The sequence below is a fragment of the Lissotriton vulgaris genome, chromosome 3_2 (genome assembly GCF_964263255.1).
Source record: "Lissotriton vulgaris chromosome 3_2, aLisVul1.2, whole genome shotgun sequence".
Lineage (NCBI taxonomy): Eukaryota > Metazoa > Chordata > Amphibia > Caudata > Salamandridae > Lissotriton > Lissotriton vulgaris.
The window spans coordinates 165,660,971-165,949,328 of record NC_141690.1 but is presented as its reverse complement, the minus strand read 5'-3'; the positions used below and the strand labels follow the sequence as shown (position 1 = coordinate 165,949,328).

Genomic DNA, 288,358 nt, shown 5'->3' with positions numbered 1-288,358 from the left:
CAAATGAAATAGAGGATGGCTGTAGTCATGTACGGTTCACTTATTATGGAGGGACTGTTAGAGGCTACATTATTGTTATTGTACTATACTCCATCTACAACATCAAATGTATGGCTGCCAAGATGGAATTGTATTGACTTGAGTGGGAGTCAAGAAGATGGAGCAAGACTCTGAGGAGTGCAGTCAACATGGAACATAAATGCACAGGCGTGCAACTCCAGGAGGTAACTAAAAAAGATACAGCGAAAATAAATGCACAGGTGTGTAACTCCAGTAGGTACATTAAAAGAATGAGTGGTGGGGATGGATTTGGTTGAGCTTTTTATTTTAAGATTAGCAGTTTTGCACCAGAAAGTCATTTTTAATAAGAAAATAAATAACACAAATAAAAGAAGGGAAAAAGTCACAATTTAACAGCCTATTGGTCAGGGAAGAGGTGCTCGTCCTCAAACTCTGCGGGTCCGGACAGCAGTAGGTCATGTAACCCTGCAGTGATGAATTCTTCGGGCTCGCTTTCTTCATCCTGCTCTGATTCACGTACAGTATAGTCTGGTGGTATGAAGTGTTGATTCATTTTTATCATTGTCAGCCTCTCGACGCTTTTGGGGGAGAGACTGGTCCTTTTCGATGTCACAATGGCACCAGCAGCACTGAAAACCCGCTCAGAGGCGACACTGGCTACAGAACAAGCCAAATACTTTATCGCCAGCCTGCTCAGCACTGGCCACTGTCTCCTTCTTTCATACCAATAGACCAATGGGCTTTGCTCCATGAACACCTCTGTTGTGTCATCCAGATAGGCCTGAACCATCCGCTCAGTGTTCATTGGTGCTCGGCTTTGCTGCTCCTCTTTCCCCTTTGCAACAGCAATGGACTTACCCATCCCCTTCTGTAGAAAAAAAGCAGTTATGCTTTTGGTTGTGTCTGCTGAATCAGATCGTGTAGGTGCTGCTTTTGGTACTGTTGGTGCCTGCTGGGAAGCGGACGCACCGCTCTCATGCTCTGATGAACTTGCCTGAGTTGCCTCAGGAGGATGGCCTGGAGTACTTTGACTGTCCTGGGCTGGCACTGTCAGGCCTTTAAGTAACAGCCGTTCAGTTTCGAAATCATTAGCTTCCACAGCTATGGAACTTTTGTAATTGGCAACATCCCCATCTGAAAAAGGAATGACTGCGCTACTGCTGACAAACAATTTGTACCGTGGATCCAAGATTGTTGCAGTTATGTAATTTGGATCTGACACAATCATTTTAAGCCTTGCATTTACAGATAAGCGGTTGCGCAAGGCCTTGGCCAAGGTACATGCATCAACTTTTTCTTCGTCACCTTCGTATGTTTCACAGACCTCCTTCAGCTGTTGCTCGAGCATGTACAACAATGGGATGGCTTGGCCCATAGTACAGTCCTCCCTGCTAACTGCACGTGTGAACACCTCAAAAGGTTGTAGCATCTCTGTCAAGCATTTAATGATGTCCCACTGCCACATCTCAACGGTCAGGCTTTTAAGATTAACAGTAGGATCCACTAATCTTCTTGACATTACATAAGCATTCAGTGGTATGTACTGCTCAAAGAGACGCTCAAGCATGAAATAAGTCGAGTTCCAACGTGTTGGGACCTCCTGGATCAGTGCTTTGACTGGCAAATTATGCTCCCGCTGAATGACGCGTAGCAGCTTCCGCGCTTTGAAAGAATGGTTAAAATGCGTGCATATTCTTCTGCAGATGGTCAGTATGGTGCTGACTTGGAGTTCATTTTTCAGAAAGTCTTGCACGACTAAGTTAATGCAGTGTGCCAAACAGGGTACCCTGAAATACTGTCCATCTTTCATTGCCCTCACTACATTACTGCCATTGTCGGTGGCAACAAAACCAATCTTAAGGCCTCTTGGTTTCAGCCATTCAAAGACCTTGCTGTTAAAGTCAGACAAAATGTTGTCAGCAGTATGATTTTTCTCCATACCAAACATGGCTACAGTTGCATGTTTGCGAGTGTCATTGAAAATCCCAGCAACGTCAAGAAGGCCTGATGTTAACTTGTCTTTCACACCTGCAAAAGAGATCCAGTGTGCGGTGATGCACATGTAATCGGCTGTGGCTTCGCGACTGCTCCACATGTCGGTTGTCAGGTGGATACAATGGACAACACTCTGTTGTAAGGCTTTCCCAATCAATCCCAGCACGTCGTGGTGTAGTGCTGGAATAGCAACTCTTGCAAAATAGTAGCGACTGGGAACGTCCCATTTTGGGGCGAGTGTTGCCACTAATTGCCGAAATCCCACTGCCTCAACAAATGAAAATGGGAGAAGGTCCAGTGCCAACATTTTTGCAAGTTTCGCATTGTACAAACGTGCTGTTGGGTGGTTCCGCTCGTACTTTCCCTCCTGCCTAAACATGCCAGTAATGGTAAGCTGCTTGGTAATTCTGTCTGTTCTGCTAGACGGACCACCTTTCAACGCAGACTTTTCACTCCTTGCCCTTGGTGTCTCCGGCTGACTCTGGTGCCACTGAGAAGTTGCTGATGCTGAGGATTTGGGCTGCACCACTCCAGTGCTGGCGACAGGGCTCATTTGTGTACCACTCCCAGATAGAAGGTCATCGTCTCCCTCTTCTTCCATGAGTGGACCTTGTAGTACTGTATCCTCCCCACCAACACCAGTGCTTACATCTTTTAGGCTTGCAAGGTGGTTCTCCCATACAATTGTGTGTGTTTTTTTCATATGGGTCGTTGGGCCTCCAGTACCATAGTTTGTACCAATCTTACCACGACTAACATTGGTGTGACAAATGGTGCATATAGCAATGTTCTCCTGATGTGGGTGAACCGTAAAAAAATCCCAGACTGGGGAGCTAAACTTTTGTCTCCTGCCATAGGAAGAGGAGGACCCACTTCCAATCCCGGATGAACTGGAGCCTTTTTGTTGAATTTCCCTATGTGACAGTTCAGTACTAGTACTGCCACTACCTCCTTCTGTTGAGGTGGCGCTTGCGCTGGATGTCGCACGCTGCCGGGCCTTCGCTGATGCAAAAATGGGAGCTGGTGTTACTTTGGGCGCTGAGTGTGTAGGAGTTACACGTGCTATCTGCTCATCACTAATCGCAGCCCTTCTGGATAGGGTGAAAATGCTGGTCTCTACATCCTCTGCACCAGGAATAACGCTTGTGATGATGACATTGTCAGTGTCAGACCCGTCTTTATCACCATCAGTATCCTGTTCACCTACATCGAACTCCGGAAGTTCAAGCCTTGACGGATCCTTCCTTTTTCCCAGCCTGGTCTTTTGATGCCTCTCCTTTGAATGCTCAGTTCTTCGTTGTGGATGCCAATCCTTATCAAGGTCATCTGAAGGGATGCTATGCGAAGAACTCGATGCACTGCCACTAACCCTCCTTTCCTTTCGTAAATTTAAAGACAGTAGATCACCTCCAGAAGTGGCTTCCTCTTCTTCTTGCTCGGAATGAGGCTCTACTTCCTGAACTGCCCCGACATCGGGAGGAACAACTTCCACTATTGCGTGCGGAGACGGTGGTTGTTGTTCTTGAGGAAGTACTATAGCGTGCTGTGGTTCTTCAACAACTACTATTGTGGGATTTGGTTGTTGTTGTTGAACAACTATTGCGGGCGGTGGTTGTGGTTTTTCAACAACTATTGCGGGAAGTGGTTGTGGTTGTTGAACATCTACTGCTGGCGGCGGTTGTTCAGCACTTTCATCTTGCGTGGATTGTGTGCTACTTTGAGACAGCGATAAGTTAAGTTCAGGCTCAGTATCACTGCTTTGTAACACTAGGCCGGCTACCTCTTCGACCCTCATGTGCTTGGCCCTGGGTTGGTGGCTTGCCCCCGCTAATGCGGATGTGCTGGCTCCAGCTTGCACCACGGACACCGCTGCTGCAGGCGTACGTTTTGGGGGCCCAAAAAAGGTTTGGGGGTCCATACCAGCCTTAAGTGACACTTCCTTCTTCTGTACCTTCTTCTCAGCAACTTTCTTGGTGGTGGAGGACCTGGTACCTGCTCTCTTAGGACCCATCTTCTTCTGATGTCAGCAGCACACAGCAGCACTCAGTAGCACAAATTGCAGAGATGTGTGGTCAGATGAGTCACACACCACACGTGGCGTACAATTGAAGGACGTCCGTCTGGCAGTTGAACGGGCGATGGATGAAAACAGCCAGCACCTCCTCAGTCTTTTTCTGTGCACCTACAAGCAAAGAAGACAGAAAACGTCAGTCAAACAAGCAGTAAGCCAACACATGAACAATTGAAAGACACACAGGCCAATGTATAAAACACAAAAAAGAAGACTAATACTACGAGCACCACAGCTCCCAGCCACATGAAGTCCAGAAATAACCAATAATAAAGTCAAGCAGGCCTATCATATACCTACCAATATGGACAGAAAAAGGAGGATGCCTGCTACACATGAGTCATGACAGGTTAATGCAAGGAAAATCAAAATACCCCATGGCTAAGAGTTTGTAAAACTTCACTGCAAAAACACATACAAGTCATAAAATTATTACACACACAAAAAAGTTACCTACCCCCCTGCCCAGACAACCAACTTGGAAATGCAATGGCATACACACATGCCGTAATGATGGTAATTAAATAGACCAAATAGAAACAGCTACATAAAGCAGCCCCGCTAACTAGTAACTAACTACCACCTCTGGGACTCTGTCCTACTATCAGATCAGACCAAAAGCAGGGAGGCCAATGATAAATGCACAAAGGAAGTACCTACAAAATGGCCGCCACCACATGGCCTGTCCAGGAAGACAAAACTACAACCAAATAACACAAAAATGAGGACTTTTTTGTAGCACAGGGGACACATTAAACATTTTCGAGGAACTTTTATGCAACTCGGGACATATTGTTCGCGAGAATGCAAAATCGGCGTGTTCGGCAACGAGAATCAAGTGAAAAGTCGTTATCGCGTTCCCGAGCCAGTACATTGAGCGTGCGAACAAGACAAAAAAGGTAAGGTCGCGTTCTCACACGGTGCGACGTTACCAAAAGTACGCGAACAGTATTCCTAGGGTTACCTACTGGCAGGGAGTGCCATATTAGCTACACACAAGCAACCAAAAACTAAAAGTACCACCATTACAAAAAATGTGAAGCAATCCAAAGCCATACACGGTGTAATTAAAGTTACACCACAAAAATAGTTGATTAACTTGAATGCACCTATGGCTGTGAGTGGTAGTACCTACAAAAGCCTTGGATGGCTATGGCAAAAGAAGAGAACCAGGGAAGGACACAGAAAATGGCCGCATCCATAGGGCCAGGAGGACAGGGACACCCAAAAACAACATGGAAAAGGGATGCACCCAAAATGGCCTCCACCACATGGCAAAATCAGTCACAAAGGAAGCATACACAAAATGGCCGCCACCACATGGCCTGCCCACCAACAACAACATAGCAGAATCATCACAAAGGAAGTAAGTACACACAAAATGGCCCTCACCACTACATGAAAAGAAAGAGAGGACAGACAATAAATGCCTATGCCAAAGGGACAATGCTTAGCTTCACAAAATGGACACACCAGACACCACCCCCCAAATTGGTCTCCCCAACCATAAACAAGAAATCATTACATAGAGGACAGAAAGGAACTGGGAGTGGCCCATGCTCCAGGAAGACAAAACTACAACCAAATAACACAAAAATGAGGACTTTTTTGTAGCACAGGGGACACATTAAACATTTTCGAGGAACTTTTATGCAACTCGGGACATATTGTTCGCGAGAATGCAAAATCGGCGTGTTCGGCAACGCGAATCGAGTGAAAAGTCGTTATCGCGTTCCCGAGCCAGTACATTGAGCGCGCGAACAAGACAAAAAAGGTAAGGTCGCGTTCTCACACGGTGCGACGTTACCAAAAGTACGCGAGCAGTATTCCTAGGGTTACCTACTGGCAGGGAGTGCCATATTAGCTACGCACAAGCAACCAAAAACTAAAAGTACCACCATTACAAAAAATGTGAAGCAATCCAAAGCCATACACGGTGTAATTAAAGTTACACCACAAAAATAGTTGATTAACTTGAATGCACCTATGGCTGTGAGTGGTAGTACCTACAAAAGCCTTGGATGGCTATGGCAAAAGAAGAGAACCAGGGAAGGACACAGAAAATGGCCGCCTCCATAGGGCCAGGAGGACAGGGACACCCAAAAACAACATGGAAAAGGGATGCACCCAAAATGGCCTCCACCACATGGCAAAATCAGTCACAAAGGAAGCATACACAAAATGGCCGCCACCACATGGCCTGCCCACCAACAACAACATAGCAGAATCATCACAAAGGAAGTAAGTACACACAAAATGGCCCTCACCACTACATGAAAAGAAAGAGAGGACAGACAATAAATGCCTATGCCAAAGGGACAATGCTTAGCTTCACAAAATGGACACACCAGACACCACCCCCCAAATTGGTCACCCCAACCATAAACAAGAAATCATTACATAGAGGACAGAAAGGAACTGGGAGTGGCCCATGCTCCAGGAAGACAAAACTACAACCAAATAACACAAAAATGAGGACTTTTTTGTAGCACAGGGGACACATTAAACATTTTCGAGGAACTTTTATGCAACTCGGGACATATTGTTCGCGAGAATGCAAAATCGGCGTGTTCGGCAACGCGAATCGAGTGAAAAGTCGTTATCGCGTTCCCGAGCCAGTACATTGAGCGCGCGAACAAGACAAAAAAGGTAAGGTCGCGTTCTCACACGGTGCGACGTTACCAAAAGTACGCGAGCAGTATTCCTAGGGTTACCTACTGGCAGGGAGTGCCATATTAGCTACGCACAAGCAACCAAAAACTAAAAGTACCACCATTACAAAAAATGTGAAGCAATCCAAAGCCATACACGGTGTAATTAAAGTTACACCACAAAAATAGTTGATTAACTTGAATGCACCTATGGCTGTGAGTGGTAGTACCTACAAAAGCCTTGGATGGCTATGGCAAAAGAAGAGAACCAGGGAAGGACACAGAAAATGGCCGCCTCCATAGGGCCAGGAGGACAGGGACACCCAAAAACAACATGGAAAAGGGATGCACCCAAAATGGCCTCCACCACATGGCAAAATCAGTCACAAAGGAAGCATACACAAAATGGCCGCCACCACATGGCCTGCCCACCAACAACAACATAGCAGAATCATCACAAAGGAAGTAAGTACACACAAAATGGCCCTCACCACTACATGAAAAGAAAGAGAGGACAGACAATAAATGCCTATGCCAAAGGGACAATGCTTAGCTTCACAAAATGGACACACCAGACACCACCCCCCAAATTGGTCACCCCAACCATAAACAAGAAATCATTACATAGAGGACAGAAAGGAACTGGGAGTGGCCCATGCTCCAGGAAGACAAAACTACAACCAAATAACACAAAAATGAGGACTTTTTTGTAGCACAGGGGACACATTAAACATTTTCGAGGAACTTTTATGCAACTCGGGACATATTGTTCGCGAGAATGCAAAATCGGCGTGTTCGGCAACGCGAATCGAGTGAAAAGTCGTTATCGCGTTCCCGAGCCAGTACATTGAGCGCGCGAACAAGACAAAAAAGGTAAGGTCGCGTTCTCACACGGTGCGACGTTACCAAAAGTACGCGAGCAGTATTCCTAGGGTTACCTACTGGCAGGGAGTGCCATATTAGCTACGCACAAGCAACCAAAAACTAAAAGTACCACCATTACAAAAAATGTGAAGCAATCCAAAGCCATACACGGTGTAATTAAAGTTACACCACAAAAATAGTTGATTAACTTGAATGCACCTATGGCTGTGAGTGGTAGTACCTACAAAAGCCTTGGATGGCTATGGCAAAAGAAGAGAACCAGGGAAGGACACAGAAAATGGCCGCCTCCATAGGGCCAGGAGGACAGGGACACCCAAAAACAACATGGAAAAGGGATGCACCCAAAATGGCCTCCACCACATGGCAAAATCAGTCACAAAGGAAGCATACACAAAATGGCCGCCACCACATGGCCTGCCCACCAACAACAACATAGCAGAATCATCACAAAGGAAGTAAGTACACACAAAATGGCCCTCGCCACTACATGAAAAGAAAGAGAGGACAGACAATAAATGCCTATGCCAAAGGGACAATGCTTAGCTTCACAAAATGGACACACCAGACACCACCCCCCAAATTGGTCACCCCAACCATAAACAAGAAATCATTACATAGAGGACAGAAAGGAACTGGGAGTGGCCCATGCTCCAGGAAGACAAAACTACAACCAAATAACACAAAAATGAGGACTTTTTTGTAGCACAGGGGACACATTAAACATTTTCGAGGAACTTTTATGCAACTCGGGACATATTGTTCGCGAGAATGCAAAATCGGCGTGTTCGGCAACGCGAATCGAGTGAAAAGTCGTTATCGCGTTCCCGAGCCAGTACATTGAGCGCGCGAACAAGACAAAAAAGGTAAGGTCGCGTTCTCACACGGTGCGACGTTACCAAAAGTACGCGAACAGTATTCCTAGGGTTACCTACTGGCAGGGAGTGCCATATTAGCTACACACAAGCAACCAAAAACTAAAAGTACCACCATTACAAAAAATGTGAAGCAATCCAAAGCCATACACGGTGTAATTAAAGTTACACCACAAAAATAGTTGATTAACTTGAATGCACCTATGGCTGTGAGTGGTAGTACCTACAAAAGCCTTGGATGGCTATGGCAAAAGAAGAGAACCAGGGAAGGACACAGAAAATGGCCGCCTCCATAGGGCCAGGAGGACAGGGACACCCAAAAACAACATGGAAAAGGGATGCACCCAAAATGGCCTCCACCACATGGCAAAATCAGTCACAAAGGAAGCATACACAAAATGGCCGCCACCACATGGCCTGCCCACCAACAACAACATAGCAGAATCATCACAAAGGAAGTAAGTACACACAAAATGGCCCTCACCACTACATGAAAAGAAAGAGAGGACAGACAATAAATGCCTATGCCAAAGGGACAATGCTTAGCTTCACAAAATGGACACACCATACACCACCCCCCAAATTGGTCACCCCAACCATAAACAAGAAATCATTACATAGAGGACAGAAAGAAACTGGGAGTGGCCCATGCTCCAGGAAGACAAAACTACAACCAAATAACACAAAAATGAGGACTTTTTTGTAGCACAGGGGACACATTAAACATTTTCGAGGAACTTTTATGCAACTCGGGACATATTGTTCGCGAGAATGCAAAATCGGCGTGTTCGGCAACGCGAATCGAGTGAAAAGTCGTTATCGCGTTCCCGAGCCAGTACATTGAGCGCGCGAACAAGACAAAAAAGGTAAGGTTGCGTTCTCACACGGTGCGACGTTACCAAAAGTACGCGAGCAGTATTCCTAGGGTTACCTACTGGCAGGGAGTGCCATATTAGCTACACACAAGCAACCAAAAACTAAAAGTACCACAATTACAAAAAATGTGAAGCAATCCAAAGCCATACACGGTGTAATTAAAGTTACACCACAAAAATAGTTGATTAACTTGAATGCACCTATGGCTGTGAGTGGTAGTACCTACAAAAGCCTTGGATGGCTATGGCAAAAGAAGAGAACCAGGGAAGGACACAGAAAATGGCCGCCTCCATAGGGCCAGGAGGACAGGGACACCCAAAAACAACATGGAAAAGGGATGCACCCAAAATGGCCTCCACCACATGGCAAAATCAGTCACAAAGGAAGCATACACAAAATGGCCGCCACCACATGGCCTGCCCACCAACAACAACATAGCAGAATCATCACAAAGGAAGTAAGTACACACAAAATGGCCCTCACCACTACATGAAAAGAAAGAGAGGACAGACAATAAATGCCTATGCCAAAGGGACAATGCTTAGCTTCACAAAATGGACACACCAGACACCACCCCCCAAATTGGTCACCCCAACCATAAACAAGAAATCATTACATAGAGGACAGAAAGGAACTGGGAGTGGCCCATGCTCCAGGAAGACAAAACTACAACCAAATAACACAAAAATGAGGACTTTTTTGTAGCACAGGGGACACATTAAACATTTTCGAGGAACTTTTATGCAACTCGGGACATATTGTTCGCGAGAATGCAAAATCGGCGTGTTCGGCAACGCGAATCGAGTGAAAAGTCGTTATCGCGTTCCCGAGCCAGTACATTGAGCGCGCGAACAAGACAAAAAAGGTAAGGTCGCGTTCTCACACGGTGCGACGTTACCAAAAGTACGCGAGCAGTATTCCTAGGGTTACCTACTGGCAGGGAGTGCCATATTAGCTACGCACAAGCAACCAAAAACTAAAAGTACCACCATTACAAAAAATGTGAAGCAATCCAAAGCCATACACGGTGTAATTAAAGTTACACCACAAAAATAGTTGATTAACTTGAATGCACCTATGGCTGTGAGTGGTAGTACCTACAAAAGCCTTGGATGGCTATGGCAAAAGAAGAGAACCAGGGAAGGACACAGAAAATGGCCGCCTCCATAGGGCCAGGAGGACAGGGACACCCAAAAACAACATGGAAAAGGGATGCACCCAAAATGGCCTCCACCACATGGCAAAATCAGTCACAAAGGAAGCATACACAAAATGGCCGCCACCACATGGCCTGCCCACCAACAACAACATAGCAGAATCATCACAAAGGAAGTAAGTACACACAAAATGGCCCTCGCCACTACATGAAAAGAAAGAGAGGACAGACAATAAATGCCTATGCCAAAGGGACAATGCTTAGCTTCACAAAATGGACACACCAGACACCACCCCCCAAATTGGTCACCCCAACCATAAACAAGAAATCATTACATAGAGGACAGAAAGGAACTGGGAGTGGCCCATGCTCCAGGAAGACAAAACTACAACCAAATAACACAAAAATGAGGACTTTTTTGTAGCACAGGGGACACATTAAACATTTTCGAGGAACTTTTATGCAACTCGGGACATATTGTTCGCGAGAATGCAAAATCGGCGTGTTCGGCAACGCGAATCGAGTGAAAAGTCGTTATCGCGTTCCCGAGCCAGTACATTGAGCGCGCGAACAAGACAAAAAAGGTAAGGTCGCGTTCTCACACGGTGCGACGTTACCAAAAGTACGCGAACAGTATTCCTAGGGTTACCTACTGGCAGGGAGTGCCATATTAGCTACACACAAGCAACCAAAAACTAAAAGTACCACCATTACAAAAAATGTGAAGCAATCCAAAGCCATACACGGTGTAATTAAAGTTACACCACAAAAATAGTTGATTAACTTGAATGCACCTATGGCTGTGAGTGGTAGTACCTACAAAAGCCTTGGATGGCTATGGCAAAAGAAGAGAACCAGGGAAGGACACAGAAAATGGCCGCCTCCATAGGGCCAGGAGGACAGGGACACCCAAAAACAACATGGAAAAGGGATGCACCCAAAATGGCCTCCACCACATGGCAAAATCAGTCACAAAGGAAGCATACACAAAATGGCCGCCACCACATGGCCTGCCCACCAACAACAACATAGCAGAATCATCACAAAGGAAGTAAGTACACACAAAATGGCCCTCACCACTACATGAAAAGAAAGAGAGGACAGACAATAAATGCCTATGCCAAAGGGACAATGCTTAGCTTCACAAAATGGACACACCATACACCACCCCCCAAATTGGTCACCCCAACCATAAACAAGAAATCATTACATAGAGGACAGAAAGAAACTGGGAGTGGCCCATGCTCCAGGAAGACAAAACTACAACCAAATAACACAAAAATGAGGACTTTTTTGTAGCACAGGGGACACATTAAACATTTTCGAGGAACTTTTATGCAACTCGGGACATATTGTTCGCGAGAATGCAAAATCGGCGTGTTCGGCAACGCGAATCGAGTGAAAAGTCGTTATCGCGTTCCCGAGCCAGTACATTGAGCGCGCGAACAAGACAAAAAAGGTAAGGTTGCGTTCTCACACGGTGCGACGTTACCAAAAGTACGCGAGCAGTATTCCTAGGGTTACCTACTGGCAGGGAGTGCCATATTAGCTACACACAAGCAACCAAAAACTAAAAGTACCACAATTACAAAAAATGTGAAGCAATCCAAAGCCATACACGGTGTAATTAAAGTTACACCACAAAAATAGTTGATTAACTTGAATGCACCTATGGCTGTGAGTGGTAGTACCTACAAAAGCCTTGGATGGCTATGGCAAAAGAAGAGAACCAGGGAAGGACACAGAAAATGGCCGCATCCATAGGGCCAGGAGAACAGGGACACCCAAAAACAACATGGAAAAGGGATGCACCCAAAATGGCCTCCACCACATGGCAAAATCAGTCACAAAGGAAGCATACACAAAATGGCCGCCACCACATGGCCTGCCCACCAACAACAACATAGCAGAATCATCACAAAGGAAGTAAGTACACACAAAATGGCCCTCACCACTACATGAAAAGAAAGAGAGGACAGACAATAAATGCCTATGCCAAAGGGACAATGCTTAGCTTCACAAAATGGACACACCAGACACCACCCCCCAAATTGGTCACCCCAACCATAAACAAGAAATCATTACATAGAGGACAGAAAGGAACTGGGAGTGGCCCATGCTCCAGGAAGACAAAACTACAACCAAATAACACAAAAATGAGGACTTTTTTGTAGCACAGGGGACACATTAAACATTTTCGAGGAACTTTTATGCAACTCGGGACATATTGTTCGCGAGAATGCAAAATCAGCGTGTTCGGCAACGCGAATCGAGTGAAAAGTCGTTATCGCGTTCCCGAGCAAGTACATTGAGCGCGCGAACAAGACAAAAAAGGTAAGGTCGCGTTCTCACACGGTGCGAGGTTACCAAAACTACCCGAGCTGTATTCCTAGGGTTACCTAATGGCAGAAATTGACAGACACCCAAAACCTGACATACCCCACACATAAACATAAGATTTTCTAAATCAAACCAGTCCATCCATGATTTCCTAATTAGAGGTACACCAGAAAAACAGTTGATTACCTTTCATGACCCTATGACTAGTACCTCTGGCCTACTGGAAGAGTAGGCCACAAGTTTGGAGGCCTATGGCAAGAGCAAATTGGCTGGGAAACATAAAATGGCCGCCAACAACACATGGCCAGGCCAACCACAGAAAGTTATTACAATGAACTCAAACATGCCTACACACTAACTACATGGAGTACTAGGGTCAGCTATTGGCTTAAAAAAATAAAAAACTTTTTAATTACACAAACAGAAATTCCACAGCAGACATTGCTATTGCATAATGATGACCATAATCCAATGCCAGCCATGATGTTTGTTTACAAACTTGAATAAAAATTTAAACACAGAATTATGATTTTACCCATGGGTACCTCTCTGTAGCCTGGATGAAATTTAAAAAGAAATACAAGTTGGGACCTCATAAAAGTAGGCACCCATCAATAATTTAAATCAAGGAATGAATACTGTAGTTAAAAAATTTAAAATCAAACAAACACAAGTCTACAACATCATACTCACTCATACATTACTGAACTTACTTGAAAAAGAGAATTCAAAATCCAAAAGTCCTCAGTAAAATTCAAAAAAAGCAGTAATGCAGCCAACACACACAGAAAGTGATCCTGCCAGCTCAAAATCCAAATGAAAGTGACCACCTCATGGACAAAGCACTGGGAGGAGCCTGGTGGACAGGAACAGGAAGTTGTAAACTCCAGAGCCCTTCCTCCTTAATATTCAAAAATAGAGTAGAAACAGAAAGAGGACTCCTTCCCCCCAAAAAATACATCCAAAGGTACAACTTTGAGGGGTTTTTCACTTGTTTGCTAACCAAAATGGTAATTTATTATTATGGTTTAACTTTTAACATGCTCGCGAGTTATTCTGTGCAAGATTGCAGGTTCTGCGTGTTCGGCAACTCGATCTTACCAACAAACATACTCGCGCGTCCTTATGGCTTTATCGCGCTCCAATGACGTTATCGCGTTCGCACAGCTGCACGGAAGGGTTTACAAACATGGTGGCAGACGCGACCGGGAAAAAGCGAACGCAGAACCAAGGTAAGCCATTGCCGCGCACGCGATAATGTTATTTAGCGCGCGACAATGTTATTTAGCGCGCGACAACTACGCTCCGCACCGGATAGCGGAGTTATCGGCAGCTACGCGAACTCCGCGGAACGCGGAGTTGCCAAAACTCCGCAAACTCCGCAAACGGAGCGTAGTTCTTCGCCCAGGGTTACACAATATGCACAAGAATAGACTGAAAACAACCATTCACACTACAACATTGAAAACATTAAAACAGATACATCCTAACTAGTACATGGAAATAAAAACATGATCCTGAGAAACTGTTTGCTTTATGCACTGTAAAACAGTACAGCCATACCGGTCTCATAAAGAGACACGTCTTTACCGCGTCCACCGAAATGGACACGTCTTTACCGTACCTGTGTACCCAGATACGTCTTTACCGGGCTCAAATAAATGGACCCGTCTCTATGCGTTCCCAATAACGGTACTCACCTGGAAGCAAAACTGAAGGCCTTGGAAACTCAATGCTGGACTGCTACTGCTGCGGCGGCTTCTGCTGCTGCTGCTCATGCGCATGCGCCTTGGAACAGGTGGGCCTCGGGATACCTCGGACCTTGGTCTCTCGGCTTGGGCTCTGGTTGGGATGGTCCGCAATCCTCACCGCCTCGTGTGGATGCCTGGTCGCAGTCTCCGTCTCCTCCGTGGGCCTGAGGGAGTAGGCAGGAAGTCCCGCTGTCGTGTACACTTGAAGTCCGTCACGGCTGTTGAAGGGGCAGGGGCTGGACCTACATCGCCGGCGCGTGGGGAAGGGGACTGGTCCCTATTCGGGCACCAGATTAATGTGGTAAATAAATTAATTACCCAGTCATAATTTCTATACATTAATAAGGATTACTCATATAAAGAGAGGCAGAGTCCGTGGTGTCCGATTCAGAAGGGCTTTAATTCAGTGACTCGAGTTACTGGAGAATCGGGTTCCATCACCACTAGGGATCAGGAAGGATCGTCATCTGCATCTTTATTCACAGAACACATATATATAGTTAAAACATACATTACCTTTGATAGAGAAGGCGGAGCGCTCCAGGTGGAGCAAGTGAAAGAGAGATAAGAGCACATGGGCGTGAAAGAGGGCGTGTATGAAGGCGTACACGTGGGTGTTCACTTGATGAGTCATAGGTGTGTCATAGGTGGGTGGATACATGGAGGGGGTCTGCATGGTCAGCAGGAACCCTTACCCTACTTGTGCGCGCAAAATTGGTCATGATGTGGAATTGACGTGTAACTGGGGGAAGCTGGGGGAAGCTGACTTTTCGTACTAGTAGAGGAGTCTTCGATGTCAAAACGACCTGTACCTCTGACATTATCTGATATCTTGTGTTTGGAGGATGTATTGTCTGACTTAAAGGTCGCTGGAATAAAGGCCGCTCATCACTAAATGCTAGTGTGTGCCTATATTTCTTCGTGCATTGCGTGGGGCCATGGGCCTTCTATGGATGCGGGTTCAGAGAATCACTTGAATGGAGACAGAAAGGCTAGGCCCTATCTTCTGCAGGCGAAATATGTTTACCCTTTTCATTAGACAGGAATGTGTTTCTATGGAGCAGAGCAGATAACTGTAGGCAAAATACTGTCTTGGCAGGCCAGGCTGGGCACCTCTTGGCTGAGCAGGAAGTAAGTGAGAGGTCAGGGATACATAACTATTCTGCAGCTTTCAGAGTTAGAGGAGGCTTGGAGCCTGAATTCGGGTCCTGGCTCGGCTGAGCCACAAAAACGAGTTCATCTCGACTTTTAAACGTGTACCATGTAAATGCATTGGCAACATAGGCCTCGGTGCAGAATTAACGTTTCATTCATGGAGGGCCTGATAACTGACATGCTAACATTGGACGGAAATGCAGAGGCATTGTTATTACAGGCATGAGAAGGGAATTGCATGATGACATGGACATACACAGGGTATATGTACATACATAGGGTGCATGTAGGGGATACACTGGCCACGTGAAATTTCTATTTCCTCAGTTGGACAGTCCCAGGGAGATCCCCCTGGGACAAAAAACTGTATTTTTTGTTGGTACCACAGAACAGTTATATACCGTGCAGGGCAAATAGAAAATAAGAAGATATTGATGGTTCAATGTAGACATACATGGGCAAGGGCATCAATAAAGGACAAAACCTCCATTGGCAATATAGTATAGCAAAGCTACATAGCTGACTTCAGACAGGATATAATGTGGCCACAACTGCCAAATGTAGCGTTTACGGGTTAATACATTGTAGTAGTGGAGGGACTCACAGGATACACTATGGCTGGTTAGGTTAAGTGTTTTATTGGGTTCATCACAGGGGTGTAAATTTAAGAAAAGACAATCAAGTCCACCAAGTCTCTCCAGTGACTTGGCTGTAGGCGACTGGTCTCCCTTTTCTTCAGAAAGGATAAATGTAAATGTAAATGTACATGTATTTATATAGCGCAAATCGCCCACATCGCAGGCATCTATGCGCTTGCTTAGGGAACCCGTCCTGGTATTCCCCTGTGAGATAACCCCGGGAGGGTATTCAAAAGGTGAAAGCCAGGCATCCCGCCGCGAGGGGCCGTTGTGGAGATTAAGCAAACTATTGCCCAGAGTCGCAGAGTGTGAACCCGTGAGTCGAGAAGGCACCGGAGCGAGAATTATCGAGTCCGTGGAATTATTGAGCCCAACCCCCGTCGGGGCGGAGAATTGAACCCTGGTCCAGGGCCGATCTCAGCTTCCGGGTCTGCCGCCTCTAACCCCTGAGCCACACTAACACAAAACGGTAGACACTTATGTCAGACACTCACACTATACAAGTCCCAACACTGCAATTTCTTTACCTAAAATGTTTGTGGACTGAATGATAATAAAAATGTAAGAAGGGTAATGACATACTTGAAAAATACACTAGGTATACATAGCACTTCTTCAAGAGTTGCATCTGGACCACATTAACACTTTATTATGTGCCATATACTCAAACGATAATGTCATAAGACTTCATATGGTTCCTAGGCGAGATGGATTTGATATGACTTAGAAAATGATATGGTGTTAGAATAGAGAATACGATAATGGAATCTGATAGGAGATACTTAATGGTGAAATAGTGTGTTGCAAACACAACCTTAATACTAGTAAACACAAATGACCCAAATTATGACAACCCCAATTCTACTATGTTGTGTGATAGTGTCCCGATATCAAGGTCAGACACAATTATAGGAAAGTGATGTGATTTTTGAATTAGACCAAGGGAAGGATAAATCCACAGGTCCACCTAGATGGCTATCTGCTGGGCCACAAGCTATAAACACAATACTGAGTCAGGAAGGCAAGATAGACACTTGGAAATATAAATATCTGAATGTTGCAGAAGTCACATTCTTATTGACCACTCATTATATGAGTTTACGCACTGACAATTAGTTACTCACTCTGAGGCATATTTAAGGGATTGGTGTTGCAGGGCAACACAGCAAGTTCCCTTGCTGTGCTGCCCTACACAACAGGGAAAGGGCAGAAATGTGCTGTATTTATCCAATAGGGTGCATTCCTGTCCTTTCCCCCTGCGTTGGTTCAGTTTTGGCATCTAGTCTCAATGTAGGCACCCTTAAACCATGGTGCAAGGGTGCCTGTGTTGTTGTCATGCCATCTTCCTGCACAAAAACAATCCATAGAGGCGTTTTCTGTTTTCTATTTGTTTTGCAGAATGTAGTACACATAGAAAGAGGACAAAACGAGGAGAAATAAAGATATTTCTCCTCGTTGGGAGGCACAAGATTTTGATGCATTCCCAGGTTTACAAGTCCTTGTAAAGCTGGGAATGCGTCAAACACTATCGGAGTTATACGGGAACACCTATTGCAACGCCCATGGACCGCTCCCTTGTGCAGAGCAAGGCAATGCATTGATTTTGCTTTACTCCATATATGAAGCCATTCAAACCATGCACAGTGGCTTTGCGTGGCCTCATAAATCTGACTTGGTGGTTGGTGCTGCCGTTCAAACACAAAAAGTGACGCTACGGTGGCACAACAATTTCATAAATATGCAGTGGCGGTTCAATTGCTAATGCGAAGGAGTGCGGCCCGCTACTTTAAGAGCAGTGCAGAGGAGAAACAAAATGATAATAACAGAACTTTAACATCATTTTATCTTCCTGTTCCTATGTGCACGGAGGGGCAGGTCTGGCCAGAGCAGGGGCCGGGGGAGTAGTGGTGAGCACACTCAAAGTGTGCATGACATTTTGGCCAGCGTCTTGGGCCAGCCAAACAGTCATGCACACTTTGCATGTTCCCCTCCAGGCTGCATTACACATCCTTGTGAGGAACATGCACAGGCTCCCAGTCCCCATCTGAGCGCCAAACTAAAGGGCGATCAGACCAATCAAAATGCTGAATTACAGGTTGTTTGTGATTGGCTTAGGGGAACCAATCATAATGCTGCTTTCCAGCATTGCAGAATTGTCATTGGCTTGGGGAGTTTGGGAGGCTTGTGCTTCCTGCAATGAGGGAGAGACGGTGGTGAGGCAGCAGCCGGTGAGGCGACCTGCAGGTAATTTTTCTTCAATTCTTTTTTGATTTTCTACCCCCCACCTCCCCTCACCACTGACCCCCTCCAGCCACCACTGTAAATATGACACTAAGAGAATTGTGTCCTATATTAAAAAATGCATAAATGTACCATAGACTTACTCAGAACTTGTGCTAGATTTAAGTATACCACTCAATCAACCTGGAAGTTTTAGTTGCAGATACCCCTTGAACTCGTACTGTGATGCCGTATTTCGTGATAAATTGGCAGTAGCTATAACAGATTTTTTTTTTTAATTATGCTTGGTGGAGCATTTTGAAACAGTATAGCAGGCCTTTAGGGTCTATGTTTTAGGGATAACAAGGTATCCCCCCACCCGAGTATGATCTACTATTAATATAGGAGAGGAAATGTGCTCTCGTATGTCGATATATGACCTAATCTAAAAAAAAAACCTTTTTTTGATTTTCTAGACATTATCAATTACAATTATACCCAGACTAACCAAGTGGGATATCTGTAGTCTTGAGTGTGGACCCAAAACAGGACACCCCTTTTAATATTCCGACCTCAGAACGATAACCTGAGTGAGATATTTACTAATTGTTAGAGGTAAGAGACTCTTACCTTATGGATTGCTTTATTCTTAATGCTATCCATAATGGGCACTGTAACTTCTAGGTGCTTTATTTATTTAATTTTCAAATAGTGCAAAATCCCACATGACTATTGGCACAACCACCACAATAGAGTACTTTGTATAAAGATTTGATTTCACATACACCACTTGCATGCAAGAGGAATGTTGGAAAACCATCTAATTGTAGGCTGTTTACACTGTAGAAATGTCAGATTTGATTAAGTGTCAATATCAGTAATGTTTAGCAATATGTTTTAGACACTAGAGCCCCATTGGGTAATGAGTATTTTTATAGAGTTTGTGACAGTTAGATAAATTATATAAATGCTCAGAGGTACTGTATGTATTTTTAATTACTATTTAGTAATTTTTTGTTTCTTTATAGAAACTGTCCTGAAGAAGGTTTTTAACCGAAACGCCGCGTCGACTTTTGTTCTCAAGAACAATTTTTAATGTATTGTGTAATATATTGCATTTTTTTAAACATGATGTGCGTACTGTGTAATAATTTTAGGAAAACATTTTTTAACCTGTGAAGTGTAATAAATTCATGTTCTATTTTACTTCAAAATTTATTTGTTGTATTATTATCTTTAGTCTGTCACAAATCCAAATAAAACAATCTCTTAGTGAGTGTTAAAATTGCATGCTGTTGCCCAGCCAAGGGTTTTCTATTTACCTGAACTGTTTTTATCTAGATTACACTTTAGATGTCTTTGGTGGTTGTGCCTATTAATAAGTGCAGTGGGTACTAAAGTCAGTTTGACCACTCTCTCAGCATCATATGATCCTAGGGACACTCAACCTTTTTTAAATCTTACTCCCCTGGTCCCAGACCTTACATTAGGGGGCCTCCTATACTTTCTTTGCTATGTTTGAGGGATAGACATATCTGAGCATGCAGGAATAATAGAATCGGCATAGGATATATAAACCCTGCTGGAAGGAAACAGAGACATTTGAAAGTGTACATGCACAATAAAAAAACAAGACCATATTAGAGGGAAATACAAGGTAAGACAGGGGAATGTACATTTTTAATAGACACAGAGGTAAATCACAGCAGCAAATATGATTTGGTTAGAATATATGGGAAAAGGGAGTACACTTAACATGTAGATGCCAAAGTCACGACTATCCAATTAGAAACTGGAGAATTATTATACTCGATCAAGTCTGGGAGAAGGGTGTGTCTGCAATAGCCGCCGGTACCGGCACTATTTGGTCGGTCTTGGGATGGCATGATCATGAGTTCCCACATGACGCAAACTCCACCACATGGGTGGTCTGATGGGAATTTTTCAGCCTCCTGCCACCAATAGTTTTTATGTCTGGCACCCTTTGTTTCACGTACGCACCTTTAGTACTGCGCGGCGGCTATTGCAGACACACACTTCTCCCAGACTTGATCTGCTCTTTTGTGTTTGTATCTAGATATAGGGGAGCGAGCAGACAGGTCATTAAACAGTCCCCCTGACCCTCCACACACCCTTTTTGTTTCTCAGAATTATTATACTCTCCAGATTGCAGACAGATTCAGACATTACCATAAAACATTAAAAAACGTCACATGATACCCAAACCACACAAGATAAACAAGGTATTCTAGAAACCCTAATAATGTAATTTCTAAAAACTAAACACATAGAACGGCTGATGACACCCATTGATCCAGCTGAAATTATAAATGCAGCCAAGGGAAATACAAGTTGCAAATCACCAGGCATGGATGGCCTAAAAGTCACTTTGTTCAAAGAATATCAAACAGAACTGATCCCAGACATCACAAAACATTTTGAGCACATGGCAAAGAGGGGCCGTCTACCACCCACCTTGAGAGAAGCCCTGCTAGTTACAATACTAAAACCGGGAAAGGCATCATACCAATGTGTATTCAACATGCTGATATCAATAGTCAATACACATTAAAAAGCAAAAGTACTAGTTAATGGATTACCCAACTGATGTCTGGCTTGATGCGACCGGAGCAAGCAGGTTTTGTCCTCGGTGGGTCGACCATGTTCAACTTTACGACCTTGTTCGGAACTATTTCGTGGATCGACTCAGATGTAACGTCGGTGGCCCTGTTTTTTGGACGGTGACAAAGGGTTTGATTCAGTGGACGGAGAATTCATGTTGGCAGTGTTAGCCAAGATTGGTGTAGGTAACCTATAATAAAGCTGATTAGATTATTACACACTGATTAAACTTATGGCACAAGTATGAGTCAATGATATAGTAATGGAGCCATTACTTAGAAGCAAAAGCAGCCAATTGGGATGGCGGCTGTCTTCATTGCTATATGCAATGGTGCAAGAAACATTTGCATGCGCAGTCTGGTAGTACCACACACATCGGGGTCTGAGACTCCAGTGTTACAAACCGATACTATCCACATATGCAGATGATACCCCACGCCCATCCCACAGGAAACAGAGCAATTTGGAGGCTATTCTGACCTACTCAGAGTGCTTAGTTTGTAAAAAATAAATAATTGTCGGGGCTCTCGTAAGGTAGCCACTGCAGCTTGCACTGTCCATTGCCCATGCCAGAGCAATCAACAAAACTACTAACCATCACACTTTTACAAGTGACAATTCATACTATACCAGGCCCTCAAAGCTATAGGAATGGGTCAGGTGGCAGGTATTAGTCATTGTTAATGGATCTGCTTTAGTGAACAGCTGTGGTTGTGATCATCCTTAAGTTTGACTGACAGCGTTAGCATGTGGCAGACAGTCATAAGTTCTGGTATTGACAATTAAGTTCTGGTGCTGAGCACCGGAAACCACAAGCTAAAATTAAGCATTGCCTACACATACATTCAATCAATCAATTGGTATTTATATAGCGCTGCTTATCAGCCCAGGGGGTATCCAGGCACTGAGCAATGGAGAGTCTTAGTCGAAGAGCCAGGTCTTGAGTCCTTTCGTGAAGTCTGCAAGTGAGGGGGAGGTTTAGAAATGGAGTAGGAGATTGTTTCAGGACTGGGCGGTGAGGGTGGAGAAAACACAGCCTTTACTGTGGCTCCGCCGGTTGCGGGGACGTGTGCGAGGGTGAGAGAGGCACATTGTAGTTGTCTGGTCAACTGGTGGAAGGTCAGGTGGTGATTGATATAAGAGGGTCCGACATTGTGGAGGGCCTTGTAGGAGTGAGTCAGCAGCTTGAACTGACATCTCTTCTGGATGGGGAACCAGTGGAGGCTTCTGAGGTGGGAGATGATGCAGGTTCATTTGGGGAGGTCGAGGTTCAGTGTGGCTGTAGTGTTCTGTATGGTCTGAAGTCATTTGAGAGGATGGGTGGTGCTTCTGGCGTACAGTGGTCTAGATATGATAATAAACTTCACGAAACTCTGCCCCCACCCCACGATCAGGTAGTTTGTCCTCATAATTGCCTAAGTGTGGCAGAAATGATTAAGCCCATTGGCACCCAGAGTCTAACACCGTCACAACTATTCACAAATATTCCCTTAACTAAAGATAGTAAATCAGTCCAGTCAAGCTTCCTGGGCAGCAGGCAGGTTAACAGTATAAATAATTGGGGAACAAAACTCATTTATTGTATGACCCGGAAACAATATCATTTTAAAATACTTTTACAATTTTACTAGGACAAGAAACATGGAGTAAACAAATGACCCTCTTGCTTGGGTTTAATGAGTAAAGTCTACAGGCAGTGCGAACAAATAAAATGGGCAGTGCAGAGTGTGGGCTCTCATGCCACATAGCGACTTAATAGTGGAAGTGGTTGATCTTGAACTGGACTGGTTACATTGTCTAGTGTTATACAACACCAAATTTAGCCTAATCATAATTAATGTATATTTCAGCGCAAAAAAAATACAACTATGCAGCTGTATGTTCTACTTGATATTTAGGGTCATTAATAATCAATCACTCAGAAGCTGGCCTTATAGTTTCCGGCGATTTTAAACTTCATTTGATCCCGTTTCACATAGCAAAAGGTAAGATTAAGGGATCTGCAAAAGAATACTGAGATACAATGTCCCATGCGGGGTTTAGTTTGTTAAAATAAAAATCTAGGCTCACCCTGTCATTCAAAAATTCAAATCAAGGATCAATAATCGACTATACGTTTATTTCAGACAATTTAAGAACAAAAGTTTCTGAATATGCGTAATATCCCGGCTTGAATGTGATCATAATCCTCAGATAGTGGGTTTTAATTCATTAGTGAAGAGTAATCCCAGATATAAAGAACTTCCCAATGTGGCCCCCTCCTCTTACAATCTAAAGAGGTTAGTTTGGCACATGGATAAATAAGATGAAATTATAAAAGCCATTAAAAATTGTATAAAGAAAGGAGATCAGTGTGAGCTGGGGGATGTCAAAATGATCGACAAATGGAACTTCATAACTACATCCCTGGTGGAGAAAATTGCAGTTAAACAGCATAGGAAACAAAATAAGCTACAAAGATGACTTTCCAAAATGTACAATAAATGGTTTTCCTCTATGCTACTTAGGTTAAAAGAATCCTTTATTAGAGCTGTGCAGGTTGTTTATGCCCATAGATTCCATGATTCCTACTCTATTTATAAAGAAAATATCAAGGATCCTGGAAAAGTTTATGAAACAAGAAGTTTGGAAGGCTAAACTTAATTATCAAGCAGGACTTTGGAACAGCGTGTAATATGCCTCCAAACGGAACAATGCAAAAAGATTTTGGACAATAATAAACCTGCTTGAAAGGGGGGGTATCAGGGAATTTTGTGTAAATGTCTCTGGGACTGATTGGGTAACTTTTGTCTCAAAACTGTATGGTACGGTGAGTTAAGGGACAAATCAACAAGATATGTGCCTTGGGTATGTGGAAAATAGTACATCAACAATTAATATGGAGAGTGGCATGTGCAAGGGGAGGATTACTCCTGTCAAAATTAATGACTCAAGTGTTGATAATCTAGAGTGTGTAAGTAGTATTCAACTAGTAACTCTGCTGCGTGGGCTCCGCACAAATGGTAGACCTGGTCCTAATGGGTTGCCTACTGCCTTGTTTTGCGCCAATGTTGACATGTAGTTCGATATTCCTTACAAATTGTTTAATGACATATTGGCAACTGTGCCGGCATCATGGCAGGGCAGTATATTGCAGCCCATTTATAAAAGTGGTTCGGTTGACAATCTCGCCAACTATCGTTTAATTTTGTTAACGGATATTGATGCTTAAGATTTTGCCTCAAGTTTATAGAGAGAATTGGAAAAATGGGCTAAGCAGGAAAACATCATTCCGTTTAAACAAACTGGCTTTCAGAAGGGCCAATCTACCACTACCAACCGGTTCGCACTAACTTTACTTTCAGAGAAAGCTGTCTTAAAAAAACTTACAGGCACATGCATCAAGCGATTTAGAAGTCGCAAAAATTGCGAATCGCAAAAAAAGAGCAATTGCGATCGCAATTTACAGTGTTGCAATGCATCAACCTTATTTTTGCGAAAATGTGTAACTTTACGCAAACAGGAATCGCTAAATTATTCTGAGAAAACCATTGCGATTTCTCATTTGCGATTCTGAAATAAAGAATCGCAAATAAGGAATCGCAATTGAAATGCATGAAAAATCGCAAAATTGCAATCGCAATTTAAGAAGGGACACAACCTGGTGGTAAAAATGAGTGCATTTCTGAAACAGCTGAAGAGCAACAGAAACTGATTTAAACACACCCACAATGAGGTCCCAGAATTCAAAATGGCTGGGCTATACCTGATGGCGAGGAGGATGAGGCTGGAAGCTGCTCGATAGAGATAGAGGCAAATCAATGAGCGCATATTCAGAGTCCGCATAACTTTGCTAGGACAGGAGGAGGACGAAATATATGATAAGTATGGGCTGAATGGCCAAATGATACATGATCTAATCAATGAATTGGACCCCATCCTGCAACGACAGACTCATAGGACCAATGCAATTCCAATGTATGTCCAGATTTTATGTTGCCTACATCTACTGTCGTCAGGCACTTTTCAGGGAGTAATTGCAGTAGCAGGAGGTGTGTCGCAAAGTGCATTGTCACAAATATTCGAAGCGTTCCTTGATGCCATGATGGTCCGGACACACACACACATAAGTTTCCCTACCACAGCCCATGAAATTGCAAAGACCAAGCAGGAGTTTTACCAAATTGCTGGCTTCCCCCAAGTACTGGGTTGTATTGATTGCACCCATGTGGCAATATGTCCCCCTGCAGCTCAGGAATATTTGTATAGGAATAGTAAATGTTATCACTCCCTCAATATTCAGGTTGTGTGTAATGCCAAAAACATCATTAGGGACATTGTGTCACAATTTCCTGGCAGTGCACATGATTCATATATCTTCAGGCAAAGTGGCATTCAGACCCGTCTAGCAAGGGGAAAGTTTGGAGAGGGACATTTGCTAGGTAAATATGTGCAATACATCATTCCATTCCTTGTACAAATGTTAATGTCAAACAACTACTGACAGCCTTTCATACCTCACATGTAGGTGACAGCGCATACGCCTTGCAAAATTACCTGATGACACCATATCTCAATCCTGCCACTGCTACACAAAGGAGATACAATGCAGCACATATCTCAACAAGGAACGTGATAGAGCGAACATTTGGGCTGCCGATTTAGACGCCTTCATAAGACCGGAAGAGCAATGAAATACAATCCCGTAAAATGCTGCAAAATAGTGGGAGCATGTTCCATGCTGCACAACATAGCGACAAAGGGAGGTTTGGAAATGGAGCTGTCTGACAGTGACTCGGAGGATGGGAACCAACAAGTGCAAAACCACCCTGCCCTACAAGGATCAGGCTCAACAGAAGGGTGCAGGCGCAGATTGGAGATTACACAGAATTACTTCTAAGGTGAGTAATGATGACACGAACACAGTACATGCAATGAAAAGTATACTTTACGTAAATGAATCGTGACCAGGGAACTGAAGCAAACTGCCAAAGTGAATAATGTCACAAGAGTCTTGGCCAAAAACAATAAATCTAAATTTTCAAATGAAATGTACTTGAGAGTCAGTGATTAGGTCACAATGTAGCAATGGTTAAGTCACCATTTAAAGCCAAATTAGAGCATGGGAGCCTAGCGTTTTTTCCCTCGAACACCCAGACGTCTGTTTGCGGCAGCATCTTCTTGCCTTACGTTGGTAGTGGATGGGGTGGCCCTGCGTGTATTGCTTCTCACTGCACTTGCAACAGGCATTGTTATACTGCTCAGGCTTGAGGCACACTCAATACTTTCTTCCTGTGCAGTCATGTTCACTCTGCTAGTAGATGCATTCATCATCTCTACCGCATTTGTCACTTGATCTAGTGCTTTGGCAACATATCCGCTCCAATGACACATTTCGGTCTGCATTGTCACAGATCTACGCGCCAGCAGTGCTGTGGCTGTGGCCAGCCTATTGTTCGACTTTCCTTGCTGTTTGAGCTGCTGCATCAGTTGCCGGTGCTGTCTATTGCGCAATGCATGCCCCTCCTGCGTGACCTTTGTCAGTTCCTGGACACTACTGGCCAGTACTGCAATGTTGCCTGACATCTTAGCTATTTCCTCCTTCACTAATCGAGTGTTCTTGCCCTGCAGGCGATGTGAACGGAGCATCTGTCCCTCCAAGCAACCCCAGACCGGATTTGTCTTCTCCACTTGCTGTGGTCTGGGTGCTCTGCGTCTTCTCCGTTGCAATCTGCGATTACCTCTCCGGATCTGTGTTGGTGTGGGTGTGGCATTAAATCTTTGACGTACACTGACCGTAGGTGTAGCACTGACCTCATCATCAGACGCCATAGGATTCAGTGTTGGGACAGGTGACCTACGGGAATGATGCACACGTGACTGGGTAGTTGGCAGAGCTGGTGTGTCCTCATGTTCTGATGCGCTGCTGTGATGCATTTCCAGACCATCACTGTCACCGGCCTCATCACGTTCTGCATCTGTGAAGTTAAACAGTGCAAAACAGCATCAATGTATGCTTGTGAGGTTATGCCACAGTTAACAATTATTAAATTTCATGTTCTTTTGAACATCTGCTACACTATTTGAAACCGTTTTTGGCAGGTGTGTGTGTGTGTCATTGTAACTACTTGGCCTGACTACAACTCCCATGATGCACTTCCCTTAGTAATGGAATTGTAGTACATGCTTTACAGTGTGCGCTTACGCTGTGCTGAGCTAACATCCTGACTTCAGTAATTGGGACAATATAAACATGCATTCCTCTTACCTTCAGACGTGTGTGCAGCTCCTGAGGTGTCCAGCTGCGTGACACCAACAACAGCTTCTGGCTGGATTGTGCCCCCTCCTGTCTTATGTGCCTCCTTCAAACGGTCTGCAATGCGCGCCTTGGCACGACTGCGCAGGTCGTACCATCTCTTTTTCAGTTCCTCTGTGGTACGGTGAGTCACCCCAATGGCATTGACTCGGTTCTGAATCCTGATCCATATCTTCCTTTTTTCCTGCTCAGGTACCTTCAGTGAAGCTTTTCCAAACAGCTTGTCATTGCTGTGCACTACACCCTCAATTAGAGTTTCTATTTCTTTCTCTGAGAATTTAACTTTTCTTTTCCTAGCACATTGGCTGCCCTCTGCTGGATTTTCAGGATCCATTTTTCAGTTTTTTGCAGGTGTACTCAGTCTCTCTCCCTCTCACTCTCCTCTGCTCCCAGAACCAGCTCCCTCCTCCCCCTGAGTCACAGCACTGAAAATGAGGCTTGGACAGCACACTTCCTGGTTCTGATATCATCAACATGCATCAATGTGCGACCCCAGAAATTACGAAATCGCAATTTGCGAAATCGCAATTTGCGAGTTCGCAAACACAAGAAATCGCAATAGATTCTCCGAATTTTACCGATTCCTTATTTTTTCGCTATTTTCATGATGCATCGCGTTTTGCGATTCCTTATTTGCGATTCCTTAAAAATCGCAATTAAGAAATCGCAAACTCTTTTAATGATGCATGTACCTGAAAATGTATTTATAACCATTGTTGATTGAAAGGCAGCTTTCGACTCTGTGCCATGGAATCTGTTATGGTAAAAATTACTTGACTAGAGATTCCCAGGGAAACTGTTGAGGGCCATTATTCTTCTGTATACAGCTTCCTGGGTCCAAGTCAGGCTAGGAGATGGTAGTTCATTAAGAAGGAAAATTAGTACATATAATGGCCTACAGCAGGGGTGTGTTCTTGCTCCTTGCCTTTTTAACCTGTTTTAGCAGATCTTGCTCAGTATTTAGACTCTGTAAATGCTCATGTGTCAAGGTTGGGGTAAGGGCAAATTAGCTACCTCCAATATGCAGATGATACTGTTCTTTTGACCCACATGCCAGTTGGTCTCCAACGACTTATAAATGCTTTTGATGACTATATAAAAACAAACGGCCTCAAACTGAATGTTAAAAAGACCAAAATTATGAAAATTAGACTTACAAAGCAGAAGTTTAATATATAGAGAGCCAGAGCAGGACCAATTGATGTAGTCAAAACATACAGAGATTTAAGGGTGGTGTTTGATAACAGTTTCTTTTATATTTCATTTTAAAGTTCTGAGGGCAAAAACAGTGATTTTGATTCATGCTTTTAAATGTTTTAGAAAATTGTTGAATTTTCAATCTGATGAATATATAAGCTAAGTTAGAGCCAACTCTTTTACACGGCTCACCCATTATGTAAAGCTTCTAGATTTATTGGTGGTCAAGGCTTTTGAATCGACTTTTGGGATCCTCAGATCAGTAGGGCAAGCAGGTATAAGACTAGAGTTTGTTCTCCAAAGGCAGAACTTGGTGTCAGCCGGAGCTTTTTTGAAATGTATGTTCTCTATGTTTTCCGCTGCCCCTGCCTCCGTAGGGAACTATTGCTGGATTGATGTAAATAAGTCTGCCTATACTGTTAAATGGAGATCTCATATTTCAACATGTCCATGGGATATTGGTCTGCAAGTAGCGCTTCAGGAATTGACAATGCCCAATTATAAGTTGATTTAAAAAAAAAACAAATTAAAGTTGAATCCCTTACGTTGGACATAATCGCGTTAGAAGGGAAAAATCATGCATGGTATGTGATTATTCATATCAGTCGTTATGTATTCAGCCCCATTTGACGGCATACTTCTCTGCTAAAATAAAAAATAGCTTTTTAAATCTACCTATGGGAATAAATCTGACAATCCGACAAAGAGTGTATGCAGCCTTGGATTGAGCAGTGGACGGATACCAACTGCAGATTATGCAGATGGCCACAAGAATCATTAGTTCATTTAGTATGTGTGTGTCCTAAACTGATAACAATTCAGCGTAAATATTTAAAACCCCTATTTTTGAAGATTGGTGTTAGATCAGCACTCCAGGCACTTGTTAGCTCCTTATCTGGTGAGTCGATTCCGTTGTTATGGCAGCTAATAAAACTTTAATAGGCAACTGAAAAATATTTGGAATTGCCAATTTGTATCGCCTGAACTTAAGAGATCCTCTGCACAGTCAGATACCTATATTATATCTATTTTGTGACAGATATATTTGCTGTACTTCATTATCGTCCTGGACCTATGACATTACAATTTATGGCACATTGGCACTTTAACATAAAATAGGTATAATATCTGGCTATAGTAATTGTTGATGTTTTCATGAAAAAAAATAATAATATAACTTTGTTTCATCAATGGAATTTCTGTTTTTAGAATAATTTGTATCACCTGACCCCAAGCCATCCTTTGCACAGTTTTATATCTAGTAGTGTATAGTTATCCGGGTAATAATTAAGCAATGTAATAACTGAGACAACCCTGGGTCAGACCTAATTGATACACTTTATTATTGTCCTTGAGGAATGGAATTACTAATTATGCACATTGATGAGGGGCGTGGCTTATCCGGCTGCAAGATGGCTGCACCTTGAGTGGGCTCTGCCGGCCAAGCTGTTAAATCTGCCATGCTCCTGCGGACTTCGGTGGAGCTGACTCTCTGCTCCACACCATCCTGCTTTTCCTCATTCCTCATCCAGGGGCGCCGATCGATCCTTCTGAGGCCCCCTGCTGTCGCTGCTGCACTGAGTTTTGCCACTGATCCCGGGTGTGGCTGCTGGGTCTCCTGACGGCGCTGGGCTGGGGGCTGTGCCGGGCCGCTGTTGTGCTGCTGGTTTGCTGGACTGTATATGCCCCGATGCAGGGACCGGGTCATCTGATGTGAACCAGCTGCCTCTCCTGACCCCAGTGAGTTGAACTGATGCTGGGGCGCTCCACGGTGGGGTAGGGGGCGCGCGCTCTGTACTGCAGGGCTTGGGCCTTGCATCTCTCCATTTGGCGCCACCCAGTACCTCACGGCCCCATCACTTTCCGCTGCCTCACTTGGGCGCACTCCCCGGGTCTCCCCGCTGCCTTCACACCATGGGTGCGGGCCTACCACAGAGCTCCTGATATTTCACTGCTGAGACAGAGATCTACACGGTGGCCTCCTGTCTGCCCCTGCGTGGTGGGCCTGCCACCTCTGCCCTGCATTGTATATGTATCAAGGACCCCCTGAATTAACGAATCTCACAATTCCTAGGCCAGGGAAATATGCATGAATGAAAAGTAACAGCCTAGGACATTTAGCGATACAGATCACATGTAAATTAGAAACGATATAAAAGTAAACTACAGCTGGCTAAAAAACAGACTTTTATTAAACAATTTGCACAAGTAAAAAATCATTCATATAGCATTAAATGACAATTGTAAAATCACATTGAGTACCTAACAATTATATCTAATATATTCATACATAAAATAAAAATTAAAGAGTAGGTGGCATGAAAATTCGGTCTCTACGCGCGTTTGGCTGCTCCAAGAAGAAGGCGCTGGCCGCCGAAACGCGCGTAGAGACCGAATTTTCATGCCACCTACTCTTTAATTTTTATTTTATGTATGAATATATTAGATATAATTGTTAGGTACTCAATGTGATTTTACAATTGTCATTTAATGCTATATGAATGATTTTTTACTTGTGCAAATTGTTTAATAAAAGTCTGTTTTTTTAGCCAGCTGTAGTTTACTTTTATATCGTTTCTAATTTACATGTGATCTGTATCGCTAAATGTCCTAGGCTGTTACTTTTCATTCACCTCTGCCCTGCATGTCAGGCTCTTTGGGCTGGCACCTCTCCACCTCTGAGGCCTGAGGACCTACTTCGTGGCTCTCTTCGATTACCACCGCATGTGGCAGCGCTCACCGGCCCTCATCAGCAACTTCCTCAGCGAGTTGCCAACCTGTTACTTCAACGCCTGGAGTGGGGTTGGCCTTTGCAGGAGCCCCAGACATTGCCGGCCTACTACTGGTGACTGTCTCTCCCTTCACCGCACCCTTCTGCCGCCTGCCCCGCTGAGCCTGCCCTACCTAGCGCTGCTGCCATTTCCTGCTGCTGATTTCAGGACTGCCAGATCCACATGGAACAGCCCGAAATATCACCATCACCTCGGAGGCCCTGGCCAGACGCAGCTCTCTCGTGCCGGCCCTGAAACTGTGGTCCTGAGATGCTGGTCTGCTCTCTACCCGCACCAGCCTACTCCGCGGGACCTTTATCTGCCGCACTGCCTAGCCCACCTCCCACCTCCCACAGCCACAGCTTCTCTCATTGTCACTCGCCCCACCTTGAGTTGCCTCCCCGCCTTTCTTGAGCTTCGGCGGCTCCGGCGGTGCGCCTGTGCCTGGTCATGGGGAAGGCTGACACCAAGCAACCCAAGCTGGCCTTCGACCAGAGCAGGCAAACATGACAAGATGGGTTGGCCATTAACATGGGCGAGCCAGCCGCCCAGACTGAAGCCAGTCCGACCAGAGTGGACGACTTAAAAGCCATCATGCTTGTTGTGAAATCTACTGTAACTGGCATCGCCACCCAGCTCGACCAGCTGTCAGCCAGACTGGACACTGTCAAAGCCTGGGTTGACTCGCATGATGCACAACTGACTCAGGTGGAGGCGAGAGTCTCAGATGTTAAGGATGCTGGGACACAAGACCATCACAAGCACCTCCAAATGGACAAAGTTCTCGAGCTGATCAAGAAAAAGAATGAGGATTTGGAGGCGCGCTCCTGCAGGAGCAACTTTCACATTACAGGGGTGCCCAAATCCTCCAACATCTCCAAAATGGAAGACTTCATAGAGCAGCTCATTCAGGACCTATTTGGCAACGTCCTCTCCCTTGTTTTCATTATTGAGAGAGCTCACTGCTTCCTTGGTCTTTGACCTGCTCCTGGCCTGCCTGCTCTCCCTATAATTGCCAAGCTGTTGAACTTTAGGGACTGGGATGTTGTTGTCGGCGCTGCCAGGGAGAAGAGGGAAATCCGACATCAAGGGGAGTCCCTTGCCTTTTTTCCTTATTACATGATGGCAGTGCAGGCAGCCCGCCCCGAGTTCACCCGGCCAAACGACTGCATCAGAAACATGGAGCCGAAGGCTGCACTGGCCTATGCAAAAAAACTCGACCAGTCGCAACGTCCTCACCATCCAGTTCTCAGGCTGTTGTTCATGGCACTTTGAGTGACAATGACTGAGTTTTGTCTCTTCTATTGTGTTTTGTTTTGCAGTCTGTAATCTCTGGCATAATTCTACCCACCCTGGCTAGTGTCTAATCTGCTTCAGCTATTGCTTATTCTCCCTCTTTCAATTGTTGCTTTCCTTCTCAGTGGCCATTGGGCCCTGAGGCTCTCTTTGGTCGAGGGGCTACACACTGTTCCTGAAGTAATGGTCTCCTCCTCACCTCTCCCCTCCTACATCCTCTACTGGCTTTTATCTCAGGCTACCCGATACTTCATTTGCCTCCATGAACCGTGCCCCTGGCGCGCAGGCACCTCAACGATCCTCTTTAGTTTGAACTTGGGGTCCAAAATAATTCACGGCTTGGCCACAATGTCCCTATGGCAGGGGTGAATGCCGGGCGAAACCATGCCTCCATGGGATAGTTCAGTTCCTTGTCTCTGATATTCCACTTCCCAGTTGGGGTTCCTCTGGGTGGGTGGGGTTGGTTCCTCAACCTAACTGGGTGGTTGGTGTGGGTGGTGGGGGGGTTGGGTTTACTGGGTTTGGTGCCTCCTTCCCAAGGCCTGGTTGTGTTTCTTCATGGCTTTTAACCCCTTAAGTGCTGCAAACGTTCAACGGACGTCGCGTGCACTACCTTGCTAGTGCTGCGCACGTCCGCTGAATGTCGCGGCCCCGCCCACTTAATAGAACATTCCACACTGGGGGTTAATGTAACATCATCTGCTATATCGATTAATGCACTTCACTTCCCATTTCTAGCACTCATGGCTCCCTTTGCACATCTGTCCCCACCCGTCACTCACTCCCTTTGCACAGTGATATGATGGACATCACTCTCTGGACTTGGAACTAATGTGGTCTCAATGACCACCGCAAGACCCGCCTGGTACACGCTCACCTCATACAGCACAAGGTAGATGTTTGTTTTCTTCAGGAGACCCATCTGGTGCCTGCCACATCTTGCAGGTTTCTCTTTAGACATTGGGGCGAAATTCACTCCTCCTTATACTCCAGCTACTCTCGTGGAGTGTCCATCCTAATGCGCAGAGGGCTTCCCTGGCACACATCTCAGGTGATTGCGGACCCTGGGGGGCTCTTTGTCATCCTGCTAGGCACTCTCCTGGCCCAACCACTGATCCATGCTGCGATATATGGTCCCAATTCCGATGAGCCTGAATTCTTCGCGCAGGTTTGGCAACACATTTCTTCCCTGGGTCCTGTGGCACTTCTCTGGGAGGGCGATTTTAACATTACGCTTTCAGCCACCCTTGACCGCTCTGGACCTCATGCTCTACACCTGCGCGCAACCTCTCTTCTGCATTCTATACTCACTGACAACTCATTGCTCGATGCGTGGTGGTACACCATCCGGAAGCGCACAAGGGCACATGTGTGATAGGCTCCCGTGGTTGCTCATCCCGATTGGACCTCTGGATCACCACTCCGGATGCCTTTGCGTGGGTTAACTCTGTGGAGCATATGGCGTGCACCCTGTCTGACCACTCTCCCGTGCGACTCAGTATGCAACTCCTGAACTTCCTTGCGCGCATATTTGCCTGGCAGCTTTCCCCCTAATGCTCTCCGGGAATCCGTATTCTGTGACGAGATTCAAACCGCAATCACAAACTACGTTGACCTCAATGTAGGCTCCGTCGACTCCCCTTCCATGCTCTGGGAGGGTTTTAAGGTGGTTATCTCCAAGGGGGGAGATCAAGGCTCTGGACTCCCAGCACTCTCTTGATCCTAGCCCAACACCCTTGGGCAGCTCTAGGGTAAACTCACCGATTTTAATGACACGGGCACTAGAGAGCTCTCTTTTCTGGGTAGGGAGGCCAGGGCGCATCGCTTACTGTGCTCCAGGATGGAGGCCCAAACAGAACAACCTCTCCCGAGGAGATAGCGGCTCGACTGACCTCATTTTACTCCCAACGGTACACTGCGGGGGCTGTGCCTTGGCACGATATCCTTGATCAATACTTAGACACTCTTCAGCTCCTCTGGCTGGGCAATAGCCACCAGGAATACCTCAATGAGCCTTTCTCCAAGGAAGAGATCCTGGCTGCTATCAACAGCCTGCCAGGAGACAAGGCCCCCAGTTCTGATGGCCACTCTCTCCTTCACTTTGGACTACCCGTTTGTGTGGGCATCGCGACCTACTAGATACCTGGGCATTTGGCTCAGCAGGGACGTGGACGAACTCTGGAGGGCAAATTTCGGCCGGGCAGCGGACTGATTGGAGTCTAAGATCCTGGGACAGGGGCAGTCTAAGACGACTGCCACTGTCCCAGGCGGGACACAGCCATCACCAAGATGGTTGTGCTTCCAAAGTTTCTGTACCTATTCTTGAATATCCCCATCCCCCTCACAGCTCACTTTTTTTGCAGGCTCTGCTTGCTTATAATCACCCTTGTCTGGACGGGGGCGTCAACCCAGATTTGCATTAACATTCTCACACTTCCTTTGTCGCCTGGTGGACTGGGTGCCCCAGATTTCAAACTATACTCCCTTAGCGCCCAAGCCAGCTTCCTTCACTTCTGGTTGCACCCAACGCCTTTTCAACTACACATGGCGGTGGAGGCTGATCTCGCTGCCCCCTGGCTGCTCCTGACCGCTGTCTTTGCCCAGGCAAAACCCCCGTGTGGTGAAATCGACACGATGGAGACCTTGCGCTGAGCCTGGGACGAGCTCTCGAGCTATTCTGGCTCTAGCAAGCTCTCCACCAATGCCATGCCCATTGCAATCCGGTATTGCCCCCTCTGCAGACTACCAGAATGGTCAAACGCGCGACCCGTTTGGGACTTACCACTGTGTCCGACCTTTACTCTAACAATACCTTTTTTCCCTTACGGCCGAGTCCGGCCCCATGGACACTCTGCTGTATTACCAACTCAGAGCTCTCTTCAAGGAGATTCCTCCCACGTTTCCTCAGCTCCCCCCTTCGATGGCTGTCCTCGACTCTGTATACACACCCAGCTCCCCCCGCAAGCTGGTCACCAGGATTAACGCCCTTGCGCTTGCGGAATCTTCAATTTCTGCTGACCGCGCCCGAGCAGCTAGGAGTGAGGAGGTCTGACTGTACTGTTGCAATAAGACCAAACGTCTATCTCCTAATTGCAGAGGGATTTTGAGCAGCATGCACTAGAGCTGTTCCAAAGGGTATTGGGTCGGCTGTGTGAGTGCAGCGAGAGTTTCACTGTTGGAGCCAAACCGGCAGCGGAGGCAGGTGAAGGGCCGTTCCATGGATCTTGGGGAGGAGATGCAGCAGTTGTTGTTTCGGCCTCTGGGGGCTAGTGTTGGAAGCTCAGTGGCGATGTGGCTATGGATGACAGGAGAGCCAGGGTTCCTGATACTGGGCGCAGTCCAGGAGCGGATGGGTACAGGCTGGATTGCCTTTGGCATGCCTTTGGCACTGCTGCACAGCGGCCTCCATGAAATAGTCCTGGGAGGAGGAGAGGGGCGGTAGGGAGGTGAGGGAAGAAGCACCAAACGTTGGAAGGACGGTGGTGGCTAAGGCAATAAAACAAACAAAATGGGGGCTAAGGCAGGACGTGGAAAGTGAGTGGTTGATAAGCGAACCAGTAACAACAGAACCAAAATGCAGGAAGAAGTAGGGAGCAGTGGGGGTGTGGATTAGCTGCAGATCGGAATGGCCACACACTAGAGCAGCTCCGGAGCACTCGTTCGCTACCCTGTCATAATCCTGCCTTTAATCAGCCACAATCACCGAGGCACAGGGGGACCCCAGCCCCTGATACCATGGGCACACTACACACCTGGGAAAAATCTCTGCTTAATGCCCCGACAGGAGAGGAGCAGCCGGAGTATACCAGCGGTGGCAAAAGTAAAATGGCGGCAATACATATTTGAAGAATAGGACGCCAGCGAAGCCCACCAATGATCCAAGCCTCTGGGAGCACGGGTCAGGGACATCCGCGGAAATGCAGTAGTGTCACAAGGACAGCGGTGAGGACTAGTGGTGAGGGCAAGACAGATTGGCAAGCAGCCGGAGTGAGCCCCATTAAGAACTCCAGGCGGGTGAGAGCGAGAGAGTCCCTGCAGCCAGGAAGCAGACCACAGCGCTCTCCGCCTGTGAGTTGGTGTGCAAGTAAAGGGGCTGCGGGTCCCTGACAGCGTTCCAGACAATATGGTGCGCTGCAGGGTGCTAGGACACGCAGGTGAAGCCGGGGAGAGAAAATAATCCCAGGGCCCTGGGAGCAGTGGAGATTCCATGTGAGGAGGAAAGGGATCGCCATTAAAAAAAAAAAAGGTGGGCATACCCCGCATTGACAGGGTCCCTATATAGTGGCAGATAAGCTCTAAGGCGCAATACAGGGCTGAGGGGGAATCACCAAGCTAAGACCTTCCTCTGGGTGCAAGATCAAAGGGGTAGTTTGCGGCGTATAATAGTGGGTGCCCATGTGCTCACGACGGTGAAAAGGCAAACTCCCACGTTGACCGCCACTGGCAACCCTGTAATCCCTCTCCTGCCTACATCGCGTACTCAGGGAGGCTCGGGAAGAATTGGGTCTGCTCCCCGGGCATTTCACCATCTTCTAGCAAAGGAAGGCTTTAAAATGGAAGGAGGGAGAGGAAATAAAACGTTGATGCAGGCTAAACTGTAAAAGTATGCATGGACCAAGACCGGAGAAGATCAGGAAGCAACTCAATCTGAGGTCCACGCTAAGTCACAACCTCCCCAGATGCAGCAAGATTTGAAGCTTCAGAACATTATGGTGGCGATCACTGGGGTACGCATTTCCCTGGAATACTATCTAGACACAATGAACATAGAGGTCTCCCTCATCAGGGCAGACCTTCGAAAGATAGACACCAGAGTGAAGGAGGTCGAGGAAGCAACCATGGACCTCACTAAAGACACCCCCTTGCTTGAACAACAAGTGCAGCAATTGCAAGACAATTAGACCAAAATGGAAGTGCAACTCGATGAGTATGAAGGGAGAGCACAGAGAAATAATGTGCTCATTTTAGGTGTTCCGGAAAGGGCAGAAGGACAGGTAACTGATCTCTTTGTTGAGGACTTAATTACTAAATGAATGCAACCAAAGAGGCTCTCAAATAACTTTTCTATTAAACGCTCCCATCAAGTCCCAGGGGGGAGACCATAGCCTGGAGCTCCTCCATGACCAATAATAGCTTGAGTCTTTCACTTCTGAGATCAGCAAAAATTCAGAGTTCCTTCTCCTGGATTCACTATTTATCAAATCTTTAATTAGTCATGGGGTCTTCCCTAGAGAAGCAAGGGGGTTTGTAGTGTTACAGTAGTTACCAAATTTACACTGCAATGAAAATGGTGCCCACAGGTATCAGCAAAAACATGAAACAATAGTGTTGTTGTATAAAAATATTGATCAATTATTTATTTAAAAAACATAATGCAAACAATTTATAATAAGTCACAACATGTACAAAATTACAAATTTATTCTAGGTTTTTACAAACGCAAAAAACATTCATCATTTTAAAAAAGATTATTATTAAAACATCATACTGTCAATTATACAATGGTTTTTGTTAAAAATTACTGGGACATAGGAACGAAAAAGTGTCGACGCGGCGTTTCGGTGCCTCTTTATTTTGCACCTTCTTCAAGGACTCGTTCACGATTCAGTTATTCTACTCTGAAAACATACAGTGATACATAATGTTAGGCCCATATTTTCGTACATTTGCACATAGATATTTAATAACATTTCTAGACTTAGCTAATATTTGGTAACTATGAACATCAATACAAGCGCCCTGCGGTTTCTTAGCATTCATTTTGTTAAAAGAATGCCAGGGATGGAATACATCCCTTGTGTTATGGGGGGTCTAATTGTTGTTGTTTAGACACCTAGTGTTCTACTCCTTACAGGTTCTCACTTTCAGGGTAGATATATCGCCTTAGTGGGTTCTTTGATTTTTTTAAATTTCAATCTGAACCCTTTAACTTACCCAGGTGCGAACATCCTGGTGATCTTTCTTGTATTTCAGATTGAACACGTTTCTTCTTGTGCTCGCTGTCTTTCCTTATCACTTATTTCTAAGGAAAATTGTATCGTAGGTCATGATTTCCTTAGAAATAAGTGATAAGGAAAGACAGCGAGCACAAGAAGAAACGTGTTCAATCTGAAATACAAGAACGATCACCAGGATGTTCGCACCTGGGTAAGTTAAAGGGTTCAGTTTGAAATTTAAAAAAATCAAAGAACCCACTAAGGCGATATATCTACCCTGAAAGTGAGAACCTGTAAGGAGTAGAACACTAGGTGTCTAAACAACAACAATTAGACCCCCCATAACACAAGGGATGTATTCCATCCCTGGCATTCTTTTAACAAAATGAATGCTAAGAAACCGCAGGGCGCTTGTATTGATGTTCATAGTTACCAAATATTAGCTAAGTCTAGAAATGTTATTAAATATCTATGTGCAAATGTACGAAAATATGGGCCTAACATTATGTATCACTGTATGTTTTCAGAGTAGAATAACTGAATCGTGAACGAGTCCTTGAAGAAGGTGCAAAATAAAGAGGCACCGAAACGCCGCGTCGACACTTTTTCGTTCCTATGTCCCAGTAATTTTTAACAAAAACCATTGTATAATTGACAGTATGATGTTTTAATAATAATCTTTTTTAAAATGATGAATGTTTTTTGCGTTTGTAAAAACCTAGAATAAATTTGTAATTTTGTACATGTTGTGACTTATTATAAATTGTTTGCATTATGTTTTTTAAATAAATAATTGATCAATATTTTTATACAACAACACTATTGTTTCATGTTTTTGCTGATACCTGTGGGCACCATTTTCATTGCAGTGTAAATTTGGTAACTACTGTAACACTACAAACCCCCTTGCTTCTCTAGGGAAGACCCCATGACTAATTAAAGATTTGATAAATAGTGAATCCAGGAGAAGGAACTCTGAATTTTTGCTATTGTTGACCAATCCTTTTCCTGATAAAAAGGGTAGCTCCCAGACAACCTATTTTGTACTTCTGAGATCAGGACATTATACTTCAGGCCGCACGCGCCAGCCCACCTGTCCAACTGGAAAACAGTACGATCTCCTTCTTTCCTGACTTTACCGCGAAAGTCCAAAATCAACGCCGTAGCTTTCTGGCGGTCAAAAAGTCGCTGCGAGAAAAATTAATAAAATATGCTATGCTTTTTCCAGCGAAACACAGAGTAGAAATGGAAGGCACAACGTGCTTCTTTTGCTCCCTGAGGAGGCATGGGACTGGCTGGAGGGCTGGTGTTGAGTAGGGAAGCCCCATAAGGAGAGACACGGCGGTCCCCGAAATGATAGAACGGAACACTCCACTGGGCCAGGTGCGATGCTACTAGGAAAAAGTCAGACTCAGCATCAAGAGACTGAAGCAGCAGTGACTCTGGTTTATCAACGGAAGCGCAGACCACAATTTAGTGATGTTGGGGGAGTCATGTTTCCCACTCTGGGTGACAAATGCAAAAAGAGCAATTGATGGACAGAATGCAGAACAATGTCATACATTCACCCCAGTACAGATCTGGGCCTAAATCCATCATTGTTTTGCTCATCATGCATTGTCCAGCATTCCGTCCATCAACTGTTTCTTTTGCATATGACACCCTAAGTGGCAAGGGTATACCCAGACGTGGGTCCCGTTCTCACTACACCACTGGATTCAAGCAGAAGCTCAAACCTGCATTATTCAGTGCCCCAATGTTGTTATGTTATGTTATGTTATGTTAATGGGGTAACTTATATAGCGCACGGCTACTCCAAGGAGTGTCCCGGCGCTTTCTGACCCGTAGCTGAGAAAGTAAGATGGAAAGAACAGAAACATAACAAATTACTGATTGTAAAGCCAAGTTTTCAAAGCCTTTCTAAAGGCAAGCAGATTGGAGGTACGGCGAAGATCAACAGGAAGGGAGTTCCATAGTTTGGGGGCGAGATGTTTAAAGGAACGTCCACCTATCCTGACCTTCCTAATGGGAGGAACCGTTGCCAGGCCGAGACATTCAGATCGGTGAGATCTGGTGGGTTTGTAGAAAAAGAGCCGTTTCTGAATGTACGAGGCCCCAACCAAATGGAGTGCCTTATGGGCTAATGTGAGAGCTTTGAAAGTAACAGGGATCTTGACAAGGAGCCAATGAAGGAAGGAAAGCAACTCAGATGACCTAGCTTGCCGAGGTAGGCCGAAAATAGCCCTTGCCGCGGAGTTTTGTACTACCTGAAGTTTATGAAGGAGGTAATCCGGTAAACCCAGGTAGAGAACATTTGAATAATCAATCTTGGAACAGATCAGAGCCTTTACTGTCAACTTCCTGTGGACTAAAGGGAGCAGAGGAAGGAATTTACGCAGCATTTTTAACAGACCAAAACAGGTGCTGGTGAGACCTGTGATCTGTGTTTTCAACGAAAGGGTATTATCGATTTTGATCCCCAGGTTTTTAGCAACCACAGAGGAAGAGGAAGGGGGTGACATGCACACCGGCCACCATTCCTGCCAAGGCGGGTCTGCCTGACAGCCAAAGAAGAGCACCTCAGATTTATCAGGGTTGCACTTGAGGCTGCTTCGCTGAAACCAGTCGAAGACAGCCCCAAGGCAACCACGGATGCTCTCCCCGTCAAACTCTATGCCCTTCTTGCAGGTGAAGAGGAGCTGGGTGTCGTCAGCGTATGATATGATCTGGGCACTCATGGGCTCCACAAGTACCGCCAGTGGAGTCATGAAGATGTTAAAAAGGGTCGGGCTCAGCACCGACCCTTGTGGGACTCCGACATCCATAGGCGGCACCTCGGCGGAGTACGGCGGGCCCAGACCACTTGTCGACGACCCGCTAGGTAAGATCTCAGCCAGCTCAACACCGTCCCTCTGAGACCAATCTCGTGAAGTCTTCTCAAGAGGGCCTCATGCGGGACGGTGTCGAAGGCCGCCGACAGATCCAACATCACCAGCATAGCTCTTCCACCTGCGTCGAGAACTTCCTTAATGGCTTCATTTACTTCCAATAGAGCGGTCTCAGTGCTCAGATTGGAGCGGAAGCCAGATTGGGTGGAGTGGAGTAACCCCTGATCTTCAAGAAAGGAAGAAAGCACAGAGTGGACGTGCTTCTCGACGATCTTTGCTAAACTGGGCAGGAGAGATATGGGCCTATAGTTAGCATGTATCTCTGGATCAAGGCCTGTTTTTTTTAGAAGGGGAACAACCATTGCCTTCTTCCAGGCTGGCGGAACAATGCGGCTAGACAAGGATAGGTTCAAGACAGGGTAAATTAGGGAATTTAGAATCATAGCATTCCTAGCTAGAAAACTCGCCGGACAGGGGTCAAGCGGAGAGCCTGATTTAATCCTGAGTAAGAGATCCAGAGAGATAGATTCCGATAAAGGTGGAAACTCCGATAGAATGGGGCATGGATCAGATGGAAAAGACAACAGATTGGAATCAATCAGAGATACATTAGGGGCAGCTGGAGGAAAGGATTCTTGGATCAGTTTGATTTTAGTATTAAAGAAGATGGCCAGCTCTTTTACCCAAGGTTCGGAAAATTTATGCTGGACTGAACTAGATTTGGGAGAAACAAACTCTTTAACGATGGTAAAAATTTCTTTAGAGGAGTTTTACGCAGATTCAATTCTGTTGGCGAAATAGTTCTTTTTGGCCTCCAGGATAGCTGTGTGATAAGATTTGATAGATAGTTTGTAGGCGGACTTAGCTTCCTGATCATACTGTTTCCGCCAGAATCTTTCGGCTAGCTTGCAGTTACGCCGAGCAAGAGCAAGTGACTTAGAAAACCAAGGGGCCGAACTACGCTGGATAGATGAACGAGGCGTAGAAAGAGGGGCAAGATCATCAAGCCTTTCAGTCAGCCATTTCTGAAAAGTTTCAAGGTCCCTCTCCAGATGACCGGATAGGGTACAGGGATGTTCCTGATACGCTTGAGCAAGATTCATAGCGCTGAAGTTTCATACATCCAGTGGGGAACATTTGCCAGAAACATTAGTATACGCACCCACCAGGCCAGTAGAATGGTGTGCCTGACTCTGAATTAGTTAGGAAAGGGGAGTACCAGAATAAAGGCGAAAATTGCAAATTAGAAGGAATCTGCTCTCCATCCAGTGTCTAAACATTTTTCAAGATATCAGAGGAGTTAACATTAGAGTATAATGATCTTTTTATGAGGGGTGATAAATTGATTCCCCCGGTTTCTCTTTGAAGGTGTAAAATTCAGGCAGGTCATGAGGGCCATCCTGGGCTAACGGTTACCAAGAGAAGGATTTGTGCTATATATTGGTGGCCAGCATGGGCGGAGAAGTTGTGGAAACAATCAAAAATTGTGTCATTTGTGCCACTATTGATAAGACACTTAAAGCTGTCACTCCACCTTTACATCATGTAGACCTTCCGGAATGACCTTGGTCCAAACTTGCTGTTGATTTCATTGGACCTTTTGGTGTTCTGCCAACTAAATGCAAATGTGCTATAGTTCTGGTGGACTACTACAGCAAGTGGTGGGAGGTAGAATTTGTTCAAGAACCAAACACCAATTTTGGTATTTTATTCTTCAAGAAAACTTTTTCAGATAGAGAAGGTTTACCAAAAGAGCTGGTCTCTGACAATGGTGTTCAATTTGTATTTAGGGAGGTGAGGGAGTCCTATCCAAAGCAGGCATCACGCACAAAAGGGTGGCATTGTATCATCCTCAAGCCAATGTTCTGGTAAAGTAAATGAATAGAACTTTGGTAGAATGCACCCAGTGGGCAGTTGAGAATGGAGTTGATGTGCGTACCGCTGTGAAGGAAATGTTTTTTGCACATCGCACCTGTCTCAATGCCAGTTCGAACAAGACACCATTTGATATTATGAGAGGTTGCATAAAAGAACGTTCTCATGAGCCTAAAGGTTAGGCTAAATTCAAGGAATCAGTACAAGTTGAGTCTGTGATTGGTCGTTCCATCAGTTGTGGAATGATTCAAGGGTTGTGAAGGTTCAATACAGAGCTGCAGTTCAGACATGTAAAGTGTGTTGGGCATCAAACGCGGGTCATCAGAAAACCATTAAGATATCGATAAGGTTGTAGTGTTTCTTTGATTTGTTATGCTATTCACAGGCAGAAGAAAATATATTATGTTGTTATATTGTGATGTTTACTTATAACTCATTCTTCTTTATTGTGTTTTGGGAAAAGGGAAATGTTGTACTGATCAAGTAAATGATATAAGGCAGTCATGGACCACACTAAATTCTGTGTTCCATGTTCTGCCCTTATAGAATGTTCTTCGTCAGGGTGGCAGTTGCCTCCTGGTGCGGTTTGATGAGAGAACTAATAAATCAATTCTATTCCTGGTTCTAGTTGAGCATATTAGTACACATTACTTATAAGGGATATCGGGCAGAGACCTGAAGAAAACAAATCCATTAAACTTGTTATCAAATCTATATCTATACTAATATAATAAAGAGAGAGCCCAAACCTTTGAGGCGGGTAATCTCAGGAACCACAGCACCAATCACAACACCCAATACAGAGTTGGAAAGGGCAGTTGCAGCAGAAGGACATAGGCTATGCAGACACCCACAATATATATTTAAAAGGTAAAAGAACCGTGCTAGCAAAGAAGTCCCTTGTCGGCGTGTTCCTGCGTTGTGCTGTGGGCGTGTGCTGGGGGCGTGACAAACGCTGGGGGCGTGTGGTACGTTCCGCCCTTCATGCCATGTCTCATATTGGGTGCTAATCCCTCCCTGCTTCCTTTAAATACCCCTACACCCCATAATCATCATAACCCATCCATACTCCTTAAAATACCTCAACACCCTTAAACACTAACCAATCTTAACCCTATAAATATACCCTGTTCCCCAAAACCCAAGCCTATCCCTAAACCCTAAAAATACCCCTGTACCCCAAAACCCAAACCTATCCCTGAACCCTATAAATACCCCTGTACCTCAAAACCCAAACCTACCCCTGAACCCTAAAAATACCCCGTACCCCAAAATCTAAACCTAGCCCTGAACCCTAAAAATACCACTGTACCCCAAAACCCAAACCTACCCCTGAACCCTAAAATACCCCTGTACCCCAAAACCAAAACCTAGCCCTGAACGCTTAAAATACCCCTGAACCCCAAAACCCAAACCTATCCATGAACCCTAAAAATACCCCTGTACCCCAAAACCCAAACCTAGCCCTGAACCCTAAAAATAACCCTGTACCCCAAAACCCAAACCTACTCCTGATCCCTAAAATACCCCTGTACCCCAAAACCCAAACCTAGCCCTGAACGCTTATAATACCCCTGAACCCCAAAACCCAAACCTATCCCTGAACCCTAAAAATACCCCTGTACCCCAAAACCCAAACCTAGACCTGAACCCTAAAAATAACCCTGTACCCCAAAACCCAAACCTACCCCTGAACCCTAAAATACCCCTGTACCCCAAAACCCAAACCTAGCCCTAAACCCTTAAAATACCCCTATACCCCAAAACCCATACCTACCCCTAAACCCTAAAACTACCCCTGAACTCCATAACCCAAAACTATATCTGAACCCTTAAAATACCCAAACACCCCAAAACATATACCTCAGTACCCCAAAACATATACCCCTATACCCATACTTACCTTATCCAAACATTTAAAAAAACCATGTTTTTACCATTCATACATTTACAACGAATTTCGTTGTAAATGTATGCGTGGTAGAAGCATATAAAATGTAATGCCATGCGTTATAATGGCATTGCGGAGTCATGGTACTTTCGTAATGAAAGTATGCGGAGTGATGGTATGCGGAAAGAAAGTTGCGGAATAATGGGTGTTTACCCTTCCCCAGTAAGTACATTGGTGGCACGGCGGGCCACATCTCCAGCAACATACTCATATTTTTTCACCACCCATTTGAAAAATGCACAGGTCTCTCTCATTGATGGCCAGCACCGACATACACTTTTAGACACACCTCCCGCCACAAGTTCTAGAATTGCGAACTTTAGAGCTGGGGAGCTACGTTCAAATCTCGGCATCAGCTCAACATCCTGTGATTCCAGGCAAATCGCTTTGTCTCCCCGTCCCTTCCACAAATGAATGTGTTCTTCTGTAAAGTAAATTGTGCTCATGCCATGTTGTCGAGTTCGCACTATATAATATTGCAAGGAAAAATAAAGTAGGGAAACTCGAGTTCACACACTACTGAATGCACACCCTTAAGTGCATCAGCAGTGCACTGTGAATCGGAGCATTTCACAGGCCTGTCACAGATAAGAAATGCTATCAAAACGAAATCCTACAAAACAATATACTACTGGCCAGCAGTAATTCATACCCGGACAACGTCGGGACAGGCTGCTAGTATTATATAAGATGAAAACTCCTGGTTTCAGCCTTTATACTGACCAGAAGCACTGAACACGTCAAAAACATGAACACTGGGAAAGACTGGCAAACAGATATATAATGGAGATACTGTTCTTGGGCAATAAAAACAATGTCACTGAATAACAGACTTTTACATTTCAAATATTATTACACTCCCATTCCTCCATATTGGTATGGGCTCAGATGCACTCTAGGTTGCTCCTGCGGAGGAAGTATACAGTTACCTGGGATTGTACATGCTTATGAAAATATTTGCATATAATATTAATGACAACATCATAGAGACTCCTTAACACCTGACATACTGATAGCAATAATTGGTTATGTAAAGAGCTACCCAAATCAATTAGAAAATGTAATGCTCTGGCACTACTATTAACAAAAAGGTGCCACGCACTGTGCTGGTGCAAGGGTCCACTACAAACACTAGAGGAACTGCACTGTGATGTATCATTCTGTTGTGGTGCATCACATACTTACAGTATGTTATTACCCGGGAAAAGCATGTCCAAAGGTAGAAGGGGCCCATATCAGACATGTTTGGCTCAATCTACAGATGACATATTCGAAGAGCCAGAAATGAGATATGCAGAATGAGATCTCAGGAATGCATACTTATAGTACTGTGTGTGAATATTACAATACTATTTATTTGAGTGCTCATGCTATGGGAAATATATACAAAACTGGTATTCTCTTGTATGTTATGTTATGCATGAAACATTTGCAATTGTTGAACTGATGTAAAGTGCAAAAATGTTAAAATTCAATTAAAAAATCTATTTGGAATGATTGGAGATGAATTCCCACTTAGGTTCAAAAGCTATGCCATAAAGGAGATGGAATGCCTGATTTTGAACAGCCTCAAGAACATCTTATATGATTAAAAACATCTCATTTGGAAGATAGAGAGAAAAATACATCTAAAAAAATCTATATTAAAATGGGATATGCAGAAGCTATTTTGGAGCACAGAAGCATCAGTACAAAACTTCAGTATTACAGTCCTGAGGATTTGTACATGTTTGTTCAAAATTAAACTCCTGAAATTAGATATTGTGTTTATTTTTTTAAGCAATCAACAGGTCCTCTGTCATTCATATAGGCCTGTATATTTCATTGACTGTGATATTAAACGGTCCTTCAAAGTATTTGTAGAAAGGCTTGGCACAATTGTATCATTTGTATTAATTGTTGCTTAGGTCAGAGTGGGAATAGTAAATATAGCCCAACCAACATCCAGCACTTTCCCTACTGTTGCTTATATTGGAGTTGAAATAGTATATCCCACCTCCTCAAAATTCAACCCTTTCCCTACTTTTGTTCATGTTGGAGTTGAAATAATGAGTTTGACCTCATACTTAGAACTGGGAATGATATATACCTGCTCTTGGCCTTTACTCTGATTGACAACAACCCTTGGTCCGCAAGGATCACAGAATTGGTAGATTTGGCTAATAAGCTCAGCTGTTTAATCAGCATAGTCTGCATCTCAGCCCTTTAAAGCATTAGGTCACCTAGGCCATAAACAACAAAAGCAGTACAGTTTTGCCTCTTATACTGTCTGTATGCTGCATGTTGAGTTTCATTTATACAAGACTGTGTTGAAGATAATGAATACAAGCGCATGCTTTTCTAAGAGTAAATAACGTTATTATTGCCAACAGCACGTTAAAATGAAGATTAAACGGAGACTATTTATGGCCAGTTTCAGCAGTCTTAGCAGTAAGAAGACTCATACATCTAAAGATGGCAATCCTTGGGAAATTGACCTTGAGGCTTTAGCACTTGCTCACATTTCTAGAATTATTTACTGTAATTGGAGATAAATATTGCCCGGTTAATGTGGGTTAATAAAGATCATCGCGTTTCTAGGGCAAAGATGACAATATAGTGGATAGAATGTGACATTTCTGGGCCAGATTTCTGTATTTATTTCAACATTGAATAAATGATTTATTTGACCCAAATTTAGCTATCCTGATGGACCTCTGTAACTTGTTAAATTGATTCAGCATCCTGAAATGCCTAAAGACAGAACGTGCATCTCAAAGAACTGCAGGATTTATGTCACACATAATGTGATCATTTTCTCAGAATATCTCGAGTAAACACACCAGTATAAACAGTATACGGAATCCCCGAGCTTCCTGGAATTTCTGAAAAGAAGACACTTGACATTGACAATTAGTTAGGAAACCTATATACAGAAACTATAATCTCAGAAATGTACATGCTGTCACATAGCAACAGGAAACATGCTTGGTGATTTGAAAAATTGTCGGGGAAAACACAAAGAGAACGTGTGTACACAGAGACAATTTGGATTATCAAGAAACTTTGGGGCATATGTACAAGGGGTTTGCGGCATCAAATTGTTATTTGTTCCGATGTTCTGGTGGCATAATACCCTGCACCGTATTTACAAAGCAGTGTTAAGACACTTTGAATGGCCTAACAACGCTTTGTAAATATGGCACCCTTTCACCCAGGCATCTGCGTGAAAGGGGCGTGCACTGGGTGTTGCTGTGGACGTTCCACTGCAACACCCACTGCTTTTTTACACTGCCCCAGCTTTACAAGGATGTGTGAATCTGAGGTAGCGCCAAAAACTAGCGCCATGCTAAAGCAGGGATTAGATTGGTGCAACAAGGAGAAATACTTTTATTTCTCCTCGTTTTTGCTTTTTCTATTTGTGCTGCAAATGCCATTATTAATTGTTTATGTGCAGGAATGCAAACCTTCATGCACATAAACAATTGTCCCTGCAATGCAAGCACCCTTGCACTACAGCTGAAGGGTGTCTGTGTTGCCACTAGGTGGCTATTAATAACATGACTATCCTGGCTCGACCTGAGAAGTGGGGCACACTAATCAGTCAGAATAAATCTTCTCTTCGGACTGGAAAAAAAATATGTAAAGAAGGCTTAATCACTAAGATTTACAAATTAGGATCAAAATGTAAAAAAAACACATTTCATCCATTCCAAAAACTAGTGATAGAGTGATTAACCCCTTAACTACGGCGGCTATTCCGCCGCAGTGCTAAGGGGGCGGGGCTGAAGAGCGGCGGGCACATGCTGGTGACGGAACCGCTCCATCACCAGCGTCGGTTGTGTCATGGCCCCGCCCACTCATTAGAACGCTCAGCGCAAGTGCGGAATTCGCGCCGCGCATGAGCGGCGGGCGGGCCATGACGGAACCGCTCTGTCATCAGCACAGCGCCACCGCAGCTGATGATGGAGCGGTTCCGTCATCAGCATGGAAGAGGTTAATGAATGATTTGTTTGTGTACAGGGCAACCCAAGGTATCTCAGTGCTAAAAATCACTGAAACATAAAGTGAAAATATAATTTTAGTTTTAAAAAGCACATTTAGAGTTTCTTATGGAAAATGGAAACGGAGGAAGCAAAACAAAGTTCTTCAGGAATGGCATTCTAGTGCTTAGTAGCCAGGTATGCAAAAAAATGGCCGCGCATTCTAGTAAGCTGGACTCATAGCTTACTAGGGGTAGCTTAGCCCCATCGGATCTCAAGGAGATTTTGAAAATACAGTTGGTCTTTCTTGAACACAGTTCTGAAAGTTAAAACAAGAAGCTTGAAAGAAAACCTCTTCTGAAGGGGAAGACAAGGCAGAACGCTGAGGTGTGTAGAAATTGACTGTGGTCTGGGACATTCAGAATTAAATGAGCTGCAACACTTTCAACAATTTACAAGCATTGAATCCAGATAAGGTGAGTTGCCATAATCCAAACTAGCTGTGATCATGGCAAGGTCCCTCATATATGAATGGTAAAAGGTAGAAAATCTAGCACCTTTCACAATGATTTCAGCAGTGCGAGACAGGAGGCTAAAACAGCAGCTAACTAATTTCTGAATTATAGATCTTGATCAAATGTGATGGCTAAATTTTTAGCCCTTTTGGCGGGCTAGTGGTGAATCAGTTCATCTGGCCAACAAGACAATGACCATATTGAGCTGAGTTTGCCAAAAATCAGCTCTTTGGACTTCAGTGAACTCAGATGGTGATTGATATTTTGCACCCATGCCGACACTGAAAAGAGACTAACGAGCCATTCTACGTAATGGAGCAGATCAACAGCATATCCTCTGCATAAGATAAAATCGAGAAAGAAAAAAAAATCATTTATTTGAACCAAAGGAACCATGTAAAGGGTAAAAAGCGTTGTTTTTAAAGATGACCACTCATGTGCTCCGAGTTTCCACTGTGTAGCAGCAGATTTATACCAACAAAGAGTCATGATCTGGGAGTGATCAGGTAGAGTTACATTCTAAATTCTAGCGCTAAAATTCCAGTTTGCTGTAGAGGAGTTGGCGAGGAGATGGAGGAGCATTGCCGATGGGCGCTGCTAAAGTGGAAAGTTTCTAATAACAGAGGGTTTGCCTCAAATCAGCAAGGCTGAGCCTCTTATCAAAATACAACAAACACCTTGCCTGTACCGATTCTGTCTTTCAAGAAACAAATCACAAGGTAACAAAAAAAAAATTAACATCACCTGAATTCAAAAATTATCACAAAATATATTTTTAATTTCAAGAACCATTTTGAGAATCATTTTAAATACATCTTGTCATGTGTAACATGTATCACAAATCAAAATGTGTTTTTGCAAAGCACACCACAAAACCAATAATTTACCACACAAGACAAACAATGACTTTGGGTCATTCCAACAGAGATGGACAACATCAATACAACTGACTTATAGACAGGACATATAACATGCAACCAGGTGACCTTTTTAGGTCTCGCCTAGACGAAAGCAAAAGCGAAGCTTTTGCTGTCTATGCGAGACAACTTATGTTGCCGCTTTTCTGGGAATATTGTGGACATCAGACTGTGACGAGCCTGTCCTCCTGGAGATTGCAGCTCGTGAGCGCGCACGTCGCGTCGCCCTGCCTGCTATTCGCATTCACACAAAGGCTCCCGCACGCATGCGCACATACACACACACGCACCCCCCTTTAACAGACACACGCGCAGACAGACACACGCACGCACAGACACACTACAACAGACACACGCGCACACCCCACCCCCACTCACCTCTCCTCCTCCGCAACACACTCACCTGTTCTTCTCTTTGCGCCGCGATGGGGGCGGGACTTCCGGTTGGGGCCGCGCTGCGATTGGCCGGCTGCCCAACCGCTTCCGGGTCGTCGCAGGCAGCGCGGCGGCCCAGCGGGAACTTGTTCTTATTACAGCCAAGACGAGAGTTGCGTCAGAGCCGTGCTATGGGACAGATTCACTGTTGTGTTTTGTGCTTTGGCTAAGGATCGGGTGTTGTCAAGAGCTGACATTGAGAACATGCAGAGTTAACTGAGAGTTCTGACCCGCTACGGCAGCCTTCCGGAGGCCTGGCCTGGCCTGGTTGTGCTGCTCGGTGCCTTCTCATCATCGGATTGGTGAACTTGTGAGTACATCATGGTCTTTTAGTACATGTTGTTTATAATGTTTGCAGATATTTCGGGTTTTCTAGCTCCGTGCGTTGAAGGTTTTTCTTTGCACTCTGGGACTTGTCGTCCCAGGATATAGAATAAACAGATCAACTCCCCTAATACAAAATATGAACTGGGTAAGCGGTTCAGACTTGGGACCTCAGAAATAAAAACATTCCCCGCTGATCTTTTAGAGCATGGGCTGACAAACCCCACATGAAGCAACAATCCAGCTTGCTTGGTACTTAATTGCAGCCAACACCAGCTAACGCGGCTCTTGTCTCACCTCCAATGATGCACATTATTGTTTTTTGGCAGATCTAAAAAAAAAAAAAAACACGTGCCACTGTCAGGTGCAGCTGTTTCTGGAAAGAATCAGGCTGCGATTATTTACATGACAGTGAGTCTATCATTTTAGCCATGGTCTCTCGGTAATCTTTTGAGAAATTGTTCACCTCATTTGCACACAGACAGACCTGCATGGAGTTCAGTGGAAAGCATGATGTTTTCAAAGTTCGAGGTCAGTCGGTCCTAATTTCACAATCTACTGCTAAATCCATAGTGTCAGACACAGCAGGCAGAGCGTCTCCTGCAGGTAGCCTGCGTGCTAGCCCAGTGATTGTTGTAATCTGAGCCTAGCTGGCCATCGTCGAGCCTAATGCTGTGCCAGTGCGCCTGGACCCACCACAACCAGACACGCCAATGCGAATCATGAGCCCTGTCTGGATGTCGAAATTATTCAATTAAAGTGCTCAGTGGTGAACATCTGCAAGCCGTTTTTTTTTCTAACAGAGATGGATGCTTGGCTGGTTACTTTATTTTAACTTAAAAACATCATTCATAATGCTACCACACCATAATGTTTCCGTTTTTTCCAAGTACTTTGAATAAAATGAATTATGGTCAAGCGAGCTTTTTCTGAAGCTAATTGTTGTAAAGCCCTAGTTAACTTTAAATCAAGCCATAACCTAGATTAAAATAAGATAGCTTTTCCTGGGCAAAGTATACAATGTACTAAAAATGAGAAAGTGCAAAGTGCATTAAAATTATAATTGTACTGGGGCATTCAACGAGATTTTCAAACCAAATTCCACAGTTAGGGACTCAAACAGGAAGTGCACAGTATTTAATCTAAAGCGCGTTAAAATCTGTGTTGAGGCTTTAAAGCATAGTAAGGTAGTTAGGGGCCCCTCGCTGTCAGTAAATCAAATTGGTACTGAACTGAGGATTTACTTGGATGCTGTGCCAGCCTGGTGCCCTTGAGATTGGCACAATGCGGCCGCTTTACCATGCCCCTGTTTGTTGCCTTTAGCAGAGGTCAGTAAAATAACAGAATCACTTCAGCATTCTCTAGTTTCCAGTCCATAGAAATTGCTTTCCACAAACACCCGTAGACAATAATATTTTTTTCAAATCTTGTATTTTCAGTGATATGACCACCGAAGGCCCTGCTTTTATATTACAAGCAGAGCTTTGAACTATACCACTTCAAAATTTCTCTCCATGTATTCCCATACCCTATGTCTCACACAGTTTGGTGCTTACTTTCCCTCCATGTTAAACAACAGTAGATGTTTCAGCACCCAGGCTAATGTGCTGCACAGCTAAATACATAGAAGGCCCCAAAGGCGAGACCGATTGCATTGCAAATGCTTGTTGTTTAAGCAATTCCTTAGTATTATTTTATCAATTAAAGAAACAGTGTGAGTTCTTAAAAAGAATAATTTCAGCACTGCGCCAATTAATGAACACAATTTACAAAGTTCTCAAACCAGGCAGATAAACTCTTATTATTAATCAAACTTGTAGCTATGGCCAACTGTCTAGCCTGCGCAGGCTGTGCCGGGCATCCTGAAGACCCAGGAGCGGATCATTTTAGCCTCAACCATCCTGCCTGCCATCCTAGAGAAGGAGCAGTGGAGAGAGGCCACCATCTAAACTTCAGCAAAGGGCTGCACCTGACTGGTGGCCCCACAGAAGGGAATGAGGAACAGCAATCGGTGTCCTCAGCTGGTGGAGCCCTACAGATGTGGAGCCCATGATTTCTCGCTCCCCTTGCCAACAACGCAAGAGTTCCGAGCTGGCCCAGAGAGACCACATGACCGATGCCAAAGCCTAAGCTGCACGAGGACCCCCACTGGTAAAGCAATGGTGTTGACCCAGAAGGCATGCCCCCACAAGAAAACAGGAGGAGCGTGCCTGGAAATGCCACCATTTAGGGCCCTCACCACCTGGACACCACACTGGTCCGGCCCCCTCTGTGCCTGAACAGTATCCACAGATGTCCCCCTGGGCGCATCACAGATTACCAGAACCAACTACATTTGGATTACTCAGTCTCTCCTCCAAGCGCTGAATTCAGCAAAAGTCTGACATTTCCATATATGACCATGCCCATCTAGCCATCACATAGAGGGATTCCCATGCCTGCAAAGGAGGTCTTCCTCGGTGGGGCTTTGACCCCCAACTCCTCTGAAACCCAGTTCACAGACAAGCTATCCATACTACGATCTCAGACTACTTTGTGCACAATACTACCCAAGAATTGTCTCCACATACCAAATGGGATGCTTTCAAAACAGCCATCAGAGGCCAAAGATCTCCTTGGAAATATGGAAATATAGAAATGAGTGCATATTGACAACAAGCTTGCAGCAGAAATCAAAGGCACTGAAAGAGAGGACAAATGTACCCTCTTCAGAATGCTCAAACACAAACTCTCTATATTATGAGCCCAACTAAAAACACATAGAACTAACAAGTTGAAAGGGCACTACTCACAATTGGACAGAAGTTCTATATTAGGTGGGACAAAGTTGGATCCCTTTGCTCTTAAGATCAGGCTACTCAGATCCAAAACCCTTATCCCGCAGAGCTGTTACACAAAAGTGGCCTTCCACACATTCTTCCAGGACCTGCAAGCTCGAGACCCCGAGCATCGTGGAGAAATGCAAGTGTAACTAGAAGCATGTGATTGGCCCCTATTAGACAGTTTGCATTGGGATGACCTGGAATACCTTAAAATCAAGGCGGAAATAAGACAGGCAATTAAACTACTCCCCAATGAAAAATCCCTTTGCCCGGATGGCCTAACATCATCCTTTTACAGGACATTTCTTTTTAACTCTTTCATGCATAGCACTCGTCTCACACCAACAAAGTGTGATGGGAAAATCAACCTGATACCCAAACCGGGGAAGGGCCCTGCACTCTGCATGCACCTACCACCGATTGCCCTATTGTATTCCAATGTAAAACTCTACACAAAAAAGTTAGAATTTCTACTTGATGAACTGCTACCAGGGCTGATCCACCAAGTCCATGTTGGATCTATAAAAAACAGACAGGAAGCAGACAGTATTCGAGGTCTTCCCCATATAATACAGAAAAAACGCAAATAAAATATCCCTGTACTACAGCTCTCACTGGATGCAAGAAAAGTGTTTGATCATGTCTGCTAGGCATTCTTGAAATGGGTCCATACAGAAATCTGGATAGGCCCCAAACTGAGGGACAAAATCGTAGCTGCATACAGCATCCCGATCAGATTCAAGAGGGGGAAGACACAGGGATGTCCGCTCTCTACCCTCGAGTTTGCCACAGTGCTTGAGCCTTTGGTACTGATGCATAGACAAAACGGATCACTGACACGATATCAAAATGAAAATATTTTTCTATCACAAATGTTGTGTAAAAAATATTGTTTACAAAAATAGTGTGTCCTTAGTCATACAATGGTAAGTACAAAAATACCAGGGAAAAAATATCATTGACACTAATATTGTGCATAAATAGATAAAAATATTGATTTCTTAATACACATACATATATGGTTTTATTTAAATGAAAGATGTATTTTTTATTTGACTGGTTGGTGGGCTCGTATTTGCACTGTGGAAGCTGCGGTGTGGTTTCATATGGAATATATGTATTCCAGGAACTGCGGTATGGTATATATATATATATATATATATATATATATATATATATATATATATATATATATATATATATATATTGAACAGTGCAAATACGAGACCACCAACCAGTCAAATAACATAACATCTTTTATTTGCAGAGATGTGTGGCATAACACGTTTCGACCTGTCTTAGGTCTTAATCATATGCAAAATGTGAAGCACTCGGGTCTTCGTCCTTTTAACACCTTGGCTGCTAATGGTTTTCCCCTACTGTACTGAGAGGCTTTGAAAGCCCATTGTTCTTGACGAGCTCAGCTCGTCATCAGCACAGCTCCACTGTGCCTCATGACGAGCTGAGCTCGTCATGAGCATCGAAGGGGTTAAGTTCTCAACACTATAGAGACTTCAGTTCCATTTGCAATAAAAGTTTTGAAAAATTGTAAAACCTTGCCGTAATACTCTGTGCAGGTTTCCATTTCATTTCAGGATCACAATATTCACAATTATTCACAAAGGTGTTCTCTACTTTTCATTATTGTATTCCATCAAGGTGATTTTTTATGCACATCCATTACCATAGACTCAACAATGCATTGCAATGGTGATTTCAAACCCAGCGGTCCCTCAATTCTCAAATTGTATAATGTACCATACAGTCTCATTCCTCCAGTTCAATATTGGCACGCATGACCTCATCTTGCCTCTTAGAATGCAATTTCATGTCAGACCGAAGTCTGTGTGCAACCCATGCAATATGTAGAACAACAGTTCTGTTCTTTGGTCTCACTTTTATTGTTGCTTCACTTAGGGCCCGATGTAGGAGCCCTAATACTGGTCGGAAACGGCCGATTTCGGCCGTTTCCGACCGGTATTAGGGTTTTCTAGGGCCCGATGTAGGTAGCCTTTTACCGATCCGAATTGGCCGAAAATACCGATTTTCGGCCGTTTCCGATCGGTAAAGGGCTACCGAGATGTAGGGGCACATTTTCGGTAATTTTACCGAATCGGTATCATTACCGAATTAGTATATTTACCGATTCGGTAATATGTACCGAATCGGAAAAATAATTACCGAATCGGTAATATTTTCCGATTCCTTAAAATTACCGAAAATGCAATGTAGGTAGAACATTTACCTTTGGCACATGGCTTACAGAATCGGTATTTTACCATGGAATACAAATCCATGGTAAAATACCGATTCCTGTGTACATGCACATCTGTGCATGTACACATGTGCCATGTGACAGACAGACGTGCCCTTAGGGCATGTCTCTGTGCCACATTGCACACATGCCCGTTTTGGGGGTGCTAGAGGGTGTCAAAGTGACACCCCCTGCACCCTTGTGAATTCTTTAATTACCGATTCGGTAAATACCAAATCGGTAATGCCTAATCATTCCTATGGGCTTCAAAGCCCATAGGAATGAATGGCCATTACCGATTCGGTATTTACCGAATCGGTAATTATAGAATTGTTAAGGATTCGGTAACAAATCCAGATGTTGGGACCTACATCCCATTTACCGATTTTGTAATACCGGATCGGTAGGATTCGGTATTTCAAAATCGGTAAATGGGATTTACCTACATCGGGCCCCTAATGTAGGAGCATGCTTTACAGAATCGGTATTTTACCGAATCTGTATTTACAGATTCGGTAAAATTACCGAATCGGTAAATACAGACTCGGTAAAAATACCGATTCTGTAAAAGCACATGTAGGTAGCACATCTTTGAGTGCCGCAGGCCTTTCAGATTCGGTATTTTACCACCCAATCCAATTGGGTGGTAAAATACCGAATCCAGGTGTGCATGCACATCTGTGCATGCACACCTGTGCAATTGACACACAGACATGCCCTTAGGGCATGTCTGTGTGCCACATGCCACACAAGTCCGGAATTGGGGTGCCAGAGGGTGTCAAAGTGACACCCCCTGCACCCTTGCAAAAATCGGAATTTACCGAATCGGTAAATACCGATTCGGTATTCACCATTGATTCCTATGGGCTTCAAGGCCCATAGGAATCAATGGGGGATACCGATTCTGTATTTACCGAATCGGTAAATACTGAATCTTACAGATTCAGTATTTACCGATTCTGAAATACCTACATGTGCCCCCTTCTATTTTACCACTTCTTAAATACCGAATCGGTAAAATTCGGTATTTTAGAAGTGGTAAAATAGAATTACCTACATATAGCCCAAAGTTCTTAAACATTTCTCTGTAAACCAGTATGCAATTATTTTACGCAGTATGTGTAAGGGATCATTTGACCTCTGCAAACCCTGGCTGCCTAAAGGCCTCACTGTCCACCAGTAACTGGGCAGGCCTCCCGTTATTTCACAGAGGTACTTGATTCCAGCGGTTAATCTTATCTTCATTTCATTGTAGCCAGCTGACATCCTCAAACATAATCCAAAAGAAGTTGATGCTTAAAAACGGATGCCCACCCTCATGGGTCGGGGCTCGCTGGCAGAGCGTCCCTGCTGAACATATTCCATATGAAAACACACCGCAACTTCCACCGTGCAAATACAAAACTCGCCAACCGGTCAAATAAGAAATAATAACTTTTATTTGCAGAGATGTGAGGCATAACACATTTTGACATGCCTTAGGTCTTAATCTAATACGTAATACTATAATTGCAAATATCCACTTATATAGGTTTCATCGGCTGACATGCAGCAGGGAAAGCAGAAAGAGGTGAAATAAATGACTAGAGAGCAGCATCCTAAGGCCAGAAACGAGCATTAAGAGGCAGAAGGAAGGCAGAATGAAGGTTAGAAACAAGCAAAAAGTGGCAAAATAAAGTGAGAAACGAGCAGAAAGGGTGCAAAAAAAAGATCTGCAATGAGCAAAAAGAGGCTGAATAAAGGTCATAAACGACCGCAAAGAGACAAAATAGAGGTGACAATCAACAAGCAAGAGGCATAATAAAGGTCAGAAAAGAGCAGAAAGTCATAATATTGGTCAGAAATTAGCAGAAAGAGGCAGATTAAAAGGCCAGCAATGAGCAGAACGAGGTAAAATAAAGCCAAGAAATGTGTAAAAAGATGTCAAATAGAGGTCAGAAACTAACAAAAAGAGGCAAAATAGAGGTAAGAAACGAGCAGAAAGGGGCTGAATAAAGATCAGAGACGAGCAACAAGAGGCAGAGTAAAGGTCAGAAATGAGCAGAAAGAGGCAAAATAAAGATGAAAAACAAGCAGAAAGAGGATGAATAAAGGTCAGAAAAGAGCAGAAAGAGGCAAAATAGAGGTTAGAAATGAACAGAAGGAGGCAAAGTAAAGGTCAAACGTGAGCAGCAAGAGGCTGCATGAAGGTCAGAAGGGAGCAGAAAGAGGCAAAAGAAAGATGAGAAGCAAGCTGAAAAAGGCAACATAAAGGTCAGCAATAAGGAGAAAGGCAACATAAAGGTGAGAAAATTCCATAGAGAGGCAGAATAAAGGTTGGAAGGGAGCAGAAAGAGGCAGAATAAAGGTCAGAAATGAGTGGAAAGAGGCGAAATAAAGACCAGGGCATTTCAGAAAAAGGGGAAATAATGGGCAGAATGAGCATAAAGAGGCAACTTATAGGTGAGAAACATGAAGCAAGAGTCAAATTAGAGGCCATAATTGGCAGTAAGAGGTCGAATAAAGGTCAGGACGAGCAATAAGAAGCAAAATAATAAGCAGATAGAGCCAACCTAGAGCTGAGAAGAGGCAGAAAAATGAGCAAAAAACAAAACAACAGAGGGTAATGGACTGCAAGCAAGCTGGACAAGCGGAAAATCACAGGGGGCTGCTCCTGTGTGTCCTCCTACTTTTTTACCATGCCCCTACTGACAGTCCCACTCATGCACCCACTTACAGACTCACTCACAGACCCACTCAGAGACTCACGCACCCACTTACAGATATACCCAGACACTTATGCACCTACTTGCAGATCTATTCAAGTACTCATTCACCCACTCACAGATCCTTTGAGAGACTCACACACACTCACACCCTCATGCACCCACTCATAGACCCTCAGAGACTCACATGCCCACTCACAGACCCACTCAGACACTCATACACCGACTCACAGATCTACTCAGACACTCACACACCCACTCACAGGCCCAATTAGAGACTCTCGCACACTCTCACAGACCCACTCTGACACTCATCCACCCATGCACAGACCCACTCAGACACTTATGTTCCCATTCAGATACTCACTCAGAGACTATTTTACCCAATCAGAGATCCATTCAGAAATTCACGCACCCACTCCCAGACCTACTCAGAGACTTACACACTCACTCACATCCCACAGAGACACTCACATATCTATTCACTCAGAGACTCATGCACCTAGTCACTGACCCACTTAGAGACTCTTTCACTCACTCACTGACCCATTCAGGCACTCATGCATCCACTCATAATGCCACTCAGAGACTCATGTATCCACTCACAGACAAACCTCAGAGATACATATACCCACTCACTTCCTTCGGTTCCCCCCTTCACCGGCTTCCTCTGTTCGAATCTTGGGCATCAAGGTCAGCCATGACCTGTCCATGCATGCCCAAATTAGCTCCGTCGTATCTTCATGTTTTTTGTCCCTCCGTCTCATCCGTAAGATCTCCCGGTTCTTCTCGTCGGACGCCCTTAAAACCATCGTCATGGCTCTTATCACTTCTCGCCTTGACTACGGGAATGGCCTGTACGTGGGCATACCCGCTTATGAAACCCGCCGCCTTCAGGCCATTCAAAATCAGGCAGCTCGCCTCATTCTCCGTCTCCCCAAATCTTCCCACATTACCCCTGCACTCAAGTCCCTTCATTGGCTCCCTGTGCACCTCAGATTTTTTTTCAAATTCGGGCCCACTCCCGCTCAGCTCCTCTCTTTATCAGATCTCTCATCACTCCTCACGCCCCCAGTCGCACTCTCCGCTCCTCCTCTCTTTCCCTTTTGCATGTCACCCGCTTCCGTAAATCCAGAACGGGGGTCACCCGATTTTCGGTATTGGCCCCACGGTTCTGGAACAGTCTTCCTCTTTCCATCCGTTCTATTCCCATCTATACTCACTTCCGTAAAGCTCTCAAAACTTTTCTGTTTTCCCAGGCATTTCCCTGCTAGTCTCCCTGGGTCCCCTCTGTGAGTCTGGTCAAGTACCCAGCGCCAGGAAAGCCGCTCGGCCGCAGTGCGCTTAACCAAGTTTCTTTTTTTTATTTCATTACATTTCATTTCATCCACTCAGAGAGTCACACACCCACTTACAGAAATTCAGAAACTGATGCAGCCACTCACAGTCCTAATCAGAGAGTCATACACCCACTCACAGTACCACTCAAAGCCTCATGCACTCAATCACAGACTTATGTACCCACTCACACACCCACTCAGACACTCAGGCATCCACTCACAGAGCCACTCAGAAACTATTGCACCCAATCATAGACTCATGCACCCACTCAGAGATCGACTCAGAGGCTCATAAATCCACTGACTGGCCATTCACAGACCCATTCAGAGACTCACAAACCCACATAGAGACTCACACACCCACTCACAGATCCACACAGGCCCTCCTGCACCAACGTAAACAGCCATGTGCAAACCCATACAACCCCCCACACACACACCAACCACTACCGCCACTCACACACCCACTCTTAAAATGTTACAGGTTATTTAAAAAACGTTGATATTCACTGTAAAAATCAAAGGTTACAGGGATGTTATAGTTAGGAAGTAGAATTAAAAATGTAAAAAAAATGGAGAAATTCACTGAAAAAAACAAAAAGGTTCCTGGGACATCATAGTTAGGAAAAATATATTAGAAAAAAGTATTAATTTACATATTTCTATTCATTAAAATAATTATCAGGGAATAAATAATTATCATCCAATTATTGATTGATTAACTTCCCACCCTGTACCCCTACATACCTGCTAGCATGCACCTAACAAATTACTTAAAATTAAGTATTGCATAATTTACATATTTTAATCAAGTAACACATTAATTTGTATTAATTAATAATTAATAGTTTATTGAATAATAATCAACTTTCCACTCTAGACTCCTACAAATCTAGCAGCCCATAACAGAAATAATTTAAATATTAATTAAAATAACTAAACTGTTCATAATTTAAATATTCAAAATTCAATAAAATAATTGATTTTACAAATAATTATTAAAAAGTGAATTCATAATTAATTAACTCACCAACCTCTATTCCTACAAGCCCAGCATTCCTCAACTAAAATATTAGTAAAAATAAATCAGTATTCCATGTTTTACATAAGTGGAAATCATTTCAATAATGAATACAAAATTATTATTAAATGATTAATTAACTATTACTTAACTTCCCACCCTATAACCCTGGAAACGTAACAGCTGGCAAATGGCATATAATGAAAATAATTCAATATTACATATTTTACATAATAAATATCAATCATATAATTATATAACATATATTCAATAATTCATAATTAATAATTACCCAACAACCAGCTACAGAACTATGAATTGCTATAAATTGCTGAATCTAAGGAAAGGGCCCAACATCCAGCACCTCATGCTGGCCAAAACCCCAAATCTGATATTATGTAAGCAGGACCCGCACCCCCCCTTCCCTGCAGCCCGTCCCTCACCCTACGCCCACGCCTCCCTGCTCCCCCTCCCACGCTACGCCCCCTCCACTATCCTTTAAATGCCAGATGCTCCAACGCGCAGCGTCCACGCGCTGCGGCCGCGCCGAAGGTGCGCCAAAGGTAAGCCCGTCTACGCCCGTCCGCGCCTGGACTGCGCCCAGCGCCAGAGCCCCTGGTCCTCGTAATGTCCACCCCTCCCGCATTACTTACGATGCCACCACCCTCCTAGCCCTTAACCCCGACCGTTCCCCCAACTGCGTCCAAGCCGCTCCTGGACACACCCATGGACCCTTCTCCTGCAACTCCTGCAAGTTCGACGGCACCAAGAACAACTCCTCTTCTATGAACACTCAACAGATATCCGACCCCAACCACCTACAATGCATCCTGCTCAACACCCGCTCGGTCCACAGGCACGCAATTGACCTCTGGAATCTACTAGACACCATCCTTCCGGACGTCGCCTTCCTAAAAGAAACATGAATGAACGCCGCATCAGCCCGAGACATCACCATTGCCATTCCGGAAGACTATAAGATCATTCGCAAGGACCGTACAGGCCACACAGGAGGAGGCATCGCTATCGTCCATAAAAAATCCCTCCGTATCTCAACCAGCTCAGACGTCAATCTCGCCAACTCTGAACATCTTCACTTCCAGATCCACATCGACCCCAAGACCACACTCAGAGGCACCCTCCTTTACAGGCCACCAGGACCCCGCGCACAATTTAGTGAAACATCACGGACTTCATCACTCCACACGCGCTCCCCTCCAAGGATTACATCCTTCTGGGAGACCTCAACTTTCACTTTGAAAAGAACAACGACCGCAACACCACCACCCTTCTAGACAACCTCGCCAACCTAGGACTTAAACAACTTGTCACTACCCCCACCCACATCGCAGGTCACACACTCGACCCTATCTTCACCTCCAGCAAACATGTCTCCTTCAGCCACACCACAGCTCTCCTTTGGAATGACCACAGCTGCGTTCACTTTACCTACAACAAGCCCACATCCAACAACCACCCCCAACCCACTCTGCAAAGAAACTGGAACAAAATCACCATCGACCAGATCTCCTCATCGCTTCTTCTAACCCCCCAGCCCACTCCTCAAACCCCGACCAAGCAGCCACCAACCTCACCCAATGGTTATCCAACAGCGCCGACATCCTAGCACCACTGAAAAAACGACAATTCAAACTAGGCAGCAAGAAGGCCTCCTGGTCCAACGATGATCTTAAGAAATCCAAGAAACTCTGTCGCTCTCTTGAGAAGGCCTGGAAAAAAGACCCAACCACCAGCACCAAGGACGCCTTCAAAAACGCCACCCGCATACACCACCAACTGATCCGGAATGCCAAGAAAGCCGCTTTCAAGAACCGAAAAAGATAACAACGCCCACAACAGCAAGGAACTATTCAACATCGTCAAGGAATTTACCAACCCCTCAGCCAACTCCAACATCACCCCCTCTCAAGCCCTCTGCGACTCCCTAGCCTCATTCTTACACAACAAAATTGCAGACATCCACAACAGCTTCGACAACCGACCCGAAGACCAACCCACCCAACCCCCTGCAGGACCCCCACCCCCCCTGAACATCCTCAATGACTGGAATCCAATCTCCACTGAGGACACCATTCCTTCTGATGAACTCTATCCACTCAGGATCCCCTACAGACCCATGCCCCCACCACATCTTCAACAAAGCAGACTCCATTATAGCACCGCACCTCCAAGACGTCATCAACTGCTCCCTCAACTCCGCAACCTTCCCGGAAAGCTGGAAACACGCAGAACTCAGCGCCCTCCTGAAGAAACCCACAGCTGACCCCACCGAACTCAAAAACTACCGCCCTATCTCACTCCTTCCATTCCCGGCCAAAGTCATCGAGAAAGCAGTCAACAACCAGCTCGCCGCATTCCTCGAAACCAACAAATCCCTCGACTCCTCACAATCCGGCTTCCGAGCCAAACACAGCACTGAAACCGCCCTCATAGCAGCAACAGACGACATTCGAACTCTACTGGACAATGGAGACACAGTCGCCCTCATCCTCCTCGACCTCTCCGCAGCCTTCGACACGGTCTGTCATAGCACCCTTTTACAACGCCTCAGAAACGTCAGAATCCAAGGAAAAGCACTGGAATGGATCACCACGTTCCTCACCGGAAGAACTCAGAGAGTCCGCCTCCCACCATTCAAGTCTGAGGCCACGGAAGTCATCTGCGGCGTACCACAAGGTTCTTCACTCAGCCCCACCCTCTTCAACGTATACATGAGCCCCCTCGCGGTCATCGCACGCCAACACAACCTCAACATCATCTCCTACGCCGATGACACTCAACTGATCCTATCTCTCACCAGAGACCCTAACACTGCCAAAACCAACCTGTATGAAGGAATGAAAGAAGTAGCTGACTGGATGAAGCACAGCCGTCTGAAACTGAACTCAGACAAAACAGAAGTCCTCATCCTAGGCACTTCCCCCTCCGCCTGGGATGACTCTTGGTGGCCAGAGGCCCTTGGAAAAGCACCCATCCCGACGGACCACGCACGGAACCTAGGCGTCATCCTGGATTCCTCACTCTCGATGAACAGACAAGTCAACGCCGTTTCTTCATCTTGCTTCAACATTCTTCGCATGCTCAAAAAAACATTTCGTTGGATCCCCACCGAATCTAGAAAAACGGTCACCCAGGCTCTGGTCACTAGCCGACTGGACTACGGAAACACCTTCTATGCCGGTACCACCGCAAAACTCCAGAAAAAACTCCAACGCATCCAAAACGCTTCAGCCAGGCTCATATTAGACATCCCGCGTAAAGAACATATCTCTGGTCACCTGAAAGACCTCCACTGGCTCCCCGTCAATAAGAGAATTACTTTCCGGCTCCTAACCCACGCACACAAAGCACTCTACGAAATCGGACCCGAATGCCTCAACACACGACTGTCCTTCTACACCCCCCCCCCCGCCAGCTACGATCCTCCAACCAAGCCCTTGCCACTGTACCTCGCATCAACAAAACCACCATGGGAGGTAGATCCTTCTCCTACCTGGCAGCTAAAACCTGGAACTCACTTCCCACTCACCTTCGCCTTACTCAGAACCACCTAGCATTCAGAAAGCAACTTAAAACGTGGATATTTGACAAGTAATTCCCCACCCTTCTTCAAGCGCCTTGAGACCCTCTGGGTATGTAGCGCGCTATATAAATTTATTGACTTGACTTGACTTGACTTTGTTAATACAATGGTTTGTATTACATGTTCCTCTGCAGTAAAGGCTGGTCTGGTGATACCGATTGCATGCAAACCTGCCAAGCTTATGGTGATTTGCTACGCTGATATGGAATACTTACCGCAATGGTTTGTTCTTCCTTGTATATTGCTCAGATTCAATTAAAAGTTTGAGGAAAATGAGAAAAAAACGACCTTCCCACTGAGGAGGGATTTAAATTACAATTTCTAAGACACCAATCATGACTTCCCAACCTGCTGCCAATCAAAAGTTATCAGTTATTAATTGTAGTAAGAGAACCCACTATTATCCTATTGGGAAGGTAGGCTTTGCCTGTAGTCCTAGTAGTGAAAATTTATTTAGGATTTTTTTACTACAAGGACATTTAAAACTTGAAAATACATGTCCACCTTTTTAAATGCAATATACCCTGGACAGGGCCTACTTTAGAGATGACTCATATGTATTGAAACTGAAGGTTTATATTGGCCAATAGTTTTTTTCCATGGTCAATGTGACATAAAATCGAATTTTAAATATTGATTGGACAAAAATATCGAATGCTAGACTATAGAATGCCAAAATATCTATTTTTTTTGTTGTTAAAATATCGAATGTGAAAATATCGAGTACAAAATATCGTAGTGACAAAATATAGTCATTTTGTAAAGGTAAGTAATATCGAAAATTGTAATATAGAATGTCCAAAATATCGTATATTATAAATATCGAAATGTAACAAATGTAAAAATAATAATGTTAACATTTTATAATTAGTAGTTATAAAAAAAATTATAATTTAAATTATTTTTAATATACATTTTAGGAGCGGAATGTTGGGTTATTAGAGGATAAGGGTGGGGAGTGTTTTAAAAATTTTGTATTACCTTTTGTTTTTACTCTAAATAAATATTGTTGAGAGTAAATATATTTGTATGAGATATAAATCATTTTAAAATGTATTAAAATAAATATTTGTAATATAAATTTTAGGAGCGGGATGTTGGGTTACTAGGGGATAAGGGTGGGGAGTGTTTTAAAAATGTTGTAATAAATTTTATTTTTATTCAAAATAAATTTTGTTGAGAGTAAAAATATTTTATGAGATATTAATAATTGTAAAATTTATAAAAATAAATATTTGTAATATCAATTTTAGGAGAGGGATGTTGGGTTATTAAGGAATAAAGGTGGGCAGTGTTTTAAAATTGTTGAAATAAATATTATTTTTATTCTAAATACATTTTGTTGAGAGTAAATATATTTTTATCAGAAATTAATATTTAAAACAATGTATTAAATAATTAATTTTAACATAATATATTAATACATTTCTTTACTATCCAGCACCTTCTCTGATTTACTACTCAGTGGAATTGGAATAGTAAATTATATGTATTTACTATTTAGCGCCTTCCCTGATTTAACATCACTGGAGTTGGAATAATAAATTACATTTATTTACTATCCAGCATCTTCCCTGATTCAATACTCTTCGGAGTTGGAATAGTAAATTGTATTTATTTGCCATTGGCCGACGCGGCCCTGCCCGTTTTGCGGAAGTGCCGCACTTCCGCAAAATCGCGGGCACATGAAACGGGTTAATACTCACTGGAGTTGGAATAGTTAATTATATTTATTTACTATCCAGCACCTTCCCTGATTCAATACTCACTGGAGTTGGAATAGTAAATTATTTTTTTTTACTATCCAGCACCTTCCCTGATTTAATACTCACTGGAGTTGGAATAGTAAATTATTTTTTTTTACTATCCAGCACCTTCCCTGATTTAATACTCACTGGAATTGGAATAGTAAATGATATATCTTTACTATCCAGCACCTTCCCTGATTTAATACTCACTGGCATTGGAAAATAAATAATATTTATTTACTATCCAGCACCTTCCCTGATTTAATACTTACTGGAGTTGGAATAGTAAATTATATTTATTTACTATCCAGCACCTTCTCTGATGTAATACTCACCGGAGTTGGAATAGTAAATTATAATTATTTACTATCCAGCACCTTCCATGATTTAATACTCACTGGAGTTTAAATAGAGAAATATGTTTAGTTACTGTCCAGAACTTTCCACATTATTTAGTGGCTGGAGTTGGAGTAGTAAATGTATTTAATTTATATTTTTTTAGAGGAATAATATTTCTAAGGGTGTATTTGTTTTTGATGTATGATAGTATTTGTGTTAAAAGTTTGTGTTTTTATTAACAGTTAATAAAAGGACAAGTATTGTGAAATAATCAGAAATAGAAGTTTGATGAACAAAGATTTTATTTTTCTTACAATATAGTTAGTTGAAGTAGTTGTTTTTTATTATGTAAATAATATCATTATGAACATATTTGCTGAACATTTTTACAACTTTAATTTTTTTAATTTATATTTGTGATACATAATACAATGTTTACAATATATTTTTTTAATCATATATAATGTATACATTGTTATATTCAGTTATACATATGCAGATAATTGGTGACATACATTTGTTTATTTTTGATATTTGTGAGAAATATAGTTTGTAATACAAAATAATATTGGTATAGTTACATTTTCAATTGTTCATATTTTTTATGTAACATGAATATTTGTTAACACAATATTGCATTTCAATATTTTTGTAATTCACAAAGCATACTCATATTGTTACATAACATTTTAACATATATACAAGATTATTTTTTATTATTATTAATAATGTGTATTTTTTATAACATTAATAATTACATTGTTGGTATTTTCATTATTATTTTAAAAGGAATATTGCATTTTAATGCAGGTACACTTAACAAAACATAACATTGCTTTAATAGTACATTTTTTATATATACACAACATATTTACTATTAATATTATCAATATATTTTTTATTAATAATTACCTTATTTAAGTTACAATGTTTTATCTGTAAAGATATGTATTTATTTAACATTCTGTTATATTCTATTCTTATTTTTGGGATGTTGAATTAGTAATGTATTGTTTGCAAATAATAATAATTAATATATGTGTTATATTATTTATTATTATTAATAAACAATTTTGTACAAATCCTACAGTATTTTCTATTTATTTATAAAAAAATTGTTTACAATTTTATAAAATATATTTGTTCACATTTTTGTTAAGTTTACTGAATGTTTTATTATATTTAATGTTTACATTTATATTTATTCAACCATTTTTTTTAGGGGGACTACTTTTCGAACCGCTTACTGTCATTTTGGGTCATTTCTCAGGGGATCTGATCGCGGTTGGAAGCTGTGTCGTTTGGAGTCAGGTAAGACTTATTTATTTTATTTGAAACTAAGTTTTAAGTTATTTTGAATGTAGTTAGGTTGTTTCTAGTGTATTTAGAGTTTGGTACTTGTGTTTTTGGTGTAGTTTGGGTGTATTTTACATTACAGGCATTTTTCAGTACGTTCGGTTTTTGAGGCCTGGGGCCTCATTAGGATGGCAGGTGGGCTTTGCCCGCCCGTCACCCTAGCGGTAAATGGGACAATCCGCCTTAAGGGCTGGGATCCCGGGGGTGGCACTAGGATTTGCCCGCCACAGTGGCGGGCACATCTTGTACTTTTAGCATTGTGGCGGGCGGTGCTCTGTGCACCGCCCGCCACAATGCTAAAAATGCATTGCAGCATTTGTATAATGAAAGCGGCAGGCACCGAGCGGTGCTTGCTGCTTTCATTATGCAAATGCAGGGCGGTTCCATAGGAACCTCCCCTACTGTGCTTCACTCTGAGGGCCCGCAGGGCCCCCCAGAGTGAAGTCCGCCTGCCTTTCCGTGGCGGCATTGTAAAATGCCCATAATAATATGGCTGGCGGTGTCTGATAGACACCGCCACCATATTATTCCTTTTCCGCCTCGGCCGCAAGGCGACCGGGGCGGAAAAGTGGCGGGTGGTGTTTTGCTCCGCCTTGGTCTCACCCGCCATTCTAATATGGCGAAGGGGAATACAGGGAAGGATGCCGGGCGGATTGCCCCCGCCAGCCTGGCGGTGGCAATCCACCCACCATCCTAATGGACCCCCTGGTGTTTCGAGTGAAGTATATGTAGATAGGTTTATGTGTATTATTTTTAAATGTTATTAAAAGTGTTATGATATTGTGTTTATGTATTTTTGTGTGGGTGGGTATGTTTTTATTCTTTTTTTACAGGTTTTCGTTTGACGATGTCGGATTTAGGAGAACTTGGACTTTGTTTTTATTAACGAGATGTGTATTCGTTTTTTAAACTAATATTTATTTAACACACTCTTTTATTTTTTTGGTGTTCTTGGAGGGTTTTTGACTTTTTTTTACATTTTCGGGTTTTTGAAGGGCTTTCCAATTGGATTTGTTGAAGGAGGATTTGTGTTTGGAGATGGTTGCCGTTTTTTTTGAAGAGGTGTGTTTTAGTTTCATAAGCTAATCTTTATTTAACACACTCTTTAATTTTCGCGTTTTCATGGAGTGTTTTTTTTATTTTTTACATTTTCGTTTTTTTATAGCATTCTGACAGTTGGATTTATCTATAGAGGAAATATTTTTCGACATATTTGCATTTTTGCATTTTTTGGGGGGTTTATTTAACGTTGGTTGGAGAACTCGACACCTGGATGGACTTAGAAGTTGTGTTCAATTAGCTTTGGAGCTACAACAACTGTAAGTAATTTTTAAATTGGTATATGGGAGGGAAATGTAATTTATTTCTATTTTAATATGTGTTGTATTTTGTAATATATTATTATTTTGTCAAAATATATTTAAATATTTTATTACTGTATATATTCGACAAATTAATAATATTTTATAAAATATGAATGTATTTTAGATATATATGTTGTGTTTTTAATGTAAATGTTTTAATTATTGTTTAGATTAAAGTTAGAGAATTGTTTTTGCGATTAGGGATAAGTATTCTAAGCCTCTAGTTGTAGGATGGAGTTTGACTTGGTTTTGTAAATGCTCATACATTTTGTTTGTCTGTTTAGTTAGTTTTGGGCCAATTAGTGTAACAGATTGTTGTATCAGTAGTTCTTGGTAACTTTGTTCCTTTTGGATACTTTCTAGTAGTTTTTGCAGTGTGGGTATACCTCTGCCTGTATGCCCAGTTGCAAGGCGACTAGGGCGGAAAAGCGGCGGACAGTCTTTCCATCCGCCGTTGACCCCCCAGCCGTCCTAATGTGGCGGGGGGTCATTTCAGTGAGGATGGCGGGTGGATTGCCCCCGCCAGGCCGGCAGTGGCTACCGCCAGCCTGGCGGGGGCAATCCGCCCGCCATCCTAATGGGCCCCTAACAATCTGTTTACCAATAGGGATCGACCCACACCTGGAGGACTGTGACACTTGGGGTACAGTCTTTGCTACAATCTAAACCACAACACATGGTGTTCCGTCTATGGCGGTAATACCAGACGTCCTGAAACAGATTCAAAATGAATACGGGGCAGAGCCTGCTTTAAATCTCGGTATGAAATTACTGAAGGATTTCAAACAGGTCTCAGCTATAATATTAACTAATATTAAAGGTGAAGCAGCATCAGTGGCAATCCGCCAAAAACTAAAAGAACTTGATGTAACTGAGCAACCATATGAACTGGCCAGAATAATAGAAACATTTTATGAAGAACTAGGTAGAGATAGTTTGGGGGGGAAACCAGTAAAACCCGAACTGATAGAAAATCCTGAAAAAGTTTTTATCAAAAACACACTCACTACTCTTTAAAAGAAGTGGGAAAATACTAGACAGACACTTCCTAAAGAGAAGCATTCCCAATCCAGAGGAAGGTCTCCTCAAAAGGAGCCCTCTGAAAAAAGGTATAACCTGAGAAATAGGGATAATTTGAGAAAACCTGATAGATATCAAGATACAGATACACGTTCCTCTCATACCTTTCAGACTTCCTTGCAGAAATCCGAAAGAAGAGGACGATCAGAACACGTAAAGTCCAAAGACGATCAACACGTTCCGAAAAATAAGAAAAATCATTTTATTAAAAAGAAGGTAGCAAGTCTTAAAATCAGACATGCCGAGGATCTTGAGGACACCACTCAAGCACGAGGAGTGGGCCCAGACAATGCTGGACAGCTCAGCAGAGGTTACCATAGCTCGCAAGATCCTGAAGGATCATCTGGAGACAGTGGACCTGAATGAATGCATTCAGGTTGAAACTGCAGTTCCCAGGGTTAGTGTACCACATAAGTTATATGAAGTAACACTCCGTATAGAGGGGGACATAGCTGGGAAAATAAAATCACTCTTTTGGGAAAAACTATCTAAGGGTTATGACATTCTTCTGGCTGAAAAAGACTGGCCACCTGAATTTGTCTGGGAGTGCCCACATGGCAAAGAGATGGTTATGCCAGCCTTCTAAAATCATATTCCTATTCATAAAAAAATACACCTATGCCAGAAAATGGGCTGTGGCCCAAGCTCTAGCATTATATAAAAATCATGTGGGATGGGATGAGGATTCTCCTCACTATAAGATCCAGTTAAAAAATCAACCAACTGCTCAGAAACAGTATCCAGTTAAACAAGAATCTAAAAAGCAGGTCAGGGAGAACCTAGATCAACTTGAATACCAAGGGGTGATTGAAACATGCACCTCGTCCATGAACAATCCTTTGTTTCCTGTCTCCAAACCACACAATACACATCGTCTTGTTTTGGACTACAGATTTTTAAATTCCTGTTGCAAAACCTTTGCAGTACAAAATAACATTGTGCGCAAAAATATAAAACGACATTAGATATTTCAAACAGTTTCTTCTGTCAAAACATTGCACCTGAAAGCAGATATTTGACCGCTTTCTCGATAATGGGAACACAACAACACTTTTGTCGTCTCCCACAGGGATTCAAGAACAGTCCTGGGAAATTTTCAGCAAGAGTAACAGAGTTAACGCAAACATATGATGATGAGGCATTATCTTATGTTGATGACATCTATCTTACAGATGATGACTTGGACAGGCACTTGACCAGGGTGAACACCATAATACTTGGATTCGCCTCAGAAGGGTACAAATTCAACTTTAAAAAATCAAGAATTTCCCACCTCAACGTACTATTCTTGGGATATGAACTTTCAGGTGAAGGCAAAAGCCTGGCAAGAGAACTTTTTAGAAAAAAGTGCGCTGCTCCAACCTCCAAAAACGCGGAAAAACCTACAGTCAGTTCTAGGATTCCTGAATTTCGGAAGAACTTACAATCTAAATTATGCAGAAAGGGTTAAACCTCTCTACAAATTAATCAAACCTGAATTCAAACATAACAATTGGACTAAAAAACACACAGAAATTTTGAGTTCAGTTCAAACAGACATGTTAGCAACAACACATTTACAGACACGAGTAAATGAACAAAACCTTTTAATCCAAATCATCCCAGGGAGATGCGCATTCAAATACCTAACCTTTAATGAAGGTGAAAAGGTACCAATAGCTTATAAATCACACTTGTACACACAAGCTGAAATGAAATTCACTTCAACAGAAAAAATTCTGACAGCTGTTCAAACTGCAGTAGCAAAAGAGAGAGCCCTTGCGCAGGGAAAACGCATAAAAGTTGTTACGCCTGTACCTGCCTTAAAGGCAGTGACAAAAGGCTTTACATTCAAGATGGATACAACGGGTTAATTCTCTTGCTGCAACAGACGCTGAATATATTTTTGACCCCTACTTGAAGACTCAAGACTTTCTAAAATACAAACAAGAATGTCCTCTGCCCACTGAGATTCTGCCTCTATAACATTACGTCTGTATAATATATACAGATGGATCAGCACAGCCCGCGATTGGGGGCAAACAAGCTTATAGTGTTGCGTGCACAATTGTTAAAGGTCGCTGGCGCGATGGTAAATTCAGACCTATGGTCACAAAAACCCAATCTCTCGGAGACTGTACAGCTCAGCGAGCTGAACTACAGGCTTTCAAGATGGCGCTTGAAAATACCGATCGCGAATTCCCCACACTCATAATGTGCGATTCGTATTACTGCGTCCAGTCTTACAATGAATATTTGCAGAACTGGGTTCAAAATGGTTTTAAAGACGCAAAAGGTGGCACAATCAAGCATAAAATGCTTTGGGAACAAGTAGTTCTATTACAGAAAGAACTACAAAAAACTCATGTGATCCATACACTGAGTCATCAGCGTGATGGCGTTCACGTTGAAGGGAATTTATTGGCTGATGAAGCAGCGAAGGCAGCTGTGCAGACGGCTTCTGTAGCTGCAATCACTCGTTCAAAAAGAAAAATAGACGGTGAAAAAATGCTAGCTGTCAATGCCACAAGCAAAGGCAGCGGAGCAGCGTTACCTCTAAACTATCCACTCGAATATACATACATAATTGATGCCAACTCCGTTCCTTTTGCTCAAATCCCTGGAGTGGGGGATAGGGTAATCCCAAACGGAATCGGAATGGTGCTTTGATTCAAGAAGCACATATGGGAGAGGGTCTGATACATCAAGGGATCTCTAAATCTCTACTAGAATCACAAGAGATGTACTGGTGGCCAGGGATGAATGCCCACATTTACAAATTTGGAATTAATTGCGATACCTGTTACAGAGATCACAGCTTGGAGCGCCACCAGATTCCTGACTACAGTGTAGCCAGCCCAGTACAGACACCATTGTTAGATAGCATTAGACTATCCACGCTCAGACGTCCTTATGGACAGAAGCAGTCCCACACGTATTAGGGCAAGATTCATTTGGATGTGGCCTCAGCGCTCGGCTGATGCCCAAACTGTTATAAAAGGTTTGCAAGTCTTTATCGGCACATACCCAATCGTCATGCTACATTCTGATCAGGGTCCTGCCTTTAGCTCTCGGGCTTACAAAGAGGCAATGGCCAGCTTGGGCGTTGCACTGCGGTTTTCGAGTCCATTCCACCCTGAGGGAAATTCTGTAGTGGAAAGAAAAAAACGTGACATGAAGCAATCTATATAATCTAGGGTATTAAGCTCATGTGACGGGTGGGTCAAACATCTAATAAGTTTCCAACATAGTCTTAATAACCTGCCAAGAAATTCTCTGGGTGGAATCACTCCATATGAAATCCTTTTTGGTACTAGAATAATGGTCAAAGACCTCGATCGTCATACTTCAGTGGTATAACAAAAACCCTTTGATATCAAAGATTGTTTGGCTGTTTTACATGATTTAAATGAAACAAGAAGAAAAAACACCTGTCCCAGCAGGACCTGTCTGGATTCCAAAGATTGGGGATCTGGTCATGGAAAAAATAGCGGATAAGAAGGAACTTGGGCCTTCTTACAGAAAACCAGTACCTGTACGAGCAGTCCACGGATCAAGAACAGTGTTACTGCCGCCCCTTGCTGGAAGAAAGGAGAACCAGTCTGTATCAATTGACCTGGTAAAACCCCACCATGTGGCCGATAATAAGTAGTAGACCCAGTGGACTCCAAAGATAGAGCAGACAACCAAATCTTGCAACCATCCAAGAGGTTCAAACTGAAAGATTCATCACTTTTGAAGAATCTGCAGGGTGAAAATAAGGACTGTGCAGCAAAGTCAAGAAACTTGTGCCTCTTGAAACCCAAATAACAGTTTGTCAAGAAACTCCTGTCTACAATGATGTAGCATCTGACTATACTAACATGTCAAGGGAACAAGTACCTCCTGCGATTTAAAATAATCCGGATGCAATACCAACCATTGACAGAACTGCCTCTGGCTATTTCATCAACTTAGATACCTTTTCAGAGGACCTAAGTGAGCCTGAAACAATGCCAACAAACAAAACTTTCAAGGAACAAGTAAAATAACTTTTTCACCAGCTTGCAAATACACCATGGGTTGAACTTCGGATTGTGTTGGGTATACTTTTTTCCTACTATGGCTCATTCTTGTTTTAAGTTTAGGGAAGCTAATAGATGGGAAATATAGTAAAATGGACACAGCAAGTAAGAACATCAACTAGCTCCTGAAGCTACACAAATCATCTCATTGTGAGTAAAGAGACCTGTCATCAGTAAACATCACAACCGTTCCTCTACCTGGTGTAATAGCTTGGGATAGAACTGATTATGACATTTATGGCCCTGTTGAGCTGCTGAAGATTCCACACCAATTAAAGGATTCCTTGAGTGATTTTGTTTCACCATGTACATTTTCGGATGATTGGGACTTTGAACCTGTTAATAAAATGATGGCAGACTTAGAAATGTCAGTGAAATTTGGAATATTAAACACACAAAAGGGGAGAGGGCCAAATCGTTTATACTCCAATACCCGAACCCCCTAAATGGACTATGATCACATACACAATGGGTATAAAGAGTTCGCCAACATAAACAAGGGAAATTCCCAATTTGGAAAAAACTGCCCTCACTCACATACCGAAGTATGTGACATGCTTCATCATAGGGCCTGCTACAAACACCATGGTGTAGCCACATCCAGGGCGGAGCATTAGGGAGGGGAAAAAATAATAAATTTCCACGTTACAAGACATACAACATAATACGTAAAAACGTACAACGAGTAACATACATAAGTACAACCGTGTGTGGAGGAACACCTCGTGGATCTGATGTGCGACAAAAATTTGTGCAGTAAGGACGTGTGTTAAAACTGATTAGGTGTGCCAAAAGAAAGACATACTTTATTAGAACCAATTATGGTACCCTTATCAGGATTAAAAGAAAAGAGAGGATGGGAAAATGTCTTGATGAGAAAATGAGGTTTCTCAAGACTTCCCTCCTACCACTGCTCGAGTCAACATGTTTCGACCGTTAACTTTGTGCCCCGCAAGGTCACCCCGGTCTTCTTCAGGACTGTTGCAGTCAAATCCACCAGTTACCCATGTCTTAATCAGATCCTTGGGTTGCCCAGCTAGATGTAGGTCACGAGGATCCTTACTCTGCTGGGTATGTCTCTAAATCAGTGGAGGAAATGTCCCCAAAAATCATGGGAAAACATTCACTGGAAAGGAGTAAAGGAAATAGTTAGGTACGAGTGAGTGCTCGTCCCTCCCAACACAAGATTTAATCTAAAGAATCTCTATTCCATCCTGATCATTACTACTATGCTCAGGTTTGTCTCCACAATAATGAGATTTATAACTAGGTTCCACACACACTTATTAGAACGCTAATGAAAACGGGGTGGTCATATTCAGCCACTCACAGCATATACTTCAATCTTAAATTATGAGGTATAGTACTTCGCAAGAACTGGTGAGACATTCACAAAACCATATCCCAACCTGGGACTCCATGCATCCACCACCAACCCATCCATGAGCTCCCAATAATTAGGGCAACTCGTGAAACATTTTCAAAGAATGGCAAAGATTAAAAATCCCATTTGAGATAATTCAATTCATCAGGTAGACTCACCGAGTTTATGGGATTCACAAACTCGAACTGGTGGCCGCCCGGGGGGTTCTGCCCATGAACACAATCTACACGGAGTGAAAAAACCGGGAGAGCCTGGTGACTCACAGTGATTGTATAATCTCACACAACGGCGTTTCAAAGTTTTAATATAACGCCATGACAGAAGGCATCTCATCCGGTAGTCTTACCGTTCAGTCCGGCTAGACCTGCCTACACCTGCTCAGACGGAGAACCACCGCGTAGATGGAAGACACGGTGTTCATTCCACTGTTTATCCGATCGACAACGTCGCTGGGGAATGACGTCATCGCCGTGGCGACGTCGCAACGTCGACGTGGTAAACAGCATGGGCCTTCGGGAGTTGAAGTTACATTTGCCCGTGTTTCCTCCCGTAGTGTACATAATCGTGACAGTCCAGTAGTTTAACCTTAAGGGCATGAAGCCCGCATTATATGCGGAACAGTAGTATTTTCAAGAGTATGTATTTTTACTATACATCTCCCACTTGTTCTACCATTATCCCCAAAGGGGGTGTTAATGATTCTGGTGTGGTGTCAGCACAAGCAACAGAATGCTACAATACCCTCGCAGGGATTTGTAGACCCTCGTAAAGACGGGATTGGTTTACCCAACGTAAATGACGGAAAGGCCATTAGTTGGCTCTCATGCACAGCGCCAACAGGGGTATAAACTATGTCAGCATATTTACAGCAAAGGGCGTAACTAAATTGATGAATGTTATGTCATGTTTTAAATCCTCAGGTAAGGAACAAAGGTAACGATCGTTCTTTTGGGAAGAAAGGGAAGAGACAAATATCCCCCATCACAATCTTACCATACCCTGGCAGCACCCAGAGTCCCAATAATGTGGGATGATGTAATGCTCACTGACCCCACAATAGCTGGTGTTGTTTTGTTTCATGATGTATATAATTTGAGTTATTTAATTAATGTTCGCTGGGTAAACTTAATAGAATGGAACAGACCCAATATTTTTTCCCCTCCCTAATGCTCCGCCCTGGATGTGGCTACACCAGGACGTTTGTAGCAGGCCCTATGATGAAGCATGTCACATACTTCGGTATGTGAGTGAGGGCAGTTTTTTCCAAATTGGGAATTTCCCTTGTTTATGTTGGCAAACTCTTTATAGCCATTGTGTATGTGATCATAGTGAAATTTGGAAAACATAAATACTTAGATGTTCCATCAAATTATGAAGAAATGTATTTAAAAGCAAAGGTGCACCACACAATTCCAAAAATACAATGTCAATAATCCCAGACGTAGGTCTTTCTTAATTGTGATTTTCTTTTATTCCAAAAAGAGGGTGTACTGTCAAAACACGGGTGCTCGCAGCCAACGCGTTTCGTCCTCAAGGGACTTCTTCAGGCTGCCATAAAAACATATAAACATACAATTAAAAATTAGGTCTAAAAATTTGGTCATTCAGAAAGCCAGACTTCGTTACAGTTAATGACATTGAAGTTATGATATCAGAATTTTGGTATGTAGTACCTTCCTCCTCATATTGGCATGATGAGATGTAAAATAGTATCTTTCCCCCACAGCACATCCCCTTGTCCCTGAAATCTGAAGCTCCTGTTCTCTGTTACACTATTTACCTTTTCTCTAGACTTATCTATTTTCTCTCAAAGTATTGCTTTTAACTAAATACAATCTTCATATGGTTAAAACTTAGCCATCATATGAAAAGTATATATGATATGTAGTAGAGTATATGTTGTTGTTTTTCCATCTCGACTGAAAATCAGCTTGTGACAAAGAAAGAAAAAAATGGTTGCACAGGTTCCTAAAGAGTTTGACCATGGTGGTCAATTCTGATATCATAACTTCAATGTCATTAACTGTAACAAAGTCTGGCTTTCTGAATGACCACATTTTTAGACTTAGTTTTTAATTGTATGTTTATATGTTTTTATGGCAGCTCTGAAGAAGTCCCTTGAGGATATAACGCGTCGGCTGCGAGCACCCGTGTTTTGACTGTACACCCTCTTTTTGGAATAAAAGAAAATCACAATTAAGAAAGACCTACGTCTGTGATTATTGACATTGTATTTATGGAATTGTGTGGTGCACCTTTGCTTTTATGTATCAACGTACTGAGTTCTTGGATGAACTATCACTGTGACAGTGGGTGTTAACCAGTGTGCACACACCTCGGCCATTTTAACTATCTAGGGCGTGCTAAATCATTTTTGGGGGGTGATTTGGGTTAGGTGCTGTAATCAGGAAGTTTCCGCTGTCTCTTCTGTCTTTTGAAAAATGAAGAAATGTATTGTTTTAATCATTTTGGTCATCATTATTTACACAAATCTGCAAACCCCAGAAATGTCTTAACTTATAATCAATGGGAACATTGTCCAATGCCACCAAAAGGTAGCTCGAAAACATTTTATGAAAAACTTCCATACTTTACAGGTTTTAATATCACAAATCTAGAAACATTTTATTTTAAAAATGTTAATAAGACAGGCATGAAATGTATGTTGACTAATACTAAGCAAATTTATTCTGCTGCCTTTTATGCTCGATTGTCCACATTAGGCTTTGACTTTTGGAAAGACACCATTGAGAGTCAAAACTGTCTGGGGCACAAAAGACTGGCATGTACAAGGTTTAGAAGCATTATTTAGAGCATGCATCATTCCAGAACAAATAATGTTCTTAAATGAAACTGTTCAACAGACATCTTGTCTTGGCCTGGCTAAGATAAAAGATTTAAACAATCTGTCTATATCAATGCCCACACCTGATAGTAATAGAGCTACAGATGAGGAGGTAGACGTAAATTATATTTTACAACAAAACAGAACTAATCCTGAATGGAAAAAATGGTTAATCTGGCCCACAGGCACAAATAACTGTCAAAATAGATTCCTGAACAAGACACAAGGGTTTACAGTAACTAGGCCAGATCCAAGATATGTCCAGCGACAACATCCAGGGATAATAACAACTTACAGTGTAGGAAAACTGTGCCTTGAGTGGCTACAAAAATCTACACTCCCAGATATAAAACAACTCTTAACTTTACTTAAAGATGGCATTGATTTGAGAGAATTCTTAATGGGACCTTGCAAACCACGTCATAAACGTTTCATATACGCCGGTACATACGCTGCTTATAATGAAGCATGGAAAGTCACACAAATGGAAACTGCAAAACGTATACAGGAAATTGATTGTATTAATTTAGAGAAAGCTGTCTCTGTAGTTGACAATGGGTTAACAACTCTGCCGTCCAGAATTTATTCATTGGACAGCATTGTATCCTCTGACATAGACATAATGGAACAGGACTTGCTAATGTTACAACATGGCCAGTCTCAATTGCGTTCTATAATGCTACTAGGCTGGACGTTACAAAACCTTTGTTCTGGCTATGTGCCTCGGCGTCTAATAAACACCACGTCATTGTTTACTGGATTTAACCTTTCAGATAAACAAATCCCTTTGGCACAGAGGGGAGCAGACTATACGGTGCTGAGCATAGAAAAACTGGAGAGATTACATTAACTGTTTCTGAGAAACCAGCCGTTGAATGGATAATACATGGCACCATCACGATACGAGTGACGGTTTTCCAGTTTCAGTATTGCTTAAAACACATACCAGCAGGCCTGTATGAAAGGTTGGGTAAAGAATACATAAAGTCGACCTGGGATTTACCATACACACACAAATGTTGGAGTGGGGAAAAGGAGGTATTTTTTAGTAGTAAAAATTACAAAACCACATTAAGCGGTACACTTCTATGTCAAGGCATTGATTTACATGGGGCCTGTGATGGTTCTTCAAACAACTTATCATGCCACCTGCAGGGTTCCCTGGCAGCAGTAATAGATCCAATTTTTAAGCAGCTTTCCAATGAGAGCTACATAATGCTGAATGATCACAGCTGTTATGGAATGATGCCAGGAACAGCCTATCTTGTTATTGTGTCAGCCAGGGGGCACTTGTTATATGCAAGTTTTGTTTCCAAAAAGTAAGACAGATAGGGAGTCGCCCCTATGGCCTTCACTAAACATCTCTTCTATACGAATTGATACTTTAAGCAGAATGAAAGACTTTCTTTTACAAAAAAGTGTGCTACTGACCTCGTCCAGAGAGACGTATGATCTACAAGTTGCCAGGTCCTCTGCAGAGATACATGCATTATTATCAACAAACTGTCCCATACATCGCAGAAATGTTAGGTCGTATCTTAAACATGTCTGATACCAGTGGTATTGTACATGTATTTAAGACGATTTTTTTGGGACTGTTAGGACCCTTTGAAGCAGTCCTTGGCATTTTTCCTAACTTCGTGCACTCTGTGTTCGGAGGTCTGCCTCTCATCTTGGGACTCGTTATGGCAAGTCCAGTCACCAGTGATACCCAAACTACCATGGAGAACGCTCTCCTGGCAATGCAGTATCGTGAACGCATAACACAGATTCTTGGCTTGGCTCGTTTGAGAGATCTGAATACCACGTGGTTCCTGTCAATCAGACCAATCTAGCAAGATTGCATCATACCTGTTCTACGATGCCTGCTTTGTGGAGAAGAATGCGTGTTGGATATCTGTCTAACACTTCCATCAGCAATGCCAATGGATGTTGACGCCTTACTGGGTCTGATAACGGCTCATGTATTGTGTTGCCCCCAATCCTGATGACGGCATTCATAGAGATCTCACCGGCAATTCCAGCTGAAGGTGAGGTACATGGACTAACAGGCACACAGGTACCATCGACTTCGAACATTGCTAATGCGACTGACGCTGATGGCGATGCTTCTCATCTGTGTACAATTAATCTACTTAATGAAGTGGTTCAACTTTCATCTACCTTGGTAGATGATTTCTTTGCCAGCCTAGACGATTTAATGTTTTTTTCCCAACACCGGGAAGAACTTTTAAAGTTAGCACACAGCTTTGAATTCAACCTTCGTTTTTCAAAACAAACACTTCTAGCTTTGGAACTCTGGCACAAAGCAATCTGCTTAAAGTATAACTAGTCTTAGAGAACAAGAATTCTTTGAACACTTCCCAGAAACAATATTGACCTTATCAAGAAACAAAACAATTTATATTTTCTGCTATGGGATGGTCTCGACCTTTTTTCTGTATTTCGACCCATTTCATGAATGTAATTTTTTTATGATTCATTCAGTTAGCAATACTAACAACATGCTACATGATTGAAATGAAATCATTGCATTTTCAAATGTGTGCAGTACAATACAAATGCTATTTTTTTGTGCGCAACCATTTTTAAATGCATGTTTATGTATTTTTGGGTGTAAACACATACTTTAGAATATGTTTTAGTGCTTGAACTTAGTAATGTTGAACATAATAAAGTGGAGTGGGTGTTGTATAGCATTTTAGGACCCTAGTGTAATTTTCTCGATTCATGCCCTTATATAGGTATAAATCACCATATCCTTATATAGGCATAAGAAATCATAACCATATTTAGACATAGCTCATGCAGTCCAAATACGGCGGGCTACTTCCACTAGTTCTGAAATTTCACAACGATTTCTTGGAAAACTCGGCTTCAGCAGCTAGGGACTTCCCCTTACTTGAATACTGACTTGTCCAAGAACTCATGGAGTTTTCATAGAACTGAGACTCTATGATACCGTTATTATGTCCACCTTTACGTCAATATCGGCACCTTCAAGGTATAAATATGCCCACACTTGCTATAGCAAAGACACTGGGTTGGAGCAGTTCGACTATCTACTTGCCCGACGCATCTCGCTACAGCAAGTGCCGAAGGAAGCCGACCCTCCAGGAGACGCACTGAGAGAGACGCTGTTGTTTCTCTTGCCGAGAAATCCAGCTCCAGTGTTTCCAAGCTACGCTAGCGATTTTTGGGGAAATCGAGTCCAGAGACAGAGAGATACCAGACCTCCTTCATTCTAAACCAAGGTACGAAGCTGATTAGACCCTACGAGAAATCTTGGATAGATTCTTGGCAAAGAATACTACATTTATGCTACACCTCACTTACTTCTTCCCTCGCACTAGACTTAGGTTAAGTAGGTACATTGGGGTAGGCGTATTTTAGAAGCACCATTTGAGTAATTTTTTGCCATTGTTATTTATGTATGTATTTATCCATGGTCTAGGAACCATACAATTCTTTTACAGTATTATCTCATAATACTCTTCTTACTGTACGCATTATACTTTGCAAACAGTATTAAGATTGTAGCAGTTCATTTCTTCTGCGTCAGAAAGAAGACTTTTCAATAAAAAAATGTATTGAAAACGCCCATCTATCTATTTTTCTGCACCTCTAGTGAAACGAAGCATGCACGAATGACTGAGTAAAATATCTATCTATTGTTTCCACGACTTTGAAGATCAGTTTTATCTTGGGGAATCAAAGTTGTCATGTTTATGCGGTTGTCAGAAACTAAATCCATTCTTTTGAACTCGAGAAAGTTTCTAGTGACCTCTGAGCTACCTGGCACTCACAATTAAGTCTAATATATTCGATAGCGACCTAGTAGACATAAGTCCTTCGTCACATCTGTAGGATATATTATTCCAATGCGCAGAGCCTATTGGGAATATAGGAACTACACTCCATTTGAGTTTTATTTGGGAGTAGGCAGTAGATGAAGGGTATATTAGTATGTTGGTATATAGAATGTATTGTATAAAGTTGATAAAATGGTTTTGGGCATATTTTAAATGTGCCATCTATCATCCAGGTGTTGCATTGTTGGAGCTTAGTCAAGTTATTCGCAGTGGTAAACATTATTATATGTTTTTCACTGTTGTTATTGTTAAAGAAAATAAATGGTTCTTTGTTATGGGTAATGCTCAATTCAGGTGGGACGTTTACTTCTTGGAAAGTTTTAGGGATAGGCATGGTGGTTGTAGGTTTTTTTTCTGTATAATTATAACCTTCTTTAATGCATCAATAGATGGTATTGTCCAGATGCATGTTGGGGTATTTGCAGTAGCTATTCTTCTAATATTTCAGTAGTGGGCATGTCTGTGCTACTGCTTGCTTCTTTTATATTTTCTAAAGCTGAACTAATTGCTATTTCAGAAATATTGGGGGGGTGGTTGTGCTCATTAACAGTGCAGTACAGTACTTTCTTGAGTTATGGCTCTTCCGTAACAATTGTTAGCATAGTACTTTCTACATTTCCGGAACACTTTTAAATCTTTCTGCCTTTCTGGTGTATATACATAACCCATGTATCATAGGAGCATTTTTCCCTTTTGTGATATTATGAATTCTGTGCCTTGTCATGGCAGTGGGTTTAGTAATAAAGAAAATGTAGATACAATTTAATTTATATTATGCAGTATAATATTTTCTTACATTTATATAGATTTTTTTATATATACTTACAATGGTTATGTAGATGTTGACATACATTTCTTTTGATGTGTGGTGGCTTTTATTTTTCTTCCTGGAGGCATTATATCTGTTCATATAATAATAAACAATGGTTAAGATATTCAGAAGTATTTGTTGTAGGTTTTAGGGCAATTGGGAAAGGGTTTATATTAATTAGTTACATTATCTCTTTAAACTACTTCTTTAATATACTTACTTTTTGAGTAGCTTTATTTTCTTAGTTGTTGTAGATAGTTATTCTTGTGGCTGCAAGTATCTGTAGTGGAGACATAAATAAAAAATGAAAGTATATTTTAGTTTATTTTAATTTAGATGTATTTTCAATAACATTTCTCTATTTTTAATGGTTAACAAGTTATTATTTACTTACTTTTTTATTAGCTTTATTTTCTTTCATCTTGTAGGAAATAATTGTAGGTGGTGGTAGAATCTGTAGTGGAGATATTAATAAGTGAAAGTACATTTCAGTTTCATATTGTTTAGATTAATTATTTAGAAGTTTTTAGCAATGTTAAAGTTTATTAAAACATTATTTACTTACTTTGTTTAGTTTGTAATTTTCTTATCAGGAAATTATCTAGTAGAGTTGTCTCATCTGTGTTTTTGTTCTTTTGAAGTGGAAAAGACTCTTTACTTTTTTGGCTTTTATAGTGTTGTTTTAATTAGTTGGTTTCTGTGATTGGTTTTTGTTGTAACTGCTAGATTTTAATTGGTTCTTGAGATTAGTTAGAATTTTTTTTCCTGGTGTTTCCATATATGGAAGATGCTTATTAAGTAATAATAATATTTTTTAAATATATTTCATTGTTATAATATATTTTATAATGATTCAAAAGTTTTAAAATTTGCTGTTTCCTTTGTTAAGTATGTATTTATTTTTATTTCTGAGTGATATTTGTAAATATTTAAGATTTTGTTGTTAATGATTTCGTAAAATATATATTTAAATGCATTTATTCTATTGTGTATGTATATGTTTTAAAAATGTGTTTTTAATATGCATTCATACTTTTGAATGTGTTTTATTTGTATTCGATTTCATTATTGAATCGATATGTTTGGTTGTCTATATTTTGTATTTCAATATTATGGTGTATTTTTAAATAGTTGTATGATTTTCGATATTATTATTATCAATATTTTGTTGTTCGATAATTTTAGAAACAAAATTTATTTTAGTCGATATAGTGGGTTCGATATTTTAGTTTTTTTTAAATTAAATATAGCAGGTCGATATTGTAGTTTTCTATATTTTGGCGTCGATATTTTCTGTAGTCGATATTTTGTCCCTCGATATTTAGTCACTGATCCGTGTAGACCGTGTTAGCAGAATTTTCTGCCTGAATATTAAACTCTCCTAAAATTGAAACATTGTGCAGCTTGAAAAACACCACCCGCCACCTATTCCGTTAGTACAAAGTGGAAATTGATGGGATAACTAAGAGGAAAGTTAACTAAAGCCACTGAAAGTGAACAAATTGAGTGGATTTTTACAGAAAAATCACATTAACTACATTATAGCTATTGATCATCATACATACATAATGTGAACACTAAATAATAGCTAGGCTTCCACCCATGTGCTGTAAAAGATCTTGATGTGACATGGCATGACCAGGCGGGATGTCCGTCACTCTAACAATTACAGGTTTTGATGAGAAACACAGCATCAGGATTTTTGTCACTGATAAAATCAAAAATATGTGTTTACGAAGAGAGATTTTCGTCAAATAATAATTTAAACTAGAACTCTTCAATAAGGACTCATTTCCTTGAACAGCCGAGTGTAAGATAAATGCATCATTAAAAGATAATCTGCATGCTAAGCAAGAACTCGGTCCTTTATGTAAGAGAGCACTTATCATGGGACCGCCAAGAAAGGAGCTCCCGTTTTCTTGGAGTTGACAAACGCAAATGGGCTTGCATATGCACGCTTTTGGCATGCCATCTACAAGCCCTTAAATAAATGTCAAAATGGTAGCATCTTAGTTACACCAGTTTGAACTAGACAGCAATCCATGCCTATAAGCTGCCCCACCCACTCAGGATGGCAAGCGTAAAATAAATTAATGAAATACTACATACTTCGTGCTGATGTTGGAAGAGAAGACCTGACCAATTGGCAGGATGGAGACCCAAACAGCAGGCTAAGATTCCCACAAAGTGAAAGCAACTGCTACCTCAATGAAAGATGATGATAATTTAATCTTGTAAAGGGATATTTAGATACATAAATGCATCATCATCAGGATGATATGTATCCAGAGTCACCTACAAATGGATGAACTCTTCAAGAAGTACTTCAGTAGTTCTGAGGAAATGTATTGTAGGCTCACTAAGGGGTCCATTAGGATGTAGGGCGGTGGCACCAACGCGGTGCTGGCGGGACGGAAAAACGCCTTTTTCGGCCCGCGAGCAACGGAACTCACATCCGCCATATTAGTATAGCAAAACACAGGTCATTTCCCATCCGCCGCGGAGGGACGTGCACCGCCATCAAAGTGCGCCCGCGGCGGTGGGAGCCAATGGAGACTCACCGCCGTGCGGAATGACGTCCGCACCGCTCCACAAATTAGGATGGCCCAAACAGGCAGACGCACCGCAGCGGAGACACCGCCTAACCAGACACAGTGGAAACTCGATAGCGGAGCTCGATAGCAGAGACCCGGTCATCACCACCCGGTCATGAATGCCATGGACCCAGACCTTCATATGCATCTGGTCATGTACCTGCTACTGCACTACCATCAACTGGTCCACCAAAAACGACGCCACAGGTACGCTAATACACAAATACAACACACAACACATTGCCTGACACAGGGTTCAAGTCCACAACAGACACCGTGCTAGGGTCACAACACATCCACAAGGGCACCCCTACATCACCCACCTAACAACAAGTCACCCATCTGCATCTGGGACACACACCGACCGCGAACTAGCAGCAACGTCACGCTCCCGGTCACATCACCGCCTCGGTCAACACATGCGCACAATTCCCAAGGCAACACCACAACAGGAAATGGGCAGGGTACAGACACCACAGGGACACACCACCCCCAACCACACACCCCAGCAAGTCACAGGCCAGGTGCCCATCCTGGGCTCCACCATGCACAGCAACAAGCACAGGTACAAGCAAGCACAATACACACCCTGCACCACCCTACAGACAACCAGGGAGACAGCCACTGCAGGAGTGAATGACAAGGAACACACAACACCTGTGCCTCACACACTGAAGGCTGAAAATACTTCACAGCACATACACACACAAACAAACACACACCCTTGGTGTATCCACAAACATAACACACACACACAGAGTAGCCTGAACAGATGCCTGCACAGAACTACACACAAACACCACAGGAACACACGCACAACCCCAACAGAAGCAGACATACCCTGCCATCCAAACTGTGGAAAGGTAATGGGAGTATAAATACAAAGAAATGTGTTTGGCTCGTGCACTGCCTGTCTTTATATAAAGTTCAATAGTACTTTATGCGCATTCAAATAGGTGCTCCTATGGTGTCGCCCGCCACCCTTGGGCGAGTGAATTGAAATGTGAACAGAAGTGTGATCAGTTGAAAACTGATAACATCCCTTAGGGCACTCCAGATTATGGCGAAATCCTCCTCTGTTAATCAAAAATAATTTCAATGGTTTTTTGAAGAGTTTATTTTCTCCTTTATGAGTATAAACACTGTATATCCAAAGATCAATAAAGTTTCCATTGAAAACATGTATTCGATTCCATTCCATACATGATCAAATCAGCTCCAATGCATTTCGGGCTATGCCCTTCGTCGGGGAGCATCTAAACAAAAAACGACATGTATGGTTCTAAGTATAGTTTCACACATGTAAATTGATACATAGCAAGTGTAATCTGATAAATAGCAAAAAGTGTAAAAAAGAAGTATGATCTTAATCCAGCAATGCTATCAATAAAATACATCGAATAAAGTGAGTATAATGTGGTAAAGGTAAAAGAAAATAAATTAATTAAACAAGTTGCGGGAGGTCTTGTGATCAACAGGGGTGATTGACATGCAGTACAGCGATTAAATAACGGTAATGTAGGGTTGTAAAGGGGCAGTATCATGCAATGTAAAACCGGTTAATCAAGTGTTGGATTCTGATGTATGCTACTAGTGAGGGTCCCACGGTCAACAAGGGTAAATGACACGCTGTGAAGCGTTTCCGAAACCAGTAATATGAAGATTAAACGCCTTGAAGGCGGCAATTGTAATCAAATAGGACGAGTGGTCATGTACGGGAGTGGAGTAGCAGTATTTACTTACTGGTGTATTCAATGGAAGATAGCATGGTCGGCAAGCTCGCTGGAATGTTGACTGCAAAAGGAAAGTCCTAGTCGGGTTTCGTAAAAGAAACCAGGAAGTGATGCGATCACGTGGGTAAATGAACGTGGTTATAGAAATGGGACTGAGGTTAGTCGCGCTAGTGTGTATCAAGAATGCATCAGGAATACATTGGTATAATGTGCAAAAATACAATAATAAATTCTAAATAGAGATCATACTGTAATGTGAAAATTGTAGTGACAATAAACAGGCACTACATGTGGAGTTCATAATGATGGGTCAAATGGAATGTCAGTTCAGAGCGCCCAAAAATATGGGAGAGAATAATTTTATAAATGGCTCATAAGTAACATGCAAACTCAATGCGTTCATTGAGTCCATATGGTTTGATCGAATTAAGTCTAAAAATCCAATGATTTTCACGCTGTAACAATGTCCTGTTATTATCTCTTCCTTCTGTTTTATCAATTGTTTCCAACACCATGAACTTTAGTTGAGAAATATTATGGTTCATTTCAATGAAATGGCTCGCTACGGATGATTTGAGATTTTTAGTTCTGATATTGGATTTGTGCTCGTTAAGACGAGTCTTGAGCTTTCGCTCAGTCTTCCCAATATATACCATGCCGCAGGGGCACATGAGTAGGTATATAAGATTGCAAGTGTCGCAAATTGCTGTTACCCTCAATGGTATGTCATATCCTTTCATTGGGTGTGTAACTTTCGTTCCTGGAATAATATTGTGACAATTGTTGCAATTGTTGCAAGGTCTTGTCCCTCGTGAGGTTGGTTGGTTTTGTTTGGGCTGTTTTAAAATCTCCCCTAAGTTCTTTCCTCTCGTGTAGGCAAAAAATCTGTAGTATCTCGGATGTAACTTTATTGTAACCTTATGGACCCACCGATACGACCGATAGTATCCACCTGTGGCAGCATTCATCACCCTTTAGGCCAATATCTGGACCGACATCTCCAACCAATGGTACAATCCCTTTCCAGTTACATCCGAGATACTACAGATTTTCTATGTAAACTACAGTACATCAAAATAGAATCTAATGAACAATTATGGCTGTGCACAGCAAATGTAAGCTCTCTATACACCTCAATCCCACACCAGGAAGGTATTGGAGCCATGGAACAAGCAATTCTCATACTGGAAGTGGAAGAACCAATGAAAGTGTTTTTGATGGAATGAACTATGTTTACTTTGTATCATAGTTACTTCAAACATGAAGATGACTGGTTCCTGCAATTCGTAGGCACCAGTATGGGAAATAGCGCAGCTCCAATATAAGCTATCACCTTTATGGGTGAGTTTGAACATACCAACATCTGGACCAACCCTTTTTGGAAAAAACACCTGAAAATGTATGTGCGCTTCATCGATGATTTGTTCTTCCTTTGGAAGGACACAAAAGAAAATTTGGAAAAAGCCTTAATCAACTTAAATTCAGTCAACCAACGAATCCAATTTACCTGGACAGTAGACCCTCAAACCATCACATTCTTGGACACCCTCATCATATTGAAGGATAACCAAATTACAACTGATATCTTTCGAAAACCCACAGACCACAATAACCTGTTATATTATAGCAGCTTTCACCAGACATCTCTAAAAAGACACTTACCCAAATCACAGCTATTCAGAGTGAAACGCATCACATCTGACCCTGATGTAGCCAAAATAAGAACTGAAGAAATGCTCGACCGCTTTAGGGAAAGAGGTTACCAAGAACAAATATTGAACACAGCGAAAAATCAGGTGCATGAAATCCAACGCATGGACTTGTTAAAACAATCCAGAGCCAAAACTGAAAATGACCGGATGGTCATAGTATTTAAGTACTCTAATGTGAGCCAGTTGTATAAAAACATAATATTAAAACATTGGCCAATGTTACAAGTGGAACCAGATTTTCAAGATAAGTTCCAGTCTATGATTGATTGATTGATTAATTAAACCCTTATTTGCCTACACGAGAGGAAAGAACTTAGGGGAGATTTTAAAACAGCCCAAACAAAACCAACCAACCTCACGGGGGACAAGACCTTGCAACAATTGCAAATTTGTCACAATATTATTCCAGGAACGAAAGTTGCACACCTAATGAAAGGATATGACATACCATTGAGGGTAACAGCAACTTGCGACACTTGCAATCTTATATACCTACTCAAATACCCCTGCGGCATGGTATATATTGGGAAGACTGAACGAAATCTCAAGACTCGTCTTAACGAGCACAAATCCAATATCAGAACTAAAAATCTCAAGTCATCCGTAGCGAGCCATTTCATTGAAATGAACCATAATATTTCTCAACTAAAGTTCATGGTGTTGGAAACCGTTGATAAAACAGAAGGAAGAGATAATAACAGGACATTGTTACAGTGTGAAAATCATTGGATTTTTAGACTTAATTCGATCAAGCCATATGGACTCAATGAACGCATTGAGTTTGCATGTTACTTATGAGCCATTTATAAAATTTATAAAAGTTTATTTACCCACGTGATCGCATCACTTCCTGGTTTCTTTTACGAAACCCGACTAGGACTTTCCTTTTGCAGTCAACATTCCCGCGAGCTTGCCGACCATGCTATCTTCCATTGAATACACCAGTAAGTAAATACTGCTACTCCGATCCCGTACATGACCGCTCGTCCTATTTGATTACAATTGCCGCCTTCAAGGCGTTTAATCTTCATATTACTGGTTTCATAAACGCTTCACAGCGTGTCATTTACCCTTGTCGACCGTGGGACCCTCACTAGTAGCATACATCAGAATCCAACACTTGATTAACCGGTTTTACATTGCATGATACTGCCGCTTTACAACCCTACATTACTGTTATTTAATCGCGGTGCTGCATGTCAATCACCCCTCCCGCAACTTGATTCATTAATTTATTTTCTTTTACCTTTACCACATTATACTCACTTTATTCGATGTAGTTTATTGATAGCATTGCTGGATTGAGATCATACTTCTTTGTTACACTTTTTGCTATTTATCAGATTACACTTGCTATGTACCAATTTACATGTGTGAAACTATACTTAGAACCATATATGTTGTTTTTTGTTTAGATGCTCCCCGACGAAGGGCATAGCCCGAAATGCATTGGAGCTGATTTGATCATGTATGAAATGGAATCAAATACATGTTTTCAATGGAAACTTTATTGGTCTTTGGATATACAGTGTTTATACTCAAAAAGGAGAAAATAAACTCTTCAAAAAACCATTGAAATTATTTTTGAATAACAGAGGAGGAATTCACCATAATCTGGAGTGCCCTAAGGGATGTTATCAGTTTTCAACTGATCACACTTCTGTTCACAGTATAAATACAACATCACTGCACAACATCATCACTCACCAACAAAACACACACAACATACCATAAATCACACAAGAATTGCACCTGAACAGAAATACACTGCCACATCAAACAAACCACACATGCACATGAAAGCACAAATCTACAAACACCACAGGACATCAGGGGATGCACATCAGGCAATGCCAAGCCCACATACCCACAGCACTGTATGCACAACAGGCAGTGTGTGCACAACAAGCACAACAGCTACACACAAACATGACTGACAGAACCTCAACACACAAACCACAAATCAGCACACCACAAAAACAACAGCATACCCAGGAAGTGATGATACACCACAGCCAACACACAGACACCCAACACAACAATAACAGGATGCACCACTCTGGGATACAAGAGCACAACCAGCTGCACTAGAGCACTGGGCAGCACACACAGCTCAAGTGCACAAGGGCAATCCACACTGATGAGTAGCACAAGAACATCAAACATAAAACAATGAGGCCATGACCAGAGTGGACCAGCACTCTTGGTCCAAAAACTGCACCACAAGGCACAGTCTCACAAATGAAGGGATGGGGAGGCACATACACATGTAAACAAAGGGGACAGCTGACATCAAAATCAACTGACTTGCATGTCACCATTAGACATGCGAGGTGTATACCATACACAAATAAAGGGAATGCAGAGCCTCAATGGCTAGGCAAAAGTGGCACACATAGGGGATGGCATCACACAACACACCATGCAATACAGGAGGAGAAAAGGCACCATGTGCCTGCAGTGCAATAGAAAGTCACACACAATGCCAGTGAGGAGCCGCAGGGCCACACAGTCCATACAAACACACACAACACACATTGTTGATCAAACAAACACAAGACTGATGTGCAAGTCACACACATAAGTGACAAAAACAACAATGAGGAGTCACACTGAACTGCATGGACTCATCAACACAATGAACAGACAACTCACACAAGTGCATACAATCATTTACACAGGGCAGGACAATCCAAACAACAGGCACACAACTCCTGGCTCACATGTGTGGCTATCACCATCCAGGGGCACACACATCCACACCCACTACAAAGTCACACCCTTCACACTGCACACCTCCTCACCACCCAAGAGCACACTTCTCATGTATGCCAGGGGACCAGAACTAAGGGCAAACACAGGATGACCATACACATACACAACTGAGCACATATACAGGAATAACACACATACATCATGACAGTGCCCAGCCTGCATGCAAACCTGTGCACAGCATCACACCCTGTGCTGGCAGTCTACCCCAACCTGACATGGCAACAACATAGCCAACAACACAAAACCACTCAAAAGAGAACTGCATGACAGGTAAAAGAGGCAACACAGATAACACAAGTATCAGTGTCTGAATGGACAGAAGACCCTGTTACCCCTGTTTAAAAATGTGATTCAGCCAAAGAGCTTGGCAATGTTGAAGTGACACATAGAGCATGGGGCACAGGCTACCAAATGCACACACAAAAAGATCTTTAATCAGCAAGTACACTGACAAAACAGACAACAGGAGTAACTGTCTTTATTCACATATTGCTCTGATGTGATAGTTGAACAGCTGTACACAAGATCAAGGTACAAAATGCTGAACAAATGCAAGATATCCTGCACAAGCAAACTGTAAGCAGGAATGCCAGTGTCCATGGCACAGGGGAGACTCCAGCGCAGCAGAGCAACAGGGACAATGTCCATGGCAGGTGGCCCAGCAAGTACATGAGAGGCTGCACAGGGGAGACTCCAACACAGCAGAGCAACAGGGCCAGTGTCCAGGGCAGGTGGCCCAGCAAGTACATGAGATGCTGCACTGGGCAGACTCCTACACAGTAGAGCAACAGGGCCAGTGTCCATGGCACAGGGGAGAGTACAACACAGCAGAGCAACTGGGCCAGTGTCCATGGCACAGGTGAGAGTACAACACAGCAGAGCAACAGGGCCAGTATCCATGGCACATGTGAGAGTACAACACAGCAGAGCAACAGGGCCAGTGGCCATGGCACAGGTGAGAGTACAACACAGCAAAGCAACAGGGCCAGTGTCCATGGCACAGGGGAGACTCCAACACAGCAGAGCAACAGGGACAGTGTCCAGGGCAGGTGTCTCAGCAAGTACATGAGAGGCTGCAAAGGGGAGACTCCAACACAGCAGAGCAACAGGGCCAGTGTCCAGGGCAGGTGGCCCAGCAAGTACATGAGAGGCTGCACTGTGGAGACTCCAACACAGCAGATAAACAGGGCCAGTGTCCATGGCACAGGGGAGGCTCCAACACAGCAGAGCAACAGGGCCAGTGTCCAGGGCAGGTGGCCCAGCAAGTACATGAGAGGCTGCACAGGGGAGACTCCAACACAGCAGAGCAACAGGGCCAGTGTCCATGGCACAGGGGAGACTCCAACACAGCAGAGCAACAGGGACAGTGTCCAGGGCAGGTGGCCCAGCAAGTACATGAGGGGCTGCACAGGGGAGACTCCAACACAGCAGAGCAACAGGGCCAATGTCAAGGGCAGTTGGCAGAGCAGGTACATGAGAGGCTGCACAGGCAAGGGGAGAGCTGCAGTGAATGACAAGGCCAGTGGCCAGGGAGAAGTGCAGAGTCAGGACATGAGAAGCTGCACAGGCAAGGGGAGAGCTGAAGTGAACAACAAGGCCAGTGGCCAGGGAGAAGTGCAGAGTCAGGACAGGAGAAGCTGCACAGGCAAGGGGAGAGCTGCAGTGAACAACAAGGCCAGTGGCCAGGGAGAAGTACAGAGTCAGGAAATAAGAAGCTGCACAGTGAGTGTGTTTGACTGTACCCTTTCATGGCCAGCAACACAACCAGGTGGCAAACAATGGTCAGGACTAGCACACCTCTATGAGAGACGGGTGTATGAGGGGGACTGCCACTCACATCTGGCTGTGAGGTGGACTTGGAGCTGGCTGCGTGTCGGGGTCAGCAGGAACACTTGACTGGGGAGACAGAGAAACAGGTGATGTAGGGCGATCAGTCATCTAGCAAGCTGGAGGGCTGTTTGGACCAGGTGGTATAGTGGCAATTGGATGTGGAGTCATGCAGACCTGGGACACAGTGTGGGTAGGAGAGGTTGGAGGGGTGCCCTTCCACTTTTTGGGAATACGAAATGGCTTGGGTTAATGGGAACTGGTGATGACACACCAGGTACACACACCAACTGTCCCGCATCTGGTACAGACACTGGAACTCCCTCTGGTGATGTGCTGGATCCTGCAGAATGCTTTGTCTGGTAACGCCTCTGGACCACCTTACCCTGCTTGCCAGGGGTCCCACTTACAGTGCCCTACTTTGCCCCTTTGCCAGGTGTCCCACCTACAGTGCCCTCCTTTGCCCCTTTGCCAGGTGTCCCACCTACAGTGCCCTCCTTTGCCCCTTTGCCAGGTGTCCTACCTACAGTGCCCTACTTTGCCTCTTTGCCTGGGGTGGCCCCTACAATGCCCTCCTCCACCTGCTTCACTGGGCTTGGAATTGGAGTTGATGTGGTGGGGGGATATGGGCCTGTGCCCTTCATAGGTGTACCCTTGCTATACAACACCTCCTCAGTGGACACAGACACTGCATGGCTAGCTCTGTGTGAAGTTTTAGGGTCAGGAGAGTCCTTTGCTGGAGATGCCTCAAAGGTTTTTGAGGCTGATGTCAGCCTCACTCCTTTTCCGGCCTTGCTCTTCCCTGACGAGTTCTTGTCCTTGCATTCTGGGGTGGCTCTGCTCTTCTGGGGGGATGGTGTTTGTGGGCAGGACCGCTTGGGTTGTGTCTGCTGTGTGCTCCTGTTGTAATCAAATCTAGGCCCCTAGTGTAATTTTTCCGATTCATGCCCTTATATAGGTATACTTTATCATATCCTTATATTGGCATAGAATTCACTACCCTATCTGGTCTAAGCCATACAGCCCAAATACGGCATGGCTACTTTCACTAGGTTCCAAGAATTAACAATGATTTCTTGGAAAAACCCGCCTTCAGCAGCTAGGAACTTCCCCCTGCTTGAATATTAAGTTCACCAAAAACTCCTGGCGTTCTCCAAGAATTTAGCCTTTGAGTGACGATATTAAGTCCAATCATGCGTCAAACTCGGCACCTTCAAAGTATAAATATGCCCGGGTTTGCCCAGTCAAACACACGGTGGTTTGGAGCAGATCGACTATCTACTTGCCCGACGCCCTGCAGCAGCAAGTGCCGAAGGAAGCCGACCCTCCAACTGACGCACTGAGAGAGACGCTGTCTTTTCTCTTGCCGAGAAATCCAGCTCCAGTGTTTCCGGCTTACCCTTGTGGGTATCTGGGAAATCGAGTCCTGAGAGAGGGATACAAGACCTCCTTCATTCTAAAACCAAGGTACAGAGCTTATTAGACCTCTTAGAGAATTCTTGGAATAGATTCCTGGCAGAGAACTACTAAACTTAGACTACTCCTCACTTACTTCCTTCCTCGTACTAGACTTAGGTTACGTACACCGGGGTAGGCGTATTTAAGAAGCACCAGTTGAGTACTTTTAGTCATTATTTATTACTGTATGTATTTTATACATTTTATGCACTTTTATGGCTTAGAAACCATATCATGCTTTTACAGTACTACTTGATAATACTGTGTGTATTATATGCTTTGTACTTTATAACCAGTATTACGATTGCAGCAGTTCATTTCCAATGCTTGAGAAAGAAGACTGTTCAATAAATACTATTATTGAAAACGCCTGTCTCTCTATTTCTCAGCACCTCTGGTGAAACGAAGCATGCACGATTGACTGAGTAAAATAGTTATCTATTGTTTCCGCGACTCTAGAGATTTGATTTCTTATTCTTGGGAAACAAAGTTGTCATGTTTATGTGGTTGTCAGAAATTAATCCCTTCTTGTGAATTTGAGAAAGTTTCTAGTGACCTCTAAGCTAGCTGGCACTCACTATTAAGTTTAATATATCCGGTAGAGACCTAGTAGACCTCAGTCCTACGTCTAAACTACAGTATATATTATTCCAATGCACAGAGCCTATTGGGAATATAGGAACTACACTACACTCCTTGTGCTGTATCGTGTCTGTGATGCATGCGAACCGTGGTCACTGTCCTCTGATGTGGCCACTGACACGGGGGGGACAAAAGCACCTGAGCAGGAATGGGAGCATGTGCTTGTTGAAGGGCAGACGTTACTGCAGATGACAAAGATTGGACTGTACGGTGGAGCCCACCCACATCAGAGTGTATGCCCTCCATGTAGGCTACCACGTGCCCTAATTTCTTGTCATGGTCACTGAGGGCATTGAGCAGGGCGGTCTGCCCCACACAAAGCTGGCGCAGGAGCTCTACACACTCAGCACTCAGGGCAGCAGGGGGAACAGGTGCAGGCTCAGCGGTGCCAGGTGTGAATGTAACTTGTCCCCTCCTACAGACACGGGCTGTACCAGAGGAAGTGGGTGGGAAGCTGGGCACTGGCCATTGAGTGGTAGCTGATGTAGCAGACTCCCAATCCCCTGTGCCTGACAACATGGATGCATCACCACTCGCATCAGATGATGTAGTACTCTGTGTCTCAGCCACGGATTCCTCATGCATACTCCTGTCCCCTTCAGACGCGCTAGTGAGCTCTGTGTCACTGGCCTCCGGTGCAGCTGTAGTGCTACTCTCGCCACCACTGGTTTCCGGCTCCTGTTCCTCTGTGCCCACTGGTGATTCTGCATGAGAGAGAGATGCAGGGTTGTATAAATGACATCATCAGTCCAAAGCAAATTAAACCATGCATACAGGGGAAACCCAAATCGACATGCTGACCACCACACCCTGCATAAACATTGCAGCAATACACTACATACACCACAACATTACCGGCAACTCTGACTACTTGCCATGACTGAGCCATGTTTAGGCCACACAGCACAAGACCTTGCCCGTGGATGAAGTGTACCACACACAACTTGACATTCCCACTCCTATCATGTCCCAACACTCATTGCCACTGACAGGCCTTCAGGGAAACTGATGGGAGAACACACACACACCTATGAAGACATGACAGTCCACAATGCCAAGTAGGCCATACCAAGCACCATGTGGTACTCTGGGGCACCTTGTTGTCAGACGTGTGACCCTCAACAATCATGGGGCATGCAAAGTACGAATACATGAACTCACACTTAGATAGTTGACCCTTATGTTAACCCCCCCTTAATACATTTCCCACACCATCACAATGCAGAATGACCATGTGGATCCCAATGCCTGACACTAGCACACATCCCTGCAGCCACTCACATGACACATCACTGCACCACCCCGCAAATATAACATGGCTCACCGCTGCCACTGGCTCTATACACATGCATCCACTCCCAGGCAAAGTCACCCTCACCAAATACTCACCCCTGCCTTGCTGGCGATGCTCCTTCAGACGTGCATCCAACTCCGGATTAGTCACTGCCAATATGCGGAACATCAGTGGTGTTAAGTTGCGCCGTGCCAGAATCCCAGTGCGCGGTTGCAGCCCCATGGTCTTCTTGGACACTTTTTTTGCCAGCCGGCTGATGTTGTCCCACCTCTTGTGGCAGTGGGTGCGTCGTCTGTTAGATACCCTCAGGGCCCGTACCTTTGCAGTAATAGCCCTCCACAATGCCTTACGCTGGTGTACCTTGAGCTGCAGGTATGGGAGAAAAGTAGGGTAAGTGACCAGTTACACAGTGTCATGTACCAACATCTATCACAACAGTAGCAATACGCAGAGTCAGGACCAATTGTAATCCCCCTAATACTCAAACTGGGGGACACCTCACAAGGGTACCTTGCATGGCCCAAATACTTATGGCATGCTTGCATGAGGGCGTAGAGGCTACATGCCAATCACACACACATGCAGGATGACTGTACTGAAACCCCTCTGTGTGTCGCACACATCACCAGTCTCATGCATGTCAAAACCCCCCCTGCCCAACAGCACCCTCAATGATAACTTATTATTATTTTTATTATTATTTGGAATCTTGTATAGCGCGCGGTTACCCTTGGGCATCCCAGCGCTCGTTCATGACTCAGGGGTGTAGAGCTAGGAAGACAGCATTAAGCGGGGAACAGGTGGGTCTTGAGTAGTTTTCGGAACCGAATAATACAAGTCTCTGTCCGTAGATTCAAAGGCAGCGCATTCCATAACTTGGCTGCGTTCACCGAGAATCTTCTACCACCCGTCCAGGCTCTTTTCACTCTGGCCACTTGTAGCAAAAATGTGTGGTCAGAGCGCAGGGCTTTAGTAGCCTTGTAAGGGAGCACTATATTACCCAAGATGGGAGGTCCCTTCCCCCGCAGGATTTTATGAGCCGTACAGAGAGATTTAAATTGTATCCTCTCCCGTACCGGGAGCCAATACAATGCTCTTAATGCCAGTTTTACTGACTGTCTCCTTGGAATATTCATCAGCAGCCTTGCTGCTGCATTCTGCACTTGTTGGAGTTTATTGTGCGTTGCTTCCGGAGCGCCCAAAAAAATCGCATTGCTGTAGTCCAACCTCGAGACAATCAGCCCCTGGATAAGAAGTTTCCTAGAGGCCGGAGGAATAAGGGGTAAGATCTTACGGGCAGATCGGAGCAGACCAAAGCAGACTCCGGCAGTTTTTTTTGCATGGGTCTTAAAAGACAGGTCTTGTTCCAACCACACACCCAGACTTTTGATCTCCTTTTTGGGGCTTGGAGGATCGCCAAGACAACTCGGCCAGCTGCCTGGCGGCAGAGAAAGCCCTGCATGTCCCAGCAACATCATCTCTGTTTTAGAGCCATTCAGTTTTAATGCTGAATTGCCCATCCATGTGTACACCTTGGAAAAGCAGGAGTGCAGCAGGTCCGGTTGATTCACCAATTGGGAGAGGGCCACCACCAACTGGGTATCATCAGCTTAGCTGATAATTTTGATACCCAGTGGTGCCACCACATCCTCCAACGGTGCCATATAGACATTAAACAATGTGGGGCTCAGGGAGGAGCTCTGAGGCACACCACATTGAAGGGGGATAGGGGCTGATTGTGCACTACCTTCCCAGACTTGGTAGGTTCGCTGGTTCAGAAAAGACGCGAGCCACTTTAAGGCCATTCCAGTCAGGCCTACCTCTGACAGTCGCTGGAGCAACACCTGATGGTTTACGGTGTCAAAAGCCGCACTGAGGTCCAGGAGGATCACTGCCACCGATCCTCCTGAATCCAAAATGCTCCTGGCTTCTTCCACGACTGCCATAAGGGCGGTATCAGTGCCTTGGCCCGGCCTGAATCCCGTTTGGGAATTCCGCAGCAAGCCATTGGATTCCAGGAACTGTGACAATCGCCTGTTCACTAGTCTCTCCGCGATCTTGCCGAACCCGGGCAGCAAGGAAATCGGTCTGAAGTTAGCCAGGTCCGTTAGATCTAGACCTGGCTTTTTCAGAAGGGCCTTTACTACCGCTTTTTTCCAACTAGGTGGAACCACTACATTGGGGCCACCATACGGCCTCGGGTACTGTGCCAGCACCTCATCCACTAGCACCTCCAGCTTCTCGCTTGTGAATGGACTGGCACAGATCTTCTCTGTTCTTGCCATCCCTGTGGACATGTACCACCTGTGGTTGAAGTGAGTGGTGAGGAGTCCCAGGCAGCAGGCACTACTGGCAGCAGCAGGAGAGGATCCCAAGCAGCAGCAGGAGGGGGTCATAGGCAGCAGCAGGAGAGGGTCCCAGGCAGCAGGCACTTCTGGCAGCAGCAGGAGAGGGTCCCAGGCAGCAGCAGGAGAGGGTCCCAGTGTCAGACGAAGCCTTCCTCGGAGTCTGGATGCGATGATAAAAGGGCCCACCTCTCGATACCTTCAACTCTGACTGTATTACTTACACAGAGTATTGAAGTGATCAAGCGGGGGGAAAGGGAATTAGGAAGGGAACCGCTTGGAAGGAGAACTGCAAAGGAAAAGTTAGCTTGATGTGTTTTATCTAGGAATCCGATTCAATATTGTGACTTTATGCCCCTGTACGGCTATAATCAACAATATCCCTACAATAGCATAAGAATCAGATCCATATTTCAAGTAAATCGCCTTTGCAGCCCAAGGCATGGCAGAAGCTACTTCCTTAGATTCATAGAAAGCACACCAAGTTCTTTCGACACACCAAACCTCCAGCAACCTGGGAAATCCCTGCTTGCTTTGTTTTGATTTGTAATAGAACTCTTGCAAGCACTGTAAGAACGGCCAGTTCTTAGTGACATCTTTATTGACGTCTTATGTCCAAACCTTACGTCAAACTCGGCACCTTTCAGGTATAAATATACCAACGAAGCCTTAAGCAAACACGCAGTGGTGGTTCTGGAGCAGAGCAGCTAATCTACTTTCCGAGAGCCCAGCAGATGCGAGAAGCCCACGGACGCTGCCCCTCCTCTTTGACGCGCTGAGAAAGACGCTGTCTTTTCTCCTGCCGAGAAAATCCAGCTCCGGCGTTTCCAGCCTACTCTTGTGGGTGACTGGGATATCGAGTCCTGAGAGAGAGATACTAGACCTCCTACATTCTATTCCCAAGGTACAGTGCTGACTAAACCCTTAGAGAGAATTCTTGAACAGATCCTTGGCAACAAACCTACTTAACTTAAACTGCTACTCCCTTACTCCTTCCCACGTATTAGGCTTAGGTCATATACACCGGGGTAGGCGTAGTTTACAAGCACCAGTTGAGGACGTTAGCCTATGTATATATGTATGTATATATTTTATCCATTTTAAAGTGTCTTATGGCTAAGAAACCATATCAATGCTTTTACAGTATTATTTTATAATACTCCTTTTAATGTACGTACTTTACTTTACATTAAGTATTGCAATTGTGGCAATTCATTTCTCTTGCATGAGAAGGAAGACTGCTCAATAAAAAATACCTTTTATTGAAAACGCCCGTCTCTCTATTCTCTGCACTCTGGTGAAACTAAGTATGCACATCTGACTGAGTGAAATAACTGTCTATTGTTTTCACGACTCTTGAGATTGACTCTTATTCTGAGGGAGCAAAATTGTCATGTTTATGCGGTTGTCGGAAGCTGAATCCCTTCTTGTCTGAGCCAGGGAAGCTGATCCCTACCTCTTCAAGAAAGTTTCCAGTGACCTCTGAGCTAGCTGGCGCAAACCTAAATTAAGTGTAACATAGTCAGTAGAGACCTAGATGACCTCAGTCCTACGTCTACACTGCTGTTTATGTTATTCCAATGCGCAGGGCCTATAGGGAAAATAGGAACTACACTACATGGCGCCCAACGTTTGGTAAGGCGATAAAACTAACGCAAGACGTTAGAGTAACTCAGTCGTGCTTTTTCACACAGACCCTTTTTCCCGTAAAGCGCCGGGATGCCTCCGGGTCACTGTTCGCGCTATACAAATACGCCACATTTACATTTACATTCACAAATACTCCAATAGACGTCTGGAGTGGGTGAAAGGTTAAAATCCGCCGGAACTTAGTAGGAAGAGATTCCTATGTAGAAGTTTCTGGTTTAGTCAATGTTGAAGGATACAGTGTTCCAAAATATTGTGCACCTAATCTTTTGTCTCCTTGAAACCTGATCTGCAACAAAAAACCTTTCTGGCAGTAAAATGCCAGACAGTGAAGACAAAAGGGAAGCAGCTAGATTAGCAGCTCAACTTCTAGAGGATGACACGAGTCTCCTACAGAAGGACCAGAATGCTATCCTCATTCCGGTCAACATAAGAAAAACTATAACTTTAAAACTTATAGAAAACGGACTGACATCACGAGGTGGTACAGTCATTTTCGTGATAGAGGCACACGAATATTGGCAGACAGAGGTATTCTATTCATGGATAAACTTTCCAGAGGCAAACGCTACAACACACTAATTCCACTATTATAAAATAGAGGAACCTCCGGATGAATACACTCCTTTTGAGGATGGGGAAATCCCACTAAATTACCACCTGCTCTGGTTTAAAGGCGCCCTAAAACATAATGATCACAGGCTTGGTCCACTAGGTAGACCAGGAGCAACGTGGCCGGTTCTAGCCAGCTACACACCACATCCTGACATTGATAAAATGTCAGACAAGGAACTTTTAGCCCAGCTAAAATTACTAATTAAAATTCACAGACAGTTAGTCCAATATGTAATGCGGACTGCAACAGTCCAACCAGCTATTAACATTCCACAGCTGACCCCTCATCAGGGGAACACAAATAAAATTACACTACAGAACATACAATCATGTCTTGGTAAAACACCCGCAAAACAGGAACAAATTCCATTCTGGCTAGCACAAAAGATAACTCAAATAGAGGCAGTATTCCCGAATACTACCCCTATTGAGAAACACAGAATTCTGACCATCTGCCTTCCAATGGGGGTCGCACCACATGTGGAGGACTGTGACACTTGGGGCACAGTCTTTGCCTCCATTTACACAAAAATACATGGTGTTCCGTCTCTGGCGGTGATACCAGATGTACTAAGACAGATTCAAAATGAATACGGTCCAGAACCTGCTTTAACTCTTGGTATGAAATTACTGAAAGACTTCAAGCTGGTCTCGGCTATATTGTTAGCCAACATAAAAGGAGACGCAGCATCTGTGGCGATCCACCAAAAATTGAAAGAAACAGATATAACAGATCAACCAATTGAACTTGCCAGAATCATAGAAAAATCCTATGAAGAACTTGGTAGAGATAATTTGGGTGGTAAACCGGTAAAACCCCAACAACTTGAAAATCCTGAAAAATTATTTATTAAAAATAATCTAAACACTCCGAAAAAGAGCTGGGATGGAAATAAACAATCCACTCCCAAAGAAAAAAGATTCCAGTCCAGAGGAAGGTCTCCTCGGCGGAGGGAAATAACTCCGAGCCAAGAACACCAGTCTCCCCAAAGGGAGCCCTCTGAAAAAAGATACAACCTTAGAAATAGGGATAATTTGAAAAAACCTGATAGATATCAAGATATTGATACACGTCACTCTCGATCTTTTCAGACTTCCTCGCCGAAATCGGAAAGAAGAGGACGGTCACAACAAAGGGAAGAGCACGCCAAGTTCAAAGACAAGGAACCTGCTCAAAGTAAAAAACTACAATTTACAAGAAAGAAGGTAGCCAGTATTAAAGTAATCAAACATGCCGAGAATACTGAGGACACAGCTGAAAAACGGAGAGTGGGCACAGACAATGCTAGACAGCGCAGCAGAAGTGAGCATAGCTCGCAAGATCCTGATTAATCATCTGGAGACAGTGGACACGAATGAATACATTCAAGTGGAAACTGCAGATACCAGAGTTAGCGAACCTCATAAAATATACAAAATAACATTGCGTATAGAGGGAGATAAGACTAAGAAAGTAAGGGGTCTGTTTTGGGATAACCTCTCAAAAGGCTATGACATCCTATTAGCTGAGAAAGACTGGCCACCAGAGTTTGTCAGGGAGTGCCCTCATGGCGAAGAAATGATTATGCCTGCCTTCTCAAATCATATTCCAATACATAGAAAATATATATATGCCAGAAAATAGGCAGTAGCTCAAGCACCTGCATTATATAAGAATCATGTAGGATGGGATGAGGACTCTCCTCCTCACAAAATCGAGTTAAAAAGTCAACCAACTGCACAAAGGCAGTACCCAATTAAGCAAGAAGCTAAAAAACAGGTCAGGGAGATCCTAGATCAACTTGAATACCAAGGGGTGATTGAAACATGCACCTCTCAAATGAACAATCCTTTGTTTCCTGTCTCCAAACCAGACGATTCATATTGTCTAGTCTTGGACTACAGACACCTTAACTCATGTTGCAAAACATTTGCGGTACAAAATTCGCACAGTGCAGCACTAATGAATAACATAGTTCGCAAAAAATACAAAACAGCATTAGACATTTCTAATGGATTCTTTTGTCAAAATATTGCACCGGAAAGTAGGTACTTGACTGCTTTCTCAATAATGGGGTCACAGAAAAATTTCTGTAGACTCCCACAGGGATTCAAGAATAGCCCAGGATTATTCTCAGCCAGAGTAACAGAGTTACTACAAATGTATGATGATGAGGCATTATCCTATGTCGATGACATCTATCTCACAGACGACGACTTGGATACTCACTTGAAAAGAGTGAACACCATAATACTTGGGTTCGCAGCAGAGGGTTACAAATTCAACTTTGAAAAGTCACTAATTGCCCATCTAACGGTCCTGTTTTTAGGATACAAATTATCAAGTGAAGGCAAAAGCCTAGCAGACAACTTCTTAGAGAAGTGCGCTGTACTCCAAGCACAAAAAATGCTGAAGAACTTACTATTGATTCTAGGCTTCCTGAATTTCGGAAGAACTTACATTCTAAATTATGCGGAGAGGGTTAAACCTCTTTACGAATTAATAAAACCTGATTTTAAACCAATCAACTGGACTCAGAAACACACAGAAATTTTGAGATCATTGCAAACAGACATGTTAGCTAAAACAAAATTAGAAACTCGTGATAATACACGCAACCTTGTAATCCGAGTCATCCCAGGAAGATGCGGATTCACGTACCTGACCTCTATTGAGGGAGAAACAGTACCAATAGCTTACAAATCACATTTGTACACAAAAGCTGAAATAAAATTCAGTTCAACGGAAAAAATTCTAACTGCGGTTCAGACTGCTGTAGCAAAAGAAAGGGCCCTAGCACAAGGTAAACGAATAATAATCGTTACACCGATACCAGCCCTAGAAGGTGTAACAAAAGCAAGCATTCCAAATGCTAAAGCTCTGCATCCGAGATGGATCCAATGGGTTAATTCTCTTGCTGCAACAGACGTAGTATATGAATTTGATCCTAATCTTAAAACACAAGAATTTCTACAATATGAATATGAATGTCCTCTGCCCACTGAAATCCTGCCTCTCGAACACTACGGATGTATAATATATACAGACGGATCAGCACAACCCGCAGTTGGGGGTAAACAAGCTTACAGTGCTGCGTGCGCGATTGTTAAAGGTCGTTGGCACAAAGGAAAATTTAGACCACTGGTCACTAAAACACAATCTCTAGGAGATTGTACAGCTCAGCGAGCTGAACTACTTGCATTCAAGATGGTGCTTGAAAATACTGATCGGGAATTCCCCACACTTATAGTGTATGATTCATATTATTGTGTTCAATCTTATAATGAATACTTGCAGAATTGTGTTGAAAAGGGGTTCAAAGATGCAAAAGGTGGCACAATCAAGCATAAAGTGCTTTGGGAACAAATAGTTCTTTCACAGAAAGAACTACAAAAGGCTCACGTGATACACACACTGAGTCATCAACGTGATGGCCTTCACGTTGCGGGGAATTCATTGGCTGATGAAGCCGCGAAGGCAGCTGTGCAAACGGCTTCCGTAGCTGCTATCACCCGGTCAAAAACAAAAATAGACAGCGACATACTACAAGCTGTCAGTGCGTCAGTAAAAGATGACAGAAAAACACTCCCAAAAGGCTTTCCAGAAAAGTACTCATACATAACGGATGCAAATAATGTTCCTTTTGCTCGAATCCCTGGAGTGGGGGATAGAGTAATTCCAAACATAGAACACAGGTTAGGACTAATTACAGTGGCACACGAAGGGCTCGCTTCTGCACATGCCGGTGTTTCCGCCACAATATCATTATTAAAACAGAGATATTGGTGGCCACGAATGAGAATACTAACTAAGAAATATGTGCTAGAATGCGAAATATGCCAAAGAATGAAAGTATCAACAGTGAAACGACTGGTGCAGACACCCCTTCTAATCTCAGATAAACCATTAGCATGTGTTTACCTGGACCACTGTGGTCCCTTACAAAGGGATGGCAACTATAAATATATCATGGTCGCAGTGGATTCCTGTACGAGATTCATTTGGATGTGGCCCCAGCGCTCGGCTGACGCCTAACTGTTATAAAAGATTTGCGAGTCTTTATCGGCACATACGCAATTGCCATGCTTCATTCTGACCAGGGTCCTGCTTTTAGCTCTTGAGCTTATAAGGAGGCCATGACCAGCATGGGCATTGAATTGCGGTACTCTTGTCCCTTCCATCCTGAGGGAAACGGGATTGTGGAAAGAAAAAACCGAGACATAAAGCAATCTATAACGGCAAAGGTATTAGGTTCGGGTGATGGGTGGGTCCAGCATTTAACAAGTGTCCAACGTAGTCTTAAATAATCTGCCAAGATATTCTCTAAAAGGTTTCAGCCCGTACGAACTATTGTTCGGAACTAGAATGTATGTTCAGGATTTAGATAGTATAACTTCAGTGGTAGAAGATAAGAAAAAATGCTTTGACATCAAAGATAGTTTGGCTGTTTTACAGGACTTAAATGAAACAAGAAAAGCCCTGAGCAACATAAAGTTAAAACAACAGCCAACAACCACTGTAGACACGCCACCTGTCCCAGCAAGATCTGTCTGGATTCCAAAGATTGGGGATCTGGTCAGAGAGAAAATAGCGGTGAAGAAGGAATTTGGGCCTTCTTACAGAAAAGCAGTACCTGTCTTAGCAGTCAACGGAACGAGATCAGTTGTACTACCGCCCCTTGCTGGTAAAAAGGAGAACCGAGTTGTATCCATCGACCTGGTAAAACCACAATCATGTGGCCTATAATCAACAGTAGGCCCAGTGGACTCCCAAGAAACAACAGAATACCCAAACTTGCAACAATCCAACAGTTCGTCAAGAAACACCAGTCTACAACGATGCAGCCTCTGACTGTGCTAATGAAAGACAACTTGAAAAAGCAATTCCAACAATTGACAGAACTGCATCTGGCTACTTCATCAATTTCGATAACTTTTCTGAATATCAAAGCGAACCAGAAGTAACGCCAACAACAAAAAGCTTTAAAGACAAAGCAACAGAACTCTTTCATCAACTCAAAGAAGCATACCTAAATGTACCATTGATAAAATATTGGAGTGTATTAAGGGTACTCATACTCCTACTCTGCCTAATTTTAGTTCTAAGTTTAGGAAAATGTATTACAGTACAATGGACACAGCAAGTCAGAACATCAACTTAGTTCTGAAGCCACACAAGTCATCCCACATTGAGAAAAGAGAACTGTCATCAGTGAATGTCACAGAAATTCCAATACGCGGTGGGGTAGTTTGGGACAAAACAGATTACGAAATATATGGACCGGTCGAACTCTTGAAATATCCTCACCAGTTTAAGGTTTCATTAAGTGACTTTGTAAAACCAAGTACATTCTCTGATATTTGGGACTTTGAAAGCATACATAATATGATGTCAGATTTAGTAATGTCAGCAAAATTTACAGAAAATGATTATTTACAAGGTTCATCGAATTATGAGCAGATGTATTGCTATAACCACTATGCAGACCACTATTTGCATAAATCTGCTCAACCTAGAAATGTTTTTAAATATAATCAATGGGAACATTGTGCAACTCCACCTAAAAGCAGTTCGAAAACATTTTATGAGAAATTTCCATACTTCTCAGGGTTTAACACAAGTAATGCTGAAACATTCTATTACAAACTGTTAGATAAAACAGGGACAAAAAACATGCTGACAAATACCAAACTGATGTATTCTGAAACATTTTATGAAAAAATGATTATATTTGGTTTTGATTTCTGGAATAGGAACATTGAAACAAAAACCGTCTGGGGTACAAAGGAATGGCAGGTCCAAGGATTAGAAACTTTATTTCGAGCCTGCATGATCCCAGAACAAATAATGTTCTTGAATGACACCATTCAACAGACTACCTGTCTTGGCCTAGCCAAGATAAAAGACTTAAACAAACCGTCTATTCCAAAGCCAATACCTGATAATACAACCACAGATATTGAGATAGACGTATCCCAAATTTTACATCAAAATAGAACACATCCTGATTGGAAAAAGTGGTTAATCTGGCCAACAGACACAAATAAATGTCAAGATAGATTCCTGAACAAAACACAGGGATTAAAAATGACCAGAGCAGACCCTAGATACTCCCAGAGACAACATCCAGGGATAGTAACAACATACAGTGTAGGGAAACTATGCCTTGAATGGCTACAAACATCCACACTGGCAGAAATTAAGCAACACCTGACTTTACTTAAAAACTGTGCTGACTTGCGCGATTTCATAATGGGACCACGCAAACAGCGTCAAAAACGTTTCATAGCGGCCAGTATATACGCTGCTTACAACGAAGCTTGGAAAGTGACTCAAATTGAGACAGCAGAGAAAATACGAGAAATTGATCGTATTAATTTGGAAAAATCACTTTCTGTTGTGGACAATGGATTAATGACTCTGTCCTCCAGAATATATTCACTGGACAGTATTGTATCATCTGCTATAGATATAATAGATCAGGACTTGCTAATGTTACAACATGGTCAGTCCCAATTCCGTTCTATTGTACAGCTAGGCTGGACGTTGCAAAATCTGCGTTCAGGCTATGTGCCTTGGCGTTTAATCAACACAACGTCATTGTTCTCTATCTTTAACCTTACTGATAAACAAATCAGTTTGGCACAGAAAGGAGCAGATTATACGATTCTGAGCATTGAAAAACTTGAGAGATTACCATTGACAATGTCAGAAAGACCTGTCATTGAATGGATAATACACGGAATTATCACAATTCCGATAACAACTTTCCAATTTAAATAATGCCAAGAGTATATACCAGCAGGCCAGTATGAAAGGTTGGGTAAAGGGTACATTAAATCATCATGGAAATTACCTTATACACACACATGTTATAGTGACAAAAACCAGAATGTATTTCTTAGTGGTAATAATTGTAAACAATCGCTAAACGGTATACTTCTGTGCCAAGGTATTAATTTACATGGGGCCTGTGAGGGGACTTCAAATAACCTTTCATGCCACCAGCACGGCACACCTGCAACACAGATAGCGCCATTCTCTAGACAACTTTCTAACGGGAGTTACATTCTAATAACGGACCCCAGCTGTTGTGGCATGGTGCCAGGGAAAGCATATCTCGTAAGCGTTAGTTCCATGGTCACTTGCTGTATGCAAGCATTGTATCCAAATGGCCCTGGAGACTCAGAGGCTACGATTTGGCCTCCATTAAATATCTCTTCTATACGAATTGATACTTTAAGCAGAATGAAGTCTGTGCTTTTACAGACAACAGTGCCCATCACGTCATCAAAAGAGACGTATGATCTCCAAGTTTCAAGGACAACAGCAGAGATACATACACTTTTATCAACAAATTGCCCCGTGCATTTCGTAGAAATGCTAAGCCAAATCCTAAATATGTCAGATGCCAGTGGTATCGCAAATGTATTTAAGACAATTTTTTCGGGACTGTTAACACCCTTCGAAGCAGTCCTGGGCATCTTTCCCAATTTTGTCCATTCGGTCTTTGGCGGCCTACCACTACTTTTGGGACTCGTGGCAGGAATCCTATTTTTGACCCTTATGCTCCGTTATGGCAAGCCAAAACACAGACATGACTCCAGCAACAATGGAAGAAACGATCCTAGCAATACGCTACCAGGACCGCATAACTAAAGTCCTTGGATTAGCTCAGCTAAGAGATCTGAATATGACCTGGTTTCTTTCATTCAGACCTATATGGCAGAACTGCATCTTACCTGTGCTTCGATGTATGCTATGCGGAGAAGAATGCGTGTTAGACACCTGTCTTACACTACAATCAGCAGTGCCAATGGATGTCGATACTTTGCTAAGTCCAGTAATGGCTCATGCAATATTGACCACATTAATGAGGCTTGTTTCACTTTGAGTGAATAGAATTTTACGCTTTTCTGAATAATGCTGCCCAACACTTAACTCTAGTATGAGCAGATACTTCTTACTAAATGGCTAACGTAGCATTAGACTTACACTAACCAAGATTTCTATTGTTGTATAACATGCACAAAATCCACTCAGTTTAGCATCAGATACATGTGGTTCATAAATTGTTTTTTGCTACTCAGGTTATTTGGATATAAACATTAGCACTATAAAACATCTGTGAAAACTTAAATAAACACTCTGGTCCATAAGCCAAAATACGCTTTAACAAACACAGCCCTCTCTAGACTGATAGGTGCTCAGGTAAGCAAAAGGTATATGCTGGTCAGGTCCTACCTGTAGAGTACGACCTACTCTATGCACGAAGCGATGTCTGCGCTGAATGACTATAAAGGAAGCCCAGCGGAATGTCAGCCATGGTAGCAAGAGTTGACCTGGGGAATCTGACTGCTCCAGAATTTGCCTCCGTCTCTGATCGTGCAAAAGACTCCGGCGAACAAGCTGGCGCTAGAGGACTCACCACCACTGCTTTCTAAGATCCCCAAAACCAAGTGAAGATCAGAGCTCCTGGACTAACCTCCTTCTTCTCCAAGAATGCCGAAGAGTGAGCACGGGGAACTGGGCGCAGCCGGTGTCGTCATCATAGGCACGCCCATGCCAAATCTCACGCATCTCGCGTGGGATGCCAAATCTCACGCATCTAGCGTAAGATGCCAAATCTCACTTATCTCGTGTGAGATGCCAAATCTCACGCATCCTGAGTGGGAAAAAGTTAGTAAAGAGAACAAACATACTAGGACACATGAACATGCACAAAAAAGGATATGTACATAATTGAGACCACAGATTAAAATTCAACAAGGTGTGGTTTGCCTCTTTAAACATTTACACCACCACAATCCTCCAGAGGCTACTCTATGGCTTTTACAACATAAGGGTTGATCGCACAGGAACAGACGTATGTGCCTACAGGATGGGGCGGGCCCTTGACCGCAAGCCGCCCTAGTCCTGACACCCAGGCAGCAGTCACTTCTGGCAGCAGCAGGAGAGGGTCCCAGGCAGCAGCAGGAGAGGGTCCCAGGCAGCAGGCCCTTCTGGCAGCAGCAGGAGAGGGTCCCAGGCAGCAGCAGGAGAGAGTCCCAGGCAGCAGCAGGATAGGGTCCCCGGCAGCAGGCACTTCTGGCAGCAGCAGGAGAGGGTCTCAGGCAGCAGCAGGAGAGGGTCCCAGGCAGCAGCAGGAGAGGGTCCCAGGCAGCAGGCACTTCTGGCAGCAGCATTATTATGGATCACGGGTTTATACCTGTTTCTTATGCAGATGACACACAAATAGTGGTGGACATATCCAATAACATCTCAGAGGCAGCAGGTAAATTCCGTTTCTGTATGAATCAGGTTAGTCTCTGGATGCAAGCGAATTGCTTGAATCTAAACGGAGACAAGTCCGAGGTCATGCTGCTGGGAGCCGATACTAACATCTGGTCACCTAATTGGTGGCCGGACAGCTTAGGCAACCTGTGGAAAGTGTAAAGAACATGGGTTTCATGTTCGATTCCAAACTTACGTTTAAGGCTCAAATCAACAAACTGACATCCTCGGTATGGTTCACTCTGAAGCTTATTCATAAAACACTGCCGTACATCCCATCTGACGCCTGTAAAATGCTCGTAACCATGCTGGCCTTGTCCAAAATGGTTCATAGTAATGCCTTATACGCTGGCCTACAAAAACAGCTTCTCTCAAAACTTCAGCGTTTGCAGAATGCTGCCGCTCGGTTGATCTTGAACATCCCCAGGTTTGAGCCGGTGGCCTCCAAGCTCAGTAACCTTCACTGGCTACCGGTTGAGAAACGAATCCAATTCAAGCTGGCTTGTATGGCATATAAATCCATGCATGGGTCAGTGCCACATTTCCTGAAAACAAACATGATACCTTACATTCCAGCTAGGATGCTGAGATCTAGCGGTGCTAACCTCCTCCGCATCCCACGTTTCAAAAAACTGAGATGGGGAGGGAGAGGCTTTCTGCTGCACTCTGCAACAACCTGGAATAAACTCCCCACAGAAATAAAAAACAGCTCATCTTTGTTAATCTTTAGAAAGAATATAAAAACCTGACTCTTCTTGGGGTAACCTGGCCCCGATCTACCCGAGGCACTCAGCTCATTGGTTCTCAGTCATGTTAGCGCCAAGACGCCCGCGGGCATTTGTGCGCTCTGCAAGTCCTATAATCAAATCAAATCAAATCAAGCAGGAGAGGGTCCCAGGCAGCAGGCACTTCTGGCAGCAGCAGGAGAGGGCCCCAGCCAGCAGGCACTGCTGATAGCAGCAGGAGAGGGTCCCAGGCAGCAGGCTCTGTGAGCAGTGGAATTGTGTTGCTCACTCCCACAGATTTATAGCACCCTGGGCTTGTTTGTGAGGTGCAGAGCTGCAATTATTGGTTGTGCAGGACTGCCTCATTCATAAGAATCCAATGACCGGCTCCGCGGTGGCGGAGCACGCCTTCCGCGATTTTCAAACCTGCATCATGCCACCGCAATCATAGCTCCCATTGACTGTAGGCAATGCTCCATGGCGGTGATGCACCACAGGGGCCCAGGGTGCGCTACCGCGATGGTGCATCATTCAAAAGCATCCAATGACCGGCTCCGTGGTGGCGGAGCACGCCTTCTGCGATTTTCAAACCTGCATCATGCCACCGCAATATTAGCTCCCATTGGCTGTAGGCAATGGTCCATGGCGGTGATGCACGGCAGGGGCCCGGGGTGCGCTACCGCGATGGTGCATCATTCAAAAGCATCCAATGACCGGCTCCGCGGTGGTGGAACACGCATTCTGTGATTTTCAAACCTGCATCATGCCACCGCAATCATAGCTCCCATTGGCTGTAGGCAATGGCCCATGGCGGTGCCACATATGTATGGCGCTGCATGCCCACCGCCAGCAACCCATGCCAAAGTCTACCGCACTTGTGTAGGGAGTGGTGCTGGTGTCACACCGCCGTGGCCAGGCGGTAGCAACCGCCATATGTGTGGCGCTGCATGCCCCCTGCCAGCAACCCATGCCAAAGTCTACCGCACTTGTGTAGGGAGTGGTGCTGGTGTCACACCGCTGTGGACAGTCGGTAGCAACCACAATTTTGGTCACATGCAATGGCAAATTCAATTGTGCACTCTGCATCAGTACACAGCAGCAACATGTATAATGGCACATCATTGTGCACACAATTGCTATTTATTGTTTTCATGCACAGGTGGTTGCACGATATGTGTGACGCACATTGTCTGTGTTCCTGCAATGTCGCTGATGCATTTGATGGTTGATGATGCCTGACAGTGTTAAGCTGGTGTCAATAATGTGAAACAATCAATGTGCTGTGGGTCAGTGCTGACCTTGGCAAGGCTTGTCTCACTGTATGGTGTTGTTGCATACTTGTGCTACCATATCAGTCCATACACACAAGTTTACCATCTACTGTGATCATTGTGCTCTTGATGTGCGCCCGCTTCACATGATGCTTTGAGGTGTGACAGGTACAGCAGATGTGTGTGAGGCATTCATTGTCATCTTACACACTTTTGTGGATTGTACGGGGTAAGGCGTCCACATGTGGAATGTCGTGTTCAGAAACTGTGCATTTGCATTGACATTCTGTTATGTTTGCGGCACCTGTGTATTGAAAATGGCGTGCTGTGGCCTCTGTGTGTCTCAAATTTAAACACATGTAAACTTGTGTGCCACGCATCTGTAATGTAATTTTGAGGTTTTGCGTGACATGCTTAACGGTTTGTGCTGAGTCCCCCTCATGATGGTTGTCATTGACATATGTTCATGTACCTCTCAACTAGGAGGAGACCAAATCTCATACGTCACCTGACAGTGCTGGGGGACATGGAGGATATAGCGATCATCCGAAAATTCTGCCTCGACAGAGCGACAATGAAGACCCTTTGTGATCTTTTGGAGCCCCACCTGCAGCCTCGTCGCCACTACACAACAGCCTTCACACCCACATACAAAGTGATGGCAGCCCTCCACTTTTTTGCAACTGGTTCCTTCCAGGAGACTGTGGCTGGCGCTGCAGAGATGTCGCAACCCATGTTCAGCATGGTACTGAGAGATGTTCTTGCAGCCATGATGAGATATAAGGATCGTTACATTCATTTCCCCAGGGGAGCAGAATTGCCAGGTGTGAAGGGTGGCTTCTATGCCCTTGGGCACATCCCCCATGGTGTTGGTGTCATCGATTGCACCCATGTCTGGTGGCACCACAGGCCACTGATCATATTTTTAGGAATCGCAAACATTAATATTCTATAAATGTGCAGGTGGTGTGCCTTGCGGACCTGACGATTTCACATGTTTGTGCAATATTCCCCGGTTTTTCCCATGATTCATACGTCATGAGGAACAGCATGGTGCCCCGGATGATGGCTAACCAGGCTGCATCCCGATTGTGCTTGGATTGTGGATGAGTATGCCCAGTGATATAGAGTGCTGTGTGTTTGTGACCTGCTGCCCTCTGCCTGTGCAACATTGCAATGTGTGTTTGTCATTCCTAGGTGACTCTGCATATCCCAGTGGCGCATGCCTGCTGAGTCCACTGAGAAATCCCAGGACCCTGGCAGATGTCAGGTACAATGAGTCCCATGGCAGAACCCGACGTGTAATTGAGCGGACTTTTGGCCTACTCAAGTCAAGATTCCGCTGCCTTGACAGGACTGGAGGAGGACTGGCATACTCGCCTGGGAAGGTCTGCAAGATCGTTGTGGCATGCTGTATGCTGCACAATATGGCCATTCACAAGGGGATTCCCCTGCTCCTGGATGATGGAGAGGAACCAAGGCCCGCCCCTGCCCAAGGACCTGAGTCCAGTGATGAGGACAGTGGAGAGGAGGAAGGAGTTGACATTCGTCAACAGCTCATCAACCGCTACTTCACTTAAAGGTGTGTAAAGATGTACGACTTATACTTTGTCTGTTGTGGTTGCTGTTGTTGTGCAGGGCTATCTGCGGATGATACAGGAAATATTAGTACCACAATAGAGATACTCATTAATATACAGTGGTAAAAACAGGCACGAAAACAAACCTATGACATGCCCTAGAGGTATTACATGTGGATGCGTCCATTGGCACACATTGCACATTATGCAGACTGTGGAGTAACCATATATATGCACAGGGTGCGTACATTGGATTCCAGATTGATTGGCAAATGTCAGTAGACGTGAAACACAAAAAAGAGCAGAACAGGTCAGGGAGTGGTGTATAACTAAACCAGTCACTGTGGGCCAGTAGGGTGTATACGCAAACTAGTGTTGTTGAGAATTATTGGAAAACAGAGCGCTAGAACAATTCCCATCAGACCACCCATTCGGTGGAATTCACGTCACGTGGGAATTGCTGATCAATCCAGAACACATCCAGCCATATAGTGCCGGTGTGGAACTAGACGTCAGAAAACTAGCCATGAGTTTTCCATAAAGTGGACTGTTAATGTGCAGTGCTTAAATGAAAGTGATGGTGAAGACTAAAATTGGCTACACAGATTCTAAGAGAACGTACATATAGAGAGCTGTGTGTCAAAGGTTAAAACCACGCCTGGTAGGAAGACTACCTTTTGGCGCTGTGCAAGATGGTCAACATGTTTCAGCTCTAGGGGCATTGCCCCAGCTTTCTTCAGGACCTACAAAATAGACCAGCTACTGCAACTATAACTACGATTAGTATGTTGGATGAAAAAGTAACAAAGGTTTACTGTTGGACTGATACATATCTACCAGCAACTTCAAAGTTTGAACGTCCACTGGAGAGGAAGCATGTCTTCTTCCCAGCCTTGTGTGGGTGAAGGCCTCACCTCACCCGGCAACCGCTCGGGATTATGAGGCCCCGCTCTGTCCGTCGGTACCCCTATCCATATGCCAAGCGGTCGTGGACCACGACCGCTTGGCATATGGATAGGGGTACCGACGGACAGAGCGGGGCCTCATAATCCCGAGCGGTTGCCGGGTGAGGTGAGGCCTTCACCCACACAAGGCTGGGAAGAAGACATGCTTCCTCTCCAGTGGACGTTCAAACTTTGAAGTTGCTGGTAGATATGTATCAGTCCAACAGTAAACCTTTGTTACTTTTTCATCCAACATACTAATCGTAGTTATAGTTGCAGTAGCTGGTCTATTTTGTAGGTCCTGAAGAAAGCTGGGGCAATGCCCCTAGAGCTGAAACATGTTGACCATCTTGCACAGCGCCAAAAGGTAGTCTTCCTACCAGGCGTGGTTTTAACCTTTGACACACAGCTCTCTATATGTACGTTCTCTTAGAATCTGTGTAGCCAATTTTAGTCTTCACCATCACTTTCATTTAAGCACTGCACATTAATAGTCCACTTTATGGAAAACTCATGGCTAGTTTTCTGACGTCTAGTTCCACACCGGCACTATATGGCTGGATGTGTTCTGGATTGATCAGCAATTCCCACGTGACGTGAATTCCACCGAATGGGTGGTCTGATGGGAATTGTTCTAGCGCTCTGTTTTCCAATAATTCTCAACAACACTAGTTTGCGTATACACCCTACTGGCCCACAGTGACTGGTTTAGTTATACACCACTCCCTGACCTGTTCTGCTCTTTTTTGTGTTTCATGTCCTATTAATAGGGGAGCGAGCAGACAGGTCGTTAAATATTCCCCCTGACCCTCCACACGTTTGTTTCTTAGTAAATGTCAGTAGACACCACATGACTGAATTTGCGCCCTCCCAAGAAATAGTGGTTCCACGGTCGAGATACTCATTAATATATAGTCAACATAGTACAGTGGTAAATACAGGGACGAGAACCCAGTTGTGACATGCCCTAGAGGTATTACATGGTGATGGGTCCATGAGCCCACATTGGTCATTATAAAGACTCTAGAGTGACTTTATATACAAAGGGTGTGGACATTGGATTCCAGATTGATTGTTACTCAAATGTCAGACAGGCAAATTGAGCATGGCTAATCTCTGATTCGTTCAAGCCATTCCTAATAGAGTCAAGGTGGGACATCCACTTGCATTCCCTCAAGTTGAGAATGCCACCAATGTCTCCTCCCCTAGGACCTTGGGATGCTTTCTCTAGTACAACCCATCGTATATCATCCAGATTATGATTCATAGTAGTAAAATGTTCCACAAGGGGTGCTCCCTGTGTTCCACATCTTATCCGGCTACAGTGCTGGAGAACCTGGGCCTTGCTCTTCTGTTGGGTTTGGCCTATGTAAATGAGATCACAGGCACAAAGAATTCCATAGATTACATTGTTTGTGTTACCGTGCACAAAGAGGTAGCAAGATTTTACCTGAATCACCAAGAGGAGATGAGAAGTCTTCTTCTAAATAGGTAGGCTCATCAGATTTGTTCATAGGGGGTAGAAACATCTCTTGGCATGAGGGCAGCTTATATTCAGAGAGAGCTCAATTTTCATGCAGACATTTTGAGCTGCAACCTACTCTCCTCAGTGCTCTACCACCTATCCCGTCCTCTTTTTCTCCAGGTCCTTCATCTATGCAGAAAGACACGGATGAATCACTTTTCCTTCCCTCACAATGCGTTGCTTCCAAACTTCTGTTGGAAAGTGAATTGTCAACTGGCATAGGTGATGGATGCCCTCTCAATTCCCTGTCCCTCAGGTCTACTGGATGCCTTTCCACTGATTCCCCTCCTCCCTATGGTCCTACAGAAGATTCAGGAGTAGAGGGTGATGGCGATTCTGACAGCCCCTTTCTGGCCGCGTTGCCTTTGAGTTCCTGCGTTGCTCAGGTTGTCAAAGAGTAAGTTTGTCAGAGTGCCATCCACTCTTCAGGTTCCAGTTTTGCCATTGGCTCACCTTCATCAATTAAATCTGATGGCATAGGGACTTATTTACAAGCCACTTGCACCGCCAGTGCTTCACTTTTAATATGGGAAAAGTGACGTATCGTTGGCACAAGAGGCTTGTAAATAAGCCCCATGGTTTTTAAAAGATCAGCATTGGAGGAAATGGTTTGTTCTAGTCTGTAATTGGCAGAGATTCAGCTATGCCATAAACAATTTACTCTGGTCTCCTATGGAAATAACTGGTTCTCTTTTGTTAAATGGAGTGGTACTAATTGTTTAGACCTGGTTCTGGGAGATCCCAATCAAATTCTGGAATTTTTGAGGGAAGGTTTTATGAAAACATTTGCCTGCAGAAACCTTGGTTGCTCAATGAGCGAAGTTAAAGCCTTTCACAGTTCTAGAGGGGAGCATCACATTGTTCCATTGGTGTCCCGTTTACTAAACATTTTTCATTGAAAGAAATCAGTCTATTCTGAGACTTACCTACAGTTCTCCAGGCATAGCAGTTGTTTCCATTTCAACCTCTTAAAGAGGCAGTTATGATGTCAGTTTGATGTAAAAGGACTTTTCTCTTAGCTATTACATCAGCCAGAAGGTTAGGTGATCTAGGGGGCTTTGGTGGTGTCATACCCATCTTTATAGATTCTTCCTGACAGAGTTGTTATGTGGCTAGATCCCAAAGTAATTCCAAAGGTGTCTTCTAAATTCAGTTTGCAACAGGATGAAGCACTTCCACTGATTCAAAAAGGGGACAGCCTATAGGTACCCTCTTCATCGGATGTTAAGAGAACCATAACAGTTTATTTGCAGCACATCAAAGAGTTTTGGACAGTACATTTCCTTTTTGTTTCCTTTGGTAGTGTAAATGAAGGAAAAAGGTTGTCCACTGCAACTCTAATCAGATGGGTTAGACAAGCTTACAAATCTCTAGATGAAGTCACTCTTTCGCACATCCAAGTTTGCTCAACAAGGTCAGTTTCTACCCCTGAGGCTGAAACAGCAGGGTTGTCAGTCTAGGAAATTTACAGAGCAGCCACATGGAAGTCCCATCACACTTTATTTAAGTATTATCATTTTGACGTTTTGCATTCATCTTGTGATAATGTTGTGTTTGATGTTGGAAAAGTGGTAATGAAATAATTGTTGTTCAATAAATGATCAAGAACATGGTGTAAAATAGTCACTTTTGTTTCTTAGGAAATCCTCACCATGTAAGGATTGGGACAAAGAGGTTGTGTGAGGGGGGAACGAATTAATAAACTTACTCGTAAGCTTCATTACCCACAACTCCACTAGGGCGGAGGAGTGTCGCCCCACTGCTTTCTCGCAGTGCAAGAAGCAGAAACATAGAATGGTAATAACTTTCCTTATTACCATTTTATGTTTAGTTGCGGGCGACGGGTGGGTGCGGCTGCTCTGCGAGCAGGTGAGGTGTGGTTCGCCCGCTCCTGAGGCCGCCCAAATCAGTCATGCACACTCTGCCCTTTCTCCATACAGGCTGCAATGCAGCCTGCATGGAGAACATGGCCTCCCTGTAAGCCCCTGGCTGGGCGGTGTCCCCACCAATCACCACGGTGCCATTGCAGCCTTGTGATTGGCTTAGGCGAGGGAGCGTCGCTACCTGCTTCCTGTTCCTGTCGGAGTCGGGAGAGCAGAAGCAGGAGCCGAGAAGACGCAGGACGCAGTCGGCGGAAAGGTATGTAAAAAAAAAAGTATTATTAAATTAAAACTCTCCCCTCCATGCACAACCCCCCACATCCCCACCCGCAAGCCATGCCGGCTGCGACTGACCCCAAATAAGGTCCTCTGTGTCCCAATCACCGATCTGACTGCCCTCCCCCTTCTGGTTTTAGACCATTGTTTCTTACTTATTATTGTAGACATGTAGGTGGAAGGAAGGAGCCTTCTAACCAAGGTAAAGAAATGAGAAGAAAGCCTTTCATGTAGAAAGTCCTCTCTGGGGGTGGAAGCAACTCACCATGTAAGGACTGGGACGAGAAAGACCTTAATTGGGGTAATGAAGTTTACCTGTAAGTAATCGATTTGTTATTCAATCTGAAGAGCAAATTGAATGCGGAAAAGGACCTGGTATTGCTCATTCTGGTTAAAAGTACTTGAAATGCCCTCCGTTTATTATGGTGAAACCAAAAAGAATCAAAGATTCCATACCACAACCTCGTACAGGGGGCTACCCAGACAATGTGAGATCAGGTCCTGCGCTTGTGGTCACATACTCATTCGACATGCAAGTTCCGACTGCAAATGATGTGAAGAACCGGGTTTTAGAACCCAGCGGCGCCAGGGATAACGCCCGATGTCTTCGGATTCCCCTGCCTTGGCAAACAGAGACACGGGACACTTCTCGATGACGTCAAAGACCAAATTTATTGGCTGCAACCAGGAACAGAGATCTACGAAGCACAACACGGGTGGTTCGCTAGAGACTGCACACATTCATGGAGCGGAGCATCGTCTTTTATGCTAAAAATCACATTCCTGGCTAGCATCAATTACATACAAATGGACCAATCATAGGGTGACATTTCAAACATATCGCATAATGACAATCCCACTTTCCGTTGTCCAGCCCACCAGACATGACCAAGCAAAAACCAACATTCCTGTTCGAACGGGCCAGACAAACCCATCATAAAGACCTCAACCCATATCAATGATTAAGCCATAAAGGAAGAAACAGAAACAGATGAGAAGCAAGATAGAAGGATGTGTGCACGTACCATAAACTCAGCAATGTCCTGCTCTTTGATCTCTATCTGACCAGCTGCTTAGCAAGGAACTGGCTCAACGAGGTCAGCCTCGGGCAAAGAGTCAGTTCGTCCAGATCACAAAGAAGTCAGCTAAGGATGTACGTGTCCCAAAGACTCGTTCAGCCATAGTCATCGGCCTATGTGAGGGCAACCACACAAAATGGCTGCCGTACACAAGATGGAACCCGAGGGTTTGAACGTAATCCATGAATACGTAGTGTTCCCATTGATCGGTTATAACGAAAACACTCGTCATTTGCGGTCCGCTGATACCAAAATCGTCATGATACGACGACCTTCATGAAACGGGTTCAGAATCTCTGAACCTCAGAACCACAAATGAACTGTTTAAATGCACCTATAAGAGTGTTTGTGAAAGTGATTTCTCCATCCCCAATGAGCGACCCCATTTTACAACCCCCACTGTTCGAGAGGAATCAACTTGTAAGTGAAGGGATATTGATGATAAGGATAATGAAGTTAATGAAAGAGAGCCTCTTATTACATGCCCAGCATACCAGAGGTCTTTTAGATGTAAAATGCATGCACATGGAGTAAATGGCAAAAAAGACAAACATGGTTTAAATTAAAATATCTAAGCTAATAAATGTGAATTTCTCGTAGAACACGGAGGTACTAGTAATATTTTTAATTTACTCAGCTGAACCGCGAAGCGTTGCACATATTTCTTATGACAGATGTTGTTCTGTATCTACCGTCTGCCAATTGAAATCCCTCCAAAACCATTGTGACTTCATTAAAAACCAGACGTTTATAATAGCTTGTGAATGAAACAAACGCAAAGGAAAACCAGGTCATTGTTTTTCTTTCACATTGACTAAATTGAGCTTACACGATAACTTTCATAGCATGCACGTTGGTATAAAGGATCTGTATTTAACCTTCCAGCCAGAGTTAAAAACGTTGAAGCAATTTATGCTGCTGGAAGGGTTGAGATTTTGATCAATACCTTATCACTATCGATCTAAAACCCCGGTCTGGTCGACTGAATCTTTATTGCCTGTCTTTGAGGAAAGAAGGTGCATCTCTTAACAAGTTAGCTCCCCCAGTAAAGGACTCTGCTTCAAAGGATCACAAACAACTTCTAGCTTTCAAAGATTTATTATAAGTTGCAGGTACAAGCATCTCAAGATGAGATTCACCAAATATACGGGCCCAACTACATACACGTGTTCTCTGAAAGCCCTCAGACGAACAACGGAAACTATCAATACCAGTTCTAAAAACAATAGTGCCGTTAGCATAGACACGTATTGAAATCTATCGCTCATTACAGGCGGAAGGAAATTACAGGTTAGGCTTTCCCTACCCTGCTCTAGATGGTATCCCTACTTAACCAGATCTTATTCTATCAAAGGTGTCAGCAGCGAATGACTCCCAAGGGAAGCCACCCACTCTCGAACTCTTGGTGAAAACCTATAGTTCTCCAGTCACGACCCCTCTCTGCCTACCCATCCGCTCTCTAAAGGGTCCTCAGGCGTCTGCTCTGCCTCCACCCAGGGGTGCTGTCCCTAATACAAAAATACAACAACATTTAGGACGCCCCTCGTGAGACGCCCCTCACGTGGTGTAGCTTCTGGCTTTTTCCATGATGAGGCCTTGCGGTTAGAGTCGACCTTGCTTCTCAGACTCGTCTCCGGCCCGCTGATACCCCTTAAACATTCCGAAACCCTCCTCCATGTCTGGTCCATTTCTTGAACAAGTTTCTATTCATTATTTTAATCATTGAATACCCCCTTTTCTCTTCTAGACAGACTTCTGCAGCCTAATCCCATTTCTCATGGTTTTCCAACCGCGTTGCAACATTCCCCGGTCCAGACCAATATGTGTAAATCAACACTAAAAGCTTTCCAGCTCTACTATATTTTATAGCATTCAACTTCTTTAATTATTAGCATGTTAGTACTCATTTTCTACTGACTTCGGTAAACACATCTATAAATCAAAAAGCCTACTCATTAATTCTAAACATTAGTGCAATCCATATTGTATATTTTAATCACCTTCCCCCTCCCGCCTTGCTCAGGCCCTGAGGCCTACCACATTTCAACGTTTCCGTATGTCATCATACATTTTAGCAGCTACACAACATGGATTCAGGAATAATTATGTTTAATAAAATCGCATTACTTCTCACAACTCTGTATTAGTTCCACTTCTATCTAAACTTCTATATTAACTACATATTTTAGAATATATCTTTGGATACTATCAGCACTCATGGCATTTCTCTTCATGATTTGTGCTTACTACGTGTAAGTGTGATGTATTTCTACATTTTGGTCAGTTTGCGCTCTCTCAGTTCCCCCCTTTGATGACCTCTCGGGGTCATCACTAATATTCAAACTGCAGTGATTGCTAGCATAACTCGTTTCTGTGTTTCCAAAGCCCTCAGACTCCGGTACTGACTATCTTGTATAGCAGCCAATCTCTGCAGCTGTTTACTCCGAGCTCTCTCTGACCTTCTGGATCTGTACCATTTGAATACCCTCACCAATCCCCACAACACAATCCCACAGATCAATATTATGATGATAGGTTTCAGTATTTTCCACACAAAGCTTTTGCCTAAGGTGGTGAGCCAACCTCCTGCGTCACTTATCCCCTGGCCCACCTTTTCCCAGACATTTTCTCTGCTCAAATCTTCAATCTCCTTGTGAATATCAGTTATGTTCCTAATAACCTTTTCAAGGGGCTTCGAATTGTCTGGAATGTAAGTACAACATTCTTGGACCTTCAAAGCTTTACAGACTCCGCCCTCTTTTGCTAATAGGACATCTAAGGCAAGACGGTTCTGAAGAACCATAGCCCTTATCGATTGCATCTCTCCTTCTACCAGCATTAAGGACTGAGCAGTACTGGCAGACAACCTGTCTACGACTGTTGCTAGTCGTCTAATTTTAACATCATTAAGAATTAATCCTAGAAAAGGGAACACAGCTCCAAAGACATCTCCAACCATTTCTGCACCTCCTACATCTCTCCTTCCCCTCGATGATGTCTTGCCCTCGATAATCTCTAAGTCCTGGGCATGGTATATTTTAGGGAAGATAATTGCCAAGTAACATGAGCCATACCAATTATCAGGTAGCTTCACGTAGGCATTTCTTCCACATACGAAATATACATTTGGAATCACTTGCATTCCCTTCAGGAAGTCCTTGGTGTAATACTCTAAATTGAAAGCATGTTCACAGGTAACTTCTCCCACGTATACATTTTCATAATACGTTTTGGCTCTGTGAAGGCATAACTTTCCTCTCTGCGTTCTATCTAAAGCTATTGGACCACTACTACCCTTTCTTTTGTGTACCCTTTCTTCATCGGTCCAATCTGTTTTCCCTTGTCCTGATTTTTTCAAAATCTTTTGTCTCCTATTCCGATCATCCACCTGCCCTATGAACTTTTTCTCGACCTCTGACACCTTGCATGTCAAATTATTTCTGCGGGCATGTGAAGTATCTAAGGTAATCCAAGGAATGAAGAACTTGGCCAATCTGTCTTCACTCTTCCAGTAGTCCCATTTGTTCATTTGCTTATAATTTGGGACTTCTGGTAACACTGAGTCATAATTGGAGAAATAGTATTCAAAACTATCTCTCCCATAAAATATACTAAGCAATAAGCTACATGTAATGCCATATGTCAGCGGGAGGTGATGATAACGAATGCCTTCGTCTACAGATGCCGGCAACTGCATGCAGACGTAGCAGTCCTTGACCTCCATGGCATCGACATATTCATACAATAATTTTGCATAAGCATTTGACCTAAAGTCACCTTGGGACTCATCTACATGTAACCTGCGAGCTTCTGCAGCTAATAACGCTTTCTCTTGTGTGTTTTCCCCTTTCCCACCAGCAACGGTGGGTGTAAGCGCCTCTACAGATTTCACATCAGTTACCTTCGCCTCTTCCTCTCGTCCCTTTACATAGGAGACTGTCACTACTAGAGCTATTAGTATTATCACTCCTACTATTAGTGTACCTATTATACATTTTGCTCTGCGGTTCTGAGTGCCGGCCTCCATTTCGTCAAATAGTGTGATTCTCTCGTAACTCAGCACAAAGTTCTTTTCTTTCTTTCTTTCCTTTACAGTCTCTTTATTCCTTTTATCCTGAGAACCACGCAACTGGAAGCTGACAACCCTTTCCGCCAAAGTTCTTTACAGTTCAATACAGACAACCCTAGCCCTTCTCCATCAACTCAGGGAAAGTCCCTAAGATTCTCTGCTTCCTAGGCGCTAGGTAATCTTCTTTTCTTCACGCTTATTTACAAAGTCTTTTAAGCATCCACTATCAGGCGCTCGCCTGCAGCTTCGACAGCAAAATTCAATATCTCCAGACGAAGATTGTGCTCTTCTGCGGCTGAAATCTTTGAACCAAAATCAGGGAATTGCAATTCTGTGAGAAACATGTCCTTTATCTTGCTGAGGCGGGGAGGACGGGGGAGCATGAAAGTCAGTGACCCTTCTTGTTCGACACCGGGCACTAACAATCTTATCTCCACTGTTACGATGGGCTCAGAACTGGACACCACCACCGCTCTGATCCTCCCCGTCACTGGTTTCGAAGCCATCTGTCGCCAGATATGTCCACTCAGGGGTGGAGTATCTTCTGTTAGGCACACGCACTCTCCTTGACCTCCTCAACTCTGGTGCTTCAGCGCCCTGAGCACCGTCTTCTGGGTCTGAGTCTTCTGATATTGGAGGAAGGGTTCTCTCCAGAGTTGACCTTAGGCTAGAGCTCCTTCTCTGCGGCCAATCAGCTTCTCCGCGTACCCTTCTACTCCGTCTTCCCCTCCTTGGTTCACGCTCTCTGTCAGACCTGTCAGTGTCTGACTCGTACTCCCAGCTACTTTCTCCTTCAGTAGCGTTGTCTGTTTCGCTGTTGTACTGACCGTCCTCAGCCTGGTCAGACTCGTTCCCTGCTTCCGCTGGCACCCCTACAGCTTGGCTAGCCCCCTCTATGGCTTCTCGGTCCGCTGCTGGACGTCTATCCGAGAGAGGAGCTGTTTCTATCAGAGGTGCTGGAACTCTCCGCGTATGCGACGCGTGGATCCAATTGGGCAGGCCTCCCACTTTCACGGCTGTGTTTGTGGTCAGGATGATCTGGAAGGGCCCACGCCAACGAACATCCAAGCAGCTGCTTCTCACGTGCTTCTTCACCAGGACCCAGTCTCCAGGAAGCAAGTCATGACAAGGGTCCTGGCACGATGGTACCTCGGCAGCCTGCACCTGAAGGGACACAGAATGAATGGCGTCAGACAGCCCCTTACAATAGTCCAGGATCATATCATCTGTGATGCTAATCAATGCAGCAGTTGGGACAGAAGGTAACCTCATTGCTCTTCCCATCAGTACCTCATGAGGAGACAAACCAGTTCTCCTATCCGGGGTACTACGGAGGCTCATAAGGACCAATGGCAGCGCATCAGGCCAACTCAAGGATGTTGATGAACACACCTTCGCAATTCTGGCCTTGATGGTGCCATTAATCTGTTCCACAATTCCTGAAGCTTCTGGTCTATAACTGCAATGTAGCTTTTGATCGATATTTAAAGCTGCGCAAATCATTTTCACAAGCGAGCTGTTGAAATGCGTTCCCCTATCTGATTCCAAAGAGGCCGGCACCCCGAAGCGCGGGATAAGCTCCCTGAGCAATATCTTAGCTACTGTGAGGGTGTCGCACCTGCGTGTAGGATATGCCTCAACCCATCTGGAGAAAACGCAAACGACCACCAGGATATAACGGAGGCGGCTGCACCTTGGCATTTCAATAAAATCTATCTGCATTCTGTTGAATGGACCTCCTGCCCTCCCTATGTGGCTCAGTGCAACTGGGGTCTTTTTCCCTACATTCAACTGCTGGCACGTCACACAACGCTGGCACACTGCTTCGGCTGCTACTCTGAACTTGGGGTTGAACCAGGTCTGTCTAAACACTCTCAGCATAGCATCTCTTCCCAAGTGTACAGGACCATGTATTTGTCGGGCCATTGGGCTCACCATCTCATTGGGCAACACTGCTCTGCCATCTGCTGAAACCCAGAAATGGGCCTCCCCCACTACACATCCTGCCTTTTGCCATGTTTCTTTTTCACAGTCAGGAGCATTTTCTTGCATTTCTTTCAGTTCGTCCCAAGTGTCAACAGTTTCCAATATCATAGCTAATTCAGTCCTTACATTTATTCCACCCACTTCCACCTCGGTGAAAGAGTACCCCGTTTCCGCGCAATACCGTGCGACTTCGTCGGCATATCTATTGCCTTGTGACACGAAGTCCATGTTTCGGGTATGTGCGGTACACTTCACAACTGCGATACCTGCTGGACATTGCAATGCCTCTAACAACAGGCGCACAAACTCTCCATTGCGAATGGGAGAGCCTGAAGAGGTCATGAACCCTCTTTGAGACCACAACTGCCCGTAATCATGAACTACCCCGTAACCATATTGACTGTCAGTGTATATGGTGACTCGGATTTGATTGCCTGCCAGGCAGGCACGCGTCAGGGCAATAATCTCGGCTACCTGAGCGGAGTGTACTCCTTCCAGGCATCCGGCTTCCACTACTCCAGTAATTGTACAAACAGCGTAAGCTGCTCTTAACTGCCCAACTTCGTCTCTTACACATGAGCCATCGACAAAGAAAATTTCATCGGGGTCAGTCAGTGGCTCATCTACGATGTCGGGTCTTGGTTTGGTGCATAGTTCAGTCACATCGAGGCAGTCATGGTCTGTACATTCTTCATCATCCTCAATATCATTTGGAAGTGGCATTAAGGTAGCAGGATTTAAAACAGAGCATCTCCTGAGGGTCACGTTCTCTGCAGCAAGAATGACTTGCTCATAGCGCGTGAGCCTGCTATTCGTCAGATGCTGAGTTTTAGTCCTGGTCATCAACAATTCAACAGAATGGGGCACATGTACCTCTAACGGATGCCCCATAACAATATTCTCACACCTCTCAATGCTGACACCTGTTGCAGCAACGGATTTGAGACATCCGGGCAACGCTGCGGCTACTGGGTCTAAAGTAGCCGAGAAGTATGCGACTGGTCTACGGGCATTCCCATGGATTTGGACTAACACAGACAGCGCGCATCCCTCTCTCTCACAACAGTAGAGTAAGAATGGTTTATCGTAATCTGGCATTCCCAGAGCCGGAGCACGACACAAGTCCTCTCTCAGCTGCAGGAATGCCATCAAACAGTCTTTGTCCCATGGTACCGGATCACTCACCTCCTTGTGCGTCAGTTTTTGTAAGGGCTTTGCTTTCAGTGAAAAGTTTGCGATCCACTGTCGGCAATATCCCACCATTCCTAGAAACATCCTGACTTCTCTCTGCGTTTTAGGCGCACTCATTTTCATGATGGCCTCTATCCTGTCTGGTGACACCTTCCGTTTCCCTTTCTCAATTCTGTGTCCCAAGTACTGTACCTCTGTCAGGCAGTACTGCAATTTTCCCGGGGACACTTTATGCCCATTTTCGGCTAGATGGTTTAACAAAGCAATAGAGTCTTCCCTGCAAGCTTCCTCTGTCTCTGACGCCACAAGAAGGTCGTCTATGTACTGGACCAGAACTGACCTCTGGGGCAGTACTAGACTTTCAAGATTTCTCTTCAGGAGCTGGTTGAAGATCGATGGGCTCTCTGTATACCCCTGAGGAATACGACACCATGTTAGGACGCGACCTTCCAGCTTAAATGCGAAAAGAAAATGGCTTTCTTCGTCCAAAGGGATCGAAAAGAAAGCCTGGCAAAGATCAATTACAGTGAACCACTCTGCTTGGAACGGTATCTGAAATAGTATCACTGATGGGTTCGGTACCACTGGACAACACGAAACGACTATGTTATTAATCTTTCTGAGGTCCTGCACTATCCGAAATTTCCCATTGGGTTTCTGCAGACCCATAATCGGGGAGTTACATGGACTACCCACGATTTCCTTTAGTATTCCCTGCTTAATCATGGACTCAATCACGGGTTGTATGCCTGCAATCGTTTCTGGTGTCAATTTATACTGAGGGGTTCTTGGGAACTCAGCATGTGGTTTCACTACAATTTTCACTGGGTCCACTCCCTTCACCAACCCAATCTCTTCCCCAGTGAAATCCCATACTTCTGGAGCAACGGTCTCCCTCAGATCCCAGGGTAATTCGTCTACTGTCAAAGTGGGATACAGTTCCACACATATTCTGGAATTGGCGACTTTGAAGTCAGCATCATCATCATTAGTCAGTACCTCCACGCCCTGTGGTGTGCAATATATAGTGCAATTTAATTTGCACAAAAGGTCTCTTCCTAGCAGACATACAGGACTAGAATCGCAAACCACAAACTGGTGCTCATCACTGTACTTCCCTATCTTCACCTGCACGGGTTCCGTCAGAGGACTGGTCATTCTCCTGTTAGCGACCCCCACCACTTGTATGGTCTCTCCAGACATGGGCAGGCCTGGCACAGCGGCTGACCTGATCGTGGACCTGGTGGCTCCTGTGTCCACTAGAAATGTCGTGGGGAACCCTGCCACTTCGGCCTCAACATAGGGTCCCCTCTGATCTACCTCTAGAGCTGCCCCGAGGGTGCAGTCATCCCTTTCTACCCTCTGTCCAGTTAGTGGGTCCACATAATAGCATTCCTCTCCTCCGACAAACAATGGCATCTGTCTATAGGTCTTACCCATAGTCCCTACTCTGGGTGGCTGCGGGAACTGAGCTCGGGGAGGTGGCCCCCCCCCTTTGAGCATCTTTCCTTGGTACTGCGTTACCCCTCTTGTAGGCACACTCTGGGTCTCGTCCTCCTCTACCTCTTGGTCTCCTATCTCAACATTATAGGGACACTCGCGTTTCCAATGTCCCACCTCGTTACACTGGTGGCACCTAGTTGTTTTCTTTAAGGCAGTTATATCTATCCTGGGTCTAAAGGTGGAGTTCTCCTCATTGCCCTTGTTCTGACTGTACTGTTTCTTTCCTCCAGTACCTGTTCCCGGTTGTTGTTGCTGCTGTCCCCCCTTCCCAGCTGCCTGCATCTGTACCACCATCAGTTTCTCCTTTAGTTTCTTAGCCTTGGAGTCTATCTCATCACAGCAGTACCTAGCATACCTCAGTATTTCGTCTAGGGGTTTATTTTGCCAACAGATCAAGTGTTGCTGTATCATTAAACTAATATCCGGTCTCAGACCCAAGACGAATTTGGACACAAATTGCCCTATGTCCCTTGGATCCATTACATCCAGACCGCTATACTGTTTGAACGCCTTCAGCAATCTCTCATAGTATTCGTGGACTGTCTCTTTGGGTTCCTGTCTTGTTCGGTCAATTTTTACCCAATCTATGTCTTGCATTGGCACTTTATCTTTCAGCCAAGTCATTACTCTCTCGAACTTTGCCATCACACTCTCGGACGGCCCATTAGTCTTAGCATCTCTCTCGGGCTCTATGGTGGGCCACTCAGCGCTAACCTTACACGCGGTCCACAAATCTCCTGGCACTACTATGTCAAACAGCGTGTTCAAATCTATCCATAGGACCTTTGAGATTTTTACAAATCTCTCAACTTGCTTATACCACTCCACTGGGTTTTCCCGCAATTTGGGGAAAGAGGTGGTAAAGGCAGCCAAATCCCCCCTACTCCAAGGGACGTGGACATAGGTCCCATTTGCGACTTCCCTCAAAGGGTATGTCTCTACTCCCTGCTGTCCTCCCGGTGTCATCATAAGTGTGCTTCTCCTGACGGTCCCTCTCTTGGACCACCTCTCCTCCCACTTATCTAGGGCCCTCCATGTCCTTATTCCAGTGATCAGTTCCCTTATATGTGTTTTCAATCCGATGGTTCGCCTCTCATCTAGGTCTCGGTCTGTGTAATGTAGCCTGTGGTTGCCCTGTAAGGCTTTGGTTCTTGACAGGTCTACCATGTACTTGCCTGCCAGTTCCACTAATTTCTCATGGGTTGCTCTCGCCTTTCGAGTTAGGTCCTTTGCTATGAACAGAATTTCACCCTGCTCATACATGTCTATTCTTTCTAAGGGCAGGGTACCATCCACCATGTCATCCAAATCTGACTTTAAGCTAGAGACATCGAGCCTTTTGGCCTTTATTTCTGCTCGTAATATCTCCTTCGAGGGAGGTTCACAGGTGTCTCTCCCATCCCAACTCCGGGCCCTTCGTTTGGGTTCGGGAGAGTTGGGGAGTGCTCTCTCTCGTTCCCATCTCTCCAGATCCCATGCTCGGCCATCCGACCTTGGAAGATGATGGAACACAGGCTTGTTACCCCCTATCTTACTCTGTCCGTTCTCTCCTCTTTTCTCACAGTAGGACTCCCTGTTATTCTCCCTTCGGTCCCCATCCTCTCTTGGCCTTGTATCACTCAATACCTGATACGATCCTTCTTGGTTTCCCATATTCCCTAGGCTGCGCTCATGTCCGTCATCACAGGGACTATGATGCGGCCTTTCGCAACTCCCACTCTGCTCTCTATTGTCTGGTACGCAATGGATGCACTTAAAGCTGTCTCTGTACTCCCGATCCCTTCTATCTTCATCACTACATAGCGGGCGAGACACCCCTCCGTTTTCCAGGTCTGATCTACCTCCACTCCGGGCCCAATGGATGCCTCTCCTATGGTCTTTCTCCCTCCCGTCCCACTCCGGACTGCTCTCCTCAGCCCCGCAGTGAGTTCGGGCTCTGCTGTCCTGCCTTTCTCTTTCAGCTTCCGCCACTATGATGCTCTTATGAGCCTCAACTGCCTCATCCCATTGCTTCATGTACTCATTAAACTCTTGAAAGGATTTCCGTCCTGGTCCCCTCATATCCTCTGGGTATCTAATGTTCCCAAGATCCCCTGCCGTGGGTACTGGGGTACTCCACTCTCTTGGTATCGGCATCTGGCTTGGGGAGTTGATCGTATCATTCCTTCTTGTCATCTCTGCTCTTTCTCTGTCCCTCCATACCCGTTCCTCCCCTCTCGCTCTCTCTGGGTCATATATCGATACTATAGGACCTATGGTAACAGGTACTTGTAGTGCATCGGGTAACGCGTAGGATGTGGCACACCCCATTTCTGGCGCTCTTTGCACCACAACCCTCCCGACCACCTGTTGCACTTGGCTAGGCTGGGACAGTTCTTTCTTTGCAGCAGGGTCCCATTCGGAACTGGGAAGCGGCCCATGCTCTCCTGCATTGCCCCCCCCTTTCTCGGCATCCCCTTCTGCTCTGTTATACGGAGGCGGCCTGTCTGTCAATAATCTGTTTATCAGGCTATCCTCTGTCTCGCTCTCGTCATCCTCTTCTAGGGGGCTTTTATTTCCGGGCATCTCTAACACTGGATACAATTTGTTTACTTCCATGTTATGCGCCCTCCATCTTTTAGCATCCTCATCCCACTTGGCATCCTGCACTGCTCTTACCGAGCGTTTCACTCTTTCCTGCCGTCTGTTCATGTTCTTTTCATGCGCTGCCCTAATCCATGCATTAAGGGCTTCAAACTGTGTTGGTCTAGGCAAGGGTCTCGTAGAGGTCATAATTGCTTTTAATCTGTGTAGCACCTCTAGTCTATACGTCCCGTACTTCGGGAACGTGAGTTCCTCATTTCCATCTGTCATCTTACTCCACTCTGAGATCCACAGAATCGTGTGCAACCCAACATTTACCCCCATGTAATGAGCTGGCGTACCCTCCGGCGGGGCTTCTTCCCCTTCATACGATCCCCTACGTTCTCTTTTAAACAGCGCTTTTAACCATTTAAAACACTTCATAATTATGCGCAAGATTTCCAGCTTGAATACTCTGTTTACTTCCTGATGACAATTCACCAATCCTAGCGCGGCTTTGCTAGCTGGCCTATCGCAGCGCGGTCTTTCACCGGCCGACCAATCCCAGCGCGGCACCTTCTGACGTCACTAGTCTCCGCTTCGCAGCAGCACCCCTCCTTTCTCAGCTCTCCTCGCGGTCATGCATGCGTCCCATTCATACACCGAAAAATGACTACTTCCGACCAAGCGGTCACTTCCCTCGACTGTACGTCCACAGTCTATCTGTAATTATCAACACAACTGACGAGATGTCTGCCGTCACTCTGATAGGTTCTTTACGCACACAGTAACTTCCGACCAGCGTCTGTTACTCGCGCACTCTCCCCCTATCTGGTCCTTCGGGTGGTCACTGGTACCTCATGACCCCCTTCACCCTGGTTAACAATTACTTCTGGGTGTCCGATACACCCGAACCACTTAAGCTCTCTTTGAGCCTAAGATTTCCACCGGTTGCGCGCGCTCACAACCTGTTCCACAGCCACTCTACAGTCATTCAACTCCGCCAAACATTACAACATAGATACAATACAAAACACCGCAATCTTAACACGCATGACCCTTTATACTCACTCTCGACCGATACTGCTGCTTCTCTGCTTCACGTCATCCGGTCCTTCTTCCACGGGCGGTTCTTCCGATCATCGGTCTCTAAGGGGCTTGGGGTAATCTAACCTGGCCTAGATCACCTTCCTCAAGAAGGCAACCATTCTCTATAGCTACCAACTGGAAGGGTTGAGATTTTGATCAATACCTTATCACTATCGATCTAAAACCCCGGTCTGGTCGACTGAATCTTTATTGCCTGTCTTTGAGGAAAGAAGGTGCATCTCTTAACAAGTTAGCTCCCCCAGTAAAGGACTCTGCTTCAAAGGATCACAAACAACTTCTAGCTTTCAAAGATTTATTATAAGTTGCAGGTACAAGCATCTCAAGATGAGATTCACCAAATATACGGGCCCAACTACATACACGTGTTCTCTGAAAGCCCTCAGACGAACAACGGAAACTATCAATACCAGTTCTAAAAACAATAGTGCCGTTAGCATAGACACGTATTGAAATCTATCGCTCATTACAGGCGGAAGGAAATTACAGGTTAGGCTTTCCCTACCCTGCTCTAGATGGTATCCCTACTTAACCAGATCTTATTCTATCAAAGGTGTCAGCAGCGAATGACTCCCAAGGGAAGCCACCCACTCTCGAACTCTTGGTGAAAACCTATAGTTCTCCAGTCACGACCCCTCTCTGCCTACCCATCCGCTCTCTAAAGGGTCCTCAGGCGTCTGCTCTGCCTCCACCCAGGGGTGCTGTCCCTAATACAAAAATACAACAACATTTAGGACGCCCCTCGTGAGACGCCCCTCACGTGGTGTAGCTTCTGGCTTTTTCCATGATGAGGCCTTGCGGTTAGAGTCGACCTTGCTTCTCAGACTCGTCTCCGGCCCGCTGATACCCCTTAAACATTCCGAAACCCTCCTCCATGTCTGGTCCATTTCTTGAACAAGTTTCTATTCATTATTTTAATCATTGAATACCCCCTTTTCTCTTCTAGACAGACTTCTGCAGCCTAATCCCATTTCTCATGGTTTTCCAACCGCGTTGCAACATTCCCCGGTCCAGACCAATATGTGTAAATCAACACTAAAAGCTTTCCAGCTCTACTATATTTTATAGCATTCAACTTCTTTAATTATTAGCATGTTAGTACTCATTTTCTACTGACTTCGGTAAACACATCTATAAATCAAAAAGCCTACTCATTAATTCTAAACATTAGTGCAATCCATATTGTATATTTTAATCACCTTCCCCCTCCCGCCTTGCTCAGGCCCTGAGGCCTACCACATTTCAACGTTTCCGTATGTCATCATACATTTTAGCAGCTACACAACATGGATTCAGGAATAATTATGTTTAATAAAATCGCATTACTTCTCACAACTCTGTATTAGTTCCACTTCTATCTAAACTTCTATATTAACTACATATTTTAGAATATATCTTTGGATACTATCAGCACTCATGGCATTTCTCTTCATGATTTGTGCTTACTACGTGTAAGTGTGATGTATTTCTACATTTTGGTCAGTTTGCGCTCTCTCACTGCTATAAAGCATCGAGCAAATAATTTGACAAAAACTTTCATACAATGTGACGCCATTTTGATGATCTTTGTAGATAGTGGACGGTATTTATGATAACAGCTTTAAGCGCCTTCACATCACAGCTGTGGCGAGGCTTAATGTGGCAGGAACTGTCAGCCCGGATCAATACATGCTTTTCAGCCTTCTTTTGGTGCGATAATCCTGGCCCTGCAAGAAGTGACCTCATGAGCCGCCTAAGCTGCAGTTGTCCCTGTTCTGCTTTGTTAATTGAAGAATATCGAGGCTTGTAGAGATGACAAAGCCCAGCAAAATGCCAATTACGAAAGAAAAACAGTAAAAGCAGGGGTGAGGCTGGGTCAGCTACAAATGGGCGTGGGAGCCGGCTAACTATTGGTGCTGTTCCTCTCTCTAACTCGAGTTGGTGTGTGAGGAGAAGGCGCAGTTACTTTTCAGCGCATTGCCGAATTAAAATTACTGTTATCTCACACGTTTGATACAACATGAGATATTGATTATTTAAGTGGAAAGTCTGCAGCAGATTCAGCTTCGCCACATTAATCTTTTGCAGATCGCCCCAGGGCAAGATGAAGGCAACGGTTCAGAACAAAATGAAAGCACTTGGTATTAAACATTTAAATGTGCATTTTTATTGCTGTGGAACTTGTTGTTGTCATTCTTTTTTCATGGACCAAATAGATGTTGACAATTCTCCTTTGGTCATTAAATCACTAATAAACTCTGCATCCTGCCGCGTTACAAACATGTCTAGATGGTGCCTGTGATGTGAAGTAGGCGATTGAGACAAAATTGACAGTGAAAACTTAATGACACTGTTTCAATCCCCAATTTATACTATAATCTGTGAAGTAGAGCTATTGTTAACACCAATAATATAATTTAGTTTACATTCCCTATTATTCATTCCTGTAGACCATGGGTACTCACAAATATTCTGTATGGGGCCAACATTTACAGAGTGGTTTGTAGCCGGGGGCCGCACCGGTGGCGGCGGGGTCAGTGGAGGGAGGAGTTAGTGTCACCACCGTTTCAATATATTACTGGACAATGCGACAATACTGTATTTCAAAAGCAGATGTAACTATAAAGGGCACATTTTGATAATACATTTTTATTATCAGACAATAGCAATCTTAATTAATGTTGCATGGCATCATACACACTTTGACCCTAATTCCATCACTGGGTTACTTTTGTCCCACCCTTAACCCCTCAATAGCCTGCAATGTCTTGCTAACTGAATAGTGGAAAGACAAGGACCAAAAACTAAAGAAAGTCAAGAGGGTGTCAAGAGTTTTCTTTTTATTCCTGGAGCAAGCCCCATGACCGTTGAGGCTAGAGGTAGCAAGGGCTGTCCCACGGGTTGCAACTGACAATCCAAGATTAGCTTTTGCTATTGATGTTTAGGTTTCAGTGTTTTGTTGCATTTAATGTGTGCAACTGCTATTCTTCCCTAGAAGAATGAGGGAAAAATAGGGTAATGAATTGTTCAGTGGTAAATAGAGTTCAGATACCACATTTGGGAAGAAGGCATTAAGAATAATACAATCCAGTTCATTTGACATGGGTCAAAATCTGTGCAACTGGAGCACTGTACATGTAGTTTCCCAACCCTACAAGTAAATAAGTTCAGAAGAAAAACAGTCTCCAAAATAAGCAACTTCACTAAGAATACATGGTCATGCCACAACAAATTCAAATCCTACACAGAAGAAAAAGTGTTGAAGAAAAGCTTTCATGAAATCAGTTAAGTATAGCAGCACAAGGAGGCCTAGTAGAGAACTTTGCGCCAAGATGCATGTAAAACAGTAACAGCCTCCGGTCAGCTTCATTGTGTCTATATTAACACCCACCGGTCATCCAGACAGCAACATTAAGCAAGTTCTTCATCGTGTTACCCAGCAGTAAGGAACCAAGGCTGCGTGTCTGGAAGCCGAGCCATCCCCGTTCTACACAGTAAGGAACCAACACCTCACCTTCCTGGATAGTAAGGAACTGACACATCACCTCCGCTGCACAGCAGTAAGGGACCAACGCATCACCTCCCCTCTGCAGCAGTAAGGAACTGACCCATCTCCTCCCCTAATAGTATGGAACTGCCACACACTTTGCTGTTTTGACGCCTCACCTCCCCGGCGCTTGTTTTTGTCTTTGATTTTGACTCATCCTTGGTACTTTGTGATAAAAGGGACACATCCATAGTTTCCTATGGAATTAACTCTTTTGAACCTTTTGAAAGGGATATCTGTGCATGTTGGATTTTTGTCGTTCTGATCTTATTTAATTCAGATAAATATTGCTTTTTTTTCTAAATTGATGTGGTGTTCATTTGTAGTGTTTTACACTGTGTTACTGTGAGTGTCTTGTACAAATGCATTACAAAAGCATGTGAGATGCAGTGCTCCTTTAGATTGGAAAGTTAACTCTGAATCATTGCAAAAATTGCTGTGTTCTGAATTGAAATTAGTTTTCTATTCTAGCCCCCAGCAGTCCTGCGAGCCACGCCTGATGTCTCCCTCCCAGTCATGTCAGACCCCCAGCTGCTTGAGTCATTAGCAGCAGGATAAACAAACGAAGGGGCAGATTCGCAAGGACTTAGTGGCACATTAGCACAGCAAAAGTGGCAAAGGAATTATCGCCCCATTCTCAAGCTGGTGCAAACTGCTGATATCGCCAGTTTACCAGTGATAGCTTTCTCAAAAAACAACGCCACGGATGAGAGCAACAACTAACGCTAATGATATGCAGAGTAGGCATTCCTGTGCAAAAACACATGAAAACACCACTTTGCGATATTCTCAACGACCAGACAGATCGGCGATGCGATCCACAAACAGGCGATAAGGCACGTTAGCAGCAGGGATTTAACACCCGCCTTTTACTGGTGTAAAGCAGAACGACCACCTGCAGGATGAAAGGGAGCTTTTTAAAAGGAATATCTGTGCATGTTGGATTTTTGTCGTTTTGGTCTTGTTTAATTCAGGTAAAGATTGCAGACAATTTCCCCTTGCCTGAAAACCCTCCCCAATTTTTGTTGTCTGTCTATGTTTGTGAGTTGGACACAGGTTGTGTCCAACTTGAAATTGTAAATGAATCTTCTCCTATGCACTTATTTATTCATTAAAATTCTGTCCGGCTGGACAAAGAACATATAGTATATTTAGCATATGTTTATTATTTTGCTTCAAGATTTTGTAAATGTCTAGGGACCCCTGTCTTTAGAAATTTCATACCCACCCAAGGTCCCTGAGTTACTGCCTTTTGGGTTTCCTTGGTGTTTAAAAACATTTTACTGGTGTAAAGCAGGACGACTACCTGCAGAATGAAAGGGAGCCCAGCCCAGAGCCACATCTGAAGACCAACACATGTCATGGAGACACTGATCGTGCAGCACGGAGACCCAAGAGGGCCACAACACCCACCGCCACCAGGCCTACCTCCAGACCACCCCTTGACCACCACTGAGGTAGCACAGAACAGGACAGCAGACTTCCCAGAAATGGCATGGCCCCTCAGCCACACAATAGCAGAATGTGGGGAGAGGTGGTAACCAAGTATGTGTGAAGGAGGCAAGTCACCCATGAATAAGAAAGCACACAATGCCAACTATGGAGGTGATGTGCTGGACAGACCTCAGTATGCAGTGCACAGATCTGTCCATGTGGACATATACTGCTGGTGTTTGTAGTGTTGTGGACAGTGGATGCAACCATGTTACCTCAACCAGTGGGGAGACCTAGGTCATGTAGCTGTGCCTTCCCCCCTGTAAGTGTAAGCGGAGTGGGCTGGTCCTGTGTAGGAGTGTGAATAAATAGGCTGGAGCACTGGGCGTGGTTCACTACCAGGATGGCCAACGCATCTGCCAGGGCGGTACCCCTCACCCTGCCATGAGGCCACCGCTGTGACTGCCGTCTCCTCAGCCGATCACTGGCATCCGGGACACAGGCCCCCAGCGGCACAGCACCGGGGAGTTATGTCTGTTCTGACTACCGCCTTTGACCTATGCTGCAGTCAGCAGGGCTCACAATTCAGAACAAGTCACGATTGCAGATTACGCAGTCCAGTAAGCAACCAGCATTTCTCCCAGTGCAGCCCGCCCTATGACTCATCATCACTGGCTGTGCACCCCCCGGAGCACCACAGGTGCTACTAACTCTGTGCACAACAAGTCAACACCACGTGACCTTATTGAGGCAGAATTCAGTAGGCAAAAGACATTGCTCCCAGTGCGTCCTGCCCGGATAACGCATTAATGCTGGCTGCACACCCCCTGAGTGCTTTAGGTGCCACTAACTCTGTGCACCACAAGTTGCCACGTGGCTGTGGGCCCCTGCTGACCTCTGCCTCCGGCCTACACTTGGTCAGCAGGGCTCACACACATCAAAACCATTCCTGACCTTCATGGATGACGCATTATTGCAGGCTGCGCACCCACTGAGCGCCACAGGTTCCACTAACTCTGTGCACAACAACTCATGGGCCCTTTATGATTGAGTTATGTGCTGTTGACTGCGAATGCAACAATGTCGCCTTAGGCAGTGTGGAAGACCTGGGACGATCATGATGAAGATAAGGCAGGTGTAACACACCCCACTGCAGCTGCAGCAGGAATATCCCGAAAGGACACAATCATTGACAATTTATTCACATGAGCACGGTCAAATCTGGTGCCCCTAAATAAGTGCACCACAAGTCATGGCCCCTTCTGATAGAATATTGGGTACTTGCTCCGGCTACCTCCATGATGCTTCGCAGTTGTTTGTGTTATGTTGGTGTTTTCTGTTTCTGCTTTAATAGTGATCACTGTACAAGTTGTTACCAGCACCAACCACTCCCTGAGGGCTGGTTCACACTCACCCCACACCCTTCCAGCACAGGCGTCACTGGATATGTGATCCTGGTAATAAAAAGGGACCGGGTGCACATGCCCGTAGCCAGTTCCTCTATCTATCCAAGTGTGTCCGTGTGGTCAATATGTATGAATGATGGCCCCGAATCCTACCACATTACATTATGCTGTGTACAGCGGACGCAACCATGTCACCTCAGGCACTGGATAAGTACTTGGACATGTAGCTAAGTCATCCCCCCTGTAAGCGACAATGTTGCAATGTAGCATGCACCGCGAGGGCGGGCTCGCCCAAACGGAGTAATGAAGGAGCGCAAGACCACTCACGGTCAAGGATCATACATGCCAAGTGTTGTGTGTATCTGTATTGCCGCAGCATGAACCAAATGTCTAGCCACATTAGCAGCGCCAGTTTAGCCAGGCATGTACTCTACATCTTTGTTCGCCCTATCCTTACCATAGACCTACACTCACGTGGCCCACCACCTTCAACTGCCAACATCAAAGTGTCATTGTCAGGCTTGTGGACATGCGCAGACAGGCATGACAATACTGTGCCGTAGGAGTGCAAGTGATCCAATCGTGAGGGGCACATGAGTAAATGGATCGGGGAGGGAGGAGCAGCTGTGAGGCCACGTAACACACAGTGATGCCCCTTATATGCCACATGCAAGTCATGTCAAAAATGAAACCCAAAGTCGCACTCCCACCCCACTCCCAACATGCCACTTCACATTTCATGAATGCAATCAGATTACAAACTTACACAAGGGATGAAACTTTCTTTGTCTGAACTATCAGGCGGAAGCAGATCTGCACCTACGACCTCGGAATTGCATGTGCCTGGCAACCCCTGACAGATACTATACCAGCTGATGCCAACTCCCACACTGTGCACAGCCCAACGAGAGACCAACATATACACACCCCACACACAGGTGTCCTTGCTTGAAGTTATCTTGCATGAAATGGCCTTCACCTTTACTCCCTCAACATCCCAGGCGTACAACCGGTGCACACTGAAACAACTCATTGATCCAAGATGTGGCATTTCATCCACAGGTCAGAATAGTGCCACTTCAACAAGGACACATGCACAACCCCAGTCATATGGAACTGTACTGTGCATGAATGCTGCATTTACTGGGGGCACTGCCATTGGCATTGCTGCGGATATGTTACCGGCTAAGCTTCCGCCTTGCCAACATCACCTGCGTTCAGCCTGTGTTGCATTGTCGATCATTCACATTCGAGTGGTCCATGGATGTCTGCCTATCCAACAGGACGGTAGTTGGACTGGATTTCGACATGTGTGTGCACCCCCTTTTGGCCCACGACCAGGAGTGTCACTGTGATACCCGTTTATGTGATGCCTTGTTACATGGCAAACATGTTGGCAGTTGGACTTGGGAGATTGCACAAATCCTAATGTGCAGTGACCACATTGAACCGCTCCCCTATTGGGCTGTAGTGCTAATTGGTGTAAGGGGATGGATGCAGCACATCTGTCCGGACCTGCTAATGGATCGCCTCGCCGTCCTGTTTGATGAAGTTGACAACGATCCCATGTTGGAAATGTTAGCCTACGAAGCTAAAATCACTTTCATGGACGAGTAACTACGTACCTGAAGCCACAACAGATTGGAACACATTGCACATGTCCCAACACCTTATTGCATCTTGGAGAACTGGTCACATATCCCGCGACAACAGTGAACATGGTTGCATTCGCCTGGACTCCAAATACATGAGCGAACAACAACGTGGCTTAACACACAACTGTGAAAGCTGAGGCACTCCCCGGAGTGGACAGCTGCACTTGGCAACGTTTCCCATTCTGACATACTGCTGCATTGGTCTGCATGTTGGGGCACTTATCTTGCCCATACTGACACGCATATGCTAATAAAGTCTACGCAACTTCACTTGTATTCAACTGTGATGAGTGTTGACTTGTATGACAATGTGTGTCTAAGTGCCTATCTAGGTCTCGGCCATACATACGCATTGATGGCATTACCCAGGGAGTACATTTTTGCGGAATTGCCGTCCCTACATTCATCCATACTTTCATTCTTGTTTGATTATGGCCATGACACATCTGTGTGAATTGGAATGTTTTATTCACATGAAGTGGAGTGTTGAAGCCTGACCAGTACAGGGCCATGTAATCCCACTTTACATTGTTACATTTACACTAGGCCTCTCGGCCAAATCATCTTTCAAGGGCATGCTAATCTATCGCCCTCCTGGGTCAAGAGCCAAATTTCTAGCCAATATAGGCAACTTAATTGAGGCAACTGCAGACTCTCCACACTTTACCATACTAGGTGACTTTAATTTTCACCTAGAAGTCCTCAACAACCACGATACTGCGCAGCTACTCACAAACCTATCTGCTGCTGGCATGACGCAACTGATAACTTCTCCCACGCACCAGGCAGGCCACACATTAGATGGCATATTCACCAACAGTCCCCTTGTAACTGTTACCCAGATTATCCCCCTCATCTGGACGGACCATGCAGCGATTTGTTTCACTGTTGAAACTAACCCTACCAAATCTACTCCCATAGCCCCCTCTCAGTCTTCCTATAGAGACTGGAAAAATATCAACTTAGATCAGTTAGCAGAGATGATGCAGGCAAACCATATTCCCGATGAGCAGGACCCCATTATAGCGTCCTCCAATTATTTGACGAACTTAGATATGGCCTGTAACATACTAGCCCCGATAAAATCCTCCCATCGGAATAGGAAAATACCTTCAGCCCCGTGGTTTACTGAAGCCCTCAGGACTCAGAGACAATACTGTAGGAACCTTGAAAGGCAATGGCGTCACAATTACAGCCCCGCAGACAAAACGACCTACAAAAATTCCCTTTCCATCTACAAAAGATTAATAGTTGCTGAAAAAAGTCTCTACTATACTTCCCAAATCGATCAGGCGAAAAACTCAGCTGGAGAACTATTTCGGGTGGTTACCACTTTGTCCAACCCTCCGGCCCCGCGCCTAGAAGGTTCTCAGTCCTTAGCAGATGCTCTGGCCAGTTTCTTTGAGGAAAAAGTTAGTTCCATTTTCCTTACCTTCACGCATTCCTCCCCTTCACCCTCTCCTGCGGCACTCCCCATGAATACTTCGCCCACCCTATCATCTTTCGACACCATTGATCAGGAGCATACTCAACGCCTGGTAACCAGCATTAAATCCGGATCCCCCCTTGACCCATGTCCCCCTGCTATCTTGAACCTCATCCCAGAATCAATCTCTCCCGCGTTGTCTACCATTTGTAATGCCATGTTTTCAACAGGCATATACCCTTCAGTCTGGAAGGAGGCTATCATTAAGCCACTTCTAAAAAAGCCAACTCTGGACCCTCTTCTCCCCGCCAGTTACAGACCCATCGCATGTCTCCCTTTCCCAGCCAAGATTTTCAAAAAAATTATGAACATTCAACTTTCGAAATTCATCAATGACAACAATCTACTTGATGACACTCAGTTTGGCTTCAGACAGGGGCATGGGACGGAGACTGCTAAAAGCCGCAGATGAAATTCGAGCAACAATGGACATGGGAGGAGCGGCAGTCCTAATACTCCTAGACCTTTCCGCGGCATTTGACACGGTCGATCATGTCACTCTGATCGACCGTGTCTCAGCTCTAGGAATAAGAGGCAAAGCTAAAGATCTGATTGCCTCATTTCTAGCCAATCGCCCTCAGACTGTCAAGATGGGCAATTTCACCTCCCAGACCTTTTCCCTCCCATGCGGTGTTCCACAGGGCTCCTCGCTAAGTCCGACGCTTTTTAATATCTATGTATCGGACTTAGCGAGGGTGATAAAATCTTATGGAATTGCCCTTACAACGTACGCCGATGATACCCAATTAGTATTATCGGTGCACAACAATGGAGCATCCGTCGCTACCAACTTTCAAGAAGGAATGAGGGCGATAAGCTCCTGGATGTCATCAAACTGCCTCAAACTTAACTCCGATAAAACGGAGGTGATGACATTCGGGAGCTTGCAGCCAGCATGGTCCCCTCAGTGGTGGCCACCTCAGTTGGGAACCCCCCCCAACCGGTGGTCAAGGTCCGAAATTTGGGAGTCACTTTTGACAATAAGCTGATTTTCCTCCATCACGCCAATGCTGTTGTATCCTCTGCCTTCTACACCCTAAAAAAACTAAAAAAACTACTTCCTTACCTACCACAGTCAGCGGGAAAAACACTTATCAGCACTTTAGTGTTTTCATGAACCGACTACTGCAACTCCCTTCTCCTGAATGCTCAGGAAAGGGTTCTCAATAAACTCCAGTCAGTACAAAACGCTGCGGCCAGAACCCTACTATCCATTCCTAAGTTTACCTCAACCTCCCCGTATATTAAAGAACTACATTGGCTCCCGATCAGGAGCCGGATCAAATTTAAGGCTCTGTGCATAGCCTACAAAACCCTGAACAATGCAGGACCACAGTTTCTAAAAAAAGCTCCCTGCCCAGTGGAACAACGCAGGACCCTACGATCTTCATCAGCCTACTTGCTGAACGTCCCTCGGACAAGAAAGGCCAGCTGGGGAGATAGATGTTTCACAACCGCCACGGCCAAATTGTGGAACACCCTACCACTCCACATCAAAACTGCCCCCACGCTCCTCAAGTTCAGAAAGAGCCTCAAAACATGGCTGTTCTCCTTTTCCTAACTCCCCCGTCACACCATAAGTGAGTTCTGTAACAATAGCGCTGAGACACCCGTATGGGTATTTGCGCGCTTTAAAAATTGCAAAAAATAAATAAATAAATACATTGTTGGCCCATGGAGGGCCAGCAAAAGTCTTTCGGGATTAGCAAGATCATAGGGAGTGAAAGACTACAGCCTGCAGTGTGATTGCTGTGTCATTGGTAACCAAAGCAAATATGGCAGTCTTTGTCGAAGGTCCAAGGTGAGTGTCGCTCAGTGTCTAGGGGGGCAGTGGGAGGTGTTATTTCATGGAAGGATGCAGAGGGCATAACCAAGCTGAACCTGGCCATATAGCAGGGATGAATGCTACCGCTTCATTCTAGCCAAAAAGCCAGATTCATTATCATCTTCATCCTCTGATGTGTCAGGTGCCCCACATGCAGTGTGGTGTTTTGTCTGCATCGGTGTGTGGCAGTGACACATCAGGGAATGGAGGTGGAAAATCTGCAGCAATGTCTGGTACTGACACTTCAGGGGGAGGAGATGTGGATGTAGTAGTAGCACCAGCATCCATCTGCACCAGGCCTTCTGGTGGCAATGCCATTACGAGGATCTGCAAGGCATGGAAGATCACAGCTACATCTCGCTGGTGTGCAGCCGTGGCAAACATTCTTTCCCCCTGCATCCAGTCCAAGTTCTCCATCATTCTACTTATGTGTCCCAACTCATGAGTGACAACGCTGGAGCCACTCTGAATAGACAGCTGTTCTTGGCTCAGAGTCATGACTCCAGCGATGTCTGCCATGACTTGTTGTAGAGCAAGGAGCGGACAGTGGGTGTCCGCAAGTGACTGTGAGTGGTCCCTGGTGGGACTTAGATACCAACATATGGCATCTAGTTTGGCTGCCATTAGGTCAAACCACACCACAGCTGGTCAAACATCTCCTCCTGGCACCCTAACACAGGGTGTTGGATGGCCATGTGGTGATTTTGGGGGTCCAGGGAGACAGCTGTGGGGATGGGTGCTATTAGATGTGTGGTCTGTGTAGGGGGTGGGGTCTCACAGATGTAGCTGAGCTTCCATGCTCCTGGAGGTGGTGTCCCTGAGCTGTTGGAGTGTGTTGGTGTAGATGTTGTGGAGGTCCTCTTCATCATCAGGGCTTAGATGTTGGGTCTGTTCTGCAGGAGGTGTTGATTCTTCCTCTGCAATGTGAAGAGGAAATGCAGATTGACACTGTATTCACATGTATATTCAAGAATTGTACAAGTTCACTGTCAGACTTCATGGTAATGTACATTGTGACTGTTTATGAGGAGACGCCTATTTGTAGCGGGACACTTGCCATTTCTACACCATCAGGGATGTGAGTTTGTACTTGTACATTGAGAAAGAGCGGGGTGGGAGTGGGTGCCAATCTTTAAGCAGGTCCTGCACACGTGACTTCAAGGAGAACGTGTTGAGAAAGGGGAGTGCAGTTCCTAAAGAGGGGTTGAAGGGGAAAGGGGAAAAGACAAAACATTTGTCATGTTGACCTCACACACCCCGAAAGGTGTAATGCTTCATCATTGGGCCTTGCTCCTCATCGGGCTCACTGTTTCCAGGGCTCTTTGTTGGAGATCTTTTTAGGAAGCCGTTGGGTGCGTGCAGGTGTGGGGACCATGGGGGGTTGTGTGCACGTGGGTAGTGGTTTAAAACTATAGAACTTACAGTGAGGGGTGAGGCATCCTCAGCCATTAATGGGAGCTGATGGATGCTAGCATCTCATAAGGTAAAGAGAAGAAAAAGAAGGAAACCCCTAGCGAGTGCGTCAAGATGCCAGCAGTGCACTCACACAACATGTTTTAACAACTGTCCAGTCTAGCAAGGCATAGATACATTGGCAGCCAAGGATGGGTTATTGATTGACTGTAACTGAACGGGGAATGCCAGGAGGTCGTGTGTTAAAGGCCCCCGTTATTGGGAAATTAGCTGTGGTTCAAAACATAAGTAGATGGGGCTACCACCACGCACCTTTATGCAAGCCCCGTCGGTAAGCCAGTAAAATAAAATACAATAAAATAAATCTCAGCGATATGGACATCTCTTGCCTTGGTAAGTCTTGTACCATGTGGTGGTAATCAAAATTGTGTTTGTTAGTGACATGCAACAGTGTGCGCATGACTCAACTTCTTTTAAACACATTGTCAGACATCGCATCACATAATGGTAGTTAGGAGCTTTTGTTGTTGGAAGTATCCAATGAGTGGTGCCCCCTGCAAGTTTACGAAAGACACACAAAAACCACACAAACCAATTACTTAGTTCGGGGCGGTAGAAGCTCCTGCTGGTTGACTAGCCCGTTGTGAAGGCGTATTAGCGTACAGTAGACAACATGTTATAACCCCCTTTAAAAGAGCAAACAATTACAGAGGTTAAACGGGGCAGATTGGTGCTCCCATGTATCAACTCGCCCGTTAGTGTAGGAGATACAGTCAAACAGGGTATAAGGTAGCACGATGTTGCTCCACTCCTTGAAGGAAAAAAGGGGGGAGGTGGGTTAATGTAGATGGGTTGGAGGTCGCTGGCAAGGCTTACCGTGGTGTCTGAAACCTGTATGATACTCACAGAAGGGTGGCAGTAACTTGCTTCAGAACCTACCCTCGCTCCGGATCCCCGTGAACTGTAGACCCGGATGTGGCGTATTTGGGAAGAAATTCATGTAACAGATGGAGCGTCAACCGTTGCCACCATCTTGGGGTGGTCGGCGGAGTTGAAAACTTTATTGGGACAATAGCCTATGTTGCTCAGAGGGAGACTTAGTGGTATTCCGGTCGCTGTTGTGAAATTATAAGGGACCCATACAGAGTATTTTGGCAAGGCACCATTAATGCAGTGCAAAGAAAAAGCGGCTTCCTGTGTCATCATTCAGGGGTTGGGAGAACTTAATGGTATGTGTAGCCCGGGTAACTGACTAGGCAAATAAAGGGTTGTTTATACAATCATTTGCGGTCCACAGAAGGTATTGTGGCCTCGTTTACATGAGAGGCATTGCATGAGAGAATTACAGTAAATTAGTCAGGCAAAGGAAGGAAACTACCGGGTGATAGGGTGGCGGTCATGTCGTGTGAACATGCCAGACGATGAGATAAGTAAAGGTTAGCTGGCCAGGTGTTGTTGGTTATTGGCTAGCAGAACGAGGTGGTCACTGTCCAAAGTCAAAGGGAGGTAAAGCATTAGTTCCGATAGGGCCCCAGCGTAGAGGGGTAGGTAGGATTAGATCAAGCGTCGACCGACTCGGAGGGGGTGTAGTAGACACTGTATGACCTTACCCCAAACAAAACCCAACATCACCCAGTGTCAGGAGTATCAGTAGCCTAACTGGTTGAAAGTGTTGGACGGAACCCAACACTGGTGGGGGAGACTGAATGCAAGGGGGTAGCCTATGTATTCTGTGGGTCATGATGCTGTATGCATTGGGTGTGGTAGGGCTTGTCGGAGTGGTGGCATCCGAGTTGGTAGTAGAGATGCCAAGAGATTAGTGCTTTAGGGTTGCGCAAGGGCTATCGCCATTAAGTCCTCGTGTGTGGGCGGACAATTTCAAAACCCAGCGTTGTTCTTGAACAGGGATTCGTTGGGGAGTGTTTTGCTCTCAGTTGAGGTTCCAGTATGATCCCTCTAATTCATCAATTTCAAAGGAGGTTGTTCCAACAATGGAGAATTTTGGTATTAGTCCCACTGACCCTACGATAGTTTCTCCAGCTCTCGGAAAATATATTGGGTTCCAAGTCAGGCCAGGAGGGAGAGAAGATATACTGGGGCCCGAACAGACATCCCTGCCCTCCCAGCAGATAGCGAGCCAGCAAACCTTTTCCATGGTTTTGTGGAATATTGCGGGTCTTCCACCAAGAATTGGCTCGGCTGACTGCAGATTTTGTAGTGATGCATGATATTTTGCTCTTTCAGGAGACTTGGGCTACTATACCCCTTTTTTCCCGGGATATTTTAATTTGTCAAAACAAGCAATACCTGGGAAAAGGGGTAGACCATTAGGAGGTATGACTGTTTGAAGTAAGCAAGAGGGGGGATGGACAGCCCAGGAAGTTACCCTTGAAAGTCCAGACATCTTGATTTTGAGGCTGAAAAAAAAGGGAATGCCGGACCTTCTTTTGATTAACGTGTATGCTTTAGGGGTATCAGGAGGCAAAATTTCACAAGCAATGTTAGATTTAGAATGTATTTTAGACACCTTAAGTATTTTAACTAATGTCATCTTAGCAGGAGATTTTAATTGTACTTTTGAGCCCTTAGATGGGGAAGATATGGATTTAGGAAGTGGGGAGGATGCCAAGTGGGATATTCCCCAGCTCTCAATCCTGCCCATAAAGAGATGGACTGATGCAACCTTGCAACTTAAGGGTCTTTGCCTTCCTAAGGGCCTCAGGGCTGTAAATGGAAGTACTATCTCAGACAGGATGGCTGGGAATACTTTCAGCACGGGCCCTAGAAGCAGTCGTATTGACTATCTTATTTTGAGTGTGCCTCTCTGGCCATTGCTGATGGCCATGGTGATTCTCCCGAAATGTGAGAGCGATCATGATTAGGGCTCCCAGTTTTATGGTATTTTCTCACGTTTCCGTCTAGATTTATCCATATTTTTTGGGGGGTAATTTTATCTGTATTTATCCACATTTATTTTTGATGCAAGTAAAAAAATACGCTAAAGCTAGTATTTTTCCACATTTATTTAAAGTGACATACACACTTGCACACTGTTCACACTTGTTTAAGCCACACCAGGCTCCTGAGGTGAGCGCTTTTGCCTCGCCGAGCTAGTCCCGAGGACAGGTTTATTCTTGTGGAAAAGCAGCCCTTCGCACGCCCTCGTCGTTTCATCGCCCTCTTCGCTCCGCTTCTCTCTGATGGGCAGCAGGGTCGCAGTTCATCATTTAGTGTTGATGCATACCTCATCTGTACTGCTTAGCCTGCTTGCATCTCCTCCAAAATTGGGTCATTCACAGGGCGGATATTTGTATTTTTACCTTGGCGACCATATACAGGTTTCATTGTAAAGAATTCTGTGTCGTCCATAATGCTGTGTTTGCTCCAAGACCAAATATATTCCGATCATGCAACATGTAACTATAAAAAAAATCCGGGGCACTCAAAGTACTTTGTTTTACGGATACCGAATACAACAGGACTGTGTGCATCTGAAAACTAGTTCATGTAGAACTTATTCGATGGAAGTAAGTATGTTTGAATTCCTGTGCAACTGTGTTCAGCGACTTGAGGTCACATTCTTTCGAGATAGTAGGGTAGGCATATGCTTCTCGCCTTTGTTCTGAATAGCTACTCCTTATGTGACATATTTTCCAGTGCAAGGCTGACTGGTGGCTTCAAACAGCAGGACTGCCAGACACTAATGCACTTTTCCGCTGGGAACGTCGCACCCAGTATAAGGAACACTACCCGGTCTGGACACTATGGAGAAAATGCAGGGCATCAGGTGGTGCAACAGTCATTTCTGTTCTTGTTTTTTTTAAGTAGCACTTAAATAAACTTTAAATAGAAAACTGACTTGCTCACCTCTCATTCAGCCTCACTGCCCAACAGTGTGCATTGTGACAGAGAGGCAGCGAGGCTTAATGCTAATGGTTGTTGTTGGCTTTCTGCCCCCTGCCCTGCCACATCAACCTCCTTCACCCTCTCATACAACGAGAAACAAAAGGTTGCTGGAGCAGCAGCCGATGTCCTGGGGTGTTTTCACACCTCTTATGGGCATCAGCTGCTTGCACTGCTCCAACAATTAGATTGCATGAACTGCCGCTGTGAGGGGTGCTGGAGGGTCTCTGTAGACACAGCGCTGCCAGTTCCCCTGTCTCTGGAGCATTTTCAGGGCAGCAGATTCCTGTTTCTTTTGGCCGACCCTGTGCATCTCTGACTCGTATTTTACTGAGAAGCACAGAGGCAAGAGGAGCATTTGCTTTTTAAGTATATTCCCGTTTTTATATATAAATACAGACGAAAAACAAAACGTTTTCCGTCTGAATTTTTATGTAAACATCAGTGTAAACGGAAAACCGGGAGCCTTAATCATGATCCATTAGTTATGAGTTTTAAATTTCTATCCCTGGTTACATCACTCCCCCAACGGTCCAGCAACACCAGTTCAGGCGAGCTAGTTCTCGCTAACAACATGAGAAGAGTGCAGTGCAACAGGTTATTGAAAATGAAGAGGCAAGGGATCTAATTAAAGCTCTCATTGATGCGGCCCTTCTTTCCCTTCAAGCCTGTTACTCCCAGGAGTCCATTAATAACAGGATAGTCGGGATGCATGAATCATTGTTTGGGGACCTTAAATTGTATTTCACAAAATCACAGATAGAGAGGAAGGGACCCCAATCTTGCAGAGCCTCCTGGTATAACGGCTTATGTAGGAAGGCATACAAGACTTTGGCTATGGCCATTAAATCTCGTGATGGGCATGCCACCAGACTAGCTCGTCGATCATATAGAGGGCAGCAAAAGATAGCCCGTAGTGCTTGGGAGGAGAAACATTGGTTGGATTTGCTGGAGGCTAGTAAGGATAGGGATACGATGAGATTTCGCCACACTTTAAAATGGGGTAGGTGCGACATTTCTAACACCCCAGAAAATAATGTCTCCCCAGAAGCTTGGGTTTCATACTTTGAATCACAATTTAGGGGACCCCCCAGTGATCTCTCAGTTCCTATGGACTCAATTCAAGAACCTGGTGTTCTTTTTACAAAAATAGAGGTTTTAAGAATCTTGAAACGTATTCCTCGTGGAAAAGCCCCGGGCCCAGATTGTGTCCCGGCAGATCTATTTTTATCAGAGTCTGAAACCTGGGCTTCATATATTTTATTTGTGGCTAATGCTCTGGCGAGTGGAGCATCAGTGCCAAAAACATGGACAGGAGCGGAGACTATCCCTATATTTAAGAAGGGGGATCGCTCACTCCCGAACAATTACAGGCCCATTAGCCTCATAGATAGTATTCAGAAAGTGGTAGCTAGACTGGTCCTGGGTAGACTTCAAAATTGGATTGAGGAAAATGAAATTTTAACACCTTTACAGGCCTGTTTTCGCTCCCACACTGGTACCATCGATCAGGCCTCTCGATTTGTGGCTATTCACTGGAAGGTAGTAACTTTGGGCGGGTGGTCGCTTTACGCTGCTTTTATCGATCTTAAGACAGCTTTTGATTTGGTTTCACGTGCCAAACTATGGTAGGCTTTCCGCTCAATGGGGCTATCTCCAGCACTTTTGAATATTATTGTTAAGCTCCAACATGAAAACTATACCCAAGTACGATGGGGAAGCAGGAGAATGTGATGAGCAAGTTCAAGGTTGGAATGGGAGTCAGGCAGGGGTGTGTCCTGGCCCTACTCTTTTTTTCTTTGTTTATCAATGTGGCTACACACTACTTTGATAAGCAACCAACAGACGCACCAAGAATTGCGGGTCTCCATACCCCACTATTGATGTTTGCCGACGACACTTTGTTGTAATTGCAAACACAAAAGGGGCTGCAGGACGCACTCAACTGTTTTGAGGCTTTTGTCGTGACCAGGATTTAGTTATAAATGTGTCAAAGACAAAATTTATAGTCTTTCACAAGACCAAAATAGTAAGGTGGATGGGTTAGTCTAGAACAGGCCCCCCTGGATCAAATTGATGCATTTATGTACCTAGGTTTAATTATAGGTAAAAACTTTTCCAGGAAACCTCATATCGACATAATGAACCTAAAGCACTCACAGTTGGTGGGCGTCCTGCTTAGTGAGCATAAGCAATCTAAATCTAAACCCATTGCTCCATCGCTGCAAATTTACAACAATAAGGTGGGGGCCTCGATTCTGTATGGTGCAGAGTTATGGGGCTTCAGTGACTTACCACCCCTTGCCGTAGCACATAACAAATTTCTTAGAGCTCTCTCAGGACTTCCTAAATCCACTCCACTGCTCCCTTTGTATTTAGACACTGAAAGCAAAAATAGTCGAGATCAGGCTCGGTTTCGCCCTATAGCCTACTGGCGCCGGCTGTGGACGACTCCCGAGCTGGCTCAGTACGCCCGGGCTTTGAGCGTAGTCAAGTCAATAAATACCTCTGATAGAATCCAGTGGCTTAAGTCCACATTCATAGCTATGGGGATGAGGAACCTGTGGGACTCTCAGTCTTTAGTGGTGTTCCCCTCCAATAAGCTATTAAAAGAAGCATATTGGTCTTACATCAATCAGAGGCGATTTTCCCAGAGCAATAGTATTTTAACAAATAGATTCTTGGAGTTTAAGTTGTCTTTGTTTTTAGAGCCATATTGGGACATTATTAGGAGCACCCTAGAAAGAAAAGTATACCACCAATTCAGGGTGGGGTCCCTACCATTAGGGTCCTTTATGCTCAGCTGGAAACGGGGTTGCGATGGCCTATGTCCGTTTTCCCTAGACGTGAGGGAAACAACTGCACATTTCTTTTTTGTATGCCCATCCTACAGGCAACCACGCCTGAAATGGATAGCCCCAACAAGTAAAAACTTGGGATTTAGGGTAGCCTCTGCAACTCTTAGGGTGCTCAGGACTGATAAGGAACACGCCATTGTAATAGCTGTGGCAACATTTCTGGGGTGGGCTTGGGTGATAAGGCCCAGGAAGATGTAACTAACCCAGTAGATTTATTATTTTTATGCTCTCCTGTTTTTAATGTTAATTTGCTTTTATATTTTATTTTGCTGGCTTGTGTTTTTATCTTTGAAAAACGATGATATGAATTGTATTTAATCTTGTTGTCTTTTATGATTTTCTTTCCAAAAATCAAAATAAAGACTTGACTGACTGACTGACTCAGATCTCTGTAAAGCAACACTGAGCCGACCCCACACTGAAGTCAGAAGTTAAAAGCCCCAGTATTATTATTATTATTATTAGATTTTTATAAAGCGCGTAGTCACCCGTAAGTATCCCAGCGCTAAGATCCATACATCTGAGGGTCAGTGGGGCGAAGGGGGAAGTCAGATCAGAGAAAAGGTGCGTTTTCAGCCACTTCCTGAATCGGAGATAATCTGGTTCCGTTCTAAGGTCGCGGGGTAGTGAATTCCAAAGACGGGCAGTGTTAACAGAGAAGCGCCGTCCACCCGTACGCACCTTCTTAACTCTGGGGATGGTGATAAGGTATTCCTGATCGGATCGGAGGGATCTTGGGGCTTTGTAGGGCCTGATAAACTTTCTTAAAATAGGGGGGCCTTTGTCTTGTAGAAGTCTGTGAGACAGACAGAGAGCCTTGAACTTCACTCGCTCTCTCATTGGAAGCCAGTGGAGGAGCTTCAGGGCTGGTTTGGCCGAAGCTCTGGCCGGAGTATTGGTAAGGATCCGAGCCGCGGCATTCTGGATCCTTGTAATTTGTCCAGGGTTGCCTCGGGAGCGCCTAGGTAGATGGTGTTACTGTAATCCAGCCTTGATAAAATAAGGCCTTGGATTAACAGTTTCTGGGAGGCAGGAGGAAGTAGGGGCAGAATCTTCCTGATCGATTTAAGGAGCCCAAAGCACGTCCCCGCAATTTTTTTGGCTTGCGTCTTGAAAGACAGATCTTTTTCGAGCCAAATACCCAGGCTTTTAATCTCAGACTTAGGAGCAGGGGGTTCACCCAGGCAGGGGGGCCAGATGTTCTGTTAGAGGGAAAGCCCCTTCTGGCCAAGGAGGAGAATATCTGTCTTTGAGCCATTAAGTTTCAAAGACGAGCTATTCATCCATCCTTGTATTTGTGTCAGGCAGTTGTATAAATCCGCTAGTTCTTGATTTGGGTGAGATAAGGACACCACTAATTGAGTATCATCAGCATAGCTGATGATACTCACTTCGAACGGGTTGACAACCTCCTCCAATGGGGACATGTAGACATTAAATAATGTCGGGCTCAGGGAAGAACCCTGAGGCACGCCACATTGGAGGGGGGTTTCGGGGGAGCGTGTGTCATTCTCCCAGACCTGAAAGGAGCGTTGGCCAAGGAAGGAAGTGAGCCAGGACCGCGCAGTGCCCTCCACACCGATATTCCTAAATCGATGGATTAGGAGCCGATGGTTAAAGGTGTCGAAGGCCGCACTGAGGTCCAGGAGGATCACTGCCACTGATCCTCCCGCGTCCAGGAGTGCTCTGGCCTCCTCCACCGCTGCGAAGAGGGCGATGTCAGTGCCCTGCCCTGGGCGGAGTCCGATCTGCGAGCTTCTAAGCAGATTGTTGGTTTCCAGATACTGCGAAAGTTTTTTGTTCACAAGCTTTTCAGCAATTTTACTGGTTCCGGGGAGAAGGGAGATTGGCCTGTAGTTGGCCAAATCCGAGGGGTCCAGAGAGGGTTTTTTCAGTAGCGCCATGACGACAGCCGCCTTCCAGCTGGAGGGAACAATTCCCTGTAGCAGTGAGGCATTAATGAGATGGGTAAGGGGAGGGACGATGGTAGACTTTCTTAAAAATGCTTAGCGGAACAGGGTCCCTAGGAGATCCGCTTTTGATGGTATCTAGCGTGATTGCGACCTCTTCGGCAGTCACTGATCCCCAGGAAGTTAAACGGGGAGAGGTGGGAATCGTATTAATACCTTTTGCCTTGCTAAAATTAGTAGGTGAAATGGAGGCAAGGATTTTCTGAATCTTCTCCTCGAAGAAGTTGGCCAGTTTCAGGCATTTTTCTTCATCTGCTTTGGGGTCTGGCGGAGTTCTTGGTCCGGAATCTGGGGCTTTAAGAAGTTCTTTTAAGATGATAAAAGTTTCCTTGCTGGAGCAAGAGGAGTTTTCTATCCTTTCCTGGAAAAATTAGCTTTTTGTATTGCGAAGAGCGATCTTGTAATTTTTTAAGGAGGTATGGTAGGCATCCTTCTTAACAGTCGACTTATCCTTCCTCCAGGAGCGCTCCGTTCTTTTACATTCCTTCCGTAAAAGATTGAGCTCCGGAGTTTACCAAGGGGCAGGGCTCACTCTTTTGATTCGCTTGAGGGTGGTAGTTTTGGGGAGAAGTTTGTCCAATGAAGAGGTAAGCCAGGAGTTGAACTGTTTATCAGCGTTGGCTGGGTCTGAGGTAGGGGAGGGGAGAGAATCCCTGAGAATGATGGTCCATTCGTCTGGCACAAGTTTGTGCAAGCGCCGGTCGGGGACCCGGGTTTTAGTCTGTTGGGTAGGTGAGATGAGAAAATACCAAAAGATGGGAATTAAAAAGTGGTCTGTCCAGGGAAGGGGCAGGGGGAGCTGGTGGTAATGTCCGTGATGTTGGTAAAGACAGGGTCCAGGAGGTGCCCCTTGTCGTGGGTAGGTCCTGCATTAACTAACTGAATATCAAAAGACGTGAGGTCAAGAAGGAGTTCAGACGCAGTTAGATCTGTGGGGTCTGATAGGTGAAGATTGAGGTCACCCACGAGAAGGAAGTTGGGAGAGGAGGTTACTATCTGAGAAACAGTGTCAACAAGAGCACTGAGGAATTTCCCTGGAGTTCCCGGCGGGAACAAACACCGCTCTGTTTCCAGCCTGGGCTCCATTGTGACTTGCCCGAACTTTTGATTTTGCCACGGTTGAGCGCAACCAGATCCCCATGGTCGGAGCTTTATGTCTTGTGACACTATTTTTACCTTAAACTTCAAAAGTCATTACTCCAGTTCTGCTGATTGGAGTTTTGTCCTTTTGGTGTCATTTTATTTGTTAAAATATTCTCTGATTTCTAGATTGGTTTCTTGTGTTGTGAACTTTCTTTATTACTGTCTGAATATTGCATGCACACTTTACACATTGCCTTTTAGAAAAGCCTGACTGCTTTGACACAAAGATTGCTGTCCTGAAAGTTACCAAGGTCTAGTACACCTCGTAGATATTGGCAAGTCTAAGTACAATATATAATATTCAAATCAATTGTAATATAGCCTTATAGCCCGCCGTAGCGGGCTATACCGGCTATTAAAGGCCCGCTGAATCGTTAAAGGCCCGAGCCGAAGGCGAGGGACTTTAACGAGACAGCGGGACTTTAATTGCCGGTATAGCCCTGCTACAAAGGGCTATAAGGCTATTAGAACATTTTGCCACTAGAGGGCAGAATGTTCTAATAAATTAAACAAAGGGTTCTTCAAGCTCGAGGGAATATAAATCCCCTCGAGCTTCGAGAAGCCTTTGTAGAACATTGGAATGTTGCTCTGCGGGCCTTTACCAGCCCTTAGAAGCAGGGAGCACTCCATTGTCTGCAATGGAGCTCCCAATATTCCAATGTTCTAATACAAATTAAGCATGGTGCCAATGTGTGACAAAAGACATACAGCTACCCTGTCAATAATACATAAAGGGGCTAGATCCAAAGGCAAGAGAGCAGACATTAACCTACCAGTGTCTATCATCCGTCTGCTGTGTGGTGCCCCCCCAGGATTTGGTTTACTGCTAGGAGCAGAAGTTAATATTGTGGCAGGTCATGGATTGAACAGCAACCACAGGGCCCTTAACAAGGTTAAAAAAAGGTTTGTGTATATAATAATGTAATAAACACAAGGAGAGGTAAGACCCAGTAATTTGGGACAGTGTCTGTCTTGCCTGTCTCTGAGACAAGTGAGCGTAATGCACCCAGGTAAATCAGTGCTTGCTTCACAATTTATCAGACAGTAAACTTTCTCTGAGATGTGTGAAAAATGAAACTCTTTATATGTACATACATAGGGTCCTCACCCACAGGTACCACCAGTGGCATGCTTCATTATTGGACCCTCACCAAGTCACTGAACGCGAATGGGTGGGTTCAACACGTGTGTAAGTGGAGCTCTTTGAGTGATAGCAGTAAGTGAAGGCAGGGTTGAGTGAGTGTGTTAAAATAGCCTTTAAATCATTTGTAACAAATGTATCATTCTTGGATCTAGGGCTAGGTTAAAATAGATCAGTGTGAAGTTTTTAGGAATTAATGTTCCCAGGCATCTGGTAGGTCGACATGTTTCAGCCTTTATATAGCTTGTGAAGGGTCAGTAGGCCTTCTCAGGACCTCATTTTTACCCTGCTTTTTGCGATGGCTAATTTTTTGTGCAATTAAATAGTAAAAAACATGGACGTATCCATACAGACCATATTTCTAGGACCTTTTTTCTTGTATGGTTGTAAATGACTTGTTTTTTCAACAGACATCATAGGGGTAACATAGAAGGCCGGACTTCGTAGTTACACATTCATCAATCGTATGCATCTGCTTGTTCTTGTCTCGTATCCCTGTATGTCATGTATAATAATGTAACAGTATGAATGTTAAGGTTACATTTGTCTACAATTAATAACCATTCAAAAAACACATTGTCAAATATAGTGTTAAGGTTTACTAAAGCAATTGATAGAACTCCTTTGTAGTGTGTTAGTCAGATTGTTAGCATAACGACATACCTGTATGTGTAGGTGAGTTGCACTGCAAAGCAGTGCCCGGTGTATTGTCCTACTGCTCTTGAACTCCTGCCAGAGATGAAGTAACTGTTCTACTCAAAAGAGTAGCTGTATGAAAAGAGTTTAAAAACAAACAATAATGAAACATGTAGGAATGTACATCGCCTGTGCTAGAGGGTGTCTTTAAGGGACATATATCGTATGTGTGCCTAGCAATGAAGACATGAGTGAAGGACAGAGATGGGTGAGTAATTGCTGGCTTTCTTTTTTATGAGAAAGGAAGGGGGTGTTAAAATCGTACCTGAAACTACTTTTAGTGTTGTTGGTAAGAAGCAGGTGGGTGTGCATGGTGGAGAGGGCATACTCCTTGGGGGGGGGGTGGAGTGGGGTGTGAGGTTGAGATGGGATTCAATTGGTGTTCTAGGATGAACTTCAGCAAGCTGAATCCTGGTGAACTTCACCTGCCTCTCCTCATCCTGTACTTCTTTTCATGATGTGTGCCTCAAATCACCAATGCGTCTGTCACCTGCAGTAAGGCTGCCTTGTTTTTTCCACTGAGGGTGAAAAGAGGCAGGCATATCATTTTATGTAATGTTTTATGGCAAATTTCACTACGAGGGCGGTCTCTTCCTCAGTGAAATTTCTCTTTTTCTTCAGAAGTGTGGTCTGCATTCTGCAGACAAAATGCGGTGGCTGCAGGATCTTAATGTTTAAGAGGAATAAAGCAGATCCCATGGTGTGTGGTTCATAAATACTGTAAAAACACGTTGTTGGAAGGAAATGGGTGTCAGGTGTGTGTGATTTATTGCAGACCTATTGGCTTTCTTCCATTCGATTCCATGCCTGAGGTATCTCCCCTGATGACAGTAAAGCTACTTCTAGTAACTCTATATTCATAAATTACATTTATCTGACCCCATCCCCTGAACTGAGGGGTTAAGACATATAAGTAGTAAATTTACTACACACTGTAATAGAACATTTCCATTTGTAGATTTAATGATATACAAGTTGTGAATAGGTCTCAAAAAAAATTCCATACCAATTAGCCCAGGGGTGTTTAACATAGAGGCAGGAAGGATTTCAGGATATCCCATAAGATAAATGGATATGCAAGGAATCTAAACGTAAATAATTTACAGTGTCAGTAGACTTCATTAAAATCTGGCATGAGGTCAGCTCACCTTAACTTAAATTGATGATTGTTTCTATTAATCACTCATCTTATTTCAGTCTAATTCTAATATAAAGTTATTCTTTTCTTTTCACATATAGATAAGAGATAATGACAGCTTTACACCTGCCTGAATAAAATCAATTAATGTTCCTATTATACTGATAGATATATGACTGATTACACTTACTTCTATGATGGTGTATCAAATTAAATTTTTGCCTGCAATGTTGTGATAATTTCACACAGTTCAACTTCTAAAGGAAATAGTTTGTAAAAAAATTGAAATGATGTTTCTGAAATTTTTTGCAGCATAACATCTGTTGTGGATGAATTCATGCACTAAATGTAGATTTTGCAATCTTTTTCTCCTACGAAGCTTAACTTAGCCGGACATTTCTCCCATCTTTTCAAATGTTCCCTGATTTACTTTTCTGAAACCATATAGAATCCATGTGATTAGTCCCTTGTCTACTTTTGAAGATGTTGGATATAGTTGACATCATCAAACAAAGCAACACTCTGGAATGCCTATTGTTGGGCATTCATTCAGGATGCACGACTGGGTAAAGAGTACTACTAGTGTTTCTCTATAAAGGAAGTCCCATTTAAATGATTCACGCAATAGGTTCTGAATGTGGGATAGAACATAGCTGTTTCAAAACTTGATCAGAAATATAGCATCAGTTAAGTGCACAAACAATAATGGATTTGGTTAATAACCAATCACAGCCTGGCCCAGATTTTTTTAAAGATAATGTTTTAAGAAGATATTACCATGTTATTCCTGAAGGTTGTAAAATAATTGAGGATATGTGAAGCTCTTGTTATACACAAGCAAACCAAAATATAACTGCTATATCAATTTCCAACGTATTCTTCAGGCATCTCAATTTTGCTGCCATCACATATAAATGCATAATAATGCCAAATACAACATGAGAGCCCTTCTGCAAGGTTAAACAGACCTTCTGGCATGCTCTCAGTTCTGCTGCAATTTAAAAGGCAATGTACTGACATCTGGAATAACATTACTCATTTATGGCAGCCTCCTCAGGCACTAAAATGGATAAAGAAGGATTTGGGAATATTCACTGTAAATCAAAATTCACTGTGTTTTTTTTATTATACAAAAGTGCATGGGGCTTATATATTGGATACAATAATGACAACTATTGAAAGAGGTTAACATATCTCATTACATCATATGATGTGCTGATTAGGGGCACTATGCAAGAGTCCAAACTCCTCAGGAACTCCCGAAGGTGATCTTTGCCAAATATCAGTTTAAGGTCAAAACCAATCCTGTGTCCGTTGGAAGAAAATAGGTGTTTATTCGCAAACAAACAGACATTTAATTCTGTAAGCCTACCTGTATGTTTCAAGAAAATGTCCGGCTTTCTTGGAATTCACACAAAAAGTGTTTATGAGGAGCTGTGACGGTTGCAGCTTCCAAGAGGTCTCACATGCATAAATATTTAGATTGGCCCCAATAAAACCCATATGGCCAAAGGCATGCCTTCCCAAAATACCACAAAGTTAGATGCCACATGTACACCTCACAGGGTGATCACACGCTCGCCATACCGGACATCTGGACACGTTCACACTGGCCCACACTAGCTCTCCCCGAGGTAGAGAGCCATCTGTGTCCCTCTTATCAGATGGTTGTACTTGGTATTCAAGACTATGAGTTTTTCAAAGAATGTCACATAGTTTCTCCAATTTCACTGCTGTTATTTTCTGAGTAACCTCTCTATTATTTACTTCAGGATCCAGAGAGGTTAGGCAAACAATCAGTCCTGAGATAATAAATGTCTCGTGCTCGATTTGGCGTATGTAGATTCCCTCTGTGTTTCCAAAGTTCTGTTCTTTTAAAATATCTCTTGACTCTGCTTTACTTCCACTACTGCACGGAAAGCTGCCCAGGCGATCTTTATTTGTTACCGCTATACTTTAGCATGGCTTTTTCTTCCATTCCGACAGCATATCCTTCCCCGGGTCTTTCGTGCACGACTATATAGTTGGATCCTGAAGTAAATAATAGAGAGGTCACCCAGAAAATAACAGAAGTGAAATTGGAAAACCAAAAGATCAATACCTTTAGAAACTTATATAAATGCATAGCCGCTGAGTATAAGCTCTTTTGTATTCCCCCTTCATCCAACCCATTACAAATTCTAAAAGTAAAAGGTCCTGAAGAAGATGGTATAAGAAGCAATACTAGACCATCGAAACGCGCGTTGACTAGTGTGTAGGGGATACCCTAGCTCACAACACAGCATTAGTTGGTTGGGTTGCTCACCCCTAGGAAGTCATCTGTGTATGTAGTTTGGAGGTGAGTATGCAGTGTGATAGTTAGGAGTGCAAGAGATGTGGTAGTATAGTGTGTAAAGGTGTGATTGTATTTTTGGGGGTTTGTAAACATGTATTTTTTAAATTAGGATGTAAAGTGAAGACAGCAAATATCACATGTGAAGAACTCGAGTTATTGGAAAAGAATTCTTAGTATTGTCTGAAATAACGGATTAATACTTTCACATTTCTCAAGGTCATGTACCAAGATGAAATTTTGATGGTTGTATAAATGTAAAACATGTAAAAAAGTAATTTGTACAGTTGCAAATATAATGTAATATAACCTAAAAGTAATATATGTAGCTGAAAATTGGAAATGGAGAATAAAAGAAAATAAAATGTGAAAAACTTCAAAAAAAATTCTTGTGGAGTACAGTTTTGTGCTTTTCCCCAAGTTATGAGCTAAATTTAGCCGTAAGTAAAGAAATATAGGTCTGGAGGGATTATCTCGTATAATTTTGTCTTTTTTCCTTCCCCCCTTTCCCTGACCTACTAACATTTTGTTTTTTAGGGGGTGCCTTAATTCTACCCAGGTGCCTTTAAAATAGGCACCGTAATGGGAACGTCAATGCATTTTCCTGAACGGACCGAAATGCACAATGTTGTGCATTTTGTTCCGTGCAGGAACATGGAGGTGCATGCAGACGGGGCACACTACGCAACCCCCTGCGTGCACCGCATGGTGTATAGGCACCAGGAGGCCATGTAGTGCACCCTTTGTTTCTTCACCACCACACTTTTCATGACAGTCACACTACCATAAAGAGTGTGGCGTGAAGAAACTCATAATGTGCTTGGTGGGGCCGCAGCAGCCCTGACATAAATATTGCGGCCTCGAGACCGCTGCACCACTGCCAGGAATCAGGTTGAGGAGGTCTCAGGGCGACTCGACCACCTTGGTTATAATAGGGCGGTCGGTGGACCACCCCCACAGCGAGTCTAGTTGTCAGTGGACCTCCAGACTCGTAATAAGGCCCTTTGTTCGTAGTTTTGAGCAAAGCAAATCCTTCCAGTGGGACAAACGTTGTAAGGAAATCAAAAAATACCTGTTCAGTGGAAAGTGCAGTCAAACAATAAACTCAGTGGCAACCAAGTAAGATTTAAATATATAGATGAGATGCAAATGTACTCCCAATATACTGTCTGCTAAATAATGACTTAGGATGTAAATGAGTAAGAAGTAAAGACTGATATGCATTCAGGCTTGACTGAAATAGCAGCAACCATGGTGAATTTGTTGTGGGACCACTTTGTGGTCTAAATGTGATAGTGTTTTTGGATACTTGTACACAACCCTTATAAACCGGGTGTCAGTAGCATAATTCCCTAGATACCTTGTGGTTTTCCATGAAGTTGCACAGGTGATACAAGGAAGTTGCGAGTCTACATAGCAGAGCATTCATTCTAATGAGCAATGGGGATAACTCCATCTTTTCACCGTTTCTTTGTCCAGCATTCTCGTCGAGTTCTTGACAAACATGGAGGATCAACAAAGCAAAAGCACATGCTGATGAATCGCATACATTCTACTACCCTCTCAATTTAATGCACAAACTCAACCATTCCATGTATTTGGTCTGAACAGTCACGCACCGGTCATGTCTGTATGGTTGCACACTACAGGGTATTCTGAACCCTCCTCAATGAGACTGCAATATCATATGTGTTTTGACCCAGAGAGGATGACTCTAATGCGAATAGGCATTATATTCAGCCATGTCCTGCTACTCATATTGTAAGGTCTGGTTGATTTGGGTTGTGAATAGGGGCAGAATGAGGAACAGTGAAACAACAGAGCCTTTAATTGGGGAGACCAGCAGTTCATTGATCAGTGTGGTAGCCCAAAATTGTGGGGTCGCCCTGCAGAATGTGGTGAGGAGGCCTTGAGACGCCCAAACCTTGCAGGAACTCATGAACCTTAGCTCGTTTTGAGTGGACGAGGGAATTGGGGTCCCTCCTGCACTGCAGGAAGTCCATAGTCCTGTCACTCCCCTGCTCTATTCTGCACTCTGCACGTTTTTACGTTATTTGTATAAGTTATTGTTTACACGCTGAGCAGATATTTAGGGTTAGGGTGACATTTCTCTGGAGCAAAATTAGTTTTATAGACTTTCTAGGAACGCTTTTATTTACCTTATGTGAAAACGATTTAATTAATTAGACCAAGAGCATTGTAAAATAAGCAAAACATTTGCAATAATTGCCACCTTTTAATGAACTTTACAATGATTGCCGCTTGACAGGTAAGAGAGCAAGCACACATTTTCTGCGGATATATTCCTTTGCATAAAGCCTCAGGCGTTGGTGTACATGCTTAGTTAAACTGTTTTTGTCTAACATAAATCCAGCTAAGCTACTTTAAAACCCATCACTGTGCCTCAATTGCTATTTAAGTGTTTTTTTCTGTGCTAACTGCTCATTGTTAAATAATTTGACATTTATGTGTCTAGACTCTGGTTGTTCAGGTATTGATTTTGTTCAAAACGATAATGGATCAGGGAAGCATCATAACTTTTGTTTTGCAATTTGAAGCAAGATTGCACTGTACTTTCAATATTCAGTAGCTCAGACTGGAGGCTTTACAAGGACAAACTAAGTTTAGCTGTTCTGTTGGTATGAATTAATTTAGCCCCTCTAAGGTAGGAATTCTATTTGGAATAAAACTCAGCTCAAGTAAGCAATAAAATATATCTTTAGAAACAAATACAAATTTGATGTTGCTAAGATTTACTGTGGAAAAATAGCAAACATCCACATTATTGAAAGTTAGAAGTCAGGTTGCAAATGTAAGGGAAGACAAATAATAGCACAAGGGCTATCTATCATTCTGAGCTTTTGGCTGTAGCAGAGGGGCTGTGGCTGGTCTTCCTCAGATGGGGAAAGCAAACTAAGAAAGCTCCAGGCTTGGGTGCCCTAAAACCTGCGCTTCTCCTTTTAAGGCATTCCCTGCACTGCCATCAAGGAGCAGTCCTTGGCAGATACAGGCAGGCGACACCAGGAGTTGTTTTATGAGGAGTCTGCTGTGCCCCAGACACTTTATTTTGTGAACTTGGCTCAACGCTGTGCTGTGATATTCATGCATTGCGGCCGATTTTATTCGCATTTGCGCTAAACCTGGGTAATACCAAGGTTTATCTGCGAGAAAAATCACCGCAGCTCAGCGGTAAATTTTTGTCTCTAACCAAGCAATAGCGATAATTATCGCTATTGCTTGGTAATATGCCCCCAGGTTCCTGCATGCATATACTCCAGTTTGCAGTGGTCTAACACCCCTTGCTGGGTGTCCAACCAGAGACCAGGACGAGGTTCCACAGTCTCTGAATCCAGGTAATTGGGTAGACTTTATCCTAGAGGGATTCCTAGCTTAACACCTACACACATGTTTGGCACACTTAGGTAAATCTAGTTAGGGAGGCATCATAGGAGTACGCACTTTTAGTGTCATGTATTTTATATACTCGTATGTATTCATGATTCTCGTAAGATGGTAGAACTCTGTCATCCTCTTTATGTGCATAGAGCCTCTAATCATTTATATCTGTTACTGTCTAGTGGTTGTTGCAGCTGATCTATTATACACTAGAATAATGATCATTCGATAAATGTTTATTGAAAAACGTCTAATTCTGTGTATCTCTCTGAGACTAAGTGAGCACGAGTGACTGAGCGAAAAGTAGTACACTGTTTCCACGATCCTGAGGGATCAAGGTTGTCATGTTCGAAGGTTGCCAAGAACTATTCTCTCCTGGATAAGAGGAGATTCTAGCAGCACTGTGATCTAGCTGAAACAAAAAGGCCAACATACCCGGTGGGGATGTTTAGAATCAGTCTGACACCAATCCTACAGTGTATGTCATCTGAACGCGCAGATCCTTTATAGGTTTTATAGGAATTACACAACATAAGGTGGATACCGGCTGGCCCATGAAGACAAAGCTGGGCCTCGGTGGCCAAGAACTTGAAGGGCCTCTGACAGGGTGCTCCTGAATAGTGGACAGGCACCCCCCTGGAACTACAATCAGGTTCCTGCCGTGCACTGGTTCAGGAGTCCCCAGCCAAAGACTGAATGGTGCGGTAGCGGCCTGTCTTTCCACAGAGGCCTGCTCCAACAGCTCTGTCAGGTGGAGAGAATGCAGGCTGTGCCTCCATTGCTTGGCCCCCTGAGGCCGTAACTTCTTGTTGCAGCATGCTGCACCTCTTTCCTTCTGATCAGGACCTGATGGAAATACACAGGCCATTCACTGACTCTATATAGCTTGGCTGTGTAGCAACATATATGGACATTGAAACGGCTATTGGAACCAGCATCCTTTCAGTCTCTACACAGTGGCACAGGTGCTGAGGAAGCTACACTGGGCCATGGGTGCCTGAAGAAGAGTGGACTGGTCTAGAACCCCCCACAACAGAGGTAGGCCACCCTAAGCCCTGCTGCACGACGCACATCGCTCTCCGCCCTCCTTCATCCCTATTTTGTAATCTGAATACTGCACTTAGTGGGGGGCACGTCCTGTCTCCCACTTGGAGTAAAACTCATGGGCTTTTAAAAGCAGTGGAGCATCCCCTTAAACTAGCAAACTGATTCATTGTGTAGAGACATTCTGGGGAGGTGCAACCCTGAAATGACTGTAGCACTCTATGTGCTCATTACCTGTCTTACAGCCTTGCATGGAAGTACTGTAAGACCTTTCAAAACATATTGTCTAAGGAAATCACAGAGCAAAAGCCTGTCTTCTCACTACGTTGCTCCTGCTTCATACGTTTACAAGCCTGTTGTAAACAATTGGGTTATTGATTAAAGGGGTGAAAACTCTAATCAAGAAACAACCCCAATTCTGGTCAGGGTGAAACAAAAAAGTCACTAAATTAACCTTTTCTTAACTCTCTAGTAGCTTGGCACAAAAGGTGTTAGCTTAACATAGAGACACTGAGTTAAGTGTTTATGCAGTGCACACACAGTAATAAAGTGAAAACATGACACAAGGAAAATCCCAAACCAATTTTGAAAAATAGAGTACAATTTAGTAAATCAAATGAGACCAAACTGAAAAAACATACAATCATTAGAACCGGAGACATGCAATTATAAAGATTTAGGTACGTACATTACCTGAGAGTACAAAGTATCACTCGCATTCATCTGGTTGTGCTAGACAGGAGGAAAGTCACAAGTTCATACCAACTGGGATGGACATGCGTCAGTTGCAGAGACCAGGCTAGCCCTGCTGAAAAGCTACCATCTCAAAGTGCGACACAGACAGTTTCTTGTACAGTAGTGCAATCTGATGCCAGCCAAGGGTCCACAACCTGGAAAGGCATCTCTTGGGGATCTGGGACTCACTCTAACAGGGGCTAGTAGGGCTTAGGCAGGTCCAGGCAGGTTCAGTTTCAGAATGTCAGCTGGGGAGCAGTGAAGCCTCAACAGCTTTTTATGTTCCTGTAGCTCAGAATAGGAGGTTATCCGACTGACCCTTGGAGTCACTCATGCAGACTAGGGTGAAGGGAAAAAGTCCAATTTTTCTTTGCAGAAACCAAGGCATGACTCAAGGAGCAGGTCAGTCATCTGGAGAACAAGGTAGACCTCAAACAGCAGGTTAGTCCTCTAAAGAACAAGGAAGACTTACTTTTGTACTGCCTGCAGACCCAGGAGTGTACTGAAGAGGTGTTCTGAGGGCCCAATAGTTATACCTGGTGCCCACTTTTGAAGTGGGGGAATTTTCTAGGATACCCCCACATCTCGCTATGGAAAAGTATTCCCTTCCCCTGCCAAGGCTCAATGAAGTCTTGGGGCAAAACAGTCTTTTTAGGTTTCTTTGTGTGTGCTGGAGGCAAGACCTTTGAAATGTTAGGGTTCCAAAGAATCGCTCCACCCCGAACCATTCTGGCAGGATGATTCTCTCCCAACTACACCCAGGTCATATAGTTCACTCTCCAGGCCCAATATGCATTGTTAATGGGGGAGCTATTAACAGGCCCAGGCAACTGAAAATTTCTAGAAGGCCTTAGAAACCTTTGTGCAGGAAATGACAACTATCAAAAAGTGGTATTTTCAAAATTGTAAAATAATATCTGTAATTTACCATGAAAGAGGAATTGATTTGATTCAAAAAATGATATTTCTACCTGCTCCCAATCAAACATTAGCACCTATTAAATGTAATAAGGTAACCCATGGTTTTCCTTTGGGAAAGGTAGGCTTTACAGTACTGAAAAACAAACTTAGGAGATTTTCACTGCCAGAACATGTAAACTTAAGAACACGTGCTCTACTTTTTATATACAATGCATCCTGCCCATGCACCCTGCTACATGAGATGCTTAAAGCCTACCTTAATGGTGACTTATATGAATTAATAAGGAAGGTTTAGCCCGTAAAAAAGGTTTATTTTTCCAGGTCATATTGGCAATTTAAAACTGCACTACAGGCTTCAATGGCAGGCCTGAGACATGTTTTAAAATGCTACGTTAGTAGGTGGCACAATGAGTGCTGATGGTCCACTATTAGCATTTAATGTGCCATTTGGGTATGAGACAATTTTACCATGTTTAAGGGAGAGATCACAAGCCCTTTAGCACTGGTTAGTAGTGGTAAAGCATGCAGAGTCTTAAAGCCAGCAAAAACAAAGTCAGCTAAAAGAGAAGGCTGGAAGGCAAAATGTTGGTGACCCTGAAGAGAGGGCCAAGTTCAACACCCAGCGCTAGCTTTCCTACTTCCTACTTCCTCCCTCATTCCTTATGACACCCTCAAATTTGTAACTACCTGGCTAGAGCTTTCTGGCCCCTTACAAAGGAAGCTCTCACACAGTGCTCAACTGCCCATTTGGGAGGATGGAACCAAAGCTTTGCAGTGCCTAAAAGTCTTGTTCCCTTCTATGCTGAGACAACCTCCTTGACTCAACCTTCATAGTCAGACTGCTTGTGTTGCTCAGACTATTCAGTCCAAGTCTGAGCTGGAAGACTTTGGTCAAATTGACCTATACTCAGGAGCACCATCCTTCACTGTCACACACACCAACTACATTTTCAGGTCCTACCACATAATAGCACAGGAGCATCTTACAACAACAACAACCTTTGCCAGCTTATATGCCACAGAAACCATGGCAGACTAAACACCACTAAAATACCCCCTCAATTACCATCTACCTGCACTTATAGAAAATAGAAGACTGACCAGACCTCCAGCACTTTACTGGAACACTGGATGAAAGATTTTGTAGCTACCCTCAGTCTGTCCCCTTTCTTCTCAATGTTACGAGCTCACCACAGGAGCCCAGCTTGAACCCACCATTGGGCTAGTCCCCACAGACAGAGGTCATCAAAATATTTATTTTAAAGGACCAAAATTTCATCCTGCTTGTGGCCAGACAACCTGCTCCTCTTGAATTGTAAAATGATATGGTCTCAGTGTTCCCAGACTGCACCTTGCCATTGCCGCACCAGGAGGCCTCATTCATGGAGGTCAAGCACCATCTTCAAGACATAGGCTTCCAATACTTCTTGCTTTTCACAGCTAAACTTAGAATAATATGCAACCAAAAATCCTACTTCTTGACTGATCCTACCTTGGCTAAAAACTGGTGAAATAGTAGATGGGTATCATCCCACCCGAATGTCCTGTGAAAAGGAAACAGCAAGACAAGGGTAAATGTCTCCAAGGAAAACGATCTTATTCACAAATCAACAGCTTGATGATACCATCAAAGGCATAAGCTCATGATTAGCAACATTCCACCTTAGCTGTTGCTTGGACCTTTAGCGAGACCAAGTAGCTTACAGACTCAGAACATTCTAAACCATCTAGCAACCAGGAGATGAACTCCTTCAAACACTCCAAGAACCCCCATGACAATATTATTAGTGGACATTGGGGAGGCACCTGATTACCTTGTACAAAAGCACACTAGGATACAGGACGTGACAGTCATACTAGACAGAAAACCCAACCGATATCTGCTATGATCCCTAAAATGAACACACTAGAGATATGCAATCTATTTTTATATTAAACAGCAGGAAGCACATACAACTTTTCTTCAGGTAACACACTTGGTGATTTCTAAGACCAATAGGCTCCAGAAAGAATGGTGCAGACAGATATACTCTACCATCTTTTTGGCATAGGACAGCAGAGCCTTGGTTTGGGTATAGGGAGGAGCCCCTTTCCAACTATACACCACAATACTTGACAAAGATAGGAAAAACGCCTTGGAAGAAGGTCAGTGAGACAACACCTGTGTCTTTCTAGGAAGCATTTATGCTCCCAAATCGTATCAATTAGGCTTTATGACTAGATTGTCTGATTGTCTTGCACACTGTGCTGGCATCCCATGGATTCTCAAGGGGCATTTTAACTGTGTATTGGATGTCAGCCTATATCGTATATTCCCCTTCCTCAAGCTCCTACCACACATAATGCTAGAGACCTGACTCATTGACTTACACACTGGTGGTGGCTTGACATCTGGAGGCAATAAAACTCTGATATATAAACTTTCTTCTATTGTTGCTGCTGGTTACGCAGAACTGTGTGTTAGGATGACAGGACATCAGAGTGTAGGGACTGAGTCTTTCCATGGCATCAGTACCTGTCCGCCCAATCCTGGCTAGCTCACAGTGACTGACCAGATCTCCCAACCTTCCTAGAGTAACAAGTAATTTTTATCAACCTTGACCATGCCCCTCTAGTCCCCAAGGGAACCGTGTAAACAGATCCTACCCTTTTGTTACTCACTATTTCACTCATGCATGCCAATAATAAACATAAGAAAGACATGCAGGAAGTTTACAATTCATTTATTGAAACAATTGTACTCTATTATGAAGCAAATGTGCTGTGAACATTAGGCAGATGCAGCTAAACAAATTAATTAGTATTCCAAATAGACTGTTTAGGACAAACAACCCACCCATGGAGATTTGTATATCTGTCCAGGTCTACTCTTACTATGTAAGCAAAGGGATATATTTGTGATATCTGGGATTGACCTAGGACCTCAGAACTGGTGTATGCAGTTGGGTGGTCCACATCATGAGTGTAAACTTAGTTTACGCAGGGCTGCATGTAAGGCACATCCGACATTTCAGAACAGTTGTTTACAAATGACTGCATGTCAGGCACTTCCGTAATTCCAGAACAATCATCTCTTCTGAAATGTTCCTCTCTGGCCCCCAAAGGAATGGGACACAGTTAAGCCTGGGTATAAAGCTGTGCTCCGTTTGCAGAGTTTGCGGAATTCCACAACTCTGCAGAGAACATGAAGTTACCGTTAAACTCTGCACTTCGCAACGGAGCAAAGGTTTTTTTGGTTATACACTCGAAATGTCCTTTTGCGCATGCAGGAGCAACTTGCTGGTCGCTCACGATTGCCCGTGAGATTTTCAGGGCCGTTCGAAGACACTGCAAAATTTGCTAGCCAGCTGCATGCTCCTGTGAGATTTTGCAGTTGCCAACACGCCAATCAGGCACACCAATGACTTCCTGTGGATGTTTTCATGCCGTATGCTATCCTGAACATGCAGGATCTACCACGACTGCAATCTGGGGAAGATTCTCTCAACGAGAAGCATCAAAGTCTTCCTGAAATGACGATTTGGAGTTAAAAACCTCCTCAAAGTGAGATTTGACATTTCTTTTTTGTGCGAGGAGTCCTTTTAAAATAAAAATTCTACTGATAGGAAGTGCCCCAGAGTCTCCAACTTCCTGTTCCTGTCCAGAAGGCTCCTCCCAGACCTCTGTCCTTCTCCTGGTCACTTTTCATTTGGATTTGGAACTGGAGGATCACTCTTTGTGTTTGCTGCATATAGCATTGGTGAAAAATTGGTTTAGTTTGCTTGATTGGGGCCATGTACCTTGATGTATTTGTACTTTTAATGGATTTTTAAAATGTATGTGGTGGGTGGCCTGTTGTTTTAGTAGGGACTTAGTGATTTCATTTCTTTTCTTATTTTTGTTTTTTAAAGGAAAAATGTTGCACAGTTTACTACATTTTCTCGTTTGCAATATTGATCTAATTCACTATGTGGCCTACTCTGCCAATTGGGCTTCCAGCCAGTAGGTCCAGTGCTAGACATGGGTGCATGAAACACCTGTTTCTGTGGTATCTGTTGAAACAGCATTTAGTGCATGGATGGATTTGGATTCAAAGAATTGTGTTTTTTTGCAATATTTCACTTTTTTTCCTGCAAACAGTGTATAGGAGTAGGTGGGGTAATGCCTTTGACGTATGTGTGTTATTGTAAAGAAAACTTTTTTTAGCCCTTTTAAATTTCATTTTTGGCATTACTCAATTAATGCTGTGTTTTACCATGCCTCCTTTGTCTGGCTAGTGTTTGTGTGTTCACCATAGGCCACCATTTGCCTTTGTTCCCCATGCCATGTGGCCACTGGCAAGGGGCCATTTTGTATAGTCAGTGGACTGTCTCTAGGCCAGCATATGTTCTTTGTTTTACAGGCCTTCTGCCTCTTGTTGGGAGTGACCATGTGGCAGGCGGCCATTTTATGTATCCAGCCAGTGTGCCGTTGCCATAGGCCTGCATGTCTTCTTTGTTGTGACCATGCCTTCTTGCTGGTTGTTGTTTTTTTGACCATGTGGCTGGCAGCCATTTTGAGTAGGCAGCCAGTGTGCTTTTGCCATAGGCCTGCATATGTTCTTTATTTTCTAGGCCTCCTGCTTCTTGTTGTGACCATGTTGCTGGTGGCCATTTTGTGTAGGAAGTCAGGGTGCCTTTGCCATAGCCTTGCATTTGATCTTTGTTTGTGGTCACGCCTCCTTGTTGGTTATTGTTGTTATTATGCATGTAATTTTTCTTATTTTGTACAGGAAAAATGTTGCACAATTTAGTACATTTCTCCATGTTACCTAATACAAGTGCAATATTCTTTTAGTTTAATTCACTATGTGACCTAGTCTGCCAATGGGCCTTCCAGCCAGTAGGTCCAGTACTGGTCATCTGTGCATTAAGCAACTGTTTCTGTGTTGTCCATTAGATGAAACACCATTATTAGGTCAAGGATGGATTTGGATTGAAATATAAAATGTTTTTTTCCTTTGGTATTTCATGTTTTTTTCATGCACACAGTATATAGGTGGGGTAATGCCTTAAGAGGATGTGTGTTGTTGTAAACACTTTCAGCTCTGTTAATTTTCTTTTTTGCCATTGCTGAATTAATGCTGTTTTCTCTGTTTTACTTTGCCTCCTTTGTCTGGTCAGGGTGTGTTTGCCATAGGCCACCATTTGCCTTTGTTCCACATGCCATGTGGCCAGGGGCCATATTTTATACAGTCAGTGTCCATGGGCCTGCATGTATTCTTTGTTTTCCAGGGCTTGCCCTCCTGCCACTTGTTGTTGTGACCATATGACTGGCAGCCATTTTACGTTACCACTAGCCAGCCAGGGTGCTTTCCCCATAGGTCTGCAAGTGCTCTCCTGTGACCATGTGGTCGGTGGCAATTTTGTGTAGGCAGCCAGTGTGTTTTCCCTATAGGCCTGCATGACTTCTCTTTGTTCTCATTTCCTTCCTGCTCAGTGCTGTTGTTGGTAATGACAACGTGGCACTGGCTGGCAGCCATTTTGTGCATCCAGCGAGTGTGGCCCTCCTGTGCCATAGGCTGCATTTAAACAAAAAATTAATAATTGGTAAATTAAATGTTATTATTTTTTCAAATGTTTTATAAAATGTTTTAATTTAAAAATGTTTTGTTGATACAATTTTCCACTACATTTGGCATCAATCAGCCCCATGTCTGCTATAGGTGCATAACAGCATTCATTGTCTATAGATTATTCCTTCCATTATCTTTTGCCAGCTGCACCTCCGTTGATGTCATGTGACTAACATAAAGCAAACAGTTTCCTCTGTATGTTGTTGTTTTTGCTTTCTCTTATCGTTCCAGAGTGTACAGTCAGCCACCATGAAAGTTTATGTTGGTGTGGTTTTCCATTTTACGAATAGCTATACTGTAGTGTTAATTATTTATAAAAAGGAGTAACCAGTGACCACACTAAATTATATTGTGTTTGTTTGTACTACTAATTGAACAGCAACAATGCCATGTTTCACTGATGTCCTTGCTTCTTTTCTTTTAGGTGCACAAGAGACAACGTCACCCACAGTACTACCAGAAAGAAGGCATGTGCACGGCATGAAGCGTGAGTGACCCACACATCACATAGATCTCTTCACCTTGTGAAGCTAAGTGACACTGCTAACTGACAGCTTCAAGATTGCCCGAAGAAAGGTGACATGAAGAGAGTGGCCAGTGAGAAGAAGAAGGAGCTTACCACCACCACCACTAGTATGTCGTTGTCGCCTCAGATCTTTTTTGGGGGAAAAAAACTATGCCTGCTGCACTAGCCTCTGGGGAGAAAGCTGGGAACAGATCCCCCAAATCAGCAGACTAACCCCAATCTAGGCCCAAGCCCATGTCTGTCACAGACAGACAGTCTAATCACGTCAATGCCAACGAGCAGTGATGTTGAAATTGACTTATTACAAAATAGTGCCCGATCATTGTGGGAAACTCAGAGAAGTGGACAGCAACAGCCACAACCATCAATAGTTGTTCCTCCAGAAGTAGGAGCAGTTCAAAAGATTGAGCTTCAAGCTAAGGAAGTAGATCAGTCTGCATTTTCAGAAGATCCATTGTCTTCCAGATCTCCAGCTAGAAAAAGGAGGGTTAGTGGTGCATCATATTCTTCTTCATGCACCCCTTCTGATGATCTAGACTCCACTTGGATCCTGCCTCAGTCTGAGAGTAAGACACACCACAAGCAGAGGTAGAAGAGGAGGATAAATGCGAGCCAGTCATCATGGATGTTAGTCCAGCCCCTTTCGAGACTGATGTTACTCCATCCCAACTTCCCCGGGGGGCGCAGTGGCACCACAGATCCAACCACTACCAGATGCCATATTTGCAAAGTCCCGTCAGTAACCTACATCCACAACCACCTAAGTAGAAGTAGGTCTTGCAGAGAGTCAAACATCAAAACGCCCACCTATTGCCAGTTCATTCAACATTAGCAGTGGCTTCAGCATCAGAAAGTTGAGCTCCTCAGTTTGGGACTTCTTTTCGGTTAGCCAGAAGGAGGAGAACATTGCCATATGTTCGCTTTGTGGAGCAAGTGTTCGTTGAGGTAATCTTGGTACAAACTATGGTATTGGGGACCAGACACCCAATTTAAGAAAGCACCGTATGATCCGTTGGAAGGCATACCTTAATGGCCAAAAAACTGCATGTGTTGTTGGTAAAGGGGGTCAAAGCCAGCTGAGCAGGGATTCCAAATCTGATCCAATCATGGTGGAAGCTGAAGAAGAGGAAGACATCTTCATTACACAAAGAAGCCCTCTTCCCAGCAACGCAGTAGTATTGCCCACATCAGCAAGATCGCAATGGCACACTACTCAGGTCGAGAAATTAGGCAACAGAGGACAGTGACTGCTCCGCTGAAAAGCACATTGAGCCTACCATCGCCTGCTTTCAAGCGTCGTCTACATCATTGGCATCAGGAAAGGAAAGAAAAAATTCAGGCTACTATTCCTTCTATGTTAAGGCCGGAGGGGCAGTATGAACGCAGCCACCCAACGGCAATTTTGAACAATGTGAAGCTGGCTAAAATGTTAGCGATGGACATCCTCTATTTTTATTTTGTAGAAGGGGTGGGTTTGTTTGAAGTTGTGGTAGCCAGCTGCTCAAAATGGAAGGTTTCCAGACGGTCCTATTTTGCCAGAGTTGCTGTTCCAGTGCTACATCACGATGTGCTGAAATTGCTTGGACAAGCTTTGCAGCAGAGTGCTGTTCGCAGTATCCACCTGACAACAGGCGTGGCACAGTTGCTTAGCCGCTGATTACATGTGCATCACTGCATACTGGATCTCTTTTGTGGGGGCTAGCGAAAAAATATCGCAGGTATTGACACAGCTGAGATTTTTAATGCTGCTCAGAAGCTTGCAACAGTAGCCATGCTCACCATGGAGAAATCTCATACAGCATCAAATATTTTGGGAGACGTTAACAACAAGGTCTTTGAATGGCCGCTACCAAGAGGGCTTAAGATTGGAGGTGTTGCCACTGACAATGGCAGCAATATAGTTAAGGTCTTGGCCGATGGTGGTTATTCATGGTCCTGTGTTTGGCACACTGCATTAACATCATTGTACAGGACTTTCTCAAAAAAAGAAGACAAAGTAAGCAACTTACTGTTACCTGAAGAAGAATCCTCACTCTTGTTGCCATTCATTTAAAGCCTGGAAACAGCTGAGGGTCATTCATCGTGATAATAGTATGCCAGTTAAAGCACTCATACAGGAGTGCCAACATGTTGGAACTGAACTTATTACATGCTTGAAAGCCTTTTTGAGCAGTACAGGCCAATCAATGAACATTTCATGCAAAGAGGGGATGCACTGTGAAAGGCATGATCATTGAGATGGACCAATGGGACCTAGGCATATGCCTGACAGAGATGCTGCTTTTTTTTTAAGTGTTTACACAGGAATTCAGAATAGAGGACAGTACCATCGCCAAGCTAACCCGTTGTTGCACATGCTACAGGAACAGCTAAAGGAGTTGTCTGCAATATACACAGTTTTTTGCAAAAAAAAGATACATATTACTTGGTGAAGAGCTTAATCCTTTGCTTGTCTGCTAATACAGGCGGCAAAGAGATGCTGTGTCCTCCAAACATTACATCTGGGCCAGAAATCTTGATCCTCAGTACAAACCAATACTGTCCACTTTCATTTCCTTTTCAGACAGTGATGTTATAAAATAAAAAACACGGATAGTTGAGGAAGGCAGTGAGCTTGAAAAATAACGGCAGGGAATTAGAGACCCACTCCTCCAGGGCACAAGACCTGCGGGTCAGCCTTCAAGTTCAGAGCCTGAGGGCAGTGCTGTTGGCTCACAGCAGCCAAAACCAACAACAAGAATATTATCAACAACAAGACCAGAAGCATCAGCCCCAAATTCTGCAACTGAGCGGTTTCTACTGACAGGGATTAAGTCCATTTGCAGAGGCAAAGGCAAAAGAGATCGAGCAAGGTGGAGCACCAGCAATGAACATTGAGCGAATGGCTCAGGCTTATCTGGATGATGCAACAGAGGTCTACCTTGATCAAAACCCATTGGTGACTCGGTATGGGAAGAGTTTCAGCAAACAAAAGATGGACGGAAGGCTGACAATGCAAACATTCTCCCCCAGTCAAAAGATCTAGGTTAAATACATTGTTCTTTTGCCCACTACGCCACCCCAGTTTAGACCAACCCATATGCAAATCCGTCTTGACCCTGTGCCTCATGGGAGCAGTCCAGAATGAACTTCCAGGCCAGGTCGTCCATGGACCAGAAACAAGCATCCTGGGACCGGTTTCAGGGTATGTCACCCTTCTTCAGCCAGGCTAGCTTGAACCCAGTGGCACAATGAGCAAGGGACCCACGTCTGGGTATACCCATCCCATCTAGGGCAAAAAGTGAGACAGCAAACCAATGATGGACCAAATGCTGACAATGCAAACATTCTCCCCGAGTCAAAGAAATCTGGGTTAAATCCATCGTTCTTTTGCCCACTATGCTACCCCTGTTTAGACCCAGCCATATCCAAATCAGTCTTGACCGAGTCCCTCATGAGAACAGTCCAGACCGAACTGCCAGGCCAGGTCCTTCCTTGACCGGAAACAAGCATCCTGGGACCAGTTTCAGGGTATATCACCCTTCTTCAGCCAGGCTAGCTTGAATCCAGTGACAGAGTGAGCAAGGGACCCATATCTGGGCATACCGATACCACTTAGGGCAAAAAGTGTTACAGCAAACAAATGATGGACGGACTACTCACAATGCAAACATTCTCCCCCAGTCAAAAGATCTTGGTTAAATCCATCATTCTTTTTCCTTCTACACCACCCCAGTTTGGACCCAGCCATATGCAAATCAGTCTTGACCCTGAGCCTCATGGGAACAGTCGAGACCGAACTGCTAGGACGGGTACTCTCTGTACAGGAAACAAGCATCTTGGGACCGGTTTCTGGGTATGTCACCTTTCTTCAGCCTGGCTAGCTTGAATCCAATGGCAGTGAGTAAGGGACCCACATCTGGGCATACCCATCCCACTTAGGGTGAAAAGTGTGACAGCAAACAAATGATGGACAGAATGCTGACAATTTAAACATTCTCCCCAGTCAAAAGATCTGGGTTAAATCCATCATTATTTTGCCCTCTACGCCACTCCAGTTTGGACGCAGACGTATACAAAATCAGTCGTGACACTGTGCCACCTGGGAACAGTCCCGACCGAACTGCCAGTCCTGGTCCTCCCTGGACCGGAAACAAGCATCCTGGGACCAGTTTCAGGGTATGTCACCCTTCTTCAGCCAGGCTAGTTTGAATCCAGTGGCATAGTGAGCAAGGGACCCACGTCGGGGCATAGCCATCGCACTTAGGGCGAAAAGTGTTACAGCAAACAAATGATGGACGGAATGCTGACAATGCAAACATTCTCCCCCAGTCAAAAGATCTGGGTTAAATCTATAGTTCCTTTTCCCACTACACCACCCCAGTGTGGAAACAGCCATAGGCAAATCAGTCTTGACCCTCTGCCTCATGGGAACAGTCCAGACCGAACCGACAGACCAAGCATCCTGGGTCCAGTTTCAGGGTATGTCACCCTTCTTCAGCCAGGCTAGCTTTAATCCAGTGGCACAGTAAGCAAGGAACCCACATCTGGGCATATCAATCCCACTTCGGGCGAAAAATGTTACAGGAAACAAATGATGGACAGAATAGTTCCTTTTCCCACTACACCACCCCAGTGTGGAAACAGCCATAGGCAAATCAGTCTTGACCCTCTGCCTCATGGGAACAGTCCAGACCGAACCGACAGACCAAGCATCCTGGGTCCAGTTTCAGGGTATGTCACCCTTCTTCAGCCAGGCTAGCTTTAATCCAGTGGCACAGTAAGCAAGGAACCCACATCTGGGCATATCAATCCCACTTCGGGCGAAAAATGTTACAGGAAACAAATGATGGACAGAATGCTGACAATGCAAACATTCTCCCCCAGTCAAAAGATCTGGGTTAAATCCATTGTTCTTTTGCTCACTACGCCACCCCAGTTTGGACCCAGCATATGCAAATCAGTCTTGACCCTGTGCCTCATGGAAACAGTCCAGACCGAACTGCCAGGCCAGGTCCTCCCTGGACCGGAAACAAGCATCCTGGGACTGGTTTCAGGGTATGTCACCCTTTATCAGCCAGGCTAGCTTGAATCCAGTGGCACAGTGAGCAAGAGTCCCACGTCTGGGCATACCCATCCCACTTAGGGAAAAAATTGTTACAGCAAACAAATTATGGACGATACCCACCACCCGTTTCATCTCATCTGTTCTGCTATTGTACGTGTATATCCTCTTCGGGAGAAATATATAATTTGACATCATTTTGAACCAATAGATACAGTCCTGTATTTTTTGCACCTGGCCATTGATGACATTGACACCTCTCTGCCAGTGTGCATACCGAACAGTTTTAGGCTATATACCTTGACTGACTTTATTTCGTTTGAAGAGATGAGACGGGGCTCGACGCAGGTTCTGTATATTCATCCATCTCTTGGCTCGTTTTCATGTAAATAATTTAGATCACTTTCACTATCATTTGACATTGCTTATTGTGCTACTTGGAATATTCAGCTTGTACTACGGTCGGACTTTACTAATCGCCTATTGGTCCAATTCAAATAGAGCCCTGACGAAGTTCCTGTTCAGAATGAAACGCATTGGCTGTGCGCTTTGGTTGTTAAAGATTATCTGAATAAAAAGAAAGAAATATTTCTGGATTAAAAGTGTGTGTGTCTACTTTCTAAGAGTGCACCTTCCTCCTTCAGATGAACATTTTGATTGACTTTGCACCTTGGAAAGACAGGTGTGGGAAGTGTGTTGCACCAATCCATGAGTATTGATGGTACATGTGTTCTGGTTGAGCTAGACCCTGGCCGGTCATTCTGTCTTTCATTGTTTAGTGTGTATTGGTATTGAGAAGTACGTTGATTTTTACTTGCATTATTATATTTGGATTAGCCGCTCATGCACAGTATTCGATATTTAAAATGTTTTCGGAGGAACATAATTGCCAGCATCATCCATCAGGCACTGTATTGCATCAAAGGTTTAGCTTGTCCACTTCTTAGCTCGAATCAACTTCATTTTGTAACTTTTACTAGCTCACCATTCTGATTATTTTAATTTATCTTTGCTAATCACATTTTCTCTATTGTCTCTCTTATTCTTGTATACTAGTAGTCTAGTGTCTGGTGGCTGTTTACAATTTTTTGTAAAGCTTACATATAATAATGACATTAACTCAGTATTTATTTCAATTTAATTAGTTCTCTGTGATGAATATTCCTTATCATACAGTTTGAGTTCGGCTAGGAGCGAGAGGGACCTTGCTTCTGGATCTCGTGCTCTCACTATCCGACTAGTGCTCTAGCATGCTGCTATGCTGCTACTGTCTACTACCACCACCATGGCACTTGGGAAACCATGCAGCCATCCTTTCATCTAATCAGGTAAGAGAAGAACGGTGGGGGATTCATTGTTAAACTGCAATCATCTATATACAATGGAAATTCACACAACCACCCCCTCAGAGTCCTTATGGGTTAATATAGTTGCAGACTGCAGAGACACGGAGGAGAGAGTAGTAGGACAAGTGAGGGTACCATATAACTATTTTGTTGTTGTTACACTATCAGCACATTTCCAAAACTGGCTGTGAGCCAGTGGTAAACGCAGCAGTGGGAAGTAAATCAGTAACCCTCCAAAAAAGATTTGGATCATATGTACAACTATAAAGAAACTGGTAAACCCACAACAATAGGCCCACCTCTCTCACTAACCCCAACCAATGTCCAAAGTAATATTAGTCCAAAGTAAAAGTCCAAAAACGTAATTGACCATAAAGAATTAATAAGAAAACCCCCAAAATGCTCCAACTCTCACATTCGCACCCTCTCCCCAACATGTCCCAACCACCAAAAATCGATTGAAAAAGGGGGCAAAAGAGGCCTAGCAGTGGGCTAGGAGCTTGTCCAAATGCTGCTCCATCCTTGCTTCCATGCATGCCAGCCTCTGGAGCATGGGACACTGATAGGCTCTAAAATAGGGGGGAGCAGCAGTGAGTGAATGGCGACGAGCGACTGCCTTGTGACCGCGGATATGGACTACCGGAGACACTGTTGCCTAGCTGAGGCCCGGGGCATTTACAGCTGCAGCTGCTTCCGCCTCCTCCTTCTCATCCTCCTCAGCCACCAGCCACTGGTATTTGGCCCTGGTGGCCTCCAGATTCTTTTGCTAGTTGTTGCTGCTACCTCCTGCCTGTGGGGTTGTACTGGATTGGCAGGAGTAGCTATACCAAGAAAGAAAAAAGACAAATTGTAACCAATAATCTTTGCAAAACACATACATTTATATAGTTGCATAGTATCACTAGCAGTACATAACATTTGCTGGTGTTCTTAATTCCTCGGGCCATTCGATTTTGATATGATTAGTGTTTTAGGCATTATGCACTATGGAGTATACAAGTATTCTTCTCTGTCTTGTTGAGGTAAATTAATGTAGGCATGCCAGCTCAGATTGCTCTCTGGACAGTCACACTTGTGTCGCGTTGCTTTGCTCCTGTATGCAGGTGGGGCAGCTGTACTAGGCAATTATCACTTTTCCTACCATGGCCAATCTCTATGAAATGCCGCAATTTAACTCTGACTACAACAAGGCAAATGAATAGTTACTATGAATGATATACATCACATAAAGTACTACTAGCTAATTATAAAGAAGACAATTATGCAGACATACATTCTCCTATCAGCCCAAGGGAAAAGCAATGCACAAGTATTTATTTTTCGTATTACCGTAACATTTGTAAAGCGGCCTACACATTAACTGAGGTAGACTTCACCTATAAAAACTATCCATCCATCCATATATCCACGCATCCAAAATCGCTCTCATTCTCAACAAACCACTCACCAACATACATTTGCCATTTAACACCTTAGCAGCTATGGAACGTCCAGCTCCAGTGCTGAACGTTCCATTGCGCAGGTGAGGTTCGAACGTCCAACGGCAGCACTCCTGAGGTAGTGGTGCCGTTGGCCGTTGGACTAGGCGCAGCACTTATTAGGTTAACCACCCATGCGTCCTTTGAGCCATCAAACCCCCAGAGGATTCCTTTTACCCATACACTTTTATCCACCCATGCAGGCATCCTTTCACCTATCATCCATCCTTCACCCACCCATGCAGCCTATCAGCCACCTATAGTATATGCTTCCTTTCACCCCGCATCCTTATCTTCCAGTTATATTGCATTTCAACCGTCCTTCCTCCTTCCATCTTTCTTTACCTTTTCCATCAACCCATCAAGGTCTGACTCTTCCTGAAACTTTCTCTGCTGAGTTGAAGAGAGGAGAGGCCATTAGTTACTCAACTCCCGCTGTATATGCTAAGTATAGAGGGGTGTCTTCAACTGTTAACTAGTCTCAACAGCACAGTGTACATCTTTGCAGCAAGTATATAATTATTTGTAAATAATCAAGCAATATGACTTACCACCGCCCGGCACTGTTGCTTGCTCACCCCCTACAGCTACTGCATCTGCTACCTGGCTTGCGCTGTCATCCTTGTGGAGTGGTGTGGCTCACTGGTTAGAGGCGGCAGACCCGGAAGCAGAGGACGGCCCGGGACCAGGGTTCAATTCCCCACGCGGCAGGGTGGGACGGGTTCCCCAGCGGTCTACAGGGCGGAGATACCCCATGTGGGGTGATTAATGCGCTTTACAAGACATCATTACATCCCTGCTAGCTCTGGCACTGGTGGTCGGTGTGGTTACAAAACTACATTACACATTTTTAAATGGCAGATACGCCTTCCCCTATTTATTTGCTTTTCTAGCTAAATTTAAAATAAACCACACACATCACTACAATTTGGACACAGACATTATTTCCTATTAACATTTTCAGATTGGGCATTTTGTTGGTTGCAATTTTTGAAAAGCCTTCTAGGACAACAACCTGGAAAGGGCTGGAGTGGCTAGAGCTATTGATGAATCTGAGTTTTTGAAAAGAAATAAGAGTGGATAACTGGACGTAAGGTCTTGTCTGGATAAAGCAATGGGGCCGTCCTCCTCACGTCTCCTTAAAGCTATGGTGCACAGTAACTAGTTCACCAGCAACTGCTGCTAATAATACTAGGCCTAGATAAGAAGCAGAAGACACAACTTTGGGTTGTCCTACATGGCCATGGCCACTGTCTTGTTTTACTGATTGAGCAATGACATGAAAAAGTAGAAGAAATCCTTCTCATCTCAACAAACATGTAGAATTCCTTACTTGGGCATGCAATCGGAATGGTAGATTAGTAGTACTAGTAGCAGTACGTGAACATGATCAATGGGTTCACTGAGTCTTGCAGTATCACCACTAGGCAGTCCACAAAATAAATAAGGGGAGAGGGAAAGCTGACTGAAAAACCAGAAGAAAGGAAGCTATAGCCAGACTTGTACAGACAAGGACAGGTTGAGGTACAATACAGACACTAGAAATCAAGTAAGTAAATAGGTAAAGTAAATAGGTAAATAGGATAATGCAGGGTTAACTAGAATTAAGAAACGGATAGATCGTAGAGGATACGGGGAAAAAATAAGATTAGTAAATGAGCAGAGATAAATAGTTCAAAATAAGGAACAGTAAAAATTAGGGAAATATCTATTAATATTATCAACAGGAGGACTTATTGTAGCCAGCAGAGCCATTGGCTCAGGAGCATTCTTCACTCTGGGAGACACCTCCAGCTCCTGTACCCGCCTCGGACAACCTCTTGCCCGTGGATGGTGATGTAAGACATAAATAAAAAGACGAAAAATGATTGGTGGTAAATAAATAATCTCTCCATAAGGATTTTGTGACAGAAAACAGCAATTGCAATAACATTGAACTTTCCTGAATCAGATTGACTAGTAGTAGACTAGAGTTCATAGATAAGGAAGGTGCACTCAGAAAAAAAGTCATTCAAATGACAAGTATAATCCATCAATCTTCTTTATTTAAAGTGCTGTTTTAAACTGGTCCACAGCCAATGCGTTTTGGTCCTTGATGCCAAAGGAACTTTATCAGGGCTGAAACAGTCATATAGAAACATAACATAAATAAACATGTAAGATTACATTTTTACATATACAGACATAATCAAACTAATAGACGGCCCACAAAACCTGCATTAACAAGACAAAACATTACAAAAGACTACATAAACAGGTGAAGTTCCTAAATATGTGCAAACAGAAATTTCCATGACCACTATCACTAAAAACACACACACATATTACACAAAAAGGTCTTAAAGGTATAAGCATGGTGGGAAACAAGGAGCCAAAATAAACAATAGATAGAACACATTTTGAATATGAAGAAAAAGTGCACCAAGACAGAGTTAACCAAGGTTTGACTAGAGAGGATAAAATAAAGGAAAAGTTTCAAGCTTACACAGGAAAAAATATAGAATGAAGGAAAGTCTCAAAACCCAACCTGACTAGTGTGTACAGAAAATGTCAAGTCCTAAAAAGGTGGTAATTCAAAAAAAATCTCACCTTAAAAGTAAAATGAAGATAAAGTATTGTGACGACCAATATTTAGTGTTTGTATCGTCAAGATGGTAAAGTCACATGAAGGTAAAGATTATACCCAATGGTATCAAATCAAGCTTCAAGTCTATTAAAGGGAATGGAACAATGGGAGAGGGTCATAGAGCGTGACCAGATCAGATTAAGACATATGTTGTTATCTAAGATACTTAGTAAGCCCGAAAGGATCTCTTATCAAAGCAATATTTCTTGGATCAATTGCGGTGATCCCACAGAGGAAAGCAATTGCACATAAGAACATACCAACGCAATTGAAAAACGGTATTAAAAATAGGTACCCATATTAAAAAGGTCCCTACAACCTATTAGCATAGGTAACCTAATATTATGTCCCAATAATCGCATCTCACCTTAGGTATATTTTGATTGTATATATACCATCCATATGTTAATTAGACAACGGAAATCATAATAATCTCGGATTTCACCCGTGGTCAAAGAGGAAAATATTTCAATTCCTAAATTGAAAGAAAGAAGAATCATTTTGCTAGTAAACATACTAGATACTAAATACATAACTGAAAAAAAGGCAAATTAGAAAGGTACCATAAACAAACAGGGCTCATGCATAGAGACAAGAGTAGGGAGAAAAGATACCACATATTGTTAAAATGCCATTAAACTACAACATAGGATGTCAAAAATGGGCATACAAGTCCCAGAGCTTGAATGGGGTAAAAGATACGGTATCAAAAGTTGGTTAAGGAAATAAAAATCCTAGGGCATTAATGGAGTTAAAAATTGAAAACAAACACCCATTAGGTGTCCATTCACATAAATCGATCACCATGTCAGGAACGAAAAAAGGTCAGCTAGATGTAGCCAGTGAATACGCCCCCCTGAATATCCTGTAAACAATATGGGATAAGGTATGCTGCTATCCCTACACTTAATCAACTTCATGAGTATCAAACAAAACTAACAAGCAAAGTCGTCAAAAAGTGAATAAAAACAAGGTATTTGAAAATTAATTTAAACGCATGAAAGTGTTTGTGAATCAAAACGGGCCAGCAACCGATATGAAAGAGTTACTCCTAGTATATGTAATAAACGCAGTGAATTACGTTAAACAATAAGCATGGATTCATCACAGCTTCCCTTGCACCAAAGAAAATGTTCAGCAGAGCATATATTGTAGGAGGACTTACATATACGATGCAGGAGGTTTGAAGAACAGCATGATAACCAGCATCAATCTAGCAAACTGCTGCGTGCCATTATTTGAAGCCGGCCGCGGTCAACGCCAATCACTTAGTAACATCTAATACTTGTCAAAAATGAGTAATAGTAGTAAACTAATATTGCAGACCATCCTCTCTATTCTAAATTTCCAAAACCTACCTTGCCCACCTATTCCAAAGACTTTGAAATTACTAATAAATTTCAACAATTGATGTTTGCTTTCAAGTTCCAATCTCATTCACAATCATTCTCAACACTCTTTGAGTGGCCAATTCACTAAGTCTTCATTTTGTCTTTAAATGCATAGCTGGACACATGCATACACCAAATTGGTTGGTTGCTTGTCACTGTACAGCAGAGTTCTTCAATCTGTGGGGCGAGCACCCCCGAGGGGTGCATGTCACCATCTCAAGGGGCCACACACGTTGCAAGTATGTTTGTTTCCTATATTTCTTCCCCCATTTCAAATGGGACTTTTGGATTGGAGAACAGCAGCAATACAGCACATAGGCACGTCACCACTGATGTTTCACCAATGAGGTCGACAGCACCATAGATGGCAGGAAGTGCAGCAAAATGTGCATGCACAAAGCTCCTGCATACTACTACCTTTTGGAAGTGTCGCACTTCTTCACTCTTGCTGTTTGCCTTTTCTTCTGAGGTTGCTGTCCTTTGCTTTTTGCCTCGCTGTGAAGGGATTCACCTCACAGCATTTAAGTAACTAACATTTAAGTGAGACTGAGCAGACAGTCCTATTGCTATATTTTCAAACGTGTACCCTTCAGAAGCAAATCACTAGCATTGTGATAAAAATGCAGGGTCTAGAATATCATAGAAGTAGGAAGTTCCTGTTCATCAGATGTGTAGAAGAAAGCCATCAGCCTCAAGGTCTATCCCAGAGATGAACTTGCCACAATCACTACCCCAGAGGAGAGACCTGCTTCACCCGATCCCAGAAACCCCTGGGCCACTACCATTGTCCCAAAGAAGACATATGCCTTACTCCCAGGTCCAGGGAACAGGGACTTCTTAAGGATTTTTGGGGCCCTGGGCCAAACGTATTTTTGGGGGCCCTCTTTGGAACAGTTTTGGATTTATGATCCAGTTTCAGATCTTTCATGACCTCTTTGGCCTCCTCACTAACATTGCACAGGGACACTACTCCAAATTCTAAATGTGTTGACAATTAATATTCAGGGATGATGTGTGTATTCAATGTTGTAACACAACAGCACCTTACTAATATTACTGCCAATAATCTCTGTGACGCACTCCTATTTCTTGTATGTGCAGTGCTGTTTTGTTCTAAAAGAAACTTGTTTTATTGGTGTTGCATGAAACTTAAACACATTTGTTTGAAAAAGGCCTGTAGTAGACTCCCACACATCACCACAGTAAAAATAAATTAAAGGAAAATACTATTTAAAACAATCTGTTTAAGAATTATTCAAGATTGCCAGGGTAAGACTCTCGGCAGAGCAGAGCTAGCTCTATCAGGGCCCCCCCTTAAAAGCTGGGGCCCAGGGCCACTGCTCACTTTGCCCACGTCTTAAAATGGCTCAGCCAGGGAAGACACCTGCTGCAACCTTTGTATTAAATAAACTGCTTACCTCACCGCCTCAACACCTGGCAGAATGAGTCAACTTCTTTTTTTCAGGGAAAGAGAAGCTGTGATAGGATGGGCAGTGCAGGAATTGGGCAGTGCTGCTTAGGATGGCCAGTGTTGAGATTGTTTTTTTGTTATGCCTTTGAACAGTGCTTCTCAGGGGAGAGCATGGGCTTTGAATGTTACTCATTTATTGACCACAGAAGTTTCTTTGAATTGGGTACAGAACCAGTAACAATTTGTACACATTATAGCTTTTAAAATTGTGTTTTCAACTGTGTAATAAGCCTCTGTCATTCAACCCCATGAACTCACAAATCTGCAGTTTATTAAACACTTTTACTGTGTTTAACTTTATTTTCCAGATATGGCCTGGGAAATGCAGATGGCAGTCAATTATGTAGTGTACCAGATACCAGAAATGTTTGTCAGGGGGTGGTGGGGCCCGATATCTAAATAAAAATCAGCTTAGGGGGCTCAACCTAAAAAAGTTTGAGGACCTCTGCGTACAAGCTTCAAAAAAGGTTCTAAGAATTAAAGTGAGATGACGCGCACCGCTAAATTACTAATCCTAACTACCACTATGTTAGTGACAGAGAAAATGAAAGGTTTGTCTCTGTCTAGTCTGCATTACTTAAATTCTTACATAATCAGCCAAAGCGAGTGCAAAGTCGCAAACATACGATTAAGTAGCACTGAGCACTTGTCTGGAACAACGATCACATAATATAAGATTTGTAAACGTAACTTACATGAATGCGAGCTGCATACTTGCTAGTTGGTAAAAAATATTAGCAATAACATAGAACACACAAGTAATAATAATATTAATGATTAGCTACTCACCGAGCCCCTCTACTTCAAACTCTAGCAGGTCAAGTGTGAGAAGTTGGCCTGGCATATGCTGTCCACTATTCTAGTGGGCACCTTGCACCAGTACAAACGACTATTATTGATGGTAGGTTTAAAGACAACCTATATAGAAATCTATCCCAGTGGTAGCTGTGGAGAGCAGCCTTCAGGCTAAGTCTTGAAGGAATGTAAAGCAGTTTGTTTTACCAGTCTATAATTTCATGAATGACCAAATGAAAGGAGAACCACACAGGTATATATATAAAATATATGTATTTATTCTAAACACATCCCTCTAGTCTTTTTATAAGGCTGCAGGCAAAAGTACATATACATTGGGCTAACCAAACCATATATTAAGAAAGTGGTATAAGAACCATGACTGATGTAGATACAAGGCCTGGAGCCTTTAGAACGATTAGGGCCACCAGGAACCACCCAAAGTAGTGACACAGGAGACCCACAGGGGACGCCTGCAGTGTCTAAACACAGCCGTGAATCACTATTAACTTCTATGGGGGAAAGTCGCGGTTGGAAATTTAAAGATTAAGCACACTTAGAAAAGGACTTGGAGCAAACCCCTTTAGAAATAGATCATTGCCAAGCAAGCATTTTACAGGGAGGTCGGAACTTACCACAACTTTCTTAAGGCCAGTTAGCCCTCCCCAGGAGAAATTAACAACTGCCCAGGCATGGTTGGTCCTGACATTACTAGCATTGGTCACTTGGTAAAGTTCACCAAGTATGATCTGTCCAGGGTCCACAAGGTCTTGTGTCACCATAGTGGCACTTGCCCCTGTATCCCTGTAGGCAAAAGCCTCTTTTCCATTGATCAAAGGCTGCTGTCTGAACTTGCCCAAGTTACTGGGACTCACAGAGGAGTACATATCCATGCCTCCATCACAGATCAGGACAGCCTGAGTTGGTACTCTGACTAGGCCAGAGTCCATCTCAGTACCCAGGGTTAACCGTACTACACCATTCTGCTGAGTACCACCACTGAGAGCTGAACTAGGGGGAACAATTGCCTTAAGGGCCTCTAGTGGCTGGATTTGAATCTTTATTTCTAGTGCAATTACTAGTCCAATGGCTGTTCTGCTTACAGATTTTGCACCATGGTTTTTTCGCCTTTCTTCTTGGAAACTTGGGAATCTCCACCATTAGAAGCTTTTTGGGGGCCTTGTGAAGACTTTTGGTCGTTACCCTTCTCCCCACCCCTACTAGGATCTTGCTTCTTCTGGTCACCACCTTGGTTCTGTACCTTCTGCTTCACCCTGGTTCTGACACATTTGTCTGCCTTCTTTCCCAATTCTTGGGGAGAGGTCAGATCAGAGTCTACAAGGTGATGATGCAACAGCTGATTCTGGCAGTTATTAAGGATCTGCTCCCTCATGATCAAGTTATACAATCCTGTATAATTACACACTTTACTGCCCATTAACCAGCCCTTCAGAAACGCTGAGACCTTTTTTTTATCCAGCTCTCGTTGCCTTAGTCCCCAGATACTTTGTCTTGCTTTAAATAGTTTATACTGCATGCAGTTCTAGTACTCAGAATACGGTTAAACAAACATTAAGCCCCAGCTTAACCCCAACTCAGACCTGATGTGACTCACTAAATTTCTATTTCATTGAGAAAACTGTGGTTATCAAAGCCAGTATCCCTCAATCTCTGACTTCCACCTTCCTTGGTACGTCTACCACCAATAACTCTGCCATACTTAGCAGCTTTCCTCCTATTGCCCCAGAGCAATTTCAGGAGTTGCTAGTAAGAGTTAAATCTGGCGCCCCGTTGGACAGATGTCCACCTTACATCTTGAAGGATTGCCTTGCCACTCTCCCTGTCCCTGCCTGCACTCTGCTGAATGACTCCTTGACTTCTGGACTAGTGCACCTTGCTTTTAAGGAAGCAACAGTTATTCCGCTCCTAAAGAAACCTGGGGCGGATCCAACATGCATGGCAAACTACTGTCCCATTTCCTTGCTCCCCTTCCTGGCAAAGGTATTGGAGGCTCATGTAGCCAAATGTCTGTCCAACTTCATGGAGGAATCAAACTGCCTTGACCCCATCAGGCTGGGTTTTGCCCCGCCCATTCAACGGAGGCGGTGGTTATGACAGTATTAGATACTCTCCGGGATCGTGCAGACAAACGCACCCCCCAGACCTTGGTGCTCCTGTACTTGTCGGCCGCATTTGACACGGTCGACCATACCATCCTGATTGATCGTGTCATCCAGGCCGGCATCCGGGGCACAGCGGCCAGTTGGCTAAAATCTTCCCTGGAGAATCGATCTCAGGCAGTTCGACTTGGAGATCTAGTTGGCACCAAACAGACCATCACGGGTGGAGTACCACATGGCTCCTCCCTGTCACCTCACTTGTTTAATTGTTTAATCTCTATATTCTTCCCTTAATTCAGGCTCTTAGAGATAAACAAGTGATGGTGTTCAACTATGCAGGTGATCTGCAACTGCTTTTCACCATAGATAATTCTGAAACTTCCATCTCTAACTTTCAGTCGACCATGAGGTACATCGAATCCGGGAAAGACCGAGCTAGTTCTCACAGGGGACAGCGTTAAATACTGGGGCCCGCACTACTGGCCGCCAGACATGGGCCAAGCCCAGACTCCCTACTTTTCAGCAAAGATACTTGGAGTCACCTTGAACAGAGATCTCTCACTGAAAACACAAGTGGGCCAGGTGGTCTCCAAATGCTTTTTCCAACTCAGAAAAATTCTAAAGGTTTGGCGCCTCCTTTGCCCGGATCGCCACCGTGCTTTCTCACCTGGATTACACAAACTCTATTTACCTGGGTCTACCCTCTACCTGCTGAAACGCCTTCAAATGGTACAAAACTACGTCGCCAGACTGATCCTGAACCAACCTAGATGGCAACCGGCCACTCCACTGCTTATGAAACTTCACTGGCTCCCTGTGGCCCAGCGCTGCTCCTTCAAAACAGGGTGCACGGTTTTCAAATCTCTACACTGCAAAAGCCCCAAATTCATTGACAAACTTATAATGAAGCATGTCCCCTCCCGCAATTTGCGCTCAGCTCACCTGGGCCTCCTACAGACACCTTCTTTTAAACGCAAGGGTTCTGGTGGCTGCAGATTTGCAACATTGGCTCCTCACCTTTGGAATGCCTTCCCCCTGGAGATCCGGATCTGTCCTGACCTCATGTCATTTAGGAAAGCTTTAAAGACCTGGCTCTATAAACAAGCATATCAATAACTCACCCGCAAAATAATACCTCCAGTCACGTCTTCTGTCTTCAACAGCGCCAGGAAACCAATCGTGTCAGTGCGCTTAATAAATTATTATTAACGTAACATAACATAACATCAGAACCTTAGTAGCACAATCTACAAAGTCAACCCAGTCCAGAGTCTGCGTCTTTTGGGTATCTCTGAACTGTATTCTATACTGCTCAGTGGTTAGACCAAACTCATCTATTAGAACACTATTCAGGGCTTTGTAATTATCAGCATCTTCTTCTCTGACAAGGAGGACCTTGTCTCTACCTTTGTCTGCAAAGGGGAGCCACAAGATTGCTGCCCACTGCTCCTGGGGGACCTTCTGTACTTTGCAGACCCTCTCCAGTGCAGTTATCCATTTGTGGATGTCATTCCCACTCTGTAGGGAGGGACAATCTTGCTCAAAGTTTTATAGTCATAAGACCTATCCGTACCACTAGGGACATTGCTGCCACCATTATTGATGGTAGGTTTAAAGACAACCTATATAGAAAGCTATCCTAGTGGTAGCTGTGGAGAGCAGCCTTCAGGCTAAGTCTTGAAGGAATGTAAAGAAGCATGTTTTACCAGTCTATAATCTCATGAATGACCAGATGAAAGGAGAATCACACCAGGTATATATATATAAAATATATGTATTTATTCTAAACACATCCCTCTAGTCTCTTTATGAGGTTAGAGGCAAAAATACATTCAGTAAACTTATTTAGCGCACAGTAAAGTAGCACAATATACATTGAGCCCTAGGGGCGTACCAAACCATATATTAATAAAGTGGTATAAGAACCACGACTGACATAGATACAAGGCCTAGAGCCTTTAGAACCGCTGGGGCCACCAGGAATATAATATATATATATATATATATATATATATATATATATATATATATATATATATATATATATATATATATATATATATATAGATTGGTTTTAGTAATCAATTTGAGTCACTCTTTGTAATTTTATGTTTTGTCTAGTCTGGTGTAGGTCCTTATTGTCTTTCTAGTGTGAGCGCACTGTACAGTCTCTCTTTGTGTCACAGTGTTTTGACTTTTATTATTGACATTGAGTATTGTTTTTTTTATGCATTAGATGTTATTGTGCAACTGTTTTGTCCTGAAGATGGTCCCAAGGATCCATGCGACCACCAGGGACCGAAACATCAACGCATGAACACCGTTTTTGCTGAAATATGCAAATTTGTTTTTGTAGACTCATTTAGTCTGTGCAATAACCACATGAACATGGTTGATTATAAAAAATCCATGTGTAATGCGAATGGTGTTCTATGTACTACCACACAATATCTTTTGGAAATGACTGGTAGTTTATGTTGCCGAAGAATAATTGATAAAAAATATATGTATTGAAATTCGATCTTTTTGATAAACTGTTGTTGTCATCAAGCTCCTGTGATTGTTACAAATTAAGTGTTCATGGATATGACACTAACAAACAATTAAGCTCTTATACGAATGATTCCTTTAGGGACATCTTGCTATTGTTATTGTAAGTAAAGACAGGCAGGCACATATGAAAAATTGGGTAAAGAATACATTAAGAAATCCTGGGATTTACCATAGATTTCGATGCCGGAGTGGGGATCGAGAGGTGTTTCTAGGTGGTAATAACTGCAGAAACGCTTTGAGCAGTTCTCTAATGTGCTGGGACATTACGTTGCATGGGTCTTGCAATGGGCCAATAGCAAACTTTTCCTGCCACATGAAAGGAGCTCAAGCTGCCGTGATTAGCCAAGTGTTTGAGTTACTCTCGAATGGGAGTTACTTGATGCTGAATGATGAAGGTTGCTGCGGCATGCTTCCGTGCATCGCCTATCTGGTCACCTTAAACGCCAGGTTTACTTGCTGTTGGCAAGTATTGTGTCCCCCAACAAGTACAGACAGGGAGTTGCCTTTGTGGCCTTCGTTAAGCATATCTTTTATAAAGTTTGATACTTTGAGCAGACTGGAAGATATGCTTATACAGAGAACTCTACTCTTAACCTCCGCTCGAGAGACCTTTGATCTTTAAGTTGCAAGGACCGCGACTGAGATACAGGCTCTTATTCGTAGAAACTGCCCCTTTCATTTCGTAGAAATGGTGGGTCGCATCTTTAACATGTCTGATACGAGTGGTATTGTACACCTATTTAAGGCCATAGGGGTCAGGCTTTCTAAGCGCCTTCTAAACAGTCCTAAGAGTAATCCCAAATTTTATACACTACGTATTTGGAAGCATTTTTTGAGGTTTACCTCTGACAGTGCTTTTATTAGCTGAAATCCTGATAGTCATTTACATGAAACACAATAGATGGCCCAATCATGAACGGGACCGTGGATACTGTGAACGCATGGTGCAACATGTTGGTGTGCCTCACCTGCGAAAACTGAGTGCTTCTTGGTTCTTATCATTTAGACCAGTCTGGATTGACTGCATCTTACCTGTTCTGCAGGGAAAAATGTGTGTTGGACATCTGTCTGACACTTGAGATGGAGACTCCTGCAGACTGGAACACGAGGCTGGAAATGCTGAGGTCCCACGTTCGGCTGTGTCCCCAGCGTATTCCTATCCTGACGAATGAATTTCTTGAAAACCCGCAGGTGCCTCTTACTACAACTGGGGTGAGCATCAGCTCAGCCACCACTAGCGCTGACACCAGCACAAGTGCTACAAATAGCACTATGGGCACTGAGGTATCAAATACAGCACCGGCTGCTGATATTCCAACTATGGACAGTACTGAATATCATCTGTGCTCCACCGACGCACTGTGTGAAATATTACAATATCCATCCCCTACAGCAAGTGACTGTGATGTTGCGTCTCCTAGCCAGGGCACTTAATCTGCAATTGGCTCACCATGTGCTGAGAAAGAATTTGAGTTTTCCTGTTTCATTTCGACTCTGATTAAATTTGGAACATTTCCTACTAAATTGACACTATCGCTAGAGAAAGCATGGCCTTCTAAACGCTTGTAGGAGTTTTAAATTCTGTAAATGAACTCAGCTACACTTTAGCTTGAGTATAAATTCAAATACTGACTATACATATTGTTCCCCTCTTAGACATGTTTTTAAAATGTTTTTAATATTTTACAAATGTTTTATGTGGCTCACTGACAATTATATGCACTACCACCTAGTATGAATTAGTAGTCTGCTGTCATGGTTTATTAGTGTTGACTATTAAGAAGAGTGGGTGTTATGTTTCATATAGATGCCCTATCATAGGCATGATTTGAGATGCACTGATATAGGCATACTCTTTCACCTACATTAGTTCCCTATTCGTCCAAATAGTGGGCGTTGATGGCTGAACCTTATCTGGATTGTGGTTTGGGTACAGAAGGAACAATGGCATCCTTTACCATCTTTGATGTGCTCATCCAGTATGATTAAATATTCATAAGAGTTCTAGGAAACCAGGCAAGGGCTAGAATCCACCTGCATAAAAATCTACGTAAACAGTTCATCCCATAAATCAGTTTCATACCCAACAATGGCTAACACAAGGGACAAAGGGACTCTATACTTATCCGTATAAATACAGCACCTCTTGCTACCAGTAGTTAGAGGGAACCGAGACTTCCAGGTCGACACACTGACCAGAGATGCTGAGAGTCCTGCATGCAGTCGCTCCAGCTGACAGTGGTCTAACCATCCCTTGCGGGGTGTCCAACTTGAGATTAGGACAAGGTCCCACTCTCTCTCTTTACTAAGGCAATGGGGTTCGACTAAATCCTAGCAGGATTCTTGGCTTCTTTCGCACCTACTCACATGCTAGGTACACTTAAGTACATCTATACAGTCATTGTAGGAGTATGCGCTTTATTTTATAAATGCATTTTATATTCATGTATATGTTTATGACTATTGCAAAATGGTAGAACTGTACTATTCCTTTTTATTCACTGTACTGCTTATCATATATCTCTGCTACCTACTGTTTAAAAGTTATCGCAGCACATATATTATACACTAGAAGAACAACTGTACAATAAATTCTTATTGTAAACACATGCAACTGTTTCTTCTGTGTAACTCCCTGAGACAGAACTGAATTAGCAAGCATGAGTGATTGGGCGAAAAGTAGTACATTGTTTCCACAAGTCTGAGGAATCAGGGTTGTTGTGTTCTGAGGTTGCCAAAAACGAATCTCTCTGATAACAAGGAGATTCTAGTGGCACTGTGAGCTAGCTAATGCAAACAAGGCTAACATATGCAGAGGTGGTGCTCAGAGTCAGTCTGCCACCAGGCCCACAGTGTATGTTATCCAAAAGCGCAGGTCCTGCAGGGGTACTATAGGAACCACACTACACTACAACAGTTCTCAACTTCTGTCCTACTTCCCTTCCAGCCTCCGGGTACTCTCTTGTTTCTATTACACTCCAGTTATCCCACCTTGTTCCAGTCCCACCCAGCTAGATCCCTGATGAATCACCTCACTAGATCATTGAAAGGGAGACCATGCTGGTCTCAATACCAAAACCTGATCATGATCTAATCCATCTCTCGTCCTCTGGAAACTTGGCAACACTTAGCACTGACTACAAAATATTGAGCAAAATCTTTGCTGACAGTTACTTGCACGTACTTCATGATCTAATACAAGCAGACCAGAAAAGCTTTGTCCCAGGAAGAAACTCCTCACTCAACATCCACAGGCTTCATCATCTCTTGGAAAGTGCTCCCCTGTCAATCCTTCACTCTGGTTAAAAAACTGCCAGATGCAGAGAAAGTGTTTGGCACACCTAACTAGAGATAATTCTTTAAAGTATTGACTATACTGGGTATTGGCAGGTGGTTACTCTTACTCAACTGATCTATCCTGCCCCTACATTGCACATTTGAATAGGCAAACTCATTTCTGTCTCGTAGACTGTTGACAGAGGCACAAGACAGGACTTCCCATTATCATCACTCCCCTTTCCATTGCCAGGATCCACTGACTGCCATGCTGTGTCCCAAGGGGCGTCATTGTGTAATCTGTTAAATAATGGAATACACCTTGGCTTGCTCTATGCAGGTGACATGCTGCTTTATTGCAAAGGTGCACACACAGAGCATGACAGTACAGACTCTCTCCTTTCACTGATTCAGCGAAGTGCTGGGATTCCATTTCAATTGGACTACATCATACATTTTCCCCTCAACCAGAGTGCCACCACGTTTGACACAGACATGGGGGCGGCCCCCTTCCATGGGAGGGTACGATGTTTCGTACCTCGGTGTTAGGATGCACCATTTGGAGCAGGAGAGTGCTGAGGGTATTGCGATCCCAGAACGGCTTCCTGAGGGGTCTTCAACTGACCACCACTGGCCATATAGCCCTGCCCAAAATGATTGTTCTTCCCCGCTTGCAATATTACTTTGCTCGCATACCAAAACCATCACAAACGTATAAACAAAATGTTATCAACAAAAAATGAGCCTCCTGCTATATCCCTAAAAATAGGCAGATCATAGATGTATCCCATCAAAGAATAGAATTACACCACCAAAAGTTTAGGAATTTTATCAAATAAGTGATATGAGCATCTGGATTGGAGCTGAGCCAGGTATTGGATGACCTCAACAAAAATCATACCATTACCAACTTTGTTAGAATTAAGGGCCACTTATATTAAATCACACACTAGGCCTGTAATTTGAAATTTGAAATAGTGATAACTTTTACAAGGAGATAGACTTTGCAATTTATGGGATTTCCATCTAATCTGAGGTTACTTCTGAGGACTTCGAACTTTCTTGCTTAATCTTTTCAAGGCACCAACAATTTAAGTAAGCATGGGCGAATTTTGCGAATCTCGCGTTCGCGAATTTTGCGGATTTGCGAATTCACAATCCGCAAAATCCGCGAATTCTCGCGAATTTGCGGATTTTTTTTTTGTGTTCGCAAGTGTTTCTGCCAGTTCGCGAGGATTTGGTACTAGTTCGCTATTGCGAACTTACTTGTCGGCTCGCAACGGTCGCGACTATGTTGTTTCTACGTCTGGTTCATCATCACAGCCTCCCAGCACCCTCTGTTTCACCACTGGGACCCTCTCTTTGACCCATGCCACCCTCTGTTACATCAATGCCACCCTCTGGTTCCTCATCACTGACTGTAGAAGATGGGGGGAAAAGCAAGCCCACCTGCCCTGCTTGAACTGACATGAATTAATTTGGGGTTAGTTTATTAACAACACCTGCCCTGCCCCAACTGACAATAATGAATTAGGGGCTAATTAATGTGTCACTGAAAGAATTTGAAGTTCCAGCCTGGCACCTGCTTGTCTGCTCCTTTAGCTGTAAATCAGGACCTTTGTGGCATACAGTTAAGGTCAGAGCAGGGTCACACAATAGTTGCAAGCAGGCAACCGAATTCTGGAGGGCCCCCTCAGGAAGCACTACAGGGAATCGTTACAAATCATGAGGTTGACCTTTTGCACCTGCTCATTGCTTTTGCTTTTGCAAAAATCGTTTTTCGTTTTTTTCGCGCTATTCCCGGGGCGCGGCGTCGTGCGAAACTGACCGCGGAAGCCGCCAATTCGTGCGAATGAGCTTTTTATTTTTTTGCGGCTTGTTGTTTCGCGAGTTTTTTTGCAGTATTCGCGAGCCGCTTGCAGCGCAACACGCGAATTTACCCCAAGGTCGAGTACGGGCGTGGCCATTTTGTTTGCGTGACGTATTTCCGTTTCCGCCCGCTATGTATAATCTCGCGCAGTAAGCGCATTGCGAGTAGAGGTTCGCACGAGATCGCGAGGAAAATCTCGCGCGAACTTACTTTCGCGCTCGTGAACGGGCGCCGGCCATCTTGTTTTTCATTCATTTCCTGTGTCTGGGCATGGTGTTTAATCCTCTTGCTATCTTTGCCATCCTTTGCTTGTTTTCAGTTTTTTTTTAACGATTTTTCTTCTTATCTATCCCTCTCTTTTCCTAGCTGTATATTTTTGTCTTTTCTGCTATTTTTCTTTACTTTTAAACTACTTTTTTAAACTCTTTTCTTTTCTTCTTCCCTATCCTATTCCTTCCTAATTTTCTACTTCCTACCTTACCTGCCCAGACCATGGTGAAGCCAGGAGCCGTGAAGCTGCCCAGGCACTTGAGGGCGGCAGCGGGGGCGGGGAGGAGGAGTCCTGGACCCCGTGCCAGGACACCATGCGGTCGATTGAGGGGGAAGCAGGTGATGCGACGGGAGATCTTCAGCCCGGAGGAAGTGGGCGCGCTGGTCTACTTCGTCCAGCGCCGCCTGGCCAGGACCATCGCGGGAGGCGGCAGGATCGCGGCCGGCGGCTACAACATGCGGGAGCGCCGGAAGCGGTGGGAGAAGGTGTGCTGGGCCATGTCCCACCTCTACGGGGTCCAGCGCACCTACAGCCAGGTCACCCATCGCTGGACGGACCTCCTGGATCGGGAGCGCGACCTGCTGGACCAGCTCGGCTTGGAGATCCCCGGGCTTGGTGAGTAGTAGTAGCCATTTCATCACTCACTACTATGATGTTTTCTCCTGCTCTGTGTTGTTGTATTGCAAATATTTGTTTTTTACATGGAGCAAGCCAATAATGCCGCTGATGACGATTACATTGTAGTTAAATTATATTTCAAAATCTTCTGTGCATTTCAGGTGCACTGCTCTCCTTCTCAGTGGCGTTGCTACTATGCTTATTTGTTTTCTATTTTGTGGTCTCATTGGCCTGAGTAACTATTATGTATGAGTGTACTTTACAGAACTGCGTAATGCTAGACACTAGGGGGCAGATTACATTTACAAGCCCCTTGCGCCACGTTTACGTTGCCTTGCGTGACGCAACAGCGGCGTAAATGTGCCGCATCCCTGCAAGTCATTTACAGCATGACGCATCCAGGGAGATGCGTCACGTTATAAAGCCATGGGCCTGCACCACAATGGGTGCGTTCCTAGTACGCAGGGTGGGCGGTCCGGCGGCTGTGCGCCTCGCAAAATTGCCTGCGTGAAATCTACAAGATTTAACGCAGGCACTTCTGCGACGCTGCTACGTCAATTCAATTCCTTATGCCTGCTTGAAGCAGGCGAAAGGACTGACACAGCATGTTAAGTATTGGGTGGCCCTGAGCATTACTGGAGTTGCATTGCGTTGGCGACGTGACTCCAGCGATGCGCCGCTCTTACGTGACGAGATGCGTCACGCAAGTGCCTACCCTTGCGCCAGGGCGCGCCGCATTGTAAATGAGGCGCATCTGCCGTGTCGCAAGGGTAGTTTTGCGTGACGCATTTGATCTGGCGCATCTCTGGAGATGCGCCAGAACGCGTAAGTAATATGCCCCTAAGGGGCAGAATTGCAATTACCGTCGCATCCCTGCAAAGTAGCAGGGATGCGCCATTAATTGTGCAGCCCGCTACCACCACCAAACATGGTGCGCCGTATTTGCAATGCGGCGCACCATGGGCCCAAAACGTCACCAAAGCTTTACTGCTGGAGTTGCGTCGCAACGATGGCGCAGCTCCAGCAATGCTCTGGGGTACCCTATCTCGCCAATGCTGGGTCAAGCCGTACGTCTGCTTCAAACAGGTGCAGGGTTTGTGTGACGCATCATTGTCCTAAAGGTGACTGATTGAAATTTTGTAGATTTCCCTCAGCCACTTTTAGGATGTGTTCCAGCGCAGGAACGCCCTCCCTTGCGCCAGAACGCCCCCTGATGGCGCAGGGCTTTATAACGGGATGCATCTCCCAAATGCGTCACGTTGTTATAATATTATAGGCCGCACCATGGCGCCCTTTTTTGTTTAGCTGCTGCGTCACAAAAGTCACGCAAGAACGGAGCAAAAGAGCCGCAAGGGGCTTAAATCTGCCCCTTCCTTTGTACCCCTGACAATAAGAAAAATAGTGGCGGTGGATTGATAGTTTGACTATTTAAATGACTGGTAATGTAGCAGGCAACTGTTAGTGTTGTCACTGATCTGACTGAAATCACAATGGAGTTTGTCTGTCACTTTGCGTCTTGCCTGCGGACTGCTGCCTGCCAGTCCTAGGTGAACCTTTCAGTACTTTGTTTAGTGAGTTACGTGACTTTCGAAGTCACAGGTCCGCAAATAAATGAAAAGTAACCCTAATCAATATAATTTCGCGGAAATATTTTGTTATTGTTCTTTAGAAATGTTTGATTTGGTTGACATTGACAAGCAACAATCATCCATGTTTTCTGTTCTTTCTTTCATGTTGTACGTCAGCTCCCCCCAGGGGCGAGGGGAGGACACAGGAGCAGCAGGCGGCGGATGCTGTTCAACAGGGCCAGGATCAGGCAGGCGAGGGCTCCTTTGCTGGCCCCAGTAAGTTTTCATTTTAGACTAGTACCTATTTTTCCTAGCGTTCCTCATTTGATTTTTTCAAAATCGTCTTTGATCTTCTTGTAGACTGTATCTAAATTCTTATCCTGCCTCTACTATGACTCCCTGTGGTATTACTAGATTATTCTTATTAGTCTGTCTGTGTAGCTAACTAAGATTGCACGGTTGGCGAAACTCCCATTCTAGTCAGCAATAGCTCTATCAACTTAGTGCAATCCTCTGGGATTGTCCATAATGTCTTTTGAAGTGTTCTATCTGCTTTGAAAATTCCCAACTAAAAAATGTGAATGACCACCAAGAAATAATAAGATACTACCTTTTGGTTTAGATAGGAGAACAATCCATACCACTACAGTGGCGCGGACAATTCTTCTGCAGAAACAGAACTATGGACAATAAATAGTGCATTGCTTATGAATTATAATAGGCGCTGTTAGAGTTTCCACATACCTCTGTGATAACAGACTTTGAACCCCTAATGTCCTTACTGACTGACTACTACATAGTGTGGCACAGTCATTTACCTCCCGAATTCATCGATCATTGATCCCCAATGATGATTATTAGCCAACGTAGCTGAAGAGTACGGAGTCAGAGTCAAGAAGTGTCAGAGGCACGGACTCATGCTTGCAAAAATTGCAAAACCTTTCGCTCAGTCACTCTAGTCACTCTGGACCAAAAAACACAGAGTCTCTCTAAGTTTAAAAGCTTTATTAAAAGTAAACACATTTATTAAAATGAAGTCATAATTAAAAAACAAAACGTTTAACTGAGAATGTAAAAGTGGTTAGTGCTGACGATTAATTGAAGACATTTCTTGTGGTCGAGCCGAGCTCTCACCTTGTTTCAACTTGATCTTGTTGTTAGAAGTCCATCTTCTGTCTGTGTGGAAACAAATGGTGCGTGTTAAAAAGCCAGCCTTCATCAGTTGTGCCAAAAAGTGCTGCGTTACATTGTTTTCACATGTCTTCATTCCTTGACCAAATACTAGTGAGTGGTTTATTCTAACATTCTTAAATGTACTTTGTAGGTGGAACATCAGGTGGCGGGGCCAACGCGGAGGTGGTGGTGGTGCTCGACACGGAGGCGGAGGGCAATTCCTCAGGGGAGGATGCGGCGGTTCCAGTGCCGGCTGTGAGAGTTCAGACGGTGGTGGTGGCGGGCAGAGGTAAGCTCTTATATATTCCTTACTTATTGAGATTGAAGACGTGGCTGGGAAGGAAAGAATATGAGATGCATGGCTGGGTGAATGATGAAGCAATGATTGGTGGAAGGACAACAGCCTGGGTGGGTGACACAGAAACTGTATGTGTCCATATACCTGGATCATGCTACTATCTGACTCTTAGATAGCATATGTGTATCTAGAGCAGGGGTACTCATAGTACGGCCCGCGGGCCGGTGGCGGCCCGGCAAGCCTTCCTTGGCGGTGTGCAGACCTTGCAGACAATCACTGCTCTTCCGGCCCCCACAGAGGAGAGTGGAGATGCAGGGCCACAAAGAGGTGAAATAGAACAAAGCCTCTGCTCTGTGGGGCCGGGCAAGCAGTGATTGTCAGGGTGGAGATGCAGGGGCGCTACAACAAACAAACCTCAATAATATGTTAATGGTCTTTTAAAGACCTGTTAAGTACTTTGGTGTGGCTGTCTGTGTGTGCGCGTTGAGGAAGCTGTCTCAGCCCGGGCTGAAGGCTGACACAGACAGACACACACACAGTGAGATGACAGAGGGGGAGGGAGAGGGAGGGCAGGAGGGAGAGAGAGATGGAGAGGGAGGGCAGGAGGGAGAGCATGAGTGAGAGAGATGTATGTAAATGCTGGGTCTGGTGGCTCAGTGGATGAAGGCATCTGCTGCCGGGACCTGTGTGCAACCTCATGGTCACAAGTTTTCGTTTTGCTTTAGCCCCGCCCCCTCTGACTCCGCCCCCACCAGTGCAGCCCTCGGCCACAAACTAGACTGTAAATTTAGCCCCTGAGAGAAAGTTTGTGAGTACCCATGATCTAGAGAGAGTAGACGGTCAGTGGATGAACTAAGTGTAACTTTGAAGAGCATGTAACACTGCACCCGCACATCCGTTCCAGTGTAGGAAAGGCAAGGAAAAGAAGTTTTAATTTTGTCCAAATACTACCATCAATAGTAGCAGTAGTTTGTATTGCAAGCACAACATAGATCCGGTTATTAGGGTGGCCACTCCCTACCTCTCTTAATAAGTTTAGTAGTACTCAGTCATTCATGTGTGGATATATCACTGGTCACTCAATAAAAAGCAAAGCACCTAAAGTCATCCCATATATAAGCAAAAACATCCCATGTGAAGTGATAGATAATCCGATTATTTATCTTCTTCAATTTTCCATTTCTAGTACTCATTTCCACTGTAGGGTGAAAGTTAAAATAATTAAGCAGTAGCCCTTGAGTTGTAACAGAGTATTCTCAGTGCCACCCGTAATAGAAAAGTAAGAGCTTCACCACCTGCATGTACTGGACGGGTACAGTAACGCAACGCAAGTCTAGGTCACTCCTCATGGCGTGCGTCTCTTTTTCTCGGGTGCAAGTTTACTGCGCTGGCATTATGCCGGCTTGCAGAAGATAACGTACCAATTTTCCTAAACAAGAGACAAGAAGAAGAATAAGACTGGTGTACTTTCATAGTCGACTCCAATGGAAGTCCATAGTGCTCGTAGAATTTGTTCCTTAAACTCCCACTAATGTTAGAGCAAGGATGAAGAAGTGTGAGGTTAGATAGATACTGGCCTCAATAGTTATGTAATGCGCTTGCAAGTTGCTAGTTGGAGTGCAACACAAATTTCTGCTGAATGATTGAGTTAATCTTAAAGAGCATTGGTTACAGACTATGTCTTTCTTTCTTCATATAGGTTCTCCTTCCAAATGAACAAGGAGGAAGGAGCTGGCTAGAGCGGCCCGGCAACGGAGGATCGATGCCACTGTGGCCGAATATCGGAGGCTGGTGGCCCTGGAGGACGAAGAAAGTGTGCAGTCGACCACAACAACTACGTCGTCTGCATCGGCCTCCGTGCCCCCACGGGCTACCACCCAGCACAGTGTTCCACCCAGACTGCGCCGGGCTGCCAAAGCCAAACGCCACCGCCGAGTAGCAAGGACAACAGCTTCCTCTCACAGCCGTTGCACCTGCAAGGCATTGAAGGCACGCCTGCGCCGCAGTACCCTGATGGTGTCCCGCCTCCAGCAGGAGCTCCACCACTTTTCAAACGAGTTGGAGGGGCTCCGCGTAGAGCACGCCTTGCTCCGCCAGGAGCATGATGCCCTGGCCCAAAAAGTAGACAGCATCCACCCATAGTGTCCCTTGCCCCTTTTTTAGAGACTTTTGGGGGGTGGGAATTGGGAGTTGGGTTTTTGGGGACTTTTGAAGGGCAATCGTTGGGGTTAGGGAGGGTCTTGCGGGAGAATATTTTGCTAGGGATATAAATATACTTTTTCAAACTTTATCTGAGCATACCCGTTTCTTACTGCTTGCCTGGTGGGTGGGGGTTTAACAGTGACTTTGTTTTCCTGAAAGTTTAGTTCCATTTTCTTCCTTTAAATGTAGATGCCCAAATGTTTTCAACACTAAGTGCCTCTCACAGAGTAATTGAAGTGAATCCAAGAGTCCTAGGACTTTAGTAGTACTACCGTCAGTCTCTCGTCTCTCCTACTAATACTCCATTATACCCCCAAACCACCAAACGCTTATCTTACCTGTAATTTGTGTTTGAAAGTAGGGCTAGACCCAGGGCTGGCTCCACGGCAAACAGCGAATAAGGTTGGCAATCTTGGTTGGATAAAATTTCCTCATAGCGGTGGTACTAGTGGTGTGACACAGTGGCAGTTGCATGCCTATGAAAAAAAAGAAAATTAAATCTGGTTTGTCCTCCTGAGAAATTCAACGGTACAACTGAGAATATAGCAGGTGACAGAAGTACACTAGAACAGTGCCACATTGTAGCCTAACAAATGGTAAAGTATAACTACTAATTTGGTTGAAGTTCTTTGACATTAGCCATGGGTCTTTGTCAAGCAGAGTAAGAATATATCCTCGGATTTCTTCACCAGCCTGTTGCTATCACCTTATCCTCCCCAGCAAGTGTGTGGATTTATTGCTGTAATTTAGTCACACATCAATCAAAACCACACAGCCCGGGGGAAGAGGGTTAGGGTTTGAAAAATGGATGGGTACGGGGGTTTTTGGGAAAGGTTTTGGGAGACAAGAAAAAATAGCACAGCATGGACGAACAATTGTGAACATAAACAAATCTTTGGGTACAAACCTATCCATCAATCTTTGAAAGTGCATGCACTACTGCATGCATGTCAGTGAAAAGTAAGTAGTACTTTCGACAACTGTGGAAGAAAGAATGCGACAGTACAGGGCCTGTGTGGAATTATTGTTAACGATATTCAACATAAGGTCTCTGTAGCCAGATACCCGAGAGCCTTGCTGGTCACTATAAATCCATTCACAACAACACTCAATGGGGTTGGTCTGGAAGGTATAGTAGATAGAAAAGGAGAAATTGCTTTTTTTCTAGGTGTCCCCTCACTCACCAGGGTTGCCCCTTGGTGACATGCCTCATCATTGGGGCCATCCCAGTCCTCTACGGGCTGGGGCGTGCTGCGACTTGCGAATTACGTAGGAGCACTTACAAATGACTATGTGTGGTGCAGATGTGATAGTGGAGTGGACTAAGTGATGTGTTAAGGGATCAATTTAGAAGCAGAGAGAGATCCAAGAAATGCAGTCACAGTCAGAGAAAAAGGCAAGGGATACTGTATCTATGTTGTTGTAGTTGTCCTGTTGGAAGTGGTAAGTAAGTTGCCTGCAGAAAAAAAATCCTCTTATTAGCGGCACTCCTCCATTGCAGCAGACGCTTCGTCCATCGATGTTGGTCACCAGAAGACACCCTGTAAAAAAAGCACAGCATAGACAAACAATTGAACATAAACAATTCTTTGGGTACAAACCTATCCATCAATCTTTGAAAGTGCATGCACTACTGCATGCATGTCAGTGAAAAGTAAGTAGTACTTTCGACAACTGTGGAAGAAAGAATTCGACAGTACAGGGCGTGTGTGGAATTATTCATAACGATATTCAACATAAGGTCTCTGTAGCCAGATACCTGAGAGCCTTGCTGGTCACTATAAATCCATTCACAACAACACTCAATGGGGTTGGTCTGGAAGGTATAGTAGATAGAAAAGGAGAAATTGCTTTTTTTCTAGGTGTCCCCTCACTCACCAGGGTTGCCCCTTGGTGACATGCTTCATCATTGGGGCCATCCCAGTCCTCTACCGGCTGGGGCGTGCTGCGACTTGCGAATTACGTATGAGCACTTACAAATGACTATGTGTGGTGCAGATGTGATAGTGGAGTGGACTAAGTGATGTGTTAAGGGATCAATTTAGAAGCAGAGAGAGATCCAAGAAATGCAGTCACAGTCAGAGAAAAAGGCAAGGGATAATGTATCTATGTTGTTGTAGTTGTCCTGTTCGAAGTGGTGAGTAAGTTGCCTGCAGAAAAAAAATCCTCTTATTAGCGGCACTCCTCCATTGCAGCCGATGCTTCGTCCATCGATGTTGGTCACCAGAAGGCACCCTGTCCACTGCCTGCCTGATGCTGAATTGTGGCTCGCTAATGTGAAGCCTGACTCCATCCTTTTTTCCCCATTGCAGAGACTGAAACCCGGCCTGTAATTATTCAACGAAAAACAGGAAGTGATATAATATTACAACACCACTGATAAATAAATATAAGGTATGTAGGCTGTGGAGTGCAAAAAGTCACAATTTGATTTTCCTAGTAGACAGTACAATATTTTTGAAAGTGCGTACTCTGTCTGAATCACCTTTTGAAGGATAAATAAGTAGGGGCAAATTAATGTAGCGGATCTTTCCCCTCAAGCTAGGTGTACTGTAAACTGTGTTTTAGAACAAAATTAGATCTTCCTAGCAGTGCTCCCACCCAGACCCTTACTAAAGCCAGTCGCAAAAATGTAGAAGACCCCCAATCAAATCTCAAAAAACGAGGCCTAGCAGAAAACTGGTGACAAAACTTACTTTGAAAGTAAAAGTAGGCCGAAGTACCCCCTTCCTAATTACCCCTTACCCACCGTGGATTGCATTCAAACCACTTGCAAGCAACCAAGCAAAAGTAGCCATAGCCAGCATCGCTCCAAGACTCGAAATCCCCCCCACTCAAACACATGCAATAGAAATACTGCTAACCCTAACGAACCCTAAGTTAAGAATAGTGGCAAAGGCTTTCTTTAACTATGCCAAATCCCCCCTTTCCCACCATGGATTTTCTTCAAATGACTTGCAACCAAAATTACACATTCTCACGAGTGCTCTAAGACCCCAGAACTCAGTTGCAAAAATCTAGAACACCCCGAAACACATGCAATCCTGCTGCTAGGGCTAACCCTAACGAACCCTAAGTTACAAAAAGTGCCAAAAGGCTTTTCCGCGAGGATTTTGTCCCAACCACTTCTACCCGGTATTAGACCTTCCCAGGAATGCCCCAAGACCCGCCAACCCACCCGCCAAGAAGCATAACACCCCCAAACAGGCCAAAAGCAAAATCTCATACTTGCAATATTTCTCGGCCTTCGGTCCAAACGCGCTGCGTAGCTAGGCCATAATTCGGGGTTGCCACGACGGATTTCCTGAAAAGCAAATGCAATCAAGATTAGAGTGTCCCAGCAGTGCTCCCAGACCACGAAACTTACCCACAAACAGACGGAACCCCCCCTAAGAGCACCTCAAAGGCAAGCAAGTCATCAAAAACACAAAAAAAATTCCGCCTGGGATTTGGTCCAAAACACTTTTATCCGGTATTAGAGCTTCCCAGCAATGGCCCCAGAGCCGTCAACCCAGGAGAAAACGAGTAGAAGACCCCCAAACAGCCAAAGAGCAAAAGTACAAAAATGGGGACTTAGTCAATTTTTCACAAATTTCCCAAATCACTCCGCGCGCGCTCTGCAGATAGGCCCTAACTCCCCTCTGCCACCATGGATTTGCTTCAAACCTCTTGCAAAGTAAAGTATATATAGCCAGCAGTGCGCCCAGACCCCGAAACCCACCCACAAACACCAGGAAGCCCCCCAAACAGGCCCCCGAAAACACTACATTGAGCAAAATGTCAGAAATAGCCCAAAAAAAATCGGCCTGGATTTTGTCCCAACCACTTCTACCCGGTATTAGACCTTCCCAGGAATGCCCCTAGACATGCCAACCCACCCGCCAAGAAGCATAACACCCCCAAACAGGCCAAAAGCAAAATCTCATACTTGCAATATTTCTCGGCCTTCGGTCCAAACGCGCTGCGTAGCTAGGCCATAAGTCGGGGATGCCACGACGGATTTCCTGAAAAGCAAATGCAATCAAGATTAGAGTGTCCCAGCAGTGCTCCCAGACCACGAAACTCACCCACAAACAGACGGAACCCCCCCTAAGAGCACCTCAAAGGCAAGCAAGTCATCAAAAACACAAAAAAAATTCCACCTGGGATTTGGTCCAAAACACTTTTATCCGGTATTAGAGCTTCCCAGCAATGGCCCCAGAGCCGTCAACTCACCTGCAAAGAGGTACAACAACACCCCCACAAGTGCTGAGTCTTTCTTCATTGGGCGTAAACCAGCCCTCTGGTTTGATGGAAATAGGAGTCTGGAGGAGGAGGATAGAGGAGCATGTTCTTCTGAACTTGTGAACCTGTGGAATGCAGACTGCGGCAACTTCAAATCAATTAGCAAACCAGTGAAGACAGTTCTGCTGATGGGCTTGATTTTGTGTTTATCTGATTAAAGTTTGAAATATATTAACTGTGCACAACAAAGAAAGACAGACACACAGGAATAAAAGTGAATAAGGATGAAAAAGAAAGTTATTGATTCGTTGTCTCATTTTCAGGGCTCGGTATCACGGTCCAGGATCAAGAATAAGGCTTCGTCATCATACTCTGCGAATTCAGGCAGGGTGAGCTCAGTGTCACCTGACAGAGTAGAAATTCCCTCATCTATGTTGCTGGCCACCTCCTCTTCATCCGGCAAGCTTTCTCGTACTCTGAAATCTGGTGGTATGAGGTGCTGATTCATCTTGATCATTGTTAACCTCTCCACATTTTTGGGCGAGAGGCGGCTCCGTTTGGGAGTTACAATGCCACCAGCAGCACTGAAAACCCGTTCAGAAGACACACTTGCGAGTGGGCAAGACAAGTAGTTTAAAGCCAGGTTGGTGAGCTGTGGCCACAATTCTTTTTTCCCATGCCAATACGCCAATGGGTCAGAATTAACATAGACCTCTGTTGAGTCATTCAGATAGTCCTTCACCATCGACTCAAGGTCCTCATCAAAGGTTCCTCCACTTTGCTTAGCTCTTGCTGTGCCTCTGACCTTTTGAGAACCAAACCCATGCAGAGCTAGCCAATCCTCTTCAGCCTCCAATGTTTCTGTTGTGTCTCGTGCAGATGATCCAGTTGCCGGTGTCTTTAACGGCTGAGAGGTCACTTGTGCCACAGCCACAGGTGCAGAAGTGGATTGTTTTGACTGGGGATGGCCTGCTGATGTACTGCCATTTCCTTCAATTTTCAGCCGTTCTCTTTCAAACCTCTTGGCTGACAAGGCTAGCCAACGTTTGTACTTTGGAACATGTTCATCATCAAAAGGAGAGAATGCTTGGCCTGCCAGCGCCTTTTTGTAGCGTGGATCCAGAATAGTAGCACAAATGTAATGCTCTTCTGAGTGGATCTTTTTAAGACGTTCATCACCTTGTAGGAGCTCTAATAATTTCTCAGCCAGAAGCAAAGAGTCTTGGTTTTTTTCATCTTTTTCAAACACAGAACACACCTCCTTCAGTTGGTCCTCCAGCATGTACAACAATGGGATAGCTTTTCCCAAATTAGAGTCCTCCTTGCTGACTGCACGCGTGAAGAACTCAAAAGGACGAAGCATGCGTGTCAGGCTTTGAACTATGTTCCATTGCGCCGCACCCATCCTCAGCTCCTCTGTACCCTCTGTAAGGAAATATTGATCGAGTTCCTTATACTGCTCATACAGACGCTCAAGCATGTAGAAGGTTGAGTTCCAACGTGTTACCACCTCCTGGATGAGTGCTTTCACTGGCATTTGACGTTGATATAGCAGGCTCCTCAGCTGCTTCCGGGCCTTAAAAGAATGGCTGAAATGCTTGCACATTTTTCGGCAGGTGTCCAATACACTGTACGCTGCACTGCCTTTATTACCCAAGAATTTTTGGACAACCAGGTTTATACAGTGCGCCAAACAAGGCACTCTGAAATAGTCACCGTCCCTCATGGCCTTAACTATATTGGAGCCATTGTCCGTGGAAACATAACCAACCTGGCGTTTTAGTGGGGACAGACAGTTAAGGACCTTTGTGTTAAAGACATCCAAAATGTTATCTGCTGTGTGACGTTTCTCCAAACCAAACATGGCTAGTGTTGCATGTTTCCGAGCAGCTTTAAAAACAATGTCCGCATCAACACCTGCGTTTAGCTTTGCTTTAGCCCCTGAAAAAGAGACCCAGTCTGCAGTGATGCACATGTAATCAGCGCCTGCGCCACTGGTCTACATGTCTGTTGTCAGATGTATAGTGTGAACAGCACTCTTCTGCAAAGCTGCCCCAATCACCTTCAGAACATCTTCATGTAGTGCTGGAACCGCAACTCGGGCAAAATAGAACCGGCTAGGAACCTTCCATTTAGGGCAGAGCGCTGCCACTAATTCTAGAAAACCAACCCCTTCTACAAAAGAAAAAGGGAGAAGGTCCAGAGCTAGCATTTTAGCCAGCTTAGTGTTATACAGACGCGTCAGTGGGTGGTTGCGTTCATATTGCGCTTCTGTAAACAACATCTTTTTAATGTTGCCCTGGACCAAAGATTTACGGGATGATGATGATATCTTCGACCCAGTTACGCTCGCTGATGAACTTTTCCGCATTGATGTCTCACTCTCTCCCACACTCTTAGTGTGCCTCACATGGGGTGTGCTGCTGACAGGGGTACTGGGTGTAAGTGAAGTGTTTGACACGTCTTCTTCCTCCTCGTCATCATCAGATGAAAAATCAACGTTTTCATTACGTGCAATTCGGGCTTCCTTGATCGCCTGTAGGTGCGCAAACCATTGGACAGCGTGCTTTCTTTCAAGATGACCTCTCTGGCCTCCGGTACCATAGTTGGAACCAAACTTACCACGACTAACTGCCAACTTACAAATGCTACAAATGGCGAGGTTTTCCTTTTTTGTGGAAACACTAAAGAAAACCCAAACTTCAGACTTGAAATGTCTTTGGGGGCCGGAGGAGGCGGCGATACTGGTGGTGGTGGTCCTGCTGCTAATGCCAGATGAAGTGGAGGATGTGGATTGCCGAACTTCAGTACGTTTTGCACTTTCACCACCACGAATTGAGGTCGAGGTGGGTACCTTCTTGCAAGGAAGAAATATGGAAGCGGTAGGTTTTGGTGTACTACTTAACTCCAAATCTAATGATTCCATTTCCATTGCCTCCTCGTCGACATCATCATCACGCTCAGCAGCTTCTCGGGATAGGGTCAAAATGTCTCTTTGCTGCATGCCCGGTGGGGCTGCAGTGACCTTTGTGATGACTGGCTCGTCGTCATCGTGAGAGGCTTCATCACCAGCAGTATCTGTCACTTCTTGTTGAGCCTCATCACAATCCATAGCTATGAGTTTTTCGACGACCTTCCTTTTACGCTTAGGTACCTTTGTCAGATCATGGTGTGCCTCACTGTCAGACCGCAGTTGTGGTTCCCAAGACGGATCACTTGCATCAGAAGGAGGTGAGCTTGAAGAAGATGTAGACACCCCCCTTGATCTTTTCCTTGCTAGGGATGTGGAAGACAATGAATGATCATCAGGAGGAGTGGCTTCCAATACCTTGGCTTCATTGTCGATTTCCTGATGTGCCCCTACTTCGAGAGGAACAACTATTGTGGGCACTTGTGAACCTCCATGCACCTTTGCTTGCGCATCTCCTTTTGCTGCCTCTCCTTCCACATGTACTTGGGCGTGTACTTGCACATGGTGTTGTTGTTGCGGCTGTGGTTGTTCAACACTTGTCAGATGAGTTACAACAACCTGTGTTGATTCAGGGACATTGCTGCTACTTTCTTGCGATGAGCCAACATCACTGGTCGATGGTGATTGGAGAAGTACACTGACTGCCTCTGAAGCACTCAAGGGCTTTGACTTAAGTTGGCGTGGTGGTGGAGGCACTGAACCCAATGGAGCAGGGGTGCTGCTCCCAGCTTGGTCCCCAGCAGATCCTGCTGCTGCAGGCGTACTTTTTTTTTTACTCCCAAAAAACGTGGCGGGTGGCACACCAGCCTCCTTGGTAACTTGCTTCTTCTGCTCCTTACTAGCAACTTTCTTGCTAGAGGAGCTACGGAGAACTTTTTTGGGGCCATCTTCTTCAGAGCAGGTCAGACAGCAGGCCGCAGTTGCACGAATTGTAGAGTTGTCTGAGGCCAGACGTGACGTCGCGTGACGTTATGCTGCACACACACACCGCTGCAGGACTTCTTCCTGGCACTGGTGGTTCTCTTGAGTCTTGTGCACCTAAAAACAATGGAAGACAGAGGAACATCAGTTCAGGTATACAGCACAAAAAAAATCGAAAAACACTGCAAAATCAGCACAATCCCATTCCATCCATGCCCTCCATGATGTTTAAGTTCAAGACAGCCCACAGAAAGACTAGGCCCATGCTAGACTCAAATACCCTGCCCTGGTGAAAAGGCCTCAAGTACAGCCCCAAAAAACGAAAATCACTGAAAAATCAGCACAATCCCAATCCATCCATGCCCTCCATGATGTTTAAGTTCAAGACAGCCCACAGAAAGACTAGGCCCATGCTAGACTCAAATACCCCTGGTGAAAAGGCCACAAGTACAGGCCCAAAAAACGAAAATCACTGACAAATCAGCACAATCCCAATCCATCCATGCCCTCCATGATGTTTAAATTCAAGACAACCCACAGAAAGACTAGGCCCATGCAAGACTCACTACCCTGGCCTGGGCATAAAGGTTGAAAAGTAGGCAAAATGGTTGCAGGCCTAACAACAAAGCCTGCATTCAAAATGGCCACTTGCCTGCCAGCACATGGCCAGTGCCTGTAGCTGCACTCAAAATGGCCACCAGCCACATGGCCTGTCCCTCCCCATGAACACCCCCAAAAATCAAAAAACACTGCAAAATCAGCACAATCCCAATCCATCCATGCCCTCCATGATGTTTAAATTCAAGACAACCCACAGAAAGACTAGGCCCATGCAAGACTCACTACCCCTGGGCATAAATAAAGGTTGAAAAGTAGGCAAAATGGTTGCAGGCCTAACAACAAAGCCTGCATTCAAAATGGCCACTTGCCTGCCAGCACATGGCCAGTGCCTGTAGCTGCACTCAAAATGGCCACCAGCCACATGGCCTGTCCCTCCCCATGAACACCCCCAAAAATCGAAAAACACTGCAAAATCAGCACAATCCCATTCCATCCATGCCCTCCATGATGTTTAAGTTCAAGACAGCCCACAGAAAGACTAGGCCCATGCTAGACTCAAATACCCCTGGTGAAAAGGCCACAAGTACAGCCCCAAAAAACGAAAATCACTGAAAAATCAGCACAATCCCAATCCATCCATGCCCTCCATGATGTTTAAATTCAAGACAACCTACAGAAAGACTAGGCCCATGCTAGACTCAAATACCCGAGGTGAAAAGGCCACAAGTACAGGCCCAAAAAACGAAAATCACTGAAAAATCAGCACAATCCCAATCCATCCATGACCTCCATGATGTTTAAATTCAAGACAACCCACAGAAAGACTCAGTCGACCCACCACTGAGTACCCCTGGGCAAAAGGCCCCAAAACAGCCCAAAAATCGAAAATTCCAAAATTTTAGTTGCAGCAACTGTAATGCCCCAAACAAACTTACTTGTAAAATTTCTAATCCAACAGTGATCCAAAGAAAGTCAAAAAGGCCTCAAATCCAAATATCCAGCAGCATCCACAAAAAGTAATCCTTCCAGCTCCAGATCCAAATGAAAAGTGACCAGGAGATGGACAAAGCACTGGGAGGAGCCTGCTGAACAGGAAGTTGAAGACTGTGGGGCACTTCCTTCCTCCCACCCCCCTCCCCCCCTCCCCAAAATGGACTCCTCGCTAAAAAAGTGCAGGCAAATGTCAACCTAAGGAGTTATTCAGATAAAAATCATAATTTCAAGAAGGTTTATGCTGCTTGCTGGTGGATTTCTTGTGCAGAATTGCAAATTTTATATTTTCGCTTGTGCGAGATTCTTGCTGCTCGCCGCATCTCAAATCTCGCAATTGCGAAGTACCGCGAGACGTGATCTCGCCGTACTTGCGTTGACAAACTATCGCTGGCAAGCCGCGATGACGTAATCGCGCTCGCCAATTCCCGCGGGATCACACAGCAAGATCCAAAATGGCGCAGCACTCGCAAACTATCGAGAAAAACAACTCGGCAAACAATGATAAACACCGCGCGCCGCAAAAATTGTATCACCAACGCCGCGCGCCGCAAAAAAAATCCGCTGCGTGCAAATTTGCGGATTTTGCGGGAAATTCGCAAATCTCGCGGATTGCGAATTTCCCAAAAATCTGCAAAATCCGCGAGCGAAACGGATTTTCCGCCCATGCTTAAATTTAAGTAGTTCCATAGTCCTGCAAGATACATCTCAGGAGTTCCAGATTTACCACTCCTTCTGGAAGAACATTTCTGACTTCCATGGGATTCACCATGTGGGCCAGTCATGGGTTTGCAAGAGTTCTCATGTGCAAAATGTAGTTTGTGCAATTTCTATAGGGTGGGAATTTTGCTTGTTAAAATGTGATGAAAATCTGTATTCTAACATTTAATAGACTTCCTGCTAGAGAGATTAACTACCTGCAATCACTAAGTCAAAATATTGACAGATAGAGACACAGAAATTAATGCTCCTTCATACAGGCAAAAGAAAGATTAGAGATCTCCTTCTTAATTTCTCTTAAGAGGAAGAGTCTGTTCTTGCTATTGGTCTTCTAGTAAACCAGACAGCAGCCCCAGCTGTTTATGCCATTCAGAGTCCAAACTCAGTCTGATACCAAAATAACAAATGTCTGTTACTCTCTCTAAAAAAACATCTGACAAGCTAGCTTGCTCTTACATGCTTTATGTGGGTTAAATGCCCAAAAGTTGTTGTTTGATGTGTTAATTGACAACCCTGTCATGAAACAAAATTCTGTGAATCTGGGAAGTAAGTTTTGCATTTTCATTCCAATGTAGGATACAACCAGTGTGTGAATATTAGGGTCAAGATTTGTGATCCAGACGTTGGAGAAGCATCATTGTTACACGTCTCCAACCATGATACGACATGTTTGATTCGTAAATTAAAGAAGGTTCTAATGTAATGTAATGTAATGTAATTTGACTTATATAGCGCACAAATCACCCGAAGGTCTCAGGGCGCTTGCTTAGGGAACCCGTCCTGGTATTCCCTTGTGAGATACCCCCGGCAGGGTATCCACAAGGTGAAAGCCAGGCATCCCGCTGCGAGGGGCCGTAGTGGAGATTAAGCAAGCTATTACCCAGAGTCACAGAGTGTGACCCCGTGAGTTGAGTAGGCACCGGCGCGAGAATTAACGAGTCCGTGGAATTTTTGAGCCCGAGACCCTGCCGCGTCGGGAATCGAACCCTGGTCCACGGCCGCTCTCAGCCTCCGGGTCTGCCGCCTCTAACCACTGAGCCACACTTCTCCACTAAGCAACACACTCCTCCCTACGACCCTGCTTTACAAGAAAGAGTTTTCTAGTACTGCTGTTTCGACCCCATCTTATCCTGTCAAGGTTGTTGATATAAACTAACCTTCCATCATTTTATCAGTAAGCAGGACAGAAATAGGAAAACTTTTTTTTTTTATCATTGTTTGGTTATTGGGTAGTCTTGTTTCCCCAATGAAAATCCTCTTCCCCTTCACACATCATGAGCTATAGGAGTGTTCCATTCTCTCATTTTGCTATTTATGTGAGTACATTTGAGGTAATTTGCATTGGAGATGGACTCAGGGCTGGCTTTAGCGTTGTTGGAATGGAAAATAAACTTTGCAGGTAATCATAGACATGCCTAATGTAGGAAATTAGTTCAAACAATGACAACATTTAAAAATTAAAAAACATTGAGTTTAATCATTTATTTAATACTTTCATCGTTAAAAATCATCCATGATGGTTTTTTATTACAAATCATCAAAAATATTCATACAGAATAAAAACAGTATTAGATATTCACTTATAAATGGTGGAGTGGAGTCTTCGACGTGCGTTTCGACACTGGGGAGTGCCTTCCTCAGGAAATTACCACCAAATAATTTGTATTAAAGTCCACGTGTGGAAATGACTACCGTTATATATAGATGGTTACACCAGCCTTAATCTGGTTATATGGATCTATTTAATGGTTGGGTGATCCAACAGAGTGCCGAGCTTGAGAGAAATCTTATCTGCTCATCTTCAAAATCAAAGTATTTATATATAACACTGTGGGATACAATCACTTGCAAATAGCTCTGCGCATATGTGGAAGATATCCTATGAATGCGACCTCGTGTATCGTTCTGTATAATTATCGTGTTGCTCTCTATATATTTTTCAAATTGCAACCAGAAAAGCGTGTTGCTGTTCACTTATTGGTATTCGTTTCTGTGAGGCGATACAATGTCTTCTCTGTCTCGAAAGAATGACAAATTGTATCTTCGTTGCTCATTAAAAACTGCTCGTGCCGTATTCTAGGTCATTTATAGATACTAGTTTACTTTGGGGCGAGAGACACCTCCTAGAAGCCGGAATAACGGAGCTGGGGGTGCAAAAATGCTTTTTGGCACCCGCAATCAGCCGGCAAGAAACGCGGGAGGCAGGGCAGATGCTGGAGGGTGAGGTGGGGTGAGGTTGAACAATGTAAAACAAAAACAAAAATATTATACACTTACCTCGCCTCTGGTGCTGGGTCCCACGTCTTTGCTCCTTGCTCCTGCTCTCCTCATGGGACAGGAAGAACAGGCAGGCTTCCCTGACCAATCACAACCCTGCAATGAAGCGTTTTGATTGGTAGGCACCCAGGCATCTCTGATCGGTGATTGGTTTTGAGCGACCTGGTGCGACGCTCGCCAGAGAATGGGGGCATGAGCTTGTTCTCGAAGCAGACTGTAGTGCAGCCTGCATGGAAAACGGGGAAAGTGCTCATGAATGGTTTAGGCTGCCCGAGAGGGCTGACCAAACAGTCATTGCGCACTTAGGAGTGGGCAAACCACTCCTCCCCTGCCCTGCTCATGAGCAGAGCAGCCCTGCCCACCCGCAAAGTGAATATAATTTTATATTTCCTTTTCTTTACACGGCTCAAAAGCAGTGAGGTGACGCTCCTCTGGATTCCCTCACTACCACCCAGCAAAAGAGACCCTCACCTCTCTATTGCCCCTCTCTGACACACATTTCATTTGTTATAAAGCACTGGTAAAGGATGGCTTTACTAATCCACTCAGCCATCCACATCAACTATAGATCTGTTCTTTGCAGCAGGCACATTAACCATCATTCTACGCTACTTTATGGCAGTCAAAACTGCTAGTGGACAAAACTCCGATCTCTCTCTCTAATGGGAACATTAATCACAGGATCCAGCAGGCCCAGCTCCAGGAATTATTGTTTGGGTGGGCCAAGGGCGCATTTGGGTGGGCCACTGCGGGCTGAATGTGTCGCTTCTGGAGGTAGCCTACAAATAGAAAAAACTGTACTCCTGCGTGTGATAGAAGGGGCTAACAGGAGATTCAGGGCCCTCCATTATTTTCCAAATCTCTTTCTAATCGTTAACACTATCAAAAAGTGTTTTGATCCCCATGTAAGGTCCTTTTGAAGGGCAGAGGAGGTTTCTGAAGTGGGAGTATCAGGCAAGTAACACTACTCAGCCTGCCTCGTTGCCAGCCTTCAGAGAGAATCTCTCTTCATTAATACCTCCATCTGACCCCAGACTCTGCAGTACACTCCCTTCCAGGCCTGATCATCAATTTTCTACAATCTCTCTACCGTGCACCTTAACTTACAGCTAACCTTGGTCCCCAGCCCCATATCAGGCACCACCTGGTTTCATTCTCCATAATCCCACTAAAAAGATTTGTAAAATCACCTTCAAACTGAAAACCCTGAATATAAGAGTAAATATAATTAGCACACACTTTAAAATATGTTACACAGTGGCCCTAATGACCCAACTGCTAATTAAATAAGCAAAAACATTACAGGGTCTATTATAGCGCCGGTGCAAAAGTATTTATTGGTGTCCCACCACTGACCTCTTACTCGATAGACACCTTTACTACCACCCTCCAACAGTGCACTTCATCTCTCCTTAGCCCCTTTCAGTCATGACCTCCTCATCAGACTCCCTCCCTACCTGCCACCCACCAGTGTCCCTCATCACTCCAAAGCCCCTCCCCATGACCACTTCCTCAGACTCCCACACAAATACCCTCCACCAGTGCCCCTCATCGCTCCATAACCCCTCCCCCCATTGACCTCCTCCTGAGTCCCTCACTGCCACCCTCCACCAGTGTCCCTCATCGCTCCAAAGCACCTCCCCCATGACCTCATCGGATTCCCTCATTGCCACCCTCCTCCCAGACTCCCCCACTACCACCCTCCCCCAGTGCCCCTCATCTCTCCGTAGCTCCTCCCCATGACCTCCCCCTCCTCGGATTCCCTCATTGCCATCCTCCAACACTGGCCTTCATCTCTCCGTAGCCTCTTCCCCTCATGACCTCCTCCTCAGACTCCCTCCCTACCACCCTCCACCAGTGCCCCTCAGCGCTCCATAGCCCCTCCCCATTACCTCCTCCTCAGACTCCCTCCCTACCACCCTTCACCAGTGCCCCTCATCACTCCTAAGCCCCTCTGCCTCATGACCTCCTCCTCAGACTCCCTCCCTACCACCCTCCACCAGTGCCCATCACTCCAAAGCAACCCCCCTCATGACCGCCTCCTCAGACTCCCCCACTACCACCCTCCACCAGTGCCCCTCATGACCTCCTCCCAGACTCCCCCACTACCACCCTCCACCAGTGCCCCTCATCTCTCCGTAGCTCCTCCCCATGACCTAGCTCTCCTCGGATTCCCTCATTGCCAGCCTCCAACACTGGCCTTCATCTCTCCGTAGCCTCTTCCTCTCATGACCTCCTCCTCGGACTCCCTCCCTACCACCCTCCACCAGTGCCCCTCAGCGCTCCATAGCCCCTCTCCATTACCTCCTCCTCAGACTCCCTTCCTACCCCTCCACCAGTGCCCCTCATCACTCCAAAGCAACTCCCCCTTATGACCTCCTCCTCAGAATCCCTTCCTACCACCCTCCACCAGTGCCTCTCATCACTCCAAAGCCCCTCCCCCATGACCTCCTCTTCAGACTCCCTCACAAACAACCTCCACCGGTGCCTTCCATCTCTCCGTATCTCCACCCCTCATGATGCCCCCCTCAGATTCCCTCATTGCCACCCTCCAACAGAGCCCATCATCACTCCATAGCCCCTCTCTCATATGCATTTTATTTCTTGTATGGCGCTACTCGTAGTGTAGGGTATCACAGTACTGTACATCACACACACATTATGCAGACACAATGATTCATAAAAGTATCCAAATCAGCCTATAGGGAATGTCACATAAGCTAATGAAGATTACCAGGTGTAGGAATCACATCCATGCTGCTGGGCAATATGTATTTAGAGGGTTGGGTCTGGAGAACCACAAACACAGGATTTAAAGCATACCCCAGTGGTTGGCTGTACTGATTAGAAATTATATCTGCCCAAACTCTGTATTGCAACATTAGAATAATGAAATACTGGGAAAATTCAAACTAACTAGCAATACAAAAAAAATAAAAATCTAATTATACCATTCTGGTTTGTATACACGTCTTTGATCACACTGTCCTATGTGACAAAGGATCTCTGTGACAAAGGCAGTAACCCACTGAGCTATCCACGTTAACTACAGTTCTATTGCATTTAAATTCTACAAACCAAAAAAAAGAACGCTCTCCAGCAAGATCAACAATCCCCAAGGTTATTTGGACATTTAGTTGTCGTGCATCCTTGCAGAACCACTCATGAATGATACCAACGATTTAAACACACGATGTAAATGAAATAAACACGGCGTTCACTCTGTCACAGCCGGATCGGTTAAACAAACAGCTCAAGTAGTCAGGAAGGTCAGGAAAACGAAACGGCAAAACAAACTCCTCTTTACCAGCAGAAAATAATTAATTATCCACAAATCCGGTTCCAACGAAAGGCTTTGTCCCCTTCACAGTGCTCCTAATGTACCTGCACGAGTGGGCGGGGACACAGCCCACCTGCCTAATAGGAGAAGCGTGATTGGGGGTGCGAGCCGAGGCCCAATCACGCAACTCCTAAAGAAAGATAACGTTCGAAGAACGTTTTAACTTGCAGTGGCCATATTCTGCTGGCCTTGCTGACGTCACTGCCAGGGCCAAGGGTTATGTTTGGGTGGGCCAGGCCAAAGTTTGGGTGGGCCCGGCCCACCCGGCCCACCCGGCCCACCCGCTAGAACCGGGCCTGGGATCCAGTTTGACATTTTTATTGCTGCCCGCATGCTGGACGCACAAGGAACTCTGCAGCAGATGTTTTTATAGCCTAAGTTATTGCAAAAATACAAGCCCCCCCCCCCACTGAGGTCAGAGATCCTCCATTCCCCCCACCCCTCCACCCACCTCCCCACCACCCTCCTCCCCACCACCACCACCACTGCATCCAGGTCAGCGACCAGTCCCGCTGCACTGGTCGCAATCCTAAAGCTCGCCCTGGATGGATTGACCATTCTGCCACTCTGCCGGCTGCTTTCAGAGCAGAATGAGCCACCTTCGCCCAACCATGCCCCCGTGGGCCGCATTCTCATATCATCCTCCTGCACTGAGGGGCTGCTTTTAACATGTTTGCAAGGTCTGGCTTTGTTTCCCAGTTCGGCCCTGCTTTATAGAGTGTAAACCACTTCCAGACTGATTGCGAATACCCACAAACGTGCGTGATTCTGGGCGCTCACCACATTTGCATGGTATGGTCCAAGGAGCACCCATTACCCAACTGTACTGACCAAAGTTAATGTACGCACAGGCAGAATGTTTGCATTGTAGGTCCGCGCAGCTGTGGACTGTTCAATAATCTGTGAATCAAAAGAAAAGGAATTTCCACTAGAAGATCAGATTTTGAGCAGAACATTTCACTTACAAGGCAAAAAAAAACTTTGGGGCAGATTTATGTTCGGAATGCGCCACGTTTGCGTCACGCAACTGCGGCGTAAACGTGGCGCATCCCTACGACCCATTTACAACGTGACGCATCTAGGCAGATGCGTCACGTTGTAAAGCCCCGCCTGGTAAAAGTAAGGGTTGGGAGCAATTTTGACTCTAATTCTTAAATATAAAATGGCATCTTGTAAAATTACAATTTGTTCAAATGAAATACTTCCTGTACGTTAGTATTCCATTTCTTTATTTTCATTATTTTCCCGAGCTGTGAGCGATTGAGCACGTTGTCAAAGGTCGTTAATTGAACAGAGAGTCCCATTAACTCATTTTATTTGTTTCGCTTTTAATTTAATCACGACGTCAGCGCAGCTTAAATGATAGTGCGATAAAACAGTGAAGGGAGTCTACAGTATTAACAGTCTAGCTTATTACAGATCGAAGAAGATGCTCGCTGCCATGCTGCAGGTCATGCAGTATGTTTAATATGGCGATCATTTTAAATGTGCTTGTTATGGAAAGAGGAACAAATACCAATTCAAACATGTAACACGTGCTGGGACTTAACCTTTATCTGCTGCTTATTCGCCTTTAGTGCTTCAAGTGGCTGGCCTGCTCCAAGAAACCCTCCCTCAAGCTGGGAAGTGCACTCTCACAGAACGCAGGGAAGATTATCCCAACTCAAAGATGGATTTCCTGTTTCCATAACAGCGCCCATCTGGGAAGGACCTCAGTGAGCATCTGTGAGGACCTCATGGACAAGAGCTGTGGGGCAGAAAGGAAAGAGCCTGGCAGCTGGAGAGCTGGCAGAGGAGGCGGCTGCAGATGAAAAGCTGGCAGGAAAGGGGGCAGCAGCTGTAGAGCCCACACGAAGAAGACGATTGTGCATGTTAAATAATGGACATTAAAGTTGCGGGTTCCCCTACATTTGTTTTATGTTTTGTTATAGTTATTGGTCGTGCTTATAGCATATTGCATTTTTCTTTTTCTTTCCTTCTCTCTTTTCTTTTCTCTCTTCTATATACCTTCATGCTTTTCTCTTTTGCAATGCTTTATACTTATTTCTTTTCTTTAAGAATATTTGAATTCATTTTTATGCAACATGTTTTTATGATATGTTATGCTTACCTTATCTGAACTTCTTTTAATAAAATTTTGTTCTTGAAACTAAAAAAAAAAAGATTTGTTTTATGTTTTACGCTGTTTTGATATTTAATGGGGTGTTTGCCCAGCACCCTCACTTTCCTCCTCGCTGTTGATGTGTGTTAGGAATGCAGGCAGCCCACTTCAGCGTCTTCCTATAAAAGAGATAAAAAGCAACTAAAAGTAATGCCAGCCCAGAACGGTTTCCCTGGTAGGGCTTAGATGCATGCAGGGCCATCGCCGTGCATGCATCTACGCAATACCAGGAAAACAGATGACAACTATTTGCTTCTGCCTGCAATGACTTGAAAGCAGAAAACATCATATTTCACTACTAACTTGTGGAAACTTGAACTAACATTTCTTTATAAAACATGAAAATACTCCCACGTTATAGCGAGATCAGGTATCATTTGAGGCCTTTTAAATTAAGTTATGAATCTCCTCACTATGGTTTTCTTCTAGGTTTACTGTAGATTGCTGACTTTGCTGACTTTGTGGGATTCACAAAACTCTTTGGAGGTACTCTTGGAAATCTATGATACTCTTTAATTTTCGAGTGAAACAGGCACTTGCTCTCACTTTTTGAATCCCCCGGGGGACTTTAGAATTGCAGATAATAATGCAATGCAAGATGCAGGGGGGGGGCTATAGGTGTGCTGAAGTGTTCTCAAATGGGAGTGCCCTCATTTATATGAGTGCCTTTTCCTCATTCCTCATGCAAATAAGCAATGCCAGGTGCGCATGCCATATTACAGATGCAGGCACAAGGAGGCGCTTTGTCTGTCCTCCGCATGGAGGTAGTGCTCAGTCAGTGTGCCTGATGGTGCCCCCAGCATCTTTATGCAGGTGGGGGCAGTCAATCACTGCACCCACAAGTAGAAGGGACTCTGATGCCCTTTTAAATACATGCTTGTATCCTCCTGCTCAGTGAAAGGCAGACTAGTGGGTCACTTCAAACAGTTTCTGCCTTTCATTAAGGTACTTTTCTCAGTGCGGGTATGAGTTTTCAGCCTGTGCCTGGTGCACTGTTTTAAATGTGCACTGCGGTGTGTGGGTCAGAGTCCCACATCCATAATGTGGCCCCAGCAGTATAGCTTACACTGTTTGCCGAGCCTGATTGATTGTTCTGGAAATCTGCATTCATATTTTTGAGGTTGAGCCTAGGCAGCGCGCATGCAGTGTATGCAAGACCTGTTGTTTTCTCCTCTATCGTCTTTTAGTATGCCCATGAATTGACATTCTTTCGTTGTACCATTTAGAAATATAAAGTTTTAATTGGTGCACTGGTTTTGATTTTCCCGCCTTTGTGTGTTTCATTCACATAGAAGCAATTTCACTCATTGTTTGCTTGCATTGGCCATCCCATTATGTCCACAGTTCCTCCTGGTGATCCATCGCAAACGCCTGGTTGCCAGATGGCCTCATAATTTTGCACGTCACTTGCTCTTCGGATGCCTTCCCACTCACCCCTCCCACAACACTTGCTTGTCCACCCTACCACTACCCAGTTATTGGCCACACCTTTGCTGTCGACAAACTATCATGACGTGCAGTCTTCCGGCCCGTGATCTGCCGTTTTATTTTGTAGGATGTCAACATCGTTTTAGGCTTTCAGTCCATTTCACGGAGCAATGTTAACTCTTCTTTGGGAGTGAGGGGTGGGAGGGGAGCAGACCACAAACTCAGGATTGTGTGTAAAAGGCCGCTTTATTGAAACAGGTGCACATAACATTATAATTCCTCGGCCAACACCTTACAAAACTAAACCTCACTAATCAACCATATACCTGACCCTTGTACCCGCCCCTAAAATTTCCTTGAACCCGCCCCCACCTGTACATTACAACATTACAAACAATACAAAGCAATGCATCAAAGTACAGCCCCATAAATTCAACCCATCTGTTAAACAATCTCCCCTGCCTGCTTTTTTACAACTGTCAATCACCGAAAATGTGTAACCAAACTATAAATTAACCTGCCAACCCATTCCCTGTTGATAACCCAACTCCAACAATAATCAAAAAACCTCTGCCAACCCTGGCAAACTTTGAATAACCCCTCCACTTGTTCCAAGCAACAATACTTAGCCAAACCCCTACTCACCTGTCCCAACAGAAGCCACCTGAAAACAAAAAAATTGAAAAAACAAAACCCCAAAAATTATGTAAAAAGGGGAGGGAGGGCAAAATTTACAATGTGCCTAAGCTCCCAGCCACCAGGTCACCAAACCTTAAATGGTGGCCAGGAGCAGGAGCCGAAAAGACTAATAATTGCACTCCATTTGGGCTACAAAAATGTGTAGTCCAAAACAAAATGGCTGGCTTGAAGCCTGCTCCGCCCCTCCCAAACTGCCCGGGGGGACCTCCCTGCGGTTGGCTACCCCTCTAAGCCCCACTTGGGAGTGAGGGGTGGGGAGAAGCATACTACAAACTCAGGATTGTGTGTAAAAGACTGCTTTATTGAAACAGGTGCACATAACATTATAATTCCTCGGCAAACGCCTTACAAAACTAAACCTCACTAATCAACCATATAACTAACCCTTGTCCCTGCCCCACCCCTAAAATTTCCTTGAACCCGGCCCAGCCCGTACCTTACAACATTACAAACAATACACAGCAATGCATCAAAGTATAACCCCATAAATTCAAACCATTGGTTAAACAATCTTCCCTGCCTGCTTCTTTACAACTGTCAATCACCAAACATGTGTAACCAAACTATAAATTAACCTGCCTACCCTTTCCCTGTCGATAACCCAACTCCAACAATAACAAAAAAACCTCTGTCAACCCTGGCAAACTTCGAATAACCCCCGCCACCCAGAAAGAAGGGGGAGAAACTACCCCCCCTTTCTGCCCCCCAAGTAGGTAACTGCTGTCCATATAAGAGGACTGCGTCTGGACTTTCAAACATCTCAACAACACCTCCCTGATCTCCAGTAAATAAAGGTTCATGCCAAGCCTTGGTAGATGTACTCCGTCATCTCTGAAAAATTCCACTACCTCAAAGCGTAGCTGCTTGTGAGCCACCCTCCCGAAACCCAGATGACGACAAAACCTAGACATTTCGGAGTTCACCTTCCTCTGAGCCCTATCAATGGCCCTCGGGTTCAAAGCACCCCACCAAACTCTGCGCAGAACCAACTCCGTCCACAAAACATGGCACCCAGACCATTGCTAACTTAATCTTGTCCTTCTTCATAGCCCTCATCAAGACAATACCCTTTACTCCGCACAAATCATTCTTGCCAAGATGAATCAATAAAACGTCTGGGCACTGACCCCGTATCATCCAAATATTAAGGCAAGGTATCAATTCCTTCCACTACATCCCTCCCTTACCCTTCCAAACTATTTTAAAAGAACGTTCATTAAAACCCAACATTGCACCAAAGTAACACCGGCATGCCTGGATCTGCGCCCATTTTATAAACGAACGTCCCACAATTCAAATGGTCAATTCCTTCAATTGGGGCCGGGCCACAGAACCTGTAACAAGAAAAATAGAATGAGGCTCAAACAAAGGAGGATGACGCATGCGCCTCTTGCTTCTTCCATAGCGTTGAAAAAAGTCTGAAGATCAGCGCCCCAGCCGCATTATGTCCTCCTGCGTCCAGCCCCTGTTTGGTGCCTCTGTTGCTGTCCCAATCCTGAAAGAATGCGTCTCATAACCAGCCCCATCCAACCCAATAGTGTACAAAGCTTTCTGCATTAGCATGCGCAGCTGGTAATCTGTCACCCTCTGCCCGTTAGAATGTTTGAAAACCACCCCTGCCCCCGAATCTCCTGACAAAGCATGCCAACGGTGAGACCAATGAAGAGGGCACGTCAAAGCTGGTACAGCAGCTTCCAACCTGACCCCTTTTCCCACTCCCCACTGGTCTGGTTTGGAACTGTTCAACCAAATATGTATCCCCCCATCTACGATGGACACATCCTTCCAAAGCAATCCCATTTTTACCTTGCTGCCTAAGAGCTCGGACACCCTAAACGCCCCCAAAAACATCCATACCATAAGGGATAAGAACAAACAAGTCTCAAAGCCATCCCTACAGACTGCTGGTAAAGCCTCCAGTAAATGGGCAAGGGTATGCCAAGAAAGGGGGCAACGTGACAAACTCTCCGCCCCTCTCCCTCACCCAACCTTCCAACATCCTTCTCTCTACTTCCCCCGCTGATGGGGTGTAACCCCACAGCAGCTTCCCCATGAAGGCAATGACCGCCAATTTCCCGGCGATGGTGACTTTAGAAAGGCCCCTCCCAATGAGGTCCAAGGTAAACTGAATCACATCTTCAGACCAACGCCAGACCTCAGATCGCTTACAGGCGCCAGATGCCAAGAAATCCCTCCGGGACAGATTGTATGCTGCCCATGTAGACGCCGACAAAGATCCTACCACCAGTTGTAGCACCCTACGTTGCCTACATACAGAAGATGATCTGGCATTGGGTCGGTTTCCTGTCTGCCTCCTTGGCCAGATCACGGAATCTCCCCCACTGTGAACGAGACAAAGCATCAGCTATGTCATTGTCCACGCCTGGTATATGCAGTGCCCTGAAAGCAATGTCATGTCTGAGGCAACATAGCACAAAAACCCGCAGCAACTTCAGAATTTGCTCATCCCTGGCCAACTGCCTATTGATGATCTCCACCACTGCCATGTTGTCAGCTCGAAACAAAACGTTCTTGTGTGCCGACTCTTCACCCCACAGTTTAATGTCACCAGTAATGGGAAAGCTCCAGAAAAGCTATGCTCCTCCCACCATCCTTCCACTGCTGTGGCCACTGCTCGGCACATCACCTGCCCTGCCAATGAAGGCCAAATCCGTCACTGCCTGCTGCATCAGAAAAGATCTGGACGTCCTCCTCCTTGGCCATTGGCACTCCTTTAAAAGATTGTAGAAAAACTGACCACATGCGCAGATCCTCTTTTACTTCTGCTGAGAGGCGAACATGGCGGTGAGGTAAATGATGTCCTGACAGTGTCCGCCCCAACCTCCGACAAAATGTCCTCCCAGCTCTGACCACCCTACACCCAAAGTTAAGATGACCGAGGAGCACCTGTATGTCTTATACTGTCACTTTCTGCTTGGACAGCATTCCATCTAACACTTCCAGCATTTTAACATTTTGTCGGGTGGCAAGCGAGCCCGCATTGCCACAGAATTAATTTCAATCCCTAAGAAAGCCAGAGCGTACAGAGACCCATTATCTTTTCCGGTGCCAATGGCACCCCCAGTTCATCCATGCGCTCATTGAAAGTGTCCAGAGCTGTCTGGCACTTGGTGGAACCAGGTAAACCGACAAAGAAGAAATCATCCCAGTAGTGCATCACCAATGTGTGACCTGTGTGCTGTGTGAAGTACCACTGCAAAAATATACTAAATCATTCAAATAAAGCACACAACATAGAGCAACCCATCGGTAAAGCTTTGTCTCCGTACCATTTACCTCTGCAATGGATACCCAGACAATCCCAATCATCTGGATGGACTGGAAGCAACCAAAATGCAGATTTTATGTCACATTTACCCATCTCTGCAATTGCGTCCGCGGTAACCACTAGTGACATGGCCACGTCAACTGAGGAATATGAAACTGAGGCCTCACTGAAAACCCCTCTGGCCATGAGGGATGCTGAATTATTCTGTTTTGACCCTCCTCTATTTTAGGCACTACTCCGATTGGTAAAACAATCAAAATCTTAGTTGGCCAATCATCAAAGGGGCCTGCCATTCTCCCTTCCCGCACCTCTTTGTTCAGTTTGTCTTGCACCACCTGCCAGTGTTCTGAAGCCTATTTTAGGTTATCCACCCACCGCCTCTGATGTGGCCCTTGGTAGCCCAGATGAAACCCCTCTGTGAACCCCTCTAGCAGCAACCGTTTTGCCCTCAAATCCCCGTACCCCCGCAGGCCCTCCTCCAGCTTCACTAACCTAACTGGCGTAGGAGCCTTTGGGCCCAGCACCCTGAGACCCTCTGCCACCCCTATTGTTCTGGAATTGCTGAAATTGTCCTGATGTGCCTGCGCCTGGCTGCTGTCCTACTAGTCTCAGCTGGCTCTAAGGAGGGCACCCGGACGGACACTGACCGTCTTGCCACTGGCTCTATGTGATCCACTATCCAAGGAGCCCTCACCGAGGGGCGTACTCTCTCCTGTATTCCGACGCCGGTGCCCTTCTGTGCAGTGCCACAGTTGGTGATTGTAAAACACTAGAAGACACATGAGAGGGCCCCCCTCACCATTATCCAGCAATTCCCATTCTTCGGGGCTATCCTCATCATAATCTAACACAATAGGCTCCTCCACCTGGAGCGTATAATTAGTCACATCCACACCACAGGCCCTACCAGACCCAGAATGCCCTACACTGGCCCTACCGGACCCGGCATGCCCTCCTTGCGGGGGAGCTGACTGTATACGCCAATACTCCCCCATGCATTGACCTCTCTGAAATTCCATTTTCGCTGGCATGGCGGACCACTTAGACCTGCTTGATGTTGGGGCCAGCGAGGTCATACTGGACCTTCGTGCGCTGGCTGTGACGGGATCCCCCGCCAGTATGGGTTGCATCACATGAGGCTCCACCCTCCCTTCACCTCGGTGTAATTGGGCCGCTCCCTGCACTACGGAGTCCGCTGCGCTGCGACGCTCTGTGCCCTGTAAAGAAAATGTTTGGACTGATGTGCTGGGTCCCTCGCTTCTGAGCGCTGCGCCTGCCCCCTGGCATCTCGGGGCAAATGCCCAGGCCAACCTCCCCTCATCTTGACCTGTCTGCTCTTACCTACCAACCCATACCAAGGAGGGGAATCCCCCTTCCCCCTCCCCGCTCCACTACAACAAAGCCTCCACCACAGCAGCAGTGGGCCACCAACCCCTGCTCCCTGCCCCTCCCCTCCTTGTTCCCCTGCTTCCTTACCCCACCTGGCAACCTCCCCCGGCACCATCCCTCGCTTGTAACCCTGCCAGCCAGCTAACCTCCCTCACCCCCCACAGGCCCCTGAAGTTCCGGCTGCCTCCCCCTGCTGGATCCAGCTTGCCCACCACCTCAGGATCCGGACCCAGAAGACTTCCTCCTTCCCCATCCCCCCAAGCCCTGTCCCAAGGACCCCAGTTGTAGGCACCAGGCGCACCCTGTTTATGTGGGGGGCCAACACAGTCAGCCACTGTTTCCCGCCTGAAAGACACCCTGAGGTGCCCCTCCCCACAGGATCCATTCCCCTACCCCTTGGAACTCCCCCTCACTGAAAACACTCCCACCTCTACTGAGCCAAGAGGCAAAAAAAGGAGGGGGCTAACTAAATTCTCCTCAAAACCAGCATCTACATCCACCTCCACAAAATGCTCTCCCTTTCTGCCCCATTCAGGAGAAAAGGGGTCTCTCCAATGCCAGAGAAAGGCACGCGGAAACTGGGGCTCCCCAAACCCCCACCCGCTGCCCTGTTCCTCCCTCCTCGGCACGTCCTCAGGGGAAACCCTCGGATCCCCGCCGACCTCCCAGCTGCCTCGACCCTCTCTCATGACTGAAAGGGCAGCATGCGGAACAAAAGACCAGCCGCCGTCACCTGCCACAGATGAAGCCCGCACGGCCGACAGCGAAGCCGCGTGCCTCCTGCCGCCCCTCCTCCCTCTACGCTTCCCAATTACGGCGGGGGCAGAGACAGCCCTCTCCACGGGACGACTCTAATGGAGGCACCGCCAGCTCCGCTGGCTTCCCACAAGCTTCCCCATCCCCCATCACCATACTGCCCGCCGGCCCGAAACCCTCGCCACTCCCGACCTGCCTAGCATACACCAGGGCCACCTTCTTGCCACCAGAGCAGCCCCGATCGCTCACCGGGGAGATATGCTGTCTTTTAGGCGAGGTGCAGGCGGCCACCACCGCCGCAATGCCTGATGAAGCCTGCCGCGCGGGGCGCACTGACCCTCCGCTGATGACCAGATCTATTTTGCCCGCCTCGCTGAGCAACCGGAGGGCCTCCAACACCCAATAGTCTTCCATTGCCCAAGGTAGGAGCGCTGCTGAATTAATCTCACCAATAACCAAAGCTCCAACCTACCCTACCCCTAAAATACCTACCAAATACACTAAACCGCTACAAAATACTGCAATAAAATTACCCTAACAAATTACAATGCGCCTAAGCTCCCAGCCACCAGGTCACCAAACCTAAAATGGTGGCCGGGAGCAGGAGCCCAAAGGATTTATATTTGGGCTCCAGTTGGGCTACAAAAATCTGTAGCCCAAAACAAAATGGCTGGCTTGAAGCCTGCCCCCCTGCCCCTCCCAAACTGCCCAGGGGGACCTCCCTGCGGTCGGCTACCCCCCTAATCCCCCCTTAGAATGAACAGCGTCTGATCACACAAGCCAGTCACAACAAAGCCACCTTCCTGCCACTGTGTTATCCTGCAGAAGACCATGTTGGCCTCACCCAGGCAAGTTAACATTGGATGTACTCATAGACAGCCTATTAGCAGTACGTTTCCTGCTAACAGATTGAGGGCGCCACTTGAGAAACCGCACCCCGTTCATTAACCTTAGTACCACAGATCATTCAGATACATGTACTTTGAACAATTCACGCGTCCTTTACGAATTATTAACCAAACATTCTTTTTGATACTGACCAACAGGACTTCATAGCGACAGTCTTCTTCTGACTTCATACCACCACATGCACATACAACCACATGCCACACGGATGTTACCACAACTATCAGAAACTCCAGGTGGCTGAAATGCCTATTGTCTGAAGCTTTTGCAGATGTTTCAGCGTGTCATGAAGATAAAAAGAATTGGGAAAAGGAATCTCTAGTGCTCAATAGTCATACATGACAAATAGTTGTATTTACACACAAGAGCTGGGAGCTGGCTCTGTTGTAAAATATGTGTGTGGACTACTGTGCTGACCCAAGGAACACTTGTTGCCAGCCATGCATCCTCTTGCAATTTGCAATCCTTGAGGAGTGCGAGGACTACTGTTGCCCGGGACAATGGCAGCCGCTTAAATAAGTCTTGCATTTACAAGAGATTGAGCTAATAGCATTGTTAAATGACAATACCTTTTATTTATCTTTTAATTATCAAAACAGATAAATAAAAGGAATTGTCATTTACAGTGCCAATAGCTAAAACTCTCGAAAATGCGAGACCTATTGCATTGCAAACGCTTGTTTTATATTGTGATAAATCTGTCTCTGTGGAAAATCCATACTCGCTCGCCAGCTGAATATGCAGTGTTCCCTTCTCAAGAGTAACTTAAAATCATTTGCACAGTGGAAATGGCAATGTAAATGTTTTTCTCTATATCCAAAAATGTACTTGATAGTCTTCGTTTTATATATTTTACATACAACAACTCACGCCTTTTAGCACTTAAATGTAAACCATCAGATAATCTGTAATACTGGCAAATGTTCTGCTATTTTAGGTGCCTCCGGTAAAGGAAAACAGGAAACCAACCTTAAAGTAACAGGTGTAGTTTAATATACATCATCTTGTAGGTGTACTTGTGATATGAGTTTATTTAGAAGTTTAGTAGTGTCATCTAGTGACGCAAGAGTCATGATATCTATTTACAAACCCAAGGGGTGACACAAAATATTCCTTGCAAATAGGAAGTGGGAGAAAACCATGCAGAATATCATGCATTAGGATAAGTAAAGTAGCCATGGCATAGAAAATTGATCACAGTCTAGTAAAAAAAGAAATCCACCTGCAGTAACATAGTTATCATGTAGCAAAGTTTGTTAAAATGTTAAATTAATTACAATTATTTTTACATTTTTAATCAAAGTCTAAAAGCTTAATGTTTTAAATACATTTCTTTTTATCTTTCAAAATCACTAACTAATGATTATATATAATGTTTTAATATAAATATACATATTTATTTCCCTGTCTTCCTTGTATTCTATTAGAGCCTTTTGCAGTACCGGTAGTTAGCCATGTGTGGTAAGTGACTACTCCAAGACTGGCTTGGAGTACATTTACACCAGTTATGACAGATTTATGGTCTAGTAATTTTAGAAGCGTAATTTGAGAAGAGCAATGGTCTTGTTTATTTGTTTCTGTGTTAATATTATCATGTCCTTCCCTAAACCCCTACTTAAATTTCCCTTTACCCCGCCCATTTAATGAGTATTTGCCATTTTCTAGCAAGTCAACCTTGTTTACCTCATATTTGCCCCTAAAATTTACACCTAAATGTGAGGAGACCTCCATCAATGTGGCAGAGACCCCCACAAAGAAAATATAGAAGTGGACAAGCGGCGGTCTACTGCTGTAGGAGTATGAATAGTATTTTGTGCTACAGGAGTGGTAGCACTGCAGTACAACTGTACATTGCTTGCGGAGTTGGAAATTCCTTGAAAGCATGTAGGACATGGTAGTGGAGATTTAGATTCTGAAGACACAATTTAAGGGCCTTTCAAAATGGAGCAGAGGCCTGGCAATATGTTATTTAGTAGCTTTGGTCCCTAGCTTTGTTTTATTTCACACTTTTGTATCGTCCTTGCACCTTTTTTTGTTTTCTCTCTCACCGTTCCCTGCCATTAGAGATTTCCCTTAGTTCCCTTTGTTTGCTTTTGATTTTTGTGCTTAGTTCCCTGTGGTTTTCCTACTAACTTGGTTCTCAGCTTGTGACCTGACCATCTTCTGGCATCCTGTATTTACTCCTGGTAGACTGGTCTGACCAGTGATTGTTACATCTGTTTAGCCATTACAATGGGCTAGCCTCATTCCACACACTGGCATAGCCTTTTTAGTCTAATTGCTGTGTTATATTCTATATTCCTATCTGTTTTACTTTTCTTATGCTTGGTCCATATACCCTTGTAGTCAAAGGTAGAAGTTCCTTTGTAGAAGTTCCCAGGTAGAATTGATCAGAAGTCTGGGAGCCCCTATAGAAGGACCAACATGGGTTTAAGGATAGACAACCTTAGAGTGAGCTTGAAAACCCTCAAAACATTTTTTTTTAATCTGAGACTAGTCAAAGGCCGACCATGTTGCTTGGGAGCTGGGGCATGATATAGGCGTGTACTGAGGACAGTCTTTAAACTGCATGACCAACTCTCTCTGCCATCATCCACATTGTTGGCCTCCTTTGGAGGGCTGGGCTCAGGTCCAGACTTCTGTTCTCATTGGTTAAGGCGTATCCAAGAGTTCCAGCTCCAACTTAAACATAGTTCAGCAGAACACATCTGTTTGTGTGGAAGTACAGATGAGGACTGGACCTGATGTCTGTGACCTGTGTGAAGTAGTGAAGGACAAGACCGGTTCCGACTTGTACCCAGAACAGAGAAGTGGACTCCAAGGGTCAGTTTGCTGACCTCCTGTGTGACTACAGGGAAACAACAAGATGCATTTTCCCTGAATTGACAATTTGACCGGTAACAATACAAGGGTTGTAACCTTCTGGGTGGCGCCTTCTGGAGTGAGTCCTGTCCTCTGTGTGATGTCCCCAAAGTCCTGAGAGCCTAAGAAGTGGACAACAGAAGGTGCTCCAGAAATTTTTCAAAGCTGGCACTTGTTTGGACTAGTAAGACCCCCCAAATAATTTGCGGGGTCTTGCAGCAAAGGTTTACGATTTTGAGAGGACTTCGTCAGATAAAGCTTCAGGCTTGCATCTCTGAAGGATTTTAAGGTTCAGAAAAAGACTAAATCCTAAGGTAGAAATCTTGTCCTGGTAACAATGTGGAACAAATCTACCTAACGATAGCAATTTGCAGCCCAATAATGTGACTTTTGCTGCATGGAACTGTTTGCTCCAAAACTAACAGCTTTAGTGCGATGTCATTCAACAGTTATCTGACTTGGAGAGGACTTCGCTGGATGCAGTCTGCAGGCTTGCCACACTAGAGGATTTTGATTTTCAGTCCAGAGACTAAATCAGAAGGGGAAGTCTATCTTTGACTGGGACGACCTGCTTGGGGTTTCTGACCCCACTCCATCACAGTCTGAAATCATGTCTAGTGCCGGTCAACCATTAACAGTGACTTCAGATTGGCACTTTACTTTTTCTTCGTGCTTTTTCCCTAAATCTTAAAATATCAAACCTTGATTTCCCCAGTTGAATTTTATTAATTTTGGTGTCATTTTTCTTACTACTTTTTTTCTGCTTTTAGAAATTGGTTGGGGGATTTTTATCCGAAGCTTTAAAAAAAGTGTTGCGTATGGCTCAAGTGGCTGCATTACAAATATCATTAAGTGACACTCCCTTAAATTGATCCCCAGATGCAGCAATTTCTAAGGTAGATTTCACTTGTATCTCCCCTGGAATATTAACCCCTGCATGTATGCCCTAGTAATAGGCATCTGAACTCATCGGCTAAAGGTATTTGCTGTTGGTTCAATCAATCAATCAATAACCATTCAGTATTTGTAGAGCACGCTAATCACCACGAGGGGTATCAAGGCACTGCCTAGACTTTTCATAGAAAATCTAATTTAACAATAACTGCATCAACTTTCCTAAATTCAGCAATTTGTTATACATACATTTTCAGTGCTTTCTCCACATCTAAACTACTTTCATTTTCACCTTTGTCTGCATCTGAAAGGACAGGAAGAACTGTTTCCGGAGAAAAATGAGATTCTAAAAAACTTTTTTCAGATAAAAGCATCATGGCTAGTGGTATGATAAAGGGGGAACAGCGTTTACAACGCAACTTTTACCACGCACTACCTTTACCACACAACTTTTACAAAGCATGTCGTTACAACAACTTGCGCTGGGGGGCGCTGTAGGATAGGGAATGGTTTAATTTACTATCCAAAACCTTCCCTACTATCCACGGGGACTGGAGTTGGACTAGTAAATTTAACTATTCACTATCCAGCGCCCCCAACACAAGTCGTTGTAACGACTTGCGTTGTAAAAGTTGCGTGGTAAAGGCATGCATTGTAAAAGCATGCGTAGTAACGATATACATCCATGATAAAGCACCCAACTGCCCCACTCTGTCCTCATGTCCATTCCACACAATAATTTAGCTGACAATAAACCAATAGTTATGGAATTTACTGGTTCAAAAGATTCCCTTTGCAAAAACCCTTAGGACAAAGGACAAAGGACACACCTGTAACACAGGTTTTATCTTTAAAAAACTACACAGCAATATACCTGCTAAGGATGACATTTTTCGCAAATCTGGCTCTCCTCTAGGATCTCTCATAGCTGTCCACTGCTCTTAATGTGGAGACTGGAAGACACTTAAGAAATCCATCACTCTAAAACTCTAATATCTTGAAAGGGCCCCATAAATATACATTATTGCCCCTCTGTGAGAACCAGGAATCTATATTTCTCCAGTTTCTGTTGTTATTTTTTAATGTAGAATTAAGTATTTCCATTTATAACTCCCTGGCTATGTTCTCTGAACATCCGAGTTGTTGCCCTTCTCAATCTCCAACCCCAAACATAACCTCTGACAGGTACCTAGTGTTAGTTGAGGGAAAAGCAGTGGTGATGGATTCACTGGAAGCTTCCATAAAGACCTGTTCATCCGAGGCAAGAGAAGAGGATACAACACTGTCCTAGGCCAAATGTTATGTAATGTTATTTGGGTCTTGGTATATCTCACGACTCATCTCGAGGGATATCTCAGGGCTGTAACCAGCAGATAAGATGAGATAGAGTCAGCATTAATACAACCAGGTTTTCAGGTATTTTTTTTTACGTCAGACAGACTGGTGCATGCACAGATGTACCGGGGAAGCTTGTTCCAGTGGTAAGGGTTAAGGTAGAAAAAAGGCTAGGCCACCCTGTTTAACTGTGCAGAAACACCAGGGACATAAAAGAAATTGATTACTAGATCTTAGATTCCTGTGCAGGAGGTACAGAGAAAGTCTGTCCTAAAGGTTCTTTGGGCCGGAGCCTGACAAAGATTTTTAAGTCAGACATAGCAGTTCAAACAATGATCTCTTCTGAATGGGGAGCCAATGTAGGGGCTGATGGTGTCATTGGAGGCAGGTTGTTTACCATACTGACAGCAGTGTTTTAGACAATCTGCTAACTGCTAATAATGCCAGCACTGCCTTTCCATCTGAACTTTTGTGAGCACAGGATTTAAGACTGGAATCGGGGGGAAAGCATCTAGAAAAGCTTGGGGTCATTGTATTGAGAAAGTGTTCACTACACAAGCCCTGGATGATGGAATCACTGAACTAAACAGGGGAGAAGACTGTTCTGTCAAGAGGGAAACAGGTCTAATACTGAGGTCAGCAACCTTGTGCAAATCCTTACAAACATGTTGCATTGTAATTGGAAATTAACTGGTCATGCAAAGTGGCAACTAAAGATATCTGCTTATCGGTTCTCGCTTCCTGGAAGAAACTTTGCTACTTTTTTGGTTTTTCCTGTGACAAGTTTTTTAAATAACTTTTTCCCTCATCTTTAGGCACCTGCCCCTCTCCCACTAAATCTGCTAAGAATCTTGGCGTCATCTTCGACACCTCGCTTTCTATGGAGCTTTAGGTCAACAGGACTGAGGCCACCTGTTGGGGTGTCATTAGGACCCTTAAAAGAATCCTTCGTTACCTCTCCCCCCAAGCACGCAAGCAGATTGTGATTGCTCTTGTTGGCTCAAGGCTCGATTATTGCAACTCACTCTATGCCGGAGCCAACAAGGGTCTTCTGCAGCGTTTACAGGTTGTTCAGAATGCCGCGCGCGATTTGTGCTGGCCCTGCCATGGCTGTCATCCGCTACCATGGCAAGGAAGAGCCTCCATTGGCTCCCTATTACCTCCAGAGTGTCCTTTAAACTCCTCTGCCTCACCTACAGGGCTCTCATGGCTGCCCATGCCGATGCTCTTGGGTCTCTGCTCACCCGGTATGTCCCGAGCAGATGTCTATGCCCTCTAGAGCTGAACCAATTGGTAGTCCCTCGCTCTAGGAAGGTTAGATGGGGGAGTAGGGCCTTTTCCGTCTTGGCACCCCAACTATGGAACACACTTCCTCTGCAGATCAAATTGCAGCCCTCATTGGTTCTCATTAGGAAAGCCCTCAAAACCTGGTGTTTCATTAAGGCCTACCAGTAAGCTCCTGTCACCTGGTGGATTCAGCTAGATATTGAGTTAGGCGCCTTGACGCCCACTGGGCTAAGTTGTGCGGTTTACAAATTACATTTAATAATAATAATACTAAATCTGACTCTTAATTGAGCAGAAACTTTGAGTAGGACCCCAAATATGTGACTTCTACGTTTTTTCATAATATATTTCTTTAGGTTTCTTTACATACATGGCAACCTGATGAAGGCGCAAACAACGAAATGCGCAAAGGACACACAACTTTATTCAGCCAGGGCAAACATGAATGTTCTCCTATATTTAAACTATGTGATAACGATTGAACTGTAGTTACTCCACTGTTTAGTCCATGTTTTGTCTCAAACTACATATTAACCATGCATAATATCCTCACAGAAAATCTATGTAGAAATAGGTATTGCATGAGTGCGTGAGTATGCCTGCATGCCTATAATAGGGATCATGGACCAACAATGTGTTGAACATTGAATATCTTTATTTCACAGATTGTGAAACTATTTTTATGATATATTTCTCTCAACTTTGACAAAAATAAACAAAATAATACAAAAAATATCATTGGTATAAATAAATATGTATTTTTGATACACCACAATACTTGGTTGTTTGCCTATTGATTTTGTATATTTGAAGGTCTACGTTAAAAATGCATTTCCTAAATGTATTTTTCACACATGGTACTTTGGGCTGAGACTGACAAAGATTTGTAAGTCAGACATAGTAGTTTAAACAATGATCTCTTTTGAATAGGGAGCCAATGTAGGGGCTGATGGTGTTCTTGGAGGCAGGTTGATTACCATACCGGCAGCAGTGCTTTGGACCACCTGCTAACTGCTAATAATGCCAGCTCCGATTGGTTATTGTTATTGTTATTGCGTATTTATAAAGCTCACACTACTCAATAGAGTTTCCCAGCGCTTAGCAGAGCATGCATAAACAATTCCAAGAACAGCACGCAGGAAGGGAATTAGCCATAGAATAACCATGTTTTTGTTGTTTTCTAAAGACCCATACATCCGTCAATCGTCTAAGTTTAATGGGAAGTTCATTCCAGAGGCGGACACCTGGACTTGAAATGAACGATCACCTATGTGAGAATGAGCAAATTTAGGCACCCTCATAAGATGTTGTTGTGCAGACCTTAAGATTCTGCCAGGTGTGTATACGGACACCCTTTTCCTAATGTAATCGGCTCCTACTATGTAGCGCTTTAAATTCTAATACCAAGGCCTTAAACCGTATTCTGCTATGAATAGGGAGCCAATGTAAGTTTTTTAAATGGGGAGAGATCCGTGCTCTCGGGCCCAGTATTAGAATAGTTCTGGCTGCAACATTTTGGACAACCTGGAGTTTGTTCAGAAGACAGTCCGGTTAGCCCAAATATAGGACATTTGCATAGTCCAACCTTGAAATAATGAGGGTTTGAACCACTGTCCTTTTGTGGGTGAGCGATAGGAGGGGTAGAAATCTCCAGAGCATTTTCAGTAAGCCATAACAGGTTCCTACTACCGATTGGACTTGTTTTTTCATATCAAGAGGTTAAGGCCTTTCCATCCGAACTTTTGTGAGCACATGAGTTAAGACTGGAATCGGGGGGAAAGCATGTAGAAAACCTTGTGGTCATTGTATTGACAAAGTGTTCACTACACAAGCCCTCGATGATGGAATCACTGAATTTAATAGGGGAGATGACTGTTCTTTCGAGAGGGAAATAGGTCTCATACTTAGGTCGGCCACTTCATGCAAATCCTTACAAACATTCTGCGATGTAATCGGAAATTAACTGGTCATGCAAAGTGGCAACTGAAGAAGTCTGCTTGTCGATTCTCACTACCTGGGAGTAACATTGCTTCCACAGAAGGGAGATGAATCTCTGCCTGGGTGAATATTTCTTGTTCCAGATAAGTCAAATAGTAAGATCTTATCCCCCCATTTGCAAGTTTTATGTCATCTGGCCACATGGTTTATCTGTCTACACTATTACAGGTTTCCTTTTCAACTTCCATGGGAAGGATGTTAAAATGTATAGAACAGCTGCCTACTCTTTTACATTCAAGGAATGTTGCCACTTCTTCAGGGACCAAAGACCCTGAAAGAATCCTGTCCTTCTGTCACTCCAGATCTTTTGGATCTTGCAACGGTTGTTACTATTATGGGAATTTGCCATGTTAAAGGAAATCCGTCACAACGAGTTCTCCTTGTTCAGCCGCGATATAGAATATTCCCTCATTGACCCATTCAGTCTCATGGCCATATTGCAATCCCATAATATCGGAACTCAAAGATCAAAGATAAAAGTTCCAAACACTTTTACGTAAAACGAGCCCATGGGACAACAAAAATTGTTGATTCTAACAGCCCCTAGACTTATCTGTAGTCTAACTGGAGCTATGTTATCTTTCAATCAAGCCTTTATCAAAATGTGGATCTTCTGCCCTATATCCTACAGTAATGAGACCCTTGTTAACACAGTATGAAAATGGGCTCCTATAAAGTCAAATTCTATGCGGGTATAAGTTGAAATTTGTCCTTGTTGTTTAAAAAAACATATGCCTTTAATAACTTGCATACATCATCTGCAGCTCCTAAGGCTTCAAAAAAAGAAAAGGCAGCAATGATCCAGTCATCTAAATAACAATAGACATGTATTCAAGCAATCTAGTCAGTAAGGGGGCTAGAACCGTTGACGAGACCCTAGGTACTGATGTTAATAAAAATGGGAGTACCTGGAATTGATAGTGCTGCTCTCCCACTATAATCCTTAGAAACCTTTGATGCCCTTGTGTTATCAGCAAATTAGAGGACTTACTGCCTGCAATGTTGTCCCCCTAAATGACCAATACAATAGGAACTTGTTTAAATCTTTTAGGTTTAGTACTGGCCTTAAGTCCCCTTTCGGCTTGGCAACTAAGACAAGCGTGAAGTGGAAGCCCTAGCCTTTTCAACTTCTGGAACCATCTTTATGGCTCTCTCCTGCAAGAACAATCACATACCAAAAGGTGTATTGTGTCAGGTAGAAATGCCCTACAGGCTGCAGTAACATGCCAGAGAAAAGGTTTAAAGTGCTACTTCAGTTGGTGGACAATTTGTGCTGCAAGCCAGCTGGTAGCTTTTAATTTACAGCCCATGAGTACCATGTAGTACTATATAATAGGGGCTCATAAGTAAATTAAATGTGGGAATCAGGTGTAGGCCAACTTTTCCATGGTTTTGGGACAGAGCACAGGCAGTTTAGCACTGGTTAGCAGTGGTAAAGTGCACAGAGTCTTAATGCCAACAAAAATTAATTCCGAAAACAGGAAGAGTAAAGATAAAACGTTTGGGGGAAAACCACACGAAAGATGTCAGGTCACCACCCCCTTTTCTGAATCATTTTTGTCCACCGTAAGCGTGGAAGGGTATACTCAGATGTGAGTCCCTAGCTCATTGCACCATCAGGATTCAAGCAAGCCGGGCCGAAGACGGCTGAAATGCCAGAAACCGGTCCCCGGTAGCTTGTTTCCTTCCCAGTATAAGAATTGGCTTGGTAGTTTGGTCTGCCCTGTTCCCATGATGCACTGGGCCAGGGTCAGACTAATTTGCATATAGCCAAGTTCTGAGCTGGGATGTGCAGTGAGCTAAAAAATGGTGATGGATCAAGCCCTGATCTTTGGACTGGGTAAGAGTGGTCTGCTTAATTCAGACGCTCTGTTCATCACCACCCCCTTTTCTGAATCATTTTTGTCCACCATAAGCGTGGAAGGGTATACTCAGATGTGAGTCCCTAGCTCATTGCACCATCAGGATTCAAGCAAGCCGGGCCGAAGACGGCTGAAATGCCAGAAACCGGTCCCCGGTAGCTTGTTTCCTTCCCAGTATAAGAATTGACTTGGTAGTTTGGTCTGCCCTGTTCACATGATGCACTGGGCCAGGGTCAGACTAATTTGCATATAGCCAAGTTCTGAGCTGGGATGGTGCAGTGAGCTAAAAAACGGTGATGGATCAAGCCCTGATCTTTGGACTGGGTAAGAGTGGTCTGCTTAATTCAGACACTCTGTTCATCACCACCCCCTTTTCTGAATCATTTTTGTCCACCATAAGCGTGGAAGGGTATACTCAGATGTGAGTCCCTAGCTCATTGCACCATCAGGATTCAAGCAAGCCGGGCCGAAGACGGCTGAAATGCCAGAAACCGGTCCCCGGTAGCTTGTTTCCTTCCCAGTATAAGAATTGGCTTGGTAGTTTGGTCTGCCCTGTTCCCATGATGCCCTGGGCCAGGGTCAGACTAATTTGCATATAGCCAAGTTCTGAGCTGGGATGGTGCAGTGAGCTAAAAAACGGTGATGGATCAAGCCCTGATCTTTAGACTGGGTAAGAGTGGTCTGCTTAATTCAGACACTCTGTTCATCACCACCCCCTTTTCTGAATCATGTCTAACAGGAGGCATTAGGGAACTCACAGCATTTCTCTGTAAGCTATTTCAGTGCCCTTTTTTGCGAGGCCCCGCTGCCACCTACTGCCCTTCATTAAGCTAATGTTAGCTGAAGCAGGACATCCCGGGAGCCTAATGAATGGCACCAATTCTCCTGTAGTCTCCATGAAGAGTACAAAAACTTACCTACATCTTTCTGTGGGAGTGCCGCCCAACTGTACTTCGAGCTCGGACAGTAAACAGAACAGGAAGTATGTGGTCAATAGGACAGTATTAGCCTGGTTGAGAGTGATGTTTTGAATGCGAAACTGACCTGGGTGCTGCTGGACTTTCTGATAACGCCGAATTTCACTGCCACGCAGCCTCCCCTTATCCCTGGAGGGATCCGCCGCCTGTGCCGCTTTCTTAACAACTTGCAGCACCCGCTTCGCGGGTGCCGCTGCACCGCGTGTGGTGAGGGGTAGAGGCTGCCAGGGCGTCTGCTGTTTGTAAGTGCGAGGAGGGAGCACCGAGAGCCTGCCGAGGGAGCGCGCATGCAGGGACTCACAAGATCAGGAGTCCCTGCGCTGCACAGGTGTGCACGGCCGCGCCCCCAGCGAGACACGCCCCCCCCGCCTGTCCAGGGCTTAAAGGCGGGAGCTTCCTACCTATCAGCGGGACCCTTTTGAATGCGAAACTGACCTGGGTGCTGCTGGACTTTCTGATAACGCCGAATTTCACTGCCACGCAGCCTCCCCTTATCCCTGGAGGGATCCGCAGCCTGTGCCGCTTTCTTAACATCTTGCAGCACCCGCTTCGCGGGTGCCGCTGCGCGGTGTGTGGCGAGGGGTAGAGGCTGCCAGGGCATCTGCTGTTTGTAAGTGCGAAGAGGGAGCACCGAGAGCCTGCCGAGGGAGCGCGCCTGCAGGGACTCACAAGACCAGGAGTCCCTGCGCTGCACAGGTGTGCATGGCCGCGCCCCCAGCAAGACACGCCCCCCCTACTGCAACGCTTTCTACTTAATCTCTGGTCTGTCGCGCAGCGGGACGCGAGCGAAGCCCGGGCAAAGGGCGGGCCCTCTGTGGCCCTCAAGGGCCTGAAGCGGCCGGGACGGGCCACCCCCTTAACATCTCCTTATAAGACATCGTGTAATAAGGTAACCTGCTTACTAGACATACGGTACATAGTTATATCACTATAATTTAAGGATGTCCAAAGTTAAGAAAACTCCGATGGCAACGAGATCCACAACAAGATTAAATTCTGTGAGTACACCGCGACCTACCATAGCTGCCATAGATCTCATGTTACAAAAAACTATTAATGTAGTGGCAGATGCCATCCAGGACACAGAGCGACAACTTTCCTTGACCCCAGATTTGTGTTTTCCAAACCTGTCATTACACACTACTGAAAACATAAATCAATTGGATGCTACAATTAACTCCCAGGAATCTTTATTAATGCAGTCATTCACAGAATTACCAGGGTCGCATATGAAGGGCAATACCTCGAAATCCCTGTTTACACGCCCTGCAGGGAATACAATGGAGAGTAGTCCTCTGGTGTCAACTACCCTTGATAACATCATAAGCTGCCTGCACACATCGTCTTTAGAACTAGATGTTCAATTAGTGGAGGATCAAATACCTGACACTCAACTGACCCCGGTAATAACTCAAGATCCAATAAGTAAAACCCAGCATCATAAGAAAAAACGAAAAATAAAACATCTGTCGAGAAAAACTCATTGTTTAATAGTTAAACCGAAACAATCAATCAAAGATATGTGGCAAAAATCTAGACAGGTGAAACCTTCTACAGTAACCACAACTGGGATTTCTTTGACAACCAACCAAGTCCCGGACACACTCCGATATGAGAGGAATAATACTGAAAGTATTTTGGTTGAGGATCAGACGAGGCAAATAGATCAAATATCAACAATGAAAATATCCCTCCTGAGTGAAATAGAATCTATGGTTAAAACTCTCTAACAGCCCATTAGTAATCGAGTTATCAACATAGAGAAGGCTTTAGGCAAATTTGAGAGAGCACAAAATGAAGTATCCACTAACATTCTCAAAATGCTAAACACGCCTATTTCTAATTCTACTTTCGTCCCAGCAAGCAAAACTCTTAAAGTTAATAATACTAAAATCACGAAAACCACTAAAGAAGCTACAAAAGGTATTGATACACAGACATTATCTCAGTGACAGGGATCTCCAGCCACATCTAACTCAGTAATAACCACACAAGTAGTGTCCAATCCATTGCAGGTAATAGTTTTACCTGTGATTAATATACAACTTACACAGGAACGTGAAGAAACTGATGGCAGTTAATGGGCTGCTGAGGGTCCTTCATCAGAATCAGCTACAGCAAAAGTGGAATCACTGAGGCACCCTACATCATTAACGCCGAATATTCCCATCAAGACAACAGGGAAAAATCAGCCTAAACCGATGATAGTAAAAAGACCTATCCACATAAACCTTCCACCTGAATCTAATGCACATACAATTGTCATGATTGGGGTTCCCAAACTGGCAGAAAACAGTGGGGAGACTTATGTGGAACTAAAAAATAAGGTTATGCAATGGTTAACAACACACAGGCCACTTCCCTCTCATATAAATGGGACTATATCCCAAGTGAAGAGAGTAGATTGGGCGGGCTCACGATTTAAATCAACAGAGGGTGACTGTATTGTAGTTAATTTTAAAGACAGACGAGTGGCGAAATTTATCATTAACTGGAGGAGTCCGTCAACGAATAACCTGATCCGTACTATGGGTTTAAGCTACTTTTACCTCCACAACACAAATGGGCAAAGAAAAAATTTCCAACTAAACTATGATCACGAGGGGTCTTTGGAGCCCCAAGCCCATCTTCAATCATGGGCACTCCCTCTCGCCCCTAGTCAGAGGATGACCTTAGATTTTGAACATCAAAGACATGCACAACCATGGGAAGGTAGACCATTTAACTATCCACCTCCAATAGCGTATGAGAGAGTGGGACCCGTACAATACACGCATAAACGAGATCATGCATATCCCTATCTATTTCAAAATCATTATGAGGTTTCGACATCAAATAGATATGATGCCTTGTATTCCTATGACTATTTGGATGAGGTGGATTGACTGACATCCGTCTCGCCCCCTAGTAATTTACTTGACTTGTCAAATTGCATGGAACAAATTAATATCATAAGCACTGATAATCTAATAAGCACTTTTGACCTTGCAAGAGTGGAACCGGTCATTAATTCAATAGAGCCTGTAATACCCTCCCTTGAGAATCTCCCCCCACAAGTAGCACCTACTCTTTTCACTCCTGAATTAGGTAGCTCTTCTCCTACTATAGCTCTTAACCGGTTACACAGTATTAGCAACCAACCAGCAGCTGTAACGAGCCGACCTACTCAAAATCCACACCTATCTCCTAACACGACTTATGAGCCACCGAAAGATCACGATGTATTTAATACTATAAAAATTCTCTCGTGGAACATCGCAGGACTGGCCGCAAAAATTAAAGACCAGACGTGGATGAAATTTATTAGGAAATTTGCTATACTGTGTTTTCAGGAAACATGGCTTACAGATAATAATGTCTCCATTGAGGGGTTTCAGAGCTTCTTTGTCCCGGCAATTCCATCGCCTAGTGGCAGATCGAAGGGGGGTCTGGCAATATTCATTAGCCTTTCCCTCATTCTCAAGGTTAACACCAAGAAACTGGAAAACAGGAACATCCAGGTCTTGGAGCTAAGGAAGGGTAAAAAAGCACTAACCATAGTTAACTTTTATAATTCAGTAACACCATCAGGAGAGTGCAACATCATCAAGCTCCACAACTATTTGCGAGATGAATTAGCAAAATTGCCACGGAATAAGATACTCATCGGTGATTTCAACGCACATATCTGTGGAAATCCGACTGAGACAACCTTGGACTCCTTGGGATGTGGGAATAAGTCGGGACTCCATTTTGCTCATTGCCCGCGAGGTACTAATATGAATAAGCTAATAGATGACCTGAACTTGAGCATCGCTATGTCCCTGAAAGATGACTCCTTCATCTATGAAGTACCAACATATAAAGGCTCTGAGCACGGCTCTTTCATAGACCATATTCTTCTTTCTGTTGACTTGGTAAATTTAGTTTCAAGTTTTAATATACATGAATGCATTTTTAGCGACCACAACCCAATCACAATTGAACTAGGAGAGGGTCTTTTTGAACTACAGAAAAACCGTAAAGATATGGGTACTTCAAAGTTGATCAACGGAAATCGTCGTTTGAAATGGTCCATGATAAACAGTGACACCTTGTACAAGTCTGTAAAAGCAAGTTGCAACCTGGAACTGAATTTCTGTGCCTCTGAGTCTACTCCACCTGAAACTATTCTATCTGCTTTTGCTACTGTCGTTCGAAGGATTGACAAACTGTTATCTGTTCCAATAAAAGGTCCAAATGTTTGCCAGCCTAGATGGTTTGACCACGCTTGTTCAGCAGCTAATCGAAATTTGAAAATGGCTCTCAAGAAAAAGCCAAGGGATACCGCTTACATTAAAATCTTGCGATCCGAATATAAATCAACCTTGGCATCTCGCAAAAAGGACATAAAAGCGAATATTTGGGAGTCTTTGCTATATCCCTCAACCTTGAGAAATAGCTCTAAGTTTTGGAACATAATCAATAAGCCGCTGTTTGATGACCCTAATGCTGTCAGTATTGGAACCAACATACTTGAGAATGAGTGGGTTTCTCATTTTAGTATAATTTTCAAGAGCGATGATCCGATGACGACACAAGAAATTAAATTTCCAGAGGAAACATCCCTGCAATTCACAGTCAAAGAAGTCGAAAAGGGGATCAGTGACTTAACCAGTAATAAGGCCCTGGGCCCAGACGGCCTTCCCCCGGATCTATACAAATCAAACATCTCATTTTGGGCCCCAATTCTTACTATGGTTGTCAATGCTGATGTTGCAATTGGGAGTCCAAAATCCTGGGGGGCTTCAACTATAGTACCCGTTTACAAGAAGGGTGACAGAAGTAACGCAGCATGTTACAGGCCCATCTCCCTGATAAACTCAGTTGCCAAAGTAGTGGGAGGAATAATTTTAAATAGGCTGACCACGTGGGCTAAAAATAACAATGTAATGTCACCCGTTCAATACGGGTTTAGGCCAGGGCACTCAACAATAACTCAATGCCTGAATCTATACCTAATTTCTGGCAAGTATACCCAGGCCAGAAATGGATCTCTAAACATTGCCTTTATGGACCTTTCATCGGCCTTTGATTGTGTTGATAGAAATAAGCTCTGGGACGTTTTACTCAAAATGGGAGTCGAGAAGAACCTGATTAGCTTTTTAGCTGATATTCATAGTGGCACGCGAGCAAATGTTCGCTATACCAAAGACTTGAAAGTTACTAGAGACTTTAAGATAAATCAGGGGGTTAGGCAGGGCTGTATTTTAGCGCCATTTCTTTTTAATTTATACATTAATGGACTCGAGGAGCATCTTTTAAAAACAAAAACCGACTACCCATACATAGGGAGAAAGGGCGTACCTGTTCTGCTTTATGCAGACGACGCCGTCCTTATCTCCAGGACTGCACTGGGCCTTCAAATATTACTTGACTCTTTCTTCCAATTTATGAAATCACGGGGCCTAAGCATTAATAATACTAAATCATTTGTTATGAAGTTAGGATCTGGTTCAAAAAAGTCTTATCCCTTCTCTGTTAATGGGGAAAAAATACCAATAACAAAGACTTTTTCATACCTAGGTGTGCTGTTTGATCATAAACTCACATGGGGTCCTGCAGTAAGGAAGAAAAAGGGAGAAACAGCAAGGACTAATGCTGCAATAGATGACTTGCACGTAAAATCGGAAACACACCAGTGGTTGCTTTGATGAAAATGTACCAAGCTAAAAGCATATCCGTAGCCTGTTATGGGAGTGAAATTTGGGGTTTCGTCCCTGCGGGTGACCTGGTAACAACTGAAAACAACTTCCTAAAACAGGTACTATGTCTACCGCCAATTTCTCTATCCACGAGGAACTGGGTATGCCTTACCTGGGGGACAAGATTGCTGTAAACCCCTTGTTGTGCTGGTTAAACTGCTTGATGAATGATGACATACCTTTTACCAAAAATATTCTTCTTGAAGCACTAACCTGGGAAGGAAAATTTAAGATACCCTGGTTAAAATACATCAGAAACTGTCTTCATGAACTGGGTCGATTGGAACTTTTTCTAGCACTGCAGAAAGTTTCTAAACACAATGTAACTTATGTAAAGGACACCTTTCTGTTGAATCGACAGCTTGCGAGGGAAGAGTCAGAGCTTAAAAAAGGTAGTGTGAGGAGGCATATTTTTACAAAATCGTGTATGCAAATTGAACCCTACCTATCCTGGTCCATCTCTAGATATGAACGCTTTTTGTTGTCTAGGTTTAGCTTTGACTTATTTCACTTGCTGCTAGCTGTGCCTAGTGGGGCCCACAGGGGACAAGTGTTGCCAGCTTGCGGCTGCGACAGTAAGTCTCCGCAAGATCTGGCTCACTTTTTATTTATATGCTCCTATTATATGATACCTCGAAAACTGTTTTTAAAACACCTTTTTAAACAATTGAATTATGTACAAATAAGGCCAGCACTGCTTTATCTCCAAATGCTACATTGTGAAAGCACTTTGTTTCTATGTAACTTTCTAAAAACAGCCCTGAAATTTAGAAAAAGCATGGAAGGCTAATCGCTCTTTGAATCATCCGTCCCCTGGAATTATGTTTTAGATAAACAGTATACTTATATTTGTTTTAGAGACTATATGATCTTGTGCGCTTTCTCGCTCCTGATGAAATGTTTTTATATTGTCATGTATATATATGTTTTTTACTGTACTTTTATGACTGTAATGCATACAGTCGAATAAAGGAATTTTTGAATTGAAAAAAATTTGAGTGATGTTTAATAATAAAAATAAAAAGAGGGCTAGAGAAGAAGAAGCTGAAGAGAAGAGAAGAGATCTGTAGAAGAATGAGGAGCTCAATCAGACGCAAGGACTGGGGTTGAGGAAGTTTGATGAAAGGAAAAGGATTTTTTACTAAGTTTTATGCCCTAGGACCGTATCACAAAACATTTTTCAATGGGGCTATTTCATGTCATTGATGGTAAGTTTTTGTAGTGCTTGGAGAAAACACCTTTCACCACTTTATTATGAAAGCAGGTTTCTGGAGCTGGTAATATGGTCCTGGAACATTTGTGCATATTTGTGTGACATTTGTAAGGTGGTTGATGTGTTCTGTTGTTTTTTTGTTGAACTGTGTTGTTCTTATACATTATTTCAATGTGATGTTGTTGTGCTGTACTGTGGTTGTTATGTTGCATACTGTTTTGACTGTGTCTTGCGCCCCGTTTTGTATTAATTGTGATTTGATTGTATTGTGTTCTGTTGTATTGGTTACTTTGGATGTGTCAAGAAATGCTGCTATCTTTCCAGCCAAAGGTAACAGCACATGCATTAAGAGTTCCTTAACAAGTGAAATTTACTTCTGCCTAAAGTGGTTCAATAGCGCTGCTGCAGCTTTTGAGCCATTTAAGGCATTTGTCAGCCCAAACCTGCAGCTGAAACCATGTCTTAAATTAGCGCTTGCAATTCTCCCTTTATGTGAGACGGTCCAATTGTGACATCTTTCACCAGGTGGCCTCCTTAATGGGCTGTACGATGAATGATGTCACCATGCAGCCCAAAACCCCAGCTTACATCATCATATAAGACAACATTGTAGAATGCTTCTTTTTGCTGAATATTAGAGGTGCCTGACTGTGTAAGGAGCTGTTTTTCTCCACACTGGATACCTCCAAGAAAAGCTAACGTTTGCTAATATACATTTATGTGAAAGCCGACATTGGAAATTGGAAAATTACGTAATAACATTCAGCTTCAACAGTTTTAAAAGCAATTTTGTTTGTGGGGTCACCTTAATGTACTAGTTCTGTAATTCTCGATTTTCATACACTTTTCGTTAATTTTACTTTCAACTGGCGTTTTACACGAACCCACCAGTCTATCTTTATCGCTTTATTTCTTTTAAGCTGGCCTAGCTGTTTACCTATGCTCCCTCTGCGACGTATGGCTGAAGAAACCTATGGATTAACACGTTTATATTTCTCCTTTCAAATACACTACTATTTGCACCCGACCCTCGTCTTGCCCCATGTCAGGGTGAAAAATAATTCTTTTCGACCTTTTTCTTTACATCTCTGTTTTTTTTAACATATATTAGCAGTTTGTCGACGACGTGGTCACAAAAGTGTTGTTTCTTTGCATGAGTTTCGGCGTCAAAAGTAACAAACAACACATTGGAGAAAGGTGCTGTTTCAATTCCTCCTAAATTAAAGCGGTATAGGGAACCACACAAACCTGCCGTCCTCAACCTTAGGAGCAGACTGCCTCCTTTCAAAAAGGCGAGCAACAACACAGGTTGATTGTGTTGTCAAAGGCCCCTTTGTGGATGGCCACGTTGGGTTATTCTCCATTGTCTGGCAGTTAAATGACAACACAACCGTAATGAGCTCTAATTGGCGGTATTGACAACTCTTATTTAGTTCAGAGAGCACTGACATTGTTCATATGTTAAGGAGATTAGCGCTGCCCTTTCAGACATCCCTGTCCACATTATCTGGTGATATCATCACAGAGGGCGCCATCTTAAGGAGAGGTTGTCCCCGAACGTTCTGTGCACTCGACCTCAAAGTTCTGACTCTAAACATGTCGTTTCATGAGCGCTTCTTGGTTGCCGGATGTTTTGCCCAGTGAAAGCAGATCAAGGGTTACCACTGCTTCAGGCTTCCCATTTCCCAAAGCCCTCTGTCTGATTGTTCGCCCTTCCATTTCCTGCTAAGGGGAGGACAATGGCGCTCTTTTTTCAGCATACGAGTTGAAAGGTAATGCTAGGTGCATGACTGTAACCAAAGTCTGGGAACCAAGCTGTCCTACGGGAGGAAGGCTTGCCTCATAAAAATTACATCCTGACCCTAAGGGTTTTACACACCTGTCAGCTTATACAACCTTGCCACATGAGAAGAGACCTCAAGGGAATTTGAAAGATTCCTTCATTGTAGCTCCAGGCTCTGAAAGAATGCGGCGTAATTGTTAACTTGCAGGACAAGTATATGTTGGCATGAGATTACTCACATAGAGAGGTAACCTCTTAAAATAATTCAAAAGTATTGCGTTTCCAGCTCCTTTTAAACCAGGTTTTATCTCAAGTGCTTCTGGTCAATTGAAAAGAAAACTTCACAATTTTTTTTCTGTTTCCACAACGTCAGCGCATATATATTTCGCTTGCATAAAAACAGCTTGATCGATCTTGTACTTTGTATTTTTTTTTAAAACGGGTACATTTGGGACGATTCAGGAAAAAACGTGTAAATTCACTGTTGATTGTTTTATGCTCATGATTTTCGTGCAGTTTTTCTTCTTGTGGCATTCACAAAAAAACTCGAGCCCGGGCATGGACATCAACAAAGATCTACTTTTCCTTCAGTATCAACTAAGATCTCCTTCACCTCCTGTACACTCAGACAAAATTGAAGGTTTTCCACTGAGGACCACTTGGTATATGACTGTATATGGTCAGGCACAAAGTGAAAGGCACCTTTGCTTTTTGAGCCCACCAGGAGATTCTTTTCTAAGGTGAAGAACCCGTTCTCGTAGATCTATGGGAGCATTTCGGAGCTTTTTGGATTTAATTTCTACATTTATATCGGTTTCTTCCTGACGCTAACTTTAGGTACACAAATTAGATGTGAAAAACAGTAGCATTGTTTTATGAATAGCCGCAGAGTTGCAGCTTTGTGGTTGTTCACCTCATTGCTAATGACCATGATTCTGCGCGTTCTATGCCCAGGGTTCTTATCTGAAAAATTTAAGGTACAACTGCAGAAAATATGTCACCCTTACACAGCAGTTACGCCCTACTGTGGGAGGAAATGTCTAGAGATCCCCACTTTCTTGATGAGGAACTTCGAATTTCCTTCAATTTTGACATTGTGGTCACATAAAAATATTGTAGGTGCATGAAACGTTTGTGGAATATCCAGTGTGAGTTTTGGTGTTGTAGCACTGCATTATGGATATTTGGATAACACTGTCTTTCTTATTGTGAATCCCTTTTACTATACAGAGAGCGTTCTGTATAGTAAAAGTGAACATAAAGCTTAAGTGACCTGGGGCCATATGTATCATCATGACCATTTGCGATTTCTAAATAGCGATTTTTTAGGAATTGCTATTTAGAAATCGCAAAATGGTAAGCATGTAGGAAATCGCTTCTTTTTAGCGATTCCTTAACACTCCTAAATTGCGATTAGCAAATTGCTAATCGCAAATTTCCCATTCATTTCTATGGGCCAGGAGGCCCATAGGAATGAAGGGGGAATTTGCGATTAGTAATTTGCTTATCACAATTTAGGAATAATTTCAAGGGTGCAGGGGTGTCACAAGAACACCCTGCTGCACCCCAGAAAATGACATGTGTGGGCATATGGCGCACATACATGCCCTTAGGGCATGTATGAGCGTCATATGGCACCTTTGGATTTTGAATAAATGGCTTTCGTAAAAGAATTTGCAACTTACCACCAACTAGGAGTTGGTGGTAATTTGCGAATCCTTATGGGCATTTTTGAATTAATTTTCCTTTGATACATTGCATTTAAGGATTTGCACAATTTGCGATTCCTTAAGTGCAATCGCAAAATAAGGAATGGCAAATTTTGCGATTCCTTATTTTGCTGCCAAAATGTTTCCTACATACCATTTAACAAATTAGCATTCGCAAAGGCCAAAATTCTGCGAATTTTAGCCTTTGCGAATGCTAATTTACTTGATACATATGGCCTCTGGACTCCTAAATTAATACTCTTGACTGTTAGGACTTCAGTGCATGATGTGTTCTATGTGTTTGAAAGAATTTCATGAGCTTTGTTATGTGTCACTGAATTGCAGCGACAAACATGTCGCAAGATATTAGTATACAGCAATTAACTGTTTAAAGGAAATTTGACCATTTCATATAATACATGACAAACAAGCATTGGCAAAGCCATTATGGCTTGTGTTTTCCGCCAGCCTTTAGACAATTCTCGGTTTGTTTTGTCATGGTTTTTCTGAAACTTTATTGTTTGGTAAGCTGACGGGTGTTTTTCAATCTAAAAAAACATTGATCAAAGTCAAAAAGGTTTTTATTCTCAAAAGCGTACACATTACTACAGAACTCAATTTCACTGAAGTAAACTACTTAGTGTGCAGTTGTGCTCCTTATGAAAGGACAAATAATCAATGGAAATGGTAGGGTGCATTTTGTTTATTTCGGCTGAGGGATGAAAGTGGAAAGTTTGCTTTGAGTGGTCTAAGACGTGATTGAATGCATATAAGTCACGAGTAAGCATGGGGTAGTTAAGTATTAAATGGAAATAGGGGATTGTTTGAAGCTAGGCAGTGACGGTTGATGTAGCGGATTGAGCAATATGAAGGGGAGTGGAGATGTAAGGTGAGTAGGAGGGTGTGTGAGAAATGAATGGAGATGGAGAACGCGCGTGCAGTGAGAAACGGTGAAATGTAAGGGGTGCACATGGATTAGGGTCTATTTAATGCAGCAGGTGAATACATCGTGAATACTGAAGTGAAAGTGAGGAATACGGTGAACAGGGATGTAATTGAGATTCATATTGGCACAAAGGAGAGGTAGATGTTTGTTCGGCGGAATGGAGGGATGTGAGAGTTATGTGGAATGTGTTTGACAGGAACACCGGTTTGCCATAAGAACAGAGGGGCATTATTTACATTGCTTATAAAAGGGTTCACTGCAGTAATTAATGAGGAGTTGGGATGTAATATTGGTAACATTGAAAAGTGATTTATGGCGATGACGCAACATGTTAACTTATGGTCAATATGGCAATGGATTTATGTTTTATTGTTATTTATAGTACCCCTGATGAAGGACACTTACAGCCCAAAATGCATTGGGTTTTACAGCCCAAAATGCATTGGGTTTTTAAATAAACGCGGCTTTGGATGAACTCCTGCATTTGTCGTGTTTTAGCAAGAGGTCCGGATGGGCACAGCTTCAGCATAAGAAACTTGAAAATGGTAAAATATCCCGCGTGAGGATTTAAGAAAAAGTTTGATGAAAGGAAAGGCAAAAAAGTACGGAAAACATGGTCAAAAAAGGATTTATATTGGAGAAAAATATGAATTGTTGCCAAAGTGGTGCTACGTTGCTGTGCATTCAGTCTGGGGCAAGATGATGCCCGATCCCTTCATTTTTGTCATGGACTCAGGTGCCATTTTGGGCAGGGCACCCGACTGACTTGCAGGGATTCTTGGAATATTTTGGACAAAATTACATGTAAAAGCAAAAAAGGTTGTGTGCACCCTACCATTTCCATTGATTATTTATCATATATTGCCCTACACTGGGGGAGCACCCACAAGGTTAAAAAGCAGAAATGGAGAATGAGAGAACATGGCAACTATCCACACGAACAGAGCAACATCTGGGTTCGAGAAAGAAGTGGTGTTTAAATGAAAGAGAAATTACTTTAATGCAATTTATATCTAGTTAATAATCAGCATGTTCCAATGCAGTATTGTCACAAAACCAATTGCTTCTAAATGGTGCAGAAGGAATTCGAAAAATGCAGAGTATTCGCTATCGTTTCAGTATACTGCATTATGGGCAATGTAGTTGATTTAACTTGAAAATGACACTGCTATCGTTTTCATGGCGGGAAAAAGTTAATTAGTATGCCAATAAGGAGGGTTGAGCCACGGAGGTTGTGGTTAAAGAAGGGTGAAACTAAGGTGTTAACAAACACTCATTTAAACGGAGAGGGTGATGGACTAGGCTGAACGTCTGAAGCATGTATGCGAAATCGGCGGATTGTTTATTTCGGCTGTGGGGTGAAAGTGGAGTGTTTGCTTTGAGTGGTCTAAGACGTGATTGAATGCATATAAGTCACGAGTAAGCATGGGGGAGTTAAGTATTAAATGGAAATAGGGGATTGTTTGAAGCTAGGCAGTGACGGTTGATTTAGCGGATTGAGCAATATGAAGGGGAGTGGAGAATTAAGGTGAGTAGGAGGGTGTGTGAGAAACAAATGGAGATGGAGAACGCACGTGCAGTGAGAAATGGTGAAATGTAAGGGGTGCACAGGGATTAGGGTCTATTTAATGTAGCAGGTGAATACATCGTGAATACTGAAGTGAAAGTGAGGAATAAGGTGAACAGGGATGTGAATGAGATTCATATTGGAACAAAGGAGAGGTAGATGTTTGTTCGGCGGAATGGAGGGATGAGAGAGGTATATGGAATGTGTTTGACAGGAACACCGGTTTCCCGTGAGAACAGAGGGGCATTATTTACATTGCTTATAAAAGGGTTCACTGCAGTAATTAATGAGGAGTTGGGATGTAATATTGGTAACATTGAAAAGTGATTTATGGAGATGACGCAACATGTTAACTTATGGTCAATATGGCAATGGATTTATGTTTTATTGTTATTTATAGTATCCCCTGACGAAGGACACTTACAGCCCAAAATGCATTGGGTTTTTAAATAAACGCGGCTTTGGATGAACTCCTGCATTTGTCATGTTTTAGCAAGAGGTCAGGATGGGCACAGCTTCAGCATGAGAAAGTTGAAAATGGCAAAATATCCTGCGTGTGGATTTTAGAAAAAATTTAATGAAAGGAAAGGCAAAAAAAGTACAGAAAACATGGTCAAAAAAGGATTAATGATGAAGAAAAATATCAATTGTTGCCAAAGTGGCGCTACGTAGCTGTGCATTCGGTCTAGGGCAAGATGATGCCCGATCCCTTCATTTTTCCTTATGAAAGAACAGCATACAGTAACTCATAAGGAAGTCAGGCAATGGCTTAAGTAGGGTGACGTGTTTCCCCTTGATGTACGTTATAGTGGGTTGGACAAACAATTTGAATGACACAACTCCAGACAAATGGATGAAGTGTGGCTGAAAAACCCTATAAGTAAGTATGCCTTACACACAACTTAAGTAAAACAAAACGTCTTGGCTAACAGAAACCTGTAAAAGAAAATCATTATGCCATTGGTTGCCTTTGAGAAGTAGCGGAAGACTGAATGAAGAAAAGAAAGAAAAGAAAAGAATGGAAAGGAAAGGAAGCAGGAAAGAACAAAATAGAAAGGAAGGAAAAAAGGAAACAAAGAAGGAGGTCAAGAAATAAGCGAAGAAAGAAGGCAAGAAAGCAAGAAGAAAATAAGAAAGGCAAGAAAGAGGGAAACTAAGAAAGAAGGCAAGAAGGAATTAAAGAAAGGCGAGAAAGAAGTAAGAAAGCAAGGACAGAAAGTAAGAAAGAAGGAAAGGAATACAGAAAGACAGAAACAGAATGAAAGAAAGAATGAAAAAAGAAACAAAGAAAGAAAAAAAAAGTCAGAGGTAGAGAAAGAGAAAGAAAGTAAAGGAGCGAGAAAGAAAGAAAAAGAGAGAACAGGGAAAAAAGAGAAAAAGAAAGACAAATAAAAAGAAAGAAGGCAAGAAAGAAGGAAGGATAGAATGAAAGAAGATATATGGAAGGAAAGGAAATAAGCGAATAAGGAAAGTAGCAATAAAAGCAAGAAAGAGGACACAAAAGCATGAAAGAAGGAAAGAAGGCAAAATAAATGAAAGCAGAAAAGAGGAAAAAAGGAAAGAAAGCAAGAAAGAAGGAAACAGAAAGAACGAATGTAAGGGAGAAAGAAAGAAAGACTGAAGGAAAGGACAGTAAGAAAGGATAAAGTAAGGGAAGAAAAAAGGGATGAAAGATAAAAGGAAACCAAGAAAGATCTAAAGAATTGAAGAAAAAGGGAAGAAGCAATGAAAGAAAAGTGTAAAGCAAGAGAAAAGAAAAGAAGGAATGAAAGATAAAGGAAAGCTAGGCCGACAAAATGAAAGAATAAAGCAAAGGAAAGAAGGAGTGAAAGAAAAAAGGAAAGCAAAAAGACCGATTAAAGAATGAAAGAAAAAGGAAAGGAAGGACAAGGGGAAGAGTGAATGAAAGACAAAAAATGAAAGAAGAAAAGAAGGGATGAAAGAAAAAAGGACTGAAAGAAAGAAGGAATGAAAGGATAAAGAAAAGCAAGAAAAAATAAAGGAAGGAAGGAAAGAAGGAATGAAGAAAGAACGTGTCACAAGTGCTGCAAATTAAACACAATGAAGGCTGATTTTCTTCCTGGGCAAAGTTTATACAAGAATCATTGGAGAAATTAAGTCCAGAATAAATGTATACTGAAGAATTGACGGCTTATGAATTTACATGTATAATATTGAAGAACAGGACACAATCAGTTATGCTGCTAAATTCGTTTTGGACTGTCCTTTGTTTATCTGAGAAAGTCAAATAAACAAAGGACTTTAACAAAAGGAAATTACAACAGCATTGGCAAGAAACAGAAACAGAACATATAAAACATGGAATGTGGCTTGTGGTCAAATCTGGTATAAGAGAAAAGGAACAAATGATGGACGGAATGCTGAACAATGCAAACATTCACCCCCAGTCACAAAGAGCTGGATTTAATCCATTGTTCTTTTGCACACCAATTCCCCCCCCTTTTGAATCCAGCCATATGCAAACCAGTCTTGACCCTTCTCCTCATGGGAACAGTCAAGTCCAATCTGCCAAGCTAGGCCATCCCTGGAAGATAAACAAGCATCCTGGGACCGGTTTCGGGGCATCAACCCTCATCTGCCAGGCTAGCTTGAATCCAGTGCGCAGTGAGCACGGGACACATGTCTGGGCATACCCTTCTCACTTAGGGTGAGAAAAGCGAAAGGAACAAATAATGGATGTAATGCATCCGTCCATCATCTGTTTATTTTGCATTTCCATGAGGAGCAGGGTCAAGACTGGTTTGCATATGAATGGGTATAAACTGGGGTTGCATGGTGGGCAAAAAAGGAGGGATTAAACCCAGATATGTTGACTGTGGTGAATGCTTGCATTGTTCAACATTCCGTCCACCATCAGTTTTTTTTACACATCTGGTAGAAAGCGCCCCGCTGTGACATCAGACTCTAAAGAGAAAAGCAGCATCAAAGTAATACATTAAAATAAAAAGCATTGTCACAGAAGGGAACTGGCTTGTATGCAGATGGGCTCCTTGTGAAAGAGTAAAATTCAGTCACTCAAAGTGGAGTTATCCAGTGGATGAAGTGGGCTGGCACCCTACCCCATGCTCTATGTTGAAGTGGGTGGAAGCAAAATGTCAATAACAAGCCAACAGACGATTAAATGAAGAAAGCTTTTTCCTATATTTTCAAAATAAAATCAAAAAGTCTTGGCTAGCACCAGACATATAAATTGCAGTGCTAGTTGGTATTATCACATGACACCAAATCATTAGGTGCCATTTAGAAAAGTAATGCTTTTTAGCCAGTAATGCTCAGCACAATGTTACTTGAATGTCCATATATCAAAATGGAAAGTGAAACTATAAGTCCCACAATGCATTGAACTATAACCAAAAAGAACACTACTGGCCAAAAATCATCTTCATGATAAGGATTCAAGCAAAAACTACCATCTGACTTTCATTTGCTTAGCCCTCACTCTTGTTCTTCGATCCATGTTTCCCAGGCTCTGGGTCGCGACCCACTGGTGGGTCACAAGCAGATTTTTGGTGTGTCCAAGCACTAAATAAAGATTACTATAAGTTCAGAATGTATCTTGTCACATTTGTTGGGCTACGAAAACAGCGGTTAAATGTCAGGATAGGTCTTCGGACAAATTTCCGCTTATTGTTTTTGTCATAGGTTTGGGTATTTATTAACTTCTCCCACTTTGCAGTTAGAGAAAGAAAAGTAAAGTGAATTTTGTGAAAATCTTGCTGGTGTTCAGGAAAGGACATGCAGTAGGATTTCATTTTTTATGACAACACCACAAAATGTAAATACCTTTAAATTAACTGTACACATTCAGCAGTTAGAAAAGCAAAACCAAAGCACAGTTTTAGTAATTCTGAAGTGTACTAGAAATAGGGAATTTAATGGGCTAAAATAAATCAACACACCTTGCTATTTGAATGCCAAATGTTAAATATTCATTGAAACCGGATCTCATAGTAAAACTGTAAGTCTGTACAAAATAAATGGCCATGTCAATAGAAAATGTTCTATCTGTAAATGACAGTGTTCTATCACACAATGCTTTAGTTACATTAAAAAATCACCTTCTTCATGTCCATCAGAGCTAGGTGGGTCTTAAAAGTTTGTTGTTCTTAAAACTTGGTAGTGGTTCTAAAAAGATTGGGAAGCACTCATTTAGATGCTGCTCTTCTGTGTTCGGAGGCCGACTGAGGTTGTGTGAGGTTCACAGTTTCAATTCATGAAATTTATAAAATGCACAGCTATCTCTGTAGAGGTGTCCCAGCACTAGTGGACAGCAGAAGAGAGAAGAGAAGTGAATAATTACATGGCCATAAGAGACGTATCAGAAGAAAGTTTTGAGATTGCTTCTAAATACTGACCACAAAGGGCTGCAGCAGAGACTGAGTGACAGGTACGTCCAAAATTTGGAAGCTGGGTAAGTAAAGGAATGACTACCTCATCTGACTTTGCAAATGTGAGGAACATAAAGAAGCTACAAATTGTTGGACCTCAAGGCTCTGGACTGGAAATAAGCCTGTAGTGTCCTGCTAATATATAGAGCACCCTTGTGCTTGTAGGCTTTAAAAACTAAAGTGAGTGCCTTAAATTGGATTCCCTTAAGCATGTGAAGCCAATTAAGATATCGCAAATGAGAAGAGATAGATAGACGAGAGGGGATCTTCCAAATGAGGGGAGCAGCCACATTCTGGATGTATTGAAGCAGTTGCAGGAGGAAGGTTGGAAGGCCTAAATAGAGACTGTTGACATAGTCTAATTTTTCTGTGACAAAAGCATGGAGAACTGTTTTCAGGAGTCCATTGGAATGAGGAAGAGCATTCCAGTAAGGGATTTCAGGGTGGCAAAACAAGAGAGAGATCTGATTTGAAAAGAAGGCTGTGGATAAAATTTTACCTCAAGGTTTTTGGCTGTTCAAGTAAGGGTCGGGGAGCTCCTTCTTATGGAGGCCACCACAAACCAGCATCCAGGGTCAGCTTAGTGCCAAAGTAAGGAACCTCTGTTTTATCTGAGTTCAGTTTAAGATAGCTTTCCTCCTTCCAAGTTACAACATCTTTCAGACACTGTCTAAAAAATCTTAGAGACGAAGGCATATGTTCCTGGAAAGCAAAAAAGAACAGGGTGTCATCTGCATACGAAACCATACGCACCCCCCAAGTTTCCACCAATTTGGCAAAAGGCTCCAAATAGATATTAAAAAGAGTAAGTCTAAGTGCTGAGCCCTGGAGTGTGGAGGAGGAGGTGAAAGAAGGTAGAAAAACTGCTTGGTAACTGTCTGATAGAAAGGATCTCAAGCAATGCAGAGCTTGGCCTCTGACACCAATTCTTTCAATTCTATCAAGTAAGGTGACATGGGAAATGGTGTCAAAGACAGAAATCAAATCCAGCAACATGAGCCACACAGGCAAACCCTGATCTAGCTTTTCCTTGATAAATTCCGATACCTGTAGCAGAGTGGACTCAGTACTATATAAACCGTACGCTTAGCACACAAGCACACACATTTTAGTTAGTAATTGATTAGTTCCTTTCTTTGTCAAATTTTATTCTTCCAGTAGTCAGGTCCAGTCAACTACTGGAAGAGTGAAATTTGACTAAAACTTTGGGTTTTAGATAGTAGGTCTGAATTTTCCAAGTGCGGTCGAATTGCACAAAGGTGGCTGGGTGCAGGCAGCATGATAGCACCACTAAAAGACATCTGATTCTGTTGCTTTGAAGGGGCAACAGTTTTTTACGGCCTAGAAGCAGAGGCAGATGTGGTGTCTACAGATGTGTAGACACCAGACTTAGTTACCATAAGCTAGGTTTGGACTCAGTACTATTTATTTACCCTTTTATCTAAGAGTTAAGCTTCCGTGGGGAGAAAAGAAATGGGTCCAAAGTTGCTAGGAATCTTAGGATCTGCTGACAGCACCTTAAGCAGTGGGAGCAGCACTGCATATTTCTAACAAAGTTTAGGATTCACCACCTCAGCCGCTATACTTAAGAAGGCAGGAGGGAAGGGATCTAATGGTAATCCAGAGTTACACCTTACTAATTCCATCGCTGAATCAGACAGTTGTTGAGGTTTGCTGAATCTCTCTAACATTTGAAGAGAATGGCATACCAGCAACAAAACAAACAATAGGTGTGCGCCCCTTTTCAAAGGTAAGGCAGTGAAAACAAAATTGCTTGGTTAGATATCGGTTCACTATGTTTGTTAAAAAGTTGCAAAAGGATGCTTTATTTTCTAGTTAAAAAAAATAATAGTTTATACATTACAGCTTATGCTCCAAATTATTGTGCTTCTTTTATGGCATAATTTTAATAGAATATATCTGTTCTTAAAACCATTCTCCATTGTATATAATCTGGATTTGTAAAGCCATGCTATATTCTCTTTAACAGATACTGATGACAATTCAGTTTAAATAATTGACAGAAAAACCCTTTCTTTTCAATTTTTGGGTTCATTAACTGTGCAGATATCTTGATTTTAAACGACAAAAACCTCAAGTGCTATGAGGAGACATAAAGGAGCAACTCAGCCATATTTCCATCTTTTACAAAGGCAATAATATCTGAGAAGAAAACATGTTCAAGAAGAGTATCTGGTACAAATCAATTCATGTGATATTAATTAAGAACATTTGTGTAAGAAATAGGTTTTTTTGGTTGAAGGGGGTGTTAGACCTGGCATCTTCTGGCGTGTTTCCCCTGTCTTTTTGCTTTCTGACCCCCTGTTTTTGATGGCATGCTGGACTTCGGTTTTTCTGCTTTAGTGTCTCTGCGCACAGTTTCACTGCTATCCAGTGCTAAAGTGCAAATGCTTCTACTGTAAATTGGGTTATGATTGGTTCTCCAATATTGGCAGATTTGATTCATTGGTAAGTTTCTAGTAAAGTGCACTGTATGTGCCAAGGGCCTGTAAATCAAATGCTACTGGTGGGTCTACAGCACTGAGCATGCCACCCACACAAGTAGCCTTTCAAGTGTTTATTAGACCTGCCACTGCAGGGTCTGTTCACACAATTTCTGACTGCCATGTCGCCCCGGCAAGTGCGCCCACTTGCCAGACCTAACCCCTTCTTTTTATTACATATGAGTCACCCCTAAGGTAGGCCCAAGGCAACCCCATGGGCAGGATGCAGTGTATTTAAAATGTAGGACATGTAGTGGCGTGTTTTTACATGTTCTAACAGTGAAATACTGTGCCTTTCATTTTTCAGTATTGAAAGGCAATCTCTTCCATAGGTTAACTAGATTTTGTGCAAAACAAGGACTTTCTTTGAAGTTTGCCAACTTCAAAGGCCAGAACTGATATAAGTATTGGGGAACAGACCCCACATCTCCAGAACTCTTTTGGATTAAGGGACCTGACAAGAAGAAGAGTTGGAAGAGGTATAAGGAGGAGTACTGCCCCTTTGCTGTGTGTTGCTTTGTTGCGTTGGCCGCAGTTGCTGCTACTGTCTTGGGCAGTGAAATGTCTGAACTGAACATTCTGCAACTTATTGCCTGAGTTCATCCAAGAGCTTGAAGTAGATCTTGCCTCTTATTTGAAGCCTCTGGAACATCAAAGACTTCAGGTTCATCTGCCAACAGTACTGGGAACTGTGTATTTTGTGTTGTAACAGGAGAAAAACCACTACAAAGCTGGCAAAGACACAGCTGCCGGCTCTGTGACCTCAAGGCACCATAGAGAGCATCGCTCCACTTCGCACCGCAACCCTGGTCTCCTGACATTGCCACCTGATGCCAACACTGTTCCGCTGCTTGTACCATGATTTGTAGGTCCCGCATGTCGCATCTCCTTGCTTCACATTGCTGCCCTGGTATCACTTACGATGCCGCAGCACGCTTACATCGATTACGCTGCTGGCACTGTGGCCTGTGGACACCGTGGTTGCATTGTCTAATTGGCAGTTGTAGGCCAGATACATGTTATAAAGGGTTACTTAAGCGGGTGGCACTTTATAAGTATATATAAGTATTGCAGGCCCACTAGTAGATTTTAATTTACAGGCCTTTGATACATGTAGTACCACCTTAATAGGGACTTATGAGTGCATTAATTAGACCAATCTGATGCAAGCCAATTTTACCATGTATAATGGGGAAAGCACAAGCACTTAAGGACTGGTTAGCAGTGATAAAGTGCACAGAGCACCAATGCCAACAAAATTTAAAGTCAGAAAACAAGAGAGGAGAAGGCATCAAGTTTAGAGGAATACCACATCAGAGGCTGTCAGGTCTAACAATGTGCTTTCATGAATCAATACTTTTGTTCACTTTTTTGATAGAAGTTTCCTAGGGAGCCATGCAAGGATCACACTTATGATGTGCTACATGGGAATATGCTGCAGGTGCTCGATGACACTGTTTTGCTGCTGCTGAGAAAAAGTATAGTTATGTATGAAGGGTGATGAGTAATAATGTATCTATAAGTTGATTACTAATAGCATTGATTCCTCTCTGAACAACTGTGAAAAACGACCTCAGATTCATCAGATTTTTAGGACTTACTTCATTATATAAAGAAAGCCCGTTTTTAAGATACCAAATAACAGATATTAGGAAAAGTGGAAGAGGCTGACTATATGCTCCACCTCTTTAAAATCTATTCTTGGCAGACCTTCAAATTGTGCATAAGGAAATATTTGGCAGTCAATGCTTCCTGGGCCCTTTCTGGCAAACTTTCTACTCTTGAGTAGTAGTTTTGAAGAGACGTCATTGGCAAAGGGAAGGGTCTCCCTTTTCCAGCGATGCCTTTTTCAAACTGATTCCTGCTCATGGAGCATGGCTGCACTGCAATCCATGAACGAGGATACCGCTGGACAGTACAGTTTACTGTTTTGTGTGGGGGATTTGTACTCCCTGGCAGAGGTCAACCTCTGCCCGTCGGGAGCAATATTATATTGATAGATTTTCCCTTCCCTTCCCTGGAAGGGCTGATTGTGCCCCAAGAGGGTGCAATCAGTCTGCCTGCACAAGGGAGAATTTGACACCCATTTTCTTTCAGACCTTGTGCTGTCCGGGGTCTTTTGTGGCAACCATGGGCAGCACAAGGTGGGTAAAAAGGTGCATTGGGACACTTGTCCACAACACATTCTCAAACAACATAAACAGTTACATAACACAGAGAGCCCACAAAAGCAAGACAACGTATTCAAACCAATTCTTTTTTTAATAAATATTTTTATTGACATTTTTTTGACAACAGCAATGATTATCAGTAAGGTATGTTAACAGATTCAAGTAGATGGCAGCCACATATCCAATCGGCATCAAAGGAGAGTCAAATAATATTTTTATACAACAGAGCATTATTGCGAGCCCCACCCTTCCCTTCCAACCATACACTCAGTCATGTACAATCATCGTGAATCAGAGAGCGAGAGTCCATAGTATACAAGCCATGGCTTCCATACTTTCCAAAACTTTTTAGAGCAGCCCATGCTTTATATGTCCTCTCTTCTCTGAGCATGTACATGTTCATGCTCTTTCTCCATTCAACAAGAGATGGACCTTCTGCTGCCCCCATGCTCTAGCTATGTCTCGTTTCGCTACCACCAGTCCTAGCTGCAGCAAGACCATCTTGGGTTTAGGGAGGTCAGTGTCCCTGGATATTCCCAGCAGGACCAACGAGGGGCTGAGTGGAATCGTCTCCCCCAAAACACTCTGAATCTCCCCTAACAGAGCCGTCCAGTACAGTTGAATCTTGGAACATTCCCACACTGTATGATAAAATGTGCCTTCTGGTCCTAAACAACGTAAACAGGTGGATGTTTCCGTCCTTCCAATGAGATGTAGTGCCCTATGCAGGTATTTATATTGGATCAGCCTGAGGTGGGATCGGATGGCTATTTCTCGAGGGTGCGTCAGCGCCATTTCCCAGTCTAGATTGTCCATTTCACCCAGCTCTGATTCCCATTTCCTCTGCAGTTTCTGCAGTGTATCTGGCTTGTTATTTATGATTGTTCTATATGTCCAGGAAATCGTTTTTTTCCCGCTATTTCCCCCATCAAAAGTCGTCCCTCTAAGGGTGCGTATTCGGGAATATTGTCGGTGTCTAGGCCCTGTGCCCACCAGGCATGTGTCAATTGCAGATACTTGTAGTGTTGGGTTGTGTTCATGGCATATCTCGTTTGCAGATGTGAAAAAGTGACTAGCTCTATGCGATGTAATATATCTTTAAGTTGTAATATGCCCAACAGGTCCCATTTCTTGAAACCTCGCAGCTTCCTAATTTCTGGCAGGGTATTACCCACCCATATTGGGGTCTCCTTAGTGACCCGGTCTCCCCATTTCATCTGTCTTTCCGCCTGTTTCCACGCTGTCAGAACAATCCATGTCAATGTGAGGAGCTGTGTTGCCCCTTTCCCCCATATATACAGTGAGTGTACAGGTGTGCTTTGAATTGTGTGCGCTCTAGAGCATATGTGGGGTGATCCCATTCTGCATGTTCCCATTCATTCACTACTATTAAATGGGCTGCCCAATAATATGCTCGAATGTCTGGCAGGGAAATGCAGCCATTGTATTGATTACGCTGTAGCGTCGCCATTGCTACTGTTGGCGGCTGTCCATCCCAAAGGAATGTCCGCAGTGCATCATCAATTCTAGTGAACACCTCCACTGGTATTAACTGATAGGTGTTTTGTAACATGTAAAGAAATTTGGGAAGCACTTTCATTTTGTACAGGGCTGCCCTTCCCATTAAGGCCAGTGGCAGGGACATCCATCTCTCCATATCCTCATGAAAATCCCTAAACAGGTTGCGGCCCAGCACTAGTTTCGCATTTATTGTGACATAGATTCCCAGATATTTAATGCCTTCCCTGGTAGTCTGGAGCTGACTTGGGCCCACGTTGTATCCTCCATCTCCCCCTGTCAGGTATAGATAGGACTTCTTTTGGAACATCAATCTGCCGGGCCACATGGGCAGCGTCCTCCTTTCTTATGGAATTGACATTATCCTGTTTTCCATTTGAACTTTGGCTGCAATTTAAACTTCACCTGTCCTGAGGCTTTAGATTAATGGAATTCACCGGTCATCAATAGGTGAACTTACAGATAAAATTAAAAGGTTTTTCATTCTTCATGCTTGAATGCATTTTCATTGGAAGTGACACTGTTGCTCTACAATTCAGAGTATCACAAAAATCAATCATGAAGGTATATCCTGGAGTGTGAGCAAAAATTGAGAAAGCGGATATCAAAAACAGTGTCCATAAGATTCTTTGTAGGATAGTGTTTAATATACAGAATTGTTAGTATGCCACTGGTAGATTCACCCTGAGGAAGGTCCAAGACTGAAACGCGTTGGTGACATCTATGTCTTTCAACCAGTGTTTCCAAATCAATTATGGAAATTAACATCTAATTCCAATCTTACATCCCAGGATCTACTGATACATAATTCTCAATCTCAACAAATAGTCTTCTCTTTTTTCTCATCTTTTTAATGTTGGTCTTTTGTTTTCTGTGTGTGGTCATACCTCATTATAATGGCTGATATAGAAAATGGTGGAACAACCTTTTGTCTTTGACCAATTTTATTGTCGCTTGATTGCATGTAATGATATTTAATATTTTTTGACACTAATCACAAATCAAAGATACAAAAAGAAAAAAATTCATAAGAATAATAAACTGAATATATTTTTGTATATCATGTAGGTCTAGAGAAATTATTTATTGATATGTATATCTATGATATAGTTGTTAGCACAGATGGATTAGTAGCACTTTTGCCCAGTGCCAGTCTTTTTTCCCCCAGTTATTCTCATAGCCAGCATGTATGATTCACAACTCCTCATAATGTTTGGAACTGTATTTTACGGGTTTGTCACATGCATTAGTATATCGTCCGCATATAATGATATGCGTTCATCAGGCCCTGTCAACCCCTCCACCCGAAAACCTGTTATGTCAGGGTGCGTTTGGATCACACAAATGAGTGGTTCAAATACCAGGGCAAAGAGCAGAGGAGATAGAGGACAGCCCTAGCACGTGCCCCTACCTATGGGAAATTCCCTTGATAGCACCCCGTTGACTCTGACCCTTGCCTCTGGTCTGTCTGGTCTGTCACACAGTACAGTGCTCCAGTGAGATAAGACGGTATGAGCTTCACTGTTCTGGGGGTCAGTCTTTTTCTGGTATTACTGCTATTGTGGCAGTCCGCAGGTCCCCAGGAAGGCAACCCATCTTGTGCATCTCCAGATACAGTTGGAGGAGGTGGGGGCCGAAGAGCGCTGTGTGCTGCTTACAAAACTCGGGGGGGGGAGTCCATTCGGCCCTGGTACTTTCCCAGTTTTCAACTGACTGATGGCTATCAAGATTTCTTCTGTTGTAATCTTGCTATCTAAGGACCATGATTCCTCATCCTCTAGCCTGGGGAGCTGTATCGTCTGCAAATAATCATGTATCAGCTCAGCGTCAGCCAGGACGCGCCACACATAAAAGGCTAATAATAGTCTGTAAAGGCATTAGCTATTGCAGCCGAGGCAATGTGAGTCCATCCATCCTCCGCCTGCACCTGGGTCACCCACCTACTCTCTAGCTCTTTCTTGCTGAGCCTTGAGAGCAGTCGGCCTGACTTGTCTCCTGTGTCATATAGCCTCCTGTGCATTGCATATTGCGCATCTTTCCTGGCCAGCGCAAGATATTCCTGTCTGAGAAGTTGAAGACTGCAGAGCAAGGGGTGATCATTACTCGTACTTGCCTTCTTTTAAAGCTGCAGGAGTCTGGATTCAATCCCCATGATCTCATCCTCTTCCTTCCACTTTTTATGGGCTCTGATGTTTTACGCCCTATCCCAGAGTACGGGTTTGTACGCCTCCCACAGTGGGACAGCTGAGTCTACCCTCTTAGTATTTTCATTAAAATATAGCTCTGTATCTGTCCTAAGTTCTTTCGCGATCTGCATATCTTTTAAATCCCAAGCATTAAGTCTCCATTCCCTATTTCGGCATTGTGCACTGGTGCCCACTGTAAGCCGCAGGGGCGAGTGGTCTGAGAGGCCTCTTGCAGAAATTCCACTTCATGTATCTCACCTAGATCCCCAGCAGGAGAAAATATGTAATCTATTCATGAATAGGTTTTATGGGCCCCTGAATAGAAGGATTTAGGCCTTGGTCTGGGATTGGTTTCTGCGCCACAGGTCCATAAGTGCCAGCGTGTCTGTAAACCGTTTCAGTTGTGTCTCTTTGGGATCTCTCATCGTGACAGTGGTATAGTCAATCGTGGGGTCCATATGGTCATTCAAGTCACCCCCAATAATATGTGTATCAGAGCCAGCCTCCAACAGAATAGCGGCGAGTTTGTCTAATGTTGGTCATTGAAGCCTAGGTGGTGCCTACATGTTAATGTGTCGCCTGTTCCATATTCCCTTAACCGCAACATAGGTGCCATTGGGGTCAATCCAGGTGCGTTCTAGGCAGAAGGGTGGGGTCTCCCTAATTAATATTGCTACGCCTCGTGCACCAGTGGAGAACCCAGCATGCGCTAGTGTTATGTATGCGCATCTGCCAAGGAAACTACATTGAGCACCCTTTAGGTGAGTCTCCTGTAACAGGATGACATCAGATATCAGTCTCTTAAAATATGCAACGATACAGAAAAGGGGGTGGTGATGAACAGAGTGTCTGAATTAAGCAGACCACTCTTACCCAGTCCAAAGATCAGGGCTTGATCCATCACCGTTATTTATCTCACTGCCCCATCCCAGCTCAGAACCTGGCTATATGCAAATTAGTCTGTCCCTGGCCCAGTGCATCATGGGAACAGGGCAGACCAAACTACCAAGCCAATTCTTCACCAGAAAGGAGACAAGCTACCGGGGACCGGTTTCTGGCATTTCAGCCTCTTCGGCCCGGCTTGCTTGAATCCTGATGGAGCAGTGAGAAAGGGACTCATGTCTGAGTATACCCTGCCACACCTATAGTGGCCAAAAACGATACAGAAAAGGGGGGGGTGATGAACAGAGTGTCTGAATTAAGCAGACCACTCTTACCCAGTCCAAAGATCAGGGCTTGATCCATCACCGTTATTTATCTCACTGCCCCATCCCAGCTCAGAACCTGGCTATATGCAAATTAGTCTGTCCCTGGCCCAGTGCATCATGGGAACAGGGCAGACCAAACTACCAAGCCAATTCTTCACCAGAAAGGAGACAAGCTACCGGGGACCGGTTTCTGGCATTTCAGCCTCTTCGGCCCGGCTTGCTTGAATCCTGATGGAGCAGTGAGAAAGGGACTCATGTCTGAGTATACCCTGCCACACCTATAGTGGCCAAAAACGATACAGAAAAGGGGGTGGTGATGAACAGAGTGTCTGAATTAAGCAGACCACTCTTACCCAGTCCAAAGATCAGGGCTTGATCCATCACCGTTATTTATCTCACTGCCCCATCCCAGCTCAGAACCTGGCTATATGCAAATTAGTCTGTCCCTGGCCCAGTGCATCATGGGAACAGGGCAGACCAAACTACCAAGCCAATTCTTCACCAGAAAGGAGACAAGCTACCGGGGACCGGTTTCTGGCATTTCAGCCTCTTCGGCCCGGCTTGCTTGAATCCTGATGGAGCAGTGAGAAAGGGACTCATGTCTGAGTATACCCTGTCACACCTATAGTGGCCAAAACGATAACATATGCAGGCACTAGTCCTCTTTTAATTGTATTCCCCATCCCTTTCATATTCCATGAAAGGACAGAGTATTGTCCTTGATCAGGTGTAGCCATCTTTATGGTGTGTAGTGGTCAGCCGGCCCTCTGGCCCTTCTCCTCCTCTTTATCGCTGTGGTGCTTGCAATCTATGAGTATCTGGTGTCTCAATGTTTTGCCTTATCACTGCAACAAACCCCCATTCTCATAGCCTCCCGCCCCCCTCCCCACATCCTCCCTGCCTCCATCTGACTACCCCTACGGTCAACATGACAAACCGCGTCTTTGAGGAAAAATACATTTTACATGGCCAATGTGTCCCCTGTGTGTACCCCAACGTTTAGTGTATGTGCATGTCTCCCATGCATTTTCCCTCTATGCCCTGCAATAATGATGCCTTTGCATTTGCGTCCCACATTGGGATGTCAGTCACCAAGTCTTCCATGAAAGAAACGTTAATTTTGCAATGAGGCCCATGTGGCCCATGTGTTTGCATTGTACACTTTTAATATATCACGAAGAACCCATTTTCGAACCCATTTTGTGGCTCAGCCTGAGCCAGTCTCCGAATTAGGGTTTTCATGCCTCCAGACACTCTGAGGGCTGCAGCTACGTATCCCTGACCTCTCGCATACTTCTGGCTAAGCCGAGAGGGGCCCAGCCCGGGGTGCCAAGACAGTATTTTGCATAATAGTTATCTGCTTGCTCTACAGAATCACATTCCTGCCTGGTGAAGAAGGTAAACAGAACCCGTCTGCAGAGATAGGGCCTAGCCTTTCTGTCTCCATTTAAGTGATTTGCAGCGCTCGCATCCATAGAAAGCTCAAGGCCCCCACGCAATGAACGAAGAAATATATGCCCACACTGGCTCTTGGTGATGAGCGACCTTTGCTTCAGATAATACATCCCCGGACATAAGATATCAGATAATACCAGACGTGCTGGTCGTCCTGACACTGAAGGCCTCCCTACTAGACCGAAAGTCAGCTTCCCCCAGTCCCCCAGTTACACGTCAGTTGCACATCATGATCAATTTGCGCACACAAGTAGGGCAAAGTTCCAGCTGGCCATGCAACCCCCTCCATGTATCCACCCACCTATGACTCACCTATGACTCCTCAAGTGTACGCCCTCATGCACGCCCACATGTTTCTTATCTCTCTTTCTCTTGCTCTGCCTAGAGCGCTCCTCCCTATGATGCGAAATTGAATGTATAAATATTGTACTCTGTGAATAAACTTTAGAAGACCCTTCCTGAACCTTAGTGGTGATGGAACCGATTCTCCCCTAACTCGAGTTATTGAAATAAAGCCCTTTTGAATCGGACACCACGGACTCTGCCTCTCATTTAATGCATGACCCATTGTTTAACTATAGAAATTATGACAGGGTAATACTTTATTTACCACATAAATCTGGCGCCCGAATAGGGACTAATCCCCTTCCCCACGCGCCGGAGATGTAGGTCCAGCCCTTGCCCCCTTCTACAGCTGTGACGGACTTCAAAGGGTACACGCCAGCGGGACTTCCCGCTTACTCCCTCAGGCCCGTGGAGGAGGACGGACTGTGACCAGGCATCCACACGAGGCGGTGAGGATCGCGGATCATCCCAACCAGAGCCCAACCCGTGAGAGAGCAAGGTCCGAGGTTTCCAGAGGTCCACCTGTTCCGCGCATGCGCAGTATCAAGTATCCGAGGCCTTCAAGTTCTGCTTCCCGGTGAGTACCACTATGGGGAACGCATAAAGACGGGTTCGTTCACATGAACACGGTAAAGACGGGTTCATGGTAAACGTGGACTCGGTAAAGACGTGTCTCACTTTTGTGAACACGGTAAAGACGTGTCTCATTTATGAGACCGGTATGGTTGTACTGTATTCCAGTGCATAAAGTTAACTGTTTTCAAGTACATGTTTTTCAAGTCTATGTATCAGTTAAAATGTATCTGTGTTAGTGTTTTAGTGTTCTAGCGTGTTGGTGTGAATGATTGTTTCAGTCAGACTATTTTGTTGTGTATTGTGTTTTCGTTAAGTTGGTTGGTAAAGTTGAAACCAACCTTTCAACATGCCACTGTTTTCGAAATTACATCAGATAGGGACCAGAAAAGGGATACTAGAAGAGCCAGTTAACATCCCGCCCAGAGACACACCTGGTCATTACATGTATAATAAGCACGGGCTAGATGCCGTATTGTATTTAGACTTATGGGTAGATTACACGAAGGATTTAGAGGAAAAGTACAGATGGCCTGCCTCAGGAACGTGGGATTCTGAATGCATTGTGAGAGTAGAGGAAGCACTATGGAAAAAGAAATCAAGACCCTCTCAGAAAGATGCCATTGAGTTATGGCGCAAAGAATCACATAGGAGATCAGAGAAAGAATTCCATCAAGCAGAGAGAAGTAAACAAGCAGCGGAAAAAGCCAAAGAAAAAGAACTGTGGGAGGAGGGGGAACGGGTCAAAGCAGAACAGGCTGATAGAGAAAGAAATGCCGTCGTTACTGGTATTTATCCCGTCCTCTCAGAAGAACTAGCTAGAGTGACCCCCTCAGAAACAACCCGTAGATCGCGAACACCACCACCTGTACCCTATAGAGTACGTAGAACAAAGCCAACAGCATCAGAGGCTTTTATTTCCTCCTATCTAGAAGAGTCCCCATCGGATTACGCAAACGGAAACACAAACGCAAACGCAGATTTCCCTCCGCCCCCACCAGCGGATCAGCTCCTACAGTTCCTGCAGCTCGTGAAAGACGACGTAGGACAAGGGGCCGTAGGGGGAGGGGGGCCAACGCCTACTGTAGATGTAGCAATCCCTCACTGTAAATACGATCCAGAACCAGGAAAGGGTTCAATGCTTGTGATTTCACTAAGACTAAGACAAGCCGTCGCATATTTGGACACACTACCGGATATGAAAGAACACCTAGATAAAATATACAGTTTCATTAGGACGGAGGAGGGACCCGAGAGTATAGCACAAGCCATGCAACACAGAAAGGTGGGGGTTAAGAACTACATCCTCCGTTTTATTATTAACTGCCTGATCAGAGAACAAGACGAAGGAGACGGGGATGTAAAGTCTGGTTTGATAGAATGGAGTGATAACATAGATGCCGGTCGGCATGATAAACAGGGACAGACAGACAACATGATGAAGAAAAAACGAAAGGAAATATTAGCAATCCACGAAGTAGAGACTGACGAGAAGGGTGAGTTATCAACGGAAGAAGTAGACGAGACGATAGACAAGATGAATTATGTAGGTAATGCACGACCGTATGACAGGCCCAAGTGCCTCGACTACCGTAAACAGGGGCCGCCTATAAAAGAAAGATATTCCCTTGAAAATCTATTCCAAGCTACTGAAAAAGCACTGGACCGACGGATAAGGAACGAGCGATCTCACACCCCACACGAAATGGAGTTGGCCCAGTCAGCCACCCAGTGGGTGTCCAATTCTAATATATATAGCAATGATATAGTGGCCAACCTTTCTTGAGCCTTCCACCGAACGAACAGCGTTTGGCCGGTATTTACATGGTCCAACATTTGATAACGTTGTATGAGCATCAATATTCCGACCCCGGTCACTTGTATAAATTACTGGACGACATAATTCTAGAAAGATGGACAGGCCTGGGTACTGACTTAATTAACGTCATCCTGGATCAACGACATAAGTACTTGACTTCCCTGACCACATGAATGCTTTCCGCCCCACATCACGACAGAAAGCCCCTATACGTAGACAGACAGAACCCCCTACGAGAGGTACATCCCGTCAAAGATGCAAACAATGTGTTACAACGGGTGTATGTTTACACCCCCTTGACGAAATTAGAAATACTGGAAATGAAAAAGATGTTGCCGTCCCATGATAAAGACCTGGGGGGGTTTCGCCGAGAATTAAAAGACATTCTCCGCATCGGAGATTATACGTACGCTGACATTCTGAAACTATTGAAAGTACTGTTGCCTGCAGGTATTTATGAAAAGCTTAAGGAAAAAGACTGGGAGGTGGGAGAGAAAAAGTTAAGTTGGACAGAATTGGAAACAGAGGATAAAAGCAGGCTCCCGGGGGTGGGTCTTGGTGACAAAGCTAAATAACTACCTGAACTCCTAATACAGGTTTTGCCGAGACTATTGATTACTAAAAAGGAAGATTGGGATGCTATTTCAGCTTGTAAACAAAAACAAGACGAGGACACAAGCGATTTCTATTCTAGATTCGAGAAATGCTTTGCTATTAATAGTGGCCTTAAGCCCGGTAGCGAATCGTATCCACATCTTTTCGTGAGCAAATTAGTAGAGAATTCCCTACCCCAGATCAAGAATAGAGTATTGAAGGTTGAGAGTACTTGGCAAGCAAACAGCCCTTCGCAAATGTTGCAGATGCTACAATATCACCAGAACAGGATTAGAGAAGAACAGGATCAGGAAAAGAGACGCTTGAAAGAGACAAAAATGAAGGTGCTGGTTGCCCAAACAGTACCGGCAAACACGAACAAAAATGGCACGACACCTGTCAAGGGGAACTGTAATTATTGCAAACAGCCAGGTCACTATGTAAAGGAATGTGCTGTCCTGAAACACAATATAGCTACAGGCAGAACAAAGGAACGACCACACACTCCTAGGCAAAATAACACTAGCACTTAACAGAACACACAACAGACAATAGCGACTTTTCCACCCCCACCACCGCCTGTTCATGCCACACCACAAATATATCAGTACACGCAGTCAGACTATCCAGAATACCAAGCGTTCTCATGAAACAGCCTTGAGAGGGAAAATGGTTTGCCCCTTATTGAGGTTCCTGTAGATCAAGAGGGTCCCTATGTACATAGTCGTGTATTGGGACAAGACAGAACATTTCTGATTGACTCAGGGGCGAGCAGAACTACCATCAGCCATGACGAGGTTCCAGGGGCACCTCTCTTGGGCTCACAGAATGTTTCCCTGGGATTTTCAGGAAAGCCTATTGTTAATGAAGTATCGAAACCAGTCTCCCTCGGGGTTGGTCCACTGTCACATACCACAGACTTGCTACTTACTAAATCATGTCCAGAAAACTTACTTGGTATAAAGACATTAAAAGAACTAGGAGCAGTTATCTGTTGTTCTCCGGAGGGAGTGCGACTGTACTTACGTGATTTTAAAGGTCATTATGTGTTAACAGATTTTGATCCCAGACTCCAGAATGTACCACAACACCTATGGGCACAAGGTCCGACTGACGTAGGTTACATGAACATAACACCACACCGTGTCACTCTCAAGGCAGGAGTAGTACTACCACGTATCCGACAATACAAGTTACCACCTGATGCCGAAGTGGCCTTATTGAAAATTATTGACGAACTCATTGCACACGGGGTGGTGGTGGAAACTGACTCGAATGTATGTAACTCACCTGTCATTCCTATCCTTAAACGATCAGACCCTAATGCACCACCAGTTTACAGACTAGTTGTTGACCTTCGAGAATTGAATAAATGCGTGGTCCCACAATACCCAGTGGTCCCAGACATTTCTTCATTACTGACTGCTATTGATTCTGAGGCAACGTTCTTTACAGTCATTGACTTGAAGTGTGGAAAAGTGAGCCCATATTACTATCGATGCCCGGGCTGCTGGCGCAAGACGCCTCTCAGTTCCCATTCTGAATAGTTACCAAATAAAGAGACGGGCGCTGGAAGCAGGAATCACAAGAACAGGATTTATTACTCATGAGGAGAGCCTGTCATTTCCGACACGAAACATGGTGTCATCGGGAGGTGCTCTAACAAGTTCTCTGAGGCCTGGCCTCTTATACCCTGGTTTATGACATATGACCTTTCTTTATTACAATCAAGACATTGTGAAGCAAGGAAAAAGACATCCCGGTAATCCTCGTGTCAATCCCACCCCACATATATCCACAATAGAGGCCCTCACCCTGCTGACACCAGGAGGGGGGGGTTATCGCGCAGCTGAGTGTTCCGCCGATGCTTAGGATGTGTGCGCCTGATCGTATTCCAGGGGGTGGGGAGGTCAGGATCAATAGTGGGTCCTTTGATGAGGAGTGACTCCATACAATAAGGGGCAGTAAACAGTATCTCCCGGCTTAGGCGATGGCCTCGAACATGTGTGGACAATCGGACTCGGTGGAAGGGGTCATCAAAAGAGAGGTATTCATGCCGCGTGGATAATCAGGCGCAGAGGGAGAGTTTACCAACAGAGGGGTATTCATGAAAGGAAAGGAGGTGTTTGGTCAGGCATGAGCGTGTGATTCCCAGGGACAGAGTCGCACAGAGAGAGAGGTCTTATGACCCGTACATGAGAGAGCGGGGGCAGTCAGGTACAGCTGGGGGGGGTTATGTCAGCTGAGGCGAGGGGTGCTTCTTCAAGAGGAAATGGGGGGTGCGTGGGTCAAGCAGGAGGGTTACTTTTCAGAGCAGGGTCGCGCAGAGGGAGAGGGTTTTGTGGTCTATGCATGTGAGAGTGGGGGGGGGGTGTTCAAATACGCGCAGGAGGGAAGCCGGGGATTCCAATGAGCGGGCAAAAAGGCCATGGTGCCTAAAATGGCTGTCATGTACATATGGGCACGGGCTTTTACTGGCGGAATGATGCGGTCAATGTTTCACGGTATTCCTGGTGCTTACAGGGAGGGGAATGGGAAAAGGCAAATGAACGCCGCTTATGTACATTAATATTGCTAATTTCCACAGTCGCCGCTTTTAACATAAGTGAGTTCATTTCCTAATCAACGGGTGCACATATAAACATGTATGGTTGTTGCAAATTTAACAATACTAGCAGATTGCATATAACCATGAGCAGTCGATGTGATTGGCAGAATGCAATACATAGAAATTTACATTTGCTGGATTACTACAAGCCTACGGTGCAGCATATTACACAGTATAAATGCTTCTGACTTTCTCATCAATGTACAGCTCTAAAGGTGACCGACAAACATTTTGAAAGCAATACCAAGTGGTTGAGGGAGGAATTCAGTCCAATATATCTTCGTCACAGTGTCTTTTTAGCAGTGAGCCATCACTGGTAGGCTCTCGTCCGTATCTTTTCGTTGGCGCTGTTGAGCACCGGCGGTGGAGCTATAGGTCCAGCTCGGATCTATCCTTACGCGCTGCAGGGTGCGGTCAGTCCTCTGCTGTTAGACCACAGTCCTGTTCCCTAACCAATTCTTTAAGGGCGCCTTATACTCGGCACCTGTATTTCCTTTTTCCTTCTGTAGCAAACCCCATTTCCATCTGAATGCTGTTTCTTTCTTTCTGAGTCAAACAGTCATGTGGGAAAAGAGGGGGTTGTTGGATAGTCGAGGGAAGAGAGGGCGGAGTGGGATCAGATCTTTTCGGACACTTCCAAGGGACCAAGGGAGCAAAGGATAACGGGCAGGCAGGCCCATCAATCGGGCCAAAAAAGGGGGGCGAAGACTTCAGGCACACGTGGGTTACCAGACTGAGGGCTTCAGGGCAGCCCGTCAACTTTTCATTTTCCACGTTTGAGATTGCTGTCTCGTCCCGTATCTTGTTGCTCTGCAGCTCCACCATTGGTCGAGGTCACATGTGTCTCAAGATCTGCAGCCAGGCTGTACGTCGCGTCCGACCCTTCTCCTCCGGCGATCGTATATCTTTGAATAGGTACAAAACAAGCTTTTAGAGAACTGGCAGGAGAAGACATTTATGCATGTGAATTCCTCCTTCAATCCTACGTACTTGGGAGATACGTTCATTGGTCACAGTCAGAAGTCTATTACCATGCAGTGTATATGTCGGCATTCCTACTGGGTTAATGCCAAGTTTATTCATCGTCTATTCATGACACATATGGAGAGAAATCAGACTCCTATCAACTGCGCATTTCAGCAAACTCAACATTTCGGAACCTCCAGGGAGACTCATCTTTCTAACCCGAGCCTTAACAATCTAACATTTCCCTTCAGAGCTGGTCAACCCTTTCAAACAGGGCGAGGGTGCTATCATCGAGAGAAGGGGGGGGGTAAACAGACTTTCATCGAGGGGCGACAGTTAATCAAGGTCGTCAGTTATACTTCGGGGGTAGCTGATATGGAGCATGGGTCAATGGGAGAAGCGGGACGCTTTGGACATTCGCACTTGAGTACATAAGGTTGGGGCAACCTGGACATTGGGGGATCAATCTGGGCATTGGGGATCGTATTTCTAACGAACTGAAGAATAGGAAGCCATTGACATGTAGTCCCCCCTTTAAAAGGCCAGATTGGAGGATATCAGTCGTCTTACCTGTCCTTTCTTCCTTAGCCAATTCAAGTTCATTTATTTTGCAGAAAGGAGAGGTAGTAATATGGCAAGTCACAATCGTTTTAGTTTCTGTCAATTTCGCTGAACACCTTCGCGTTCAATAAGTTTCCAATTAGACTGGTGCCAGCGGGGCACAATTTTACCACAAAAAAGAAGATGGAACAGGGGGACTCTCGCAGAGAGTAAGAGTCGTCCGCAACCTAAACGAGCCATTCGGTACACGTATGACATGTAGAGAGAGAGAGATAGATAGAGAGGGAGAGAGAGAGAGAGAGAAAGAAAGAGAGAAGTGTACGGAAATAGGTCATTTAGTGTGCTCACAACACAGAACAGCAGGGGTCAGGAAACAAAGAGACGCGAACAGAGGGGAGACATAAACCCATACAGCACATACACACAAACTCAGAAGAAGGAAGACAGTACACGTATCACATACAAAAAAGATTCACGACAAAACATAAAACAGTTATTGGCCAAAAAGATCTCTTCCTGCATGCTGCGCATCTTTAGTATCCTATTTATCTACGTTCTGAGCTCTTTTTACCCTTTTCCTCCTTTTCCTTTCGTTTGCCACCTTTGCGAGTGTTCTCGGCTACTAATACTTACACCTCGGTCAGTTGGTCAGGAGTTAACCTGGTCGGGCTATTGCCCATGGTTGGATCTTGAACCACTTTTTTGTTTCTTCTTTTGGCAAGAAGTTCTCCAGGCTGAGGCAACGGAGGGTATTGATCGGGAGAACAGTCGGACAGCTTGGCTATATCTATAAGAGTGCGAGAAGGAGGTGGTACATTCTTGAACATCAACATCATTCCTACTTTTCCAGACAGGTGGTGTCTAGGTAACCCTTACCTCGGAACTTTTCCTTGTCCTTTCCCTATCTAGTTAAACGTCATAGTTGCACTATCTGGCGTGCTGGTTCGAGTCAAATTCCGTCATACAGTACTAACCTGTCAAGTTTCTAAGTCAGTCCATCCTCCCAGTCGCTACGTTCTAAGGAGGAACAGTCATATCTAAGTCTACGTCTTTCAAAACTCGTTAGCATAAGTACTATGCTCAGATCCCCTCCTTCCCTTTTTGTCGGTCGTTCGATCATCCCTCCTCCATACTTCAACCGATGTTCCGACGTGACCTGCAGAAGGGAGGAGAAGAAGGGGGTGGGGGCAGCATTCAAAACACATCAGCGCGCAATAATCCGAAAATGTTTTTACCTACCACATACTCGACCTATCTCCACGGGGTGCATTCTCTACCATCTCGGCGTTTAAGCTCAGAGGGACCAGTAGTGTTAGATAGATAATCATCGATGGTCTGCGTATCTACATGAATCACTTGATCGTGGCCTTTTAGGTCATGTGCAAGGGTGGTGGTCAAGTGGCATTTCTTGGGTATTGCTTAAGGGCGTCTAAAACACTTTTCCGGCTGCCTGTGACACATCTTGCAGCTGCTAAGTATCGGGCCTTTTTACCCTTCAACCTTAATAAAGCTACTTATTTATTTTCGCTTATATTGGGGACAGTAGTAACACATTCGAAACTCATTAATGCAAATGCTACAATTATACGTTCTTTTTCAAAACATCTTTAATTAAAAATGTTGGCGCACAAATACGGGCCTACAACCCAGTGGGCCGGCTGTGGAGCAGACTAGAACTGAGCATAAGAGGAACGAAGTCGGCAACCATTCATTTCATAAAGTGCAGCAGTGCAATAAAATCGTATCGAACTTTCTTACGGGGCGAATATAATGTGTGTCAAGAATTCAAGCTTTCAATAATATCATCTCATTGTCCAACTATTTACTTAATACCTAACGTATATCAATTCATTGTCCAAATGCTCAATCAGTGCCTATTTCATACCAATTCATCGCTTCAAACACATAATTAGTACCCACCCTAAACAGTTCACTGTCCCAACACATAATCGATATCCATCTTATATCGCTTTCTTTTTCAAGCACATAATCAATATCCATCTTATCTACTTTCATTGTCCCAAAACTGCATACATATCTTGGAGCATCAAGGCTGAGCAATCAGGGTGCAACAAGGAGTTTGAAAGTTTCATTTTGTATCGGCGCCATTTTGGGCGAGGTCAGGCAGGTCCCAGTATAGTCAGAATGCCTCCACTGACTCGTGGTTGGACCAGAACCTCTTTTGGTAGTTCAAAAAGTTTTTCGCAATGGGGTAACAGACTAGCGATATGAACCATCCGTCAAAAAGTGGGGAGGGAGACAACAATTTTTCCTACCGGGTCATTCTGGTGTTTCACCGGAACTGAACAAATCTGTATCTTTGCAGGATTTTAGTCATTTCCAAACTGAGGCTGGCGCCGGCAGGAGTGCGCCGACGTCTCGTGGCTCCATCGGAGGACGGGGGCGGGGGGCGCCTCGTGGAGAGGTCGGCCCCCCGGCTCTTCTAGAATCTTCAAGGTTGAGGAGCACAGGGCGTGAGCCCGTCCCGGGCAAGAAAACCCGCTTTGTGATATGGACCCTCTTCAAGCAGGAGCGTTGGAGTGTCGCTGGAAGCCTCCACCTGGAGGGAGGTGGGGGAGGCTCGTTTGCGCCGCCTCCCCCTTCCAGCGACCCCGCGCCGTTCTTCGGCTCCAGCGCTTTGGTATGGCCGTGCCAGGCGATGAATATGGGGGGGGGGGGGGGGGGGTCGGAGGCAGCAAGACATCCCCCCCCTTTTTGTGGCGGGACTACCTGCAACTCTCAAGGGTTGCCGCTGTGGCGGGACTACCTGCAACTTTCAAGGGTTGTCCAAGACATAATTGAAAAGAAAGAGGTGTAGTTGCAGCCATTATAGCTGAAAGAAGCGCTGCCGTCCTCGCCTTGGCTTCGGTCTTCGATGAGGGCCGGATCAGGCGAGAGAGGGGGGGGGGGTCGGAGGCAGAGGCAAGACATTCCCCCCCCCGTGGCCTGCAGGGCAGCAGAAGAGGGGAAAAGGGGAGACCATTACGATTTTCAGGCCGTCCGCCCTACAGTCTCCCCCTTCCGATGGCGGCTAGCCAGGCCCTGCCCTGCACGTGCTGAGGCCTCGCCTTCCGGATGGGCGTAACCGCGGACCTGTTGCACTTCGGGAACTTCCGGAATGGGGGTAGGTATCTGCTGATTTGTATCTATTCGTGTTTTACCGTTATTTGGGTGTGGCGGGCGGTGGGACAGACATGTTTGGAGCAGTGAGGGGTGGTGAAGCCTAATCTACCTCGTGTCTGCCTTGGTGTCAAGCTTGTCTTCCTTTGCCATTTTTATGTTTCTTATTGCAGGTTATTTCTAACGTTTCTTATTTTATTTTTAGCGAAGTTGATAACTCATCAGTGGCCTACTGATTTCGCTCGACTCTTTTTCTTGTATTTTTATGCCATAACCTATTATAAGCTATAGCGACTAGTCCACACTTAATGAACATGACCTTATTAGGTGTGCCCTCCAGTGGAGCTGGATGGTTCATCTCTAATAAGCGGTCCGGGCTAAACAGGCTACCAATCAGTGGGGAGAAGATAGGCATGACGGATTACAACGGGGACAAAAGTCTGCACTACCTATCTTATCACGGCGGGCAAAGACTAGACAGAATATTTCTATTCTCCGGTGTTTGCAGGCGGTGAATACCTCAAAAGAACCAATATCGAACAATCAATGTTCGGTCAATCAAACAATCAGTGGGGAGAATAAGTAGGTACGACGTGTTAAAGGTTTGCGTTACCTACCTTTTCGCTACCAGCAAAGAGAGACCTTGTTCTTCCCTGTTTGCAGACAGAGAATCTCCAGACAATAATCCACGAACAACAGTTCGGGAAACAGTGGGGGAGGAAGATAGGCACGACGGATTACAACGGGGACAAAAGTCTGCGTTACCTATCCTTCACTGCTTGCAAAGGGAGAGCCTGTTGTTTCTCCGTTTGCAGACGGTGAATCTCCAGAGGAATCAACAAAAGAGTAATACTAGTATTATCCAAATCAAACAATCATTTCACAATTTGTCGCATTTACACGACCTTACCCGGACCGGACCGTGTGGCAGTTCTTCGCCTTCCTCCTTCCAGCGCCCGATCATTCTCTTACTCCATGATTTTACCGCAGCAGTCCTGTGGGATCCCAGTCAGGACAATGGGTCACTCAAGAGAGGTCCGTTCGGAATCGGTGAAGTTCATTCAATCAGCAGCCGGACGAGGGTCCTCTCAAGGCAGGTATACTCCGATCGTTTAGATGTTCACCCCATCGTCTGGACCTCTCTTACCGGACCTTATGTCGCTGATGGGCCCCGCGTTGGGACGCCAATTGTGGAAAAGTGAGCCCATATTACTATCGATGCCCGGGCTGCTGGCGCAAGACGCCTCTCAGTTCCCATTCTGAATAGTTACCAAATAAAGAGACGGGCGCTGGAAGCAGGAATCACAAGAACAGGATTTATTACTCATGAGGAGAGCCTGTCATTTCCGACACGAAACAAGGTGTCATCGGGAGGTGCTCTAACAAGTTCTCTGGGGCCTGGCCTCTTATACCCTGGTTTATGACATATGACCTTTCTTTATTACAATCAAGACATTGTGAAGCAAGGAAAAAGACATCCCCGTAATCCTCGTGTCAATCCCACCCCTAATATATCCACAATAGAGGCCCTCACCCTGCTGACATCAGGAGGGGGGGGTTATCGCGCAGCTGAGTGTTCCGCCGATGCTTAGGATGTGTGCGCCTGATCGTATTCCAGGGGTGGGGAGGTCAGGATCAATAGTGGGTCCTTTGATGAGGAGTGACTCCATACAATAAGGGGCAGTAAACAGTATCTCCCGGCTTAGGCGATGGCCTCGAACATGTGTGGACAATCGGACTCGGTGGAAGGGGTCATCAAAAGAGAGGTATTCATGCCGCGTGGATAATCAGGCGCAGAGGGAGAGTTTACCAACAGAGGGGTATTCATGAAAGGAAAGGAGGTGTTTGGTCAGGCGTGAGCGTGTGATTCCCAGGGACAGAGTCGCACAGAGAGAGAGGTCTTATGACCCGTACATGAGAGAGCGGGGGCAGTCAGGTACAGCTGGGGGGGGTTATGTCAGCTGAGGCGAGGGGTGCTTCTTCAAGAGGAAATGGGGGGTGCTTGGGTCAAGCAGGAGGGTTACTTTTCAGAGTAGGGTCGCGCAGAGGGAGAGGGTTTTGTGGTCTATGCATGTGAGAGTGGGGGGGGGGTTTCAAATACGCGCAGGAGGGAAGCCGGGGATTCCAATGAGCGGGCAAAAAGGCCATGGTGCCTAAAATGGCTGTCATGTACATATGGGCACGGGCTTTTACTGGCGGAATGATGCGGTCAATGTTTCACGGTATTCCTGGTGCTTACAGGGAGGGGAATGGGAAAAGGCAAATGAACGCCGCTTATGTACATTAATATTGCTAATTTCCACAGAAGAATGCCTTTTTCAGTGTTCCAATTCATCCTGACAGCCAGTATCTTTTCGGATTCAGTCTAAAAGGACGCAGTTTTAAATTTACGAGAGCACCACAAGGTTTTACAGAGAGTCCTAGCATTTACAGTCAAGCGTTGAAAAGACAGCTGGACAGTATTAATATGCCTACTGACACAGCACTGATTCAGTATGTTGACGACATCCTGATTACAGCACGTTCAGAAACAGACTGTGAACATGCATCACTGACAGTTTTACACTTTCTGGCAGACAAGGGGCACAAAGTGTCCCCTTCAAAGTTGCAATTCTGTGCACAGCAAGTGGTGTACCTTGGACACTTGCTGTCCAAGAGGGGTAGACAGCTGACTCAAGAACGTATTCAGTTAATTTCTAACCTTTCACAGCCCAAGACACAAAAGGAAGTGCGGGCCTTCATTGGCCTCACTTCATACTGCAGGCAGTGGATTCCCCAGTATGCCTATCTAGCCAAACCACTCATACAGTTGACAACACAGGAGGCAGCGTCTTCGACTGTCCTCCCTTGGACACAAGAACACACCTTGGCATTTGAAGAATTAAAAAGAGCCTTATGTCAAGCGCCATTTTTAGCGACTGCTTGTTACAGCAAACCCTTTATGCTTTTCGTAACTGAACGAGATGGAACAGCATTATCTGTCCTCACACAAGATCAAGCAGGAAAACACAAGCCTTGTGCTTATTTTTCTAGTACACTGGACCCAGTGGCCCAGGCTCTGCCTGCGTGCCTGAAATCGGTTGCAGCAACAGCCCTAGCCATAAGACAAAGTGACTCGATAGTGCTGGGACACCCCCTGACAGTACAGGTACCGCATGCAGTGGAAGTTCTCTTGAACAGGACACAGACACAACACTTGACCATAGCGAGACTGACAGGATATGAACTGACGTTATTTCAACTACACATAGAGATCAGACGATGTAACATTCTTAACCCTGCTACACTTTTGCCCTCAAGTACAGTAGATACCGCACCACATGACTGTGTGGAAGTAATGAATATAGTGACGAAACCAAGACAAGACCTGACAGATGTTGCCCTTCCAGACCCTGACCTGACACTCTATGTAGATGGATCATGCATGAGAACGAGCACAGGAGAATTAGTGGCAGCATATGCCGTGACCACTGCTACTGAAGTCATAGAGACGCAAAGAATAGACACACTGTCAGCGCAAGCAGCAGAGCTCATCGCTCGGACACAAGCCTGCATAAGAGCTAAGGACTTGAAAGTGAACATTTACACAGATTCACAGTATGCTTTTGGCGTAGTTCATGACTTCGGAGTTCTCTGGAGGGAGAGAGGTTTCTTGACCTCTCATGGGGCCAAAATTCAGCATGGCCCGCTCATTCAAGCCCTGTTAGAAGCAATACATTTACCTGCAGCCATAGCCATCCTGAAATGCAAAGCACACACCAAAGCCACAGACACCATTTCCCAGGGTAATGACCTGGCAGACCGAACTGCTAAACTTACAGCCCAGACACCAACAGACACGACAAAGACAGAGGTACCATTACTGACAAAAAGTATGACAGTCAGGGATCCTTCTCAAGATGTACTCGACATACAGACACATGCCACATCAGATGAAATAAAGAAATGGACTGAACAAGGAGGGGTCCAGACTGACCAAGGTTGGATGACTAAGGGCAAAGCAACCTGGTTTCTTCCAGATTCCATGGTACAAGTGATCATAACACAGCACATAGTCCAGCACACTTGGGAGAGAAGGCAATGTTAGACAGCTTACAGAATATCTGGTTTAACAAGCACCTGCGTGCAGCAGCGAAACAAAAAGTAAGGATGTGTATGATCTGTTGTCAGTTCAATCCAGGTAAAGGCATCCCGGTGGAACAAGGCGGATTTCATCCTCCTGACCACCCTTTTGAGGTCCTCCAGATGGATTATATCCAAATGGACAGATGTAGAGGCTACATGTGGTAGTTGTGTGTGCACTATCTAGATGGACAGAAGCGTATTAAGTCCCAAATTATACTGCTGTGACAACCGCCAGGCAATTGGTGCGTGAATTCTTCCCTAGATACGGATTGCCCCGTGTCGTGTACTCAGACAATGGTCAGCCTTTTTCTTCTGAACTAATGAAACAAGTGTCCCTTCTGTTAGGTTATAACTGAAAGTTCCATTGTGTACGACACCCTGAAGCAGCAGGCCTTGTAGAAAGACACAATCAGACAATAAAGACGAAACTAGCAAAGATCTGTGCAGAAAAAGGCGTGGATTGGATGGTAGCCTTGCCGGTTGCCCTCTTTTACATGCGTATGGTAGCCCATTCCAGAACAGGCCTCTCACCATATGAAGTGGTTTTCGGTAGACCGCCGAACATGTGGGGTACGCCTATGCCTAAGAAAATAACTGATGTTGACAGTAACATGCTGACAGATTACCTGGCTTCCTTGATGTCTGCACTACTCTCTTGTCGTTCACAGGTTGCCGCCGCCTTCCCTGACAACACCCAGGCCAAGGAACACGCCATAGTGCCTGGCGATTTCGTTTTCGTAAGGAACTTTGATCGATCAAGCCCCCTTGAGCCACGTTGGAAGACACCGAAATTAGTGTTACTGACCACGAGGACAGCCATCAAAGTCGAAGGGAGAAAAGGTTGGCTCCATGCCCATCATTGCAAAAAGTACTTTGGAGATTCTGGAACTTTGGTAAAGAAAAAAGACATTACAGACTTTGAGCCCCCTTTACTAGAAAAGACTCCACAGCAAGAGTACAGGTCCAAATTAAGATCTAGAAAGTTAGTTAGTTAATCATTTAAGTCCACTAGGTGGTGAATCGGTTAGACAAGATTTCTGACATGTATAGGATCCCGGACCAGAATAGTAAAAAGAGCAAAATGAAAGAGAAATACTGCAAGATATTACGCAGTAGATGTATAGTAACTCTGATTTTTATGTCTCTTCTGTGCATCACTATAATCTGTATCAGCTTAATACTACATGTTTTCTTTCCTCCTATTTCCTCACATATACACTCTTCCATTAATGACACCATAGAGCATACATTTAGTGATCTGCCACCCCATGAACTGTCATATCGACTAGCCCTGCGCAACAATACTTTTATTCGGATGTTGCACCGTTCTCACCAGACCAGCAATGCGACAGATTGCTGGGTATGTGGCCGACTCCCACCTTATCAGAAAACGAAGGGAGTTCTGCCCCTAGTCCCTTTTCCGTTCTCCCACAATGGTTCGTGCGGAGCATGGTTTGCCTTAATGTCATCAATAGACAGAAAGTTCACAGTTTACCAGGGTGACTGGATATGGGGAAACTTGAATAAAGTAATGACTGAGGTATGTTTTCCAGACGAAGACGGACTCCCCCAAAGGAAGGGGACCGATCTAGAAAATGAAGAGTACGAGCAAGGAAATGATTCCCTCAGCTTTATAATGCTGAATGTTCAGCCCACGCAAAATGCGGGTCCACCGTCTATTTCAGTCCTACCAGTAAAAGGTGATTTGTGCGTTAGAAAGAAAGGATCAGTACATATGGGACACAGCGAGTGTAATGCTATAGTAGAGTTTGATGATAAAGGAAAGTCTTCTTTCAAGGCATCTCGCCATACCTATTTCATTTGCGGTCAGACAGCCCATGTACATCTGCCCTTAGATTGGGGTGGGACATGCTATATAGCGTTCCTGCTGCCCCCCGTCTTTCTGGCCCCATCCAATTATCATTGAGATTCACCACTAGAGCATGTTAGACACAGGAGAGAGACAGATGCCTCAGAGATTGATCAGACTGAGACAGCTTGGGAGCAATACACAGATTTCAATAAAGGATTCTTTTTCTTCATAGGTCCCGTCCAAAACAGTAAACTCATACGCAGGTTAACAAGAACTCTGGAAGCAGTTGTGAATGAGACTGCATCTGCCCTGGCGAACTTGACCCAGGAGCAGTCTGCCATGCGATTGGTTGTTCTTCAGAACCGCCTTGTTCTTGACGTCCTCCTGGCAGATAGGGGCGGGGCTTGTAGAGTGATCGGCTCCAGTTGCTGCGTTTTCATTCCTAATAACGCGCCATCCGTATACGCAGCAATAACAAGGCTCCACAAGATTGCTCACGAGATACATCAAGACCCAGGCACATGGACTTGGTCCAGTTGGCTCTGGAGTGTAATATCGGCATGGGGATGGAAAGTGTTGTCGTTCCTAGGAATGATACTGCTTATGATATTCGGCTGCTGTCTCTGTCTGCAGTGTGGCCCGGCGATTTGCGGCCTGTGTGCCACTGCCTGTGTTCCACATCCACGTATACAAAGGATCAAAGATGAACAAATGATGCTGTATGATCAAATATACAGTATCATGAATATAGACGTGTCCTGAAGGGTACAGTAGGGGACAAGGAGGGAATGAGGAAAAAGACATTTTACATGGCCAATGTGTCCCCTGTGTGTACCCCAACGTTTAGTGTATGTGCATGTCTCCCATGCATTTTCCCTCTATGGCCTGCAATAAGGATGCCTTTGCATTTGCGTCTCACATTGGGATGTCAGTCACCAAGTCTTCCATGAAAGAAACGTTAATTTTGCAATGAGGCCCATGTGGCCCATGTGTTTGCATTGTACACTTTTAATATATCAGGAAGAACCCATTTTCGAACCCATTTTGTGGCTCAGCCTGAGCCAGTCTCCAAATTAGGGTTTTCATGCCTCCAGACACTCTGAGGGCTGCAGCTACGTATCCCTGACCTCTCGCATACTTCTGGCTAAGCCGAGAGGGGCCCAGCCCGGGGTGCCAAGACAGTATTTTGCATAACAGTTATCTGCTTGCTCTACAGAATCACATTCCTGCCTGGTGAAGAAGGTAAACAGAACCCGTCTGCAGAGATAGGGCCTAGCCTTTCTGTCTCCGTTTAAGAGATTTGCAGCGCTCGCATCCATAGAAAGCCCAGGGCCCCCACGCAATGAACAAAGAAATATATGCCCACACTGGCTCTTGGTGATGAGCGACCTTTGCTTCAGATAATACATCCCTGGACATAAGATATCAGATAATACCAGACGTGCTGGTCGTCCTGACACTGAAGGCCTCCCTACTAGACCGAAAGTCAGCTTCCCCCAGTCCCCCAGTTACACGTCAGTTGCACTTCATGATCAAGTTGCGCACACAAGTAGGGCAA

At 44.3% G+C, this 288,358-nt stretch overlaps 1 protein-coding gene across 1 annotated transcript; it reads right to left on the bottom strand.

The window, feature by feature from the left end:
• Window positions 1–84,444: 84,444 nt before the first annotated feature.
• LOC147725465 (uncharacterized) lies at window positions 84,445–236,978 on the bottom strand. Its single transcript, XM_086964454.1, has 7 exons — window positions 236,921–236,978; window positions 234,675–234,729; window positions 224,276–224,294; window positions 98,334–98,604; window positions 97,284–97,648; window positions 84,598–84,657; window positions 84,445–84,483 (listed from the first exon to the last, which is right to left on the bottom strand). The coding sequence occupies exons 1-7, from the start codon at window positions 236,976–236,978 to the stop codon at window positions 84,445–84,447; spliced, it is 867 nt and encodes a 288-aa protein (XP_086820580.1).
• Window positions 236,979–288,358: the final 51,380 nt, after the last annotated feature.

Excerpts from the sequence above, each read along its gene's own strand:
- LOC147725465 (XM_086964454.1), bottom strand. The coding sequence starts at position 236,978 with ATGGGCAGCCATGAGAGCCCTGTAGGTGAGGCAGAGGAGTTTAAAGGA. Across the intron at positions 234,730-236,920 it reads GTTTAAAGGACACTCTGGAG|ATGCAGACAAAGGTGAAAAT; the intron begins GTAATAGGGAGC and ends CTGTCCTTTCAG. Across the intron at positions 84,484-84,597 it reads AAAATAAAGCTAATAAAAAA|ATACTTGCAGCCACAAGAAT; the intron begins GTAAGTAAATAA and ends TCTCCACTACAG.